Source organism: Thalassophryne amazonica, chromosome 1 (genome assembly GCF_902500255.1).
Source record: "Thalassophryne amazonica chromosome 1, fThaAma1.1, whole genome shotgun sequence".
NCBI classification, from domain to species: domain Eukaryota; kingdom Metazoa; phylum Chordata; class Actinopteri; order Batrachoidiformes; family Batrachoididae; genus Thalassophryne; species Thalassophryne amazonica.
In genome coordinates this window covers 38,601,341-38,889,698 of record NC_047103.1, presented here as the reverse complement: position 1 = coordinate 38,889,698, position 288,358 = coordinate 38,601,341, and the positions used below count along the sequence as shown (strand labels likewise).

General features: G+C 40.8%; 4 protein-coding genes and 1 long non-coding RNA gene across 6 annotated transcripts; 3 read left to right on the top strand and 2 right to left on the bottom strand.

Moving 5' to 3' along the window:
• The first annotated feature begins 59,778 nt into the window (after positions 1-59,778).
• Positions 59,779-70,670, top strand: insig1 (insulin induced gene 1). 2 transcript variants are annotated; one of them, XM_034168350.1, is made up of 6 exons: positions 59,779-59,971; positions 60,080-60,431; positions 61,988-62,112; positions 62,392-62,558; positions 64,910-65,009; positions 67,386-70,670. In XM_034168350.1, exons 2-6 carry the CDS (start codon positions 60,098-60,100, stop codon positions 67,413-67,415), a joined length of 756 nt encoding a protein of 251 aa, XP_034024241.1. In that variant the 5' UTR covers positions 59,779-59,971; positions 60,080-60,097; the 3' UTR covers positions 67,416-70,670. The 2 variants fall into 2 exon arrangements, with proteins under 2 accessions (XP_034024241.1, XP_034024233.1); XM_034168342.1 differs by having other exon boundaries at positions 59,780-59,975; positions 60,086-60,431.
• Positions 70,671-91,277: 20,607 nt separating this feature from the next.
• On the top strand, positions 91,278-94,587 carry en2a (engrailed homeobox 2a). The gene is made up of 2 exons (XM_034168333.1): positions 91,278-92,495; positions 93,927-94,587. The coding sequence occupies exons 1-2, from the start codon at positions 92,009-92,011 to the stop codon at positions 94,244-94,246; spliced, it is 807 nt and encodes a 268-aa protein (XP_034024224.1). The 5' UTR covers positions 91,278-92,008; the 3' UTR covers positions 94,247-94,587.
• A 7,828-nt stretch (positions 94,588-102,415) lies between these two features.
• On the bottom strand, positions 102,416-134,210 carry LOC117508540. Its single transcript, XR_004560121.1, has 3 exons — positions 133,747-134,210; positions 133,471-133,509; positions 102,416-102,631 (listed from the first exon to the last, which is right to left on the bottom strand). It is a non-coding gene; the product is annotated as an uncharacterized LOC117508540 (long non-coding RNA).
• An 18,960-nt stretch (positions 134,211-153,170) lies between these two features.
• rbm33a (RNA binding motif protein 33a) lies at positions 153,171-211,351 on the top strand. The gene is given in 24 exon segments (XM_034177614.1): positions 153,171-153,367; positions 176,066-176,154; positions 181,551-181,598; positions 182,025-182,095; positions 182,240-182,542; positions 188,250-188,307; positions 189,322-189,474; positions 193,524-193,692; positions 193,888-194,105; positions 198,910-198,944; positions 198,946-199,205; positions 202,000-202,061; positions 204,568-204,697; positions 205,113-205,459; positions 205,852-205,899; positions 205,901-206,098; positions 206,292-206,597; positions 206,927-207,344; positions 207,347-207,639; positions 207,940-207,949; positions 210,190-210,283; positions 210,285-210,373; positions 210,999-211,089; positions 211,286-211,351. Coding segments are annotated over 24 exon segments (3,558 nt in total). The 5' UTR covers positions 153,171-153,348; the 3' UTR covers positions 211,335-211,351.
• A 20,483-nt stretch (positions 211,352-231,834) lies between these two features.
• Positions 231,835-238,819, bottom strand: shha (sonic hedgehog signaling molecule a). Its single transcript, XM_034168315.1, has 3 exons — positions 238,109-238,819; positions 234,953-235,214; positions 231,835-233,547 (listed from the first exon to the last, which is right to left on the bottom strand). The coding sequence occupies exons 1-3, from the start codon at positions 238,406-238,408 to the stop codon at positions 232,871-232,873; spliced, it is 1,239 nt and encodes a 412-aa protein (XP_034024206.1). The 5' UTR covers positions 238,409-238,819; the 3' UTR covers positions 231,835-232,870.
• Positions 238,820-288,358: the final 49,539 nt, after the last annotated feature.

The following is a 288,358-nucleotide window of genomic DNA, read 5'->3' as shown; positions in this document are numbered from 1 at the left end:
TTCAACGTTGGCACCAAAATGGTATCAAACGTTTCAGGGATCTATTGATGGATGGGATTGTAGCATCATTTGCTCAGATTAAAGAGAAATTCAATCTTTCAAACTCTGACTTCTTTCGTTATCTTCAGGCACGTCACTTTCTCACTTCCCAATTGCCCAATTTTACATCTACCAAAGAGACTGAAACAATGGACAGAATTATGTCATTAAACCCGTCAAAGAAAGGTCTCATTTCTAGGCTATATAATTTAATGCTGGATCTAAAAACCCCATTACAAGATAAATCCAAGATGGCTTGGGAAAAAGATATTGACCTCCCCATATCAAACGATGCATGGGTCTCTGCTCTAGGGCTGGTTAGCTCATCCTCGCTTTGTACACGGCACCAGCTGATCCAGTTTAAGGTGGTACATCGGGCCCATTTTTCAAGGGCTAAGCTGGCTTCTATGTACCCGACGGTCAGCCCATTATGTATCAGATGTAATCTTGCAGAGGCCTCGCTTGGCCATATGTTCTTTTCATGCATTAGTTTGAGTAATTTTTGGAAGGAAATATTTGAAACATTATCTCATGTATTCAACACCAAACTGGAACCTAACCCCCTAGCAGCTATTGTTGGGGTACTTGAGGACAAACTACATTTAAGTAAGGTTAAAAAACACTCTATCGCCTTCTCTTTACTCATAGCACGACGTGCAATCCTACTCAGATGGAAAGACGCCTCCCCCCCCCCCCCCCATCTCATTTACAGTGGTTGCAAGATATAATGTCTTGTTTGAAACTTGAAAAAATTAAGTATTCGCTCAAACAGTCTCTGGATACTTTTGATAAAATATGGGGTCCTTTTTTGAGAACATTTCCAGCTCTTTAGCAGCCTTGACTTGTAGAGACGGACGATACTTGGGATATTACACTAGGCAGGTCCTATGGTGAAGGGATGGTACAGTACTGGAAGTGATAGGTTGGAATTTGGAGTAGGGGTTGATTTTTTGTTTACTTTGTGTGTCTGTTTGTATATATATATATATATATATATATATATATATATATATATATATATATATAAATCAGTTGATATAGATTTGTTCGGGCAACTTTTTATTTTGGCTTGACAAATATATTCTGTATTATGATGGTGTGCCCTGTTCTTTTCTGTTTTGTACATGTAATTTCAATAAAATATATTTTGAGTAAATTTTGGAATCTTTAATAAATGACCAGCTGAAAGAATTCTTGTATTACAATAATATATTGTGCAATTTTCAGTCAGGGTTCAGAAAAGGTCATAGTACCATTACAGCAACACTGAAAGTGATCAATGATATCTCAACGGCTCTTGACAATAAGTAACATAGTGCTGCGCTTTTTATTGATTTGTCAAAGCTTTTGACTCTGTGAACCATATTTTACTCAAAGAGAGGTTGACCCACATTGGTCTAGCTAAAGAGGCGGTTGGGTGGATTTGTAATTATTTTACTGACCGATCCCAATGTACTAAATCTGATCAGATTTGTTCTAATATTCTTCCATTAATGAAAGGAGTGCCCCAGGGCTCTGTTTTGGGGCCACTCCTATTCACCATCTATGTGAACAATGTTGGCCAGGATCTTATGGACACAAAATATCATTTTTATGCTGATGACATGGTCATCTATAGTTTTGCAAAAACTCTAAATGTTAGTGTCTCTATATTACAAAACGCTTTCAACATAGTTCAGGAAAGGTTTCTAAAGCTAGACCGCTCTTTAAATGCTTATAAGAGCAAATTGATGCTGTTCTCAAAAACAAAAAACAATCTGCTGATGAGCCCCTCAATTGTCACTCTACAAGGGGCAGAGATCGAAAGGGTCAAATCATTTAAATATCTAGGAATTTTAATTGATGAAAACCTTAACTTTAAAGGACACGAACAATTAATTGGGAAACTGAGACTGAAAATTGGTTTCTATTTCAGAAACAGGCTATGCTTTTCTTTTAATGCAAAAAAGAAACTCGTAGCTGCAACATTTTTACCAATCTTGGATTATGGTGATCTCATTTATATGAATGCCCCAACTCAAGTATTGAAACTATTAGACTCAGTCTACCATGCCTCTCTGAGGTTCATCACAAACTGTAAGCCTCACACACACCACTGCGAACTTTACACATGTGTGGGCTGGCCAGCCTTGGATTCTTGTAGACTCACTCACTGGGGTATGTTCATTTATAAGGGTATTCTCTGTCTGCTCCCCTCATATCTCTCTGAATATATTCAACCAAAAGTGGCTGGATTGTATTCCTTATGCTCTCAAGAATCACTGCTCCTGTCTGTACCAAGTGTCCGAACAGAAACTGGGAAGGTGGCATTTCAGTTTTCTGCCCCCACAACATGGAACAATCTACAGAAAGACTGGAAACTAAAGGAACTGGTTCCAATTGGCAAGTTTAAACTTTTGCTCAAAGGTTTGGAAATAAAATCCATGATTTGTAAATGCTTTTAAATAGCTGTATTATTGTATGAAAATGTCTTTTATGTCTTGAAATTGTTGTGATCTGTGCCGCTGTCTTTGCCAGGACTCCCTTGAAAAAGAGATTAGTAATCTCAATGGGACATTCCTGGTTAAATAAAGGTTAAATTAAAAATAAAAAAATAAAATTGTAGATGAACAGCCTATAATTTTTTGCACCTGTGTATAAGTTTTCCCCTCTCCAATCAACTTTTTAATCAAACTACGCTGTTCTTCTGAACAGTGTCTTGAACATCCCATTTTCCTCAGGCTTTCAAAGAGTAAAGCATGTTCAACAGGTGCTGGCTTCATCCTTACATAGGGGACACCTGATTTCACACCTGTTTGTTCCACAAAATTGACAAACTCACTGACTGAATGCCACACTACTATTATTGTGAACACTCCCTTTTCTACTTTTTTACTAATAGCCCAATTTCATAGCCTTAAGAGTGTGCATATCATGAATGCTTGTTCTTGTTGGATTTGTGAGAATCTACTGAATCCACTGGTACCTTTTTTACATCATATATTTGTTTTATGTATTGTATGTGATGGTATGTCTGTTTGGACGTTGGGGTCTGCAATAAAGTTTGAGTCTAAAATTTACTTAAGAATTCCCCTCTAAAATTTACTTGGAATTTCTAAGTGAAAAAAAATTTTGCTTTTTTTTTTCAAGTAAATATTACTCCAGTTTTTTCTTTGCAATAACAGAATGGTCTGTGTATAGAGACGGTAAAGTTCCTTTGTTGAGTGAATTCTATTCTGCAGTTATTTGTACTTAATAAGTGCAAATTTCTTATCACTTACATGTATGTTTACAAGGCTAAATACGTGAATACTTTGTTCTGTGTTTACAAAGTTCAGTGCAATGTTCAGTCTGCTGTGGTTGCACAAATCAGTTTTTTGTTTTAAATAATGGTAGTGGTATTTATTTATTTTAAATTTTATATTTATTTCTTGTCATGTTTGGTGCCATTGTGCAAAATTATTTGCAGCTTTTTTCAAAACATTAATAAATTATTAAAATAATAACTCAATATTAATTTGAATATTAAGACGTTATCTTGAAAATAAAGAGAACCGCACTGACAAATTCAGAATTATTTTTCATTTCGGGAGTGTGGTGGGGGGCACCACAAAGCATTTGTGCTTAGGGCACCCAAATGGCTAGCACCGGCCCTGGCTGTACCGGAACATCTTGGTGAAGAAGGAGCTGAGTCGAGAGGCAAGGCTCTCAATTTACCAGTCGATTTGCGCTCCTATCCTCACATACGGTCATGATCTTTGTGTAATTTCTGAAAGAATAAGATCAAGGACATGAGCAGCAGAAATGAGATTCCTCCATCGGGTATCTGTGCTTACATTCCTGAGCAGGTTGAGAAGCTCGACTATTCGGGAGGGACTCAGAGTAGTTCGCATTGAAAAGGGCCAGTTGAGGTTTTTTGGGTGCCTGGTGAGGATTTCCCCTGGTCATCTCCTGAGGGAGGTGTTCCAGGCATGCCCAACTGGGAGGAGGCCCCAGGGATGACCCAGGACAAGCAGGAGGAGTTATATTTCCCAGCTGGCCTAGGAAGGCCTCAGGACCCCCGGGAAGAGTTCCAGGATTTGGCTGAGGATAGGGAAGTGTGGGGTGAGCTGCTTGGTGTGCTGCCACCTGGATAAGTGGCAGAAAATGAGTGAATGAATGTATGTGTGTGTGTGTGTGTGTGTGTGTGTGTGTGTGTGTGTGTGTGTGTGTGTGTGTGTGTGTGTGTGTGTGTGTGTGTGTGTGTGTGTGTGTGTGTGTGTGTGTTGTATGAATTTCATCCTTTTTTGGAATAAGGCTGTAACATAAAATGTGGAAAAAGTGAAGTGCTGTGAATACTTTCCAGATGCACCGTATACGAGGGCTGTCAATAAAGTAACGGTCCTTTTTATTTTTTTTCAAAAACTATATGGATTTCATTCATATGTTTTTACGTCAGACATGCTTGAACCCTCGTGCGCATGCGTGAGTTTTCCACGCCTGTCGGTGACGTCATTCGCCTGTGAGCACTCCTTGTGGGAGGAGTCGTCCAGCCCCTCGTCGGAATTCCTTTGTCTGAGAAGTTGTTGAGAGACTGGTGCTTTGTTTGATCGAAATTTTTTCAAAACCTGTGAGGCACATCGAAGTGGACACGGTTCGAAAAATTAAGCTGGTTTTCAGTGAAAATTTTAACGGCTGATGAGAGATTTTGAGGTGATACTGTCGCTTTAAGGACTTCCCACGCAGTGGGACATCGCGCAGCGCTCCCAGGCGCCGTCGTCAGCCTGTGTCAAGCTGAAAATCTCCACATTTCAGGCTCTATTGATCCAGGACGTCGTGAGAGAACAGAGAAGTTTCAGAAGAAGTCGGTTTCAGCATTTTATCCGGATATTCCACTGTTAAAGGAGATTTTTTTAATGAAAGACGTGCGGACGGGTCCGCGCGTCGGGACGCAGCTGGCGCGGTGCGCCGCCACAGGAAAAACACCTCCGTGTTGATAACCATTTGTAAAATCCAGGCGGCTTTCGATGGCTTTCAGTGGAGTGAGTATATGAGAAATTGTTTAACAGCTGGACATGTTCCAACTTGTCCTTAAGGCTTCCAACGGTGTTTTTCCTGTGGCGGAGCGTCGCGGCGGCTGCGAGCCGACGCTGCAATCCGTCCGCACGTCTTTCATTAAAAAAAATCTCCTTTAACAATGCTGAAAAAATGGAAAAAATGCTGAAACCAACTTCTTCTGAAACTTCTCTGTTCTCTCACGATGTCCTGGATCAATAGAGCCTGAAATGTGGAGGTTGTCAGCTTGAAACAAGCTGACAACGGCGCCTGGGAGCGCTGCACGACGTCCCGCTCCGTGGGAAGTTCTTAAAGCGACAGTATCACCTCAAAATCTCTCATCAGCCGTTAAAATTTTCACTGAAAACCAGCTTAATTTTCGAACCGTGTCCACTTCGATGTGTCTCACAGGTTTAGAAAAAATTTTGATCAAACAAAGCGCCAGTCTCTCAGCAACTTCTCAGACAAAGGAATTCCGATGAGGGGCTGGACGACTCCTCCCACAAGGAGTGCTCACAGGCGAATGACGTCACCGACAGGCGTGGAAAACTCATGCATGCGCACGAGGGTTCAAGCATGTCTGACGTAAAAACATATGAATGAAATCCTTATAGTTTTTGAAAAAAATAAAAAGGACCTATACTTTATCGACAGACCTTGTATATATAGAAAGAGAGACAGATAGATGTAGATGTATATGAACTTTTCACTATATAAAAAATGACATGTATGTAAAGAAAAAAGACAGAAAGGTAGGTAAGTGTGTATGTAATGAGGAAAGGTACCAAATGTTCCTGTGGCCTTTATTTGATCAGATGTGGTTTGTTCAGAAGAGGGACAGTAAATGACTATGAGTAATTTCATTCCAGAAGAGAGAACATGAAGCATTTTATCTGATGCAGTACCAAAAGATAAAAGATGGTGTGAAGGACACAAAAGACAAATCATTTCAGTGAATTTGAGATTTTTGTTAACGGTGTGTATCTTGAAATCAGTTAATAAATATTGTTTAAAACTGTGCAGAACACAGAGACACTGTGTGGAGATTTCACTTTCTTTAAAGAATATTGAATTCACAGAGGATCAAACCAATACTGACAGCAATAAAGATAAATTACGGCTGAGATTGTACAGTAGTGTTCAGAATAATAGTAGTGCTATGTGACTAAAAAGATTAATCCAGGTTTTGAGTATATTTCTTATTGTTACATGGGAAACAAGGTACCAGTAGATTCTCACAAATCCAATAAGACCAAGCATTCATGATATGCACACTCTTAAGGCTATGAAATTGGGCTGTTAGTAAAAAAGTGAGTTCGTCAATTTTGTGGAACAAACAGGTGTGAATCAGGTGTCCCCTATTTAAGGATGAAGCCAGCACCTGTTGAACATGCTTTTGTCTTTGAAAGCCTGAGGAAAATGGGACGTTCAAGACATTGTTCAGAAGAACAGCGTAGTTTGATTAAAAAGTTGATTGGAGGGGGGAAAACTTATACGCAGGTGCAAATAATTATAGGCTGTTCATCTACAATGATCTCCAATGCTTTAAAATGGACCAAAAAAAACAGACGCGTGGGAGAAAACGGAAAACAACCATCAAAATGAATAGAAGAATAACCCGAATGGCAAAGGCTCACCCATTGATCAGCTCCAGGATGATCAAAGACAGTCTGGAGTTACCTGTAAGTGCTGTGACAGTTAGAAGATGCCTGTGTGAAGCTAATTTATTTGCAAGAATCCCCTGCAAAGTCCCTCTGTTAAATAAAAGACATGTGCAGAAGAGGTTACAATTTGCCAAAGAACACATCAACTGGCCTAAAGAGAAATGGAGGAATATTTTGTGGACTGATGAGAGTAAAACTGTTCTTTTCGGGTCCAAGGGCCGCAGACAGTTTGTGAGACGACCCCCAAACTCTGAATTCAAACCACAGTCCATCATCAATTCATCAATTTTCATCATCAATTTTATTTATATAGCGCCAAATCACAACAAACAGTTGCCCCAAGGTGCTTTATATTGTAAGACAAGACCATACAATAATTACATAAAAACCCCAACGGTCAAAACGACCCCCTGTGAGCAAGCACTTGGCGACAGTGGGAAGGAAAAACTCCCTTTTAACAGGAAGAAACCTCCAGCAGAACCAGGCTCAGGGAGGGGCAGTCTTCTGCTGGGACTGGTTGGGGCTGAGGGAGAGAACCAAGAAAAAGACATGCTGTGGAGGGGAGCAGAGATCAATCACTAATGATTAAATGCAGAGTGGTGCATACAGAGCAAAAAGAGAAAGAAACACTCAGTGCATCATGGGAACCCCCCAGCAGTCTAAGTCTATAGCAGCATAACTAAGGGATGGTTCAGGGTCACCTGATCCAGCCCTAACTATAAGCTTTAGCAAAAAGGAAAGTTTTAAGCCTAATCTTAAAAGTAGAGAGGGTGTCTGTCTCCCTGATCTGAATTGGGAGCTGGTTCCACAGGAGAGGAGCCTGAAAGCTGAAGGCTCTGCCTCCCATTCTACTCTTACAAACCCTAGGAACTACAAGTAAGCCTGCAGTCTGAGAGCGAAGCGCTCTATTGGGGTGATATGGTGATATGAAGCATCTGCATGCTGGATCATGGCCAGAGAACTGCATCACATGATCAAAACGTCACTTCTGAAGCTCCTGCACAGTACAAGTGATAACACACCAGCCATCATATGTAAGCAAGTCCAAAGGCCATGAACTACTGAACATTTTTAAGTTCTTCTAAGTTAAATAATATAAGCTGAAACAATAAGAAGAACATCATGAGATTTAATTAATAAATTTACCCTATATTGGAAATACTAACTTAATAATTTATATATGTATATGTGTGTGTGTGTATATATATATATATATATATATATATATATATATATATATATATATATATATATATATATATATATATATATTTATATTATTTGTTGGCAGTTTCCTCGCTTGCGAGGATACTGGGAAGACCGTTTTTTTTTTTTTTTTTTAGTTTATTTTCTACAAGCCCTCTGGTGGCTGAAAAGTCCGATGCGGGATGCACAAGACCTGTTACACGGGGCAAATGAACACTTGAGTAGGCTGGGCTTGTGCTGCTGTCCGCTCTTTCTGTCTTTGATGCTTCTGGCGTGAGGCCTCACTTCTTTCTGCCTCAAACTTCAGGCTGGCGGACTTGATGCTGGAACGCCAGCTGAGTTTATCTGTAGCTAGATGCTGCCATGACTGATGCTGAATGCCTGCAAGGGAGAGCTGTTTCTTCAGCTGGTCCTTATAGTGCTTTTGGGGGCCCCTTGGTTTTTTTGGAGATTTTGTCATGGAAAGCCGCGCGGAGGCTTCGCGCGTGAAGACCGATTCGCTTTGGAAGCGAGACAAAGGAACACCTCCGTTTCGGCGTGTCAGAGGACAAGTTTGGACATGTCTATCTTGGCTTTCAATGCTTACCAGTCCAGTAAGTATCAGTGAAATTGTGGAGAGCTGGACATGTCCAAACTTGTCCTCTGACATGCCGAAACGGAGGTGTTCTTTGTCTTGCTTTCAAAGCGAACCGGTCTTTACGCGCGAAGCCTCCGCGCGGCTTTCCATGACAAAATCTCTTGTTAAAAGTGAAATCTGCCGGAAAATGGCTGATGTCCAGGTCTTGTGATAACCAGAGAAAGAGCACACGACGGTCTCGTATCCACAGAGCCATCCATTTAGAAATGGTCCGGTGGCTTGTGCCGCGTCATCGCAGCTCAGAGCACGGCGCGCCGAGCGTCCTTAGAGGGGTCCTTAAAGCTGTAGTAACAGAACTTATTCTCTGTGAAGCCTGTAAAATTTTCACCGAAAGCCAGATAAATTTTTCGAATAGTTTCCAGGTGCCAGTCTCTAACAGCTTCTGAAAAAATTCTGATGGAAAAAAAGTCCTTTTCATTCCGCCATTTCCAGACAATGAAAATCCGACGAGGGGGCGGGACCACTCCTTCCCAAGGCGTGCTCACAGGCGAATGACGTCACCGATAGGCGTGGAAAAACTCACGCATGCGCACGAGGGTTCAAGCATGTCTGATGTAAAAACATATGAATGAAATCCATATAGTTTTTGAAAAAAATAAAAAGGGCCGTTACTTTATTGACAGACCTCATATATATATATATATATATATATATATATATATATATATATATATATATATATATATATATATATATATATATATATGGGCAACGTTAATTATTGAGGTCATTATCGCCGACCATTTTGTTCCTCCCCTTAACGCTGTGGGTTTTTTTTTTTTTTTAGCCTTTTATGACTGTTGCTCATTGCCTTTTATTTTGAAAGCGTCAGTCGGGGGCGAGCTTATGCTACTGCTTCCTGCTGATAGCTGAGTTCACACAGAAAACGACACGAGGATCAAGAAAAGTACAGGCTATGCAATGCACAACAAAACAAAATGCAGAAAGACGCCGAACTTTTGAATGGACATTTTCGGTACAAAGTTCTACAGGATCGGGCCCGGATCCAGACCGGTTTGGGCCGATGCAGCTTTTTTTTTTTTACGCATCTGTCATCATCGGTAAAAAAAAAAATCTTGAATGATCTCGAATAGCCGAACATGTCCCCACGGTGAACACAGCTTTTCGGTGGTTTTCATGTCAACCTATAGTCCATAAATTATACGGATTTTTCCGAGTTTCAGAGTCATACGGATGTACAAACAAAGTCGGATATTCAAGGTTTGGTCTGTAATAAACTATTTCTGCAGCGCGGCTCCACTTTGAAACCATGAACCATTGAAGCAATGCTTCGATCCAGTAGCTCGTTGGTTCTTTGATTCACTGCTCTTCAGAAACAGCAAGCCGCTTCTTAACCCCTCGCAAAGCCATTAAAATATTGTCAGGCACTTTTGTGTGGATTAAAGTCACTAACTGGGACTCTTGTCTTGTTGCTGTCAAGAAACGAGAATCGTCCTCAGTTCCGTTCACACAGTTCAAAACGCTGCGCGGCTGAGACAGAGTCCGGTCGGAATTAATAACTTAACTAATAACTAACTCCAAGACCATCAAAGGAAGCATCAACAGTGAGGATGAACGGTGCATTAAAATCTGGGTGTGCTAATACAACACTGTGCACAAGTTCATGTTTCAGAGCTTTGAATGCCACTCCGCACTCATCAGTCCAATCATTTGGGGATAATTTTACATTTCCCTTCTTGAATTTAGGATTTCGGCCCCTAACTCTCTTGCCTTTTGTGGGAGGTTCAGCCACAAGGTGGAATAGTGGCTTAGCCAAAGCAGAACATCGCTCAATAAAGTCATGGTAGTAGAGGACCATCCCCAGGAAGGATCTGATTTTCTTAGCACACGATGTTATCTTATCAGCTTCTATCAAATCCACTTCCTGCACCTCATTGATAGCTTGCACTGTGTCAGGGTCCGTCTTGACACCATCCTCACAAATGATGTGCCCCAGGAACTTGACAGATCTGCGGAGAAGGTGACACTTTTTAGGGGAGAGCTTCAAATTATTGGCAGCAAGGCGGGAGAATACCATCTGTAAACGCTCAAGTGCAACATGCTCAGACGGAGCAAAGACCAGGAGGTCATCCAGGTAGCATAGGAGGCTGGTAAAATTCTGGTCACCGAAGATGGACATCATCATTCGCATAAAAGTGGCTGGGCTGTTTTTGAGGCCTTGGGGCATTCTGTTGTATTCGTGAAGACCGAATGGTGAAGAGAATGCTGTGCATTTCCTGTCATCCTCGTGCAAGCTGACATTGTAGAATCCCGAAGTGAGGTCCATAGTCAAGAAGAACACACTACCACCAAGGGCAGCCAGGGCGTCTGACTGATGAGGCAAGGGATGTGCATCTTTCACTGTCTGTGCATTCAACCACCGGAAGTCATTGCAAATGCGGAGGTCACCATTTGGCTTCACAACAAGGACAAGGGGAGATGAAAATTCACTCTGAGATTTACGGATGATTCCCAATTCCTCCATTTCAGTCAGAGCAGTCCGAAGCTTGTCATAGTGGCAGGGTGGAACTCTCCTGTATGGGAATCTGAAGGGTTTGTCATCCACTAGATGAACTCTGTGGATAAAATCTTTTGCCTCGCCACAGTCCATTTTATGCCTGGAGAAGATGGATTCATACTGCTCAATAATCTGCAACAGTTTGTCTTTCCATTCTGGGGAAACCTCACATGATGATAGGTCTAGATCCTGCAAGCCCATGTCACTCAATATACAGGATATCTCTTCCTCAGATCTTGGTTTGGGCACTGAGCTCTGTGTATACTGTGTACTGGACTGGATGTGTACAGGCTCGGGCAAGTCCTGCACGGAGAGGCAGAGGGACACGTCAGCAATCTTGGCATTTCTCTTAAGGGTTAGAGACTTTTCAGTTGGGTTCACTACTTTGACTGGTACCCAGCCGTTTCCCCATAAGGAAGTGACTACCCTCCCCACCAAAATCTGTGCAGGTCTGGACTTTGATTGAGCGGGTTCAATGACTACCGTACTCCCCACTGCTGAGACATCCAATGGAGGTAATTTAGCCCACATTAAATGTTCAGATAAGGGCTGTAGAGTGACACTCCTCTTAAGCTTAGCTGTCCCAATTCTGGATGGTAATGCACCAATGTTTGAGTCAGCAGGATTGGACAGTGAGGACAAGATTTCGGGCAATTTGTCACGAGCACTAGCAATATCTGGTGTAGTTGTCAAGCCACCAACAGTTGGACTCATCTGTGAGACGAGCCACTTGAGCGCATTGCTACCCAAAATCATATCATCTGTTTGGCCTGGCACAAGAACAGGAATCACCACCTTAATGCCATAACCCGACACAGTAAGATCATACACAGCAGACGGCATGACCAGGTGACCCCCACAACCAACAATGACAAAACCTTCAGCCGATTTCCTGTCGACGTTGGGGTCAGACCGCGAAGGTTTCATGTCAACTGCCTCACTGACAGTACATGCCATAGAACCACTATCCAATAATGCCCTAAGAACATGTCCATTATCAGTAGTCACATCCGTGTAGAACAGACTGTCGGTCTTCGAAAGTCTCTGGAGACCTTGCACAATCAGAGTCTTATGTGGTGGCACAACACTGCTGTAAGTATGACACATCATCTCATAGTCGTCAACATCAGACAAATCAAGGATGGGAGGCTCACTCACTTGATCTGCGTTTTCATCCCCCACACGCAGATCATTCAGTTTCCCTGCTGACCATGAAGAGTGGCCCATCTGCGCTCTGGGCAGTTGTGTCTGTTATGACTAGGCGAGTAACACAAAAAACACAACCTGTTTTCTCGGCAATGAGTGAGACCGGAGTGGGAGGTGTCCTTGCAAACAGAACATGGGGTGCCATTTAAGCCTTCAATCTTTGGCAGCTTGTCAGGCCGTCTCCCCCAGTCGCATGATCAGAACTCGAACCCTGGAGCAACACCTTCTCCAACATCACCAACAAGCTTTCAAAAGCAGATGTGTCCTGGCTTGCAATGTTACTCTGCGCCTGGACCTCAGGGGCTGAAATCGCTTTGAGGCCAACTTCAACTTTATTCATGTCAATTCTGTCAACACTCTTAGAGGACCTGATTCCCTGTTCAAGATGGTATTCGTCTAACACTTCCTGGACCTCACGAGCCGACCATTTCTCACTTGTCTTGGACCTAAAGGTAAGTGCCAAATCTCTGTTGGGGCAGTGTCTTATGAACATACGTGCAACTTCAGCACCAGGGTCATCAAACGACTTACCCTGCTCTTTAAGGCAGTCAGAAACAACATCAGCGGCCCTATTCAGCCGAAGCCAGTACTCATAAGGGTCTTCCTGTTCCCTCGGGAGTGTGGAATAAAAGTCTGCGAAAGGTACGGAGGAGCAACGGCCGGAGCTGAAATGCTTGCGCAAAAGACCATATATGGCCTGAGGGTTATACTTTACATCAATTTCCCCATTTCTAAATCCAAATTTCACAACATCTTTTGCCCTACCCCTCAGATGGACAAGAATCTCCTCAGCTTGACTCTCTAGCTGAACACCACATTTCTTGATGAAGATTTTCATTGTGTCCTCCCATTCATCAATTGTAATAGCGTCTGAACCATCCCCTTTGAAAACAGGAGGGTCCTTCACATGACCCTGGGCGACCAGTTGAACTTTGGAAAGGTCCAGAACTTGACCTGAGGAAGACTTTTCAGTACACGCATCATCATAACTCGAACACGCAGCATTTGAAGGGGCCAATGTGTTAAGGCGCAACAACGCTATCAGCAAGCTGTTGCCCTATTTGCTGTACAATAGCGCTCATGTGGTTAGCCAACCTAGTATCCTAAAGAGGAGGGACGGGACCTGGATCCCCATTAGAGCACTGTGGTGGTTGCACGTTATCCGATGGCTGACTACTAGGTGTCACTATATCCCTGCTGTCAAAGGAATTATTTACAGAACTGTTAACAAACGCTGCACTTGGAGGAAATGGAACTGGTGTGCTGTGAAGCCCTCTGCCTCTGCCAATGCTGAGAGGAGTCATACCAAGTGCAGTGAAATTCCCCAAACTCATAATTAACCACAACTCAGGCATATAACACTATCAAAGTAAAACTGTAAAAGACTAAATAAACCTGTTACTCAAACACCCTAAAACCATAAACGCAGCTCCAAGGCGATGCAGTGGCAAGGAGACACCAGCCCGGTCCAGCGTTGTAATCATCCGGGTCACGGCACCAATGTGACCTCTGCAAAATGTCCCCTGCATTGACTGAAACAGGGACGTTATGTTGGGGAAAGTGTAGTGACACGGACCCACAACAGGGGGCGCAAATGAACGGTCAATAGATGAGCCAAAAGGTAACAATTTAATGTTGTGAATGTGCACAACGATTATACAGACAATCACAGAATCTGATAGCAGTCAATACACCAAGGTGACGTGCGGGCAGGCTCGAGGATAGAAGACGTCTGTCCTGAGAAGAGCCGGGACCACACGATTTCCACTGCCACAGAACCTGGTGAATACTGGAGCCGCCAAGTCCCGAATTCCCAGGTGATCACCGTCCCCGACTGTCGGATCTGGTACTGCTGGCGAGGAGCACAAATAGTGAGATGTGGGTGTGTGCACACCCAGTAACAAAAACAGTCAGAAGGTGGAAAGTCACCTCCACCTCTAATCACACACTCGTGCAGCTCCTGTCTAACCACTTATCTGGTTGGAGTGTGAAGCGAAGCCGTCGCTGTTCACACCAAACGCCAATCCAGCAGATAAGGCACACCACAGGAAAGCGGCTGCAAAAGAGTTCAGACTATGACACAGTTTTCAGTACAGCAGAGAATTACCTTCACAGGTAGATGATATCTCGGCAACGAGGTGGAGATGATGTCCGGTCTTTATGGAGTGAGATGATGTAGTGTAGATGGGTGACAGCTGTCAAGAGATAATGAGTGACAGCTGTCACCCCCGGCTGTGTCCGTGGCGGCAGCGCCCTCTCGTGCCTGAAGCCCGCACTTCAGGCAGGGCGCCCTCTGGTGGTGGGCCAGCAGTACCTCCTCTTCTGGCGGCCCACACAACACTTTATATAAAGCAACCGATTAAAATAAAAATAGTTTTCACTTTAGAACTTTGACTGTTACCTTTTGTTAAACATTTTTCATAGAGAGCAAATTAATATATAAAACAGTACAAAAATATATTACAAAAGACTTGATAAATTTTCCACTCATGGACTGCACGCTAACATACCTGCATTGGTGAACAAAGGCACTTAAGTCAGTCATGTAGATAACAGCTCATTCTCCGTCTGGAAAGATGGTACCATGTGGGTGTTAGTTAGCTATGCTAACCGGCAATAAAATATCTAAAACGATCTCGACTTCAATAAAACATGGTGAAAATAATGTCAAATAAACAAGATTCAACAAAAGAAAACCATCTTAGCTCCAGCACCATTTACAAATGAGTTAAGATTAATTTATCCACAGACAATCAGAGACATGTTACCTCATGGTGAATCCTCCATTGCACTGAGGATTACCCACAATGCTTTGCCTTTATTACCCGATGCAGTTACCACGTTCCAACAGTAGATGGCGTGGTTTGTCCATTTAGCGGGATTTTACCTGAACTATTTAACTATGTTATATATATATATATATATATATATATATCAAGCACAATTTACAGCCAGATATTTTCTCAATAGACCAACAAAGAAAGCATCTGATGTGATTAACTGCAGCTAATTACTGATAGAGTTACAGATCAGATAAGATTCTGTTAATTTGATTCCTTTTTAAATTATTTTATAGGCTCAATAAGAGGCATTGCTACCTTTAATCAGGTTCTCCAAGACTTTCATTGCCAGTTAGCTCAGATCAAAATGTCATAATGATGCTTTTAGCTTTGCTGACACAAACCTCCTGTTGACTGAACGTTATTCACTCTTAAGTACTGAGCAGGTCGATGTGTTGAAAGTCTGAATTTGAAGGCACTGAGGATAGAAATCCCATCTGTTTGGCACTAAGACTTTTGTGTTTTCTGGCTCAAGGGCGAAAAACACACACTCTGTGCACGCACACACACACCCACACAGAGCGGTTGAGTATCTCCTTTGGCTGTGTGCAGCTCTGACTCCTACTTCACATCTCTAAAATCCACCAAAGTCACTGACCAAATGTTTGTTTGCTTCACACTGGATTCATGTGCCAAAGATTCTACAATCTGTTTTTTTATGTGAATAAATCCTGGAATCATTCCTCCCCACTGCCATGCTGGGCTGTAGGTGGCACATCAAATGGTCAGTTGGGCAGAGGCTGAAAAATGGACATAATCCCGTCACAGAGTGGGCACATAAAACAACACTTTTCCAAAAGTCTCCCTTCGCAGCCATTGCTCTACAACCTCAGCCCCCTCTGCTCACATGGAGAAGAAGAAACGGCAGTTGGAACCTTTTAACATGTCTCATGGCTCTCTATGTGGGAAAAAGCCAAATGTATGTGGATTGTAGTCTGACCGCGTTCTTAGCCTCTGTGATTTCTGAACACATCTGTATACAGATGTATATACACTGACAAAAGTGAATTTTGGACCAAAGTAAAAAAAAATGACTCTCATTTGTTACATGTACATTTTGTTGTGAAAGTGTCGTGACACGGACCCACAACAGGGGGCGTTAATGAACGGACAATGGATAAGCCAAAAGTAACAATTTAATGTTGTGAATCGCACAACGACGTACAGACAATAACAATATGGTGGACTGTCAATCATACACCAGGTGACGTGTGGGCAGGCTCGACGATAGAAGACGCCTGGCGAGAGAAGAGCTGGATCCCCACACAGCTTCCACCACCAATGGAGCTGAAGAACACCGGAGCCGCCAAGCCCTGCGCCCCAGGTGGCCGTTGTCTTCAGCAGTCAGACCCGGTACTGCTGGCAGAAAACAGAGACAGTCCTGATGAGTGTGAGTTCGCACACTCAGTAATCCCACAGTCTGTATTCAGTAAAGGAGGGAGAACCTCCACCTCCAATCACACACTCGTGCAGCTCCTGTCTAACCACTTATCTGATTGGAGTGTGAAGCGAAGCCGTCGCTGATCACACCAAACGCCAATCCCACAGATAAGGCAAACACCACAGGATAACGGCTGCAAAAGTTGTTCAGATTATTACTCAACGTTTTGAGTCAGCAGAGAAAAGTACCTGAATGGTAGCTGATTTCTCTGCGAGGAGGTGGAGTTGCAGTCCGGCCTTTATGGTGATGGTGATGATGATGAATGAGCGACAGCTGGTCCTGAGGATGAGTGACAGCTGTCACTCCCAGTGGCTCTGGCGCCCTCTCGTGCTTGAAGCCCGCACTCCAAGCAGGGCGCCATCTGGTGGTGGTGGGCCAGCAGTACCTCGTCTTCAGCGGCCCACACAACACATTTGTTAATCTAATTTAAGGTTTCACTCTTTCATTTGTGTTAATCTATTGTTCTCAAAGTATATTTATTATAAACATAGTTTTATAAAAGCTAACAAATTTAGCAAATTAGAGCAATTTTTAAGTTGATTGAAAGGTTTATTCACATGCAATTAACATGTACACACAGATATGGCATGCATTAAATATGCATAAGTAGCAAGGCCGAGAATGTACACATGGGACTGAAAAGCTCAGAGAACAGAAACAGAGGGAGTGTTCTTCTCTGTACATGATGTCACTAAACCACTAATTCTTTACAAAAAAAACAGATTTTTAGTTACAAACCTTTATTATTAAGAGGGCATGCGAAGTAGGTGCATGAAATTTAAAGAAAACAATTTAACATGTCATGGTGATTTAACCCTTGCCCCTGCATTTAGTTCCTCACTTTTGCAGACAGATATTCACATCCATCCTTTTTGCTTAATTGTTACACATATCTACTAATATGAGCAACAGGTTAGTCATCTTTGGTAGTGTCCCACAGCAGTCTATACTCAAGGTTCTTGAAATGGAACAATATATCCACCGGGTGGACATTTACCATTAATGCAGGTACAAGAGAGTTTCACCAAGTGCTCGAGTGGACAGACATTTGAGCCCAGCAGAATCCAGTCTATGCAGATGATGAGACATTACTGAAAAATTTCTCTTGTTTGATTTCATAATTAAGAATAAACACCAAACAAATTGCCTAAAAAGAGGAATAAGCCATGGTGGCACCCTACTTACTTAGCTGAATTATGAAATTATGCACATAGATACACAAATATATAGATAGAACTGATTAAACTGCTACCACCAGTGACTTACACAAAAATTAATTAATTCATTTATTACAAAGCTCCAAGCCTTGGAGTCTGGTTTAGTGTTAATATATCATCAGACATGTTGCATAACTTGACCTTCCTCTGGGTGAGGTCAGGCCATGTTAACATTACTGGCTGCCAGTACATGCTTCAGTGAAACGCATCAGAAGGCTGATACACACCATGTACAAGTAAATATACATGTCTGTATATTCACCCCTACTGACATGTCAGCATGTCTGTAGTGGTGTTTTTTGACTATGCATGACTTCATCATATGACTTCTGGGTGTCTTCATTTTAAAGTCTTTCATACCAATACATCACAAATATTTTGCTGATCAATATGTGCTTTAGATCATCAATCTAGGCTTTTTGACTGATGAGCTACACATTAAAGGGTGTTTTTCAGATCATATTTTCCTTGACTTTAAACCTTTCACACTTGACCAAACAACTCCAACAATCTAATCATCTCCTGATTTCTATCCAAGGACTATTCCCACAGAGTTTGAAGAAATTTCAATGCAGGGGTTTTTGCTTTATCTTGCCCACAACCCACAGACGCACAACTGAAAACAATGCCCTACGTGCCACTTTGTTGACATGCGGGGTAAATATGTTTGTGCGGTTAACAGTTAGCCTTTTCAGTTATATTTGCAACATCATACAACCCCTGGCAAAAATTATGGAATCACCGGCCTCAGAGGATGTTCATTCAGTTGTTTAATTTTGTAGAAAAAAAGCAGATCACAGACATGACACAAAACTAAAGTCATTTCAAATGGCAACTTTCTGGCTTTAAGAAACACTATAAGAAATCAAGAAAAAAAGATTGTGGCAGTCAGTAACGGTTACTTTTTAGACCAAGCAGAGGAAAAAAATATGGAATCACTCAATTCTGAGGGAAAAATTATGGAATCACCCTGTAATGACAGCCATCTCCCCAGTGCCTTTACCTGACATGCAATGACTGTGGAAATGTACATGTTCTCTTCAGGCAGTCATCTTTATAAATCTCATTGGAAAGGCACCAAACAAAAGTTCCAGCATCATCACCTTGCCCAATGCAGATTCGAGATTCATCACTGAATATGACTTTCATCCAGTCATCCACAGTCCACAATTGCTTTTCCTTAGCCCATTGTAACCTTGTTTTTTTCTGTTTAGGTGTTAATGATGCCTTTCGTTTAGCTTTTCTGTATGTAAATCCCATTTCCTTTAGGCGGTTTCTTACAGTTCAGTCACAGACGTTGACTCCAGTTTCCTCCCATTCGTTCCTCATTTGTTTTGTTGTACATTTTTCGATTTTTGAGACATATTGCTTTAAGTTTTCTGTCTTGACGCTTTGACGTCTTCCTTGGTCTACCAGTATGTTTGCCTTTAACAACCTTCCGATGTTGTTTGTATTTGGTCCAAGAGTTTAGACACAGCTGACTGTGAACAACCAACATCTTTTGCAACATTGCGTGATGATTTACTCTCTTTTAAGAGTTTGATAATCCTCTCCTTTGTTTCAATTGACATCTCTCGTGTTGGAGCCATGATTCATGTCAGTCCACTTGGTGCAACAGCTCTCCAAGGTGTGTTCACTCCTTTTTAGATGCAGACTAATGAGCAGATCTGATATGATGCAGGTGTTAGTTTTGGGGATGAAAATTTACAGGGTGATTCCATAATTTTTTCCTCAGAATTGAGTGATTCCATATTTTTTTTCCTCTGCTTGGTCTAAAAAAGTAACTGTTACTGACTGCCACAATCTTTTTTTCTTGATTTCTTATAGTGTTTCTTAAAGCCAGAAAGTTGCCATTTGAAATGACTTTAGTTTTGTGTCATGTCTGTGATCTGCTTTTTTTCTACAAAATTAAACAACTGAATGAACATCCTCCGAGGCCGGTGATTCCATAATTTTTGCCAGGGGTTGTACATAAAAATATTCTTGGTTAAAAAAAGATTTCTCAGACTACGCCTTGCATGAGTCCTCGTAGGCATAGGTCCTCTTTAACGCCAACACACTACGCCTGTTTGCTCTCAGTGAACTGAACACACAAGCCGAGCCATGCAGTAGAAGATGGACTAAAATTGATGGAATCCACACTCTGGGAGAAAATGAATCAAAGGCAGTGAGCTGGTGATAATCACAGGACGGCACTCTGCGCACAGATCAAAAGTAGAGTGTTTCTGCACCTGCCGGTGTCGGGGGTCTGGATGGGGCTACATCACCCACAGACACATGAGAACAGTATATCTTTTATTGTGAAGGGACAACACACACACACACACACACACACCATCAGGAGCTTGGCTTGGGACAGGAATTTGGACATGATCATCTACATTTGGACGTCTTTGTACAAACGTGGTGATTTCAGTATTTGACACATCACCAGATTAATTTTTTTGTCTGCATGTAATGTTTTTAGTGCAGCAGCTAAGAGAATATTTAGAGCAAACTCCTGCAAAAGGAATAGTTTGGACCATGTATTATGCTTAGTTATCATGTTACAGGGTAGCATATGTCACGTGTCATAGAATCCAATAGACGCTGACTTTGTTTGACCTTTATTTTATAGACCATTCAACACAGTCAAAACTATTCCATTTATTAATCCTATTAGCACAACCAATAATTTGCATCACTTTTTACCAAAACTGGAGCAACTTTATCTTTTGACCCCTGTACAAACTGAAACTGACCTTCATCACTATTTTTGCTGTTTTTACCCCATAACCCATAACTCCTGAACATTCACTCATAGATTGTCAAAACTATACCTTTTTGGAATCATTATGATCAGACAAATAATGTAGTGTAGTTTTCAATTTGACTGGAGCATTTTTAATTTTGACCCCTGTGTAATTCTTCAATTGACCCCTACCTGGCCACCGATTGAAAATTCAAGTGGCCAGTTGTTTTTTGAAAAAAAAAAAAAAGAGTAATGTCTAAGGAGTATTTGTGCTGACTTTGGTGCTTGTATCACCATTTGCAGGATTGTTTCAGTTATCTGCTGCACTATTGTTTGTGTGCGATATGAAGTGTTTGCTGATTGTCTTTTTTATTCTTGCAGTATTTCTGCTCTCTGCAATCTACTGCTTGTTTGTTCTCTTCTTTCTGGGCACTTCTCTCTCAAGGCTCAAATCCCCTCATTTGCATTGCAGAAAATATTATTCATTTTAAATTTGGGAAACACTTTTAACTTAACAATAAAATTACTTCACAGAAACCAAAGCAAGCTGATAACCTGCACACTGGGACCAATTTGGGATCCCACCTGTTAGTCGAGGGGACCTCAGCATACATACAAGAGTAGACAGTAATCAGGCCACTAACCTTTGGGTAATTAAACAACCTGCTCCTTCATTAGGGCTAAACGTTTCTCTAAGCATTCCAAAAAATATCCTTGAATAAAACAGCCGATCTCATATTGTTAAAAAATACCAACTGTTATTTATTGTATGTAACTTCCATTGATCAATGTCACCTAGCACATGGAACCCACTAAATGTTGGCGTCAATCTGGATCAGGATCATTCTTTTCTCTTTCTTTTAAGTATAGAGAGATTGAACATTTTAATGCATTTTTAAAACCGATTAAACCGACCATTACAAATCCTGGAAATCACGTACATCCCATGACAGACAAACAATTGGAAATTTGGGGCATCAAGCAAAGTATACATTTTATTATTAGTGATGTGAGTTACAAACATTTTAATGCCTAGAGGTAAAACCTGACAGTTGTTCAGCCTTGGCAGAGGCAGGCTCACTCCAAATGCTCCCATACTTATGTGTATCAAGTGTGATACCAAAAATTGTTGAACTTGGATCTGTAGCTCTCTTGTTTCACAGTAAAGACATCTGAGCTTCAAAACCCACCCATGGTCCAACCTTCTGGCAGTAAATCTGGAGTTGTGACTTGAACAGCATCCAGTGTAAAACTTGTGCCACATCACAAAGCAGAAAACGATGCTTAAAAAAAAAACTTTGAATCAAACAAGCAAACGAGCAAATCATTTGCTTCACAATGCTTCAGTTTGAAACAGTAAGAAAACCAGATGCTTCAGACCAAGGCTTTGAACCAGTTCAAGGAAGGAAAACCATAAACGACTAATATATCACAAGAAAGAAAAACAAACTCTAAATGTTTATTTGAAACAATGATAACCAGTTGATAACACTATTAGTATTCTTATTTTCCTCTTTTCTTACAAGTTAAAATATTTTCTGCTTGTAGTACTTTGGGTGCTGAGTTCAGTCCCTGTCTTCTCTGAAGCAGAGCCAGCCCATCCCTTAGGCCATACAGACAAATCCTAGGGGCGCCCGAAATAAGAGAATTTTTTTTAAACTAATACTATTTTGATACTATTACTGGAGGATTTAATTGTTAGCATTACAGAAAAAACAACAATTTACTGTTTTGAAATTCAAGAAAATGCTTTGGAAAATGATTAATAGCTTTGACAAATTCATAAAACCACATGAAGCAGTTGTTTCAGGCAGTGCTTTACTGATTTTAAAATTATGATAACAAGTAGTCCCTTTTATGGTGCCCCCCCCCCATCCCAACATGAATTTGTGGTTCCACCCCTGAGAAACATCCATTCATATGGGGCATTTTGCATCAAAGTGTGAACATGATGACACATTTTCTCTGAGAACAAATTATTCTGACTGTGACAAAAGTGTGTTTCAAATACAATAAAAATGTGCAGGCCAGCAAGTAAAGTACAGACTTATAGCATACGCGAGTATTGTTAAATCCCATTTGTACTGTACGAACAGAATGGCTCATTTGAAGAAAATCATTTGTGTTTTTTAAAATTCTGCAAAATATAACAGGAAATGAAGGCCGTTGGTGTTTTTTAGTGACAATGACCTCCTTTTGCACTCACATCAAAACACGTGATTGACACGTGGAAAGAAATATCTCATTGCTGTATTATGATTATTGTCTCTGGGTGAAAGGCTTCGGTTTCAATCAGCCGAGCGCGATTCTCTCAGGGGTTTATTTTCAATTTTCCACAGATTGTTCTTGCATTTAATTGCTCCAATCTGTTAATAATCTCTGAATTGATTAAAGAATTAACAAGAAAAATGATTTTAATTCATTATAATACATTAAAGCATTCAAACCTTCCTCCGTTTGAAGGACTTTGAGCATTTATATTCCAAACTGTGGCTTTGTTGGCGTCTCCCTGTTGACTCTTATTTCATGTTTTGTATTGACAAACCTGTTATATTTCTCCTCAGGTACCTCGAGTGGGCGCCGAAAGCAGCACACTTGAGTTTGTGTTACTGGATTCAATTCCATCCAGGGGCTTCAGACTCTCCATGAGTCCTCAGACTTTGATGAAAGTTGTGGTCTGTAATCCCATTGCAGTGTTTTGTGAGCCAAGTCATCAATGAAGTGTAGAAAACTTTGATGGAAAATACAAATAAGTTTATATGACAGTCGTGTGAAGATTTAAATCCTGGGAAAAACCAACTGCTTGCATTTTATCAGCTCATAAATGATATTTGAGTTTATGATTCTGCTCACAGTTTTTTCAGAGCGATGCGACATCATGTCACTTTGTCTGGATTTCATCGATAATTAGATGACAAGAAACCTTTTGTATTTTTTGCCTGTGATTATGCGGAACCCGAGTAGCATTTTACTTCCTTGATGATTTAAAAGTGCCCTGTTGAGTGTAACAGATTCATAATGATGAAATGATCTTTTTATGGATTATAATGACTGTGGAAGAAGAAAAGAAGAAGAATTTGCTCATTGTTAGAAGTAACATTATGGCTAAAAAGAGCTCACCTTATTTTCTAGTGTGCAAGATACTAAACACAGTAGATTCAAATTATGATTAAAAAGGGGAGGTGATGGTTTAGTGGTTAAGCGTTGGGCTTGAGACCAGAGGATCCTTGGTTCAAATCCCAGCCTGACCGGAAAATCACTAGACCCTTGGGCAAGGTCCTTAACCCTCTGGGACCGACGACGTCATATATGACGGCTAAGACCAACTTTTAATAAATTATAAATAACTTTTTAATGATATGAGATAGAAACCTACTTTTTTTTTTTTTGCTGAAAAGTTAACTCCGCGGACTTTCGAGCCAGCCATCAGCCATCTTTGTACTCCTCATAGAAGCTGTATGATCAAATCAAGTCAAATCAATTTCATTTATATAGCGCCAAATCACAACAAACAGTTGCCCCAAGGCGCTTCATATTGTAACTTCCGTGTTTTTCCTCTGCGTTATGACATCACAGGCTTACGTTTACCGTAATACACCATATATATCATTGGAAATCCCTTTTTTTTTTTTTTTTTTGGCAAATTAGGTTGCCAGATACCTACAACTGCATTATTGATGAAGAGAATAGATTATACATCTTGTTTGCAAAAACTTTTTTTTTTTTTTTGTTAGCTCCACAAGTATTTTTTTTTTTGTTGTCTTGTTCTCTCAGGTGTAGGCCTATAGAATAGATTCGTGATTTTGGGTGCAATTTTGTTATTTAAGCTATTTGTTTGTTTGCCTACACACTTAATATTGTAAATAAAGTGTTAAATTATTCAGCATTATGTCGTCATATGTTATGTATTATGCTGTACTTGTGTGTCTAATGGTATGAGTGGGTTAGGGGGTGATGGTGGTGAGCAGGGGGGCCGGGGGGGGGGTGTGGTATTGTCCCTACCAAAGCTGAGACCAAACCTACGCCCTTGAGGAGATCAATCAATCAATCAATCAATTTTTTTATATAGCGCCAAATCACAACAAACAGTTGCCCCAAGGCGCTTTATATTGTAAGGCAAAGCCATACAATAATTACGGAAAAACCCCAACGGTCAAAACGACCCCCTGTGAGCAAGCACTTGGCGACAGTGGGAAGGAAAAACTCCCTTTTAACAGGAAGAAACCTCCAGCAGAACCAGGCTCAGGGAGGGGCAGTCTTCTGCTGGGACTGGTTGGGGCTGAGGGAGAGAACCAGGAAAAGGACATGCTGTGGAGGGGAGCAGAGATCAATCACTAATGATTAAATGCAGAGTGGTGCATACAGAGCAAAAAGAGAAAGAAACACTCAGTGCATCACGGGAACCCCCCAGCAGTCTAAGTCTATAGCAGCATAACTAAGGGATGGTTCAGGGTCACCTGATCCAGCCCTAACTATAAGCTTTAGCAAAAAGGAAAGTTTTAAGCCTAATCTTAAAAGTAGAGAGGGTGTCTGTCTGCCTGATCTGAATTGGGAGCTGGTTCCAGAGGAGAGGAGCCTGAAAGCTGAAGGCTCTGCCTCCCATTCTACTCTTACAAACCCTAGGAACTACAAGTAAGCCTGCAGTCTGAGAGCGAAGTGCTCTATTGGGGTGATATGGTACTATGAGGTCCCTAAGATAAGATGGGACCTGATTATTCAAAACCTTATAAGTAAGAAGAAGAATTTTAAATTCTATTCTAGAATTAACAGGAAGCCAATGAAGAGAGAGATCAATATGGGTGAGATATGCTCTCTCCTTCTAGTCCCTGTCAGTACTCTAGCTGCAGCATTTTGAATTAACTGAAGGCTTTTCAGGGAACTTTAGGACAACCTGATAATAATGAATTACAATAGTCCAGCCTAGAGGAAATAAATGCATGAATTAGTTTTTCAGCATCACTGTGAGACAAGACCTTTCTAATTTAGAGATATTGCGCAAATGCAAAAAAGCAGTCCTACATATTTGTTTAATATGCGCATTGAATGACATATCCTGATCAGGAATGACTCCAAGATTTCTCACAGTATTACTAGAGGTCAGGGTAATCATCTGCGTAACAATGAAAATTTAAGCAATGCTGTCTAATAATACTGCCTAAGGGAAGCATGTATAAAGTGAATAAAATTGGTCCTAGCACAGAACCTTGTGGAACTCCATAATTAACAGTCTGTGAAGAAGATTCCCCATTTACATGAACAAACTGTAATCTATTAGATAAATATGATTCAAACCACCACAGCGCAGTGCCTTTAATACCTATGGCATGCTCTAATCTCTGTAATACAATTTTATGGTCAACAGTATCAAAAGCAGCACTGAGGTCTAACAGAACAAGCACAGAGATGAGTCCACTGTCTGAGGCCATAAGAAGATCATTTGTAACCTTCACTAATGCTGTTTCTGTACTATGATGAATTCTAAACCCTGACTGAAACTCTTCAAATAGACCATTCATCTGCAGATGATCAGTTAGCTGTTTTACAACTACCCTTTCAAGAATTTTTGAGAGAAAAGGAAGGTTGGAGATTGGCCTATAATTAGCTAAGATAGCTGGGTCAAGTGATGGCTTTTTAAGTAATGACTTAATTACTGCCACCTTAAAAGCCTGTGGTACATAGCCAACTAATAAAGACAGACTGATCATATTTAAGCTCAAAGCATTAATTAATGGTAGGGCTTCCTTGAGCAGCCTGGTAGGAATGGGGTCTAATAGACATGTTGATGGTTTGGAGGAAGTAACTAATGAAAATAACTCAGACAGAACAATCAGAGAGAAAGAGTCTAACCAAATACCGGCATCACTGAAAGCAGCCAAAGAGAACGATATGTCTTTGGGATGGTTATGAGTAATTTTTCTCTAATAGTTAAAATTTTATTAGCAAAGAAAGTCATGAAGTCATTACTAGTTAAAGGAATACTGAGGCTCAATAGAGCTCTGACTCTTTGTCAGCCTGGCTACAGTGCTGAAAAGAAACCTGGGGTTGTTCTTATTTTCTTCAATTAGTGATGAGTAGTAAGATGTCCTAGCTTTATGGAGGGCTTTTTTATAGAGCAACAGACTCTTTTTCCAGGCTAAGTGAAGATCTTCTAAATTAGTGAGACGCCATTTCCTCTCCAACTTATGGGTTATCTGCTTTAAGCTGCGAGTTTGTGAGTTATACCACGGAGTCAGGCACTTCTGATTTAAGGCTCTCTTTTTCAGAGGAGCTACAGCATCCAAAGTTGTCCTCAATGAGGATATAAAACTATTGACGAGATAATCTATCTCACTCACAGAGTTTAGGTAGCTACTCTGCCCTGTGTTGGTATATGGCATTGGAGAACATAAAGAAGGAATCATATCCTTAAACCTAGTTACAGCGCCCTTCTGAAAGACTTCTACTGTAATGAAACTTATTCCCCACTGCTGGGTAGTCCATCAGTCCAACAAATGATCAGACAGAAGGTGGTTTTCAGGGAATACTGTTAAGTCTTCAATTTCCATACCATAAGTCAGAACAAGATCTAAGGTATGATTAAAGTGGTGGGTGGACTCATTTATATTTTGAGCAAAGCCAGTTGAGTCTAACAATAGATTAAATGCAGTGTTGAGGCTGTCATTCTCAGCATCTGTGTGGATGTTAAAATCGCCCACTATAATTATCTTATCTGAGCTAAGCACTAAGTCAGACAAAAGGTCCGAAAATTCACAGAGAAACTCACAGTAACGACCAGGAGGACGATAGATAACAACAAATAAAACTGGTTTTTGGGACTTCCAATTTGGATGGACAAGACTAAGAGACAAGCTTTCAAATGAATTAAAGCTCTGTCTGGGTTTTTGATTAATTAATAAGCTGGAGTGGAAGATTGCTGCTAATCCTCCGCCTCGGCCCGTACTACGAGCGTTCTGGCAGGTTTCTGTAAGGCAGAATAAATCAATATGTTGATCAATTATTATATCATTTACTAACAGGGACTTAGAAGAGAGAGATCTAATGTTTAATAGACCACATTTAACTGTTTTAGTCTGTGGTGCAGTTGAAGGTGCTATATTATTTTTTCTTTTTGAATTTTTATGCTTAAATAGATTTTTACTGGTTGTTGGTGGTCTGGGAGCAGGCACCGTTTCTACGGGGATGGGGTAATGAGGGGATGGCAGGGGGAGAGAAGCTGCAGAGAGGTGTGTAAGACTAAAACTCTGCTTCCTGGTCCCAACCCTGGATAGTCACGGTTTGGAGGATTTAAGAAAATTGGCCAGATTTCTAGAAATGAGAGCTGCGCCATCCAAAGTGGGATGGATGCCGTATCTCCTAACAAGACCAGGTTTTCCCCAGAAGCTTTGCCAATTATCTATGAAGCCCACCTCATTTTTTGGACACCACTCAGACAGCCAGCAATTCAAGGAGAACATGAGGCAAAACATGTCATTCCCGGTCCGATGTGTGCAGTGTGAGTGTCCAATCAGAATTGGTTCACTGTCACATGGTTTTCCAAAATCCAATCGTAGGGCAGATTCACCTCACGTGAAAAGCCAAAGATCGTTTTCAGGAGTGATATGTTACTAGTTGGCCCGTTTGAATAGCCCCCTGGGTGCTTCAATGAGTACATACTGTTGGGCTCCAAATGCGCCCTGCGCCATTACGCACAGCAATCACTGAAAGCAGATGGAGCAGACGGAGAGCCACTGATGACAATCTCACATGCGCAAACAAAGAGTGTGCAACTATCAGGATTGCTCCAGTAGTTTGCATGTGAATGTTACTGGATAACTGTTGCTTTTACCATGAAGACAAAAAAAAATGCATAGACCATTTTGTATATATTGTTCAAAATGTGCATTTGTGTTTATTGTTTGAACCTTTTTGTTGTACAGTCTTTCACACAAGACCTCAAATTACCTTTATAAAGTGTCAAAACAGTTCCTTATTATAGTTTGCTGTGTGTTTTGAATAAATGTGTGTGGAAAATTATTTTCCGCTTTACCTTTTCCTTCTTTATTTTTGATTGTAAATGTTTATTACACTTATAAAACACAACAAAAGCATATATATTATGAAAGCACAGGTTGTCCTGAAAAAAAGAGATATAAAACTTGATTGTGGGATGCAGGGAGAGCAGTTAACAGCAATAATAAAACATTTATGCCAGGCGAGTGAACTGTCCAAAAAATGCCCTCGGACCCCAGAAGGTTAATCTCCTAGTTGCTCCCAGTGTGTAGTGCGTGCCTTCCATGGCAGAAGCCTGGCATCAGGGTGAATGTGAGGTATTATTGTCAAGCACTTTGAGCGTCTGATGCAGATGGAAAAGTTCTATATAAATGCAGCCCATTTATTCATTTGATTTGAAGAGATGACATGCAGTTCACAGTCAGGTGTTTTAAAAAATAATTTTGTATGTAAAAACACAATAGACTGAGCCAAAACAAACTGTATCTATCTGCCCATTTTCTAAACCAGCTTATTCCTGTAGATGGTCAGAGAGCAGACAAACTCATACATGTTTAGAGTCACCAGCTCAACTTCAAGTCCTCCAAGTTCACTATAGTTTTTTAAAATCAAAAGATAATTAGTATATATATATACATACTAAGAGACAACTCTGTGTGTGTGTGTGTGTGTGTGTGTGTGTGTGTGTGTGTGTGTGTGTGTGTGTGTGTGTGTGTGTGTGTGTGTGTGTGTGTGTGTGTGTGTGTGTGTGTGTGTGTGTGTGTGTGTGTGTGTGTGTGTGTGTGTGTGTGTGTGTGTGTGTGCGTCCATGTCCCTCTCCTGTCCAAACGGCACCTAGGATTGAGCCACACTCGGCACACATATGCTATGAGATATGGGGAGTGACCATGTGGATCATTCATGGACTGTCTGTAGACTGGACAAAGCCTGTGTGATGTCACCCATAGGCAGTGTTGCCACAGTTACTTTGAAAAAGTAATCCAATTACTGATTACTGATTACTCCTTGAAAAAGTAACTTAGTTACTTTACTGATTACTCAATTGTAAAAGTAACTAAGTTAGATTACTAGTTACTTTTTTAGTTACTTTTCCCAGCTGCCGACAACAACCCTCTGCCACCTCAACATGATAATGATACCTGTTGTTGTGAAAGTGTCGTGACACGGACCCACAACAGGGGGCGGTAATGAACGGACAATGGATAAGCCAAAAAGTAACAATTTAATGTTGTGAATCGCACAACGAAGTACAGACAATAACAATATGGTGGAATGTCAATTATACACAAGGTGACGTGTGGGCAGGCTCGAAGATAGAAGACATCTGGCGAGAGAAGAGCCGGATCCCACACAGCTTCCACCACCAACGGATCTGAAGAACACCGGAGCCGCCAAGCCCTGCGCCCCAGGTGGCCACTGTCTTCAGCAGTCAGACCCGGTACTGCTGACAGAGAACAGAAACAGTATTGATGAGTGCGAGTTCGTACACTCAGTAATCCCACAGTCTGTGGTTAGTTAGGAGGGAGCACCTCCACCTCCAATCACACACTCGTGCAGCTCCTGTCTAACCACTTATCTGGTTGGGGTGTGAAGCGAAGCCGTCGCTGATCACACCAAACGCCAATCCCACAGATAAGGCAAACCCCACAGGAAAACGGCTGCAAAAGAGTTCAGACTATTATTCAGTTTTAAGTCAGCAGAGAAGTTACCTGAATGGTAGCTGATTTCTCGGCGGGGAGGTGGAGTTGCAGGCCGGCCTTTATGGTGGTGGTGATGTGAATGAGTGACAGCTGGTGCTGATTACGAGTGACAGCTGTCACTCCCGGTTGCTATGACGCCCTCTCATGCTTGAAGCCCGCACTTCAAGCAGGGCGCCATCTGGTGGTGGTGGGCCAGCAGTACCTCCTCTTCAGCGGCCCACACAACACCTGTTTTGCCAAAACTCACTTTATAGTTACCCTTTCTTGACTTCAATGAAAATAAATACTTGTTTTATAAAAAGTAAAATAAAGACCTCTCTCTTGACCTCATATTTAACTGTTGACAGCACTGTAACAGTAAAACTTGCAATTTCAAACCTACATTGTTTATAAATGTAACTATTAAATTCTAACATTTTTCTAACATTTAAATTCTCTCTAAACATTTTACTTGTCGAAATTATTATTATTTTAAGCAATATTAGTAGTTGTAGTAAAAAACGGCTTCAAAACTGGACCTTTAATCTAGGGGTGTTGTGGGGGGGGGGCACATCCTTGCCCCACGCCCCCATTCCATCTGGATTCGCCCCTGCTTTAGCGTTAGCGCACAAAGAATGGATAACTGTTGTGTGGGCCGCTGAAGAGGAGGTACTGCTGGCCCACCACCACAAGATGGCGCCCTGCTTGAAGTGCGGGCTTCAAGCAGGAGAGGGCGTCGGAGCAACCAGGAGTGACAGCTGTCACTCATCATCCGTACCAGCTGTCACTCATCCACTACTCATCACCACCACCATAAAGGCCGGACTGCAACTCCACCTCCCCACCGAGAAATCAGCTACCATTCAGGTAACTTTCTCTGCTGACTCAAATCATTGAGTGATAACCTGAACTTCTTTTGCAGCCGTTATCCTGTGGTGTTCTGCCTTATCTGTGGGATTGGCGTTTGGTGTGATCAGCGACGGCTTCGCCTCACACCCCAAACCAAGATAAGTGGTTAAACAGGAGCTGCACGAGTGTGTGATTGGAGGTGGAGGTTCTCCCTCCTTTACTGAACACTGACTGTGGGATTACTGAGTGTGCGAACTCGCACTCATCAGGACTGTCTCTGTTTTCTGCCAGCAGTACCGGGTCTGACTGCTGAAGACAGCGGCCACCTGGGGCGCAGGGCTTGGCGGCTCCGGTGTTCTTCAGCTCCGTTGGTGGTGGAAGCTGTGTGGGGATCCAGCTCTTCTCTCGCCAGGCGTCTTCTATCGTCGAGCCTGCCCACACGTCACCTGGTGTATGATTGACAGTCCACCATATTGTTATTGTCTGTACGTCGTTGTGCGATTCACAACATTAAATTGTTACTTTTGGCTTATCCATTGTCCGTTCATTACCGCCCCCTGTTGTGGGTCCGTGTCACGTCACTTTCACAACAGATAACATTTATTTATGCAGAAAACATGACCGGATTTACAGGTAAGAAAGTTTTATTGCATTTTCACATCATGTTGTCCTCAGAAAGAGAGTTTAGGTGCATTTGAGTGGAAAATAGTGTTAGTTGTTGACGCGTCGCGGAGGATCAGCTGTTTTTAACGAGCAGATACAGAGCGGCTCAGCTCAGAATTCTAAATAAAGGAGGGAAAAAAGTATAAAAATGTCTTTGTAAAGCTCAGTGCAGGTGTGCTGATCACCGCGCTTTAAGAGGTGAGGACGAGTCGAGCAGCTGCAAAAAACCGCGGATGAAAAGCTCACAGCTCGCTTAAAGTGGGCAGTTCAGTCGAACCCCGACCCCCTGCCCACGGACCAAGTTAAATGCTGCTATCGACCCACAATGAAAAATAATAGTAACGCACAATGACATGGAGAAGTAACTTTAATCTGATTACTGATTTGGAAAGATTAACGCGTTAGATTACTCGTTACTAAAAAAAAAGTGGTCAGATTAGAGTAACGCGTTACTAAGTAATGCGTTACTAAGTAACGCGTTACCGGCATCACTGCCCACAGGATTTCTATACAGACCCGGAACAGCTGATATGAAGCCTATATCTGGGTGTCACCATTTTGGCAGCAGCATCACGGTGAACTCATTAATGCATGAAGGGGTGGCGCATAGGTGGCTCCATGTGTGATGAAAGAAGCCTGAACTCTCACCTCTGTTCAAGTCCAAACCAAATAAGTTAACAGGCAAACAGACTATTGGTCCAATCTTCTTCCCCTTGGTCTTGGTCAATCAAGGAAAAGACATTTGGCCTGGAGGCCAAATCCGCCAACAAATCATACCATTTGGAGCATAATTTGGAAAGAACATAACATTTATGCAAAGCAACCAAGATGACTGAAACTTTGGGGAATGATCATACATAGACTGATGTTTGTAGGATTTATTATAATTTTAATTATTTCTGGGTGTTTTGGGGGGATCACGCTGTAATTACTTTTTGCTAAGATTTGATGTCATTCGCCCTATTGACGTTTCAAATCCCACAAATTCTCAGAGAGGTCGCCGCGCTGTGAGATCTCAGTAACATTGAGAACTGCACTGAGACGCTCTGATCACGCTGCTCTTTAACCGCTGCACACGGACAACACCATTAACATCGCAACATAAAACTATTTTTATATTGTGTCTAAAACTCTGATTATATTCTCTAGGTTTATAGACGTTGTTATTGCGTTTATTTTATGTAAACGTGAGAATCACAGGCTGTCTCTCTGTTATTTTCAATGGGAGCTGCTGTGAGCTACACTCACTTCCTGATCATGTCGTTCTGGAGGAAAGTGAAGTTTGCTCTTTAATGCCTTGATTATTGTTCTTTACAACACTGTTTGTCCTCTTTGTTCCAGACTAACATATATAATATGTCTGAAATTCGGATTGCGTTTATTAAATTCCACGCAGATTAAATGTAACAGATACGGATTATTTGTTATAATTGTTTTAGCAAGTTTTCAGGGTATCATGCAGCAGTCTTGTTGTGTGGGCCGCCCGAAGAGGAGGTACTGCTGGCCAACGCCAGAGGGCGCCCTGCCTGTTGTCAGGTTTCAGGCACCAGAGGGCAGTTACCATCCAGGAGCCAGGACTGACAGCTGTCAGCAATCATCATCTGCACCATAAAAGCCTGGAGGAGACACCACATCTCTGCCAAGATATCATCTTACCTCACAGGTAAACTTCTCAGAAATTACTGTGCCGTTCGCACAAATTCCTGTTTCTAAGTTTGGCAGTGTTTAACCTTGTATACTCGCAGCTTGGAGCTGGGTGGTAGCAGATGGAAGGAGTCGGCGTTTCCTACTCCTCATTTCTCACCTAAGTATACTACTGGTGCTGCACGTACTTAGCATTTCCTGTTTCCTGGGTGTGGTGGATTATTCCCTCAGGAAGGACTGGTGACTTTTTTTGCTGACTGCTTACTGGTGTCCACACACCCACCATTAACCTGTTTTTGTTCCTGCCAGCAGTACCGGATCTGACAGCTGAAGCTGAGGCCACCTGGGGACTCGGGACTTGGCGGCTTCGGTATACTGCAGGTCTTCGTTGGCGGCGGAACCTTGTGGGCCCCCGGCTCTTCTCTGGATAGGCGTCTCCTACCCTCGAGCCTACCCACATGTCACTTATTGTATCTTGTGATTGACTGTCTAAAAGCAGTATTCGACCTGTTGTGCACATTTGCCGCAATAAATTGTATTTATTGGAATATCTATTGACCGTTCATTTACTCCCCCTGTTGTGGGTCCGTGCATTACACTTTCCCCAACAAGTTTCTTATTAACGTGACGAAAAGCATAAAAAAATACATTTTTGTAGTATAATATTAATTTACAACTGTCGTCGTGTTGATTCTCTATATGTTGCTGACTACAGTGACTCTCTGGCAGGCAAGGGATTATGGGATACGTCAATAAAAAATAAAACCTTATGAAATCCACTAGAATATCTGTGCATCAAACAGTGAAATGTCAAATTTCCAGGCTTTACCCATCAAGTGAATAGAAAACCTTCTCTCTGACCTCTCTGGCCAATAAGATCAAGTGTTATTGACAAATGTGTCATCTTCTCAGTGGAAACTGCAAGACACATTGAAATGAACCAAGACAAGAGTCCTGATGTCAGCTTCCGCAACGTTTGGACAAAAACTGTCCTGTAGTGACAAACTGAAATGTTTAATTTATGGAAGACAGACAGTTTGAGTCGTTTTCCTTTAGAAATGTCAGATTAAAGATGAAGGTTAGGTGACTTTTGTTCTAGTGCCATGGCAACGCAGTTTCACGTTCTGTGGCTGGGAGGACTTTGAACGTCCTGATTTAATTGTTAGGAAAAAAAAGTTGGTTGAAATTGAAGAACCTGCAGCTGCATTTTTGTCATCTCCATCTTCAACCTGGCAACAGTGTAAGCATGTGCAGCCTCAAGAAAGAAAGAAAGAAAGAAAGAAAGAAAGAAAGAAAGAAAGAAAGAAAGAAAGAAAGAATTCCTATAATGTTGTGCGGGCGCCACCTGCTGGTTATTATTGTGAGTGCCACTGTATGTCTTACCCCAAGCTGCCACTAGAGGCACACTGCACTCTTTCATGCACTGTTGTTGACGTCAAATGTAAAATAAAGTAGTTTTGCAGGATATGCGCCGTTTTAATGACTGAAATGCCGCGACACGTTGCTTTTTTAAAGCAATCATAAAGTTATTCACCCTATACTGTATGGTGGTGTTTTTAGATAAAGTTATTATCACTGTTCTATCAGAGTTGTCAAATAATCTACACAGCAGTAATAACCCTGTAATAATTACAGTGATCAAAAGGACAACAGCATGAGCACGTGTACTCGTATAGACACAATCTCGCTGCTCCTGTAAATGTGACAAAACTGTTTTAATGAGATTTGAAATCATTGTCTTTACTAATACACTTTTTCGTGATGTGTTTTGGTCAGTGGGAGCTTCTGTTAATATGTTCTCTGTATGTAGTTTGTAGTTCAAGGGGAGTCCTTTGGGCAGAGGATCAAAGTGTGACTACATCTTTTTATTGCGTAACTCAGGTCAGCTCAGGACTGGATGTGGTGGAGCCGCACAACACACCACATGCTTCACAGTACAGACCCGCTCCGGGACCTGGATGGCAACCACCCAGGTAGATGAGGGATCCATCCCCAATTCTCAAAAGTAACAATACTCTATCTGTCACAGGCAGGTGAAAAGTTAGTGTCTCCTTGGAATTCTCCACCCACTGGGGTCTTCAAGATGAGCCATCCATGCACAGAGATACATGCCACATAGACAAAATGCTGATGTTCCCTCACAGTTCGCTCAATGACACAAAGTCAGTCCACTGTTATCAGCGAGTACTCAATGAACACAACAGTGAATATCAGCAGTGCTTCTTTGCAGCCGGTGTTGATTTTTGCAAAGTTTTTGATTTGGCTGATCAGGCTGCTCAGTGAATACTGGCATTCATCAGGGATATATTCTGGATCTCTACAATGTTCAATATCTGAGTCTATTTAAAGGGCTACTGCAGGTGCCTTATTGAAAGCCATGCGTTTCTTTTTCAAGCAGTTGTACGGAATTTCAATCATATTGTCATAATTGCCAAAGATGGGTGGAAAACACTTGATTGCTCATAAAGATTGAATATGACAAAGGTTGTTTAGAAAAAAAGTGAATTTGTCCTGTAATGCAGTCCATCAGTCATCAAATGCACTGTGTCAGTGTCCAACATAAACAATGCTATGCACCATATTCACAAACCTGGGGCCTCATGTACAAGGACTTGCGTGGATTTCCTACTGAAACATGGCGTACGCTAAAACCCAGAAACTGTCGTACGCACAAAAATATCAAGATGTATCAAAGTGTGCGTATGCATGGATCCAAGCACATTCCATTTGTACATCCCAATCAATGTAGAAATGAGCGTACATGCAGAAGTACCAAACTCCTCCCCATCCATGCCCCTATTTAAATATGCAATTAATTTAACTCACTCGATGCCATTGACTCTAAAATGCGTCTTTTCCGATAGTAACGCCCCGCGCCAAAGACGCGTCATCGAGCCAATTTCTTTTCTTTTCTTTTTTTGTGGTATGTTTGTTGTTGACATGGACATAGAACTCAATTTTCTATGGGTCTTGAAAAAAACACTCAAATGCTGAAGAAATCCTGGCACTGGGATGTTCTGAACTTTGAAAATGGCTGGCACTCAATGAGTTAATAGGCCTTGGGAGCGCGGATTCCCCACTCTGTCAGATCAGTCAACATGAACACAGAAAAGAAATTATACAGAATGTGAGCTACAGAAAAATGGAGACACGCAGGGATAGTTTACTTGGTACCCTGTCAACTGGAATAACCATGAAATGGAGAAAAGGTTAGTGGGAGCCTGTGTGCGTGTGTGTGTTATGCCATAAACGCTGTGGGCTCAGAGCAGCGCACACACTCTGATGTTAAAAAAATGAGCGTACCACGGCTGACAGTGTGTGACATTCACAACTTTACACATGAGTTTATTGACAAATACTGAACACAGAGAGACAATCAGGGGCCTGTTATGAAGTTCTGCAGGTGTAGTTTCACCATCAAGAAATAACATTAATAATAACAAAAACATAGATTTGAAGGCACACATGCCCAATGTGCCCGCGCTGGTTTTCATTCAGAACAATTACATGAATAAACTATTTACTCACTAAAAAGCCACCCACCGCGCACCGTGCCAGCCTTTAGTCTATTCCCACCTCAGCCCAATGTTGTGCATCACATATGATTTGACCATTGATGAAATGAAAATGTTTCCTATTAACAAAAATAGTGATGTGATGCCGCCTTTATAGCAATATGTGTGCAGTCGATGGCTCTGATTAATTAGGGAAGCCGGCTTTTGCTGCAAATTGTGCTTTAACGTTGAAATGTGATGTACCTGGATCACATTTGGATGACTGGGTTTCACACAGCTGGCATGGCTCAGCTCAGTGTTGGCTGGTACAATCCTGAATGATCGGCTAGCTCCCACTGGAATGCCCCTGTCATCAGGAAGTGTCACGTGGTCAGCCACTGTGTGGCCACAGACAACCCCTGGCTCCTCACCGTATTGTGCTCTGGGTCACCTGCAGTTCTGCGCACAACTGCAGTAACTGTGGCCTTGCAAGTAAATCCTCGCGTTCCCTGGATACACATAGTTTTCATCTTCATTTGTTGATTTAAATTGGTGCTTCAATATCTATCTCAAGTAACTGAATAAATTTCTGTTTTTACTTTTAAATTCTTTCAATATTTATGTGGTTATTTTAGTGTATAAGGTTCAGGGTTTTTAATTTGTTTTATTTTTATCATCTTGCAGTTACAAAAAGAGATTTAAAAAAAAAGCTGAAAAAAGTATGTAGTCGTTTGAATGATGTTGCTTTTCCTGTAGCCAGTCGGGCCAAGTGAGAAAAGTCTTTTGACTTTATGTACTTTTACCTTCACTAATCATCGTTGGTAACAAGCTGCTCCTTTGTTAAACATTAACCAGTAGGTTTGTTCAGGTTACAGTGTCGTGATTAAAGTGCTGAGCACAGTTGGACTAATACTAATAGCAAAAAAAGGTTTTGAAAAAGTTGATTTTTTTTTTTTTTGTAAGAAAGGACATATACTTAATAATTACTTACACTGTTATTTTTAGTTATATGTGCTGGTTTGTAAGTTTCATTTGCAGTTGATATTGTAATTTTAATGAGTCTTGTGAATACCGGATTTTGTTTTATTGTTGTCCTGCCCTTTTATTATGTTAAGTACTTGGCAATTTTTTCCAACTTAAAGTGCTATCCAAACAAAATATTATTATTATTACTACTACTAACATATTTTTATATCCTGTGTAATCACTTTCAAGAAAGGACTTAAACAATTAAATTCTGATTAAACCCTGAGCATGAAGAGTTTCCTCATGTCAAAAGTTAAGAGTCTTCAGAGATTTTTTGATTTAGTTTAGTTTCAACAATGACATATAGGAAGTTAACAGCATGTGACAAACAGAAAAATCAAGTACCAGTCTAAATTTTCAAATGACAAGTCATAAAAACAAAAGTAAACACGCTAAAGAACTCAAAGCCACTATGACCTGAGGCTGTAAAGACAAAACTCTATTTCATCCCAAAGAAGCAACATTAATTTCAACTTAAAATTATTTTTGATCACTTGGGTGCAACTAAATGTGAAATAAATGGTCGAGTTTGACCCGCCCACCTTACTGCCTCACTTGAAAATTAAAAGTTAAAAGATTATGCTGGAATCTTGTTTTTTTTTTTAAGTGAAAAAATCAACACGGTCCAAGCTGAATTTGTTTTAAGAGTCCTTTGGGAGTATGTACGTGGCAGATTTTTCCGCTTGGGATTGTCCACACCAGCATTCCCTGTCAGAGCCATGCAGCTGCAGACTTTTGGAAGTGTGTTGGTGTTATCTTTGTTGATTTGTTTTTCCACTTCTCTTCACTTAGCAGCTAATCTTTGCCAAAGAGCTCATGTGATCATCTCCTGTTTGTCTTTTGGGCTCACAAAGTCTTAAAGGTCCCTTTTGATTATTCAATAAATTAATTCTATGTTAGTTATTATAAAGTACTTTTATTTATGTGGTATACTGCACAATTAGAGCTAATTTTATTACTGTTAAAGTATTCTTTTGGGCAGGGAATCAGTGGAATATTGTTCCACTGTAATATCTTGCAGATGGCATGAAGAAGGGAGCACAAATGCAAGGTTTGAAATTCACGCTACATTCCATGGGAAAAGGGAACTCAGATTTTCTGATTTAAAACTTGAAAAAAAAAACACATATAATTAAGCTTTGACAAAATATGACCCTGACCACAGACTAATTTAGACTAACCAAGTCAAAATATTGTAGCATACCAGTGCTGATTAACCCTTGAATAGCATGCTGGGAAACCAAGGTTCCCAGTGTGTCATGAAGTTGTATCATTTTATTTTAAACCATATGGGTCAAAATGTTACATTGTTTGCAGACTTGGTAAATTTTTGATCACATTGGCAATACAAGGCTTTGAATCATTTATTCCACAGTAAGGAGTAAAATTATATCATACCAAAGAAAGTCCTTTTTATTACTTAAATAAAATTAAAAGGATTAACCTTTTAACAAAGGTTTTAGATGATGATTGGCTTTGGAAGTGAATCCTGTTTTTTATGGTAAATGGACTGCATTTTTATAGCACTTTACCATCTGAATCAAAAGCTCAAAGCCCTTTACAATGGTGCCTCACATTCATCCATTCACACACCGATGTCAGGGTGCTACCATGCATGGCGCTCACTATAAACCAGGAGCAGCTTCAGTATTAAAGACCTTGCCTAAAGGCCCTTATAGCTTGACATGGGTTTGAACTGAGGATCCTCTGGTTTCAAACCCACCATAATCTTGATGGAGCCCATCAGTCATTCATATCCTATGAAAGACCTTCTAGATCTGTTTCATGGTACGGGGGGATCTTAATTCTCCTTCTTTATTTAAGAAAGAAGCATGCAATATGTTATTAAACCCAATGCACAGTCTCAGGATTGTTCAGTTTTATGTGCTCTCTGAGTGCTGTTCTAGTTACAAATTAACATGGTGCCACAAGTGAAAGAGATTCTTAGAATTGTGTTCAGCTAGTGTCCAACACCATGCAGACTGAGTACTAGAGGTGCTCTGTGTCCCTGAGAGAACGTGCACACGTCCCACTAAAATCCCCACCTGTGACTTCTTCCATTTCTCATGATTTCTGTTTATCACCTCCAACAGTTCTGTCTGATCTCATGTTCAAAACGCTGCCTCTTCTTGTGAAATTATGTATTTTCTATTTGTTCTGTATCTGTATTTGTTCAAAGTGCAGAACTAACACGTGAAGAAATGAGGCCTTCAACACCAACCATCTAAACGCACAGTGTTGTGCAGCTGTGGGAGTGGATCACTGGCAAAGACTGACACCCCAACAGACTGACCCCATGCTCATTGGCTGCTGAACCTCTGCTGTCCTCGGGCACTTCCAGGGTGAACACAGCTTTTGTGTAAATACAAAGACGTGAGGCAGAATATGATCAACACCTGCACTGCTTTCTGGAGCCAAATACAAAGACCTTGCCACCTAAATCCTACACATTGTGAGGCTTCTAATGTTTGGTTTTGGTTTTGCTTTTGGTTTTAGATGAGACAATCTGACAGGTGGGGATCTGACTCTATGGCACATTGTTAGGTGTAGACATTAATAACATAGACAAAAATCAAAGTATTTAGGAAAGCAGAACAATAGGGTACTGCTTGTGTATTAAAGTGTTATCCTTTAATATATTCCCCAGAAGACAGGAAAACCACCAAGGTGCACTTGAGAAAACTCCTTAATCTCCTTAATCTCTCAGTAAGAATTCCTATAAGAATCTGAGGTGAATCTTATAAGACTTCTTTCCTATTACTGATAAAAGGGGAGGGGGGTAACTTAAATAAATTGGGTTGATCCAAGTAAGTAATGCAAACAATTTAATTAAGTGTTCTTTTTTTTAGTGGATAGGAATCCTATAAGAATTTCCTTAAGAATCTTACATGAATTGGGGCAGCATTTGAGGCGTAGTGGCTAGCACTGTTGCCTTACAGCAAGAAGGTTATGGGCTCACTTCCCGCCTGGTCCTTTTTGTGCGGAGTTTGCACATTCCCCTCATTTTCGTGTGGGTTCCCCCAGGGTGCTCAGGCTTACTCGCACTTCCAAAGTCATACAGGTTAGGTGGACTGGAAACTTTAAATTGTAAATGTGTGAATGAGTTTGTTTGTCTGTATGTGGACCTGCAATAGCCTGGCATCCTGTCCAGAGTGTACCCCGCCTCTCACACTATGACTGGTGGGATAGGCTCCATCCCCCCATGACCCTTAATTGGAATAAGCAGGTATAGAAACAGAAAATATTGAATGTGATGTGGATTCACAAAAGAGCAAACTAATACATTATGCTATATTCAAGAGTTTAATCTGAATCATCACCAAATCCTGGATTTATTTCCCATCATTCCACCAAATTTGGTTCAAATACATTCAAAACTTTTTGAGTTATCCTGTTAACAGACAAATAAACAGACAAACGCCGGTGAAAACATAACCTTCTTGGCAGAGGGAAGAATTACATTAGGAATCTTATAGGATTTCCCCCGATATGAATCATATAAAATTGGGAAAAATCATTTACCCAGTAAGAATCCAATAGGATTTTTTTTCCCCCTGTAGGAATTCCTATAGAAAACGCCTTTATAAATCTTATAGGCTTTCCTATAAGAATCTGACAGGATTTCCTCTATATGAATCAGATTTCTCCCTATAAAAATCCTATAGGAATTTTTACCTGCAGGAATTTTACAGGACTGGCAATTAAAAATGATCGCAGCAACAATAATCAAAGCAGATGAAAGCTCAATGTTGATGAGAACATAAAATTAGTGCACAGCGAAAGCTATGCAACAATGTAGAAAAGATGGGACCATTTGCATGCACTGGAAAGGTGCACGTGTTTGTCTGAAAACACAAAGAAGCTTTGCATTCTTAATCCCACATATGCTTCACATTTTGCTGCAGTAGGAGCAAGAAATAAAGCATGCGGTGCAGGAATGAACGTGCGATCTGGCATTGAAAAAGGTGAGCTTCTCTGGAGCAATTTTGGAGCGGAACACCAAAGAACAAAGAGGCTGGAAGATTGTGGTGCCACGCCCTCGGGCTGTGGAGTCAAGGCCTGTATGGAGCCTTTTGTTAAGCTGCTTGATACACTCTATACCCCACAATCCCCTTTCATCTATCATGGCACAGCTGCTGAAAGGTTGTGTGCATGCATGGCACCCAGAAAGCACCAGATGGGTGAGATTGAAGGAGACAGGTTTGGAGATCTGTGCGCAATCCGTAAAATAATTAACAGCTTATATCTTAGTTGGAACTCCAATGAAAGAGGAAGAAATCCAATGATCTGTGACACCTAAACTTGACCAGAATTACGTTTGGTTTGAATCAAGCATCTGATGGGCTGAATTGGGATGTTTCCCGTCATAATTTCACAGAGGATTAAGGAAGAAAATTGTCAAGCTTGAGTTTGATAGATCAATTTACCGGCTGTTCCAGCAAGCTGTTCCTTTAGCTATAATTCAATCCCTCCCAGTTTAACAACATAATCTATGACACGCTTGATCTGCTATTCATTTGAAGTGTCGTAGCATCCAGCTTTATCTTGAGACTTCCTCTGTGCCAGCGCCAGCGCCAGCACGGCCGGTTGCTAGGAGCTATTTGCTATATGCCTAGTCATTTTCATGCCTATTACAGCCCTGCATTACTCAATATGCATTTTTGATTTCTGCTTCTACATTAATGCACGTTACTGTCAACACAATCAATTGCTCAGTCTCTCTCTAATGCTATGCAAAGGTCTTAATCACACCAGTGTGTTAGTGTAAATGTGTGTTTTTCCTCTGCTGTACAGCAATATGAGCGGGTAACCAGTCCAGTCTCACTTTTTATTATGGTTTTTTTTTGTGATAACATTACGAAATGTAGTATTTTTAGTGATGCGGTCACCTTTCACTTACCCTAAACTCCCCTTGTCACCGTAAATTTTGTGATACCATCACAAAAATATGCTATATTTCATGGCAGTAGCCACAAACTAATAAGTTAAATCACTTTTCATGATGCAATCACGAACTTGGTGTGAGATCGGGTTACGGGTAAGAGGGTGGGTTTGGTCAATCCCACTCAGACTGTGTAACTGCACTTGACTGACTTGCAAATCACAGCTGGAGAACACATATTTTTTTTATTTATTTATTCTTTTACATGAGAATGTACAGTACAGACACAATACATTCACAGTAAGAACAGGAGTAGGATGAAGACCAAGTCTTATTTAATCCCTACCCTATTCTCACACAGAGAATACAGTAAACAATTAACATAGATGGCCACATACAGTATGATTTTTTTTACATTGTTTTTACAAATAAGACTTCAACATTTCTTTTTTAAATTTATATTTGAATTGAATAATATTCGAACATGATTTTAATTCGTTTCCCAAAGAGTTCCATAACTTAACTCCAGCATGTGAGACACTCATTTGTTTAAGTGTTGTTCTAGAAAAAGGTAATTTAAAATCAAGATTTCGTCTACTATTTTCATCATTCATAATAAAAGATTTTGCAAAATTTGTGGTAACAAATTATGTCGAGCTTTGAACATGATTATCAATGTCTGTAAAGAGATACGGTCTTTAAGTTTTAACAGCCCTGACTTCCAAAAGAGTGCAGAAGTGTGCGCTTTTGGAGAAGCTCTGTGCAGAACTTGTATCACTTTTTTTTGTAAAATAAATAAGGGCAATAAATTAGAATTGTAGGAATTACCCCAGAATTCCAAGCAATACGTAAAATATGGGAGAATTAAGGAGCAGTACAAAATTCTCATTGCATTATAATTAACCAAAAATTTTACTTTGCTCAAAATAGCAAAGTTTTTACTGACTTTCTTTTTTATATAGGCAATGTGTTGCTTCCATTTTAGCTTCTCATCTATAATAACCCCCAGAAATGTAAATTCTGACACTCTTTCAATTTTAATCCCATGAAAAATAAATTCAATCAAATTTTAATCCCATGAAAAATAAATTCAACAGTATCTCTTTGTCTTTGATTCGTAAATAACATATACTTTGTTTTGCTTAAATTCAATGAAAGTTTGTTCGCATTAAACCATTTTTGAAGTAGGGCCATTTCTTGCTCAACTATATTAAATAATTCATCCAAATTCTTTCCAGAACAGAAGAAATTTGTATCATCTGCAAAAAGTGCAAACCTTAATATTTTTGACACATCACATAAATCATTTATATACAAAATAAAACATTTCGGTCCCAAGACAGAACCTTGCGGAATTCTACATTGAATTTTTCTACAATTTGATACCTGTCCTGCATATTCAACATACTGCTGTCGGTTTTCTAAGTCACTTGTCATCCATTTTAACACGACCTCTCTGATTCCATACGCCTGTAACTTGGTTAATAAAATTTGATGATCAAGAGTATCAAAGGCCTTTTTTAAGTCGATAAAGACTCCAATTGTATGTTTTTTGTTGTTCAATTCTGTAGCAAGGCCCTCTGTTATTTTCATTAATGCTAAGGCTGTTGATCAATTGCTTCTGAATCCAAACTGACTGTCATGTAACAGGCCATGTTTTTCAATGAAATAATCAAATTTATCTATAAATATTTTTTCCAAAACTTTGGAAAACTGTGAAAGCAAAGATATAGGCCTATAGTTGGTGAGACTGTGACAGTCACCTGACTTATAAAGGGGTATGAGTTTAGCCACCTTCATTTTATTTGGAAAAACACCAGTGCTGAAAGAAAGATTAATAATGAATTTCAGAGGCTTAACAATGCAATCTTTAGTTTTCTTTACAATAAACATATCCAAACCATCACAATCACGTGATTTTTTGCCCTTCATTTTGGATACAGTGGCAATTATGTCACACTCATCAACTTCGCCAAGGTAGAAGGATTTTAAAACTTTGCTTTCAAGTCTCTAGTTCTCCTCAGTATCATTTGAATGAATGGCATTTGCAAGAGATGGACCGACGTTGACAAAATATGAATTAAATTCTTCTGCCATTTCTGCAGCACTTATTTCTTTATTTTGGTCATTAAATAAATAAGGTGGATGAGTATGAGACACTTTGTTACCAATTATATCCCTTAACACTTTCCATGTTTCCTTAATATTACTTTTGTTTTCAGATAACAACCATGAATAATAATCTTTTCTTGCATTTCTCTTAATATTTGTCAACTTATTTTTATACGCCTTATATCATTTTTCAGCATATTCTGTTTTGAATTTTATGAAATCTCTATACAATTTGTTCTTTGTTTTACATGCTTTTAAAATCCCCTTTGTTAACCAGGGTTTGCCATCAAATTTCTTTTCTTCTTCTAGTATTTTAATTGGACAGTTCTTATCATACAACATTAAGTATCTACTCAAGAATTCATCATATGCCTTGTTTGCATTATTACTTTTACATACCCTGTCCCATTCTTCTTTCATAAGATCTTTCCTAAATCTAATGAGATTTTCCTCAGTCCTAATTCTAATTATTTTGTTACCTTTTTATACTCAGTTTTCTTGACCTGGCAGGAATATGCTATAAATACAGGGAGATGATCAGTTGTGTCATTTATTAGAAGACCACTTTTAGCTGTATTTTCTATTAGGCCTACATTTAAAAATATATTGTCTATTAATGTAGCACAGCTGGAAGTGATTCAACTAGGCTTTGTGATGGCTGGATAAAGACCTTTACTGTACATGATATCTAGGAAATTTGAACTATTCATATCAGTAGATACATTTAAAAGATTAATATTGAAATCTCCACAAATTATAATCGTTTTATTGTCATTCAAGCAAAATAGAATTTCATCCAATTTATCTGTAAATGTTTTTACACTACAAGCAGGAGTTCTGTATATACATGAAACCAAAACATTTTTTTGCTTCTCCATTTCAATCTCAATAGTTAATCATTCCATCAAATCTTCAATTGCAGTGGTCATGCATTTGACTTTTTTGCATTTAAAATCACTGCAAACAAATAAGGCAACACCTCCACCTTTTCTGTTGGTTCTATTAACATAAAATAATTCATAACCATCAAAATGAAAGTCAACCCCTTTATTCTCATTCAGCCATGTCTCAGACAAAGCCACAACATTAAATCTGTCCTGAAACGTTTCCAAATAATTTCTGATTTCAACAAAATTGGAATACATGCTGAGACAATTTTTGTTTTTTTAGCCAGTTTCTGCCTCTTTTGTTATGAGACTATAAGTTAAAAAGAGCATATAACAAAGACAGATTACAGTTTGGTGAGCTTTGGTCCACAAAATCACAGGTATCAAAGCGATTCCAGAAAGGGCCAAGAGGTTGTAGGTTTTCTTTGTAACCACCCATTCCACCAGGTGATTTCATCCCATCTGCTCAAAGTGCTCAATCAGTGAAATCACCTAGTGGAATGAGTGGCTACAAGAAAACCTACATCCTCTTGGCCCTTTCTGGAATTAGTTTCACATCTATGCACTCTAGATCATTAAATAAAAGCAACTTTTTTTAGCCTAACATCCCATTGATGCATTTGGGGAATTAAACAATGGGTTGGCAAACTTGGGATAGCGAAATTTTTTCAACAGTACTCTAAATTACTCACTACTCAAAACACTCTTCCGAAACTTTTGAAAATTAGTTTCGAACACTGTTTTGGAGTCTGCATGAAAAGGAATGCTCCATGCGCGGTGCCGTCATCTGCTGAACACTGGCACCTGCAGTGCCAGTGTGCATGCATGTGCAGTGTGCATGCATGTACATTGCATGAATGTGCATGCATGTGCATTGCTTGTCTTCATAGTAAAAGAAACCAAAAATTTCAAAAAGGTCATTGTAAGAGAAAGAAAAAAATGAATGTGCAAAGAATTTTGAGTACAACTTGCCATATTAGTAACAATCTGATTACTTTGGAGGTTTACAACCTAATACATTACAGTGGATATTCACTCATTCCTTCATTTTCAATACCGCTTATGCCACTTTAGGGTCCCTGAGCCTGGAGCCTTTCTCAGCGGTAATTGGGCAAGAGCCGGTGTCACAGACCAAACGCTCCCCCCCCCCCCCCAAAAAAAATCGGTCCGCCCTGCCTTCACTGCGCACGCGATTATCACCTCGTTTCTGCTTAAAACTGACTTTAGAATGATTTAAGAGGTTTTATCTTGTCATCTGATGGTTAATAATCCCATTAATCCATTTGATCACTTTGGGTGAAGAGACTCTTTCTCAGATGAGCTGCTGAGCTCCGATATGATGCATGTGCAGTGGAGGCAGGGAAGACCAGTGTTTGGGGGGTCATTCGGTCAGCAACACCAGGGTACACCCTGGACAGGCTGCCAGTCCATCACAAGGTCGACACATACAGACACACAAACACATTCACACCTACAGCCAATTTAGAGTCACCAATTCACCTAACCTGCATGTCTTTGGAAGCAGGAGGAAACTGGAGTACTGGATGGGGACCCATACAAACATGAGGAGAACATGCAAAGTCCACACAGAAAGGACCAGGCAGGAAGCAAACCTGGGAGCGTCTCGCTGTGAGCCACCATGCTGCCAATGCAGGGATTATTATTATTCATTTTAAATGAATGGATCGACATGGTCTTTGAAGAGTAGTCATAATAGATTTATTTTGTTTGATCTTTAATGCATAAAATTCTTTGTTGTAATTACGTCCACCAAAGAGGTAATAAAATCATGGGGGTTTATTTATTTGTCTGTCTGTCTGTCTTTTTGCAGGATTACATCAAAACTACTGCACTGATTTTGATGAAATTTTCACCACAGATAGATATTAGGCCATGGAAGACTCTGTTAAATTTTGGACGTGATCCAGATCTGGAGCTGGATTCTGGATGAAGATTTCATTCTTTGAAGGATTATGTCACAACTACTTCACGGATTCTTACCAGATTTGCACCACAGATAGATATTAGGGCATGGAAGACTCAGTTGAATTTTGGAGGTGATCTGGAGTCAGATTGGCGGACGTCAGAAATTTCGGCTTGCTCTTATTTTTTTTTTTTATGTGTTGCTGCTTTTGCACCGTCTTTACTTTGCTTGATTTTTTTTAATTTTTTTTATTAATCACATTTGAGTTTTTTTTATGTAGGTAAAGAAACATTCATATAATTAACACACTTTCCTGTTTATATTTTGCTATTGTTTCTGCTCATTTCAAATAAGATGCCACAAATGTGCATTTTTCCTGAAGGACCAGTTACACATTAAAAAAGATCTCAATCAGGTGCATAAATATTTGGATGGTCACATAATGTTTTGTAATTAACCTCTGTACACCACCACAACGGAAGTTAAAATGACACAATCAAAATGTGATTCAAGTGTCAACTTTCAGCTTCATTTAAAGGCTTAAAGAACATTAAGGAATTACAGCCATTTTTTTTCACAGTCCCTCTATTTTCAGAAGCCAGAAGTAATTGGGCAAACTGACAATTATTATAGCTGGAAGAATTATTGTTAATACTTGACATCTGGAGCCCATGGACATCCCAAATGCTGAGATGCTTTGCCAAATCTTTACAGCAGTTCCTGCTTGTTTGTGGATCTTCTTACCTACAGTTTTTTTTTTCTACAGTGAATGTTTCATTAGGCTGAAATCAGTCAAGCGACGGCCATTGACTGGTTGCTTTGGAAAAGGATTTGGCACGTTAGCCATCTGCACTGTGAAGTGTTGTCCTGTCAGTTTCACAGCATTTAACTGAATCTGACCAGACAGTATCACGATAACACTTCAGAATTCATTATGTTACTTCCATTTGCAGTCACATCATCAATAAACACCAATGCCCCAGATAAACTGACAGCTAAACATGCCCACACCATAACACCACCTCCACCATGATTGATAGGAAATGTGGTATATACTTCAGATCATAACACAGTCCTTTCCATCTCCTCATTCTGTTGCAAATTCATCTTGCTCTCATCTGTAGAATGAATCTTGTTCCACAAGTGGGCATGGGTTTGTTTGTTTGTGTAGTTTTTAGATGTTTTCAGGTAAAGTCTAATTTGGTCTTCCTGTTCTTGAGTGTCTGCAATAGACTGGTGTCCTACGCCTAATGCCCTTTGACTGCTGGGATAGGCTTCACTGATGAAGATATTTCACTGATGCTAGTGTGGTGACATCACAGGCTGGTTGGTCTAGCTCGCTGCAAAACTGTTTTGTGTGTAAATATGACTTCTTTATCATATATTATGTAAAAGCTAGCGAGAAATAAACACTTATAAAACTGAAAACTGGAGTGATTTACAATACATTTTGTGGACGTCAGCTTGCACCCTAACTTCTACGAACTCAAAGCTAACTTCTCCTCTTGTCTAAAGCTCGTGTACACGCACATGCACACCTTCCTGCAACTGTCGTTAAGACATAAATATTGTTTATGATTGACTGATTGATTGAGGTGCTTTATTGAACATGTACAAATTGTACGTAAAACAACAGGATCTTAATATTTAATTAAACAAATGCATATTATAAAGAAGACAATACTCATACAGCCGAGGGTATTTTAGCACTGCGTTACATTTTTTAAGATTGTAACAACTTGTTAATTTGACTTGTTACGGTTTTGGGGTCACGGCCTCTGTCACGTGCACTGACACATCTTTTCACCGCATATTTACTTTTCAGCAATTGTGTCAACAATTCTGTGAAGACCCACCAAACGCACGCAGCTAATGACCAAATTGCTTGCAAATGACATTTTAAATCTCAAATATCTTAAATAAAGAATGTGAAATCAGCCCGAAAATGACTTTTCAGGGGCGGTCCCAGCAGTAAAGACACGTGCAAAGGTGTCAGACCCCCTAAAATCGCCCAGGAGTTCCTGCAGTGAAAACAGGCTTCATGGGTCCAGATATGGACTTCTGTGACCCACATCACAGACATCTACAATGAACCATTTCAACCCTCCATTTTATTTATAGCTGGGTCTTTCCACATGCACAGACAAAGAACTCTTCAACTTTGAGGATTGTTTAACTGTTAAAAGAAAATAAACTGATTTTAAGGCAAAGAAAGAGATTTGGCAGCACCTCCACACACATACACACTCCCTGCTTGAGGTTTTTAACCTCAGGCACCTGGATCACGAAGGGTTACACAGATGGAAACTTATTCATTTGGGAAACATACACATACTCCATTCCAAAGATGAGCCTTCAACATACTTATTTTGTCCTGAGGCAAAGAAGAACATCGTTGTTGGATTACTGGCATGGTGTAGTCATGAAGGTTCTTCACAATCTCCCAGCAGGTGCGCCGTTCCTTCTTTGACTCGCTTTGAGAGACTTGTGAGGCGCTGGTGATTTATCTGTGTTAACCACATGGCCAGTTGAAATTAGGATATAGTCAATATGACTGATGTCATTTTCTACGGGCGGCAGCACAGTGAACATCGGTTTAGGTTCACAAAGAGGTCATGAATGAGGATCCATGCTATTATATCCAAATGTAGCCTTGCCTTCTTTCTAAGAAAGATATGAAATGGGTGAGGAAGAAAAGGAAGCCTGTTTAGTTGGTTAAAAAAAATGCAAATTCCTCTTTGACTGTCTATTTATCCTGTAAGATACGCTACATAAAGCAACACAGCTCTGTGCGTTCAGAAATGAGAAAGGAGACAAATGCAAACTTTTCAACCCTTCATGCTTGACTTATTTGGTACAAAATTATGAAACGGCTCTATTGGAGTGCAGTTATGTGACATTTATATTTCACCGATTGTATCGATCTCATTTTAGAAATGCCATTTTCCCATTCTGCAAACTAGCGACCACTCGTCCTGAAACTATTATCCGTAACATTCCAAACTTCATCCTGAAGCCGCCCCACTGAGACTAAAAAGCTTCTTTATCTCTCAAATTGTGTGACGGCACGGTAAATACCTTTTGATATGAACCTCCTACGAATGAAGGGTAAAACATTTTAATCGTGTACATGCACACACATTCCCTGGTGTGACTGTAAGGTTTCCCTGCCTCACATTGTCAGTATTCCACAGACATTTTGGCATCATTTTCCTCTCTACACATCAAAACAAGAGTTAAATTCTACATCGGTGCCTTTGACGCTGAACACAGGATGATAGCAGCCAGAAACCGAAGCTCATATCACACCCTCAGCTGGTGCAGAACTCAGTTCTATTCTCCATTTCAGCACGACATAATTGCAATAAATAATACAATTCCCTTGTATATCAGCAGCACAAATAATTACTTTACACAAAACACATTTTAATTAAACTTAGCTGGGAAGAAATTCCTATTTGACTGACATGCTCTGTACTTTTATGTACCAAATTTGCATTAGTGAAATGTACAAAGCGATTTGAATTGAACAATAAAGATTCAAACACAGTATTACATTAAATCCATCTGAGATGTGGACAGTTGGACAGTGAAGGTCAATCGATTGTTGATTTTCAAAATTTTAAAATGTTTTCCATCAGATTTAATCAAAAATACGTCAGTCAGATAAGTATGATTCATCATCAAATATGTCGTACTTATACCCTAACATGCACTCAAACCTTTTGTGTGTGTGTGTGTGTGTGTATTACAGGGAGGTGTGTCAGTGTTATACACAGGGTCACTCAGATTCTTGTAAAGTGCACGTATTTCCATGTTGCTGATACAGTGTGTCAACAGTGCGTCAGTGTGTAACCTGAACCTATTCCATTCAGATTATTTCTGACCATGTGTACCACATGCCTCCTGTAGGCCACACCCCCTCTAACCTGGCACACACATGATGACATCAACAAAACGTTGTGCCATTACCCCCATGTGCAAATACCACATTATGCTGAGTCAGATTTTTAAGTGTTTGGACATCGCATGAACTATTACAGAATTTTAGCCTTTTTATACACTGTCCTTGCATTTTCAGAGGCCATAAGTAAATCAACTCAAATGTGGGATGCACTGGTTCACCACATCCACCATACCACGGAAACATCTTCAGTTCTGGATGACAACCACCCAGGCAGACAACTGGTCCATCCTCACCTCTCAAACGTGACCATCTATCTGCTGAAGCGAGGTGAAATATCTGAGTCCCATGGGCTTCTCCAGCTGTGGGGGTCATCAACACTAGGGTACCTGTGTGCTGGATCATCCATAGAGAAATGCACCACATGGCCAAAAAAGTCATTGCTTAATCTCCTTCACAAAGCTACTCCTGTCAGTTCAGCGCGCACACCAACGTGTCACTGTGTCTGTTTGCAAAGCAACAGTCGTGGGGCACTTAGACAAATTTCACATCCAGCTCAACAGTGATTGTCTGCTGACCATTTACGTACCAATAATGGGAATGGCCACACATTTTCTAAGTGCCAAACAAACAGTGTTAGATGTTTGTGTGTGTCGTGTGTGTGTGTGGGTTCGATGGGCTCGCACAGCGCACACTCTGTCTTTCAGCCGCTGGTGTGCGCAAATAGTTGTAGCAACAAGTTTACGAGGCATTGGAGGCAGCTACGATTTTAAATGTTTTGCATACGATTCCTGCTTCATGCGCAATTCAAACAAATTCGTACTATGTGTGAAGGAGCCCTAAAAGGCGTTGAAGGCTGCACGATGTCCAAACGTCTGGATGGCAAACGGGACCAGAGTGGGAGGGAGCGCTGTCTTCCTCCCTTTGCACAGTCCCTGCCAGTACTGAACACCGCAGTACAACCAACGTATGGACTGGACCCACGCCATATGTGTCAAAGCGGGCCTGGTGCGCTACTGACCTCATGCACGTGTGCATGTGTGTGTGTAGAGCAGAGTTGGACTGATGACGCGATCGCTGGGTGTGTGTTCACAATAGCTTTAATGAGCAGCTATGTGTGCACTCGGCACGTGTGCGTGGGTGCACGTGTGTGCGGGGGGCGCGGTTACCAGCTGCTGGACACTGCTGGCAGTGGGTCATGCTGTCCCGTCTGTCAGACGCAGCCTTTCCAGGGAACTTTAATTTCTTTTTTTGTGTGTTTTGGCTCACTTCAGTAGCACAACACAACTCTGGACACCGTGATGGTTGGATCTCAGACTGCAGGCTTACTTGTAGTTCCTAGGGTTTGTAAGAGTAGAATGGGAGGCAGAGCCTTCAGCTTTCAGGCTCCTCTCCTGTGGAACCAGCTCCCAAGTCAGATCAGGGAGACAGACACCCTCTCTACTGTTAAGATTAGGCTTAAAACTTTCCTTTTTGCTAAAGCTTATAGTTAGGGCTGGATCAGGTGACCCTGAACCATCCCTTAGTTATGCTGCTATAGACGTAGACTGCTGGGGGGTTCCCATGATGCACTGTTTCTTTCTCTTTTTGCTCTGTATGCACCACTCTGCATTTAATCACTAGTGATCGATCTCTGCTCCCCTCCACAGCATGTCTTTTTCCTGGTTCTCTCCCTCAGCCCCAACCAGTCCCAGCAGAAGACTGCCCCTCCCTGAGCCTGGTTCTGCTGGAGGTTTCTTCCTGTTAAAAGGGAGTTTTTCCTTCCCACTGTAGCCAAGTGCTTGCTCACAGGGGGTCGTTTTGACCATTGAGGTTTTACATAATTATTGTATGGCCTTGCCTTACAATATAAAGCGCCTTGGGGCAACTGTTTGTTGTGATTTGGCGCTATATAAAAAAAATTGATTGATTGATTGATTGATTATCACATGGGATTTATTTTTGCATGGTTGGTTCCAGCACACAGCAGCAGAGTGAGAGGATTTTACCCACAGGCTGCACCCACGTCCGTGCTGAGAAACACTCCTGAGCCATTGTCGGAGGTGAGATTCATGTTTCTTAATGCTGTCACGGCCTGGCACAACAGTTCCACGTCATATTGCCTATAGAGTTAGAAGGTGATCATCCGTTCAGCTCTGAGCCTGATGCGTGCAATGACGCATTATTGCGCACCACAGAGAGGCGTAGCTGCCCGTGGTTTATAGAGATATGATGGAGACAATAGTTCACATTATTTACGTCGCCCATGAGAAGGAATGGACTAACAGCTGGACTGTAAGGTCTACTGTGGGTATAACAGCCTGTCCAGATTTGCAGCGGCGTGCGCACAGTAGTGCACGGTGCTTTCAGTTTGATAGCCACTGTTCACATTCACTGTACATGTTAATAATTCCTAATTATTATCATGATGAAGTGTGCCACATACATTTCAACAGTTCCTTTGCGCTCGGGGGTGGACATTATTATACGTGGCACGTGCAGGTCATACCCGCAGGCTTTGCCGTGCCAGATCCATCTCGAGGTTCCCTCGTATGCGCTCAAATAGTTTTAGATCCTGTTTTTCCGCCATCAGAATATGTAAATTGCAGTCAGATGGTCCTCAGATTGCACATGGACCGCCAATGGATAGGTGTCCAATCTCTACGGTGCCCAGAGGGTTTTCAACATGTGCATCACACTCAGGGCCCCTGGCTGATTTTGACCAACTGTGTGGACTCTCACAGATGGCTGTCAGAACGTTTTGGAAATGAAAGCCAACACTTTTCGGATGTCCACCGATTCGTCATTCTGACACCATTCTGCGTGATTCTAGCTATGTGTGAGGGGGGTATTAAGCCCCTTTCACACTGGGCTTGCATAGAGTTGCATTGTGCTGCGTATCTAGTATGCAGGAATGGCTATGTATGCTGCACTCAGGGGCCTGGCCCGCCTCTTCTTCTTCCATGATTTTGAAGCTTCGCTGCCAGTAAAGTTCAGCAGAATCCAGGGGGATGAATAAAATCTAGCAAAGCTGGTATGTACTGATAAAAAATCAAAAAGGATTTTTCACTGTACTGGCATAGGGTAGAGTACAATTGCGGAGGCATGGTGTACAGTAGTGCAGTGTTGCGTAGACTGGCATACGGTAGCAGAGTGTTGCATAGACTTGTGTAGAGTACTGTGTCCAGTGCTCTATGCCAAAGGTCTGCGAAAAAAAAGGAAACATGTTTAATTTTTTGCGTCCATTTCATGGACCCCTTTGCGTTCCTCAGCATATTGCCACGTAGGGCTGCATAAACTCAGAATAGGGCTGCATAAGCTCAAGTAATTGGTACACCGTAGTACGCAACTCTGCGTTGGTCCAGTGTGAAAGGGGCTTTATGTCACTGGTAGATGTTCAAGTCTCACAACCATGCAGTAAGACAAAAAAGACCAGGACCAAAAAAACCTGGACATTTGCTCACCTGCAAAGCTATCTTATGTTGTTCATGTTCTGGTAATAGTATTCTGATCTCTGGGTTTCTAATTCTGCTAATATTATTAACTATAATGTGTTATTTTTCTTGTGTTTACCTTGCATTTGTGGCTCCATGTAAAATCTCCTCTGTTACAGTTTTTCTGAATTGATAAAACACTAAACTCCATTCACTGAACCAAAGACAGTGGTCTGAACTCATTTCTTGAATCAAGCAACTCTTTTGCAAAACTTTAATTTGCAGATCTTATGCACATTTTTTTTTTTTTTTGCAAAACTCGAAACACATTCTCATTCACTAAACACACTGTTTTTCAATTTAATTTCAATTTATTTTCATTTATATAGCGCCAAATCACAACATAGTTGCCTCAAGTCACATCACATAAGTAAGGTCTAACCTTAACCAACCCCCAGAACAAGCACACAGGCGACAGTGGTAAGGAAAAACTCCCTCTGAGGAAGAAACCTCAAGCAGACCAGACTCAAAGGGGTGACCCTCTGCTTGGGCCATGCTACCGACACAAATTACAAAACAGTTCACAAAACGAATATACAGGAAATTTTGCCAGTGCACAGGACAGGAGGGTTACAGAAACAGACACCACTCCCATCTCTGGATGGAGCCACACCTCAAACAGAGAGAAAAAAACAGAATCAGGCATCAGAAAGACAAAAATACAGTATAGTTTGTCAGCATTATGCAACAAGAAAAACAAAAGAAATACTAAGGTGATTGTTCATGGCCCCTTTATACATAACACGAACTTGGGCGAATGAGGCAGAAATCAGAGGAAAAGGATGAAAAAACCTGAAATGGCAAACCTCGAAAAATCCCAGCTGCTGTCGTGACGGACAGACGGTCGGACACCCGTGTACGATCCCGCTGCGACGGTTTTGTACACGCTCTTGTGCACATGCAAAAACACAGTGCGGCTACATGAGAGGCATGATAGCACATCGCGCTCACACAGCAGCGGCAGCAAATGTTGGACAACATTACCTAAATTGACAAAAATGTGTGTAAGGACAAAACAAAGCGAGAAGAGCACATAACATTATAAGAACAATGAATGTACTGTTTAAATGTATGACAATCATGTTACTGGTAATGATGTATAATTGATGTCTGATGACTTGACAGTCTGTGTTGGAAATGATGAAACAAATGGATTTCGTTTTGCCTGTTAAAATATTTAATTCCTGTTATAAAGAGCAGACAATCCAAGAATTATCGTCCTTCTGTTCCTTCATCTTCATGAACCATGGCCATGGACGTAAACAAGGAATTAATGAGCTGACATGAATTCAACATATACTCAAAATAAAAACTCCAACAACAGAACTATTCTTGAGGTCGGTGCCACGTCACACACGACATGGCCAATCTGAAGGCGGGAATTCGTACCTCCGCGACTGGCTGCTCGGTGAAAACACACTAGGGCTGTATGCTGTTCCATTGAAATCTGCCGTTTTTTTGATGGTCTCTGACTTGCTTCTAACAGCCAGCTGACAGCTATCATTGCCTGGAACGGTGAGATTTATGCACCAAGCTAACCTGAAATGAACCATTGTACATTAAACTATTGTCTTACCCGTTTGAAAAGTGACGAAATTACATCTATTTGTATTGAGTTCTGCGATGTTTTCACCGAGAAAACCCGCCCCTCGAGGTTAAATGCCCGGGTGACCGACCTTGAGACTAAAGGCAATGTCAAGCTTATGAAATCATTTGTAATTAAATGATATGAGTGATGTTATGATCATGTCACAACGATGTTATGAAATGAAATCATAAATGTCAGATGAACACATTTTCCAGGATTAAACCATGATATGAATTTTCAAAGCTCAATGTCCCAAAATATTATACAGTGCATTATATGTGTTTGCACAGGACTTTGCTCCTTCATTACATTTTTGTCTTTACAAACTTACTAAATGATCAGGATATGAGAATTCATATTTTTACATCCGCCAAGGATGTAATAAATTCACCTGTGTTTATCTGTCTGTCTTTTAGCAGAATTACGTCAAAACTACTTCACGGATTTTGACAACATTTTCACCACAGATAGATATTAGGCTATGGAAGAACCCCTTAAATTTTGGAGTTGATCTGGATTCGGATTCTGGATCAAGTTTCACTTTATATAGGCTTTGAAGGATTACTGTTAGCAGGATTACTCAAAACTACTGCACAGATTTTGACAAAACAGATACATATTAGGCTGTGGAAGACTCCATTAAATTTTGGAGGTGATCCCGTGCAGCAGACCCAATGGTCCCTCCTACAAATTGGTCCGCCCTGCCTTCACTGCGCATGCCTCATCAGCCGCAGTTCACAGATTATCACCTCGTTTCTGCTTAAAACTGCACTCCAGTCATCATCTATCTCAGTGACAGATATCTGAAGCTTTTGTACAACAATCATTTCCACATAAATTCAGCATTATTTCATCATAAAAGATGGAAGCAATCAGAGCAACGCTGCTACATGGGCTGCTAGCTGCTGCGTTCAGTGCGTGTCCGTCATTTCAAAGGGTCACTGAATATTGCCTTGTTTCTCCTTAAAACAGCCTCATTTCTGCTTAAAACTGACTTTAGAATGATTTAAGAGGTTTTACCTTGTCATCTGATGGTTAATAATCACATTAATCCATTTGATTGCTTTGGGTGAAGAGACTCTGTCTCAAGCGAGCGGCTGAGCTCTGAAATGGTGCATGTGCAGTGGAGGGAGGGTGGACCAATTTTTAGGAAGGAAATAAAATGGTAAATGGACTGCATTTATATAGCGCTTTTCCATCTGCATTAGACGCTCAAAGCGCTTTACAAATAATGCCTCACATTCACCCCGATGTCAGGATGCTGCCATACAAGGCACCCACTACACACCGGGAGCAATAGGGGATTAAAGACCTTGCCCAAGGGTCCTTAGTGATTTTCCAGTCAGGCTGGGATTTGAACCAAGGATCCTCTGGTCTCCAGCCCAATGCCTTAACCACTAGACCACCCCCCGTTCTTTCGGTCTGCAACACCCAGATCCAAAACTGGATTCTGGATCAAGATTTCACTTTATATAGGCTTTGAAGGATTACATCAAAACTACTTCATGTATTCTCACCAAATTTGCACCACAGATATATGTTAGGCCATGGAAGACTCCACTGAATTTTGGAGGTGATTTGGATTCTGGCTCAAGATTTCACTTTATACACGCTTTGAAGGATTACATCAAAACTACTCCATGGATTCTCACCAAACTTTCACCATGGATGCATATTTGGCCATGGAAGATGCCATTAAATTTTGGAGGTGATTGAGATCCAGATTCTGGATCAAGTTTCATTTTATATAGTCTTTGAAGGATTATGTCAAAACTACTTCACGGATGCTCACAAAATTTCCACCACAGATAGATATTAGGGCATGGAAGACCCCACTGAATTTTGGAGGTAATCGGGATCTGGATTCTGGAGTCTGGATCAAGTTTCATTTTATATAGTCTTTGAAGGATTACATCAAATCTACTTCACGGATGCTCACCAAATTTGCACCACAGATATATGTTAGGCCATGGAAGACTCCACTGAATTTTGGAGGTGATCCGGATTCTGGATTAAGATTTCACTTTATACACGCTTTGAAGGATTACGTCAAAACTACTTCATGGATTCTCACCAAACTTTCACCACGGATGCATATTTGGCCATGGAAGATGCCATTAAATTTTGGAGGTGATTGGGATCCAAATTCTGGATGAAGTTTCATTTTATATAGTCTTTGAAGGATTACGTCAAAACTACGTCACGGATGCTCACGAAATTTCCACCACAGATACATACTAGGGCCTGGAAGACTCCACTGAATTTTGGAGGTAATTGGAATCTGGATTCTGGATCAAGTTTCATTTTGTATAGTCTTTGAAGGATTACGTCAAAACTACTTCACGAATGCTCACCAAATTTTCAGAACGGATATGAGCTTTGAAGGATTAATTCAAAACTACTTCAGATTCTCACCAAATTTGCACCACAGATAGATATTAGGGCACAGAAGACTCCACTGAATTTTGGAGGTAGTCTGGATCTGGATTCTGGATCAAGTTTCATTTTATATAGTCTTTGAAGAATTAGGTCAAAATTACTTCACGGATGCTCACCAAATTTTCACAACGGATATAAGCTTTGAAGGATTAATTCAAAACTACTTCAGATTCTCACCAAATTTGCACCACAGATAGATATTAGGGCACAGAAGACTCCACTGAATTTTCTGAGGTAGACTGGATCTGGATTCTGGATCAAGTTTCAATTTATATAGTCTTTGAAAGATTATGTCAAAACTACTTCACGGATGCTCACCAAGCTTTGAAGGATTAATTCAAAACTACTCCAGATTCTCACTAAATTTCCACCACAGATAGATATTTGAGCATGGAAGACTCCATAAAATTTTGGAGGTGATCCGGATCCGGATTGGAGGACGTCGGTAATCTAATTGCTCTTGTTATCACTTTTTCCCCCTATTTTACCAAGCGTGCCTGAAGCTTTTGCACCCCTTTTGAACTCTAGTGACTTTCAGTTGTGCAGCTTTGTGAGATTTTCACCGTCAGAGGCGTAGGTGCTTATCAGCGTCCGAAAAGTCCGCGGAGACGCCCCCACTGTCACGGCGCAAGGGCGGAGCCGTAGCATCACGTCATATCATCCGCCGTGCTCTGATTGGCTGCCCATTCTCACCCGACACAGCTGTGATTGTTTTCTGCAGAGGAAACTGCTCAGGAATGATATAAGTGCTTTCTGTCTGTTTGTCTCTTTCGATTCTTAGAATGTGAACAAACAATGCGTTTAGAGTCCTTGTTGTAGGGGTAGGAAGACGAAGAGGATTTCTAAAGACTAGAACGGAGCGGAGTGTTGCTTTTTGTTTTGAGCAGATCCTGAAAACGTCTTGAGAATAAGGTAAGAACCATGCAAGTGAAATATAAAACATTAAAAAAATATTTCTCCATATTGCAGCACTGCATCCATAATGTTGTTAGTCAGCTAAATATGTTTTGTTGTTAAGTCTAAAAGTGCCAAATGCCCAGACTAGAAGAGGAGTGCTGGAGCTGCTCCTGCTCATCCAGAATGGAAACCAAACACTCCTCTGTTGCCAGTTGGTTTGTGTCCAAACCTGAAGAAGTGCTGTCACTCGTCGCTTCGGCGCTCCGTGGCGCTTACGGCTCCCTGCTTGACGTCAGGACGACCAGCCTGATCCGCAGGGGGCTGGTGCTCTTCACCGTCGGAGTCTTCCTCGCACTGGTGCTCAACTTGCTGCAGATACAAAGGAACGTCGGCTTGTTTCCCGAGGAGGTTCTGGCAACTTTATTTTCGGCTGCTTGGTGGATCCCACCGTGCTGCGGCACAGGGGCCGGTGAGTTAAAAGAAATCGTTTTGTAGTGTTTTTCTGAACAGTGTTGTAACATTTATCTGATGTTTATTGTTTTGGTGGGGGGTTTTTTTTATCGCCATTGATGGAGAAAAGCAGACTTGTGGCAGCTGCTCTGATTGGTCGCTAGAGTAACACGTCGGGATATTGCAGTTCGCTCATTGGCTTCTTTCATAACGGGTGAGCTTAAGGGGGCGGTGCTTTCATGTCGATAACCAGGAAGTGGGAGTAAAGAAGAAGAGAGCGGGAGAGGGGTGAAAAAAAAGCCAACATTATGGTATGGGTTTCTGCTGCGAAGGCAGAAAAGCAAAAACTAAATTATAGCGGAAGCTTCTACAGTTTTTCCTCTTTTTTGGTGATTTTTCTGTATTCCCTCTCTGATGCATGAAAAAATGCAGAGGATAACACAAGAAAGTCAAAGGACTTATTGAGATTGTGGTAATCAAAAAAGCTATTAAAATAGTTAACATCAGTTTGAGAATAAGCAAGAAGTATCCAAGTTAAAAAGAATACATTTGTGACAATATATAGGAGTAAATACATTTTAAATGTTAAAGTTGAGGCAGCATGGTGAGTGGTTAGCACTGTTGCCTCACAGCAAGAAGGTTATGGGTTTACGTCCCACCTGTGGCCTTTCTGTGTGGTTTGCATGTTCTTGTGTTAGTGTGGGTTCCCTCCGGGTGCTCCAGGTTCCTCCCATATCCAAAAAGCATGCATGTTAGGTGAAATGGAAACATTAAATTGACTGTAGGCATTTGTCTGTCTATATGTGGCCCTGCGATAGACTGGCATCCTGTCCAGGGGGTACCCCACTTTATGCCCTATAACAGCTGAGATAGGCTCCAGCCCCCCATGACCAGTAATTGGAGTAAGCGGGTATAGAAAATGGATGGATGTTTGTTAATATAATCTGAGGTAAATGTCATGAGGTGCTCTTATTTTAATGCGAATAACTTGAATTTTTGTAGCTCTTGCTCTTAAAGACATGGTGATTCCCCCCCCCAAGATCTTTTTTTTTTCCCTCCCTCTTCCTTTCTCTCTGGGAGCTAGATCTTCTCTGTTGGCAGAGGATTGGCCACTGCCGCTCATAGCTGTCTGTCTGCTACAAAATATGTAACAGGCAGGCACTAACATCTATGATTTCAGACTTCACAAATGTTTTTAACTGTTAAACTTTATTCACTGTGCCCGCAAAAATATATTAATGGTTTAAAAGTTATCAGAAGCTAATTGGTCCGCTGATGGTTTTCAGAGTTATCTGAAAAGCTAATCCGCTAACGAAAATATTAGCTTCTATACTTGGCGGATTAGCAGAACTGTGCCCACCACTTATTGTGAGGTAAAAGTATTGGTTTAAATATGACAACAGTGTGTAATGAAAATAAAATGTCCTTGAAGATGTATAACCACAAGAAAAATGCATTCCTGAGTGAAGATCTTGAGTAGTTTTTGCATAATGTTTCTGCTTAGGGCGGCACAGTGACATCTTATAAATGATCTATTTATTTAGTGTTATTTTATCTGTACTTATCCTTTTGCAGCTGTTGTCGGCCTGCTGTACCCCTGCATCGACAGCCATTTGGGAGAGCCACACAAGTTCAAGAGGGAGTGGGCCAGCGTCATGAGGTGCATTGCGGTTTTTGTGGGAATCAACCACGCCAGTGTTGTATCCTTTCAAAAGCCACACTGTCACACTTTAAGAGTTTGGTGACAAAATAGTTTTCATTGTTTTCCTTCCCTTGGACTGAATTGACAGTTCCTCACTTACAGAAGTGAGAAATACACACTTTAACTACTAGGATTAGCATCAAAAGCAGCATTAAGATGAAGTTCAGCTTTTAACAAAGAACTGATGGAATGTTGTTTTTACATGTCAAACAAATGTTTGAGCAAACTACTCTGGTGTCTTTGTTTGACTTTGTCCTTAACTGCATCACCATCACAGAAGCTCAATATTGACAACAATGTGCAGCTCTCCCTCACACTAGCAGCTCTGTCCTTGGGTCTGTGGTGGATGTTTGACAGGTCCAGGAGTGGTTTCGGCTTGGGCATCACCACGGCCTTTTTGGCAACTTTGATCGCACAACTGCTTGTATACAACGGAGTCTATCAGTAAGTCCGTATATAGAATTTGTTTTCTGTAATAATGGCTTTTAAGCACAAATTTCACTAAACCATTGAATTAGAAGCATGTGTTATGTAATATGTTTAGGAGTAATTAAAAGTTTTATACCAGTAATACTTTTTGATAAAGCAATAAAACAGCCTACATAAGATAAGAAACTTTATTGATCTCACAGAGGAGAAATTCACATATTATGATCGATTTGCCACTCACAAAAATACACGTTTTAATTAATTTAATTTTCTTCATGTTGTTGGAGTTGACCTTTGTCATATAATCCAAATTTATTTAATTAGACAGCATTGTGCCTTGTTTTTTATTATTTTATATAGAGAGGCAATAGGAGATTGTAGTCTCATTTGAACCCTCTGTGATATTGCGGGATTTGACTTACGGGGACCTCCATTTAAAATATATATATAAAACTTCACACGGATAAATGGTGTACGGTTTTGGTTCCCAGTGGAGAAGAAAAGGTGAGGAGGTAGGAGACGTCATGTCAGTCAGTGTTAGCCTACACAGCTAACCAGAGTAACTCCTTTCACTTGCCTACAAAACCGCATTGACACGTTTGTGCTCCAGATCATAAACACGCCACAACACGTCCACTTTCCCACCGCATTATCACTTTTGTTTTGCATTTTCACTTTGTTTGCATGTAATTTGGCCAAGACAAGATTGAAAATGCTGTGGTTTGTACCCTGGAAGTAGAGAAATTGTCATATGTGTCATATTTGACCCCTTTAGCACCCGCCCCCAAACGAGACTGCGCTGCCTTATTCTGGTCATAGTTGACCACTCTTAAAAGGTCAGGGTCAGCACTTCTGCAGCACAAGCTGTCAGTGTCAGAAAGTTACAAATTTTCAACGCAGGGACTGTCATCTGTTGGCCTGTGTGCTGCAACCTTTATGGCTGGGACACATCCAACCATGCTCCCCGAGAGCACCTGCCTTTCATGATTTACTCTCCCTGCTCCACCAACAGCTAATTAATAGGTGTGCTCGGCCAGTCAAGAGCAGGAGTAGAGCAGGTAGACGTGAAAACACACTGGGCATGTAGTCTCCAGCATTAGGGTTGCTATCCCTGCTGTAAGGACATTGTCTCCTTTCAGACAGGCACTTTACAATATCATGAGGTGTTTGGCAATGCCGATATGATTGTAGGAACGTGAAGTTAGTAGCCTATATGGTCCTGGTGCCTCCTGTCGTATGTTATGAAACAGTAACCAGTGACATAAGGCATTGATTGGATGTCTTTGGTAGTAGGTCTCTCCATAGGATCCTTGAGAATCCTCCAGTGGAATAGCTTTGTTTCAAATGAGCTGTTACTTAGAGACTTGGATGGTGGTATGACTTGCATGGTGAGGGAGCTTCAGCTATGACATTTTGGCCCTTTGGTGTGTTTCTCTGGTCATGGTCTAAGTTGGTCGAAGTTGAAGAAAATGGTCCATGACAAGGCTCCAACCTGCAAAGCTGATCTGGCAACAGCAATCAGAGAAAGTTGGAGCCAGATTGATGAAGAGTACTGTTTGTCACTCATTAAGTCCATGCCTCAGAGACTGCAAGCTGTTATAAAAGCCAGAGGTGGTGCAACAAAATACTAGTGATGTGTTGGGGCGTTTTTGTTTTTCATGATTCCATAATTTTTTCCTCAGAATTGAGTGTTTCCATATTTTTTCCCTCTGCTTGGTCTAAAAAAGTAACTGTTACTGACTACCACAATTTTTTTTTTTTCCTGATTTCTTATAGTGTTTCTTAAAGCCAGAAAGTTGCCATTTGAAATGATTTTAGTTTTGTGTCATGTCTGTGATCTGCTTTTTTTCTACAAAATTAAACAACTGAATGAACATCCTCCGAGGCCAGTGATTCCATAATTTTTGTAAGGAGTTGTATTTTAGGAGGTACAATACCGTAATACCAATAACTGATGTTGTGTTCATAACACAGCGTGTGTGTGTTTGTTTGTTTTTTTTAATGAAAGCAGTTTGCTCTTCTCCTCTGTGTGATCTTTAGGTCAGCAGGGTAGCACAGCTACACCTGGTGGTCTTGTGCCATGTTTTAGTAAACAAGCATCATCTTGTATGCTGTGTGTAACAATTTGCTTTGACGAGTGCCACCTACCAGGCAAATAATAAAAATGTAATTTTCCATAAAGCTCCAGTTATGTTTGAAAAGAGGTGTGAAGGAAGTTTGCTGTGAAGATGTTTAAAAATGGAAGATGATTTTTGCTTTACTGTCTGAAAAGGTTTATTGATATGTGTAACCTTGTGTTTAGTCTTCACAAACATTATTCCACTCTTTATGAATACTGGTATTTTTCCCCTCTCTCTGTATTTCAGATTTACATCTCCAGACTTCCTGTATATACGTACTTGGCTACCGTGCATATTCTTCTCAGGTGGTGTTACTGTGGGAAACATAGGACGCCAGCTTGCTATGGTAATATTTGCTAGATTTTTCTAAAAATTTAAGGGCCATATTTATACATTGATAATTATATTTGCTCACAGTTGATAAAAGTCAGTTATTGGCTGATTGGTGGCATCTTCAGCTGATGTTAAAGTTGAGTGACAGTTTGTAACTTGCTTCATTCGTCTTCTCATAAAGGAAAATTTTCGCCAAATGATTTCATGATGGCTTCACATCAACTCTTCCCAACCAAGAAGGTCAACACAGCGTCATTACAAGCCAAAAAATGCACTGACTTGTAGCATTGTAGACAAATGGTCTGGATTGACAGTTTTGCATAAAATAAACATGTATGTTGTAAATATTATGATCCGATCAAATTTATTTTCCTGCAGTATTGACATCAAGCGGTTACTGTACCAAATTTATTAAGATGAAAACTGCAAACTCAATACCATATTGATATTTGTTCATAAATATTTCTGGTGGACAAGACACTTCATTAGCAATGTCCCGGTCCCCCCCAGCTGTAAATGGTTACCAGCCTCGGCTCTGTAAGTAACCTGCGATGCCGCTTACAGGGGGAATCGTAGACTCTCTCCTGCTTCACGTTGCTGAATCTGGGGATATACACTGTTGCCAAAAGGCCTCGGAACCTATATAGGAAGACAAAGATTAAATACTTAGAAAATTTGTTTTCTATTGCTTCTTCTGGAATACTTTTGACAAAGTTTAAAATCGGGAGTACAATGACCAGGCCCAGAAATAATTAGAATTCCCAACAAAATGACTGAATCCAGGATGGAACACTCCAAAGGGAACAGGCTTATGGGGCCAGACCCCCGGACTTGATACCACCACTCAAATGGCTTCTTTTTTTGAGGGGGAAAAGCACTGCTTATAGCTGTTAAGTCATCGGTGATCGTTTTTAGTGATCTACACTTTTGTGGATCTGGACACTCCACATGCTTCATTTGCAATTATTTAGCACAACGTCCAGGCAGGTAACATTTTCAGATGGTTTAAAGTTGAGTTAAGTGCTTTAGAGGTCCCCTTTTGCTCCAGAATTATCCCATCAAGTCAGCTTTGATGTCTTCTTTAAGCAGCTGCCCACCTCATTCTGCCTGTAAAGTAAAAATCCCATCAGTCCCTCATTTGACTCAGTGAAAGCGTGAAAGTAGATTAAGAGCTGTTGTTTTTCACAGTCGTGGCGTGACGCACAGCCAGTCAGGACTCGGCTGACCAGAGGGTCATTTGCTACTGAGGCCGGAATGTTGGCACAAGTCTTGACTTGTTTTTCCCTCTCTGTCACTCCAGTGGCTTATTTGTGAGAAGAATTAGGAGAGGCTTTTTTACATTTGGGGTAGAAAACAGTCTGGCAGCTCGACACACCAACTAAAAACAAGCTCTGCCATTTAAAGTGCAATCAACGAATTAGTTAGTTTTTGGTTCCATGTTCAGCAAAGCATCATACGTGTAATGTTTTGTATCAGAATTTATAAAATTACTATGACATTTTCTTGTTAGTAATTTCCAATACTGTCAACCTTCCAGCCAACTGGGCAAAATGTTCAGTTCAAACATGAAACTCTTCCAAGTTAAGGAACTAAACTATCACTTAAATAGTGCTGACATGTGCAGTGTTGCTAATCAGTGAAGAGGTTCCTCATTGGATCTTCAAGCTGCCAAGTGAAACACAATTCCTATTGTGTTTGTAACAGCTCTTTATCAGACATACTGACTTAACTTTACAGCTTGTAAAAATGACCTTATTGAGACTTTTATACATTTTTTTTCTCCTTTTTGGGGAATGTTACTTTGTGACTGCTCAAACATTTACAGAAAAAAAACCCTTTGGTATCTTATCAAAATACAAACTGTATTCCTAAGAACTTGCAAACAGATGCTGTAAAACTTCTCAAATGTCGTTCATAATTCAGCTGTAGCTGATGGTGTAGAATCACCAAGAAATTGAAAATATTGTTACTTTAACCAGTAATGTGACATCCATCACTCATTATGCTATTACTGTAAGAAATGGTATAATTTGTGTAACTGTGGCTGTAAGTCCTGTGTGAAATATCAGGCATGACACTTTCAGAAATAAGATGTTAAATATTCAGTATTTCTAAATGTGGGATAATGTTCTCTGTTTTTGGTCAACTCTTGTGATTCATCATGAAATTGGATTGTACTTAATCAGGTTTTTATTACAATCATTTTATCACTAAATGATCGTCTACAGCTTTTTGCGTTACTGGATTCTGCGCTTAAACAAAATCTCTTAATTTGAAAGAGGTTTGTCACTTCATAGTTGACTTTTTTTTCTTTAATGGAACAGGAAAATGGACATGTTTGCATGATGTCAGTTGAGTGTATGACAGTGGGTACTTTCTCTCTCCTCAGGGCGGTGTGGAGAAAACTCATGTTGACTGAGTAACGCTGAATGAAAGAAACTGCACATTCTTCAAAGGAGATCCAGCAGAAAAGTGAACACGTTCTGTGGAGGAAGAGAAGAAAGGGCCAAAAAAACTTGTTAATTTGACCACAACTTTTGTTTTCATTGCAAAGTTCAGGTCAGAAAAATCCAAAATCTTCACATGCCACGTCTTCTGCTGCCTTCTCGTGTCCAAACAAATCTTCACACTTTTCTCACCCTTTATTAAAGTGCAAGTACAATACTTCAGCAGAAGGCACGGTGGCGAAAGAACTCGTCAATGAGTACGTCTTTGCGTACCGCGCTCACACGTATCTTCTGATGTCATTTCATGCTGGTAGGCAGGGCAGAGTAGCCACCTTGTCTCAGTGGCATGTGGAAGACTACACGGAGCTGTAACAGCAGCACAGAAAGGAATTTGCTAACAAGGAGCAGGATGGAAGAGATGGTACATTTGTTCCTCTGACAGCGTTCAGAATCTGCAAATGTCACTGGGAGAGTTTCGCAACTGGTTATGCTAGTGCTAACATCCTAGCAACATGTTCCTCTGAATGAAGGCTAAAAAGGGAAAGTTGTAGATGGGGGAGGGATCAGAAGTAGAAAAGGTAAAGGATAAAGTTTCCTTTTGGGAGGAAAGTCCTACACAAATTATGTCAAAAAGTCTAATTACTGCATCTTACAACCTGAACATTTTGCTTCTTGTGAAGTTATGAAGTGAGCTGTTTTTCTTTTTGTTCAGGATACATGGCTTATTTATCATCTTGTAGTTGATACAGTGGAAGGCCACATTGTGCTTTTGGCATAAGAGATGTGACGGGAGTGCTGTGATGTTTTTACTTTGAATTTTGTCAAATTTCTGAATGATTTTAACCAAATGTATGTGTGCTGGTTAAAATAATTTACAAAGTTGAAAGTGAACAAACTATAGAGGAGTGCCAATGAGTCTCATGCCATGTGCTGGATGAGACTTGCATGTAGACATAGCCATGTGAGATACACAATCCATCTGAAAGTATTGGAACAACAAGATGAACTGATTTGGTTTTACTGTCCACAGGAGGTATGTGTGTCAGAGATTAAAAGATGAATATGAGAAGGTGGTTTTGAATGCCAACTTCTATTTCCTGGTATTTACAGCTAGATATGTTTTTAAAAATGTAGAACAGCCCTGTTTGAGTCACACCACACCCACACAGACAGTCCGCTCCATGTATGCCTGAGCCGGTCCGACCTCAGAAGCTAAGCAGAATGGGTCTTAGTCAGTGCTTGGATGGGGGACCTCTCATGAAGACCAATGGCTGTGTGTATTTCTCTGGGTTGAACTGGAGTTGCATTATGAAGGGCATCCTGTGTAAAACCAAATCCTGATGCAGACCTGTACTGGCTCCAGTGTGGTGACCCTGTACTACAGTTCAAGAAGCAGGCTTGTAACCAGAGCATCATAGGTTCAGTTCCCTGACCTGACAGGAAAATGTGGGTGGAGAAAGTGAAAGAATAGCACTTGTCTCACTCTCATTACCACAACTAAGGTGCTCGGATCCTGGATGGCATCCACCCAGGCAGACAACTGGTGCATCCTCACCTCTTGAAAGTAACCATCTATCTGCTATGTGAGTGAATGTGACTCATTATAATGTGATCTGTCACAGAGGGAAAAACATTTCAATGCAGTTATGGGTTTTTTTTTTCCATTCATTCTCCATACCCACTTACTCCATTCAAGGGTCACAGGGGAGCTGGAGTGTATCCCAGCAGTCATAGGGCAAGAGGTGGGTACACCCTGGACAGGACACCAGTCTACTGCAGGGCTGCAGACAAATACATTAACACTCTCACCTACAGTCAATTTAGAGTCACCAGTTCACTTAACTGGCATGTTTTTGGAAGTGGGAGGAAGCCCACGCAAACACAAGAACATGCAAACTTCACACACAAAGGTGGGAAACGATCCCACAACACTCTGGCAACAGTGCTAACGGCTAATCCACTGTTCTGCCTGCTTTTTTTTTTCAGCACATTCCACATTGTGGTGTGAGCTGTGCCCAGTGTTGTGCAATAATAACTGAATGATTCTGCCTCTTCTGGGCTTCAGCATGGCTTGATTCCCTCCCATAGATAGCTCTCTGGTCTTCATGTTCTTTCCTGCTCTTTAAAACCACCCACAGACCTCATGGGTGAAATCCATGGCCAAAACCAAACGCTGGTTAATGTTTAAAGGATCCATCTGACACAAGAAACACCTGTTAGTCATTTTGTTTACCCACCCCCAAAGAAAAACAGGTGGTTTGATACAAACTGCTGTTTAACACATCCTGGCCTACATCATCCTTTTTTTATTTTTATTATTATTATTAGCTCTGGGTCACCATAGTGGATGCAGCATGGATACAAATGTTGATGCCCTTCCTCTCACAACTCCAAAAAACATTGAGAATGGCCCATGGGTGGTCTTGAACCAGGCACCTCCTGTGTTGGAGGCATAGACGAGAACCACTTGTGCCACCCTGATGCATTCTGGTGTAAATAACCATTTAAAAAATGCTGATGTTCTTAAAGTCTTCTCATTTTCATCTTTTGATCTCAAATGTCTTCAGCGTCTATCACAAAGAAATGAGTTTGCATTGTTGTTCCTGTACTTTATGACAGGGCTGTAGTACAAGTGCTGTTGGAGACCTCTCAGTTTTTGGAACAGAAGTATTTTCTGCTTCATTAGTTTTTGCCAAAAATGGAACAAGATTTTTTTTTTTTCCAATGACAAAAAGGGAAGCAAACAAAATGCCCCCCCCCCCCCCCCCCCACTCATCAAGAAACTACGAGGAAGCCAGTAAAGTGATATTTGTTTCTTTGTTTTTTATTGAAAGAATATAGCAGGAGTATCGTACAATTTCTCGAGGTTCTGTCATTTAAGTGTTTCAATACACTTTTTTATTTTGCCGTGATAACCAGGTGTTAAATTGTTGACCTCAAACCAACATCTTTAAATGACAATTTGAGGAACATAGACGAGATTGAAGAAGAGGGCAGGACATTATTAATACCTCATCTTCAAGCGTTTGCAATCTGTGATTGCCTGTGTATTATAGTGTAGTGCTTTTGTCACTATCACACTTTAGTTATACTATTTCTACAAACTCATGCCCGTGTAATAAGACAAGTATTACCGTTCTAGACCTACAGTATCTCCGTGTTCAGAGGTCTTGATGATTAAGTGCAATCACTATACACGAGCTCATTATTTATTATTCCTGAGCAGCAAAAAATACACAATGTATATACTTTAAGAACTTGTCAGTACGAAAAGGCACTAATTTGTTGTGAACAATTTTGTCAGATTATTGCCTTTCGATAAATCTCACCTGAGAGCAACCTTAAAAAAGTGTCAAACTTGTAAACTTTCTTTATATAGTAGCATTAGTGAAGGAAACCAGTTTTTTTATTTGTTTGGTTTTTTGACAGATCAGAGTATCTGGAACACATTGCTATTTGAATTAGCATATATTCAGTTGTGAAACTGAAGAGGAAGCTTTATTATTGTGTGTGTGTTTTTTAAGGTGGTAAAATACATATTTTGATGTTCAGACTTTGTGTGTCTTGTACTGTATTCCATTTGTTTATTTCTTGCTGCATTGGACTTGAGTGAAAAATTATAATAAAAAAAAGACCTGATTAAGATTCCTTTATTCTCATTGGGAAAATGCGGGTGAGTTTGAATTGCTGGCAAATCCATCAAGATAGGATGAAAAAACTGTTCTTAAAAAAAAAAAAAAAAAAAAGCCATGGACGTGTATCCACAGCTTCACCTACAGTCATGTAAAACCGAGCCTCATCCTGCATTCGATGACTGCGCTTAAACGAGGCACATATTTGCCTAATTACTTGTCTCAGCAGTGTCAATAAAACAAAGGCCTTCACATTTTATTTGGTTGTCAGATGCACCAGCAGCTCAATTGAGCCGTGGCTTTCTGGGGTTTTGATGATGGCGTTTTGTCGTGTCTGCTGTCACATCCAAGTTGAATACATGAAGATACTCTTTTGTCCGGAGTTTCTGTCAGTCTCCAGAGCCATTATTATGTCTTTGGTTGCTTCATCCCTCGCTCTGTCCTCTGTAGATCATCTGCCCTTCCACAAAAACCCTGAAACTACCCCCCACCCCTGTGTGTCACAGAGATCACGAGGAGCTGGCCCCCTCCCTTCACTGTCTACCCCCTCCATAAAAACGCCTTTCTGGAGGGCAGACTTCTATTTATACCTAGCGGGGGACTGACAGTTAACCTTTTGCACTGGGGGAAATTTCTGGGAGTGTGGCCAATAGCTTTGGGTTATTCTGAATCTCCCCTTCATTCTGGGAGGCTTTCTCTTTCTCCATCCATCTATCCATCTAGCTGTCCATCTGACAGAACAAGGATCCAGCGCCACACGCCACTTTGCTCTCTCTCCTCCTTCAGTCTCCTCCTCTCCTCAGACAGAATAATTGGCCAGACTTCAGCTTCCTTTCATTTCTAGCCATAGCAAACTGAAAGACTCCATTAGAGTGCCTCTTTTTTTTTTCCAGAAGAACATCTCTCTCCTTCTCTGTCCTTCCTTTAAACCAGAAATGGTTCTATCCAGATTTGATTTGTACATCTGCAGGTCTTCCTGCAAGATTGTTCTGTTTTGGCTGCAGCACTGCGGACAACAAATGGCTCTGATTATACACTGTCCACAGTTTAACAATTCAGTGCAGTGACTGAAGAACTTGCGTACATTCACAGGTTTGATACCCAAGAGCAAATTATTACTGAATTGTATTTTTATTATACAAAAATTATAAAAAAAAAAAAATATGCCAGGGTTCTTTGTACAATTTCCAAAGAAAGGAAATAAAAATGCTGTACACTCCAAAAAATAATTAATTAAAAAATAATGCAATTCAATTTTGGGCAGAATTTCCATCCCTATATATATAGTAGTGTTCAGAATAATAGTAGTGCTATGTGACTAAAAAGATTAATCCAGGTTTTGAGTATATTTCTTATTGTTACATGAGAAACAAGGTACCAGTAGATTTTCACAAATCCAACAAGACCAAGCATTCATGATATGCACACTCTTAAGGCTATGAAATTGGGCTATTAGTAAAAAAAAAAAAAAAAAAGTAGAAAAGGGGGTGTTCACAATAATAGTAGCATCTGCTGTTGATGCTACAAACTCAGAACTACTACACTCAACAAAAATATAAACGCAACACTTTTGGTTTTGCTCCCATTTTGTATGAGATGAACTCAAAGATCTAAAACTTTTTCCACATACACAATATCACCATTTCCCTCAAATATTGTTCACAAACCAGTCTAAATCTGTGATAGTGAGCACTTCTCCTTTGCTGAGATAATCCATCCCACCTCACAGGTGTGCCATACCAAGATGCTGATTAGACACCATGATTAGTGCACAGGTGTGCCTTAGACTGCCCACAATAAAAGGCCACTCTGAAAGGTGCAGTTTTATCACACAGCACAATGCCACAGATGTCGCAAGATTTGAGGGAGCGTGCAATTGGCATGCTGATAGCAGGAATGTCAACCAGAACTGTTGCTCGTGTATTGAATGTTCATTTCTCTACCATAAGCCGTCTCCAAAGGCGTTTCAGAGAATTTGGCAGTACATCCAACCAGCCTCACAACCGCAGACCACGTGTAACCACACCAGCCCAGGACCTCCACATCCAGTATGTTCACCTCCAAGATCGTCTGAGACCAGCCACTCGGACAGCTGCTGAAACAATCGGTTTGCATAACCAAAGAATTTCTGCACAAACTGTCAGAAACCGTCTCAGGGAAGCTCATCTGCATGCTCGTCGTCCTCATCGGGGTCTTGACCTGACTCCAGTTCGTCGTAACTGACTTGAGTGGGTAAATGCTCACATTTGCTGGCGTTTGGCACGTTGGAGAGGTGTTCTCTTCATGGATGAATCCCGGTTCACACTGTCGAGGGCAGATGGCAGACAGCGTGTGTGGCGCCGTGTGGGTGAGCGGTTTTCTGATGTCAGTGTTGTGGATCGAGTGGCCCATGGTGGCGGTGGGGTTATGGTATGGGCAGGCGTCTGTTATGGAAGAAGAACACAGGTGCATTTTATTCATGGCATTTTGAATGCACAGAGATACCGTGATGAGATCCTGAGGCCCATTGTTGTGCCATACATCCAAGAACATCACCTCATGTTGCAGCAGGATAATGCACGGCCCCATGTTGCAAGGATCTGTACACAATTCTTGGAAGCTGACAATGTCCCAGTTCTTGCATGGCTGGCATACTCACCGGACATGTCACCCATTGAGCATGTTTGGGATGCTTTGGACCGGCGTATACGACAGCGTGTACCAGTTCCTGCCAATATCCAGCAACTTCGCACAGCCATTGAAGAGGAGTGGACCAACATTCCACAGGCCACAACTGACAACCTGATCAACTCTATGCGAAGGAGATGTGTTGCACTGCATGAGGCAAATGGTGGTCACACCAGATACTGACTGGTATCCCCCCCCAATAAAACAAAACTGCACCTTTCAGAGTGGCCTTTTATTGTGGACAGTCTAAGGCACATCTGTGCACTAATCATGGTGTCTAATCAGCATCTTGGTATGGCACACCTGTGAGGTGGGATGGATTATCTCAGCAAAGGAGAAGTGCTCACTATCACAGATTTAGACTGGTTTGTGAACAATATTTGAGGGAAATGGTGATATTGTGTATGTGGAAAAAGGTTTAGACCTTTGAGTTCATCTCATACAAAATGGGGGCAAAACCAAAAGTGTTACGTTTATATTTTTGTTGAGTGTATGTTCAAACTGCTTTTTTAGCAATCCTGTGAATCACTAAACTAGTATTTAGTTGTATAACCACAGTTTTACATGATTTCTTCACATCTGCGAGGCATTAATTTTGTTGGTTTGGAACCAAGATTTTGCTCGTTTACTAGTGTGCTTGGGGTCACTCTCTTGTTGAAACACCCATTTCAAGGGCATGTCCTCTTCAGCATAAGGCAACATGACCTCTTCAAGTATTTTGACATATCCAAACTGATCCATGATACCTGGTATGTGATATATAGGCCCAACACCATAGTAGGAGAAACATGTCCATATCATGATGCTTGCACCACCATGCTTCACTGTCTTCACTGTGAACTGTGGCTTGAATTCAGAGTTTGGGGGTCATCTCACAAACTGTTTGCGGCCCTTGGACCCAAAAAGAATAATTTTACTCTCATCAGTCCACAAAATATTCCTCCATTTCTCTTTAGGCAAATTCTAACCTCTTCTGCACATGTCTTTTATTTAACAGAGGGACTTTGCGGGGATTCTTGCAAATAAATTAGCTTCACACAGGCGTCTTCTAACTGTCACAGCACTTACAGGTAACTCCAGACTGTCTTTTATAATCCTGGAGCTGATCAGTGGGTGAGCCTTTGCCATTCTGGTTATTCTTCTATTCATTTTGATAGTTGTTTTCCGTTTTCTTCCATGCGTCTCTGGTTCTTTTTGTCCATTTTAAAGCATTGGAGATCATTGTAGATGAACAGCCTATAATTTTTTGCACCTGTGTATAAGTTTTCCCCTCTCCAATCAACTTTTTGATCAAACTATGCTGTTCTTCTGAACAGTGTCTTGAATGTCCCATTTTCCTCAGACTTTCAAAGAGAAAAGCATGTTCAACAGGTGCTGGCTTCATCCTTAAATAGGGGACACCTGATTCACACCTGTTTGTTCCACAAAATTGACGAACTCACAGACTGAATGCCACACTACTATTATTGTGAACACCCCCTTTTCTACTTTTTTTTACTAATAGCCCAATTTCATCGCCTTAAGAGTGTGCATATCATGAATGCTTGGTCTTGTTGGATTTGTGAGAATCTACTGAATCTACTGGTACCTTGTTTCCCATGTAACAATAAGAAATATACTCAAAACCTGGATTAATCTTTTTAGTCACATAGCACTACTATTATTCTGAACACTACTGTATATAGCCACATACATACCAACTCAAGGAAATTTAAGTATGATTTTTGCTGTTGTTTGTTTGTTTGTTTTTTGGAGTTTGGGGCCACATATATTTGTTGGATGAAAATTGTGTACAACATTGAACTGCATTCATCCAGAGTCATTTTTTGAGTGTATAATGAACCTCAAATGAAAACAAAGCTGTCCTGCACGATAAAATTATTGCCGACTCTTTCTTATCTCTTTCTGCTCGAGGTCACCACATCAGGTCTGAAATGGATCTGCATGTTGATTCGACAGAAGTCTTACACCAGATGTCCTTCCTTCCTTGCCCAACTCCATATTACATGGAGGATGGGGCACAAGCAGTCTTGAACCAAGAACGTGTTTGACAAGCAAGTGCACGAATCACTTGGTCACCACACTGCCCCACTGCATGATCTAAATTCAAAAATAAGAATAAAAAATAAATAAATAAAACCACCATGCCACTTGGAAATATTTATGAATCCATCTGTTGATTTGTCAAACACCAACTGGCTGTAAAAGATATTTTACAATCCTTTTATTGTGTTTAGAGCTCACTTTTAAATTAAACATTTTTCCCCAATAGAAAAAAGTCCTTAATATTTGTTAAATAAAATATGACATTTTAGGGTATTACCAGATTTCCAGATGTTGGGTTTTCCACTGTTGTTATGGTAAATGGTATAAAGGGGACATGATGGTCTAGTGGTTAAGTGTTGAGACCAGAGGATCCTCGGTTCAAATCCCAGCCTGACTGGAAAATCACTAAGGGCCCTTTGGCAAGGTCCTTATTCCCCTAGTTGCTACCGGTGTGTAGTGAGCGCCTTGCATGGCAGCATCCTGACATTGGTGTGTGAATGTGTTTGTGTGAAGGAATAATGAGGAATAATGTAAAGCGCTTTGAGCATCTGATGCAGATGGAAAAGCATGATATAAATGCAGTCCATTTACCATAAATACCAGTGCTCCACATCTGTCACCATATTCTTCCATCTTAAAATTGTAACTTCTTTGTATTAATTTAAAACAAATATTGTAAATTCAGTTGTATTTTACTTTAAGAGTGTCATAATATGTATATATGTCACAGACATGAACGAGTGAAGCTCTTCAACATCTCATCATGTCATTTAGGTCCTTCAGGCTTTTTCAAATCAAATCAAATCAAATCAATTTTATTTATATAGCGCCAAATCACAACAAACAGTTGCCCCAAGGCACTTTATATTGTAAGGCAAAGCCATACAATAATTACGGAAAAACCCCAACGGTCAAAACGACCCCCTGTGAGCAAGCACTTGGCGACAGTGGGAAGGGAAAAACTCCCTTTTAACAGGAAGAAACCTCCTGCAGAACCAGGCTCAGGGAGGGGCAGTCTTCTGCTGGGACTGGTTGGGGCTGAGGGAGAGAATCAGGAAAAAGACATGCTGTAGAGGGGAGCAGAGATCAATCACTAATGATTAAATGCAGAGTGGTGCATACAGAGCAAAAAGAGAATGAAACACTCAGTGCATCATGGGAACCCCCCAGCAGTCTAAGTCTATAGCAGCATAACTAAGGGATGGTTCAGGGTCACCTGATCCAGCCCTAACTATAAGCTTTAGCAAAAAGGAAAGTTTTAAGCCTAATCTTAAAAGTAGAGAGGGTGTCTGTCTCCCTGATCCGAATTGGGAGCTGGTTCCAGAGGAGAGGAGCCTGAAAGCTGAAGGCTCTGCCTCCCATTCTACTCTTAAAAACCCTAGGAACTACAAGTAAGCCTGCAGTCTGAGAGCGAAGCGCTCTATTGGGGTGATATGGTACGATGAGGTCCCTAAGATAAAATGGGACCTGATTATTCAAAACCTTGTAAGTAAGAAGAAGAATTTTAAATTCTATTCTAGAATTAACAGGAAGCCAATAAAGAGAAGCCAATATGGGTGAAATATGCTCTCTCCTTCTAATCCCTGTCAATACTCTAGCTGCAGCATTTTGAATTAACTGAAGGCTTTTCGGGGAACTTTTAGGACAACCTGATAATAATGAATTACAATAGTCCAGCCTAGAGGAAATAAATGCATGAATTAGTTTTTCAGCATCACTCTGAGACAAGACCTTTCTAATTTTAGAGATATTGCGCAAATGCAAAAAAGCAGTCCTACATATTTGTATAATATGCGCATTGAATGACATATCCTGATCAAAAATGACTCCAAGATTTCTCACAGTATTACTAGAGGTCAGGGTAATGCCATCCAGAGTAAGGATCTGGTTAGACACCATGTTTCTAAGATTTGTGGGGCCAAGTACAATAACTTCAGTTTTATCTGAGTTTAAAAACAGGAAATTAGAGGTCATCCATGTCTTTATGTCTGTAAGACAATCCTGCAGTTTAGCTAATTGGTGTGTGTCCTCTGGCTTCATGGATAGATAAAGCTGGGTATCATCTGCGTAACAATGAAAATTTAAGCAATGCTGTCTAATAATACTGCCTAAGGGAAGCATGTATAAAGAATAAAATTGGTCCTAGCACAGAACCTTGTGGAACTCCATAATTAACCTTAGTCTGTGAAGAAGATTCCCCATTTACATGAACAAATTGTAATCTATTAGATAAATATGATTCAAACCACTGCAGCGCAGTGCCTTTAATACCTATGGCATGCTCTAATCTCTGTAATAAAATTTTATGGTCAACAGTATCAAAAGCAGCACTGAGGTCTAACAGAACAAGCACAGAAATGAGTCCACTGTCTGAGGCCATAAGAAGATCATTTGTAACCTTCACTAATGCTGTTTCTGTACTATGATGAATTCTAAACCCTGACTGAAACTCTTCAAATAGACCATTCCTCTGCAGATGATCAGTTAGCTGTTTTACAACTACCCTTTCAAGAATTTTTGAGAGAAAAGGAAGGTTGGAGATTGGCCTATAATTAGCTAAGATAGCTGGGTCAAGTGATGGCTTTTTAAGTAATGGTTTAATTACTGCCACCTTAAAAGCCTGTGGTACATAGCCAACTAATAAAGATAGATTGATTATATTTAAGACCGAAGCATTAATTAATGGTAGGGCTTCCTTGAGCAGCCTGGTAGGAATGGGGTCTAATAGACATGTTGATGGTTTGGAGGAAGTAACTAATGAAAATAACTCAGACAGAACAATCGGAGAGAAAGAGTCTAACCAATTACCGGCATCACTGAAAGCAGCCAAAGAGAACGATATGTCTTTGGGATGGTTATGAGTAATTTTTTCTCTAATAGTTAAAATTTTATTAGCAAAGAAAGTCATGAAGTCATTACTAGTTAAAGTTAAAGGAATACTCGGCTCAATAGAGCTCTGACTCTTTGTCAGCCTGGCTACAGTGCTGAAAAGAAACCTGGGGTTGTTCTTATTTTCTTCAATTAGTGATGAGTAGTAAGATGTCCTAGCTTTACAGAGGGCTTTTTTATAGAGCAACAGACTCTTTTTCCAGGCTAAGTGAAGATCTTCTAAATGAGTGAGATGCCATTTCCTCTCCAACTTACGGGTTATCTGCTTTAAGCTGCGAGTTTGTGAGTTATACCACGGAGTCAAGCACTTCTGATTTAAGGCTCTCTTTTTCAGAGGAGCTACAGCATCCAAAGTTGTCCTCAAAGAGGATATAAAACTATTGACGAGATAATCTATTTCACTTACAGAGTTTAGGTAGCTACTTTGCACTGTGTTGGTATATGGCATTGGAGAACATAAAGAAGGAATCATATCCTTAAACCTAGTTACAGCGCTTTCTGAAAGACTTCTACTGTAATGAAACTTATTCCCCACTGCTGGGTAGTCCATCAGAGTAAATGTAAATGTTATTAAGAAATGATCAGACAGAAGGGGGTTTTCAGGGAATACTGTTAAGTCTTCAATTTCCATACCATAAGTCAGAACAAGATCTAAGGAATGATTAAAGTGGTGGGCGGACTCATTTACATTTTGAGCAAAGCCAATCGAGTCTAACAATAGATTAAATGCAGTGTTGAGGCTGTCATTCTCAGCATCTGTGTGGATGTTAAAATCGCCCACTATAATGATCTTATCTGAGCTAAGCACTAAGTCAGACAAAAGGTCCGAAAATTCACAGAGAAACTCACATTAACGACCAGGTGGACGATAGATAACAACAAATAAAACTGGTTTTTGGGACTTCCAATTTTTTTTGAGCAAATGCTTCAGGGGAGCATTAGCATGGCTAAAACCTTTCTGCTTTCAACCTTTCAGACCCCCCGCATTTTTAGGCAGTTTTCTGTTTTTGCCTTTCAGCTTCTGGGGGAGCTCCACCCCCACACCCCCCTAATTACAGCCGTCTTAGTCCCCTGCCACTTTAAGCATTTTTTTTAAATGTAGATGAAAATTAATATTCAAACTTTTCAGCTAGTTGACAGTAGGGCTGTACAATATGGCCAAATTATCATATCTCAATATTATCATATCAATATGATATACAATATGACTATGATTTCACACAAAGTGCAGCAACAGTGAAAATTAAACACTCTTAAAACAGTAATAATACCACACTCATTTTGCACTCATCATAAGGTTAGGATACTGTGCCCTCCAAACGTACTGGAACACTTGAAATTTCACACATTTATTTTCTTTATGCCATTTTAAATACAAGAAATACAAAAAATATAAAGAATAAAAATTTCTAAAATGATCTTCCTCAAACTCAAACTGAAAGCAAATCTCAAAAACTTGAAAATATCTGTAAATAATAATGGTAAATGGACTGCATTTATATAGTGCTTTTCCATCTGCATCAGGCGCTCAAACCGCTTTACAATAATGGCTCACATTCACTCCGATGTGAGGGTGCTGCCACATAAGGTGCTCACTACACACTGGGAGCAACTAGGGGATTAAGGACCTTGCACAAGGGCCCTTACTGATTTTCTAATCAAGCTAGGATTTGAACCAAGGATCTTCTGGTCTTAAGCCCAACAGCGTAACCACTAGACCATCACCTAGACCAGTTTTATTGCCAGTTTTCTTCAGACAAATCAGGGCATGGAAACATGAATATGTCACTGAATATGTCTTGGACTTTATTTACACTCAACAAAAATATAAACGCAACACTTTTGGTTTTGCTCCCATTTTGTATGAGATGAACTCAAAGATCTAAAACTTTTTCCACATACACAATATCACCATTTCCCTCAAATATTGTTCACAAACCAGTCTAAATCTGTGATAGTGAGCACTTCTCCTTTGCTGAGATAATCCATCCCACCTCACAGGTGTGCCATATCAAGATGCTGATTAGACACCATGATTAGTGCACAGGTGTGCCTTAGACTGCCCACAATAAAAGGCCACTCTGAAAGGTGCAGTTTTATCACACAGCACAATGCCACAGATGTCGCAAGATTTGAGGGAGCGTGCAATTGGCATGCTGACAGCAGGAATGTCAACCAGAGCTGTTGCTCGTGTATTGAATGTTCATTTCTCTACCATAAGCCGTCTCCAAAGGCGTTTCAGAGAATTTGGCAGTACATCCAACCAGCCTCACAACCGCAGACCACGTGTAACCACACCAGCCCAGGACCTCCACATCCAGCATGTTCACCTCCAAGATCGTCTGAGACCAGCCACTCGGACAACTGCTGAAACATTCGGTTTGCATAACCAAAGAATTTCTGCACAAACTGTCAGAAACCGTCTCAGGGAAGCTCATCTGCATGCTCGTCGTCCTCATCGGGGTCTCGACCTGACTCCAGTTCGTCGTCGTAACCGACTTGAGTGAGCAAGTGCTCACATTCGCTGGTGTTTGGCACGTTGGAGAGGTGTTCTCTTCACGGATGAATCCCGGTTCACACTGTTCAGGGCAGATGGCAGACAGCGTGTGTGGCGCCGTGTGGGTGAGCGGTTTTCTCATGTCAATGTTGTGGATCGAGTGGCCCATGGTGTCGGTGGGGTTATGGTATGGGCAGGCGTCTGTTATGGATGAAGAACACAGTTGCATTTTATTGATGGCATTTTGAATGCACAGAGATACTGTGACAAGATCCTGAGGCCCATTGTTGTGCCATATATCCAAGAACATCACCTCATGTTGCAGCAGGATAATGCACGGCCCCATGTTGCAAGGATCTGTACACAATTCTTGGAAGCTGAAAATGTCCCAGTTCTTGCATGGCCGGCATACTCACCGGACATGTCACCCATTGAGCATGTTTGGGATGCTCTGGACCGGCGTATACGACAGAGTGTACCAGTTCCTGCCAATATCCAGCAACTTCGCACACCCATTGAAGAGGAGTGGACCAACATTCCACAGACCACAATTGACAACCTGATCAACTCTATGCGAAGGAGATGTGTTGCACTGCATGAGGCAAATGGTGGTCACACCAGATACTGACTGGTATCCCCCCCCCCCCCCCCCAATAAAACAAAACTGCACCTTTCAGAGTGGCCTTTTATTGTGGGCAGTCTAAGGCACACCTGTGCACTAATCATGGTGTCTAATCAGCATCTTGATATGGCACACCTGTGAGGTGGGATGGATTATCTCAGCAAAGGAGAAGTGCTCACTATCACAGATTTAGACTGGTTTGTGAACAATATTTGAGGGAAATGGTGATATTGTGTATGTGAAAAAAGTTTTAGATCTTTGAGTTCATCTCATACAAAATGGGAGCAAAACCAAAAGTGTTGCGTTTATATTTTTCTTGAGTGTACATCAATTAGGAAGAAATACAAAATTTTCTTTCACCAAAACATCAAATCTAGGCTTGCATCTCAGATGTACTTTCTGGCAAATTGTAACTGAATTATCAGGTCTTCTTTTTAAGAAAATCCTCCTCTACACCACTTCATCAGGAAGCTGGATTTTATATTTTTCATTGATTTATATCAAGTTGTAGAGATTTGCTTTCAGTTTAAGTTTAAGGAAGATAACTTTATTTATATTACTTGATTTATTTAAACTTGTGTCACTGGTGTGTCACTCAGACAGCAAAATTAAGAGGTTATTTAAAAATAAGTCCTTCAGAGAGCAAAATTAAGAGGCTACACAAGTTTTATACAGAAGAGAAGAAGAGTAAATGACCTGTATTTCTTTCAGCCTGAGCATCTTCACGTTATATCTCATGAATCAACAGCTGCCTGCTCATTTAAAATAACTGGAGAAACATGTATATATAAGGCAACCCAAATTAAAGGAGAAATGCCACTTTTAACAATCTGGACCTCATTTCTGGCATAAAATATGTTCATTTACTCACCAATATAATTTTGGTGTCATTTGGAGTCTGTGGTTCAGATGACATTTTCAGTTTAAAATCTTAGTCAAACATTTTTCTTCTTCTACTAAGGTGGATTAGAACTTTTTGTGGTACCAACTACTGTACTGGAGGGGCCTAGCAGTCAATGTGTGTCACTGATTTCAAAAGACAGCTCTTGTTGTTTTTTTCTTTTTTGCATGTGCTGTGACATGTCAGTCATCTGTGTCCAATCAGATTTCAGGGGAGTCCAGTGCAACCCTGGCCTCCACTCTAGCTCCACCCATGCCATGAAGTGTTCAACATTTGACATTTCCTGTTTCACTGTGGACTCAAAATTTGGCACTTCCTGTTTCAGTGTGAACTTTCCACTGAGTTCCCGCGAAATTCCACAAGATCTCACCTGTCAATCCAGGAAGTGTCGATCCAGGAAGTGTTAAACATTTAACATTTCCTTTTTCACTGCGGACTCAAAATTTGGCACTTCCTGTTTAGGACTCCCTGTATCATGAGCGAGCTTTGCGCCACGAAGCTCATATCAAATATCTCTTCATCAAACTAACAGGGTCAAATGTCTACTATTGCCATTCATTCTGTATATATTCCAGGCGATCACCTGGATTGAATAGTACACTAAGTTGGTTGAGGTGCACGTCTTTTATTGTGAGGAAATATCAGCTATGACACTAGCTGTGCATGATCCAACATGCAGGTGCCTCGAGCAAGACTACTGTATCATCAGCATCCTGGCTGAAGCCAAGCTCCAGAGCATAGTGTGTCAATATCAAGAGCCAGCTTTGGTGGGTGGGTCACATTGTTAGGATCGATGAGGGCCAACTTCCCAAGCAGATCTTCTACTCCCAGCTGAGCGAAGAAAAATGGTCCAGAGGAGGGCAGAACAAACAATACAAGGACCTCATGAAGCACAACCTCAAGAGCTGCTCCATTAACTAGAAGACTGTTACCTGGATGCATCTCACAAAGCAAGAAGGCATTCTGATGTGGGCTTCCATCACAACTTGTATAAAACGAGTTGTTTTGCTCAATGTTGCTTAAACCAGGGGAGTTTCAACACAAGGTGTAATACCACAAGAACCTGAGGATGCTTAACATAAAACCCAAATATTATAGAACTTTAAATGGAAAACAAAGGCAGAGTTAGGAGCGGTTTGGGCGGTTCACTTGTTCTTTGTTTGTAACACTCATATATAAAGTCTGTGTTATGACGAATACTTCCTTTGATAGATTTTTTTTGGGGGGGGGGGCTCTGGTAACATTATCAAACTGCTGTTTTGTGCATTTGATAACTCAAATCTACCAAAGAAAATAAATAAAAGGAATAATATCAGAAGACAACGCTGTCTGTAGGTAGATGGCTTTTGTTACCACCAGATGACAGTGTTTATCATCTCAGCTTGTCTGGACCTGATTATCATGACATCTATGGACCCCTAGTGGTGTACAAGTAACACAAGCAGTAGGGCCTTATAATCCAGACACTTTACTGCAGGCTAAATTTAGAGAAGATTTGACGATGCACAGCAAAAATACAGAGCTGATTAGGTCTCGCATCAACAATATTAACAAAAAATAACCTGATATGAAAAGATATACAAAGATAAATATGATTCTCTGTGTGTTTATCTCATGCAGCAGTGAGCTGCAGAACCATATGCATGACAGAAAAGGTCATTGGAGTGGCCCGAGTGTGGAGAAAATCATTACACACTTATTTCTCTGCCAAAAGGTCTTCAGTGGCATTAATGCCTGCTCTCTGTGATATATAATGAAAGGTTTTGTGTGCACGGTTTTGGTCTACTGAGTCTTCATTACACCAGACTTGGTCCACTCTTGTCCTCTGCTCTCACTCATCGCCTCTCCCAGAGCCAGTCGACGACTAATGAATTACAGTGGATGCCATGTGGTGCTGAGGGAGCAGAGTCCATTTTAGCTCAAATTACCTCTCGAATTCCGTTCACACAGCAGCACCGACCCAGTTCCCAGCCTTGCCCAAGTCCTCCTGATGGTTCACACCTTTCCCTCATTTCTTTTCAGCGGCAGGACTTCTAGATTTTTGAGGGGTCAGTTACAAATTGAGATAAAAAACATGCGAGGTAAACTGCAGTATCATCTGTAAATGTGCAAACAACAGGCTCCATCTCAGCAGGATTTAGCACTTCAGTTAGCACGCTCAGCCTTGGGCACCATTCCCATCAAGTCTGCCGTGCAGCCATTATCCGTGCCATCCAATGAAATAATCCACACCATTGTATATTAAAGACACCCAGCGCATCTTTGAGCTCAGATCACACTGTGCACAGCTTATTATAACCAAACAGTAATGGATTAAATCAAGGTGAACTTTTCCACCACATCTTATTCATCTTGAAAGGCAGACAAAAGTAAGTTTTGTGAAAAGGAGCTTACACTGATAGCATCTGAAAACTGAAGTTTTAAGGGTTTACACCACAACCCTGCACCTCCAGCGCACTTGGATTAGAAGCGTTTAAACATGAAGGTTTGCTCAAGTCGTCACACTGATTAACTCCATAGCTGAGCAAAATAACACAATGAAGACCAGTGATACACTAAAAAAAATGCAGTCTGTTGGATTTACATGATTTAAATATGTACATTGGTTGGACATAATCAAAATGTGTCCAAATAAGATAGTTTTCTTCTGTTTCTAATTGAGATACAAAAGCAAATTGTCTTGTTTGGGCACATTCTGATCATGTGCAACAAATGTACATATTTACATATTTAAGTAATGTCTCCCTTTTTTGTAGACTAATCAGCATGTGGTCAAAAATCATGAATACAAAGACTAATTTAATTTAATTTAAGTTAGGGGTCGTTATAATGTTTTTGAAGTGTCAGAATCCAGACAGACAGACCAACAGATCTGAGTGTTATGACTGACAAAAGAAGCAAATTGGTAAATAAATAAAATGTTTTTTTCCCCCCATGTCTGTTATAATATAGTTCAAAGAATCATTACAAACATTCTGAAATTCAAAGATTTTATTTCTGAATGTCATCAATCTCTGGACCAAATTTGGTCTTGATGTGCTAAAAAAATTAAAACCCCAAATCACATAAAAAAGTAAAGTTCATAAAAGTGTTGGCCACAAAACATATTCATTCTTCATATATGAAAAAAAAATTATATATTATTTCATCCATGGACACGCACGATTCTGATTGGCTGATTTCTCATCCTGATCTGTTCCATATACCCATTCAAATAATCCAGACCCGCATAAATCGAATCATGCTTCCAGTTTTACTTTGGATGTACTGAGTTTTTATTTTATTATTTATTTTGGAGTGCGGGGCTTCATTAATAAGTCAGAGACAATCAACAGGTTTGTATTCATGATGCGGAAAGATGCGCAAACTTGGTGTGCAGTATCCAATTTCCTGCGACTAAAATGTCCTGGTGGAACGTTCCCGGCATGTCCCACTGCTGGAGGTAAAAACAACTCAGGTGGGCAGAGGTGAAAGGCGCACATGGTGCGTTCAGGGTAGTCCGGCACTATTTTGGCTCGTTAAGCGCGCAGGGCCACACAGAGAGCGCGGCCTCGGGACTGACCTCTGACTATAATTAAAGTTACGCACGTGTTTCTCACGTGTGGAGTGAAAAAGAAAACGTGATGCAACTGTTTTCCCCCAACCTCCATATGCGACTGCAAGTTTAAATTCTGCTCACTTTGAGGAGACAACAAATAAACTGTAATTCTGCAAATCAGAGGATGAACAAACCTTCTCTTAAACTTTACACCTGCACCCCCCCCCCCCCCCCCAACACTTGTTTGCTCGTAAAACTATCGGTGGAGTCCGGAACAGGTGCATGAGTTATGTGGACGATCCCAACCTCGAAAAGCATTCTGGGGAACAGATACACTGCGCCACTGCCGCACAGGACGCGCATTTTATTTATTTATTTATTTTTTATCTTTTAGAATCATATCAGATTAATCCATCTGAGAAAACTGTTTTGTAAAAACCACAAACTCAATTGTGTGATTTTTTTTTTAACATTTCTGAGCTGAAGAACAACGCAAATGTGCAAAAACAGAACGGATCGAGTAACTTTGGAGTAAAATACATTTTCTCACTTTTGTAATTGTGTGAGAGGTTAAATCTAAATTAAATATGGTGGCGTGTCATTATTTTGTCCCTTAACTGTTCAAACTACTTTTTTCTCGCTTTTGTCGAAAATTTAAGCGACTTTCTAAAGAAATTAAGTAGTTATTAAAGCAATACAGCATTCTGCACTGAAAGACGTCTGTTGAATTTACGTGATTTAAATTTGTATACCTACATACGTTGCACTTGATAGGTTAATTTTCTTGTGAGTTTAAGTCGGATATAAAATGATCACGTGTAACAGATGTGAAAATTGTTTCCTTTATTTCAGGGTTGAATGCATTTTTAAATCGAATCTTGTTTTTCAGGCACCAATGAAAAAAAATGATAATAAAAAATTATAATCAGAAAGTACCCAAGCAGAGTTCTTCTACAACGTGACTGCAAAAATAAATAAATAAAAAAACTAAATAAATAAATCCAATCATTTAAAGGGGGAAACAGTACTTCATAAATTTATTTCCATGTGTTGAGCATCAAAAACCATCAAGACAATATGACTAAAAGATTCTTCAACTTGAATTTTTGCATTTAGAATCGGCAGAAACCAAACTTCAGCCAAGTGTTTCCAACAAACCATAAACACAATGGAGCTCAGCGGAACCAGGGACAGACAGGTCGGCTGTCTTTCACTTTTTAAAAAAATTACATTATTGTGGACAATTATTCCCCTAAAACCTTCCGCACTTTTAACTCTCATCCTTAACTAACCGCTTGTCTAATTAAGCCGAGGCCTAAATTGCGCGCACGGGGCGGCGCAGCTGTTTGCGCTGAACTCGATCTGAGACTTCAGAGCTTCTTAGGAACAATCCGAATTCAAATGAGACTTATCTACGGCACAACGATCAGACGGATTAAGAGTTATAATAATAATAATAATAATAATAATAATAATAATAATAAAAACAGAGAAACTCAGCAGAAAGTCCGTTTACAAAACGCGCATCAAACAGCGGGACAGTGGAAGACAATTAAAACCCCACGTCACAGCTTTGTGCAGCTTAAAAAAAAAAAAAAAAAAAAAAAATCCTATTTCACTTTCTCAAACATTTAACCGCAAGCAGCTGAAAGAAAAAAAATGGAGGCAAGCGCAAAATAACATGTTACCAACGTTAAGGTTGCTATTTATTATTATCATCATCCTGCAGTAATGCGCTGGAAATACTTTAAATTCTGAATTGATTTGTATTCCTTTCTAGCAGCATGTACATAAATGCAATTAAACTCTGCTAATATTATTATTTTCTAATTTAGCTGCAGTTCTTGGCTTTAAAGGAAAAAAACGCGCGGTGGGGGGGGAGGGGGGGCAGCGATTTCTCAAACTCATAAAAGCACAAATAAATAAATATCATAAAATATCATACAGGATGATCAAATAGGAAAGACGCACTTTCAGGTTTTAAAAGGAACAGGAAGCTGGAGGATTTGCTGCGACCCCTGCATGGTAACAGAGCTGATGAGACCCCATTCATGTGGAGGGGACGGTGACCAAAGGAGGAGGAGGAGGAGGTGCTGCGGGTGCATCTGCAGAGGTCCCACCGCCCTCTGATCTGCGAGCTGGCACACATCACGGCGTCCATTCACAAATCCTCCTTGTGCGCGTCACCTTTTGTAGTACTCCATAGTACCGCTGACGTAGGAGACAATCCTACCAAGGAAAACACATGCGGGGAGGGGGAGGAGGAGCGCGGGGGGGGGTGGTTATAGGAACTCGACAGGGCACATGCGCACAATGCAAGTTATTAGAATAAAGCGGGGAGGGTGTGTACGGACGCGCGTTTGTGTCCCCGTCTGTGTGTGTGTGTGTGTGGGGGGGGGGGGGGGGGGGGGGGGAATAAGTGCAGTGAATATGAAATGGACCGAACTGGTAGATTTATAGGCTGCATGGATATAGAAATGTGTGCAGATGTGAATTTGGAGAGCTTTAGGAAAGCGGCGCTGATGCTCCGCTACAGTTTGAGACAAACATGAGGAGTGTGTTAAAAAAAAATAAAACACAGCTACTGTCTATGCACTTTTAGTTATACAAACTGAACTGTGACGTCACCCTTCGCAAAATAACCACCAGACAGTAAAAGTCACACCTCAGGGGACATGATGATGTCTAACTTCAGAGGCAGCGAGCAGGAATTTACAGGTGTGGTGGCGACAGCTGGAGGTCACGTGACAGAGTCACCTGGCTGCAGCGGACACATCTGCTGACCGGAGGATTTCTGCACAAGCTGGCTGTGTGCGTGCTGCACCGGACCTTCTTTAAAAATAACAACAATAATAACGAATGCGCTGCACGTCTTTTTTAAAACAAGCTCAGTAACAGCACCAACAAAACACAAATGCAAACGTCTGTGCACACACTTTTTTGCATGACTTCAATGTCACAAGAAATGTTTTATTCTTAATGTGCACGCATGCACGCACACATTATACAACATTATACTGTTTCTTTAAAAAAAAATGCAAGCAACAGCTTTATGTTAAACACGGCAATCTTAACGAATCACATGTGGCTCAGTAAAATAATTTTATAATTTAAATAATACCAGTGTGACACAAATAAATATCAATCAAAGGTGAGACAACTTTTAAACCTTACGCAAGAATGAAAATTTTCCCCATTCAAAATAGAATCTGAATGCTTTTCAAATTGCAGACGTGCGCACTCATTATTGGGACGGTGTTAGTTTAATTTTCCAGCTATAAGGACTCAAAACGGCTCGCCTTTCACAGAACAAAATTCTTAAAACGGATACACAGACAACAAATGAGGTACACGCTGTTTATATGTGTGTGTGTGTGTGTGTGTGTGTGTGTGTGTGTGTGTGTGTGTGTACACACAGCAGATATTTTATTATATCTAGGTCACATTTCTTATATTTCCTCTGATATCAAGCCAACGCCTGCTTATTCATTTTAAGATTATATTTATTTTTTTAGTATTAAGTGGCAGTTTTTTTTTTCCTCACAGAAAAAACAACAACAAAATTAAATGAAATCAGACTGTGGGGCTCCGTATCGCAGTGTGCCTGCTGGCTCTTGATTCGGATTCGGTGTCACTTCCTCCAGACGCGCCGGTTCCTCTGCTGGGGTTAGAGGCCAAACACGGGCGGCAGCGCGCTGTCTGCGCCTCCATTGTGCGCCCGCTCATTTAGCGCGCAGCATTAATCTGCGCTTCCCCTCGCCGGTGAGAAACAATCGCAGCGTGAGAGTGGCCTAATTGCATCCTTCACTCCCGACTTTCACCTCGGACGGATCCTTTTGTCAGGTCGTGCGGGTGTTATGTTCAGGTACAGCTGGGCAATCAGGACACTGGACTCCAAAGCCCGTGCGCGAGAATACAGACTACAGATTTAATCAAAATATTTCAGGCAATAATACTTTACCAGATCTGCAACAAATAGGCATGTAACCAATGTAAATTATGGGGTTTAAGATTCAAACAACAAACACTCGAGCATTTAATTTACGTCAACTTGAGCACAGATCAAACTGAGCAGACAGCAAGAGGCCACAAATAATCACAACACAAGAAAAAAATGCGCTCCAGTTCACTCCCACATACCAAGAAGCAGAGGAAAACATAACAACAAGGCATTAGAAACAGCTAAATGACCTGTGCCAGTTTGGATCTCCACGATGGCCCTGTTTATTACGCGCAGCTCGGTCCAAACACCAGCGGGAGCAGCCCCGATGCACGGTGGCGTCCTGATGACTGAGCAGAAGCACAAACTTGGTGTTGGTCAGCAAAGTTGCTCAAAGTTTTGTCTTTGGCGCTCAGCATCCGGAGCAGCACACACAAAACAATTTGTTTGCATCACTGATTCCTTTTAAAGGGATATGGACCCAGTTTGGGGTCGGAGCGCCGCGTCACGACAGGCGGACACGCATCCGTGCGCGTTAAAAACCTGCCATTAAATGATGATCTTGTTTAGTTTCTTTTAGATAAAATAATTTCCTGCCTATTGCAGCGCTGCTGAAGCAAACAAGGCAACAAATAAGGCGCAAAAAGAAGCTGATATGAAAAGAATGTTTCCTTCATAAAGTGTGCTTTGAGATAAATGTTCAAAAACAACAACAAAATGTTTGTTACACTTAAAAATTAATTTAGCATTCCAATGTTAAGTTATTCTGAGTTGACCTCTCGTGTTTTTTATAACATTTGAGGCGGGTACTTTGTTGGTATAACGAGCATGATTTATAATTTGTGTTATATCCCTAATTTTCTCAAAAATAATTTTTCCCATTTCACGGATCCCTGAATTTTATCCGCATTAAGCCCCTTTGCACAACTTTATAGCATTTGTTTGATATGCATCCATTTGTTGCTACACATTTTGCATCCAAGCATCACTGGATGGTACAAGTGACAGTGTCTCTGATTAAAAGCACCAAATTTAAGCGGATAAATTAGAAAATTGCGCGAGGAACATATATATATATATATATATATATTCCTCCCCTCCCCGCGTGCAGAAAACAATAAAACCTTGAGGCTTCACACAGCACGCTAAGACAATTAACGATTCATTTCCATATAGCAGCGCGTGCATGTTGGCTGTTTTTTTTCTTTTTGTTGGAAGGGGAGCAAATTAAAAACCAAAATACTACAGATTTATACACAGATGAATTATTGGGACAGCGGATGGGCATGCACGGGATTTAAATTAGTCTTCTTCTACGTTAGTCCAAGACTCTTCCCCTTTCAAGGATGGGCGTTTGTGGACTGCTCTGGAGTCGGCGTCACGTGTCCCGGTTTCTCCTTGCGCATTGGTCCAAGGCACGTGTCTGGGAGGACTGTGGGAAAACGTCACTCGGGGGGCTCGTATTGAAAATAAGAACAAAACTCCAGAGTGAGAGTATTAGAGCAGCAGTTTAGAAGCCTCTTTATTTACCCTTAGTTTAGTTTAGGTGTCCCTGAAAACGGATAACTCCGAAATTGGACCGTGCGTAAATGGCAAACGTTATCTAGCTCGATACAACCCGGTTTTGAGGGGGATACATGTGCAAAAGTATGTTTTTCTCACAGGACGCTGGTGCAAAGCTTTGCATGCTATTCAAGGCACTCAGTAGAATTTGAGTTTCTTTAAAAAAAAAAAAAAACTTTACGCGTGCATAACCGTTCTTTCCCCACAGAAGTTCTCGGTGAATTATTGCAGCGGAGAGAGCGATAAAGGGGTTAAAGAGAGCAAATCAGTATGGAAGAAAATGATCGCGGCCACAGAGACGCGGTGGAGCGGCAGGAGCCGGCGGACGAATCCAACAGAGCCATCCTTCCTCTCTTACAAGCGCCCGGAAACTTACAGATCCCTCATCGGGTCACCAATTTCTTCATCGATAACATCCTGCGGCCGGATTTCGGACGGAAAAAGGACGCGAGCGCAAATCGCGAAGAGAACACTTTGGCGTCGCGGGAGAGCCGCAGCAGCCCCGCGGCCCCTCAGACGGAGCCGGTGGGGAGCACAGTGCCAGCGGAGGGGACGTCCACTCCCCACACGGACACCGGGGTCAAGAAGCCCCCTATCGCCGGCGACGAGCCGCTGAAAACCCGCGGGGAGAGCGGAGACCAGTGCCTAAGCTCAGACTCGGACAGTTCCCAAGTCAGTTCGAACCCGGGCCTGTCTCAGCCCATGCTGTGGCCAGCCTGGGTCTACTGCACCAGATATTCGGACAGGCCTTCGTCAGGTTGGTGCACCCATTTTAACTTTGCGAGCTGTAGTCGGTAACCTGAAATACCCCGTAACACTGACCTCGCATGGCTTGACCGACTTTTAGAGAGCGAATTGCGCTGTGCCGCGTAATTACGCATTCATGAAATATGGTCAAATATGAAAGCAGTGTGTTAAAAAAATGTATAAATCACAAAATCGACATTGGAATTCATTAACATTAACGCACATGCAAAATGCAGAAAAATAATTAGTGACTCTTGACGATAAAGTAATTATTTTAAATGCACACACCAAAATGTAAAAAAAATTAAAAAGTAAATGTCTGGAAAATATTGTGTCGTGGTCTTAATTCACTCAGACTGATTGCATTCAGTTTTCTTGCTGATAAGCTGCAGATCTTCCACAAAATCTTTATTTTGTGCACTTGTCGTGCCCCTCAGAATCGCTTGTGTTGGTGATGAATTAATTATGCGTCTGTTTTGACAATAGACGACCACCTCTTACAAACTAGCCGATCATCATTTACGAGACATCTGGTGTTATTTGGAGACTGTTTTATATTATTATTAAGAAACGCTCCCAAGTTGGAACAGAGGTGGTTGGGAGGAATAAATCCATCGTTTTGTTTTTTGTTTTTTACGTGTGCGTCGAAAAGTGGAGTACTACTCGTCCTCATGCATTATGTAACGCAGAGTGGCGTAGGCGACTACTACGAGTTGTAGAGCTGCACAGATTTTACGTATATGAGCTGGATTTTTTTTTTTTTTATGCAGCTGATTCATGGAGATGTTCGGGCTTTGTGGTTGTCGGTGCGTGAATGTTTTTGTTTGGAGGAGGGATCGGACCACCGCAGACCCTCCGAACACTCATGAATAGGCCTGTTCACATTCAGTGCACGTTCGCACCGAGTGCATTTTCATTAAAAAACACAACAAAAAGCAACACGCAGCAACGCTACAGTTGTTTGTCTCATCTCACCTGAATCACACGTGAGTGTCAGTTGTTTTTTTAATCTCCCCAGAATTTAGATATATTACAGCCGACTGTGCACGCGCTCGCGTGTGTGCACAAAGAGTGGAGATAGACAAGGAGGGAGGGGAAGTTTGTGCTTCTCTGCTGTGGATGTGTCAGCATTTTACAACCATTCCTCCCTCTTTTGTTTTTTACACGTTTATCCAAAAATGTCTCAGAAACCATCAGAGAATTTGTGAATGACAACAAATTTCACAAATGACTAATTTTAACACTGTTTTGAGATCAATAGCAAAAGTTTAAACGACCTACATTTTCTGAAATCAGGACTTTACGCACGTTTTCGCCGTGCGTAAAAGTCGCGAGGTGCGTTTTTTTTTCCTAAGACGACGCATGCTTACAAAGCTGTTGTAAAAAGTTTTCAACAAAATACAATGTTTTAATTCTGACAACCACCATGTGTGTCTCACAGGGCCAAGATCACGCAAACCAAAGAAGAAATCGACCAGCAAAGAGGACAAGCGACCACGGACGGCCTTCACAGTGGAGCAGCTGCAAAGACTCAAATCGGAGTTTCAGACAAATCGCTATCTGACCGAGCAGAGGCGACAGAACCTGGCGCAAGAACTGGGCCTGAACGAGTCCCAGATAAAGATCTGGTTTCAAAACAAGAGGGCCAAAATAAAGAAGGCCAGCGGCACCAAGAACACGCTGGCCTTGCACCTGATGGCACAGGGACTGTACAATCACGCCACCGTCACTTCGAAGGACGAAAAATCAGACAGCGACTGATTTTCACAAAAAGTAACAGCAGCCTCCCGACGAAGAATCTATAATAATCCTATTTTTAAACTATATCACGCTCATATGTAATAAAATAAAATATCACAGGAGAAAATATATCAACGACGACCTACTACACACCATAAAATAAATAATAATAATAATAATAAAAAATACTATAAAGCAACTTTCAGGATTTGAGGACACTAGGCATCAGCCCACACAGGAATGTTTGTTTATATGAGTATTATAATGTTTTCGTTTTGAGGAGGTTTTAATCAAGCCTACAATGCAATAACTTCATTGAATAAAAGGGCCAGTGTATAGAGTATACCAGCATAAGTTGTCTACAAAAAATTAGATGTTTCTGCAGTATCATGTCTATGAAAGATGTTGCATAAAGGTTTGCTTTCATTGTTTGTCCTCCCTCCTCCCAGCACTCGTTTTTTCAAAGGCCTCCTGCTCTTCATGATTGTCAACATTTTGCATTTAATCTGTCAGTGAGAAAACTCAAAAGTCCAAAGAATATTTTTCTGCTGCATCCAGGCTGCTGTGAACTTAAAAATGAATGCTAATAATATTTTATTTCCATCAGTTCACTTGTACTTGATGTAAAATAGGAAAAGGAAAGCAGTTTGCTTTTTTTGGGGGGGGGGGGGGGGGTAATTGGAAGGATAATACATTTTGATACTTTTTTAAAATACAAGTGAACAGTTTATTATCATCATGTACAGACTTCAAAGTAACTGAGTGTGTTTTTTTTAACATGCCACTAAAATGCTCTGTGATCGTCTCATAGCCTTTAAGCATTTTTGTGCGTTTTCCCTCATGCATCAGTGCAGCTATTAGAAGTTTTAATAGCAATATCATTTTTTTGTAGCTCAACATACTGAAGGCTATAATGCTGCATAAAAACGTGACAGAAAGGACTCTATAGCATACAGACAGTGACAACCATTGTGCACACTCTTTGATTATAGACTATAAATGCAGGTTACTGGATGTTCTTGTTAAATCTCTCTATATACAACTTTATTACATATCCATATATCAGAAAAGAAGGATAATCCATCAGTGACTGTATTTCAAATGTTGGAAATCTCTTATGTTCAAAGGACTTCATATGTGTATTTATATAGATTATATTGAGAAAAAAAATCTATCCAATGACCAGTGTTGCTTTAGAGTAGATATCTGAGGTGTTTACACTGCTTGTTTATCTTGCAATAACTTGTTTTCCCTCTCCTTTTGTGAATGGACATAGTTTATGGGGCCTTTGCATGTAAGCTGCAAGTCGTTGTACTTTGGGCAAATAACTGTGTTTAAAAACTTCGGTCTTTATCAGCGAAAGTATGATCAAGATATGTTTTAGACTGTATCCATGCCAAATTGTGGACTCTTTGCCTTTCAAAGTGTTTCTTTTTGTTGTTTTTGTGTATCTGCAAAAAGTGTGTGTGAATTAAAATCCACCAAACAGAACACACTTTGCCTTAAAAGTTCATGTGTTGAACTTTTTGTGAAACAGAACTGTGCCGAATCAGAGAAGCAGTATTACTTCAAATGCAGACTATTCAAGTTTAATGCCTTTATGAGAACTGCTGGTACGACATTATGAATCTACTCATCAGCGTATATCTATCTATATATGAACATGTTTAAATAAAATTACAACACAGAGTTGTAGAATACAATGCTATTTTTATTTTATGTTGAAGGTATTCTTAAATGTACATAATTTGTATCATGTATTAATTGTGTAATTAACTGCCTCTTGAAAACTGCAAAAGAAGAGTAAATAAAACTGAAGATTATACACAAGCAAGTTATGGGCAGTTTTTTTTTTTTCTTCTCCCCATGATGCGATATATTCACCAAAGTAGTAGTAAGGGTACCATTTGCACAGTTTTAATCAGATATTTATTTTGCAAAACAAAGGTCAACTTCATTTTGGATCCACCTTATATAGGCGGCATTCAGGTTATACACTTTAAAAATGTTTCATGGTGTGTATACCTTAAAAGACCTATTTCAACATTATTTATTTGTTTTACATGAACACATTTTATTAAGTTGATAACTTGTGACAAGACATGGTGACAAAACTGTTCACGTTCTTTTTAAGGGTGACATGGGTTAACAGAGGTTTTAAAACAAACAGTTTGATCATAAAAAATGGAATAGCCAAGTGTAATTTATTTTGACTTATGTGAAATAAGTTACTAATCCTCAATAAATAATAAAAAGTTAATTTGCATGTCAATTGAAGAAGTCTGAATCAGGTAAATTAAATAATTTGGCAACTTAACATCAAAACCTTTTAATCGTTTGTTGTAGAGGACAAACCAACTCGAATATATGAAATTACTCAGCTAAATGCTTGAGTTATGGCTGAGTTGGAATTATTTAAAAGGCTCCATATAAATTGTTACCTTCACTATTCTGAAGCTGCTCCAGTGTATTTTTTTTTTTAAGAGTGTATGCAAGGAAAAACTTTGAACAAATCCTCGGCATGTTTCGTCAACAATGCCTTATCTGGATTTCCATACTTGCACCATGAGTCTTTGAATGCCATGTTTAACTGCTGCTGACTGTCGTACTGCAGCAGATAGTCTTCAAGGTGGTCAGTCCTCCTCGCCATTTCTGAAAAGGGCCTGTGCTCCTATCACAGGGCAGAAATGGGAGTTGATAGGAGAGATAGGGAGAAAAGGAGCAATGAAGGTCAAAGCCCATCATGGCTGCAAGTGGCTGGTGCTGCCCCCCCACCACCACCACCCCACATTACACATTCTACACACAGAGCTTTCTTAAACTCTCTTCCTCTTCTCTTGCTCGCTCATGTCTTACTATCACTCGGCTTGATTTTACCCTTGCGTGGCACGTACACGTCTACGCACAATAACATGCTTCATTTCAGTTCCACTTCCATCTCTCTCTCACACAGACACACACACCATGAGCATGCGCACTGCTGTTGTTGTGGTCCTTCAATAGGAACCTTCATCAAAATATTCAAGCTGCCTGAAAGTTCAGATAGGGCCATCGGTGCACGAACAATAGCTCATGGAGGAAGGCTGCACGGGCACATTCTCCATCAACAAAAGGTTTTTATCTGAGCAGAGTTTGTCTCATCTGTGGACATGAAATTCAGGCTTTGTTCGAGGCTATTAATGACTCGATACAACTGAAAGTTTTTGCATTTGTGTGCAAGTACAATCGGGATAAAAAAAGATGTTTGCAATAAGAGCAGAAGACAATTATGTATCATGAGAGATACAGAAAGTTGTCAGTGTCCAAAAAAAAAAAAAAAAAAAAAGAGGTGAGTTGAAGAAAGTATCAATGCCTGCTTCCAAATACAAAAGAAGACAATCCTGCTATAACCTCCTCTACCATCCTCCCTCTCTCCCACTGTGTCATTTACCCACAGTTTCTAAATGCTTCCTATGGCCAGAGTGGAATCTGCACAGAGGTGCCTGGTCTTTGTGGCGGAAACATAATTAAAGTGGTGAAAGATGTAAAAGGTGAAGAATGGGGATGACATCAGGCCAATTTCACACTTGGCACTCGAATGGCTAGGTCCAAGCCAGGACTCTTGCCTCGCAACACAGATCAAAGCCCACTGTCACTGCACCAGTGGAGGAAAAAAAAAAGAGGTAAAAGGACACCTAACTATGCTAATCCCCAGGACGAATATATTTTAATCTTGTTAGAATACAAGTTAATGCTGTGGCTCAGTGACTGAACTTTTTTGGCAAGAATGAGAGGTGGACAGAACTACTTTTATCTTTTCTACATGAGGTGCCCGAGTCTGGCACCGGCTAAACAGCCAGAGTCTGAACAAACTTTCCTTTTTGGCAAACTCAACACTGCGTATTATAAAGCCACATACTGTATGGAGCAGGTAGCAGTCACAAGGCAGTGAAAGGGTCAGTAACAGTTTTCATTAACAACAGTTAGGGAAGGGGGGGCTCAGCCCCGGTGGCTGTGTCAGTGACCCCATCTGAAACCCCACTAAGGCACCTATCATGCAAAGGAAATGAGTATTTTGTGGACCGGTTTGTCCCCTCTCACACTGAGCCCTGCTTTCTCAAAAGCACCTTGGTAACCCTTGATCTCTCATGTATGGAAGTCAGGGCGCTGGGCCCTGCAGAAGGTGACTAGCCAGACAATAGCAAGTGGATGCTTTCTGGAAAAGTCACACCCAGGCAACTCTCATTTCACACACTGCATCTGAGTGACCTTTGAAAGGAGAAAAAAAAAAAGCACAACTTTTCAATGAAGATTCTTTGTGCTCACTTTAGGAAACACTGACACACACACTGCATCCGGAAAGTATTCACAGCACTCCTCTTTTTCCACATTTTGTTATGTTACAGCATTATTTCAAAATGGAGTAAATGCATTTTTTTTCCTCAAAATTCTACTCACAACACCCCATAATGACAACAGGAAAAAAGTTTTTTTTTTTTTTGCTAATTTATTAAAAATACAAACTAAGAAATCAATTCAATTTATTTCATTTATATAGCACCAAATCACAACAAAGTTGCCTCAAGGTGCTTCAGACAAGGTCTGACCTTACCAACCCCTAGAGCAAGCACACAGGTGACAGTGTTAAGGAAAAACTCCCTCTGATGATTTGAGGAAGAAACCTCAAGCAGACCAGACTCAAAGGGGTGACCCTCTGCTTGGGCCATGCTACCGACACAGTTTACAATACAAATATACAGGAAATTTTGGGAGTCCATGCTGGTGTCCAGGATGGGAGGCTTGCAGAAGAATAGACCCACTCCTACTTCTGGATGGAGCTGCACCTCAAACAGAGAGAGAAATACAACAGAATCAGGTGGCAGAAAGACTACAAATAAGGTATAATTTGTCAGCATTAAGCAACAAGAAAAACAGAAGAAATACTAAGGTGATCACCAACCAGTAGCCCTAATCTTCACTAAAAGACTCCGACTTCATATGTGCATAAGTATTCATACACTTTGCTCAATACTTTGTTGATGCACCTTTGGCAGCAATTACAGCCTCTTGAATATGATGCCACAAGCTTGGTGTTCCTATCTTTGGGCAGTTTTGCCCATTCCTCTTTGCAGCACCTCTCAAGCTCCTTCAGGTTGGATGGGGAGCATCGGTAAACAGCCATTTTCAGATCTCTCCAGAGATGTTCAATCAGATTCTGGTCTGGGCTCTTGCTGGGTCACTCAAGGACATTCACAGAGTTGTCCTGAAGCCACTCCTCCTTTGATATCTTGGTTGTGTGTTTAGGGTCATTGTCCTGCTGAAAGAACCATTGCCCCAGTCTGAAGTCAAGAGTGCTCTGGAACAGGTTTTCATCCAGGATTGTCTCTGTACATTGCTGCATTCAGCTTTTCCTCCATCCTGACAAGTCTCCCAGTTCCAACTACTGAAAAACATCCCCACAGCATGATGCTGCCACCATGTTTCACTGTAGGGATGGTGCCTGGTTTCCTCCAAACATGACGTCTGGTATTCATGCAAAAGAGTTCAATTTTTGTCTCATCAGACCAGAGAATTTTGTTTCTCATGGTCTGAGAGTCCGTCAGGTGCCTTTTGGCAAACTCCAGGTGGGCTGCCATGTGCCTTTTACTAAGGAGTGGCTTCCGTCTGGTCAATCTACCATACAGGCCTGATTGGTGGATTGCTGCAGAGATGGTTGTCCTTCTGGAAGGTTCTTCGCTCTCCACAGAGGAATGCTGGCACTCTGACAGAGTGACCATCGGGTTCTTGGTCACCTCCGTGACTAAGCCCCTTTTCCCCCGATCACTCAGTTTAGACGGGCAGCCAGCTCTAGGAAGAGTCCTGGTGGGTCTGAACTTCTTTTATTTATGGAATATGGAGGTCACTGTGCTCATTGGGACTTTCAAGGCAGCAGAAATGTTTCTGTATCCTTCCCCAGATTTGTGCCTTGAAATAATCCTGTCTCGGAGGTCTACAGACAATTCCTTTGACTTCACGTTTGGTTTGTGCACTGACATGCACTGTCAACTGTGGGACCTTACATGTAGACAAGTGTCTGCCTTTTCAAATCATGTCCAATCAACTGAATTTACCACAGGCGGACTCCAATTAAGCTGTAGAAACATCTCAAGGACGATCACTGAAAACAGGATGCACCTGAGCTCAATTTTGAGCTTCATGGCAAAGCCTGTGAATACTTATGTACATGTGATTTCTTATTTTTATTTTTAATAAATTTGCAAAAAAAAAAATCTATTAAAAAACAAAACTTTTTTCACATTGTCATTACAGGATATTGTGTGTAGAATTTTTAGGATAAAATTTTTTTTATCAATTTTGGATTTGTTATGAAACAAATTTCATTTTAACAATGTAAATAAAAAAATCACAGACTGTTAATTTTTAACCTCAGTATCTTTGTCAACATATTACCACAATCAAGAGCAGAAATTGTTTGCACATTTTCACTGTATATTCATTCTCCTGATGTATGTTGTATAGAGCTTCTCAAATACCCTTGAACCATTCATAAATAATCCACTTTTTTTTCTTTTTTTTTTTTTTTTTACAAATTTCTGCACAGTTGATCATTTGAGATAAATAATGGTTTTATTTTCCATTTATCAAAATTATCAACAAAGAACATCAAGGTGCACATAAGACGTTTACACACATATACAAAATCACATACTCTAACAGATCTATACACTATCCAACAAATTATACAACCTCTAAATATCACCATGAGTTGTACTAATTTTGTAGTTGAGCACCAACGATTATTACCTCGGTCAGCCAATAGGGTGGCAATTATATGATCACACCTGCCCATCTGTGTACATGTAAGATCAAAATCCTGGAGGGCTGAGATTAATGAAATGTTAGGAAATGGTCCTCAAGTCAGGGAAAAGTTAAGTTTTAACACAGATCCTGCTCAGTTTTTGTAGATCAGGATTAATGACATTTCAAAGATCTGCACAGTAGTGACAAAGATGAACTGTAGCCTGAAGTTCAGCCTATTTTACAATGTCACAAAGTCCCCAAGATCAAATTTAAATCTACATTGGCTTTCCTCCATCAGTTACTGGTGATAATAATGGGTGGATTTTATGACGTCGGCGAAAACACCAGCTCTCCTGGTTTAACCACCGGGTCGGAGATCATGTACAAAATTTATAGAATGCAATCAAAGTTTTCTCAATATGTAGTTTGTAACACATGAATGTTTCAAGTCAAATATTGCAGACAATTTCCTTTCTGTGTGCAAAGTCGGGCTGCAAAAAATAATTATTTTCATAACCGATTCATCGATTAGCTGTTTGGTCCATAAAATGTTAGAAAATTGTGAAAAATAGTAATGTTTTCCAAAGCCCAAGATGATGCCTTCAAGTGTCTTGTTTTGTTGACAACACAACTCAGAGATATTCAGTTTACTACCAAAAGGAGTAAAGAAACTACTAAAATAAACAAGAACTCATGTTTAACAAACTGAAATCAGATCATTTAAATTTTTTTAAATGATTCAAAACAATTATCAAAATAGTTGTACCAATGGACAATTGCTGCTCTAGTTTGAACACCTCACTGTCATACTAGTTGGTTGCATGTGTTACATAGGAATGGTAGTAAATCTTGTGTGATGTTACACCTGAATTAACAAACTGGTCAACATCTGTAAATATAATTAACAAATATGATGCATTTAAAAAGAAAGCCCAATTTTGTCCCCTAGAAGACGTCGAACCAGAATCATTTTCCTTCATGTGAATCTTCATGTGAAGTTTTTCATTGAAATGCAAACTGTTCAGCAAGAGTTGCCATTACATGGACAGACATGGACAGGGTTTTTCCCCCAATTTTAATTTATTTTTTATTTATTTATTTTTTTTAGGGGTGGACAACTTTGAACAACACAGTATAACAGAAATAATACATAAATTGACTAATGTATGCACCGAGGTAACTACAGTTGAACTGCAAACAAAAGTAAAAATATAAAGTTGTGAGGAAAACATGCAATTGATTTAAAAGTTGTGCATTCAGCTGTAATACTGTTCATCATAATTCATTCATTAATTGAGTCTATACAATGAGAACGGCTCAGTTTCAAACATCATCAGTGTGGTTGTTTTTCCTTGTGAACTAAATTAAGATACAGTGTACAGTCGTGTCATTTCTGGCCCTTTTTATTTTTTCCTTACAGAGTTTGTGTTGCTGACACATGGCTAGACAGGGTCAAGGATTCATCTGACTCACCTCAGGCCCCCTGCTCTCCCCCGGGGCCACCCTGTCATTCACTCTGTAGTTACGCATCATGGCAGACAGAGGCGCATCAACAGCAGCAACATCATCACCAAAACCCATCCTTAGCATGACATCTTCCTCCTCGTCGTCCTCCACCATTCTGCACTGTGGGGGGGGGAGGGGGAACAACGTGGAAGGGCAAATAACACTGTGTCATTCTTTGAAAAATAAATAAATAAGTTCCAAACAACAAAACAATCACCTTCCGGTTGTCCTCGCTGCACTTTGGATACAGTGTGGAAGAGAGAAGTTGTCAAGCAGCAGCCACACCTGCAAAGGTTTGCAATAATATTTCATTTTAGTGGCTTTACTATACTCGTGCTTTTACGTCACTGAAACACCGTGTTGATGTCACTTAATGTTTTTAATTGGCGTGCATTTGATGACAAAAAAGCATGCAGAGATGACGACAATACTGTGTTTTCTGCACCTGAAATAACAATCACTTGAAAAATAGCTCTGTGCAGATTCTAAACTTACACAACAATGGGGGCGATGCTGACAACATAAATTAAGAATGACTGCAACTTTGATACATGAACAACGCATGAAAAAAAAATGCTTCACAGAATGGATGCTACGCAGAAAATTCTATGATAATTGTAATAACCTTTTATTGCTGCTCAAGCTGCAACTAATAATGGAGAAAACAAAATGGCAGGCTGCCAAAAGCCCGGGCAAAGAGTTTGAAAATGTTAACATTTTTTCCCCGTCCATTACACTGAGAGTCACATTAAATCCCTAAAAACATATTAAGCATTACTATCTGGAAGCATTTGTACATAAAATACTGGAGCAGCAGTACTGCTAATGATGGAGAGGTGAATTACTGCCCCTGCTCACACACACACACACACACACACACACACACACACACACACACACACACACACACACACACACACACACACACACACACACACACACACACACACACACACACACACACACACACACACACACAACAATAATTTAACAGGACATTATAAAGTCCTTCAGTGTTATATGTGGAGAAATGCAGTCAAAAACACATTAACACCAGTGGCGAATTGTATAAAAATATGGATAAAAGCTGATAATCAAAACCCTTTTTACTTTTTGCCGAATGACTGTATCCACCTGTCAGACATCTTTCAATTTTACTTCATACTAGCACAGCTGATGCAAAAACAGGGTTATCTCAGGTCAAGTTAGCAAACGAGACAAACTAGCGCTCGGACGACGGCACCTTGGATCACAGCGGCAGCGAGTGTCTCAGTCATTTTGCTGCATGCTGCCATTTTAACGGCTTCTGAGTGGCAAGCGAGAGGGCGGAGTTGGCTGTGGCGGCCATGATGGTGGAATGACTACACCTACTCCAGCCGAACAGCCTCAACATCAAAGCCAAGTGACGCATTAGGCCACTTCACAGTTCAGGTCAAAACGTGATTAATGACATGCTTTGGTGCATGTGTAGAGGAGAATTAGAGCCCATTAGTGCATAAATAAGACTATTCTTTTTGAGAAAATGTATAAAAACACTTTCTATTATTAGACAATTCTATACATTTAAATAAAAATTTAAAATATTGCAAAAATAACCTATACACATATTTAAAATGCAGGTAGCACCAAAATGCACCAATAAATATATGGTACCATATTCAAGATTTTTTTTTTTTTTTTTGCCTCAATTCATAATCTACTGAAATATTTCTACTGTCATTGCTCTGTATAAGTACAATAATTTCACCAAAATAAAGAAATAAATAAATAAAAATACACAACAACTTTATTTTCATCCATACAGGAAAACTTTCTCTGGCTTGTAAGTTGAAATATCAAATTTGCAAAAAACATTTCAATCAGTAAAGATCTTAACATAGAAAAGATTACTTACTGTGCATGACATGTAAAGTCCAATAGTACATTAAAAAAGGTTTACAAAAACAAAACTTTGTATTAGTACTTAAAAAGCTTGCCACCCAAAAATGTTATAAAGTTTAAAATGCTAAGACTTTAAAAATTTGAAAGTCTTTTGCAAACAATGAGTCCAAATTCTGCACAACTGTCAATATCCTCTATTATTTAGCTGAAGATATTTTAGTCAGAAAAGGAAATTCTGCCAACACATTTAAGCTCATGATCCTTTCAAGTAGACTGTGCATTATGTGGGTCACATCCATTCCCCTGCCTTATTTCCCCACACCCCAACCCTAAAAATTAAAAAAAAAAAAAGTCTTCCTGGGATGTCCAGAGTGGCTCTGCACCAACTACACTTGAGGTCAAAGTTCATCATATCCCCTTGGCAACAGCAGAGCAACAAGAAACGGTGTCTAGACAGGTCAGGGTATCAATCCCCATGCCCAAACCAAACCACCACCCCCTGGCTCTTTCCGGAAGGAGGTGTCAGCAGCAGCCAAGTGCAGGGTAAACAGGGCAGGGGGGTGGCCTTTGGCCCTCCTGAGGTCGGCTCAGCACCTCCACCCTCCAGTGATCAAAGATGAGGATCTTCCATGGCAGAGTTTTGGCCAAAAGGGGCAGGGTAGGGAGATGAACTCTGCATTTCTGTAATCTAGACGTGTCCAGACCCAATTGTCTCCTTTCACAGGCCAAAATCGACCCTTCCGGTGCCACTGCTTACATTAGGGAGGACAGCCTCTTTTCACAGGGGCGCCCAGACAAAAGAAGCGCTTCCGTGCCCCTCGCCATCTGGTCCCGAAACAAAACAAAAAAAAAAAAGGACCCAGGAAAGCAGAAGAAGAAAAAAAATGAGTCCAGCTAGCACACGGCCTTAAATGAAAGGAAGAGTGTTTGAATGAATGGGATGGCTGGCCAGATGAGCAAACATACAGTAAAACCATGTATGTTTACGCAGAGATTTAAACCCAACCTACATTAGCAAATAAATGAGAAGAGCAGGGCTGCCATCTGATGACAGATCAAAACAAAAAACCAAGCGGATTTTAGCCATGTCCCTCAATATGCCCATAAACATCTAAAACCTTTTCATCGGGTTACAGTGAGGGGGAAACAAAAGAAAAATAAACATAAGAAAAACAGTAAAATGCAGAAAAGCTTACATTGATTTATTAAAAATACAATCAACAGGAGAAAGGAAAAAAGATAAAATAAACATTAATGAGGTGAATGATACTCAGATGCAGATCAGTTATTTCCAAAATCATGTATTTTAAGCCTGTCGTGTCCTTTGTTGATATAGTATATATACTTGTATAGTGTATTTTTTTTAATGCTTCCTTTACATAAATAACTGTGTATTGTCTAGCCAATACACACAACTGCTGATCTGATCTCACTGGAGCTCATGTTGCTTACAAAAAGATGAATAAAAAATAAACAAATAAATGAATATCGATTATCAGATCACATTTAGTGGCATGAAAAAGCCATTAGTCAAACATCTGCCCCATCTTGGTAGCATCTAGAGCACATCAACAGAAAAATAATGATCTTGCCATATTCTATGAACTTTTACATAATTTAAGGGAAAAAATTACAAACACTGACTTGCTTCAACTTTTTAAATATGAGGATTAATTAATTTTCTGCATTTTAAAAAGTGATTTCTGTTGGGTTCTTCCGTTTATGCTCAAGGTTGCCATAGCCAATCTAGTACGGATCCGTATGCTGAGATTTCTATCATTACAAATGTAGTATTTCGGGGTTCTACAATGTTTCTAGAACTATACAATCTGAATATGCCACATCAAAGTCCAATAAACTGTAATATTTTTTCAAGAAATTTTACATTATATAGAGACTTACAATGAACCAAATATTCACAAAATCAATATTAACTGAATTAAAATAATGGGTTACAGCCCTGATAATACTGTTTACAGTTATGTTTAAGTTATTTCAGAGTTTCCTTCATATCTGTGATTCTATGGAATGGAACCCAGCCGGGGATAATTATATTAAAAATGTAAGACGTGTGGACGCATTTACTATCACAACATTTGGTTTGCTGACAGTCACGCAGGCTTCTAAAAACCTGGTATGAGACAAATGTCAAGTAGCACATGTTTACTAACTGAATAGCTACCAATTTTCAAAGAAAGCCTTAAAATTGCAAATCGCATAAAAAAGAGAAAGACTGACAACGCCTCTTCACTTTCATTTGATGCTGATGCCCAATTTAAAACCGGATCTGACTGAGAGGATAATAATGTGGTCCGTTCACTGTAGACTTGTGCGTTCCACACACAGGCGTTGCAGGTAAAGTACACGCTGTTGTGCTGTCAGAAATGTGTAACTTTGGGCTTTTGCTGTTCTGCTTTGCAAACACTGATTATGTACTTTGCTATGCTTGGCTTGTTTTTTCTTCTCTCATTTCAAGTCCACAAGGAAATTTGGTGAATAAACAACCTCATTAGTGGCAAAGGTGATGCTGCTCTTGATCTAAAATGATTTTGTCAGGATAGCTGTGTAAAGATATACTTCTGCAGCCTGTCCATGTGGGATAACCAGCTCAGTTATCCAAAGTGATTTCAGAACTCCAGCTTCAGAAGAGCACAAACTAGCAACTGATGTGAGAACAGAACCCGTCTCAACACAAATGCTTTTGAACAAACTATATATGACGAATAGCTACAAACAGTGAAATGATGTGCTTGGGTTCACGGTAAAAACAGGTACGTTGATTTAACTCAAAATTGTTGAAACTGATTTAAAAAAATGTAAATTAGTTGGTGGCACTTAAAAAATTAGTGCAATCTGTTTCAACAATCCTCTTGATTTAAATTAAATCATCAGGTTTTACAGTTTTCTTCAAATCTGGAGATTACTTTTACAGTTTTGTCACACTGACTATAGCAGCCATGGTATGGATGTCTGTCAACTTTTTAAACATATAATTTGTAGATGGAGCTACATTGATAAATCAACCATGAAATTAGTCACCCACTATTGTGATTATCAATTGTACTTAATCATTTTTGTTGTTGTTGCTTTTTTATGTCCAAATTCTGACTTCATCTTTATTGAGGTGATAAATTTCTGGTTTCTTTAATTTTTTTTGCATTAAATATTTTTGGCTTATAGACAAAAGACATTTGAGGAAGTCATCGTTTTGAGAAACACCAACTGGTTGTTTCAACTTTTTTTTTAACCAAACAACTAATCAAGAAAAGATTAATCAGTCATTAATTGTAGCTCTATTTGCAACTGTACACATTTTCATTTTAATAACTTGTCATAAAACGTGTCTTTGAGTATAAAACCAGGCAAAAGAAACAATCCTTAAATGAGTTCTTGGTTAAAACAACTGCAATTATTGAAACGTGATGATTTTCAAACTTTATCACTTTCACACGTCATTGTTAAAGACTCAGAATCCTCAGTGTATCAGCTCAGACATGATATATTTACAGTCTCTGCATTTACAAAGGGGAAACACATTTACTCAATCTGGATATGTCAACCAGTTCCACAAAACCTGGGTGTCTAAATGGGAAAAGCAAATTTGAACAAATTCTTACAATTACTTTCCTATAATGTTTCTCCATTTGAATAACAAAGCTTTGTGGGACTGGCTAACAAAACTAGATCAGATAAAGACTTACTTTCTTTTTCTTTCTTTTTTAGTGCAGAAAAATCAGTTACATTTAAATTCCCATATATTTTCACCTTTTCTCTTCAATTTTTAGATGATTTGCATTAGTCCTTTCATACCAGAGACCAAAAGAAATCAAGCCAATTTTAGTTTGAAATTACTCTAAAATAACAACATCAAATGACAATAAATACTTCTACACATTGTAAATCACAAGTGTATTAGTTATTTCCTCAACAAAGCACATAAAAATCCGTGGAGAGATAGTACACATACACAAGTCTATTTCTTCAAATAAATAAAAGAATGCCTGCTTAGTGTTATATCTGACAACTTCATTCATAGAAGAGAAATTATTGAAGATTTCAGTGCCATAGACTTACAGGGTGTTTGTACACCTGTTAGTTATACCTGTGTATATGTCACACTGTATTTTTGAATGCTTCCTGTAGAAGCAGCAGTTTCTATGAAGTCTTGTCAAGTCTAGACATGTACAGGCACAACTTTAAAAGTCACTTCTTGTCTAACATAGTGATGCTGTTCACTTACACCTGCTTTGGTTTCTTTAGCCTCAAAGTCAATCTTCGAGCTCAGAATGTGATTTGATGCAGCTGAAAGGATTTTTTTCTTTGTTCTTTGAAGATCTACTTTTTTGGCCTTGCAATTACTGATAAAAAATAAAATAAGTGTATAAAAGTCTGGTTTACTAGAAGAGAATACAAAAATGTAGTGTTGTTAAAAACATCATGTTGAGGCAAGTGTGTTTCAAATTGAAAACGTATCTGGAAATGTACAAATAAACTGTATAAATATTAATACTGCTTCAAATGTGTGGCATTGGGCATCCAGAATTGTTATTCACACATTTAAATTATTGGTAGTTACAGAAAAATTAACAGCTTATCTTAACTGCAGGATACAATGCAGACTGTAAAATGCTAAAAATGCCCAAAAATTAAATCTGAATACTGTTTTATATTCATGAAGTACTTTACCAGATTTTCAAGCAGGTACAGAGGAAAAAAAAATAAAACCATCAAACACCACAAGTACAGCCGGAGCTTAAAAAAACAAAAACTCATAAATTATTCATCATGTTTGTGGTGCCCTTAATGTTCTATTACCAAAATGTCTCCGAATATAATTTTAGCTAAGGGGTGGGGGGAGAGAGCTTTTAAACAAAATGTGGCGATAAGGTTACATTCCTGGAACCATCAAATGTTTCCATAGCATTTTCTTAAACAGCATTTATATAAAGTGTTTTAGCTCCACTTCCTCAATGTCTCAGTGAGCGAAAAGAAAACACACACTTTGTCACCAGTCAAACTTTATCAAACCACAATCTCCAGTCTTAATTCAAAGAATTAAAAAGTGGGCAGGGAAACAAACTGGATGTGGTCTTTACTGAAAAAAAATTAGTCATTATTACTGCTATAAATAAATACAGTTTTTTCTCCTTTTATTCAACCATTAAATGCCAAAAATGAGGGCAGAATGGTGGCCAATTAGTCAGTGCACTTGCTTTCAAAACAGTAGGTTCCCTGTTCAAAACCACCCGCACCCATTTCCCAGGTAATGTGGAGTTGTGTCAGGAAAGGCATTTGGCGTAAAACGTGTGCCAAATCGACATGCAGATTTGTAACAGTTCTCCTGCATGAAACATAGCAAAAAGGAAGAAAGCGAAATAAGTTACTATTAAATGCCAAAAAATATACAGACATTTGTACTATTATCTATTCCTTTATTAAAAGGTGGTGGTGGGTGGGTGGGGGTGGGGTGGAAACAGATAAGGAATACAGTATTTGGTCAGGTCTTAATCAGCACACATTAACATGCAACCCAGTCTCACGGATTGTCGTGATTCAGCAGCACAAAATATACATTAATCTATTGGTTTGTCATATTGTCATGAAAAGAGCAAAATTTTCGTCATAGGAGCACAAATTTATTCTAATTGATTCTGTGACGGGTGCATGTGTGTGTGTGGGGGGGGGTTATGGTTAGGGAAAGGAGTAGGGTTAGGTTATGGTTAAGGTTAAGGTTGGGGTTAGGAGTAGGGTTAGTAATCGTGAGTTTAAAAAAAACCCATTTCGTGACAGGAGGACGAAAAAAAAAGTGAGACTGGGCTATAACATGATATATGAAATTATGTGTTACAGTTTGGCTAAATATTCAATGTTTTAGGCAAGAAACTACATAACAACAATGTTCTTTAATTTCCTCACTCAAGTCTTCTCCAGCATTAACTCAAAGAAGATGAGACTTCTGCTGTTTTGCACCAGGACACAATTCATTCCACAGATATTAGTAACTCGAGGGTACTCGGAGAAACAGCATCATCTCTTCCACGATATTGAGATCTGCTTACAAATATGAATTTGACAAAACTGAAGTAAACGTTTTAACATATCCTGTCAGCATACAAACAGACAGAATATCTAATTTCTCATGCAGCTGAAATGAACACTTCATGATCTAACTGCACACGGCTTCATACATTAAGAAGAAAATATGATAAAACACTTTATTATATTGTCATTATGTCAGCTACACATTGGTTAGATTCATATTTCTATTTGTTGTCAAACAGCCACTTAATAAATTTGTAGCACAAATACTTTTCAATGTACTGGATATGGATCATTACCTGGATCTGCACCAAATTGCATGTTTATTTACAATCATACATGCATGTCCCTCCATAAAGAGGCATGTGTCATCTTTTGAGAATGAAACAAATATGTACTAATGTTCCATTTAGCAGTGTATAAAAAAATTAATTAATAAAACAGAGAGAGAACGAAAGGAAAATAATCATGTATCTGCAAACCAATCTGGATCAGCCTCAAGTCTAATCACGTTCCACTCCCCAAGGCACACCCTGCCACAAAATTTCAATTTATTCCTGAAACATTTTGAGATATCCTGCTGACAAACGGCAGTAAAACGTAACCTCCTTGGTGGAGAGAATTAAAATCACCACCATTATTTTCAAAAAAGATGTGTGTAAAAATTTTATCATAAAAGTAACAATAGCCCTAATTTACCGACAGTACTGAAGTGAACATTTTATTCATGCTAGACTGAGAATACAAGTGGAAACTACATATAAACAGAAGGTATGTAAACAGCACCTCTACTCCCTGGGTCATGGTCTTTATTTTTAAGTGTCGTCTTAGCAGCCTGCTGCCTTCATGTAAACACGTAAACGTGGACAGTATCTCAAACCCTGATACAGACAGGATCCTACATGGCTGCAATGCCACATCTGTTTGTCTGCAAACAGCTCAAGTTAACAAGGGCATAACATTCAGCTTTAATATTTGTTAAAAAAAAACAGTAGGTGCAACTTTATTTTATTTGTAAAATAATGGCTAATGTCCAGTTTCCTTATGAAAATTAGAAAAGCAGGGAAGAAATGGTCATTGTTTGGCAATCCTGCCATGAAACTCTGGAGGAAGTCCTGGCCTGGATTTTAAATTTGGGGGGTTTTATTAAAGAGGGATAGGCCTTTAAGGAAAACCAGCATGTTGCCCGCGGGGATCCACGGGCTCCAGATTGTGTAGTGTTTATAAAATAGGTAGCTGACATTTTTCAAGGGTGGTAATAAATTGTGCAAAATTTCTATAAGGAGTTAGAATGGTGTGTGATTCCAGAATGTTTTTAGAACCTTAGACGTCAACAGTTTTTAGAAGAACTCCTCAACCATTTTAGTTCCTGTAAATTACGTTTTTTTTTTTATAATATGTATATGTCGAGGACATGAACGAGCGCAGCTCTTCAGCATCTCACCATGTCATTTAGGTTTTTCAAGACTTTTTTTGAGTAAACACTTCAGGGGAGCATTAGCATGGCTAGAACCTTTCAGCGCCCCCCCCCCCCCCCCACCTTTTTAAGCATTTTTCTTTTTTGCCTCTCACATGCCTGGATGCTCGTCACCATTTGACCATGTCATTTAGGTCCTTCACACTTTATTTTCAGTAAAAGCTTCTGAGGAACATTAGCATGACTAAAAACCTTCAGCTTCTGGGGAGCTTTGCCCGCCAGACACCTCCAATTACAGCCAATTTAAGCATTTTTTTATGTAGATGTAAATTAATATTCAAACTTTTCAGCTAGTTGACAGTAGGGCTGTACAATATGGCCAAATTATCATATCTCAATATTGTCATATAAATATGATATGACTATGATTTCACACAAAGTGCAGCAACAGTGAAAATTAAACACTCTTAAAAAACAGTAATAATACCACACTCATTTTGCACTCATCATAAGGTTAGCATACTGGAACACTTGGTAATTTGTTTATGCCATTTCAAATACAAGAAATACAAAAAAATCTAAAGAATAAAAATTTCTAAAATTATCTTCCTCAAACTCAAGTTGAAAGCAAATCTCTAAAACTTGATAATACCTGTAAATAATAATCAGTTTTCTTCAGACAAGTCAGGGCATGGAAACATGAACATTTCTAAGTCACTGAATATGTCTTGGCCTTTATTTACATCAATTAGGAAGAAATACAAAAATTTCTTTCACCAAAACATCAAATCTAGGCTTGCATCTCCAATGTACCTTCTGGCAAATTGTAGCTGAACTATCCGGTCTTCTTTTTAAGAAAATCCTCCTCTACACCACTTCATCAGGAAGCTGGATTTTATATTTTTAATTATTTTATATCAAGTTGTAGAGATTTGCTTTCAGTTTGAGTTTAAGGAAGATAACTTTAGATTTATTTATCTAAACTTGTGTCACTAGTGTGTCACTCAGACAGCAAAACTAAGAGGTTATTTAAAAATAAGTCCTTCAGAGAGCAAAATTAAGAGGTTACACAGGTTTTACACAGAACAGTGGCGGAGTAAATTACCTGTATTTCTTTCAGCCTGAGCGTCTTCACGTTATATCTCATGAATCAACAGCTGCCCACTCGTGTAAAATCACTGGAGAAACACGTATATATAAGTCAACCCAAATTAAAGGAGAAATGCCACTTTTAATAACCTGGACCTCATTTCTGGCATAAAATACGGTCGTTTACTCACCAATATAACTTTGGTGTTATTAGGAGTCCATGAGTCAAACATTTTTATTCTTCTACTAAGGTGGATTAGAACTTTTTGTGGTACACAGCACCAACTACTGGACAGGGGGAACTTAGCAGTCAATGTGACTCGGTTTCAAAATGCAGCTCTTTTCAACCAGACGTGTGGTGCCGTGACATGTCAATCATCTGTGTCCAATCAGATTTCAGGGGAGTCCAGTGCAACCCTGGCCTTCGCTCTAGCTCCACCCATGCCAGGAAGTGTTCAACATTTGACATTTCCTGTTTCACTGTGGACTCAAAATCTGGCACTTCCTGTTTCAGTGTGAATTTGCCACTGAGTTCCCATGAGATCTTGTCTGTCAATCCAGGATGTGTTTGACATTTGACATTTTGCACTTCCTATTTGGGACTCCCTGTAGCATGAGCGAGCGTCGCGCCACGCTTTGCTCGTATTAAGATTTATAGACTTAAAAAATGTTTTGGTGTTTGTTATTATATCCACACTATTAAATTATTTTTACTTAATAAGTGTTTTCATTTTGTGTCATCCATGTATTTTTAACATATTTACAATTATATTATGTACCTTGCATTGAACTTACTAAATAAAATCACCCACACCCACTTTTAATATATAGATAATTTACCACCCAGTGCTGGACTGGCATGTGAGTCCATGCAGTAAGTAAGTCCCTTCGGCTGCTCCCTTGTTTGCACTCGGGGTCGCCACAGCAAATCCAAGGTGGATCTGCATGTTGAATTGGCACAGGTTTTACGCCGGATGCCCTTCCTGACGCAACTCCACATTACATGGAGAAATGTGGCAGGGGTGGGATTTGAACCCGGAGCCTTCTGAACTGAAACCAAGCACATTAACCACTTGGCCACCACCCCTGCTCATGTGAGTCCATGTATGAATGCAAATATTAATGTCCATTGTTTAGTGTTGTTAACTAATATATGTAGCTTCTCTAAAAATATTAGTCCCATCAATGTTCGGTTTTGGCGCCGTTCATCCTTGACCCAAAATACATAACATACCAAACAACTAATGTCAGCTCTCCCCAGTTTGTGCACGATCAAAATTGCACGCACGCACGCAAAGCATTTTGTCTTTTCTGCATTTTGCTGTAAGCAGGTGCTTTTAATTTGACAGAGACTGTGGTGGAAGACATTAGAAGCGCTACACTTTTCACTTATGTAATGGGAGCATGACACTTAAGTCACTCATGGTCACAGCAACATAACATTTAACTAAACTGACTAAACCAATTGATCAACAAAAACACAATACATCAGTAACACTAACAACACTGTTAAACTAACATGAACCATAATAACAACATTGCAGCATAATGTCCATTGCAAGGTTGAGCTGGATACTCGTTTCAGATGAGTATCCAGTACGGATCAAGTATTTTTAACGAGTACGATCATGATATGAGTAAAACTCGTCAATATCTGTGCTCGTGCTGAAGGGAAATTCTCATTGGCTAACTGACTGTCTTCACGCTCTGATTGGCCAGTCACACACAACGCCCACCCCTCCCTAGATAGACACGTCTCGCTGCAGCTTCTTTCACACACACAGACAGGATCTCTCTCTGTGCTTGGCTTGATTCTACCTCACGTTGCTCTTTCAGTACTCCTTAAATTTTCTTCAGCTCGCCTCTTTTCAGTTTGTATGATATTTAAAGTTACTTGGTGAACTTGTTTTGTATCGTACACGGTGCTTTTGACAAGACAGAGCTGAAAACGGCTAGTGTCGCGTTGGTCACTGCCTCCACTCCGGTCAGGATTTTTTTTGTTTATTTTTCTTTTAACCGTTTGCTTGCTCTTCATTTGGCTGGGTGACATAAAGTCAGTTGGAAAACTTTGCTCCTACTGACACCATGCTTTTGAGAAGAATACAGTGAACAAGGCTGACATATTACTTCCCTGTTTGCTTCACTGGATGTTTGCATGAATCACCAAGTTCATACAGATCATTAAAAAAACTTACAGACCACTTACACACATACAGCTGAACACACAAAGTAGCCTATATTAATATTTTTATTGAATATGGCTGCATGCAGTATCTGACACTTTCTCACTGCAGTTCATAAAAATAAATTGGTCAGTTGAATAACCTCTCACACAGTCAGTCACGCACACACAGACACGCAGTCATACACACATGCACACACAGACACAGACACAGACACACACACACCTTAATCAACATTGTTTAACTTTGTGTTGGGAAAGTGTCGGTACACGGACCCACAACAGGGGGCGCAAAGGAACGGACAATGGAGTAGGTCAAATAACAACACTTTACTGTTGTGAATGTGCACAACAAATACAACAGATTACAACAATAGATCAGAATCAATCCACAAAGGTGTCGTGTGGGCAGGCTCGAAGATAGGAGACACCTGTCCAAAGCAGAACCGGAACCACACGATTTCCTCCGCCACCAGACCCCGGGAATACTGGAGCCGCCAAGTCCCGAACTCCCAGGTGGCCACTGCCTCCGCGTGTCGGACCTGGTACTGCTGGCGAGGAACAAAAACACAATTAAAGGTGGGCGCATTTGCACCCAGTAATCCACACGGCAGGAAAGCTACCTCCACCTCTCGTTGGAAAAAAGGTCTGTTATCACTCACGAAAGTCACAAAAGGTTACTGTCAAGCAGTCAGCTGAGAATATTACCTTCCAGGTAGAACGATATCTCGGCAAAGAGGTGGAGACGTCGTCCTGCTGATGTACCCCTGCTGATTGGTAACAGCTGTTGCAGGTGATGCGTGACAGCTGTCACCCTAGCTGCTCCTGTGAGGCGGCTGCGCCCTCTGGTGCCTGGAGCCCGCACTCCAGGCAGGGCGCCCTCTGGTGGTGGGCCAGCAGTACCTCCTCTTCTGGCAGCCCACACAACACTTTGTGTGGAAAAAAATGCCAAGAACATTAGGTAGTAAAAATAAATATACTCAACAAAAATATAAATGCAACACTTTTGGTTTTGCTCCCATTTTGTATGAGATGAACTCAAAGATCTAAAACTTTTTCCACATGCACAATATCACCATTTCCCTCAAATATTGTTCACAAACCAGTCTAAATCTGTGATAGTGAGCACTTCTCCTTTGCTGAGATAATCCACCCCACCTCACAGGTGTGCCATATCAAGATGCTGATTAGACACCATGATTAGTGCACAGGTGTGCCTTAGACTGTCCACAATAAAAGGCCACTCTGAAAGGTGCAGTTTTGTTTTATTGGGGGGGGGGGGGGGGGGGGATACCAGTCAGTATCTGGTGTGACCACCATTTGCCTCATGCAGTGCAACACATCTCCTTCGCATAGAGTTGATCAGGTTGTCAATTGTGGCCTGTGGAATGTTGGTCCACTCCTCTTCAATGGCTGTGCGAAGTTGCTGGATATTGGCAGGAACTGGTACACGCTGTCGTATACGCCGGTCCAGAGCATCCCAAACATGCTCAATGGGTGACATGTCTGGTGAGTATGCCAGCCATGCAAGAACTGGGACATTTTCAGCTTCCAAGAATTGTGTACAGATCCTTGCAACATGGGGCCGTGCATCATCCTGCTGCAACATGAGGTGATGTTCTTGGATGTATGGCACAACAATGGGCCTCAGGATCTCGTCACGGTATCTCTGTGCATTCAAAATGCCATCAATAAAATGCACCTGTGTTCTTCGTCCATAACAGACGCCTGCCCATACCATAACCCCACCACCACCATTGGCCACTCGATCCACAACATTGACATCAGAAAACCGCTCACCCACATGACGCCACACATGCTGTCTGCCATCTGCCCTGGACAGTGTGAACCAGGATTCATCCGTGAAGAGAACACCTCTCCAACATGCCAAACGCCAGCGAATGTGAGCGTTTGCCCACTCAAGTCGGTTACGACGACGAACTGGAGTCAGGTCGAGACCCCGATGAGGACGACGAGCATGCAGATGAGCTTCCCTGAGACGGTTTCTGACAGTTTGTGCAGAAATTCTTTGGTTATGCAAACCGATTGTTTCAGCAGCTGTCCGAGTGGCTGGTCTCAGACGATCTTGGAGGTGAACATGCTGGATGTGGAGGTCCTGGGCTGGTGTGGTTACACCTGGTCTGCGGTTGTGAGGCTGGTTGGATGTACCGCCAAATTCTCTGAAACGCCTTTGGAGACGGCTTATGGTAGAGAAATGAACATTCAATACACGAGCAACAGCTCTGGTTGACATTCCTGCTGTCAGCATGCCAATTGCACGCTCCCTCAAATCTTGCGACATCTGTGGCATTGTGCTGTGTGATAAAACTGCACCTTTCAGAGTGGCCTTTTATTGTGGGCAGTCTAAGGCACACCTGTGCACTAATCATGGTGTCTAATCAGCATCTTGATATGGCACACCTGTGAGGTGGGATGGATTATCTCAGCAAAGGAGAAGTGCTCACTATCACAGATTTAGACTGGTTTTTGAACAGTATTTGAGGGAAATGGTGATATTGTGTATGTGGAAAAAGTTTTAGACCTTTGAGTTCATCTCATACAAAATGGGAGCAAAACCAAAAGTGTTGCGTTTATATTTTTGTTGAGTGTACATTTTGAGGCTGTTCTGTAGTTTTCAAATAAATATAGCAACTTCTGATCAATCCATATCAATTTCATACTTAAAATAATGTACCGATTTAAGCCCCAGCCATTTCTGGTAAACCACACTCACTTCCGGTTTAGGCCCCGCCCACTATGAGTACAGATACAGACAGATAATTTAGATGGTTGAACAGATGTGTGGACAGTGGTTACTCGCTCATCCCTAGTCCAATGTTTACTGCTTAGCTAAAATTGCTAATTTCTCAAAAAAATGTTTGTCCTATCAACTTTCTCTTTTTGCAGCACTCAATCTTGATCCAAAATACATTGGCATAACAAACAGCAAATGTCAGGTTTCCCCAGTTTCACCGTGATCAAAGCCATACACATGCACGCACAGAGAGGCCACTTTGCTATTATAATATAGATGTGGACTGGATTTGTTCAACTGACAAAACAAATAAAGAATTAAAGAAATCTGGCTATTCTGAATTAAAGAAAGCTGGAAAATTCCTACTCCATGAGCAGAGTCCCAGCCTGTGTCTTCTCTTATCTGTTATTATTTTTCTTCATCCATCCCCAAATTATGACATCAGGCCTCATACAGCCCTCCTTATCAACATCTGCAAACAAGCTGGAATAATACACAATCCTATGGAGACCTCAGACTGGTATTCCTGGGAGGTACGGGACTCGCAGTGCTAAACCAACAAGAACCAACACAACACCTGGCATTTTACAGCTAAAGTGTCTGCTGCACACTGTTGAGCACAATGGCAAGAGACGCTGCTTAATTGTGCAGGTCTGAAAATACTGGGGGGCACATATCAATGGTCTTCAAAACAAAAATGTAAAAAAAACTGGATTGATTGTTATATTGACACTTCCTAAAACAAGCCACAGAAAATGACTGTAGCTTAGCATCGGTTTTGTGGTATAGCCAGTATGCAAATGTCCCCGTGCTTCCTAATTTGATGGTGTTTGCTTATCGTGTTAATTATACGAGTCCACTTTTGCCCCCAAACAAACACTGTCATATTAAAATGTTGTTGGCAGTCAAGCCTCTGAATACTGGACCTGCCTCTGACAATTGCTTTCTTGACAGAAATCATTTTATAAACTGGTTAGTTTAGGAAGTAAAAAGTAAGTCCCTTCAGCTGCTCCCTTGTTTTGGGGTCACCACAGCAGATCCCAGGTGGACCTGCATGTTGAGTTGGCACAGGTTTAACAACGGATGTCCTTCCAGACGCAAATCCATATTACAGAGTGAATGTGCAGGGGTGGGTTTTGAACCAGGATCCTTTCGCACTGGAAATAAGAGCACTTAACCGCTTGCCTACAACATCAGTGGTAGAAGAAAATTTGACTAACTACGTATAATCCCCACCTCCAAATTCACAGATTTATAATCAACCCTCCACCAGGTTTACAGGTTGTTACTGCATATGTAGCAGATGGTAAATAAACAGTTCCTATAGAAATGTAACAACTACACTGGGCAAGTTATTTTACTGACGCCCATGTATACATTTTTCAGCAGCTTTTTTAAAAACTCAGTTTCAACTCAGTTTAAAAAAAAAACCACAAACATAACAACACACGGAACAACAACAACTCATTTTGTGCCTCTTATCGGGGTCCGTATCATGGTGGAAGCAGGCCAAGCAGCTCATCCCACACTTCCCTATCCTCGGCCAAATCCTTTTGAGGTTAGACGACTTGGCTAAGGATAGGGAAGTGGCAGCAAAAGAATGAATGATTATTTTGGAAACTGAATTCCTTTCATATGACTAAACTGTTAATGTTTCAATACAGCTAAAGTTGTTTAAAAAAATTGAACTTTCTTTCAGGAATTTTAATGAAATGTAAACCAAATCAAAAGAAAATGAGAAAAGTACTGTACATATTAAATCCAAATTTTACACACAGAGGTAAATAAAGCACTCTTGAAAATAAAGTACCATATTGACCCATGACTCAAATTATTGAAATGCCACTTGTAGCCAAATAATATTATTCTTCCAAAAAAAAAAAAAAAAGATTAAAATATCTGAATATGTTCAGTGGTATATCTGACTCAAGGTCAGAAGCATTTCCTTAAATTTCTTTATACTGATCCTAAATTAATGTCACTAAGATTAAAAAAAAAGAAATAAAGTTATTTATGTATGTCAATGCCAATAATGCTCAGTTTCTCAAACTGAATGCAGTTCAAGACATTTCATGAAAACATGACATGATTGACTGAATAAAGAACATTTCTGACTGACAGATAAGTGGTTGTAATGTAAAGCCAGCAGTAGATTCTAAATTTAGACAATAGCACACAGTAGCTACAAAAATGTTTAAATCAAAAGACGGACAACCAGTGTTGGCTATTAATTCAATTTAAGTGTTGGGAAGACTTATATTTAAATAAAAAAGTGAAATTAAGAAGAAACAAGTAAAAGTCCTGCATTATGTAAATGAAGCATAATGAATATTCCATGGCCAATTTTAAAGAGGGTAATTAATCAGCAGTTAAAGGCTACTGATTGAGTTAAAGGGCGTCAAAGAAAAATAAAAAGTTAAACGGGCTCACTACCATTCACAGCGTAAGCTGACTAGAGGTCATGTGCTAAGTCCTGTTAAGAGCCTCAAAGGACAAACACCGAACACTGAGCACTTTTGTGTGAGCGTTTTGAACGCAGCTCAGACTTTAGGTGCACAAACATGAAAAATATCAATTTCACATTTGGTTTAACGCTTTCACACTTTGTGTCACCGACACCCAGAGAGGAGGGCTGTGGAAGACAAAACAGCACTCCTGGATAAGGATCATGTTAATGCCTATCAATTAGGATCAAAAAGGGATTAACCGGCATGGTTGCAGCGGCAGGAAGAGGGTCCGTGCAAAGTCACTGAATACTCGAGGTCACAATCCCAACTTCATTAGGCCTGACCTTTCCACGCCATTGCGTGACAGGAAAAAGAAACCCAGCCGTCTGCATTTCCCCTTTACCCATCTTAGACGGCTTATGGAGACTCAAATACGTAACACGCAGAAAAGCTGTTAGAGATCAGTGAAATATGAAATATTCACTTCTGGAGTCCAGGGAGACTTATTAGGTTAATGCAACTTGGTGCAGGTGGACGTCTACTCATCAACCTGCTCTGCAACAGAAATAATTATCCCCCCATTTTTAAGAGAGGTGAGATTTACTAATTAGTCATGGTGCAGCCTCCACTAGTTGTGATGTACCGCAGGGTGGATGAGCTCCCACTCTGCCTTGTCATCTTAATTCACTAAAAGGTCAAATGGCAAAGTGAAAGCAGGTATTCCAGGTGTGTTTATATAAACCCCAATTAGGGAAAAATGCAAGCACACCCTCAAGCCTCAAATATCTGCTTTTCGAGAAAACCCTCAGAAAAGCCCAAAATTGGGTACAGTTCAATTTAACACTCAGATACTTGAAAAAAATTTGTTCCAGCCAAATGGGTCGTCATTCACAAGACAGGGTGTGCACATCACGGGTGTCAGGCTGTTAAAAGTGGTCACTTCAACAGCTTTCACACCGGAGAGTCCACAGAGTATAAATGACACCTGTAAAACTTTCTTCTCCACTTAAGCTGGACAGACACAGCACGATTTTTTTCAGTCGTTGTACTTGGCTCCAGTCAAACTGTATGACAAAACCGCAGGGTGTAAAAGTTCAAAGCGCATGATTTATGTTCTCATACTATACGGCACGATGTTCTGATGCGATCTGACTGCTCACATTGTACATTCAAAAACCACACGTTGGACTCGTGTTTCCGGAAGCAAAACTTAAACGGAAGCTGCTCTCTTCCAAAGAGATCATCACTGTTTATACTCTCTCCAATTCCGCATGGGTGTTTGCACATGCGCAGTGCGAGAGGTTGGGGTAAATCGGCTCGTAGACGCTCGTAGCGCTGCTTCAACAGCGCGGAACCCTCACAAGGGCCAACAAGAATATCAAACAGCTTTGATTTTCATCCGACCATACGACTGCTGATTGGGAGGTGGTCGTGAGAGGTTCAACGCAGCTCATTACTCCATGTATACTACACGATGCAGGATGCACGATTAAGCTGAAACTCGGCGCGTTCCAAAAAATTCTTGCACGAGTGAAAAATCAGCTCAAAAAGGGCCAAAACTCACACTGTGCAAGCCCAGCTTTAATATTAAACATTAATGCAACAAGTAAAGATGCTCAGGTGTCACTGTTGTCACGGGGCACAGATGCTTTAGTTGAGAACTGCAGGTTCACATAAATATCACGTTTACTACAGTAACAGAGCCACAAACGCACCAGTTGGCAGACAATTACAATCACAGTTAAGTAGATCTATGCAAATTCTGTCAAAAATAATATGCTCAGAAACTGCATACGTACATCAGTGTGCAAGTCTTTAGCACCCTTGTGTTTCTGCATAAATGGGACTTTTGATGTTTTTTGTACCTTCATTATTATGTCAGTTTGAAATACACAAGTGTTACCTTTCGCAAAGTGACACACGTCTTCACGTTAAACCAGTCATATTATACACCTTTTCTGCAAGATAAGTCTCCACATTTTAAAAATACAACGCAATGCTAAATGTCTTCTTATAATTTGCAGTTGTTTAATTGGGATCCCAGTGGTATATATAATTAGACATTTATTGTTATTTACATTAATTATTAAGATCCTACTGTCTTGCGTACAATTCATACATGTTCAATAGAGCCCCTCTATCAATCAATCATTCAATCAATCATAAACAATATTTACGTTTTAATGGCGTCAGCAGGAGGGCGTGCATGTGCGTGTACATGAACTTTTAACAAGAGCGGAAGTTAGCTTGCATACTGACATCCACAAAATGTCTTGTAAATCACTCCAGAGGTGTTATCAGGTTACAAAAACAGCATTTTATTTCTCGCTAGCTTTTACATAATATATAACAAACAGGTTATATCTACACACAAACAAAACAGAGTTTGCAGTTGGCTAGACCACGGTGCTGCTCTACTCTAATTGGCTGTCACCCCCACCCCTGAAAAAAAAGGAAAAGAATGAGACTTTTTAACCTTATAAAATAGGCCCAGGTTAGCCATCTTTGAACTTGTCCAAGGTCTGTGTCCCAAGAATGTTCCCTGTGAGTTTGAAGACTCTGGCAGTAATAGAACTGGACTTATACTGAACACAGACAGACAGACGCAAAGACTTTGCAATACCCGATGGCCATATATTTCAAAATTACAGGAAAAAATACCCTGTAGATGGTGGCATGGTGCCTTAGCGGTTAGTACAGTTGCCTTACAGCAAGGAGATCCTGGGATCACTTCCTCGTCCTTTTTGTGTGTGGAGTTTGCATATTCTCCCCGTGTTTGCATGGGTTCCCTCCTGCTACTTCGGTTTTCTCCCACTTCCAAAGACATGCAAGTTAGGTGAAATGGACACTTTAAATTGTCCGTAGGTGTGAGTGTGCATGTGTTTGTCTTTGTGCCACTGCGATGGACTGGCAGCCTGTCCAGGGTGTACCCTGCCTCTCACCCAAGGAGAAGTGGGACAGACTACAGCTCCCCAGTGACCCTTAATTGAAATAAGAAGGTATAGAAAATGAATGAATATCCTATAGACACTCAGGTGACAGATCCTGCAAAATAACAACAATAAAAATTCTGTGCTTGTTACTTTTTAGTTCAACAAGCTGCTGATGCCACACCCCTCGGACTCCACAGAGGACGCATCTCTCAGTTTCACCAACAAAACACGTGGGTCTACCACACAGAGCACAGACTGGCTCAGTGGGTGTGTCTTAGCACAAGCAGGAGACCACATATGGACTTCTGTTACAGGCCAAAATTTATCTTGTAAAAGTAACTCCATTCAGCTGCTCCCTTGTTTTCCACTCGGTCACCACAGCAGCCCCGTGCTGGATCTGGATGTTGATTTGGCACAAGTTTTGTGCCGGATGCCCTTCCTGACACAACTCCATATTACATGGAGAATGGGCAGGGGTGAGTTTTGAACCGAGAACCTTCCGCACTGAAAACAAGCGCACTTAACGGCTTGGCCAAAATTCATCTTCGAAAATCTTAATTTCTGCATGCAGTCATAGAATTGTGGGATTTTTAACATGAAATCCCAATCATATGTAATGTCCGAGGTGGGTTATTTCGGGGGGGTGAAAAAACTAAACATGACATAAAAACACACTTTTTTGCACCAACTTCACCAAAAAAACTTTTTATCTAAGAGGCAACTAAATATCTTAGAGTAACACAATTAAAGGTTAATTAAAGAAAAGTGGTCTGGATACCTTGAAAAAAAAAAACAACAAAGAGCAGATTAGGACAGTCTGAAAAATATATGTCAATGGGAAGCAAAAATCTTTGTGACATAAAAAGGCACCATCTTTCAGTTTTATTTACATTATCTTAAGTTAAAAAGCAAGTCAATTTGTTCCAATACAACAGATAAAGCATGTTTGTGCAGTTAGATGTTTACATTCTCATTTTATTTTTGTTAATAATCTATTTTCTAAAGATTAACAAATGAACCTCCTTGTTTGTTCAGTCGTCGGTCATTATCAAGATATTCGTCATACTGGTAGTATTAATAAATTATATAACCATAATAAATATAGCTGTTTATTAATATGGGGTGTGAATCATGATCATATTTTCTGCCATATTGTTGAATGCATGATTTCACTGAAACAATAAACAAGGGATAATAATCCCCAAGATTTAGGAATAGATTCTACATATTTTGAAAATACTGTGGCATTTTTCACTAAAAAACTTTACGTTATTCTTGTAGCATCTTTTTTGCTTTATTATGCCCAAGATTTCTGTACAGTACTGTATCGATGACAACCAAATCTGTGGAATTGGCAATTCAAATTATTATTGAGGGCAACATATCAGATGTAATATCATCTATGTAAACATATAGACTCAAACATCACTAGACATCCTCTTTTTTGTTTTGCTTTTAAGATGACTGGACAACAAACATGACAAATAGAGGAAAGTAGACCCAAATCAGATAATCTGACAGTTGGGCCCCTCACCCCAAACACACACACACACTGATTACATGAAAATTTCTCAAATAATCATTTTTACTATAGATTAAATACACAGCACAAAGAGTACGCAGCACAACAAGCTCCAAAATAAGTGTGACCCTCTTGATTTACAAGGTGGAAATAAGTGTGTGCTTATGTGCTGTAAAGTCCAGAATGAAGTGACGCAGCAGAAGTTCAGCTCAGGCCAAAGGTTTACTTCCAGAAGGTGAACACTGCCTGAGGCTGCTCCTGGGTTCAGGGACAGTGGTCACCCAGGCCTGCAGCCTTCTCTGTGCCATTCACTGCCATGTTGGAGACATAATCATGCTTTAAATATGAAGACAGTAGCGGATCTGAAATCTGATAAAAACAGGACGTACTGCTGCAGCTGAGTGAGAGAATGGACACGTTGCCTGAGCACATCCTAGAATGGGCTGGATTACAAAGCGAGGCAACCAACACCAACAGGACAACGCTACAGTCGTGTTAGTGGTGCATCGTAACTAATATTTTCATAACAATTGCGCATTTTGTCATAAAAGTACCACATTTGGCAAAGATGTACCCAAAGATATTTAAAATAAAACTGGATACTCAGTCATTGTGAATTTTCATCATGGTCACCATGGCAACCATTTGTCAAAATGAATATAAAAAAAATATACCACAATATTTGTCTATGTGTGAAGATTCCAAAAAGGCACAGTTTGGAGTATTTATGAGTGAATGTTATGGATTACTGGGATAAAAACAACAAAAAGGATAAGAAAGATCCATTTCCGATTGTATAGGGGTCAAAAGATAACACTGCTCCAATTTTGGCAAAAAGTTATGCAAATTTTTGGTTTAGTTAATAGGGTTTGAAAAAGGAATAGTTTGCACCATGCCTGTCATGTTTAGTTATGTTATGGGGTAACATACATCATAGAATCCAATAGACATCAATCTTGTTTAGTCTCCAAAGTAAAGGTTAAACATTCAACACAGTCAAAACTATTCCATTTATTCTATTCACTTAACAAGTGTCCACCTGACACCAATATAAACTTGGAGAAGTTGCAGTTAACTAATTACAAGGGAAAGTCTTTAAACAGCTGCATAAGCCAAGTCTGAATACACATGATACAGGCTGCTAACATCCATCTAACATTACTGTATCTGCAAATTGCAAAACTTCACTTGCGTTGGTCAACAGGGTCTAGTGTGAATTTAAAACAAATCATTAAAATAACTCGCTCCTTTGGCTCATGTCTCCGAAACACATGCATAAACCCAAAGTACTTTTCGAGCCCCTCCTGCCCCTCCATTTTCCTGGCCACGCTGTGGAGGCCAACCTTACTGACAGCTACTGCTGCAGTACACACCGTCACAGCACAGCAACATTCACCAGATCAACAGTGGACAGATAAACTATCCAAGGACGCCAAGACAACTTAAATTTTTCACCGAGTAGCATCGACAGTTCAGCAGCACAATACAACATACATGTTGCAGTGAGTACACGACGAGCCATACAATTTAATGTATATATAAATAAATACACACACCCCACAACACGACTTGCATATTTCATTATAACAACATAAATATATTTTGGGATTATATCAGTTACATACAAATAAATGCTTATCACACTTGCTGCATCTATACTTCAACCAAACTAAATAAATAGTATCATTTATGCATCCACCTGTAATGAATTGCCGACATCTAAAATTGTGATTGGTTCGTAAATATAGAACAACAAACCGAAAATGTTTGAACGAAATGGCTACAGAATACAGTTGATTATTATGGAGAAAAACACGGTTTACAAAATGTCTATGGTTCAAAACTTGCTGAACCTGCATGAAATCTTTTACATGTTCATTATATTCCTTTGACATAACGACACACTGCAAACTTAAATAAAAAATAAAATTAAAAAACCCCATCGTGTCAATAACATGAAAATTATTTTTTAAATTTATTTTTGCTGAATGAAACTTTTCTAAACAATGAAGACTACCCAGTTTCCTAAAGTTTAGATTTTTATTAATTGTTAAGTTTTAAATATTGAGTTACATTATTTACTCAGTAACTTGTGTCCTTAAAACATTTTAGCTCGAATAATCTTTGTGACCAGTATCAATCCTAAAATAGCACCAACTTATCCCAGGGAATACAACTTTGCACAGCAAAATTTAATGTAACATTATATTAAGTACTGCATCATATAATTAACCGTAGCTTCAATACTTTTTTATGTGCACATTTTTTATTTTTTGTGCCATCGTGTTAAATATTCTCCCAAATAAATTGCATGATACTGCACACAAAATAAAGACAAACATTCTACGGTAAAATAAAAAATGTCATCCACATGAAGAAATATGCAGCGTTAAATAAAAATATAACTCCAAATTAAATCAACATTCAACAAAAGGAATTACTGCATACAACATTTAAGACTTTCCTCTGCAACTTTATTTTCATGCCACAAAATTACTTCAGTTTCCTCATACTTTGTGATGTGAAGTCGAAGTTTAATTTTATAAATATTAAAGTGCAGCAAATTTCTCCTAAAATGGATGCTGCTGACTTTGACGTATTGATTGCGATATTCAGATGTGTGCTGCTGTGATGCGACGAAGCAACAGGAAGGTGAACCCGTGTTTTGGAAGACTGACAGACGACTCCTCAAAATACAGCAGAGGTCTTCATTTAAAAATAAGCTACATCAACATTAAAACAAACTGCATCTTTAAATGCAGCACAGGGTGAAGGGATCGAGTGTTTATTACAAACAACGTCAGGTGCTGCTGTTGTGCAAAGAAATATTCCATTCTTATATTTAACTCCGCATGTGGCCACCGAAATAACTCCAGAAATCGTGACATCTCAAGCAGCGTTCGAACCTATAGGAAGCCAGATTTCTGCAGACATCAGCGTGATGTTTGCCCTCGTGACTGTACTGTGGGTGGAGACTGTGAGCCAACAGAAAAACAGGACGAAGATTCTGAGCCGTTCTTGCATCAGCATTTTCTAGCCAAGCATGGAGTGAAAGTTACAAGATCCATAACCGCGATTATCTTATAAAGAGATCAAAAGTCTGATTAATCAAAAGTAACTGCTGCTGGCAAGTGACTGACAGCATAGAATTTGATTATTGCACATTACATTATATGATCTAGACTTGACACTGCAAGCCAAGGCTCCATTTCTGTAAATACAGCTCCATGCAGTTGACTCCCATTTCCCTCAGGCAGCTGCATTCGTTCACTGCAGCACCTTAAAGCATTCCTAGAATCGCTTTTGTCAACTTCAAACATGTCCAAAAGTGTTTTAATGAGCAGGTCAGCGCAGACCTTACCATTTGGGAGACCTAGTCCAGTGTGAACAAGTGGAGAGGCAGCATGGATCATCTGTGAAAACAAAAAACAGTAATATCAAACAATCACGTATGTAGGTAGTAATGTTGTCTTTTGACGACTACAAATAAACAAAAATCCATTTTGCTTCCAACACTGGACTTTGAGCTTAAAATACACCCAAGCAAAATAGAACTATCCACAAAACTTGTACAAAAATGTTATGGGATTACATAAATAATTGTAAAAGATGCTGCAAAGAAAGTTAATCAAATAATTTACAAAAAAGTGCTAAGCATTAAAAACTACAATAAATATGTTGTGCAGCTGTTCTTTACATTTTAAACTGTAAACTATCACATGGTTTTTACAAAACGATCAGTTTTATTGCTTATTATACCCTCTATTATTTTTGGTAAATCATGCACTGAGCTGAAAACGTAAATGTCTTACTTTGTTTACTTTTTATTGCAAGTTATCCAACTTTTAAGAAAATTAACATTTGAAAATGTGTCAAGTCGTCATTTTACAAACATCCCAATGAAGCAAAAACATTCTAAAAGATGCAGTTACAGAAATGCTACAGTGACTTCTGCACAGCAATGTACTAAACAAGTTGTGTAATAGCCGTTTATTACAGCATTTTAGCCTCAAAACAAAAGACAGTTACATGAATGTTTATTTTGTTATCATAAAGTCATGAAAAATATCACCAGAAAAAAAATAATTGCTAAAATAAATAGATGCCCACAATTTATGACGAATACTGTGGTGCATCATCATCCTCCTTCTGTGCAGCAAAAAGCAAACTCGAGCCATGCTCTCCAAAAAACTGTTATTGCACATAAACTTGAAATCTGTCAGCTTACTTTGTCCTCCTTCCCCTTCTAATAACTCTTGTTTGACACTGGATCAGGCTCGGGGCGGGCCTGCACTGATACATGTTTTAAGTGTGGCTATACACACCAGTGAACAGATAATCAACAAGCACTCAAAAACCATTAAGGAATTATGACAAGAGTGACGGAGCTGTCTGACAGCAGGCAAGTTTGCACTAGGAAGGCCTTAATGAAGAGATCTGTCCAGGCCAGCCACTGATAGGGCAAACAGATAAACATCACTCAGCACTTTTCAAAGCAAATGTTAATAATATCGGCTTTACGCTGAAGAAGCAGTGTGTGAAGGAATAACACCCTCAGAAGATTAATATGATTTTACATTGCTCATTGCCTTAAAAAAAAACAAAACTTTACTAAAATCATTTTGTATAAGGTGTTAACTAAGACTACCTTTAACTGACTTTTTTTTAAATGCTACAGATCAACTGTGTCAAAGAGCTGATAAAGCAACACACAGATGTGTCATTGAGACATGTACTTACTTTCTATTTCCTTAACATTCTAATGCAAAAAAGGACATTTAATTTTATTTTTTTAACAGAAGGACTATAAGGTAAATGTCATCAAGCTGAACATACTGTTCCACATGATTATCTTCACTACATGCATCCTCATTTTATATATTTCTGTTCAATTTCTATTAGCATACATCAGTTTGGGGAGAAAAAAAACAACAACAAAAATGTCTGAGTCATCCTGATGTTTCCATGTAATTAAAAAATGAAACAAAATTTCATTACTATGTCAGTAAACAAAACATTTGTAATTTCTAAATATTATTTTAAAAATTGTAATGATCATAATATTACAATCAAATATGACAGAGTGTTGCATGTTTTATGTAAAAAGTAGCCAATTTTTTAAGATGAATAAAAGTCAGACTACTTTGTAGATTTTCAGATGAATTCAACATACAAAACAAACATCGACAGCTCAAATAAAAATCAGAGCAGCCAAAAGAGAAGAAAAAAAATGAAGTGATCAACAAGTTTTATTTATTCATACTTTTTAATGTGCACTGTGAACAGCTATAGCTTTTGTAATTTCTTTGTACTGGTACACTAAAGGGCTTTCTAATCCATCCTATGCAACCATGGGATATTTCACCCCCAGAAACTAGTTTTAAAGGGTAGTCGCACAGGACAGTTTCTGTTGGCTCTTTAATAGTTAGATTTCCTCATCACATGCGCATACAGACCCTATGCTGACTGCAGCTGTTAAATACAACATTCATTATTTGATATGGATGAATGTTCCTAAACTGTCGTGAGATTGGGTTGTCCTCTGGACTCCAGAACAACATTCGAAACATGGGTGTTTCAAAGTTTCAACATCACAAAGAATATTTTACACTTGGGACAAAATGCATCATCCCTGTTCACACATTCTTCCCACTTGTACTTTGTAGTTGTGTGGAATATATCATCCTAGATGTGCTGATGTTTGTTTCTAGGTTAAATTGTGAGCACTTGTGAAAACAGGTGCTGCATCCAATGAGAAGCAGACATATCTATGAAATATTACATCAGCTACACAAAGATGCATTTTCAATTGATCTGGTGCATCACAGTCACCACATTTTAAATCACTTCATCCTCTTTATATGCCCTTTTAATTTGGAGATTGACAAGATGATAGCATGTATTGGTTTTGGAGTTATTGCTTTCGCAATCTGGTTGAGGTGACCTAAGCACCCACGCACCCATTCATTTTTACTGTGCAAGCCGTATTCTGTTGCCAGCACAGAAAATGTATAAATGGGTATCTGGATACCTACACTTAAGGTATTTTAATCATGCCTAAGATTTTGGCACAGTGGTCCAGGGTTTAAACCCAAGTACTGTAACAACCTGCAAAGGGTTTAAAAAGGAAGTACTGAAATTGCAAAAAAATACTGCACAAATACAGCGAATGGTCCTCAGTCAATAAGTTAAAATACGATGTTGTGACATTGTATTTATTGTAAAGCGCTTTGAGTATCTGATGCAGATGGAAAAGCGCTGTATAAATGCAGGCCATTTACCATTTGCCATTTCTGACACACTGTATCATGAAATTGTTCAAAATAGTACCTATTGCTGGCCCTGCGACAGACTGGCATCCTGTCCAGCGCGTACCCCGCCTCACACTCTATGACTGTTGGGACAGGCTCCAGCCCCCCGCGACCCTTAATTGGACGAAGCAGTTGAAGATGAGTGTGTGTGAGTGAGGTACCAACTGCTGAATGACACATAATGAGAAGGAAGAAACCAGCAGCAATTAATCAAACAAGAACAGAGACAAAACAGAATAAAAATAGCTAAAAGGCAAGGAACAAAGATCACCAATTAAGACAAATACTGCACAAAAACACTGGAGCTGCCCCATGAAAATCCAGTAAGGTATATCTTATATAATATATTCCAATTCTAAGGTGGAACTATGCCAGTATATAAAGGTATATCTAAATGTCAAAAAAGGAAGAGTAAAAAAGGAGAGTAGAAAAGAGTAGAGTAGAGCCACTTAGGTGCCTGGTCTTGAGAACCAGGGATGGTAGGTTGAAAAGCTTTTTTATCCCATGGGAACTCTCCATACCCACCCAAACAGCTCAAGAAAAAGTATAAATAATATAATAAATAATAAGACATAAGAAAAATAAGACATCACAGGAGAAGATTGTAGTACAGGTAATTTAGTATGAAGACTAGTAGTAAAATTAAATATAGTTAGTAGGCTAAGCTATAAATCTGGTATTTTATTATAGAAACAGAAGCTATGAGTGTATGAGTGTATTGGTATCTATCTAAAGTAACTCTGTTAGCATACTATAGGAAAATAAAAAGTATAATCATTATGCTATCAAATGGAAACCTAAGAACTTAGGTACTATATGTTGATATCTTTAAAAGAACACATAAACTGATGAATCATTAAAAATCTACACCAAGTAAAATAAAACTGTAAATAACGAAAATAAGCTAGTTATAGTAGAAGAGCTAAATTAGCTGTTAATAAGCCAACCATACCCAGCAAGCTAACACAATAAACAAAAATGGCAATTAGTGTATAAAATATAATAGCGTAGTTAAACCTACAGGAATGGTATTAACAAATACATATAAAATAAATGTGGACAAAAGTATGAATTAATGTGGGTTATCAAACACAAAAGAACCAACTATTTTGTAAGCTATGATGAACGTTGCTACAGCCGACTAGATGAGCTAACGTTAGCTATTAGGTATAACTAATTGTACCCCACTCCTCCAATATTTACTTAAATATAATACTATTAAAAAGGGGGGAACAAGAAAAAGTAAAGCATGTAGAAATGTATATGGAGACATAAGTACATATATTTGCAGAAAAGAGAAAAATGGCGGACGTTTTAATCACCAAATGTCTGAGGTTGCAGGGACCCAATAATAGTTATTAAGGATAAATCACAATCATTTGACCAAATCCAGGCATATGCTGCCTTCTCTTTGTGTCTACCCTGCTTTTCTTTAAGTGTAACATCTTTTTCATTTTTTCCCCTCCTTATTGCAGTAACATGCATATGCATCATGGATGCCAACAACACTATAGCAGCCATCTTGGCCTTAAAAAAACAAAACAAAAAGAAGCAGACAGTGGGAGGAGGGCGCCAAAGTCATATGACAGCACAGTCTGCAGACAACTGCAGTGACAGAGCAGAAGCACCAAAACCACAGTCGTCTGTGGCAGATCGGGTACAGTGACATGCAACTCAATTTTACCTTTGTGCTTATTTACAGCCTCCTAATGACTTTTATTCTTTGCATTTCTTCCCCCTGGATTACACTGCTCATCAGGCTCCATGACACGACATTAAACTCCTCCACCGTGCAGAAAAGCATTCCTTAAACCACATTCAAGTAAAATAAGATAATCAAAGATCCAAATGGAGAAGTGCCTAAGGCACAAGTTATTTAGAATTGGAGCTGCAACAATTAATTGATTATTAACTGACTATTAATCAGCAATGATTTTCATATTTGAGTTAAAAATATCCAAACTGTCTGATTTCAGCTTCTTACTTTCTGGTTTATTTACTCCCATCTGGCAGTAAATGTAATATCTCTGGGTTATGGCAAAAGCAAGACATTTTAAGGCATCATCTTGATTTTTGGACAAAAATGTAACTTTTTTTTTTTTACCATTTTACGGACATAACTGATTAATCAAGAAAAGCAATTAATTGCACAATAACGAAAATAATCATTACTTGCATCCTTAGTTAGAATTAGAAGGGTTAGTCTAATAATTCAACACATCTCTTTGAGTTTGTTTTAATGTAAAGACACATGTACATGATGTAAGTCAGTGAGGGGAAAATAAACTTATTTTTATTCAGCAGGAGTTTAAAAATTATTTGTTGGCGACATTATGCTCATTTAGTAAGTGCAAAAGTGACAATTTAAGTTTAATTAACCAACCTGTCAAATGGATGATCCACTCTTCTTGGACTTGATGACCTGCAAAGTCAAAAGTACAAGAAAGAAAAAAAAAATTAAAGCCATAATAAAGGATTATTTTGTGCAGGTGGGGTGTGTGTGTGTGTGTGTGTGTGTGTGTGTATGGGGGGGGGGGGGGGGGGGGCATTTGTACGTAATCAGAAATTAACAGATAAAATCTGAAGCGATCGCTTCTTTCCCTCCTCCACAGGTGCATTCTGGGTAACAGGTAAGCCGCGCGTGGGGTTAATTACCAACCTTACGTGTGCGTCAGGTGCGTCATCTGTGCAAGTGCGCATGCTGGAGAATAAGGTCAAGCCTCCGCAACAAAAACACCGAGCAAACGCTTTTCTCACCCGATAATTTAAATTATGGCTTTTAATTTCGCTGTGACGTAACGGCTTTGTAACGCTGTGCGCGTGACCTACCTGAGCGTTAGCCGCTGACAGACTACGGGAGAAAAAAACAAAAAACTTTCACCGCGTTTTGTTTAAAAAATAAATAAATAAGTAAATAAAATGATAAAATTCAGCTGAGCTCGGTGACTCGCCGGTGAAGACGTTTCGCGAGGAGGCGAAAGGTTCCACGCTTCGAACACGCGGCGGCGGTGGCGTCCTGAATGCAAATAAAAGAAACGCGAAAGTCCATCACCCCAATTTGATCAATTTGAGACAGACTCCAGACAGTCTGACGTGCCTGCTCCCCGGCGCGTGCACGATAGAATGGCGCGGGAAGCGGCAGTGACTGATGCAGAGCGACGGCGCGGCCAGCCAATAGCGAAGCGAAGCCCACCCTGTCAGCCAATCACAGAGGCCGATAAGTATAAACACTCCGCCCTCCCCTCGCCGCTCCAGCCGTGTGCTGACAGCGCACTGAATAAAACAACAGATCATAGCGCTGAGACACGGGTCATCGAGTGCAAACACACACACACACACACACACACATGCTGGAGATCGATAGATGTAAAGTACCCCCAGGTGCATTTTATTTTGTTTTATATATATATATATATATATATATATATATATATATATATATATATATATATATATATATTTCATGAGTTGATGTAAAAGACCAAACTGCTGTGCACAGAAAAGGCTGGTTTGATTGAGTGAATTTATTTTGCAAAAGTCAATGCACATACACATTAAAACATGACACTAGAAAGTGAAAACATTTATCTCCATTGTGCTCCATCACTCACATTTTTGTTCACAAATTTGTTAAAGTCTGTGTTAGTGAGCAATTTACAGTCAACAAAATAATCCATCCAAGGGTTTGCGCACATTCACCTGGATGTGACGGATACATGGTTATTTTACTTGACGTGAAAATAATCCATCCACCTGGCAGGTGTGGCATATCAAGATGCTGATTATTTGTGTACACATGTTCCTTGGACTGGTGACAAAAAAAAAAAAAACCTTTTCTAAAATTGATCTTGACAAAAGATCTTTAGGTAAAGAAGCTGTCTGTGGTGGGTTGGCATAGTTACTCATTGTCTGTGGTTGGATGAGCTGCCAAACTTTCAGAAATGACACTGCAGGTGATTTATGGTACTGAAATCAATAATTACCCTATTTTCTGGTGTATAAGTCACAGGGTTTTTTTGTTTGTTTGTTTGTTTGTTTGATTGTTTGGGAGGTCCTGAGACTCTTGTGCAACTTATTTAGTGAAAACTCACACTTTCATTAATAATTATAACTTTTTACACAGGGTTTGCCCAGGAATCAAAGCATGAAACAAAATAAATTCCAATAATGAAACAATACGTGCTAATAAGAAAAAGTACATTACAACAATGCACAAAAATCCCAAATTAAAGAGCTGATAATACGGACAAAAGGTGTGACATATACTCTAGTGCAACATATATGTGTTTTTTTTTTCTCATCAAAAGGCATTTTTAAAAATATGGTAGTGCAGCAGGTCTGGTGGCCATTCCTGCTGTCAGCATATCAATTCTATCTCCCTCAAAATTGTAACACCTGTGGTATTGCCACCCCTGCTCATATACTGCACAGTGTTAATATTCTGTTATTCCACTATGTTAATATACTGCACAGTGTTAATAAACTAGTTCCACAGTGCTAATAAACTGTTATTCCACAGTGTTAATATACTGCACAGTGTTAATAAACTGTTATTCCACAGTGTTAATATACTGCACAGTGTTAATAAACTAGTTCCACAGTGTTAACAAACTGTTATTCCACAGTGTTAATATACTGCACAGTGTTAATAAACTAGTTCCACAGTGCTAATAAACTGTTATTCCACAGTGTTAATATACTGCACATTGTTAATAAACTAGTTCCACAGTGTTAACAAACTGTTATTCCACAGTGTTAATATATTGTACAGTGTTAATAAACTAGTTCCACAGTGCTAATAAACTGTTATTCCACAGTGTTAATATACTGCACAGTGTTAATAAACTGTTATTCCACAGTGTTAATATATTGTACAGTGTTAATAAACTAGTTCCACAGTGTTAACAAACTGTTATTCCACAGTGTTAATATACTGCACAGTGTTAATAAACTAGTTCCACAGTGCTAATAAACTGTTATTCCACAGTGTTAATATACTGCACAGTGTTAATAAACTGTTATTCCACAGTGTTAATATACTGCACAGTGTTAATAAACTGTTATTCCACAGTGTTCACAAACTGTTATTCCACAGTGTTAATAAACTGTTATTCCACAGTGTTAATAAACTGTTATTCCACAGTGTTAATATACTGCACAGTGTTAATAAACTGTTATTCCACAGTGTTAATATACTGCACAGTGTTAATAAACTAGTTCCACAGTGCTAATAAACTGTTATTCCACAGTGTTAATATACTGCACAGTGTTAATAAACTGTTATTCCACAGTGTTAATATACTGCACAGTGTTAATAAACTGTTATTCCACAGTGTTAATATACTGCACAGTGTTAATAAACTGTTATTCCACAGTGTTCACAAACTGTTATTCCACAGTGTTAATAAACTGTTATTCCACAGTGTTAATAAACTGTTATTCCACAGTGTTAATATACTGCACAGTGTTAATATACTGCACAGTGTTAATAAACTGTTATTCCACAGTGTTAACAAACTGTTATTCCACAGTGTTAATATACTGTACATTGTTAATAAACTAGTTCCACAGTGTTAACAAACTGTTATTCCACAGTGTTAATATGCTGCACATTGTTAATAAACTAGTTCCACAGTGTTAACAAACTGTTATTCCACAGTGTTAATATGCTGCACAATGCTAAAAAAACTAGTTCCACAATGCTAATAAACTGTTATTCCACAGTGTTAATATACTGTTATTCCTCAGTGTTAAGAAACTGTTATTCCACAGTCTTAATATACTGTTATTCCACAGTGTTAACAAACTGTTTTTCCACAGTGTTAATATACTGCACAGTGTTAATAAACTAGTTCCACAGTGTTAATAAATTGTTATTCCACAGTGTTAATAAACTGTTATTCCACAGTGTTAACAAACTATTATTCCACAGTGTTAATATACTGCACAGTGTTAATAAACTCGTTCCACAGTGTTAATAAACTGTTATTCCACAGGAGGTGATCCGGATCCGGATTGTGGCTCAAGATTTGCCTTTATATAGGCTTTGAAGGATTACTTCAAAATACTTCACGGATTCTCACCAAATTTGCACCACAGATAGATATTAGGGCACGGAAGACTCCACTGAATTTGGGAGGTGATCCAGATCCGGATTGGCGGACATCAGAAATCTCTGATTGCTGTTGTTCTACAGTGTTTCTATACTATTATTCCACAGTGTTTCTATAATTTTTTTTATGGTGTTAATATACAGATATTCTACAGTGTCACTATACAGTTATTCTCCAGTGTCACTATACAGTTATTCTACAGTGTTACCGTTCTACAGTTTTATTTTTGTAATTGCACAGTGTTGTTATACCGTTATGCTATTTTATTACTGTTATACTACTGAATATAGAATGGGTAGAATAGAATAGAAACTTTATTGTCATTGCACATATTGTCATGGCTTCTCCTCTGCCCCATAGGGGCGGGCCATGTCACCTGGGGCTCCAGTAACACTTTCTTGTTTAGTTCTTGTTGGATTTACACCCAGACATATTTGCACATATATGTTTACACACCCAGGCACTGCATGCATTTTACATTTTGACACTTCACACCCCATTATCCTTATTTTTATTTAAAGTTAATTATTATTTACAATAAAATCCTTCTGATTGGCCTAAACCTTGCCCCCTCTCTTTCTTGTCATGGGCTATGAGCAGCCTGTGACAAGTGGGGGCTCGTCCAGGATTGGCTTGTTAAATTTAAGTTGGATTGTTTGATTCAATTGATAAGTTTGGTTAAGTTTGCCAATTTTGTTTTGAGGGGATGTTTGGTTAGGCCATTCTTTTCAGTGGGCAGCAGTAGAGCATTTGTTCCTCTTTTGGTTACTTCTTGTTAATTTTGTTTGTGACTCACCTTGGGCCTTTTGCTGGGTTTGTGTCCAGGTGGGAGTCCTCCCCTTTTGAGGCTTATCAGTGAGTTTCCCTATGAGACTCATGGTGGTTTTGTTTTAGGCGACAGTGAACGTGGGTGGAGCTTCCCCTTTCCTTTTCCCCAACATCGGCTCAGGAGCACCTCCATGGTTGTTGAAGGTGACCAGGTTTTGGTTACTTTTTCACTCCACTGGTTTCATGTGCATAATACCCCACCACATGTGACTGCACGAAGACAAGGGAGCAGTTAGTTAGCTGTTTTTGAGAATAGTGGGGAGTGTCTCCTGTCCTGAACCCAGATTGGCAGCAGGTGAGCTATTTTTGTGTGTTCTTTGTTGTTAAAATGTCAATCTTGCTAAGTTTTGTTCGTTGTCCTTCAGAATTAGCATTAGGGCTTTGTACTAGGGAGCAGTTAATTGAAATAGTTGAGCACTACAAGACTGACATAGTTGATATGAAGCTAAAAGAGACTGTTAAGGTTGGCTTAAAACAAGGTCTTGTGCAGGCTGGAGTTTGTGGGGGTCAGGCAGGTAGTTGTCGGTCAAGTCCAACTGCACTGATGTTTGAACAACAAAAGGAGCTGAATACTCAGCAGAAGGAGTTATTACAGATGCAGTTAGAGCTAAAACGGTTGAAAGGTGTCAATAGGTCAGTAGCAGATCCCACACCACAATTTGAGGTTTCTCAGAATCTCTTTGTTACCTAAATTTGATGAGTCAGATGTTGATACTTACTCTGTTTGAACGAATTGCTGATTCAAGAGGTTGGTCGGATTTGGATAGGACAACGTTGTTGCAATGTGTTCTCACAGGTAAAACACGTGAAGCTTTTTCGGCACTGAGTGTAGCTGATGGTAGAGTGGATGCTACAGTTAAGTCAACAGTACTGAAAGTGGATGAAATTGTGCCTGAGGCATATTGCCAACGGTTTTGGTTTAAGGAATGCTCCTGCCACCATCCAGCGGCTGATGAACCTTGTTGTTTTCGGCCTGGAAGGGTGTGCCATGTATTTGGACGATGTGGTCATCTACTCAGACTCTTGGGAGGAACATGTCGGCAGAGTGCAAGCCCTGTTTGAAAAATTGGTGTGGGCCAGGCTAACTGTGACTTTGCTAAAGCTACTGTGACTTACCTTGGAAAAGTGGTTGGTCAGGGTCATTAAAAGAAAGAAAAAGAAACACTGGAAAATATAGCAAAATATTAGTTATTCAATAATATCACGTATTTAACAAATAAACCAAATTAATTAACTAAAGTAATTAATTTAAAAAAATGGATATGGCATGTGTCTGTGTTCAAGCGATTTGATAGGTTGAGGGTTGCGCTTGTCAGTGTGGCAGAGGGCAAGGATCCTGAGTCCAGCGATTATGGCAAGGTGGACAAACTAAAGCATGCTCGATTTATTCAAGCAGTGTCAGAGCTGGAGTTCCTGGGATTCGTCAAGTCCACCAAGCAAAAGGCAGATCATGCAGCACGACTCACTTGGGGAGGGTGTTATGCTGCGTTTACACATAACGACGACAAGTCACGAATGCCACGAAGTACACATTCTTGGCCGCTGATCACGAATGTGATGATTCGGGGCAGAGGCGTCAGGTGTCCTCAGGAACTGCTGCAACCTGTTACCACACGTTAGGATTAATGGCACGTGTTGCTGGAGAATTATCAGGAACCATTACGCACGGTCAAGAATAGTGTTCCGTGTTGTTGCGTGCTATTGCGTGTAACAGCGCATCGTTAAGTTCTGTCACGTTGTGAACGAGGTGAATTGTCTCCACACACACACCCATATTCATCCAACCGAATTCAGATCGCTCCAGTTTTTCAGAAGAATTTTGTGACTGCATGTATAGTTGGGCTCTGTGCCATGGAGTGGCGCACATGCCCAATTGCGCTGTGTTTGCGCTTGTGATGGAGGGCTGTATGTGGGGTTAATCTACAGTCTCGTGTCGTTTTTCAGATCAGTTGTTGGTTTGGTTTTGTGGTATGGAAGAGATCACTTGACTGAGGGTCTATACGTTCAAATAATAATTAAAAAAAATGCTGTCATCAAATCAAATCAATTTTATTTATATAGCGCCAAATCACAACAAACAGTTGCCCCAAGGCGCTTATATTGTAAGGCAAAAGCCATACAATAATTACAGAAAAACCCCAACGGTCAAAACGACCCCCTGTGAGCAAGCACTTGGCAACAGTGGGAAGGAAAAACTCCCTTTTAACAGGAAGAAACCTCCAGCAGAACCAGGCTCAGGGAGGGGCAGTCTTCTGCTGGGACTGGTTGGGGCTGAGGGGAGAGACTCTTACTCAGTCAGTCTCTTACAATAGTGTAGCCTAAATATACTCAACAAAAATATAAACGCAACACTTTTGGTTTTGCTCCCATTTTGTATGAGATGAACTCAAAGATCTAAAACTTTTTCCACATACACAATATCACCATTTCCCTCAAATATTGTTCACAAACCAGTCGAAATCAATCAATCAATCAACTTTTTTCTTATATAGCGCCAAATCACAACAAACAGTTGCCCCAAGGCGCTCCATATTGTAAGGCAAGGCCATACAATAATTATGAAAAACCCCAACGGTCAAAACGACCCCCTATGAGCAAGCACTTGGCCACAGTGGGAAGGAAAAACTCCCTTTTAACAGGAAGAAACCTCCAGCAGAACCAGGCTCAGGGAGGGGCAGTCTTCTGCTGAGACTGGTTGGGGCTGAGGGAAAGAACCAGGAAAAAGACATGCCGTGAAGGGGGGCAGAGATCGATCACTAATGATTAAATGCAGAGTGATGCATACGGAGCAAAAAGAGAAAGAAACAGTGCATCATGGGAACCCCCCCACAGTCTACGTCTAAAGCAGCATAACCAAGGGATGGTTCAGGGTCACCCGATCCAGCCCTAACTATAAGCCTTAGCGAAAAGGAAAGTTTTAAGCCTAATCTTAAAAGTAGAGAGGGTATCTGTCTCCCTGATCTGAATTGGGAGCTGGTTCCACAGGAGAGGAGCCTGAAAGCTGAAGGCTCTGCCTCCCATTCTACTCTTACAAACCCTAGGAACTACAAGTAAGCCCGCAGTCTGAGAGCGAAGCGCTCTAATGGGGTAATATGGTACTACGAGGTCCCTAAGATAAGATGGGACCTGATTATTCAAAACCTTATAAGTAAGAAGAAGAATTTTAAATTCTATTCTAGAATTAACAGGAAGCCAATGAAGAGAGGCCAACACGGGTGAGATATGCTCTCTCCTGCTAGTCCCCGTCAGTACTCTAGCTGCAGCATTCTGAACCAACTGAAGGCTTTTTAGGGAACTTTTAGGACAACCTGACAATAAAAGGCCACTCTGAAAGGTGCAGTTTTGTTTTATTGGGGGGATACCAGTCAGTATCTGGTGTGACCACCATTTGCCTCATGCAGTGCAACACATCTCCTTCGCATCATCCGTGAAGAGAACACCTCTCCAACGTGCCAAACACCAGTGAATGTGAACATTTGCCCACTCAAGTCGGTTACGACGACGAACTGGAGTCAGGTCGAGACCCCGATGAGGACGACGAGCATGCAGATGAGCTTCCCTGAGATGGTTTCTGACAGTTTGTGCACAAATTCTTTGGTTATGCAAACCGACTGATTCAGCAGCTGTCCGAGTGGCTGGTCTCAGACGATCTTGGAGGTGAACATGCTGGATGTGGAGGTCCTGGGCTGGTGTGGTTACACGTGGTCTGCGGTTGTGAGGCTGGTTGGATGTACTGCCAAATTCTCTGAAACGCCTTTGGAGACGGCTTATGGTAGAGAAATGAACATTCAATACACAAGCAACAGCTCTGGTTGACATTCCTGCTGTCAGCATGCCAATTGCACGCTCCCTCAAATCTTGCGACATCTGTGGCATTGTGCTGTGTGATAAAACTGCACCTTTCAGAGTGGCCTTTTATTGTGGGCAGTCTAAGGCACACCTGTGCACTAATCATGGTGTCTAATCAGCATCTTGATATGGCACACCTGTGAGGTGGGATGGATTATCTCAGCAAAGGAGAAGTGCTCACTATCACAGATTTAGACTGGTTTGTGAACAATATTTGAGGGAAATGGTGATATTGTGTATGTGGAAAAAGTTTTAGATCTTTGAGTTCATCTCATACAAAATGGGAGCAAAACCAAAAGTGTTGCGTTTATATTTTTGTTGAGTGTACATAAGCTTTCCAGGAGCGCACCCCATTCATTACACACGCTCAGAGGCACGTCCCCTCCGGTGCACACTTTTTTTTGGGGGGGGGGGGCGACCCCGCCCCCTGTGATAAACTCATCACCCCCTTAATATTTTTTTTTCTGGCGCCAGGCTTGGTCAGGGTTTCATGCATCCTGTGGAAGCGAATATTGTGGCTGTGAAGCAGTTTCCGCAGCCAACCACCAAGAAAGAACTGATGCACTTCCTGGGAATGGTGGGGTAAAAACCTTTTCGGTAGTGGTGTCCCCACGGACCAACCTGTTGAAGGCCAAGAAGAGTGAGTTTGTTTGGTCCACCCAGTGCCATGAGGCATTTGAAGCGGTAAAAGCTCTTTTGTGTTCAAATCCTGTTGGTAGCACCACGGTTTGGGCAACGCATCAAATTACAGGTAGATGCTAGTCAGATAGGGGCTGGAGCTGTAATATTGCAGGAAAATGATGAGGGAGCTGAGCTTCCTGTCAGCTTCTTTTACCAGAAATTTAATAAATAACAACACTATTCGGTCATAGAAAAGGAGGCATTAGGTCTCATCTGGCTCTGGACAAACCCCATTGACAGGCTTTACTGACCAGAAGTCTCTGCAGAACCCCAACCAATGCCTTATGCGCTGGGCTTTGTTTCTACAACCCTACAACCTTAACATTGGACACATCAGTGATAAACGTAATATTGCTGATGCTTTGTCCCGTGCTCCTGTGAACTAACGTCTGTTCTTGTGTCTCTAGGTCTCCTGAATGGCTGTTCTCTCTCTCCTGCTCCTAATTGCTTTCTAGGTGCCAGGGTGGATGAGTGGGATTGGAGTGGAGGGGGGTGGGAGCGTGAGGTCAACTTTTGAGTTGGGATGGGGTGTTTTTGGTGGAATTTTTTTTTAATTGGGCTAAAGTTTTTGTGGACCAGAGGGTGGGACCCTCGTTTTAAGGGGGGGGGGGGGGGGGTGTCATGGCCTCTCCTCTGCCCTGCAGGGGCAGTTCCTCCTGCAGACAGAGGCGGGCCATGTCTAATTGGAGTCACCTGGGGCTCATGATAAAAGCAAGGCTCCAGTAGCATGCCCCCTCTCTCTGCTGGCTTCCACAGGTAACACTTTCTTCTTTAGTTCTTGTTGGTTTTGGTTTTACACCCAGACATATTTGCAGTTGCACATACATGTTCACGCACCCGGGCACCGCATACATTTTACAGATTGACACGTCACACCTCATCATTATCCTTATTTTTGTTAAAAGTTCATTATTATTTGTAATAAAATCTGTCTGATTGGCCTAAACCTTGCCTCCTCTCTTTCTTGTTGTGGGCTATACAACAAAACTTGTCCTCTGCATTTAATACAACTTAATTACAGTTAGTCACAATCTAACCATGAGGAGCAGTGCACAGCCACAGTCCAGCACCCGGGGACCAATTCCAGATGCAGACTCGTCTTGGTCAGGGGCAGAGAAAGGAGCAGAGCCTAAATAAGCATGTTTTTACTGTGTTGCTAATAGTGTTGTTTGACAGTTTTTCTACACTCATTCTGCATTGTTGCTACACTGTTATTACTCAGTTTTAATACTGTTATTCTACAGTCAATATACTGTTATTCTAGTGTTAATATACTCTTATTCTACAGTGTTTCTATACTGTTCTACAGTTTTGTTCCTGTTATTCCTGGGCTTCTTCAGTTTTGCTCAGGATCACTGCAGGAGGATGTTAGATGTAGCCAGTTCCTTTCCTTGCCACCTTATAACTTCCCCAACTATTAGTCAGACACCCCTTAAACTGCTGTGTGGGCAGGAGGGAGGCATTAGGTACCAGTCCCAGCCAGGACACAAACGGACAACCTTCTGCACAGAAAACCAGTACTCTATTCGCTGGCTACTCCAAACAGATTTACATACTGCACCACATTGTATGTATTAATGACTGAGATAAGAGAAGTCCAAGTGACTTGGAAATGTTTATGTACCATTTCCTGACATGTTTAACAAAGACTGGCTGTAAAAGTGGAGAATTGCATGAAAGATAAACAGTTTGTCCAATGGTCTTTGGGCTCTGAAAAAGGTGGGCCTGTGTATCAAAGTGACTGTAAGAGTGTCAGGAATGTGGCTCTCGAGGACCAAACTTGGCCGCCCCTGAGCTAAATGGTTAATGCGATATCTTTGTTAAATGCCTGGAATTAAAACTAAAAGTCTACACTATAAGCACATCTTGATTTTTTTTTTTTTTTCATTTCAACTCCTTTGGGGTGGTGTAATGAGGCAAAATTACAAAAATTCTCACTGCCTAAATACTTACGGACCTGAGTGTATAAACCAGGTGCTGTGAAAATTAGCTGATTACTTTCTGTCATAATAATCGCATGTATATTGAAATAGTTTCCCAAAGCAAATTGTTCTGTTGGGGCAGAATGATAATACATCTAAGTATGGGCAAATATTTATTGTACTTCTCTTTACTAACTTCATGTCACTTTAGAGACTCAGTATCATCGAGATGGTATTTGGTAATACAGTGTTAGGAGGGTCTCTGGCACTCAGCACATAAATACAATAAAACTTTTATATATTTAATTGGTACCAAAAAAAAATCATCGCAGATCAAAGGATACTCTAAGTCATGGATCCAATACCACTTTCTCAACATACATTCTGAGCCTTGTGAATTGACAGGGAAAAAAGTATTGTGTCACACAACAAAAAAAACTTCCACGTCTGCATTGAAATTCTGTCAAAGTCTACACAAGGCATACAGACAAGACTGTTGTAAAGAACTGCTATTCTTTAAATGGAAAATAACAACTCTTGTCTCCTTCAGCTTTGCAGCCTTTACTTTGCATTGTTATGGAAAAACCGCTGGATTTGGACAGGGCGCACAATCATTGAGGTCACCATAATAGAGTGTGACAGCTTCCCTTTTCACATCCATTTGGAAGTAAAATCAAAATTCCTGGGAAAGAGAATCCATGGAGCACAGAAGTGCACAGTACAGCTGTTCAACATGAACTTTTAATTAGATGATACACAATGATATGAAATGCATTCATTAATGTAAAAAAAAGAAAAGCTTGGAAATGCCTAAACATTTTTTGTCAAAATGACTAGAATGCAGATTTAAAAATCAAAATCAAAAATATCACATGCCATTTTCTTTTTGTTGTTTGTTATCACAATTATACTTCATCGTGTTCTTTGAATAGTTATTCTTGTTTTTTGATTATTGATATAGAGTTTGTTGAGTAAGTAAGACCAACTCAAGACTGAAACCATTATTAAATTTAAGGGGCAAAATTTAAAATGTCAGGTGTATCATTTATGTTTGGTTATTCAAATGATAATTCTGGAATTAAGTGGTGACGCTGCAAAGTATAACATACAAGAAAGAGCTTCCACTTCAAATTCAAATGAACAAATTGTAAATTAATTATTTTACTTCACTTTGAATGAGAACAGGAAAACATTTGCTAGCTCAACATCTTCTGCATACAATCCCCACAGACTGTTAGAATTCACCAGGAAAGTCTCACACGCCTTCTCAAATTAAAAATCTTATACGGCTGATCCCCTCCATTGCCCCGGCTTTCACATATTGACCTTGTGGTGCTACAAAATAGCTTCTTCCTCACTGCGGGACCCCATAATGAGCCGATACAATGTGGCTTCAGTTCACTGCTCACCTCTCTTTGGTGTCTCTTGGGGTCTTTGTTGACATTCGTCAGCCCCAGAGGAATTTGGGGGGGTTTGAATCCTGGTGTAGTGTCACTGTAGGGCCAAAACACTTTGACTAAAGGACATATGCGGGAAAGAAAATTTAGTTAGAAAGAGATTTTACCAAGGGGGGAACATAGAAGTGACTTGAATAAAAATGAATCACTACAGAATATGTCATTCAATGCGCATATTAAACAAATATGTAGGACTGCTTTTTTGCATTTGCGCAATATCTCTAAAATTAGAAAGGTCTTGTCTCAGAGTGATGCTGAAAAACTAATTCATGCATTTATTTCCTCTAGGCTGGACTATTGTAATTCATTATTATCAGGTTGTCCTAAAAGTTCCCTGAAAAGCCTTCAGTTAATTCAAAATGCTGCAGCTAGAGTACTGACAGGGACTAGAAGGAGAGAGCATATTTCACCCATATTGGCCTCTCTTCATTGGCTTCCTGTTAATTCTAGAATAGAATTTAAAATTCTTCTTCTTACTTATAAGGTTTTGAATAATCAGGTCCCATCTTATCTTAGGGACCTCATAGTATCATATCACCCCAATAGAGGGCTTCACTCTCAGACTGCAGGCTTACTTGTAGTTCCTAGGGTTTGTAAGAGTAGAATTGGAGGCAGAGCCTTCAGCTTTCAGGCTCCTCTCCTGTGGAACCAGCTCCCAATTCAGATCAGGGAGACAGACACCCTCTCTACTTTTAAGATTAGGCTTAAAACTTTCCTTTTTGCTAAAGCTTATAGTTAGGGCTGGATCAGGTGGCCCTGAACCATCCCTTAGTTATGCTGCTATAGACTTAGACTGCTGGGGGGTTCCCATGATGCACTGAGTGTTTCTTTCTCTTTTTGCGCTGTATGCACCACTCTGCATTTAATCATTAGTGATTGATCTCTGCTCCCCTCCACAGCATGTCTTTTTACTGGCTCTCTCCCTCAGCCCCAACCAGTCCCAGCAGAAGACTGCCCCTCCCTGAGCCTGGTTCTGCTGGAGGTTTCTTCCTGTTAAAAGGGAGTTTTTCCTTCCCACTGTCGCCAAGTGCTTGCTCACAGGGGGTTGTTTTGACCGTTGGGGTTTTTCTGTAATTACTGTATGGCCTTGCCTTACAATATGAAGCGCCTTGGGGCAACTGTTTGTTGTGATTTGGTGCTATATGAATTGATTTGAAATTGAAATTGATTTGATTTGATTTGACTACTGTAAATTAAGTAAGTAAGTAAGTACATTTTATTTATATAGCGCCTTTCACAGACATAAGTCACAAAGCGCTTCACAGGTTAAAATACCATAAAAATAATAAAACATACATAAAACAAAGGACAAGGTTAACAATTGATCAGTTCTGAAAAGCCTTATTAAAGAGAACAGTCTTCAAATGCTTCTTAAAAGTCTCAGCACATTCCAGGGAATGCAGGAAAAGTGGCAAATTAAAGCAATATTTGTCAATTAATTCTAAAAATAATACATTAATTTCAGTAAAGCAGGGCAGTTTTGAAACCAATTATGGTCATATGTTCACTATTTGAACAATATTCAAGGAATGGCCTATGGTGATTTACATTATTCAGTGGGTCAAAGCAAATGCCAAAAAAATCCAAAAAGCTTGAACTTTTTTTTGGTTTTGAAAAATGGATTTTAAAAAAATCAACAATCTGTCTAATCTGTGAAACATTACTGTTGCCATGATTGTGATGTAAATATTATGTACTTGTTTCTCATACAGAAGAAAAAAGCTCCTGAATGTCCCATAAAGACACAAAACATTTAAGGCTAAACTTCATGATTAGCATTTTGGAACATGTTTGTGACAGAAAGTATCAGCCATTAGTATTGGTGCCATTGACCATAAATCTTTAGCTGTAGAAAAGGTAAGATACTCATAATGAGTGATAGAAAAAGTCACTTGTTTTACAGAACTAGCTCTTTAAAGGAGAACTCTGAAATTTTTTAACAAAGGCTCTATTTTTAGATATTTTGGAGGGCATCTTTTAACTCAGGACAAAAGTGAATTTAATCAATACATTAATGATTTAGAATGCAAACACCGCCACAGGCTAACCTGCTGCATAATGTTACTGGATGGGGCAATCAGGAACGCTCAGAGTAAACAGCTTCTTGATGCCACTGAACAGGTGAAAGCATCATTAGAAGTGTCCGGTGGCATGGTGAGGATCCCTGCGGAGGCAAACGTGCCCATGTTTACCTCACTAAATTTTTTAGGCACGTAAGGCCTTAACATTCACTGTCCACCTCTAGCTCATTTTTGGTCTTCCGCCTGCTCTTTTTTTAACCTCTCTAGCTGCCATCCTAATGCCACCATGCAGTCACTGAATTTGTCACCACAGAGGACATGTCCTATCCGATCCCATCAATGTCTTATTTTTTCATCACTAACTTTGTTGATCTGTGTCCTATCCATAATCTGGTTCTTGCTTATTTGGACAGGTGAAACCTTTGATATGCTTTTCACTTTTCTTAATCTGTTCTTTGTGTGTTCTGTCCCACCACACAGTAAATTTTGCTGAGTAAAATATACTCTGCTGGGATAACATTTGGTCCCAGTCTAAATAGAGTAAAATACAGTCTATTATATAGAGTGAAATCAGCTCTACCGTCTTGTCAAATCAAGTGTTTCTACTCCAATAAGTGTTGCTTTAGCACTGTGATAGAGTATATTTAACTCTTTTTGGACTGAGACCAAATGTTATTCCAGGAGAGCAAATTTTACTCTGCAAAATTTACTGTGCACTGTGTTCTGAGACCTGCAAAGTCTAAGTCTTCAACTACATTTGTGAAATTCCATCTTTATTCTTTTCTTTTCTCTTCTGTGGTCCATCTCGTTTGATCTGCTGACACCTTGGAAAGACAAGCCAGCATTCTTTTGGGGGCACGTAAGACCAACAGGCCAATTATGAGCTTGGGGAGTGTCTCAGGTGGTATCTCTCCAGCTTTCCTAAGTTTGTTTTTCAGTAGCTAAGTCCCTTGACTTTTTTTTGGGGGGGGGGGGGGGGTGCCCTGCATTCTGTGCCCTTGTCACATATCAGGCCCCCAAGGGTGGTACAGGACTGTTAAAGTTGGTGGATGAGCTGAGATGGTACTCCTCTGGGTTCTACCGCACTGCAAAGTGTATTGGAGGATTATTCCCTTCTGTTGTCTGTTTCATCACCTCATCAACAACAAGGATGAAGAGGAAGTCAAACATAGCACATCCATGTTTTACACCATGTTATTCTAAACCAATTTGTCAGTTCACCTTCACCCATCACTATACATTCAAAGTTCTCATACATTGCTTTTACTACCTTTATGATCTTCAGTACACTATGAGCTTTCACAATGATCCATATAAGCTACTTCTGTCCAAAGGCAGCACATAGATTTACCATACGGTATCACAATATTAGTATTTATTAATGACTGATGTAAGTTATGCCCAAGACAGATGCAGTGACTTAGAGATGTTCATATACAACCCCTGGCAAAAATTATGGAATCACCGGCCTCAGAGGATGTTCATTCAGTTGTTTAATTTTGTAGAAAAAAAGCAGATCACAGACATGACACAAAACTAAAGTCATTTCAAATGGCAACTTTCTGGCTTTAAGAAACACTGTAAGAAATCAAGAAAAAAAGATTGTGGCAGTCAGTAACGGTTACTTTTTTAGACCAAGCAGAGGAAAAAAATATGGAATCACTCAATTCTGAGGAAAAAATTATGGAATCACCCTGTAAATTTTCATCCCCAAAACTAACACCTGCATCATATCAGATCTGCTTGTTAGTCTGCATCTAAAAAGGAGTGAACACACCTTGGAGAGCTGTTGCACCAAGTGGACTGACATGAATCATGGCTCCAACACGAGAGATGTCAATTGAAACAAAGGAGAGGATTATCAAACTCTTAAAGGAGTAAATCATCACGCAATGTTGCAAAAGATGTTGGTTGTTCACAGTCAGCTGTGTCTAAACTCTGGACCAAATACAAACAACATGGGAAGGTTGTTAAAGGCAAACATACTGGTAGACCAAGGAAGACATCAAAGCGTCAAGACAGAAAACTTAAAGCAATATGTCTCAAAAATCGAAAAATGTACAACAAAACAAATGAGGAACGAATGAGAGGAAACTGGAGTCAACGTCTGTGACCGAACTGTAAGAAACCGCCTAAAGGAAATGGGATTTACATACAGAAAAGCTAAACGAAAGGCATCATTAACACCTAAACAGAAAAAAACAAGGTTACAATGGGCTAAGGAAAAGCAATTGTGGACTGTGGATGACTGGATGAAAGTCATATTCAGTGATGAATCTCGAATCTGCATTGGGCAAGGTAATGATGCTGGAACTTTTGTTTGGTGCCGTTCCAATGAGATTTATAAAGATGACTGCCTGAAGAGAACATGTAAATTTCCACAGTCATTGATGATATGGGGCTGCATGTCAGGTAAAGGCACTGGGGAGATGGCTGTCATTACATCATCAATAAATGCACAAGTTTATGTTAATATTTTGGACAGTTGAAAGGATGTTTGGGGATGATGAAATCATTTTTCAAGATGATAATGCATCTTGCCATATAGCAAAAACTGCAAAAACATTCCTTGCAAAAAGACACATAGGGTCAATGTCATGGCATAGGGTCAATGTCAATGAGCAGATCTGATTTGATGCAGGTGTTAATTTGGGGGATGAAAATTTACAGGGTGATTCCATATTTTTTTCCTCAGAATTGAGTGATTCCATATTTTTTTCCTCTGCTTGGTCTAAAAAAGTAGCCGTTACTGACTGCCACAATCTTTTTTTCTTGATTTCTTATAGTGTTTCTTAAACCCAGAAAGTTGCCATTTGAAATGACTTTAGTTTTGTGTCATGTCTGTGATCTGCTTTTTTTCTACAAAATTAAACAACTGAATGAACATCCTCTGAGGCCGGTGATTCCATAATTTTTGCCAGGGGTTGTATATATATATATATATATATATATATATATATATATATATATCGCCTGACTTTTGTGAAGAATCCTGGCTGTAAAAGTGATGATTTGTATTGACAACAATCCCTATAATTCTGATAGTTTGTCCAATTACTTATGGGCTCTGAAAACTGAGGGGTTTTGTATTAAAATGGTTGCAATTCCAAAAAGGTTGCTTTGTGCTGTATGTGAACCAGTACAGGACAAATTTGATTTTTTTTCCCCCTCCTGAATCTGACAGCCATTGATGGAATGGTGCTGTACGCTTCCACTGTCAGAATGAGGATCAAAACTCAGTGTCTTAGCCACCAAGTTTGGAAATTTGTACAATAATTCCACTTCTGGAGACAACACTTTGCACTCTTCTGGAAGCCACGCACAGTAGCAGAATCCCACTATCATTAATAATGCAGCACATCACTATGCAATAATGCATGCATGCAAAAGCACTAGTGTTGATAGTTGCAGCGTGAAAGTGACGATCTCTAAGAAGTAGGAAAGGTGAGTTAGCCATTCAGTGTCATTGGTTCTAGAGTGGGAAAATACTTACTTACATGGGTAGAAAATGTCAGTGTGTTATGTCATGCTGTTTAATTGCTGCATGCATTTATCTCTGACGTGAAAATTTGCAGGATGTGGATCACTGAAGCAGCAGCCTCGTGTCAGTACTTGTGAGCGATGTGTACTTTGGGGGTCATCTCAATATCATGACTGGGCATGAATGTGGGGGCTTTTACTTTTTAATTTGGGAGAAATCTCACCTCCACACATTTAAAACCCTCCTTTGCTCTCCATCTCTAACAATATAAGGTGCGAAATGATAAGTTGGGGCATCTTGTGCTATCCTGACCCACTTCATTGAGTTAAAAGCTTAGGGGGAGATGTCAAAATCCAAGAATGTTTATAACCACAGATTTTATTTTATCTTCATTTATTTATTATTTAAAAACACTTTTTTTGCTCGTAAAAACGTATAACAGTGCCTTTCAGAAGGTAAGTAAATTCTCATTTAGTAAGTATGATTTACATCATTTTGTGTTCAAAACCCATTCTCGGGCACAGTGTGTATCATTCTGCATTAGAAGGGCTCCAGCCAGATGCCAGGAATGCCCCCAAAGTGACACAGAGTGTCGTGATCCAGAACCGGGCAAAGTGATCCATTTCCGGCAAATATTTGCACCACACATAATGTGGCTTCACACTTTAAGTAGAATGGCTACCCCATCCTGACTTCTTCAGCTAGATAACATCCAAATACCCAATACAACAATACCCAATAAAGGACATTCAGCTGCATTATGGCTTCGTATAGCGGGACTTTCAAAAAAGTGATCCAGAACTGGGAAAATGACTGTATGCAGTGGAGGTGGGCAATTTTTTTTTATTGATCCGACACCAAGTAAATACAGGCCTAGTATCGCCGATATCGATACCGTTACTTTTTCATATTTAAGCTTCATAGAGCCAAAGGATCCAAAAGACCTAGGATAGAATTTAGCCAAACATTGTACATGACAACAAAATACTTTATCACAATCAACATTTTTGTTTAAAAAAAAATCACTCAACACAACTTAAAACAAAACCTCCTGAGGTAGAGGGCTAACAAACCACAATACAAGGGTGCGCTGCTCCCTGTTGTGTGACACAGTACAGCTCTGCTCTTACAGACAGAGAGTAGTCTTTGATGAAGCTGCATGCACAGCAGTCAGTGCGTGTTGGAGAGAAAAAAAAAGCTTGAGTATCGATCTTTTTACAAGAGGATCGTTCAATATCAATACCAGCGATGGTATCGATATTATCGATATTAGGATCGATCTGCCCACCTCTAGTATGCAGGTGGTACAGATCTGGTACTGATACACAGATTGGCCAGGTCCAGTTCTGGAATATTTATGATTTGCATATAGTGAATATGGTTGATGCAATATTTTTGTGAAATCTCTTGAATTAAAGCTAAAACTCAATGCTCCAAGCACATCTTGATTGCTTCATATGAACTCCATTGTGGTGTACAGAGTCAAGATTACAAAATCAGATGATTCACTGACCCTGGAACTAAAGTTAAATTAGCCTGCAAGTCTTTCTAAACTACAAAGTATAATGTGGATAGCAATAGTTTAATTAAATATATCAGTATCGCGAATGTATAAAAGAGAAATGTTATAACAGCATTAAATAAATGCTGTTGTAGAACGATTTGTTACCCTTCAGGTTTCAGGAGCTTTTGTTTTGTTCGCCAAACTCGTGCGACACTCCAGAAACGTACACACCCAAAACGCATCATCAGTCGGCTCCGTCATGTTTATGCTCGAGTGGTGGATGACTGCAGAGCGAGATTTTCTCTTGTTTTCTGACGTTTTGGTGGCGATGCCTTTGGAATACTAGTTTCAATGCAGCCTCCATGTTGATAGTCTGCGTGAACTGACTGAGACCCTTGCGGCACCATGTCTGTTAACGCTCCGGGTAAGTCATTTTAGCTCTCCGCGTCGATAATGCTAAATTAGCAGTAGGCCATATAGTCCGGAATTGTAGCCGTTGTTGGCTTTTAGCTTTATCTTTTACATACAAGAAAATACTGAACAGGACGATCTTTAAGCGAAGTATAGTTTTGTAGCTGGATTATAAACAGGCTGTATAATATGAAAAACGAAAGTTTTTTTTTTTTTTTTTAGCGAAGCGGAGGTTCAAATTTAGTGCCAAGTTAACGTTAGCATTAGCTCTGCGAGACCGAATTTTTCAAATTTTTACAGCCATTAATAGTGCTACCTTATTGTTAGAGTTGCTGAAATAACATTGCCTGATTAAGAGTTCGGGTAAGTGAGTACTTCGCAAATGAACGTGCATTACTTTAAGTTGGCCTTAATTTAATGCTAAAGGTTAGCTGTTTGAATTCGGCCTTTAAGCGGTTACCGAAATGCAACTTGCAGTAGTTTGTGTGTGATGTAACTTATCAAATGTGCAATTTTATACAGCGCAGCAGATATTCCTCGTTGTATTTTGTTTGTATGTGGGCAGGCACGATTATATGACACGTTTTTTTATTTTCTTTTTATTAAAGTGGCTACAAGACTGGAGTCGTTACGTATTAATAATACAAAGTCGGTGGATATTCGTCCGTAACCGGAAGAGGACATACTTTGGCTATTTGTCCTGAACATACTCTTTCGTGGGTTTGGCTGCACTTCAGTTGCTATAATAACGTTTGAATTTTAAATTTATTATTGAAATTATGGGTTATGCATCATGAATACTTAGGCCCCATAAAAAAAAGTTTATCATCCTTGCCATCAGAAAAAAGTGATGAGGGAGAGCATATTTTTATTTTTATATTTTTATTTCTTTAGTGTTCTCTGATACGAGAGAAGGATTTCTTCAGAAGAATAGGACTGGGCGATATGACTTAAAATTTATATCACAATATAAATCGAATCCCTTCACGGTAACGGTATATATCACGGTATATAAAAGTTATAATGGATGTGTTTTTGAATGGGCCATAAAGTCCCTTTGCAAACCTAAATTGATAAAAATAAACAAATAAAAACAAAAAAGATATTTGAGCAGCTGATTCTCTGACTTGTTAGACATGTATTTTTGTGCATTGGAATAATCTTATTTCACCATTCCTGCTTCTGTCCAGCAGGAGGCAATGTTAGTTTGTCTGCTTTTGAGGTGGGCTTCATAGATAATTGGCAAAGCTTCTGGGGAAAACCTGGTCTTGTTAGGAGAGACGGCATCCATCCCACTTTGGATGGAGCAGCTCTCATTTCTAGAAATCTGGCCAATTTTCTTAAATCCTCCAAACCGTGACTATCCAGGGTTGGGACCAGGAAGCAGAGTTGTAGTCTTACACACCTCTCTGCAGCTTCTCTCCCCCTGCCATCCCCTCATTACCCCATCCCCGTAGAGACGGTGCCTGCTCCCAGACCACCAATAACCAGCAAAAATCTATTTAAGCATAAAAATTCAAAAAGAAAAAATAATATAGCACCTTCAACTGCACCACAGACTAAAACAGTTAAATGTGGTCTATTAAACATTAGGTCTCTCTCTTCTAAGTCCCTGTTGGTAAATAATATAATAATTGATCAACATATTGATTTATTCTGCCTAACAGAAACCTGGTTACAGCAGGATGAATATGTTAGTTTAAATGAGTCAACACCCCAGAGTCACACTAACTGTCAGAATGCTCGTAGCACGGGCCGAGGCGGAGGATTAGCAGCAATCTTCCATTCCAGCTTATTAATTAATCAAAAACCCAGACAGAGCTTTAATTCATTTGAAAGCTTGTCTCTTAGTCTTGTCCATCCAAATTGGAAGTCCCAAAAACCAGTTTTATTTGTTATTATCTATCGTCCACCTGGTCGTTACTGTGAGTTTCTCTGTGAATTTTCAGACCTTTTGTCTGACTTAGTGCTTAGCTCAGATAAGATAATTATAGTGGCCGATTTTAACATCCACACAGATGCTGAGAATGACAGCCTCAACACTGCATTTAATCTATTATTAGACTCTATTGGCTTTGCTCAAAAAGTAAATGAGTCCACCCACCACTTTAATCATATCTTAGATCTTGTTCTGACTTATGGTATGGAAATAGAAGACTTAACAGTATTCCCTGAAAACTCCCTTCTGTCTGATCATTTCTTAATAACATTTACATTTACTCTGATGGACTACCCAGCAGTGGGGAATAAGTTTCATTACACTAGAAGTCTTTCAGAAAGCGCTGTAACTAGGTTTAAGGATATGATTCCTTCTTTATGTTCTCTAATGCCATATACCAACACAGTGCAGAGTAGCTACCTAAACTCTGTAAGTGAGATAGAGTATCTCGTCAATAGTTTTACATCCTCATTGAAGACAACTTTGGATGCTGTAGCTCCTCTGAAAAAGAGAGCTTTAAATCAGAAGTGTCTGACTCTGTGGTATAACTCACAAACTCGTAGCTTAAAGCAGATAACCCGTAAGTTGGAGAGGAAATGGCGTCTCACTAATTTAGAAGATCTTCACTTAGCCTGGAAAAAGAGTCTGTTGCTCTATAAAAAAGCCCTCCGTAAAGCTAGGACATCTTTCTACTCATCACTAATTGAAGAAAATAAGAACAACCCCAGGTTTCTTTTCAGCACTGTAGCCAGGCTGACAAAGAGTCAGAGCGCTATTGAGCTGAGTATTCCATTAACTTTAACTAGTAATGACTTCATGACTTTCTTTGCTAACAAAATTTTAACTGTTAGAGAAAAAATTACTCATAACCATCTCAAAGACATATCGTTATCTTTGGCTGCTTTCAGTGATGCCGGTATTTGGTTAGACTCTTTCTCTCCGATTGTTCTGTCTGAGTTATTTTCATTAGTTACTTCATCCAAACCATCAACATGTTTATTAGACCCCATTCCTACCAGGCTGCTCAAGGAAGCCCTACCATTATTTAATGCTTCGATCTTGAATATGATCAATCTATCTTTGTTAGTTGGCTATGTACCACAGGCTTTTAAGGTGGCAGTAATTAAACCATTACTTAAAAAGCCATCACTTGACCCAGCTATCTTAGCTAATTATAGGCCAATCTCCAACCTTCCTTTTCTCTCAAAAATTCTTGAAAGGGTAGTTGTAAAACAGCTAACTGATCATCTGCAGAGGAATGGTCTATTTGAAGAGTTTCAGTCAGGTTTTAGAATTCATCATAGTACAGAAACAGCATTAGTGAAGGTTACAAATGATCTTCTTATGGCCTCGGACAGTGGACTCATCTCTGTGCTTGTTCTGTTAGACCTCAGTGCTGCTTTTGATACTGTTGACCATAAAATTTTATTACAGAGATTAGAGCATGCCATAGGTATTAAAGGCACTGCGCTGCGGTGGTTTGAATCATATTTGTCTAATAGATTACAATTTGTTCATATAAATGGGGAATCTTCTTCACAGACTAAAGTTAATTATGGAGTTCCACAAGGTTCTGTGCTAGGACCAATTTTATTCACTTTATACATGCTTCCCTTAGGCAGTATTATTAGACGGTATTGCTTAAATTTTCATTGTTACGCAGATGATACCCAGCTTTATCTATCCATGAAGCCAGAGGACACACACCAATTAGCTAAACTGCAGGATTGTCTTACAGACATAAAGACATGGATGACCTCTAATTTCCTGCTTTTAAACTCAGATAAAACTGAAGTTATTGTACTTGGCCCCACAAATCTTAGAAACATGGTGTCTAACCAGATCCTTACTGTGGATGGCATTACCCTGACCTCTAGTAATACTGTGAGAAATCTTGGAGTCATTTTTGATCAGGATATGTCATTCAAAGCGCATATTAAACAAATATGTAGGACTGCTTTTTTGCATTTACGCAATATCTCTAAAATCAGAAAGGTCTTGTCTCAGAGTGATGCTGAAAAACTAATTCATGCATTTATTTCCTCTAGGCTGGACTATTGTAATTCATTATTATCAGGTTGTCCTAAAAGTTCCCTAAAAAGCCTTCAGTTAATTCAAAATGCTGCAGCTAGAGTACTGACGGGGACTAGAAGGAGAGAGCATATCTCACCCATATTGGCCTCTCTTCATTGGCTTCCTGTTAATTCTAGAATAGAATTTAAAATTCTTCTTCTTACTTATAAGGTTTTGAATAATCAGGTCCCATCTTATCTTAGGGACCTCGTAGTACCATATCACCCCAATAGAGCGCTTCGCTCTCAGACTGCAGGCTTACTTGTAGTTCCTAGGGTTTGTAAGAGTAGAATGGGAGGCAGAGCCTTCAGCTTTCAGGCTCCTCTCCTGTGGAACCAGCTCCCAGTTCAGATCAGGGAGACAGACACCCTCTCTACTTTTAAGATTAGGCTTAAAACTTTCCTTTTTGCTAAAGCTTATAGTTAGGGCTGGATCAGGTGACCCTGAACCATCCCTTAGTTATGCTGCTATAGACGTAGACTGCTGGGGGGTTCCCATGATGCACTGTTTCTTTCTCTTTTTGCTCTGTATGCACCACTCTGCATTTAATCATTAGTGATCGATCTCTGCTCCCCTCCACAGCATGTCTTTTTCCTTGTTCTCTCCCTCAGCCCCAACCAGTCCCAGCAGAAGACTGCCCCTCCCTGAGCCTGGTTCTGCTGGAGGTTTCTTCCTGTTAAAAGGGAGTTTTTCCTTCCCACTGTAGCCAAGTGCTTGCTCACAGGGGGTCGTTTTGACCGTTGGGGTTTTACATAATTATTGTATGGCCTTGCCTTACAATATAAAGCGCCTTGGGGCAACTGTTTGTTGTGATTTGGCGCTATATAAAAAAATTGATTGATTGATTGATTGATTGCTTTTGGTGGCGTTTCATCCAGAAAGACCTCAAAGATGCCACCACGTGGGTAGCTGATCCTGATTGCCTCATGTCGTGGGGATGATAAAGCGGAAGGCGTGGGTTTTTTTTTCTCTGCTCTTCTGCCCCAAGATGGAGCTGTCAGCGCAGTTGAATGAGGAAATGTGAGACTGTTTACTGCAGCTTTCTGCAAATACGTGCACCAAATATGACCATAAAATTCACAAAAAAAAAACATTGCGGAAATTATTAATCATAATTCAGGTTATAGCAGGCCTATTAACAGAATTTAAAAACTTGTATAAAGCTTGAAGCGTGCACTTTTACAACGCATTGAAACAGAGACTGAGTCTGCTGAATTTGAAGGGGCAGTTGCTTAATTCGGTCATGTGATTTTTAAATGACCAAATTCAGGGGACTCCAGAGGGTTAAAATAGCTTGTAATTTTACACTCTTACAAGAAGTTTTAATCTGCCGAGGTGGAGATGGAGCCTGTGACCAAAGCACTGACTGCAGCGTTTTCCAGTCATTCAGAGTCACTGAGGAAGATACGAAGATGTCATCAACAAGCATTACCGCGATTGGTCGGTTGAGTCTAAATCTCTACTGTCGGCCAAATTTCTACTGTGAACCGAATATGTTGTTTATATTCCCCACACATACAAAAGAAGATCTGAAATTTCAGCTACAGTTCGCCAGAAGGCACACGGAATGAAATGTGTCAGCACAGAGCTCCAACTCCCTTAGGAAAAACTCACCTTGCAACTGTTGTACTTAGCATCCAAGCTACCTCCATTGTCAAGTGGCAAGTTCTGGGCCTGGCTTGGTAAACTTTGGTTGTCTGCGGCCAAAGCACACTCACCACTTAGCAGGCATGCCGGTGTTGCCGACTGAACGGTCTCCTCTAAAAATCGATCCGCCCTGCCTTCACTACACATCCATCATTTCGAGTGTTAGCAGTGTCATTTCTGAGCGTCTGCCGCGACACCAGTTCTTGCACCAGCTGTACTGGTGTCAATGAAATTTGTCAATAAATAAATAAAAATTGATGCGTGCTGATTTCAGCATGCGGGCGGGGATGATAAACTAAAGTTTTTTTTATGGGGCCTTATTGCTGTTGTTGTGGCACAAAGCACCTGTGTTCTCTGAGAAATGCACCGGCTGAGTAACTGAAAGCTGCAGTCCTCATGCAAACAGTTCAGACTGTTTCAAATAATATTAAAGCCATTCACACACAGAGTAAATATAAAGTCTTAATCTTACCTGTTATGTCATTTTAGTCAGATTCATCATCACAGCCTGATGAAAAGTTATCCACGTGAAGCATCCTGATTTTGCAAAACGACGTCTGAAAATACTTTAGTTCGTTGGCATGATTAAAGAAATGTAGCGCTTTAAAATATGTCCCTGTGTTTTGTCTGCTCTCGGTGTGTATATAGCAGTTAAAGTGTAACCAGACCCGCTAAAGTGGGTCACGTGATGATGTCATTGTACTCGACACGCTTGACCAATCACAGCATGTTCAGGACAAATGGTCAAAGTAAGTCCTCTTCCGGTCTTGGACAAATATCGACTGTGTATTCCAAAATTGTGTTCAGATGTATTCGTACTCACCTGTATTTGTTTTCTATTCAAAATTGCCTTCTGAATCAAAATACAGTCAGACGATAGTCTTTTTTTTTTTTTTTTTTTTACAGTACACATTTAATTTGGTCTTTGTGTGCGTGTCTGTGTACACGCAGTGTCCACATTATTTATTTTTGATACTCTCATAGCTGACATAATCATCAGCTGTACCTCCTGCCGAGCGTTTTATAATGTATAAACTTAAGAATAGCTGTTGCTTTGGTGTAATCCAGATCATAGAGGTCTGTGTGACTTCGGCCAAATTGAAGAGCAGAAAAGTTAATTCTTGAAGCCCGAAAGCAGTTGTGACCTTTTTCAATCACTGAAATTTTTTTTTAATTGTTAATTTTCCATGTTGGTGATATTTTTCACAGTCAAAGTCTGGTTAAAGGTTTTAATGGTTTAATTTTACTAGGGCTGCATGTTACTAGATTTTTGTTTATTTTTAATTTTAATTTTTGATTATAGTGATATATGTTGCGGTATGTGACTATATTGCAGACTCATCTTTTCTGTAGCCAAAAACACTGCAGTACAGGTGCAAGGCCTGCATTTGGTGCTGTAACACTTCCACAAAAAAAAAAAAAAAAAACAGAATACGGGAGCCTATGCATAACAGGTGTAAGGAGCTTATCAGTGTAGCAGCAGAAGGCTACAGTGTTTCAAAGCGGCAAACTGAATAAATAAAATCTTTTAATCTTGCATGTTTCGTACTTTCAGCTGGATTCATCATTGCAGCCCGTGGAAAACTGTTATCAACAGAAGATGCCATTTGAAAATACCTTCATTCCTTATCGTGGAAGCTGCTTATGAATACACACAGTGTTTTAAAGAAATCCCTTGGTGTTATGGTGCTCTGGGTGTGTTTCTTTGAAGGAAGACACCAACAAGAAGAAAAATAACATTTTAAAAGCAGAAAGTCCTTTCTGCAATTATTTTATTAGCATCACAGCACTCCATTTATTCACACCAACGGTCAGCACAGCTATCTGTTGTCTCTTTAGCTTTCTTCTCGTGATGAAAATAAATCCCATTAATCATCCAGCAAAACCAAAAAAGTATATTAATTAGCACTGTTAACAAGAACAACAACATGTCATTCATTATGAGCGAATGAGCTTACAGGATTTCTACGCTCGATTAATGATTGCAATGCTTGAGTCAATGAATACATGGCCAAGATCAATAAATTGATAAAGTTTTGGCTTGTTCATCCAATCCCAAGTAAAAGCCCACTTTTGAAGGCATTTTGGGCAATTTTTGCACATAGCAGCAGTAGTAGGAGTAATGTACAATGGTAGGTAATGATACCTGGTTATGACAGGTGCAACAGGTCAGTATATCAGTACAAAATGTCATGATTTCCAAAGTTGGTCAGTGATGATACCAGTCAAATCGGCTCAGCTGCTAACTACATATAACAAAAATATGGATGCACCACTTTTGTTTTTGCTCCCACTTTTCATGAGCTAAACTCAGAGCTAAAACAGAGCTAAAACATTTTCTGTATACACAAAATACCTATTTCTCTCAAATATTGTTCACAAATCTGTGTAAATCTGTGTTAGTGAGCACTTCTCCTTTGCCGAGATAATTCGTTCCACCTCACAGGTGTGACATAAGATGCTGATTAGACAACATGATTATTGCACAGCTGTGCCTTAGGCTGGCCACAATAATTTGGGCAAGCCCCCCCTCCTCCCACCTTGTTTTAGAATTTTTGAATCAGTGAATGGCAGCCACGTGGGTGCAAATATGGCTGAGAGCTGTTAAAGAACTTATTATGGGTCATTACAAGTACCATGTCGTCATACAGTGGGGGAAAAAGAAATTCTGTTTACATTTTTTTTAAAAAGCTGCATCACTAATGATGTTATAATCGAGTTGTAGCCCTTTGAATTGAATTGAGATGCCTAGAGATTCCCACCCCTGCTTACTGGCTGCTTTTGAGTATACACAGCTTCTATGCAGTTTTCACAACATGGCCTGTCAGCGTGTTGTGTCAGTGGTTGACAAACAGCCACAGACTGGACAAAGCCTGTGTGATGTCACCTGTAGGTTTTCTATGGAGGGTATGCGTGTGACGTAGTCAAACCCGGAAGCCAGCAGTATACCGGCATGCTGGATTTTAAAGTGACAGGAGCTGTGTTCGCTCGTTCATAAACTGCGTTTTCAGCTTTCACAAGGTGGAGAACGGGACAGTCCACCTTGTGAGACCAGAAATCAAACAGTTTGAGACTCAAATGGAAAAAACGTCAAGAATCAAATGGCTTTAGATTAGGAATGCACCGATCCACAATTTTTCACTTCCGAGCCAATTCTGATACCTGAATTTGGATATCTGCCGATACCGATACTTTTCCGATCCGATACCAGAGCTCTGTTTGCTTTAATATTATTATTATTGTCATTATTGTTGATTTTATATTTAGTGCAGCGGATAACTGAAAAAAAATGCTTCAAATGGTGATACAAGCACCAAATTTGGCACACATACTCCTTAGACATTACTCTTTTAAAAATGCCGGGTACCCACGTGAACTTTCAATAGGCGGCCAAAAAGGGGTCAATTGAAATATTACACAGGGGTCAAAATTTAAAAGTGCTCCAATCATATTGAAAGGTATTTCATATTATTTGTCTGATCATAAAGATTCCAAAAAGGTATAGTTTGGACTACCTGTGAATGAATGGTCTGGAGTTATGGGGTAAAAACAGCAAGAACACTGAGAAAGGTCAATTTCAATTTGTACAGGGGTCAAAAGTTAAAGTTGCTCCAATTTTGGTAAAAAGTGATGCAAATTATTAGTTGGGTGAATACGGTTTTAAAAAGGAATAGTTTGCATCATGTATCATGCTTAGTTATCATGTTACAGGGTAGCATATGTCACATGTCATAGAATCCAATGGATGCTGATATTGTTTAACCCTTACTTTGCAAACCAAGCATGCAACACAGTCAAAACTATTCCATTTATTAATCCTATTCCATTTATCCTCTTAGCATCTGAACCAGCAGGTAACAGGCTAGCTTGGTGTTTGGTGTTTATTAAAGCATATGTTGGTGTACTGCGCGGTGATTCTCCTAATTGTTTCCTTTGATGTTGACAATAAAAGTAATGAGTATCTTATTTTCTCAGTAATGATGCATTAAGTGGGCCTATCAGATGAAGCAAATGATAGCTGCTAGAAGTGCTACCACATGACATTAAATCTAACAAGAGTTTCACTGGGTGTGCTGCAGAGACGTCATAGATGATCTGTTAAGGTGCTCTGACACTTGCACGACTGTGATCCGTGCACTTGCACACACTCTGCCCTGCAGGAGAGTAAACTCATCTCAAAGTCGCTGTAAACCATTGGAAAGTGTGCGTGGCTTTGTGCAAGTGCGCGAAGAAAATGTTTTGAAATGTTCAAACTCTCCATCATGCATTAATTACGTGAACTTCATGTGAACATTGCACAAACAATTAAAAAACACTGCATGTGAATAGGAGTGATTGTGTCAGTGCACTGCATCACAGTGCAGCTCGTATGAACGATTTTATATATATATATATATATATATACACATGAATGTCACGTCGAAGTCGATGAAGACTGCTGGTGGTGGATGGTGTGGGTATGGGCTGCGAGTTCAGCAGCTGATCCACACGGCCTTGAGCAGGTGGCACATCTATAAGGGGCGTCAGCAGAGTCAGGGGCTTTTTGCCGAAGGCAGGCCTGGTGGATGTTGTAAGCCCTCTTTTCCTCAAAGGTGGAAATTCCATTCTGAATGGTGGCTTTCCAGAGTGGGCGGTTTTGTGCTAGCAGTTCAAGCTCACAAACAGCAATGCCACACTTCTTGAGAGAGTCCTTTATGGAGTCTTTGTCGTGCTTCTGTGTCTTCCAGCTCGTCGCTCACCGCAGGCGAGCTCGCCATAGAATAACTACTTAGGAGTTCTATGATTGTACATACGGATGAGGTGACCTGTCCATTGGTGTTGTTTTTTCATGATAATGCTGTCAACAGATTGATACTTAGATCTGTGTAACCCCTCAAGATTTTACACTTTTTCCTCCCAGGATATCTTCAGAATTTTTCTAACACAGCATTGCTGAAAGGCCTGGAGTTGCTGGATTTGGCGGCGGTATGTTGTTCAGCACTCTCCTCCATAGAGAAGGGTACTTAAGACGACAGCTCGATACACAGCAACTTTCGTAGGTGGAGTTATGGTGTGGCTATTCCATACCCTCTTATGCAGGCGTCCGAAGGATGTGCTTGCCTTTCCGATGCGGCTGGAGATCTCTCTATCCAGTTGGGCATCACTCGAAAGAATGCTCCCTAAGTACAGGAAAGCAGATGTATTCTTCAGAAGCTTGCCATCAATACATACTGCTGGATTGATGTACTGTGTGTTTGGATGGGGGCTGGTACAGAACTTAACGCTGTGAGGCTGCAGAGAAGCTGCTGACCAGTAATTGCAGTCCTGCCTCGATGTGGGAGAAAAGAGCACAGTCATCAACGAAGAATAAATCTTGGACAAGCTGGTGGCCGACCTTGGTTTTGGCGCGGTCTTAAGATATTAAATATGCCACCATCGGATCTAAACCTGATGTAGACTCCTTGGTCTCTGCAATTAGATAGTGCCTCATCAAGCATAGTGCCAAAGAAGATGATGAACAATATAGGGGCAATTGCATGATCTTAGTGAGGATTTTGGTGGCAATGGCCAGAAGAGAGATACCGCGATGGTTGTCACAGTCACGGGAGTCTCCTTTTCGTTTGAAGATGGTAATGATAACAGCGTCACTGAATTGGTCAGGCATATCCTCGCTCTGCCATATGCATAATAAAAGGTTGTGGATCTTGTCCATCAGGGTGACACCACCTCACTTGAAGACTTCAGCTGGTCTGCAGAGAATGGACAGCACTATATACTTTCCTGCTAGGAGGGTTTATAACGATTATAAACCCTGAACGATTATAACGAGATATTAAATCTATCATAAACATATTTTTGCAGCTACTCATAAGAAGGAATGAATATGCAACTTTTTTTTACCAAGATATTACAATATAAACATTACAAATAATTTCAATAATCAAATAATTTTAGACAGTTCCAATGCGTTCTCCACTTCATTAAGCGCACGGGGGGGGGGGAGCGGCAGCTGAAGTGGTCCTCTGTGATTCCAGAAGCGATTAGAGTTGTTTTCAACAGTCAGCTCTGAGAGAAAATGGTTAATCTGCTACAAAATAATTGTTTTATATACGCAACGTCCAGCGCACAAGCGCAGCATCCAGTGGAATAAAGCACGGCATCCAGCTGGGAACACAGCAGGTGGCAGTGTCGCAACGAAATGCGTGCAAGTGCGCGGATCAAAGTCGTGCAAGTGTCAGGGCACCTTTTATTTAGGATGTCTCACCACACAAAAAGCCATATGCTCACCTGGTACACCGCATAGTCTAGACCATAGGTGTCAAACTGATTCCAGAGAGGGCCAAGAGGTTGCAGGTTTTCTTTGTAACCACCAACTCCAGCAGGTGATTTCACTGATGAACATCACTTTGAGCAGATGGGAAGAGTTCAACAGTGAAATCACTTGGTGGAGTTGGTGGTTACAAAGAAAACCTGCACTCTCTTGGCCCTTTCTGGAATCAGTTTGACACCTATGGTCTAGACCAACTGGTGATTTTTAAATATGATACATGGTGTTGTTTACATGACAGAGCATTAAAAAAAGTTTTTTTTTCATTAATATGGTACTTATGAATTATTTAATTCTCTTTGTTTATATACCAATGACATCCTCTGTTCTCCATTCTTCAGCCTGGTTTCCTGCTCATCAGGTGTCTTTAATTTTCTAGCTTCTAACATTTTCTGGGTCCACCACTCTGTAGTTTCTTCTGATGTAGCCACTGAAGTCCAGCAACTTACAGAGAACCACCTTCTGGAATAAAAAGAAGCAGAACTCCCCATACCTTTTGGTGTGTGCATGGTACTATGCTTTTATGCATACTGCAGACACATCACATGGTCAAACAACCAGATGGACTCTGACTTCTTGCTGTTCTCCAAACACTATTTCTCAGTGTTAAATGAACAAGCCACACAAGTGTTATGAATTTACTTTTTCACCTTGTCCCTCTGGATATAAGAATAAGCTGGTGGGCAGCTGTTAAAAAAAACAATAACAATGTATTAATAAGCAATATCATCATTTGGAAGGGATGAGAGGATTTTCAGCATAACTCCAATTACTGTAATGAATAATTACAGAAAATACAGTGTGAAATACACAAGGCCTATGAAAACTGTTTTTGTTTCTGGTAATAGATAAACAGGGTAGGTAGAAGTTTTGTTTTGTCTGGTGCTTTGGTGTGAGTGCCTTCTGCACTGTATTATAGAACATTTAAAGTGATTCCTGTTTAAATATTCTGGGATACGTTCATTGCATATTAATATCATTCATAGCAACAGTTAAACTTACCCAAGTCAAATTCAAGTCTTGGTGGCATCCCTCACTTGTCTACTTCCAACATGACGGAGAGCCTCTAATGACAATCTCACGTGCTCAAACAAAGTGTGTAACTATCAGGATTGCTCCACTAGTTTGCATGTGTGTTACTGGATAACTCTGTTGCTTTCTCGGTGTAAAGCACTGTTTACCATATCAATGGAGTGAGGGAGAGGGCCGCTCCTCAGACTGTAAGGAGCCAGAGTGGGCGAAAGTGTAAATGAAAGCTGCATTAGGAGCAGGACAGAACACTCCAAAACACCGTAGAAGTTTGTGATGTAACCTTTGTGTAATAGGAGACAGAAATTGCTTTGAGATGAACAAGATGAACAAAACGCATAGACCATTTTGTATATAGTGTTCAAAATGTGCATTTGTATTTGTTTGAACCTTTTTATTGTACAGTCTTTCACACAAGACCTCAAATTACCTTTATAAAGTGTCAAAACAGTTGTTTATTATAGTTTGCTGTGTGTTTTGAATAAATGTGTGTGGAAAAATACTTTCCGCTTTACTTTTTCCTTTATTTCTGATTGTAAATCTTTATTGCACTTATAAAACACAACAAAAGCATATATATTATGAAAGCACAGGTTGTCCTGAAAAAAAGAGACATAAAACTTGATTGTGGGATGCAGGGAGAGCTGTTAACAGCAATAATAAAACATTTATGCCAGGCGAGTGAACTGTCCAAAAAATGCCCTTGGACCCCAGAGGGTTAACATTAATTAATTACTAATTAATTAATTATTAATACTATTAATTATTATTATTAATTAAATTGATGATTAATACCACAAAATTCTCCGACATGATTGCGATGTGTTGAAGAAATCTGCGACTTCTATTATTTTTTGCATTTACGTAGAAAGGCGAGAAAATAAAAATAGCAAACAGGCTGCTGCAACAAGTTTCGCTTCGGTTGCCATTTTGACAAACAGTGTAGATGGCACTTTGAGACGGGCAATTCCGGGGGGGGGGGGGTCTCAATTCATAGGGCTAGAGGCATACCCCTTCGCCTTACCCGTTGTTTTAACGGGGTAGGTGTAGGGGTACGGCCAAGGGGAAGGGGTACAAAAGAGAATTGAGATTGGTCTTAAGTCTGATCCAGCTTGAGGATTTTATGGACATTTAAATTTTATATTGAAAAGCCCATTTGGTGTACATTTTGCATTATATCTCAAATCAAAAGTGCCTCAGTCACTCTCATTTTTCTGTTATGGATTTACCTACACCACCAAAATTGGATGTCGGTTCCAATTTTATCAGTTTGTCTGTCTTCCAGTTATCAATCGAAAAGCAATGACAAATTGTGCATAGGAGGGATAACCAATGTTCTGTGAAAATTATCTGAAAAATAATTCAGAAACTGAAAAAGTAAAAAAAAATACTGACAACACCACAATACAACTTTAATTCAAGTGTATGAACTAAATACATACTCCTGACATTTGATCACATCTAAATTAGCTGAAAAGCCACTTTTAACAGGACCTTGACCTTGACATTTTTTTTTCCAAGATAAAAATTTGTGGAATTGAAAACTAGTGTTGGCAGAGGTTTGGCCTCTACAAGCATGGGCCTCTAATCTTTTCAATGAATTGTCCCTGTACCAACTTTTATTTGGAATGTTTTGCAAGCCTGAAATGCAGGAATTTTTATATGAGAAATGGATCACGCAAAACATGAACTACAACCCCTGGCAAAAATTATGGAATCACCGGCCTCAGAGGATGTTCATTCAGTTGTTTAATTTTGTAGAAAAAAAGCAGATCACAGACATGACACAAAACTAAAGTCATTTCAAATGGCGACTTTCTGGCTTTAAGAAACACTATAAGAAATCAAGAAAAAAAATTGTGGCAGTCAGTAACGGTTACTTTTTTAGACCAAGCAGAGGGAAAAAAATATGGACTCACTCAATTCTGAGGAATAAATTATGGAATCACCCTGTAAATTTTCATCCCCAAAACTAACACCTGCATCAAATCAGATCTGCTCGTTAGTCTGCATCTAAAAAGGAGTGATCACACCTTGGAGAGCTGTTGCACCAATTGGACTGACATGAATCATGGCGGGAGGAGAGGATTATCAAACTCATAAAAGAGGGTAAATCATCACGCAATATTGCAAAAGATGTTGGTTGTTCACAGTCAGCTGTGTCTAAACTCTGGACCAAATACAAACATGGGAAGGTTGTTAAAGGCAAACATACTGGTAGACCAAGGAAGACGTCAAGGCGTCAAGACAGAAAACTTAAAGCAATATGTCTCAAAAATCGAAAATGCACAACAAAACAAATGAACGAATGGGAGGAAACTGGAGTCAACGTCTGTGACCGAACTGTAATGGGCCTTTCACACTGAATCCGTCAGATGCGTCAAATGCGTCAAAAATCGGTCTAAAAAGCATTATTTTCAATGAGACGCGTTGCGTTTTAGATGTGTCAGATGCGTCAAGTCAAAAGCCGAGCTAAACCGACGCATCTAACGGGAGCGCGCATTGCCGCTTATCAGCAGGCTGACGGAGTCAAAGTTCAAGCCAATCCAACTTCCGACTGGCTGAGCTGTGACGTACCTTTGCGTTGTCCAATAGGAACAACGCGTCGGGCCAAAACACGGAAGACGGGTGGCAGAAACCGCATTGGCCGCCATCTTGGAAGGGGTGTCCTACCTATGGCAGAAACCACTGATCTCTACAAAATGGATCGGTGGAAACCACAGATCCGTGCAAAACAGAAACGTGTCACAGGACTGCTCATTTATGGAGCAGTTTTCTGAAGAAAAATCCTTCGAAATGTTTTTTGTTGTTACCTCATTATTTCTTATTACTGTTAAAAAACAGTTTAGAACACTTGTAATTAAAATAGCTAAATAAATCAATAAATGGTTCTTTAGAAACCTTTCGTCTGTAAATTAAAACCTCCTGTTATTTCAGATTATTTCATTTCTTGTTTAACATAAGGAACCTCAGACATTTATTTTTAGACAAAATAACATGGAAATTTGTACTTTTTTTTTATTCTAGTAGATTATTTATATCTCATTTTAAACAGAAAAACAGACACTGTAAATAAATACTAATTTTTATTATAAATGCAACAGGAAATAATATAACAATGACTGCAGTGTGATTGTAAAGTAGGATTTCTGTGACAAACCTCATGATGATATATATGTATATATAGGGGGGGGGGAAGAACGATGGAAAAACGCCCGAAAAAATAAGTTATTTAAAGTTGAGCTTTTGTGGTGTCTGAAAAAAGCTGTAGCTTTATTTGGTAAAAATAAAAAGACTGAACCATTTAGAAATTAAAGTGTTCCCTCAGATCAACTGTGCTAAAAGGCTACGCTAACGTTAGCCGATCATTAAACCTTCAAAGCAGTTAAGTAAACGTCACGTTTTATTTTTACATTATTCTCACCTCGATAAAGCTGCAGAACTAAACTCCGTTGGGCAAACTGGGACTTCGCATATATCCAAAAAGTGGAAGATTTCGGACTGATTGGGTCTGCTCCATCACCCCGGCGGCCTGCCTCGGTCTGCCCAGTGATGATGCCTGAAGGCCGGCTTCTCCGTGCGGTTTGGTCCGCTGTCGCGGTTCGATCGTCGGTCCTCCTCGTCCATCCTCCTCCTCGGTCGGCGTCACTCCGAAAAGTAGCTGAAAAAAAAAAAAGCTTCTCTCAGTAGGGTGATGGGAGAATCGTTCTACTGCTGTTTTTTAAAGCTTTTTTTTGTGGTTCAGGCCACCCAAATTCAAGATGGCGATCACTGAACTTTTTCAGATTGTGGAAACAGCCAGAGTGTGACGTGGCAATCTCCGCCCCCCACTTTTTTTTTTTTTTTGCCGCTTCGAAAGCGACGCGTCTGACGTCATCCGACGGATTCGACGAATTCGACGGATCCCGATCCGTTGACGCATTGGCCTGACGGATTCAGCGTGAAAGGCCCTTAAGAAACCGCCTAAAGGAAATGGGATTTACATACAGAAAAGCTAAACAAAAGCCATCATTAACACCTAAACAGAAAAAAACAAGGTTACAATGGCATAAGGAAAAGCTATCGTGGACTGTGGATGACTGGATGAAAGTCATATTCAGTGATGAATCTCGAATCTGCATTGGGCAAGGTGATGATGCTGGAACTTTTGTTTGGTGCAGTTCCAATGAGATTTATAAAGATGACTGCCTGAAGAGAACATGTAAATTTCCACAATCATTGATGATATGGGGCTGCATGTCATGTAAAGGTACTGGGGAGATGGCTGTCATTACATCATCAATAAATGCACAAGTTTACGTTGATATTTTGCACACTTTTCTTATCCCATCAATCGAAAGGATGTTTGGGGATGATGAAATCATTTTTCAAGATGATGATGCATCTTGCCATAGAGCAAAAACTGTGAAAACATTCCTTGCAAAAAGACACATAGTGTCAATGTCATGGCCTGCAAATAGTCCGGATCTTAACCCAATTGAAAATCTTTGGTGGAAGTTGAAGAAAATGGTCCATGACAAGGCTCCAACCTGCAAAGCTGATCTGGCAACAGCAATCAGAGAAAGTTGGAGCCAGATTGATGAAGAGTACTGTTTGTCACTCATTAAGTCCATGCCTCAGAGACTGCAAGCTGTTATAAAAGCCAGAGGTGGTGCAACAAAATACTAGTGATGTGTTGGAGCATTCTTTTGTTTTTCATGATTCCATAATTTTTTCCTCAGAATTGAGTGAGTCCATATTTTTTTTCCCTCTGCTTGGTCTAAAAAAGTAACCATTACTGACTGCCACAATTTTTTTTCCTGATTTCTTATAGTGTTTCTTAAAGCCAGAAAGTTGCCATTTTCTACAAAATTAAACAACTGAATGAACATCCTCTGAGGCCGGTGATTCCATAATTTTTGCCAAGGGTTGTATCTTTGGTTCATACTGTCTGTAATGAAATAGAAGTTAAACTAAATTTAAAAAAAAAAAATCACTGCAGCTATTTTTTGCTTATTTGCATTTGGGTTTGTATAATGCCATAGATTGGGATTCAAAAGGTAACACTAGATTTGTAAGTGAATAAATTAGGAGCCCAAGCACCCCTGCGCCACAGTGGATCCAGGTCTGCCCCAAGCAGGGACCACGGAGAAGCAAGCAGCAACACAAAGTGAACCTTTCACATTTGCCCAAAATGTGTTCTTTTGTATTCCAGGCAGTGATGGACTTCTCACCAAATAGTGGAAGTATTGCACCAGTCAGCTGTTTGGTCTACCACCAAAACAGAACAATCCTTGCATACTGCAACCGCATCCGGATAATCAGTGCTCAGTCTGAAACATCTGGCGACAGCAGAACCCCACATATTCAACCAGACAGTTCTTCAAAATGTGATCTTTATAATGCATGTCTTAGTCATTAAGAACATCTGAACAACAGGACACCTTGTGGCACACCAAATCCAGTACAAGAAATGTTAACAGTATCCTGGATTGAGCTGGCAAATTTGACAATGTGAGGGAATTTTGAGTTATTTAAGCTGTTCTAAAATTAATAACAAATATGAAATGATTTATTTGTTAAATGATTTATCATCACCTTTGGTATGCCTTTGCTCTAATAATAAAATGGTGCCTTGTAAGACTCAGGCAAGATCTACTCTGAAATTCATATAAATATGCTCTGCAGTGCCATCTAGTGGCATAGTGCCACCAAATTTGGCACTACAGTTTTAAGAGGCCATCCATACACCTGCCAAATTTCCTGTCATTTGGTTATCTCATTAATGAGAAAACCCATCATAAATTAAATGGTGCACTTGGTCAAACTCAAAGTAAAAAAAAAAAAAAAAAAAACTCGCAAGCAGAGCAAAAAATTGGGAAGTTTCCAGTCGAATTTTGCAGTCACGAAACAACATTTGGACACCAATCTGGCCTTTCTGTGTTAAAAAATCTAGAGACAGGTTAATGTTAGCCCATTTAGCATATTTTGGAATTTTTTGCAAAAAAAGTATTATAGCACAAATGGGTGGGGCCTATTCCAGTGATAAGCGCTAATTACCTCGATCACACAGTATAAAGTTTTCCTATGTGTGACTGAAATTACACAAGTTATTTGAAGTTATTTTTGTCAAAATGTATTTATTATTTATAGTACCACCTAGCTGGTTTTACCAGGCATTTTCTGAATATGGCTAGGCTGTTTACCTACGTGTCAAATTTCATGCCATATGGTAATCCCATTAATAAGAAAATCCATCATTAATTAAATAGCATCACATATTGTCAAATTCAAAGTCAGGTAACTTGTAAACAAAGTAAAAAAAAATTGAAAGTTTCCAATCTACCTCGTAATCTCGTAATTTTTCAGAGTCATGCACCAGAGAATATTTTGACACAAATCTGGGCGTTCTGCATCAAAAATCCAGACAAGTTCATGCCGGTCCAGTTTGCATATTTTGCAAATTGTGAAAAACTATCTTGGCACAAACAGGTGTGTGGCCTGTGCTTTTGGAAAGAGCTTAATCCACTGACCGTAACAGTATAAAGTTTTCCTATGTGCGACAAATCAGAATTTAGAGGGGTTTTTTTGTCAAAAGTTTATTATTTATAATGCCACCTAGCTTTTTTTTTTTTTTTACTGGCTATTTTTTATATATATAGACAGTTTGTACTGTGCTTTACGAACCATAAACTGTATCGTGGTTGAAGCTGGCAAATTGGACAGCATTTGGTTCATCCATTCATGTAGAGTGCATTTTTAATTCTTTTGGCTGTTCTAAAATGAATTTTAAAATATGAAATAATTTTTGTTAAGAAATGATTTTTCATCATCTTTGTTGTGCCAGTAAGACAGCACCTTATAGGACTCAGGGAAAATCTGCTTGAAATTCTCAACAATTTGTACCTTTGAAATTCAATGAAAACATGCTTTACAGCATCATCTAGTGGTGTAGTTCAACGAATTTTGGCACTGGAACTCTTAACAGTGGCCATGCATATACCTGCCCGATTTCATGCTGTTCAGTGATCCCATTAATGAGGCAACCCATCATAAAGTAAAGAGCATCATATATGGTCAAATTCAAGGCCATGACAATTGCAAGCAGAGCAGCAAATTTGAAGGTTTCCGGTCCAGTTATTCAGAGTCATGAACGAAAGTTTTGACACCATTCTGGCTTTTCTATGTAAAAAAATACAGAGACAAGTTCATTCAGGCCAATTTAGCATATTTTGCAATCTTGTGAAAAAATTATTGAGGTGCAAATGTACATGGCTTATACTGTTGGAAATGTTTAACTTCACTGATCGCAACGGTATATGGTTTTCCTATGTTTGACCCTACCCTTTGACCCTTGTGTTTGTCAAAAAGTTATTATTATTGATGGTAGAACTTAGCATTTTTTATCTGCCATTTTTTGTATAAGGGCAGTTGGTACTGAGCTCTACAAACCCTGTAAATTTCACATTTCAACTCCGCTTGGTCTAGATTGCCCATTGACTTTTGTGCCTCGAGGAAAAAAAAAGAAGAAAAGTAAATATCCACTCCAAAAGCTGGTGCAGGGACCCTAATTAGTGCCGTTGAGCATTAGTTTGAGACAAGTAAATCTAAAGAAAATACAAATTGCCTTTGTAGTGAGTATAATATTGATATTATACTTTGCAGTTATTGTACATAACTTGTAATTCACATGCAAATGTTTTTGCAGCTTTTTGAATGGAGGCATTTATTTAGAGCCATTAACTATTGGTTTTCTGTATATGTTGATTTGATATATAAACAATCTGTTTAAAATAACTAAGCTGATCATTTACTCTCACAACAGTAGAAGTGCTCAGTATCTTGCGAGTAACTATCTGCCTATTGATGCTGCATGATTAATTACATTTTCGTCATCATAGCAGTAAGAGGATGTGCAGTAAAAAACTGTCTGAGGAGCAGTGACTAAGAAAAACTATTTATTTGCACGAGCAATGGTGTGAGGTAAAATTTGACCCTGAAGTGCTGACACTTAATGTTTTACAGTGGGAAGCCAGTAGACAGAGCTCAACATTTTGTGTTTTTGGTGAAACTGTTAGGTTGGAGAACATGTAAGAGCCAGAAATTACATTGGGTGATTTTAAAAAGTGGACAGTGATTACGGTACTTTTAAGGAGTTTTTGGATCGTACTCAGGAATGGTACAAAGCAATTGGCAATTATTTTAGCAAGGCTAAAATACCCTCAGCCATATAAGCATAAAAATAGAAAACAGATTGTGACCGTTTGACCTCTTAAAATAGGTCAAGGTTAGCCATCTTTGAACTTGTTCAAGGTCTGTGTCGCAACACTTCTGTGTCGCTCTTCTTTACAAGTTGAGTTATAAAGTTGAGTTTAACATCCAAAACTTGTAAGACCTCTTTATGTTAAAGAGAGGTAGCAAGTGGAAATAACTAGGGATGGGTATTGATAAGATTTTATCTATCGATTCTGCTTATCGATCCGATACCTCTTGTGAATTTTCTGTGTACTAAAAGTAGGATTTACAGGTTTTCTATGTCAACAACATTTTATTGTGTCTTAAAGTAAATAAATATGAAATTGGTCACTGGATCCTTAAACTCTGGACATAAATAAACTCTACTTGGTGGATCCTTGATCTCTGGACATAAACAGTAGTAAACAATCAAGTCTGTAGATTTTGTCTAAAGCATTTCCTTTCAGACATTATTGGCATGAATGTCTTTCCATACATCTGAGCTGAGGTCTTGTGGCTGCTCTGTATATCAGGATGTAATTCATAAAGAATGCAGGACGTCTCATTTTGGGACAAAAAAAATGTTTTAGTCGATTGTATTTTATTGTCTGTATTATAGCGTTTGGAAAGAGGTGTCATTTTATTTAAAGCAGCAATTTGTTTTGAAGTTATTAATTCTGACCGGACTCTGTCTCGGCAGAGAGCCGTGCAGCATTTGGAGCTGTGCCAACGGAACGAGGACGATTCTCGTTTCTTGACTGCAACAAGACAAGAGTCCCAGTTAGCGACTTTAATCCACACAAAAGTGATTCATGATTGACATATATTAATGGCTTTGAGAGGGGTTAAGAAGCGGACTTGCCGCTTCTGAAGAGAATAGAAGAATCAAAGAACCAGTGAGCCAGTGGATCGAAGCACTGTTTCATTGGTTCATGCTTCAAAGTGGAGTCGCACTGCAGAAACAACTTTATTTTGACTGCAGACCCGCTGCGGGGTCTGCAATCAAAATAAAGTTTGTCGGGAAAATGATCATTTTCCCGACAAACACCCTCAAAAACAACGGCCACTCTGAAGGACCTATAAGGGAATCGTTAAGCAAAAAGACAGTTGATATCGGTGGATCGAATCATTTCTTAACGATACCTGAAAAGAAATGCTTCTTGATACCCAACCTTAGACATAACTAAACGTGCTGCAATGTTTAGAGTGTAGGACTGGACTTATGCTGAGCACAGACAAACAGAAAGATGGGCGCAAACCCTTCGCAATACCCGATAGCCATATTTGGCCTCGGGTAAAAATGACCCCTTTTGACATTAATTTAGCCATCTGCCGCTGAAGATGACAGTAATTCTGCTATATTGACCACTAGAACTTTTTCTCTCTCTGCCTACCCTCAACATGTGAAGGGAGCTTACGGCCACCACTGCTTGTTGTGTATGTTATTTATTGACCATTTATTGTTCTGATAACAGTAAAACAGTTTTTTTTTTCTCCCTCAGATTCTGACTTTGGTGAATATGACAAACCAGGTGCTGAGCGGTCACGAAGGAGGAGGGGAAATGATGAAGATGATGACATGGACAGGTAAGTTGTGTTTTGATATTCTCTTGTTGTTCTGAAGATAAAAACTAGTCAACTTCCGCCGGTAATGGCTGTACTTTTATTCATTAAGCATAGGGTTAAATTTAATGGTGCAAAAGACCCTGTCACACCGGGCCTGCGTAGAGTTGCATTGTGCTGTGTATCTATTACGCAGGAATGGCTGTGTATGTTGTGCTTGGGGGGGGTAAGCTTTGGCCTGCCTCTCCTTCTGTGGTTTTGAAGCTTCACTGCCAGCAGAGTCCAGCAGGGTGAAAATAATCTAGCAATACAGGTATGTACTGATTTAAAAAAAAAAAAAAAACCCTTAAAGGATTTTTCGCTGGACTGGCGTAGGGTAGTGTTCAATTGCAGAGGCATGGTGTACAGTAGCGCAGTGTTGTGTAGACTTGCGTAGAGCGCAAAAGAGAACACTGGATAATTTACACTCAGACTTTCTGTGGAAATGGAAATGGGTACAGTTAAGACCATAACTTTACATACACTGGTTAAAAAAAAAAAAATCACTCAACTTTCCTCAACTCCACATATGTCATATTACCAGAGAATACAAGTAAAGTCAGCTGGATAACTGCACGTCCACCCCACTGACTGCTTCGCCAGTCGACTGTGAACCAAATGCTTTATAACTTTTGCAGTTTGACTAATTACAAAGGTTGTAAAGCATGCAAATAGTAAACCAAATGCTTTACAACCTTTGTAGTTAGTCAGTTTGCAAAGGTTGTAAAGCAGGTAAGGGTCGGTGACCCAGCAGGGATCTGTAGTTTCAGGGCTGAAATTTGTCAAGTGGGTGGAGATGCTGTTCTTCTGGGATTGCAAAGTATTACTTCCATTTGGCAGAAGGTATCATCCCAACAGACTGGGACGAAGGATGTGTCCTCTTTGGAAAGGGACAGGGTGATTGCGGCATGAATATTTGTAATAACTACATGGGTGTTATAGTGCCAAACAACGTACTTGCAAGAGTTATTCTCAGTAACGTTAAGTACGAGCTGCCGCCTGCTGATGACCAGAGCAGTCTGATTTCACACCCAAGTAGTCGAGCCATCGACCGCATGCCATGTTTGCGAGGATTAAATGAATCTAAGTGTGAATATTTGCAGAGCGTCATTGCAGCCTATGTTGACATTTACAAAGCATTTCATTCGGTTGTGTGAGCTGCTGTGTGAGACATACTGAGCATTAGTAGGATTCCCCCAAAAAATGTTTTAAAGTCCCAGTCATGCTATGACTGACAGAGCAGAAACATATTTAAATATTTTGTCCATTGGCAAATGTGTCAGTCTCCCATGGAGTTGGGGCACTAATGGACAGATGACGTTGCATTTCCACAGAGTTCTGCTCTGAGCAGCAGTATTTGTCGGGTTTACAGACAAATATGCTGCATTGGAACAGAGTTCGACACTCTGAAAGCATGTAGTCATGCTTCCTCACTCGGAGCGAGAGACAGAGCGGGATAGACAGAAAGAGAGAGACCAAAAAAGAGGGCCCGCTGTCTACAGTAGGGTAAAAAAGTATTATTAGTTTAGTCAGTCCCTGATTGTGCAAGTCCTCCTACTTAGAGAGACAAAATGAGAAAAAAAAAATTCCAGGAAATCACATTGTAGGATTTTTAAAGAATTTATTTGTAAATTATGGTGGAAAATAAGTATTTGGGCAATAACAAAAGTTCAACTTAGTACTTTGTAACATAATCTTTGTTGGCAATGACAGGTCAAATGATTCCTGTAAGTCTTCACCAGGTTTGCACACACTGTAACTGGTATTTTGGCCCATTCCTCCATGCAGATCTCCTCTAGAGCAGTGATGTTTTGGGGCTGTCACTGGGCAACATGGACTTTCAACTCCCTTAACAAATGTTCTATGGGGTTAAGGTCTGGAGACTGGCTAGGCCACTCCAAGACCTTGAAATGCTTTTTACGGAGCCACTCCTTTGTTGCCCGAGCGGTTTGTTTGGGATCATTGTCATGCTGGAAGACCCAGCCATGTTGCATCTTCACTGATGGAAGGTTGTGGCTTAAAATCTCATGATACACGGCCACGCCACGTTCATTCTTCCCTTAAAGGGTCCCTGCCACGCCATGACATTTTTACATATTCTTGAAGAATTAAAAAAAAAGCTTTTTCCACATGTTGTCTTTGTTTTGTTTTTTTACCATAAAATTACACTGAACAAGGATTTAGACATTTCGTTACCCATATGAGAATTTGTATTTACCGCCTCCGAGTTGACCTACTTTATCGCTGCAACTGATGTGACGTCATGCGAGTAAAGGTGTCGAAGCGAGGCTCTGTTTACCAATACGGCAGACACGGACAGCGAAGGCATAGTGAGCGATTACAGTGAAGATTTAAGTGACATATCGATTGTTTTTTACAGTTGGAGCCCCTCATTATTTTCACCGTCGCTTCGTTCATCAGAAACTTCCTCATCTTCTTCAAAAACAATCGATAATTCATAACTGGTAATCAGCTAACTGAAAAGTTTGCTTTTTTAATGCGAACCCGAAAAACTTATCGGAAGCTACAGATAACTGATAACCTTAAATTTTGCCCCCCTTACGCTCTCAGCTACTAAGAAGCTGATTTGAGTTTAAACACCGCCAAAGCTTCTGATAGAATCAAGGCGATCATAAACCCAAACAGCCAGTGAGCCAGTGCTTGTCTTTGTGCGCACTGCCCCTTACTGTAGGAAAGCGTCATTTACCCTGACAGGATATAGTGGTCCAGCGATGAGGCAGAGGTCTTGAAATGGAAAGCAGGTTTGAATTGTGGTTTTGCTTTAAAAATAAAATTATTCTGGATAGAATAACTACAATGATGTAAACTCTTAAAATGTACAAAGTGATACATAACACATATCTGTTCATTTTAAAATAATGCACTAATTCTGAAGATTTGAACATTAACACACAGATGCCCAAAGGGATTATGGGTAACTAAGCCTCTGCTCATACTGATTGGTTGATTAAAAAAAAAAAAGTGACATTTTCAAGATCCCACTGGACAGCGCCTAAGCGCACACGTGATGACGCCACAACTCTATCCGGTTAGGGAGACGAGGTTTCTTTCAATAACAAGAACTGCCAAAAAACTTTCTCATGTGGTTGGAATTGTGTGGCGATAGGAACGATTGAATAACGATGTCAGTCGCACAAAAAAATCAAATAATAGTGAAAACATGCTCATTGCGCCTAGAATGTTGGTATTTTGGTCGTTGAGCTTTGCGGTGCGGTGTCAGTAACGCATCAATCAGTCACTCCGTGCGGTGTCATAACACAACAAATCAATCAGTCGCTCCGTGTGGCGTCATAACATCAAGCCTGTCTCACATGGCAAAATAATTAGGCCTATATCGGACCCGATCTTCCCCTTCCGACAATGTTAAGGACGCCCCGATAATCGTGATGACGCTAAATACAATCTTATCAGATATTCCTGCTGTGTGTGGTTTGTAAGAGAGCTGATCTGCTCAGAAGGACTTGAGCAGCTAAATGTGACATGCAGGCAATCAGAAAGCGAGGTGTTTGACCTGGGAATGTTCGTGTGTGTTGTTTTTACCGTGTGGCTGACGCCACATACTGAACAACTAAACCTGTCAGATCTATGATTTTTTTCTTTTTTTTCTTTTTTATCTCCATGTGTGTGGTCTCTCAGGTTTTGGAAACCTACAGATAATTTTAAAATCCTGCGGTCGACAACACTGTGATATAACCGGTCGCCAGTAGATGGCAGTGTTCTATGCATTTGAGGTCGGTTATATCAACGGCCTGAATCACAATTTAACAGACTTTTTGGCTTTTGGAGAAGCAATCTGGGCTTCTTCTGGCATTTTTACATAAAACAAACACAATAACAACGTCTATAAACCCAGAGAATATATTCATGAGAGTTTTTGGCACAATATACAAAGAGTTAAAGCTGTTGTCTGTGTGGAGCCTGATCAGAGCGTGTCAAATGCATTTCTCCTGTCGTGAACTTTTACCCAGAATGCACTGTGCACACACCATGTCCACACTAAAACCTTTAAAATTAGTCCAGTACTTTAAAACTAAAACATATATCATATTTTCACTTTATAAAACCTTCAGACGTGACATTAATTTAAATAACTTGTCCGAAATTAGTTTGGTTAAAAATTTTAACCATAAGTTAAAACTGTATGCCTTTGGATGACTTGGATGATATTGCCAGTGTCTTAGTATGGGGTCAAAAAAATTAGCTTTTTTTCTTTTCTATGACCAGTTCTCCTTTGCCTGCAGAGGATAGAGCGGTTTCTTCTAGAACCAGCTCTTCTCTGTTTGTAGAGGATAGAACTGCACATCTACTACAAAGCTACGTCTGCAAAAATGTTAGCGGTCTAAAAATTATCGGACCAAACTTATTGGAAGATGATTGGTCCAATGATGGTTTTCAAGATATCTGAAAAGCTAATCTGATAATGAAAACATTATCTTCAATATTTAGCGGTTAGCAGATTAGCAGAACTGTGCCCACCACGGGATTTGGCGCTAAATAAATGAAATAAAGTAAAATAAATTGAATAAAATTGATATGAGCCTTTCATAAACATATATCAGCATCTGCATTATTTTGCATATGAAAACTTTTATTGACCAAATAAACATTCAGAAAAGCACTTTGGCTGTCCGAAATGGTTTAATTGTGTAGTCTGTCCAGCAAAGGGTGCTCCTAAGGCATTGTTTACAATGCTGTCAAACATGGCTGGGACCCATCGCACATTACTACTAGAGACTGTGGTAAAGCAACCAGTTGTCATTAATTTATCGTCAGAGTGGTTGCTAAGCGGCCAGCTTTTTTTTTCTTTTCTTTTTTAAATGGAAATGCGAGTGATGAGATGCAGTGACTACCGATCTGAGTGGCGTCAGGTGTGCTCTATGTTCTGGTTGGTTGTTTGAAGAAAATGGTCCAAGACAGCAGAATGTACTCCCGGACAGTGGTATTTCTGTATAAATCTGATTGGCATTTTTTCCTCTTGTATTTTATAAGGGTAGGGAAAAGTAAACACTTTTACATATCAGCAGATATATAAATGTATCTTAATTTTTTTCATTCCCTAATATTGTTATTATTTTGTCTCCCTCAACATTCCATACTAGTTGGGCTCCAATCTGTATGTGGTCAGATAATGGTCAAATGTCTTTGGTACTAAGTCGCTCCAAAGAGTCCTTGGGTCCTATTGGAATGACTGTCTGCACCGCAGACAGACTGAGATAAGGCATACTATTTGCATTCTGATGACTGCTATCATACGGCCCGTCATCAGTAAACTGATAATAATAATACTGTTTGCTAGTCTGTAAATAGACATAACAATTGGTGCTGTTATTCAACTCTGCTAACATTTATTGTTTCTCTTTCAAGTGATTGGAGGAAGGATTGTTGGAGGAGGACTGGCTGTCAGGTAAAAAGGTGAGGGGAAAAAAATCTGTTATTTGACTCCCCCAACACTTTATACAAAACAAGTATGTGCTTTGTCAGTGTAGTTTTATTGCTTGCCAGCTGGAAGCGGAAAGAACCTAATGTCAGTAATATCAGAAACTTTATCTCCTGGTGACATTTAAAAATAGAAATGGGTTTGTAGCAGGTGGCTCCTCCACAGGGGGATTTGTTGATATGAAACCAAGAGGAAGTACAGTGGACAAAAAGAACTATGTTGACCTGGCCAGATTGCATTCTCCACATGGGAATTGAGCATCTTTTGGGTTGCGGGTGGTCCCCTACACACATCCTTAACACACACACACCCACACACCTGAGAAGGAGCAGAATATAGTTTCAAAAGGAAACAGAATATGTTCCTCTATGGAAAGATATGATTGGGTCTTTCTGTTTCAGAATCCCTCTGAAATGTCTGATGAAGAACTGAATGATGACCTTCTGCAAAGTGATGATGACGTGATCAAAATCTGAGGTAACTTTACATTATATTTCTGGCGTGTTGATGTTTCAGTGTACCATTGTACTCGTCAGTGGACACAGTTACACACCAGCCTGGATCTTAAAGCTAATATATGTATATTTTTATTGTTTTTTCAAAAATTTGTTTTCAGTGGTCAGGACCAGACTTTCAACACCACATTCAGTGTGGGCTCATCCTATGACCAGCAGGAGAACTCACAGGAAGCAGATGACACAGATGATGTCGTGAACCTGGGTACAGAGGGATATGAGGAAGGGGATGGAGAGGAGGGGGAGTACCAGCAAGAGGAGTACACAGAGGACTACAGCCAGGGCGATGGCAGACAGATGCCTGATCAGCAGATGGATTGCCTTGGAGAGTTAGATGAGGGTGATGGCTACCAAGATGAAGTGTTGGACATCCAAATCAATGAGCCCTTAGACAGCGATTTCAAGTGAGTTTTCATATGTAATTCCCCCCCCCCACACACACACACACAGATCCTCAGTCTCCTTTTTCTAATGTCATTGTGCCCAAGACATGTGATAACATCAGTTCTCTTGTCTTGGTCTGTGGACAGTGAGGATTGAAAATCTATTCAGGGAAAGGAGACGTAGGTTGGCATTTTGGGGCAGGAGAGGATTAGATTCATTATCACTTCCTGCCAGTTAATTTCTCCATCTTGCTGACAAAGTTTGTGTTGACAGCTTGTTTGGCGGGAGGTAATGCGCTGGTGTCAGTGCCAAATCCCCATATCCAGTATGACCTTGGGGGCCTGTATCTTTGGGGGAGTAAGAAGCTCCTTTGTGTTGCGGAGATGTGCTGCCAATCGGCAGAGGTTAATGTGGGGGGCTTTTATCTCGAGCATTCGACGGATCTGATAAAGTCTCACGTAGGTGAAAAGATTATTGACCTTCCCGAGGACACCCATACAGTTTTCTAATGATTGATGTGCGTTTCGCTTTTATTCCTTTCCCTTTCCTCTTAGCCTGGACTAGGAGGATGAAAGATAGGCCAGATCCAGTGCAAATGTCTGCAAAGGTCCATTTAGCAGCTTGTGATGATGTTTGGCGTCTGACAGAGATATTAGTGCCCACTTCTTTTTTCCAAACAAAGATTAAGATGTTGACCTTCTTTCTTTGAATGCACAGCACAAGTGGATGCCTAGTTTGGCTTTTGGATAGTGTGTGCCTGTGCAGATATCCATTTGTATTAATAACTGGTTATGTGGTTACTACATGGGATTGACATTTGCTTTCTGTGTTATTCATTCAACAGGCCCAGTGTAGAACACTTAAAGATAACACTTGAGAAGTTGTTTCCTTTAGACACCATGTTGATTCTTTTTTTAAATTATTATTAGTATAGCCACACACACTGTCCTTATTACTCTTAGGCCTGTTTTCACCCACGTCTGTTTGAAATTGTGACTGCTTCAACAGTAATGAGCTTTGTTGCATTTTTAAAACTTGGTGAAAAATTTGGATCTTCTCTTCTGCAATAAAAACAATTTTGGGGCAGATCCACACAAATGCGAGCAGCCAGAAAACTGTAATCCACCCAGTCCCTCAGCTGCACCATGTGGGGGGAAAAATTAGATATGTGGCAAATTGTTGGAAACTGCACTAAGAACCACTGTAAGCACATAAAATGTGCATATACAGAAAAACAGACGAACCAACAATAACTGTAGTGATATAATGCGCCACCTGCAGCTGGAGAAAGTGCTCTTTTGTGTTTTGTTGATGTTGTCCGCACCTCAAGTGACGGGCAGCTCATCACACAATAAAAGGCGATTCTACTAAAATGGTTACTTCTCACAGAACTGCACACCGTACAAGGAACATGCGTGTCCGCTGCGCTCTGGTCTCAGCGTTTTTTTTACATCAGTGAATTCATTAATTAAATTAATTGTATTAGTGTTTATTATATTAATGTTTTGTTTACGCAAACAATGAAAATGTGATTAATCTTTCAGCCAAAGAATCTACTTTTATTTATCTTGGTCAAAATATGTTGCGTGTTCTGTAATAGATGCCTTGTGTGGGATTTTCTGAAAATGATTTCAGTTTTTGTCTAGTGGACCTGTGATTGCATCAAGTAACAACAGAAATTTGTTGGTGCTGACGTTGGTGTTTCGGGCTTAACAGTCAGGAATTTACTGTGGGCCAATAAAACAGCGATTTGCAAGAAGTGGTGATATTTTCACCATCACTGAACCAGGGAGGAGTATTTTTATCTTGGCCAGCGTTTCTTGTATATCATGTCAAACATTTACATCTCATTGAATTTCAAATGCTGTCAGGAATAGTAATGAAGCCATGCTCCCACTGTTATGGTAATTTGGGACGGAGTTAGCTCCACTGTGCTTCCCCCAAATCCGCTTCATAACATTGTAATGTTTGTCTTTATGCTCTGTATGTCTTTTTTTTCTGTCTGGCAGTCTCAAATATTCTTAGACATGCCATTAAGCCTTGTTATTTCAATAAGTAAGTTAAAATGATATTAAAATAATATTTCATAGTTTTTTTATGCCTTTATTGTTTATCTTTAAAGAAATTGGGCAGGAGATTTGTGACCAGTGAAGAAACGGAAATAGAGTTGGTCATTATTGGATCATATTGAAGTGTTGTTGCCTCTTCAAGCCACTTTAGAATGCAAGCTGTAACTTTGCAGGCATCGTGTTGCCATTAGCCGACGGCAGTTTTGACTTACTAATGTGCATCTCCTTTATGGCGTATTTATTTTGTGATTCTGTTCAGATATTTCAGGACCTTCTTCAAAAGAGCATTAATGATCATGAGGTATTTTCTGTTTTCTAGAGAGTACTTGTCAAAGTAGGAAGTTGGGTTTAACTTACAAGATTTGTTTTGCAATTCTGTTGAGTGGCTTTATTTAGTTGCTATGGATAAGTGCCTTTTTACTTTTGGCATTGGAACAATTTCTGGCCATTGGGGAAGAAGCAGGGGTTGGCTGGGGGTACTATATATTTTGGTTGTATCAACAATAGAGCTGCACAATTAATTACATTGCAGTCATAATTGTGATATCAGACTACATGATATATCATTGTCAGTTGGTGTGATTTATATGAAATTGATCACCATGGATAGGGCTGCATGATATAGGAAAAAGAAATTGACGTGATGTTTTTGCCAGTAGAGATATATTGCGATACATGTTTGTTTCCACAAATATCTCTGTTCACACAAATCCACTGAAAATGCTGTAGTACACATGCCAGGCCTGTATGTGGTGCTGTAACACTTCCACAAACTGAGAAGAAGATGGAAGCATGTGCATGTAACAGCAGAAGGCTGGAACATTTCAAAGCAGCAAACTGAGTAAATAAAGTCTTTTAATATGGTCTGTTTAGTCCTTTCAACTGGATTCATCATCACACCCTTCGGAAAACTTATCCACAGAAGACGCTCTTTTTTGGAAGATGCCGTTTGGAAATACTTTAATTTGTTATTGTGAAAATTGCTTGTGAAAAAGCAGCGTTTTTAAAGAAGTCCCCTGGTGTTATAATATGGAGCTCTGGATGCATTTCTCAGTGTGAGCTGAAGGAAGCCACCCCCAAGAAGAAAAATAACTTATTTTAAAAGCTGGAAGTCCTTTCTGCAGTTATTTTATCAGCCTCACAGCGCTCGATTTATTTACAATCAGTGTTCACCATAGCCACCTGTCGTCTTTTCAGCTTTTTGCTCATGATGAAAATAAATCCCATTAATGATCAACCAAGACAAAAAAAACTATGTTAAATTACATTGTCAACAACAACAACATGTCAGTAATTATGAGTGGCTTAGATTACAGAGGCTGGACTACGAGACGTGAATCCAGCGTTTTCAGATTTATCCACTCTAGGACCCGTATTCAAAAAGTACCATTTGTGGCCATCTAAAACAAGACAAGTTGCGAGGGGTCGGCCTGCCTTTTTTCTTTTCAACCTTCATGCATTCATTTTCAACTACTTGTCCACATCACGGTGGCAGCAGAGCAAGCAGCTCAGTTTGCACTTCCCTAGCCTCAGCTAAATCCAGTTACTCTTCCCAGGGGATCCCAAGGCATTCCTCAGACCATAGGCCATACTTGGCCCCACAAATCTTAGAAACATGGTGTCTAACCAGATCCTTACTGTGGATGGCATTACCCTGACCTCTAGTAATACTGTGAGAAATCTTGGAGTCATTTTTGATCAGGATATGTCATTCAAAGCGCATATTAAACAAATATGTAGGACTGCTTTTTTGCATTTACGCAATATCTCTAAAATCAGAAAGGTCTTGTCTCAGAGTGATGCTGAAAAACTAATTCATGCATTTATTTCCTCTAGGCTGGACTATTGTAATTCATTATTATCAGGTTGTCCTAAAAGTTCCCTAAAAAGCCTTCAGTTAATTCAAAATGCTGCAGCTAGAGTACTGACGGGGACTAGAAGGAGAGAGCATATCTCACCCATATTGGCCTCTCTTCATTGGCTTCCTGTTAATTCTAGAATAGAATTTAAAATTCTTCTTCTTACTTATAAGGTTTTGAATAATCAGGTCCCATCTTATCTTAGGGACCTCGTAGTACCATATCACCCCAATAGAGCGCTTCGCTCTCAGACTGCAGGCTTACTTGTAGTTCCTAGGGTTTGTAAGAGTAGAATGGGAGGCAGAGCCTTCAGCTTTCAGGCTCCTCTCCTGTGGAACCAGCTCCCAATTCAGATCAGGGAGACAGACACCTCTCTACTTTTAAGATTAGGCTTAAAACTTTCCTTTTTGCTAAAGCTTATAGTTAGGGCTGGATCAGGTGACCCTGAACCATCCCTTAGTTATGCTGCTATAGACGTAGACTGCTGGGGGGTTCCCATGATGCACTGTTTCTTTCTCTTTTTGCTCTGTATGCACCACTCTGCATTTAATCATTAGTGATCGATCTCTGCTCCCCTCCACAGCATGTCTTTTTCCTGGTTCTCTCCCTCAGCCCCAACCAGTCCCAGCAGAAGACTGCCCCTCCCTGAGCCTGGTTCTGCTGGAGGTTTCTTCCTGTTAAAAGGGAGTTTTTCCTTCCCACTGTAGCCAAGTGCTTGCTCACAGGGGGTCGTTTTGACCGTTGGGGTTTTACATAATTATTGTATGGCCTTGCCTTACAATATAAAGCGCCTTGGGGCAACTGTTTGTTGTGATTTGGCGCTATATAAAAAAATTGATTGATTGATTGATTCCCAAGACAGCTGGGAAAAATCATCTCTCCCGTGTGTTTGAGTTCTTCCCCAGGGTGTCCTCCCAGTTGGACATGCCTGGAAGACCTCCTTAAGGTGATGACCAGTGGGCATCCTCACCAGGTGCCCAAACCATCTCAACTGGCTCCTTTTAATGCAAAGAAACAGTGGTTCTACTCAAGTCCCTCCTGGATAGTTGCGCTTCTCACCCTGTCAAGGAGTGTAAGCCCAGATACCCGATAGAGGAATCTAATTTCTGCCGCTTGTTTCCGCAGTCTTATTCTTTCAGTCATTACCCAGAGCTCATGACCATGCATAAGGATAGGAGCATAAATCATCTGATAAATTGAGAGCCTCACCTCCCAGCTCAACTCCTTCTTCACCACGGAGGTCCGGTACAGCATCCGAAAGATTTCTGAAGCCGCCCCAATCCATCTGTCGATCTCACACTCCAACTTACCCCCCTTGTGAACAATACCCCGAGATACTTAAACTCTTCCACTTAGGGCAGTAACTCTCCCTTGACCCAGATGTGACAATCCACCGTTTTCTGAATGAGGACAATAGTCTCAGATTCGGCTTCAGATTAGGATTTTCATCCTAGTTGCGTCACACTCTGCCGCAAAACTGCTCAGTGCACATTGGAGATCACTGCCTGATGAAGCCAACAGAAGCCAACGGTCCCTGACTGCGCCTTGAAATCCCCTCCGTGAATATCACGAACAGGATTGGTGATGAGGTGCAGCCCTGGTGGAGTCCAACACCCATTGGAAACACATCTGTAATACCAAGAATGTAGACACGGCTCCTACTTTGGTCATAGAGACACTGGATTCCACATTGCAGCGAAACAGGGACCCGGTCATATGCTTTTTCCAAGTCCACAAAACACATGTAGACTGGTTGGTCACATTCCTGAGACCCCTCTAATATCCTTGTGAGGTTAAAGAGCTGGTCCACTGTTCCACAACCAGGACGGAGCCCGCATTGCTCCTCCTGAGTTTGAGGTTTGCCTAATGGTCTAAGTCTCCGCTCTAGTACCCTGGCATAGGCTTTTCCAGGGATGCTGAGAAGTGTGATTCCTTTACAATTTGAACACATTTTTGGTCCCTTGTTTTTCCAGCTGAGTGTGATTGATGCATGCAGGAGAGAGAGAAGGTGCATGTCGCGCACTCGCATTCCCAGGGTCACTTGAGTAAATTCAACATCTTCAGCATCTTGTGTGGGTTACTCATGAAAAGCGAAATTGGATTTTTACCCTTATAACTCCGCAGTATAAATGTACATGCCTATTTAAATTGTCACATAGTGAGTCCTGGTGATGTAACTATTACACACATGCACATCGCAATGGCGGTGCTCAAACAATATATCGTGCAGCCATAATCATGGACTGCACTGCCTGTGTTCATTTTCATGAGTGCGCCACCATTAAAATGCAGGCGTTTTTCCCCTTCTTCCATCAGATGTTGTGGACTTGTCACTTTTATACATGGTAAGTAAAAAAAAATGATGGTCACGCCACCCACTGCAGAGGTTATCTTTTCACCCCCCCCCCCTTTTTTTTTTTTTTTTTAAATAAAGTCTGTTGTGATGATGTATATAGAAAAACACTGTCACTGCCGAAATGCTTCTGGACCTGCCTGCAGCATTAATATGGCATTTCCCTCAAATCATAAAGAACTGTTCAGTGCACCATCCAGGCTCTTGTTTGCATCTTTTGAAATGTCCATTCAGCACCTGATGACATTCACAACATCTGTGTTAATTGTGCGAGTGGTGACTGGGTAGCGTGTTCAAGCGCAACATTGTGAGACAGAATGTCCTGAGAGAAGACTTGTTTGTCAAATCAGCAGAAGAAATGGACTGAACTTTACTGTGCAGTTATTTACATCTTGTTGCTCAACAACATTTCAGACAGCCTGTGACCAGAGTCAAATTGAGGTGATGTTGTTGGTGTAAAGTGTGTCTGAAATATTTTTGCAATTCTTCATACCTATTATACATGCATTCTTTTAAAGGATGATGACGACTACTTGGCTTCTTATGCTGATAAGCCTTCGGAAGAAGAAGGAATACAAGAGCAGGAAGCCCTGGAGGATTTAGTGGAGAGAGAAGAGCAGCAAAAAGAGATGAATGCTGCTGAGGCCTCAAACGTGATTCACACAGATGAGGTACGTTGAAATGCCAAATAACGTAGCACAGTTTAATATTGTATAAGTGCATATTATCACAATTAATATAATATAGTTTTTAAAGTTAATGAATATTGACATTAATTTCAGAATCTACTGGAGAAACTGTATAGGGCTGCAAATATTTTTTAATCATAGTGCTTTGTTTAGATTTGCCTGTGCAGTTTATTGTTGCAACAACGAATTGATTAAAAACCTCATTGTGCCGCTACAGAACAGATAAAAGATGTATGGATGAGTATATCTCAGTTCATCAAATTTCTAAATTGTTTGCTGTCTGAGAATTTTCAGTTGCCTGACAGAAACTGAAGGCAAAATTCTGTCATCGAATTTTTCATAGCATAAAGACATGCCAGCTTTAAACCATAATTGGAAAAACCATTCAAGTTAGACACTATGGAAAAACCTTGTGTCCTGGATGGCAGACACCCAGGCAAAGAACCGGTACATTCCTATATCTCTAAAATAACCATATATCTGCCACAGCCAGGTGAAATGTGGGTGTCCATTTGGTCTTTTCTAGCTGCAGGGGTCTTTAAATACACACACACACACACACACACACATTTTGTTATATACAAGAAGTCATTAGTTCTTCAGGTAGTCTCCTAAGGCCTGTTTCCACTGCAGGAACTCGACCAACTCCCTAGATTTCAGGAACAGGTACAGGAACGGCCATTAAGTGGCCTTCTTAGCTCTTGTCTACACTGCAGTGAAAAACCACCGTGCTCGCAGTGACAGCAGATATCTAATGCTAGTGATAGCGAGTAAACAAACTGTAACCTTAACAAAGTGCATCGCAACATTAAAAAAAACTTTACAAACTTTTAAAGCAGCTGCATTTAATCAATTTTTTCCAGCCTGTGGGCTTCTTGATTGCACTCCTCTCCACTGCAGTGAGTCTTTTGTCCCTGTGCACCAGTGCATGGATGTCTGTGGAGCCGTATTTCGTTGGCTTGGTATGAGCCACTTTTATTGTTGTGGAAGCTCAGTGCAGAGGTGTCTGCCTCTCTAAAATGGCCCACAAATTCCTACGGTGGGAATGGACCTTCAGATAAACCAGTAGTTTTTCACTTTGTTACTGCACTTTTTTGGGGGGGGGGGGGGGGGGGTGCAATAACCACAGATGCTGATATGCCATTCAATCGCAACATACAGTAGTATTCAGAATAATAGTAGTGCTATGTGACTAAAAAGATTAATCCAGGTTGTAAGTATATTTCTTTTGTTACATGAGAAACAAGGTACCAGTAGATTCAGTAGATTCTCACAAATCCAACAAGACCAAGCATTCCTGATATGCACACTCTTAAGGCTATGAAATTGGGCTATTAGTAAAAAAAAAAGTAGAAAAGGGGGTGTTCACAATAATAGTAGCATTTGCTGTTGACGTTACAAACTCAAAACTATATGTTCAAACTGCTTTTTTAGCAATCCTGTGAATTACTAAACTAGTATTTAGTTGTATAACCACAGTTTTTCATGATTTCTTCACATCTGCGAGACATTAATTTTGTTGGTTTGGAACCAAGATTTTGCTCGTTTACTAGTGTGCTTGGAGTCATTCTCTTGTTGAAACACCCATTTCAAGAGCATGTCCTCTTCAGCATAAGGCAACATGACGTCTTCAAGTATTTTTGACATATCCAAACTGATCCATGATACCTGGTATGCGATATATAGGCCCAACACCATAGCAGGAGAAACATGCCCATATCATGATGCTTGCACCACCATGCTTCACTGTCTTCACTGTGAACTGTGGCTTGAATTCAGAGTTTGGGGGTTCTCACAAACTGTTTGCGGCCCTTGGACCCAGAAAGAACAATTTTACTCTGTCCACAAAATATTCCTCCATTTCTCTTTAGGCCAGTTGATGTGTTCTTTGGCAAATTCTAACCGCTTATGCACGTCTTTTATTTAACAGAGGGACTTTGCGGGGGATTCTTGCAAATAAATTAGCTTCACACAGGCGTCTTCTGTCACAGCACTTACAGGTAACTCCAAACTGTCTTTGATCATCCTGGAGCTGATCAATGGGTGAGCCTTTGCCATCCTTAAATAGGGGACACCTGATTCACACCTGTTTGTTCCACAAAATTGACGAAATCACTGACTGAATACCACTATTATTGTGAACACCCCCTATTTGTCTAATAGATTACAATTTGTTCATGTAAATGGGGAATCTTCTTCACAGACTAAAGTTAATTTTGGAGTTCCACAAGGTTCTGTGCTAGGACCAATTTTATTCACTTTATATATGCTTCCCTTAGGCAGTATTATTAGACGGTATTGCTTAAATTTTCATTGTTACGCAGATGATACCCAGCTTTATCTATCCATGAAGCCAGAGGACACACACCAATTAGCTAAACTGCAGGATTGTCTTACAGACATAAAGACATGGATGACCTCTAATTTCCTGCTTTTAAACTCAGATAAAACTGAAGTTATTGTACTTGGCCCCACAAATCTTAGAAACATGGTGTCTAACCAGATCCTTACTCTGGATGGCATTACCCTGACCTCTAGTAATACTGTGAGAAATCTTGGAGTCATTTTTGATCAGGATATGTCATTCAAAGCGCATATTAAACAATATGTAGGACTGCTTTTTTGCATTTACGCAATATCTCTAAAATCAGAAAGGTCTTGTCTCAGAGTGATGCTGAAAAACTAATTCATGCATTTATTTCCTCTAGGCTGGACTATTGTAAATTATTATCAGGTTGTCCTAAAAGTTCCCTAAAAAGCCTTCAGTTAATTCAAAATGCTGCAGCTAGAGTACTGACGGGGACTAGAAGGAGAGAGCATATCTCACCCATATTGGCCTCTCTTCATTGGCTTCCTGTTAATTCTAGAATAGAATTTAAAATTCTTCTCTTACTTATAAGGTTTTGAATAATCAGGTCCCATCTTATCTTAGGGACCTCGTAGTACCATATCACCCCAATAGAGCGCTTCGCTCTCAGACTGCAGGCTTACTTGTAGTTCCTAGGGTTTGTAAGAGTAGAATGGGAGGCAGAGCCTTCAGCTTTCAGGCTCCTCTCCTGTGGAACCAGCTCCCAATTCAGATCAGGGAGACAGACACCCTCTCTACTTTTAAGATTAGGCTTAAAACTTTCCTTTTTGCTAAAGCTTATAGTTAGGGCTGGATCAGGTGACCCTGAACCATCCCTTAGTTATGCTGCTATAGACGTAGACTGCTGGGGGGTTCCCATGATGCACTGTTTCTTTCTCTTTTGCTCTGTATGCACCACTCTGCATTTAATCATTAGTGATCGATCTCTGCTCCCCTCCACAGCATGTCTTTTTCCTGGTTCTCTCCCTCAGCCCCAACCAGTCCCAGCAGAAGACTGCCCTCCCTGAGCCTGGTTCTGCTGGAGGTTTCTTCCTGTTAAAAGGGAGTTTTTCCTTCCCACTGTAGCCAAGTGCTTGCTCACAGGGGGTCGTTTTGACCGTTGGGGTTTTACATAATTATTGTATGGCCTTGCCTTACAATATAAAGCGCCTTGGGGCAACTGTTTGTTGTGATTTGGCGCTATATAAAAAAATTGATTGATTGATTGATTGATTTTCTACTTTTTTTACTAATAGACCAATTTCATAGCCTTAAGAGTGTGCATATCATGAATGCTTGGTCTTGTTGGATTTGTGAGATTGTGAGAATCTACTGAATCTACTGGTACCTTGTTTCCCATGTAACAATAAGAAATATACTCAAAACCTGGATTAATCTTTTTAGTCACATAGCACTACTATTATTCTGAACACTACTGTATGATGACTACTTCGACCATGAATATGTAAGCCTGTCATTCAGAAAAGGCTAATTACACGATAAAAGCAATTGTGTTGCAGCCCTGGTGTGATTGCATTGTATATTTAATGCTGTGTAGTGTTTAACTACATTTAATTAGTAGCTTTTGAGTAATGTAGTGTTTGAAATGATGAAATGATCACTACTCTGTTCTTTGAAGTACATATGCTGCTGTAGTCATTTATTTTCAAGAGCATGTCTTCAGGTTGAACATGAAGCTATACATGAAGAAGAAATGAAGGAGGACTCTGATGAAGAGGATGAGGAAGATGAAGAATCTGGTCACAGACGGTTCAAATCTGAGAGAAAGGAAGGTGTTGCAGTGCGTTTGGCTGATTCAGGGACTAAAAGAAGAGCCATCCCTGAAACACTTGGTACAAATTATTCCTGCATAGCAGAATTCAATCTTGGTAGCTAAATCTACGTCACATGGAAATTTACTTTGGTCTGCTTGTATTTCTTTCCACTCTGCAATAAAATAAATGTATTTCATAGAATTTAATGTGTGTTGTTACAAATTTAAAGTTCTAACAAACTTAATGTTCAGTTGCTCTGTTTTATTTTTAAAGAACTGTCAGAGAAAGCAAAGGCAGACTTAAAGGAGTTTGAGGACCAACAACGGCAGAAGAAACAAACCCATTACGGAGGTCGGGGAAGAGGAGGATGGCGAGGTAGAGGGAGAGGCGGCTACCAAGGCTTTGGAATGGGTGATTATAGAGGTGCTGGTGGAAACAGAGGAAGAATGAATGACCAGAGGCACCACCTGATGGCAAACCTAGGCATGCAGGTATATCTTGTGTTCATCCACCTGAAGGTCTTTGATGCTATAATGCAATTAGCTTCAGTTGTTGTTAGTTCAAGGGATGACTGGGGTGCTGAGGGTAAGATGGCTTTACCTTGAACTTTATTGTTTGGTGAAAACAGCTAGGCTGGAAGTAATTGTACTTGACAATGTTATATATTTTTTTTTTTTAAGATTTCGGGAGCAGTAGTTGTTTGTACATCCCTAATGCCAGTCAGTGTATTATTCTGCCATCATTGTCAGTGTTGAGGTACAGTGCTATGAAAACAAGGTGTGTCCTGTCTGGAATTTTTGGATTTTTATGTGTATTACTGCAGATTGTTTCAGATAGCTACACTAATTCTGATAAAACCAACCTCTGTTAACACTTCAGTTTGTAAATGAATTCTGCCCCCTACAAACAAACATTTGAGGTGGGGATGGTGGGGTGTGGAAATCGACCTTTCTGTTTCTCTGTGACACAGGGAATCTCCTTCAAAACTGGTCGGTGGATATCAAGAAATACCTGGTTATAAATAAGAGTTGAAGTTCACTGATAATAAGGTTATGAACCAATTTAAAAGGACACATTAAAAAAATGAGCCATGTGTTTATTTATTCTTTTAGGGCCCATCCTCTTATTCTGAACACTCTGCATAGACATGGCTGACTGTACCACATATCCCCAACTCCAATGTCTAGTTGGCGGATTTGGGCTTTCCAACCTTCTCCTAAATTTGTGACATTAATTCAGCAGCTTTTCTGTTTTTATGAGGCTTTTTAATTGTCTCTTTCCATTGCACTAAGTCCAGGCGTCGCAGATTTTGTTTTGCTGGAAGCCTTGGCTTGTCTGTGACACTGATGCCATTAAGCAAATACTATCTGAAGTTCTTTGTCAGTCAAGCCTTCATTGTGCCATTTCCCAAAGCAGTTTTAACTGTAGTTGATTTCTACTGCATTGTAAAACCTTGTCTCTGACAGTCCTCCATGATGCTTCTTGAATTAGCTTCCTTCACTTTCATTGCCCACCCTAAATTGTTGTTTGGCTTCTGCAGCAACATTCTGGTACATGCAGTTGTGGTAGTTAAGGTGGCTTTGTGAGTCAGGTATTGTCCGGTTTTATCGGTATTAGGTACTGATCTCCCTGAAGCATTTCTCCACCTACACTGCATCCAGAAAGTATTCACAGTGCTTCACTCTTTCCACATTTATGTTAGAGCCTTATTCCAAAATGGATGGAATTCATTTTTTCCTCAAAATTCTACACACAATACACCATAATGACGATGTGAAAAAAGATTTTTTTTTTATTATTATTATTATTATTTTTTTAGATTTTTGCAAATTTATTAAAGACAAAAAACTAGGCAACCACATGTTTAAGTTAACCCTTCATTTAACCAGGTTAGTCCCATTGAGATCGAGACCTCTTTTTCAAGGGGGGCCTGGACAATTATAAGGTTTCCAATTCACCTAACCTGCATGTCTTTAAATGTGGAAGGAAACCCACGCAAACACAGGGAGAATATGCAAACTCCATACAGAAAGGCCACAGGTGGGAATCGAACCCATGACCTTCTCGCTGTGAGGCAACAGTGCTAACCACTAATCCACTGTGCTGCCATAAGTACATGTACATAAGTATTCACAGTTTATCATGAAGCTTAAAATGGAGCTCAGGTGCATCCTTGACATGCACCTGAGCATCTACAGCTTAATTCGAGTCCACCTGGGGTAAATTCAGTTGATTGATCGTGATTTGGAAAGGCACCTTTCTGCATATAAGGTCTCACAGTTGACAGTCCCTGTCAGAGCACAAACCAAGCATGAAGTCAAAGGACTTATCTGTAGACCTCAGAGACAGGATTGTCTTAAGGCACAAATCTGGGGAAGGGTACAGAAACATTTCTGCTGCTTTGAAGGTCCCAATGAGCACAGTGGCCTCCATCACCCATAAATGGGAGATGTCCGGATCCACCAGAACTCAGCTGGCTGCCCGTCTAAACTGAGCGATCGGGGGAGAAGGGCCTTAGTCAGAGTGGTGACCAAGAACCCGATGGTCACTCTGTCAGAGCTCCAGCATTCATTCCTCTGTGAGAAGAGAACCTTCCAGAAGGACAGCCATCTCTGCAGCAATCCACCAATCTGGTCTGTATGGTAGACTGGCCAGACGGAAGCCACTCCTCAGTAAAAGGCATATGGCAGCCCACCTGGAGTTTGACAAAAGGTACCTGAAGGCTCTCAGACCATGAGAAAAAAATTCTCTGATCTGATGAGAAAAAGATTGAACTCTTTTGTGTGAATTCCAGGGTCATGTTGGAGGAAACCAGCCACCATCCCTACAGTGAAACATGGTGGTGGCAACATCATGCTGTGGAGATGTTTTTCAGCAGCAGGAACTGGGAGACTAGTCAGGATTGAGGGAAAGATGAATGCAGTAATGTACAGAGACAGCCTGGATGAAAACCTGCTCCTGACCTCAGACTGGGGTGACAGTTCATCCTTCAGCAGGACAGTGACTAAACTAGCTGTGTCCAACCCTTTTCCTGGAGGGCCCCTGCGCTGCATGTTTTGTAACTCTCCCTGTTCCACACTGAGGCAATTAACTCTGCCGGGTATGCTTTTAAAAAATCAGGTGTGACTTGAGTATGTAGATATGGAAAACATACAGGGCAGGGGCCTTCCAGGAAAGATATCACAGGAGTGGCTTCAGGACAACTCTCTGAATGTCCTTGAGTGGCTCAGCCAGAGCCCAGACCTGAATCTGATTGAACATCTCTGGAGAGATCTGAAAATGGCTGTACACTGACATTCCCCATCCAACCTGATGGATCTTGAGAGGTGCTGCAAACAGGAATGTGCAAAACTGCCCAAAGACAGGTGCAGCAAACTTGTGGCATCATATTCAAGAAGACTTGACTATAATTGTTGCCAACAGTGCATCAACAAAGTATTGAGCAAAGGGTGTGAATACTACTTGTGATTTCTTAGTTTTTTATTTTTAATAAATTTGCAAAATTTTCAAAATATTTTTTATTTGGTATTATGGGGTATTGTGAATAGAATTTTAAGGGGAATAAAATTAATTTACTCCATTTTGGAATAAGGCTGTAACATAACAAAATGTGGAAAAAGTGAAGCTCCGTGAATACTTTGCAGATGCACTGTACAGCTCAACTCTGCGCTTTAATAGCCTGTGTTGCTATTGTAAATGACAACCATGAGATTATGCATCCTGCCGTAATGCCCATTTGCACTTGTTGCCAGTCTGCTGTAAAATTTACAGTTGTGAAGAAAATCTCTATGTTTGAAACCCCCTGAGGTACTTTATATGCTGGTGTCTTCCATCCTTTGCTGACTGGATTTGGAGCCAAATCACCCTTGTGCATTGTAGGCATCCCAAAAAGTGTTGATTAAAATTTGAAAGATGCTTATGTTGGTACACTTACTGAAAATTAAACATTTTCATCACACAAGTGTAGCTTTTTATATTTCTGTCGCTTCACCAGTATTTAAAGAACATACATTTAACTTTCAAAGCTGATTAATTTATTTTTCAGATACTATTTCAGGTCTTAGTTGTGAAATTCTTCTTAATTTAGGAACCAGTGGCTGCAAGCAAAGCTACCTTTCAAGATCGAAGTGTTTTGAGTTTTGACTAAGCACTAAATGTCAGACATCCAACATAAAGTCATCTGGAAGAAGGAAAAAGGTGCAGTTCCTGAATGGCTGCTTGAGGCTGCCTCTAGAAAGGAGCACATTGCCATAGATGCCTGCATTAAAATGTTCAACTTCAGAGGAGGAAAAAACATGTTTATTACCTGGTACAAAAACGGTTTTGGTCTGTATAGATTGTTTCCCCTTACATGGCAACTGTACAAAACTTAACTTTTTGTCTCACACGACTTGGTTTAAAAGGTTTTAACACATAGTTATGCATAATTTGTGCATGGTCTCTTTGACTGACAGCTAGTCTGTGCTGCTGAGCAAACCTTAGAGGTCCGATAGCACCTGTGGCTATTAGCTGCTATGGAGGATTGTGTCTGTCCTGTGAGTATTTCATTATAAATATCTGTTATCATGTCTTTTGTTGTGCTCCTGATTTTCCTAGTGGATCATCTAAGACGTTAGTGTTACAGTATTTCCACTGAGTGAAATTTTGGTTTTGTTTAATTTTATGTGCTAACTCCATTCGGCATTTTTAGAACTTACTGGTAGTCTGATGACGTGAGGTCCAGTTAATCCACGATTACTGAGGAAATAAGTGGATCATAATTTTTAATGCGTACCAAACCAAACTGTTATGAAAACCACTGCTCAGTCCCCCAAAATATGATTTCATATACATCCCGTCTGAGGTTGGAGTGTTAGCTGTGCTTGTTCAATAACTCAAACATGAAGATGTGTTCAGACTTAAGTTGTACAGTTCAGGTCATACAGAGTCTCCTCGAACCGTTGCCTCTTCATCCAAATGTGGGTTGGTCATGACATATGCAGGGGTAAGTGCTGCCAACATAGAGACACCTAGGGCAGCTATTTTTGGGTTTCAAAATGTTTCTTCCAGGTCTCTATAGAAAACCTATGGGTGACATTGTGCAGCTTTGACCTGTGTGTGTGTGTGTGTGTGTGTGTGTGTGTGTGTGTGTGTGTGTGTGTGTGTGTGTGTGTGTGTGTGTGTGTGTGTGTGTGTGTGTGTGTGTGTGTGTGTGGTGTGTATATATATATATATATATATATAATTGTGTGTGTGTATTGACAGGTTGTTTTTGTCTTTCCTCCACTCTCTGTCCCACTGTCTCTTTGCATGTAGCAGCCATCCAACCGGATGCCTGGTCTTCATCAACAGCCACCCTTTGCGTACAAGAGGACCTCCTCCCTTCCAAGAACATGGGCGCCCAATTGCCCAGCAGCCCCTTCAGCCACTCATCCCTCCTCCCATGGCTCACCGTTCACCACCATTGCGACCCCAGTTGGACCCACCACCACCACGCATGATGAGCTCCTCCCCATCCAGCTACTCCCAGCATCACCAGCAGCAGCCTCCACAGCCCAAAAACATTCACATTAACCCCCATTTTAGAGGTCCCGCATCATCATCTGTACAAGGTGCTTAATTCCACTCTTAAGTTATTTTAATTGCAGCTTTGAGCAAAATACTTTGCCACATTTAATTTGTATGCTTTATAATTTCTACCTAGTTCTTCACCACAAATTTTACAGGTTTACCATAGGCCCTAACCAATTAATGGTATTACTACTGCCATTATCATTCATGCATTGGCTGTAAAACTAATGACCTTTTGGGCATTTATTTTTTGATGTCACAATTTTTAAATAAATAAATACATAAAAGTTAATTGCAGATTAGGGAAGTGCAGGATGAGCTCCTTGCTCTGCTGCCACCGCAACCCAGACCTGGATACGTTGCTGAAAATGATCATCAATTATTATTTCAGATTAATTTTGAAAAATATACCGTTTAATCTTAGAAAAATAATATTGAGAGCATGATCCTAAAAGACTGTTGTTACATTGCTTGGTGCACACCCCTGAGTGCTCCACAAGTCACTCATGTAGAACGCCGTGGGGAGCAGCGCCTTTTATTGTGGGCATGCATCCTCCATGTAAATACATGGACGTGACTGAATCTATGTGTAGCACTGTGACAAATGCCTGTAACTTGCCAAAAGAAAGGTGGACAAAGTCCCTTATACGTGTACAAGATAGGACAATCAGAACAATAACACAATATTTAGTAGATAACACTGGCGCCATTAGCTGTAATCCTGTGCACAGTGTGTACCTTTTTTGTCACGGCTTTATTTGTAAAAATCATTCAGTTTTACAACAGTAAAAATAGCTTGTGTGAAACTGCATTTAATGTCTTGATGCAAACGTGCTTCACACAAATGGCAGCTGTGTTTTGGAGGAAAGCCGGAAAAACAGCAGACTTTTCCATCAGGAAGCGTCGTCAGGCAGATTGTAGAACACTATAAAAATGCAACGTTCCATTCATTCATCAAAAACATTAAAGTGTACTGCTCCAGTTGTCATGAAAAGAAAACACACAACTCAATATTTTTCAAGTGTTTAGAAGTAGTAAAATGTGCGCTGAAAACAGAAGGCCTGGCTGAAGGCGCAAGTCTACTTTCGTTTTTCTGGTGTGTTGCCTTGTCTGCATTTTATAAATCACCCTACAAGGAGGCAAGCCTGATTAAGCCATTTCATCCTGTTTTAGCACTTTGGATCATGAGTGATCATAGTACAACATCACCCTCTGGAATAAGTTGCATGAGCCACTACGCGTACGTGTTTTGGACGAATATTCACGGCCCTCATGCCGACAGCGGAGGTGGGGCTTAGTCACGTGATATTTCCACACTACTGAGCATGTGCATTGACAGTGTAACAGCAGTCTATTAATTAAAATATAAAACACAGTATTCATTCATTCATTTAGCCCCATATAGTCAGTATTGTATTTGTGCACCATGGCAAACTCCATGTTAGGTTTATGCCCCTTGGACTTCCCCTGACAAACGTGATTAACCTTTTGTGACCAGAGGGTGTCTAAATTATATACCACAAAGTAAAGGCCCATTACTCTGGAACATATGGTAATGGAGTCAGGAAAATTAGTTGGTTTAAACATTCTTGAGTTTAAAACTGATGATTAAAAACAGTGGAATGTTTAGGCCAAAATAGGAGTTTTTTTGTTTCCAAGTTCTAAATTTTTCAAGATGGTTATTTCATAAAAGCACAAGCCATCTCCTTGGGTTAAATCCTGTAGCGTCGCTAAATATGTCAACCGTAACTGCAGTAACATTTGGAATTAATGTACAAATTGACCCCCCCAAAACAATTATTTGGTATTTGGTACCACTAGTGCCCTTGCTTTGGCACACACTTGGCACCAAAGTATAAAAAAGCAGAACCTGTAAATTCACAGAAAATTACAAATTTACACAAAACTGCTTATTATGAAAATATTTCATACGTCAGTCAACACAGTTTATATGTTTCTGCACAAAAAAGTTCCACCTGAATGTTATTTCTGGTTCTGTTATAAAGCAGTTTCAGCCTGTTGACAACACAGGCTGCCACAATGCACCATATACATATGGGGGGTTCACATTGGATCAGTAATTATAGCAGCTCAAGCTCACTATCCATAGGATCCGTAGTATCCACATAGTGCTGGTGCAGCTGGCAGCTTTTTCTATACACTGAAAGGTGCCTGGATTAGAATGTCACTTTTTTTGTTTGGCTGAATGACAAGTGAATAGGTCTCTCACCCAGTAATGGGTTTATACATTTCTTTTTCTCCTGGCACATCCCCATTTCATTCTGAGATGGGTTTATCTGGTCAGTCTGCCCAGACTGAAATTGAAATTTCCTTAGCAAGGCATATATGTTTGTGTCATTGTGATCATGAGGATGTTGACGTTATTCTGCAGAGTAAGCCCAGTTTTGGAAAATCAAAAATGTCCCACTTTGACATCCATCTTTGTAAATGTGTTTTTAGTAATTACTTGGGAATAGGTTTCACTGAATATTTTCCAGTTGTAGTTGCTTTACATGCAGATATGCCAGAAGTTGTTTTGTAGTAATATCCCTAAAAACAAAATTGATCAAAATGTTATAAAACAATGCCATAAACTTTTAGTTATATCAGGAAATTAGTCCCACATATTGGATCTGTGGTTTATGTAAAATGACGTGGGAAATGACTGAAATAAAATTTAACATGCATGCTTGTGGAGCATTCTTTTAGCATATTGATGTGTATATATTTGACTCTTTCAAATATCACATTCGGATTGCCTACTGCCCCTCATTGTTATTTTTCCCTCCCCCCCCCTTTCTGTCTCTCCCCCCTGCTCTCGCTCTCTCATTGCAGTGCCCTTGATGCCTCCTGCTCAGAGCCAGCCCAGACCTGCTGTGGGTCCTCAGAGGTTCCCTGTGAGTAGCAGCTGCTCCTCTCCGTCGCTTTTGCCTCACTTTCTCACCCTCCCTCCATCCTTAGCATCTTTTTAAATTTTTTTTTTTTTTTTTTTTTTTTTTTTTAAATCGAGGGCAATATCATTATTACAGTTGAACGGTTGGTCCTTACCAAGTACTGTCAAAACAAGTCTATAAACACTGATATAAGGCAGCACAACTGGAAATGCTTGATTGGGGCTTCAGGCCAGTAGACTACAGGAGGTGTAGGCTGCTGTAGCCAGATATAGTTAGCAACCTTTCATCGTTGGTCCAGGGCTCAGTCTAAGCTGCTTGACACATAATGTACTTGTGAAACCCAGATACAGTGCCAGTTAAAATGCACATTCTACAAATTTATGTCCCAGAGGCACAGAGAACTTGTATTGAATGCTTCAATGAAATATGGTGGTGTTGGTTTGATGGAGCAGCATGAGGCTTTCTTTTTTTTCTTTTTCTTTTTTTTTTTTTTGCACCATGTATTGGAAAGGCTGAATTTGACATCCAAGCAAAAAGATCTTAATCCATTGGTTTTTTAAGAAAAGGTCCTTTGTTTCACTACCAGAGAACCCTTCCAAGAATGACAGAAATGCCTTTCAGGTAATTGCTGTATTGAGGAAGTGACTTGCCAGCGACTCAGCTAAGATGCTTATGTTACCCTGTCCTTCAACTTAATGATGCCCAGGCATCAGGTGGGCATTGCTACTGACTGACTGCTGTGCTCTCAGATAGTGAATTTTATATGGATTTATGCAAATTAGCAGTTGGATAATGCTGAATCTATTGCAGCCATGTGATATACAAAGTGTGATGCTAAATGGGCTAAGCATTCATATTTGAGTCTATTGTCCCACTCCCCCCTAAAAGAAAAAAAAATGCATTTTTGCATGATCAGTGTTGGTGTCATGCAGTCCTTGTTCCCAAATACCTGAGGAGTGCTACATCTCCTGATGGATGGCAGAGTAAGATTGAAGCTTGTGCAGATGACTAGGCTGTGTTTGGTTCACCCAGATATCAGTCGCTTTTATGCTGCTGTCACCAAGGACACAATTTGAAATGCAGGTGACATACCAGACGGCAATACTCCATTTACCACTGGGCACCTGATTACTCATGATTATCATACATTATCATCCCATCAAATTTAATTGTTAAAAGACTGAGTGATTGGGAGGTCATAGCCTCTAGTGTTACTGCATTACAATTTTACTAGGCTGGTTTTGAAACATTCATGTCTTTGCCAATTAAAGGTATTAAAATATTAAATCTGTTTTAACACTGACGTTTAACCACAACATAAAGATGCCAGAAATAATGCTTTAAAGTGTTTCAGTATGAACTATGCTCGTGTATTAATACGGTTTTGCCATCTTGTTGTTGTTAAAAATTTCTCTCATAATGGCACTTGGTCGCAAACACAAGCTCTCTGGTCGTCATTGTTACTTATCAACAGTACTGCAATGAAAACAAATATAGTTCTTAAATGTTAACGTGCTATATTTGTATTGTAAAAAGTCCACACCATTCCCAGAAACAAAACCTTTCCTTAAACCCACATTTCCACTTTGTTTTAATTTAATTTAACTGTTAAATAGTGTACCCCCCACCTCCCCATTATTTTTGTCATGGTTATCACCATACTGCTGAAAGCTGTCCAAACATCTGTGACATATTTTAGTGTTTATCCAGGATTATATGGAAGAAGATGAGCTGTGTCACACGGACACCAGAGTCATCACTGTGCGCTCCTGTCTGACCTTTTCGCAGCACTGTGATAGTGCTCTCATTGTCATCCTGTCTCTCTAAGCCCATTTGATTAACTTTTTTAAGCAACTTTTTGGGACTCTGGCCCTCAAGCTTTCAAACATCTCTCGACTCTAAATACCACCACAGCAGTGGAATAAAGATGGATTAAACCTTGATAACATCTTAAGTAATTTACAATGGGCTTGGGGGATGTAAGCAGCCCATTTGTGGAAGTGCAATGTGTTGAATAGCAGGTTAATTCAACGTCAGAGATCAATGTTTAAAGAATAAAGGAGACAGTTATGAGGGGGATTCAAATTCCTAATAGGGATTATGGAGTTATCTAGTTTTCCTTGGAAGGTAGATTGGGGTGAATAACATGCATGAATGCAGTAGAGAGCACTGGAAAGCTGTTGTGCTTGAAAAATGCTTCAAACAAAGATAAGGGCACTTCATCCTTTTCTGCCACACCCTTTCATTGTTACAGACCTTCTTTGCCATAGTTTATGAAGCTCAAAGGAGTATCAGTGTAAGTTTGTTCACAAATTCATACTCGGGGATTCTTGAGTATTACCATGTATATTGACGTGGATGTAAAAACTCTCTTTATTGACACTAACCCTTTAAGTACAAGCACTTCCTGCCTCGTAACAAATTTCCTTTTTTTTTTTCTTAGTGTATTTTATTTGTGATGATTGCATTCACAGTACAGCCTAGAATTTATGAGTGTTGTTTTTCCCAGGGTCCAGGAGAATTTCAACAGCACATTCCTGGTAATTTTGGTCAGCCCCAGCGGCCCCCTCATCACATGGAGCCCTATAGGAGCCAGCCACCTCAAGGCCTCCAAAACAGAGAACCCATCTTCATGGGAGGTGAGCCCCACGCAACCTTGACAAAGGCTACAAATTTATTTTGGGCTATTTAAAGACATTCAAAATTACCTTTGGCAGCATACTTTCAGGGGATGCTGCTGTCCTTTTTATTTTTATTCTTATTTATTTATTTTTAAGGGGTGTGGGGGGTGGGTGGTAGTTCTCTGTTAGCAGTGTCTACCATATATGTGAAAGAGTCTTGGAATCCAGGATTAAATGCAGCATGTTTGTGTTTTTCTCTCTCTCTCTCTCTCTCTCTCTGAAAACTTTTTTTTTTTTTTCCTTCTTGTGTCCCTTGCTACTGTGCCATGCACGTGGGAAGGGAATCGCTGATGTATTGAAATGAACTCACTTGGTTTAAAAAAAAAAAAAAACATCTGTGTGTTGTTGCTTGGTCTCTCTCGTGTGTGCACAGAGCCAGCACGGTTTCCTGGGCAGCACATGTTTGATCACCAGAGTCCCAGCCCCCTGATGAACAAGAGCAATAGCCTCCATCAGCAGCCGACCAGCCAGGGGCATATGGGCTTTGGTCCTCCAGGACCGGGTTACAGCCACCCAGGCCAAGGCCCGCTGGGTTTGTTTCCAAGAGAACCCCCAAGACCCAACCTTCCTCCTCACCAAAGTCACCAGGGAATGGTCGGTTTGAATCAACAAGGTGGCCCCCCCAATCAGCCTAGGCCCTTCATGGGGCCTCGTCAGCCCTTTGGCCAGCAGAGTAACATTTTTCCCCCTCCACAATATGGGATGCAGGTACGACTGAGAGTAAGTGATCTTTATACTCGATGCATGTGTGTGTGTATTTGTGACTGCTTATGAACACATGTACTGCAGTTTGTCTCTTATCTCTTAATGCTTGTGAACATCTTCAATCCTGCATGTTAAAATTGTTTTTAAAGATGGTTGGAGAACACTGACATATTGAGGCATAGGCAACAACTCCCTCTAGTGATTGAAAAAGTATTGCAGTACAACTGTGTGGTTATATGAGGACACCAATTAATACGTAGAATGGTTCCTTTTTCAGCATTAGAAAATTGTGGAAAATAAATTATACTCTTGCCAAAAACAAGTCAGACATTTTGCATTACTTGTCATGTATAAATTCTTATCCTGCTGCTTTACTGATGTTTTTTCATTATCTTCTGGTTTTTCAGAGCTTAATGCACAGCCCTCCTGGTTCCCAGTTGCCCCATCATGAACCGCCTCTCCACCCATCAGCCCATGCAGCACCATAGGCAGGAATTGCCACAGCATCAACATCTAAGTCACAATGAGTCTCACCCCATGATGCACCATGTTCAGAATCCCTTCCATCATCAGCAGTTACACGGAAGCCCCAGGCAAATGACTCCACGACCTCAAAACCTCCAGCAACGCAATTCTGCCAGTCGTCAGAGGATGGTGAGAGATTAATTTAACAGCTGAGACGTTATGTACCATCTTTATGACTGGTATTCTAATTCCATCATGTTGCAGGACAAAACAAATACAGTATGAGCTTTGTTCTTCATTGTGAAAACTTGATAGAAAAGCACAGCTTTGAAAGCGTCTGATCTTAAATCCATATAATGTTTGTGTTTTGCCCTTTTGTTAGAGCGCTCCAGTCTCCAAGCAAATGCAGAGCTTTCCAAAGCGCAACAGCAACCTACGGGAGCTCCCTGTAGCACCTGGCAACACAAACATGAACAGCGCCCACCCCGCTGCCTCCCCCTCCGCCAACGTCAGGCCTGTTGCCAAGGCAACGCAGGGGGTGCGTCCTGGGCAGAACATTCAGCCGGTTCCTGGCAATGGTAGAGGAAGAGGCCAAATTGTTGCCAAGACTGAATCACAGCCTAGGGGAGAACGGAGGACAGTAGTCCACAAGGAAATCCTAAACACACAATCCAGCACACTACCACAGGTCAGCTTTTTAGCAGTCATGCTCAAAACAAGGAAGCAGATAAATATGCTGCCCATAAGGCACACCATATTTCAACTGGCTGGGTTTTAAAAAATCCTTCAAAAGCTGTTAAAACTTTTCCCTCTGTTTTAATAAGATCAGCAGCTAATGTTAATGACAGCTGTGTTACTGTGTTAGAATGTAATGTTTATTTTATGACTGTGTTCCTGTAATAGATTTAGATTTCCATAAAATCTTTTTGTCACACTCAATGATATGCAAACAGGAGGCAGTGGCAAATGAGTCATATTCCCGGCATTGAGATTGTTGGTTTATGTTTTGTGGCATAGGACCCTGATGAAGATGAAGAGACGCGACAGTACCGTCTGAAGATCGAGGAGCAGAAGCGTTTGAGAGAGGAGATCCTGAAGCAGAAGGAGATGAGACGGCAGATGCAGGCTGGCCTCAGGAAGAAAGAACTGCTGGAAAGACTCAACCAGAGCCAAAGTTCAGCTTCTTCACAGATTCAGTCTGTGCCACAGAATCAGCAAATAGCGCCCCCTGTACAACAACAGCAGCAACAACAGCAGCCAGAACATAGACAGCAACAGCAAAGGCTGTTTCCTCAAAGAACACAACAACCAGTCAATCAGCTGCTAAAGAACCCGAATCAAGGCACTCGGATCGCTCCCAACAGTGTCGGTCAGGCCCCAGCAACACATCCAAATGTCAAGACACGACTCCAAACTGGCAAAGGAGGCATTCAGCAGCCCCTGGATTTTTTCAGAATCAGCAGTGGCAGCAGCAGCATTCGCAACAAAATCAGGAGCAGCAGCAGCAAAGGACTAGTGTGGTGCAGATCTTAAATAAGCCAGGAACTCAGCCCCCTGGGCTCGTTACTCGAAAAAACCAAGCCTTACCTTCCTCATCGGGTGCTAGCCAGGTTCAGGCGCAAGGACTTAAAATGGGGGTCAAAAGAACTGTCATGCAGAGGGCAAAGAGTACTGGTGGTGAAGCGCAGCAGGTGCCACAAAAAGTCAGAGTTGTTAAACTTTCAGGAGCGGTGAGCCTTTTTTTTTTTTTTTTTTTTTTTTTTATCCGATTCCTTATTTTGTATGTGTCCCTTATTTGTAAACTTTATCTAACTTGTTTGTTCACAGATAAACTGATTTTAAACCAATATAGTTTAAGTTGCCACTGATTGCTGTCTATTTTTGTAATCAAATAGACATCTAACCTAATAAGAATGACTGTGTGTATGTCTGTGTCATTTTGGCAAAATTGATTCTGTTATGAGTTCCCTCTTTAGCTTTGGGAACTGGTATTTAAGCTTTGATGTCTTTACGTATGTGTTACCCTTTAGATCGTAGGCTGTAGGCTTTAAAGAGAACAGTGTGACATTTATCTGTGGAGTTGGGGGGGACATTAATCACTACTCTTAAAGGTTGATATTCTGTTCTAAGGGCACAGGAGTATTGTTTTAAATATAGCAGCCTGGAAGAGTCCAAAATGACTATGACTGCAACACTAAAGAAGTCTGGAATTACCACTCTAGCCATTGCTGACTTCTCCCGCAATTGATGTTATTATCTTGGGGCTTAATTACACATTCATCTTTATTGAAACAACCTCAAAGCCATGCGTGTTAAACATTCGGGCTTGTGACTAATAAGACATGCAGTGAGATGTGATAGTGTTTCAAAAATAAGCTGCTTTCTGTTTCCATCCCAGAGGATCAAGCCACAGAGCCCAATCGCAGGCTGGCTGCAGATGAAGATAACTGGGTGTCAGTGTGTTAATGGAAACCTGTGCACAGCTATCTGATGTACAGCATTTCAGAAACCCGGAAAAAATGTGTCAGGGGGAGGGTGGGGGTGTGTAGGTAAGGCCTATTGCTGTGGTGAAAAGATTCTCTAGATGCGCTTTTCTAGTGTTCTGTCATCTGCAGAGCTTGACAATGTTATCACCTTTTTTCTTCTCTCTCTTACATCTTCTCACTGTTGCACCCCTCCACCACCAGCCCATCTCTCAGGTGTAGGATAACAAAAGAATGCCAGTCCAAACCTCTTGCAATTAATCTTCTTGGTTGAGAGGGAGCAGCATAATACCTGTGTAAGAAGTTGCCACTTTTGAGGATTGAATTCATACGGCTTAGGCACACAGATAAGAGGCAAATTATATTTTCATCAGGGATGTTACAAAGCGGTGTGAAACACAAAGCTGCGCGGGGGGGGCACACATCGAGCTGCTGTCGTTCCAGTTGTAATGCAGCTTAGCTTTGATGGGTGCAATCAGGAGCTGTGATTTCTATAGGAGGGATTAATCCATTACTCTCAACTGGGGACAGGTCAGAGAGATCCTCCCCCCGTATTGATCCATCGAATCTCTCTGCAGCCGGAGAAGAAACGACCTTCAATTCCTCACCACGTCAAACTGAGTTGAGCTGTGACTTTATTTGATAATGAGTCTGTCACCTTGTCGGGTCGCTCTTTATTCCCCACAGCGTTGATGGGGGATCCAATTCTGACGGTGCACATTTTGTGCAATTTTGTCTTATTTTCTGTCTGCTGACAAGTTTGTGATGTTTGTAAATGGAGATAAATGCTAGAAGGTTGATTGATGGTGCTAACTTTGCTTTGTCCCCAATTATTCCCAACCAGGGTGGAAAGGTTCCGAGGCTTACCAGCAGCCCACTGCTAGCAACAAGGCTCCCAGTCAGAGAGCCCAATCAACAAGGGTTTCCAGAGGGACGATTACTATGACAGGACAGCCGCAGCAGCAAGGGTTCGACGGTGTCACCACAGGGTAACCGAGGGGAAACGGGCAACCCCCAACAAACAGGGTATGCAACAAATGGGATCTCTCCCTGTTATGCTGTGCTATTTTGCTGTGTGTAGAAATAGAAGAAATGTTATTTAGTGACGTACTCTGTGGGGCTAATGCTAGTTCTGCTGGGGGGTGGAAGGGCTGGATTGTCTCCTGTGAAGTTGTCCCGTAACAACTAGCTTGGCATTCAGTAGAGATACCAACGAGCAGCTCGCGGTAATAAGACAGGACAGTATGCCAGCTGTAGGAGTATTGACAAGCAGGGAGCGGTGTACACGGGGCTACACAAGGTCTCCTGGCCTCCTTGCACGGCTGTCAACGCCGGGCTGCTGTCACAGTATGCAACGCTCTCTGACGCTGACAGGCTAAGGCAGTCACCATAACGCTCTCACGGCTTCCCTTCTTTATGCTCCCATCTCAAAAACACACACACATTCCCACTACTGCCTCTGTTTTTGAGATCCCCCCCACCCACACCCTCTGCCAAGAAAGAAGCATACCTCTCAGTCAGGAGCTCGTATGAAGATATGCCACGCCACGTACACATCATGTTCTGACATTGATGCTCCACATAGACGCATGATAAGTCAATCAAGTGAAAGCTCTGCGTCTGAGCGGCGTGGGAGGCAGCATTTTTTTTGTTTTATTTAGGATCATTTGTGCTGAGAGTGTAGTTCTTCTGCACAGTCAAACACAAATACAAACACTAGGGATACTCATGCTGCCTCATCTTTATCCTTGCCTGTGTCTTTGTGCACGTTTTCATCACGCCCTGGCGCTGGTGAAGGTTGTTGTGTCCGGCCGGGACGAGGTAGAGGGGGTGGTCAGATGGGCCGAGGTCGTCCCATAGCTACAAGACAGAGCCAGAGAAGTGCAGAGAGTCCAGCGCTGCGTCGTGTCCATTGAAGGCCTCTCGTCATCCACCACCGACACCCAGCTAAAGAACCTTCTCAGGTCTATCGGCCCCATAGAGTATGCACAGGATGCATGGCAGTTGTTCCTTTACCGCAGACCACATGTAGCTCATTAGTTAATAATTAACTTAATTCACCAGCTGGTATCAGCCTGGGTTGTCTGCAAGGCACCCAGAGTTTAAGGTAAAATTAGAGCTTATACTCATTCACTGTGCTCTTATGTTAAGTTAACGAACCCCTTAATATGGAAAGATAGATAGCACTGGAAAAGTGCACTGCTTGTATCCGTGATGCCCTTTTCCATTATGACCATAGCGCCCTCTGTTGTAATGATCAAGTTAGTTGATGAAATTAAAGCATGTCTCTTTACCACCCACGCCCACTTGTGGACATGAGCAAGATCTGCGAGGTCTCTGACAAATTGGCACATGAGAATTTTTGTCCACTTTGAAATTGCCCTCTTTAATTTTAGTCCTTTAAAAAAATGTCAGGTTACATAAGTTGAGTGATAACAATTGGCTTTTGTAGAACATCTTAACATGCTAGCTGGAAACGGCAGCATTCTGGCATGTTGGTCTAGAATGCCCCTTTGTCCCCACATATTGTTTTGATGCTGTGAAATCTTCAGTTTCAGAACCATAATTCAGATGTTATTTTTGTTTGTTTGCTTTTTCTGAATTGCAGATGTTCAAAATGATACCTCAGCAGAGGAAAGCAGTTGCCAAGTTTTCCACTCCCCAGCATGCAGCGAGTTTTCAAATGAGCTTCAATCGGTAATCAATATACACTTCTTTCATCACATTTAGAGGCACGCCAGTTAAACAGTCACATCCTTTGGTAACATTTTTGTCAGTGTAGAGTCCTGGGCTTGTGTTGAATGGTGTAGGGTTCAGTGTCTGTGTGGATTAGTGCCTCTGCCTCTGACACTGTGGTTGAAATGTTATAATTATTATTACAATTACTACACAGGCACATGATTGATTTGTCCCACATTGACGTCTCGCTGATTGATGGATGAGGAGTACAATAGAAGAGAAGAGTCCTGTCACAAAAACAAGACATGGGAGCCGTTCATACACATATCTGACCCGGACATCGGTTGCTTACCGTCTGCGTTTGTGCGCGGAACCATCAAGTGGAGCCGATTTAAACTCTCACACCGTGGCTGTGAGCATGTCTGCATATAATTATTGACCTTTGACACAAAAGACATTTCTTCTTGTTTTGATGTAGTTTGAAGAATGCTTTAATGGCTCTTAATGGACACTAAGAACAAGTTATCACAGGATAATGGTTGCTCCCTTCTTCTGGAACATTCATGTCGATAAACAAAAAAAAAAAATCAGATTTTTTTTTTTTTTTTTTTTATACTTTTTTTTTGTTTTTAACATAGATTTCCTCCTCGTGTTTTGGTTTATTGTTTTTGGACAGATGGAATGTTTAAGGACTTGTCTTTAGCACTGTTTGTTTCTTCCTGTAGGTGGCAGTATTTTGCCTTTTGAGGGTTGGCTTTTGGTCAGTTTCTCTGCAGTTTTTGACTGAATTACACCATCTAGTGGGTGGCTTTGTTGTAGGTGTTGATTTGATGTGAGTTAACAGTTTTCAAAAATTTCCATTAGTTTTGAGAAATTGCTTTTTGGTATTGTTTCATTATTGTTTTTCAGGTTCACGCTTACTTGCATGATGTTTCAGTCAAATCGTCCTGTAGTTGTGTGGCCTCCGAGGAATTATTTTTAGGCATTTGTTCTCAGTCTTGTTTTGTATTTTAGCTTTTAACTCCATTCAGGGTGTGTCACTTTGAGTTGTGTGTCTGATATGGAGTAGTCATAGCCATAGATTTCTATTCTATGTCGAGTGCTTTGCTGAAGTTTGTGCGCTTTGTAGATGTCTTTTGACTGCAGCATGTTGACAGCTGAATATTTGAGGTGAAGCATAGATCTTCAACAGGGTTTTTGAAACACTTTCCATATGTTGTGTGAAGTCATTAGCTTGATTGTATGCGATCATCATTACTCATTGTGCTGCATCGTGTGTCAGGACTGGCACTCTGAACCAACCTGACAGTTCGGAAATTGTTCTCAAATAGAAGAACAAATTGGTAAATTCCAATAATACATCACTTCAGATATTCGATCATTACAACAAAGGATTTTCACTTTTAGGGACACATTTTTTTCATGAATGTGTGACAAGCTGGAACCTCATTTCAGTGGGATTCAGGCATCTTTTAATCGTCTTAAACTTTTTCTGTGTGTGTCCCTGTACAAGAGGTGGTAATTGCCAAAATATTGAGCATTACTCACATTTGACTATGAAATATAGAACCGTAACCTCGGCTCATTGCTCCTTTTCGTTACATTACATTCCACATGTCCAACATTGGGTAAGATAGTTTTATTTTAACTTCAAGGTTGTTGTTTTTTTTTTTTTTGCTTTAAAATTATAATACAATTTAAAAGCGGGTTCCTTGAAATCTTTCACCAGTTTTTGTTGGTTCTCCGTGTCTTTTAGTAGTGACATTGCGTTACATTATTCTTTGTAATTGTAACATAGGAAGGTGAGGGTGCAACCATTATCTGTCATAGTCATGTAAATAAGCTAATAACTCGCTACTCAAGTTGTATCAAATGAACGTTTTTGTATGGAACAACATGCTGATGTGTCCAAACTGAACTCATTTTAAATGTTTTCTTTCTAGTTTAGAACCAACAGAAAAAGTTATATCTCCATGTTTCTGTTCATTAACAAGAATTTAAGAGGAAACTTAAAAAAAAATAATAATAAAAGCATGGCCGGAATACCGTGATCATGCAGGTATGTGAAGCCGGTTAATTTTTCTCGCTCAGTTTGGTTGTGTGTGATGTCCGTGTGTCTGGTGCTTTGATGAAGCAGTGTTATTATTTGTATAATGGGTGTAATTAATTTATATTTGACATATTTTGTAAGGTTCTGGGTATGCGCCTCGCACCATAAAACTAACTAAATACCTCATGCATTCCTGTGAGGATTTCTGATCCTAAGAGTTGTTAAATTGGTTGGAGTGAATCTGTGGGTAGAAATATTACATTGTTTAAGTTCAGGACAATGTCATTGGAATTTGGCATTGAAGTAATTTTCTCCATAGTCAGAAACTAGTAACCATTTGTTTTGTCTCATGGACAGTGATGTCATACTAGTGTCACGCCACACAGACGCATGCAAGGCAAAGTGCTTACTTACTGTAAAGCAATGATTGGCCTTCCTCATTTGTAACTTCAAGCAGCTGATTAAAAAAACAATTTGGATGGTTAACACCTACATATTCATTCTTTCAAAATCAGTTGTTAGTAAACCACCTCCTGGCTGTGCATCTGGGTGACATCACAGAATGTTCTATTTCCTGTCCGCAATTACTGATTGGCATTTGGCTTTCCCTTAAATTTGTAAAATTACTTTAAAGGCAAAATTTTTCACAGGGTGTGAAGTAAGCTGTACTCGCACAAAGAGTAATTCTTGTTTTAATGCCACACGTGCACAAGCCAATGACGTGACGTTACATTGTATTTTAGATGTTACTTGGTGCCTTCATAAACTTCCTGTTATTCTTAAGGTTTCATTTTATTCCAAGTCTTTTGTGTTGTAAAGTTGTTCAACTGGCTTTTTTACGTTGCTTTTGTTTTGAATCTTTTTTTTTTTCTCTCTCTTTCGTGACAGTTTGTATTTGCTGTCTTTCATGTTGTACGTCACACCAGACATTTAACTATATCAATCAAATCAAAGTTAAAATACTTTATTGTTCCTGCTGGGAAATTTTTTTCTTAATATAAGAAATCCCATGGATTTGGAAAGTATTAGCTGTGCCAGCTAAGAGTAGTATTGTCATAAGACCTCTAGTCTTATAATTCCTGAACAGATTCATATTGAATCTTTCTGTACCTTAATTTTAAGAATTTATGCGTCTGTGCCTAAAACTTGGATAAGGTGTTTCTGGTTCTTGTGCAAGTCGCTTTTGAGGAATTTGCTGTTTGCCTAATTTATAATAGGCAGCTCAGCTAGTAGCAGACCTTTTTTTTTCTTCTTCTAATGATCTCAATACATAATTTTTGATATTTTAACACATTCCCATCGTCAATGAGTCATTTTCAAAGTTGTTTTTGGGGGCTTACTTTTTGCCTGAATAAGAAACTTTGAACATGGCTGCTTATGACCAGTGTCACAGTGGATGTCCAAGCACTGGGACACATTAACGTTTTGACGCTCAACATTAACTTACACAACTTTTCAAACAGGTTCACAGATCAGGAGTGCTGAAATAACGAATTTTCTTCTCTCTCACCCTCTTTTAGGAAATCATTGATGTAAAGAAACGTTGCAAGCAGTCAATAATTCTTCCTTATATAAAGGATCATACCAAAGGTTAACATGTTTTAGCAAGATAACAAGTTCCACTTGTACATTATTTCCCAAACAGATGCACATTAACGTTACTTAATTTAAAACTTGAAGTGAGATAAGTACTTGTTTCAAAAATATGTGATTCACGATGCAAAATGTAGTGAGTTTTTACATTTCAGTGATACATTTAAGTGTTTGTGGAGAACTTCAATATGTCTTTAATATTTTTGTTTTTGGTGTCTCTGATGAAGAGCTGTCATCGCAGAACAAATTAGAAAACCCTGTCTGGCATGAAAGTTTTTCATCTACTGCATGTTTTATCCCAAACATCACCAGAATCCAAAGTTTTATTTTCCAGATGTATTGGCCTTTTTCCCCTTCAAAATGTGTTCTTGAGCAGGAAGTGAAGTGTTTGCTCTTTTTTTTTTTTTATTTATTTATTTTTTTTTTTATTTGAGGGAGTAGAGAGAGAAATTGGTCCATATTTAGATAGTGCATCATATGCAACATTTTGTACCAGTGGGATTAAAAATGGTAAAAATGGACTGCATTTATACAGCGCTTTCCATCTGCTTCAGGCGCTCAAAGCACTTTACACATCAATGCTGCCATGCAAGGTGCCCACTACACACTGGGAGTAACTGGGGGATTAAGGACCTTGCCCAAGGGCCCTTAGTGATTTTCCGGTCAGGCTGGGATTTGAACCAAGGATCCTCTGGTTTCAAGCCCAATGCTTTAACCACTAAACCATCACCTCCCTAAGTTAAATCCGTCTTTTCTGCTGCTAATTAGAATCAGGTTTTTTTTTTGTGTGTGTCCATTTTCTTATAAAAGTGATTTTCAAACTGTGGTAAATTTGTTCTGAACTATTCACAGTTAAATACATCAAAAGTGTCTATACAGATTTTTTTTTTATTAGCAAGTAGTTTTCAGGCTTCTACATCATAAAAACAAAAATCAAAAGTGGATTTAAAAATTCAGATTTGCATTTGTATTAATCTGTGAAATTTTTGTCCTTTTTTTTTTTTTGACCGCATTCAGTTGCAAATATTCTGAAATATAGAAATGGAACTACACAAGGTCAGACAGAACTAAGACATGCATAATCATTGGTATGATCCACAAAAAGCTTCCCCTCCCCCCTTTCCCCCTCTTTTCTTTCTTTTCATTGTAGAAGGTGGCTGGTTATAGAAACACTCAATTTTCTCCTGATTTATTTTGTGACATCTATTTAAACTTTAGTGATAGGTTGTGGTAGAGCTCAAATTGCTGTAATGCCCTCTAGTGCCCTCTGTACGAAGTTATTAATCTGTTTTCCCCCAAACAAGTTAGTGAGACGAAGGTGAAAACAGAACTTCAAAGTGCATGTATGACACATTCTGCCCAAACACATTCTTTTACATAACTTATTTTCCAGAGTATAAGTCGTGGCGTTTTTTTTGTTTGTTGTTTGTTCTTACTATATTGAGGTCCTGCAACTTATAGTCCACTGAATTTATAGGGGGGGTGATCACGATTCACGATTAAGAATTTTCATTACAGTGGACACAAGAAACAACATTAACCTGCATTTTTGTTTTGTTTTTTACGAGGTAGAAACTTCCTAATGGGCTCAGTTACTTTCAGTGCAAGTTTAAAACCGATTCGGGTCTCACTTAAAGCATTTGTTACATGAGCGATCATGATGTGTCATGATTTTGAGCTTTTCCTCATGTTGGGCTCCAGAGATAAAATATAATTAGCAGTCATGCTCATTTTACGCAAAGTAATATGAATAAATGCCTTTATCAAACAGCAAAGTGTCCAGTCGAATGACACAAATGATCGATTAAATGGACGTGTCCCCGCACGGTACTGCAGCGCACAGCAGAGAAACGGAACGTAAACAGTAACAATTAAATGCCACGGCGAGATGACTTAAACTAAACTCACCTTTTGTTGGACCACTGTCATTCACGTCAGGAAAACTTCCACATACAAAAGTAATCCATAAGAAATCCACAAACATCTGTGCTGGGCTCAAAATGTTCGATCTACATGTGATAATCCATTGTTAATTATTAAATGACGAAGCACAAAATTCCCCAACCGCTGACTTCACGCTCTGGAGATTCATAAAATCCAGTCTGTTGTCTATTATGAAAAGGTTTCCCAAACACTTAGGGTTATATATTAGCAGCTAACTATGTCTTCTCCTATTACTCAAACATACCATTGAGAAAAGGTGGTGGTGGTGGTGGTGGGGTGTTCTGTTTTAATTGGAATACCACAGTTTTTGAATAAAGAGGGATTCTGTTTGGAAGAAACCTTATTTGAATTTATTCACAGTGCGTTAATACATTTTTATAAATGTTTTACAAAAGACTTTACAAATGCTTCATTGCATTGCACATTCATAAACGATTGTCTTTTCAGTGACTTAAACGTTTTACTTGCGGTTTGCACTTGTAACAAAAACATTCATTAGCTCTTAGCTTCTGATTCCCAAAGCAGTGTTTGTGTTATTAATAAATAAATAATGCACCGATTTTCCAAACGTTTCATTGCGTTGCATGTACGCCTGACACATGAGTATCTGTTCAGTGGATAAAAACAGTTTACGTGTTTTGTGCCTCATATAGTGACATTAGTTTGTTAGCTGTGCTCCTTAACATTGTGTGCCTTTATGAATAAATAATGCTGCGATTAAATTCATTTTGCTGCTTCTTGCACGGAGTGGTAATTGTGACTTGTATACAACCCCAATTCCAGTGAAGTCGGGACGTTGTGTAAAATGTAAATAAAAACAGAATAAAATGATTTGCAAATCCTCTTCAACCTATATTCAATTTAATACACCACAAAGACAAGATATTTATGATAAATGAGCAAATATTTGCACAAAAACAATAAAGTATATCAGTTTGAACATTAAGTATGTTGTCTTTGTGGTGTATTCAATTGAATATAGGTTGAAGAGGATTTGCAAATCATTTATTCTGTTTTTATTTACATTTTACACAACGTCCCAACTTCATTGGAATTGAGGTTGTACATTTTCCCCCCTTTCAGAGACATTTTTTGGACATGAGCAACTTGTACTCTGCTACGGAAAATATGGTAGTTCTAAATAATCATGCACATGTGTCACAGTGTCCACTTTGTGATCTAGTTTTCGAAGGGTTGAGATTCAGAGGCGTGCAGCTCGTCTTTATGTGCCGTATATTAAACCGGGGATAAATACAATTCACAGCTGCTCTCAGCTAAATGTATTGTTGCTGGGTAGAAAAGCTAAAAGAGTGGTTATTTATTTTGACTGTTTATGACCCCAGCAAGAAAAATTTGAGGGGAGGGGGCTATATAGGAATTACCCTGTCTGTCCAAGAGTCTCCTAAACCATTTGGTGGATTTAATTGAAACATCACACAGTTGCAGCACACTATTTATAGATGTCCATGAAGGAATTAGTCATTTGCATGTAGAGAGTTTGTGAATCCAGGTATTTTATCAGAAAACATTTACTACGACCAATATGTAATACATCAATGCTGGTACGTTGGGGGGGGGGGGGGCATTATTTGTGAGCTTGAGCACAGATCTCTAGTTTATTATTGTAGCTTTGCGTTGTACTTGGATATGAGTTTGTTTAGTTTACTCGATACTAATGAGCTTGATAGTTTGAATTTAATGTTTTAATGTTTAGCCGGCTCGCTCATATGTAGCTCCTGCTACAGTTTTCTTGAGTGTATTGTGTATCTGCTGCTGTCACGCTACACACACATCTGCTGCACACTGTTCAGAGCGGGTCAGTGGGGCACCATGGCAGTAACAAAGCAAAGTTAACTCACTTGAGCTTGTTTTGTTGGTGTTTTGCTCCCCGGCATTTTTCATGTGCCTTGACGTAATGTGCTGCATCGCCCGTCTTATTTTCCACTCTGTGGCTTAATGACGTTGCTTCTGTTTGTAGACATACTGACAGTTCAAATAATCCTCAGAGACATTCTTCTACAGTCCTGATCGGAATTATTGATGCCCTTGAATTTTAGGATTACCTTTTGAAATATGTTGATGCATAAATGTGAATGAACCAGTTTTTTACAGTTGAAATGTGTGATTGGAGCACTTGAGAAGCTGAAGACTAAGATAATTCAGGCTTTTAATGACCTGGAATTGGCCACCAGAAGTCTGTCCGTGTGTGGTGAAACTGTTGAACTTGCAGAGACATTCACTTATCTCAGCAGTGACACTCATGTTCCTGGGTTATTAGCCTAATGGCCTTTGAGATGGAGATAGGTCTAGGAAGAGCTGATGGAGTCATGAGGTCACTGGACACAGGTGTATGGTAATGTTGATATCTTGGAAGGTGAACAAAGGTCCAAGTATTTAGGGTCCTAGTTCTGCTTGTGAGACTTGGATGCTAGCCAGTGGCCTAAAGTAATGACTGTCTGATACATTTTCTCTTCAGAGGATACTGCTGGAATGACTTTGTGTCAGACGTGGTTACTTTGGGAGACTCGGCTGAGGACTATCACTTGCATTTTGAGGGAGCTTCACCTTTGACATTTTGGCCATGTGGCATGTTTCTCTGTGCATTATCCAGCACACAGGTGTCTTGAGTCTTGAGGACCACAGTGACTGGAGGAGACCAAGGGGACGTTGACACTTACCCTGGCTGCGGCAAATAGATGGTTATTTTGGAGATGTGGGGATGGATTGGTTGTCTGCTTGGGTGGTTACCATCCAGGACCCACTGTGTTTCCATGATGTTGTGAATGTGGCAAGGCACAGAATTGACATGATTACGATCAGGTCCATATATATATATATATATATATATATATATATATATATATTTCTTGTATACCACCACAATGGAGTTGAGTTGAAGTGATCAAAATGAGCATGTGGTGCAGAACTTTAGCTTCAGTTCAAGGGGTTTTAGAAAAATGCCACATTACCTATTTAGCAATTACAGCCATTTTTATGTGCTGTGCCTCCATGTTCAGATCCTATTGGACAACATAAGTGTAAGCCATATTAATATAAGTCGTCACCATCGGTCACAGGTTCATGGTGGAGGGGAACAGAGAAGAATTTTTTTTTTTTTACAAGAAGACATCAAATCTAGGCGTGTCTACAGTGCGCTTTCAGCATACTGTAGATGAAATTTCACATTTTGTTTTTAAGAAAATGCTCTGTGCCACGTCACCATGAAGCTATTCAGCAGGCTCATAAGTAAGTGGACAGCAGTGCAAACATTTGTACTTTTGTTTCTGCACACCATCATGATAGAGTTGAAACAATCAAGATGCTTTTGTAGTGTACTGTTATTTATTTATTTATTTATTTTTTCGGGGGGGGGGGGGGGGGGTTGTGGATCACATTAACCATTTAGTAATTATAGCCATTTTTTTTTTTCATGGCTCCTTCATTTTTGGAGCCCATATGTAATTATGGGCTCCAAATCATACAAGTCATCACTTTTACAGCCAGTTCTTCTTACACAGGTCAGTGGACCATACATGAACATTTCCGTGTTACTGAATATGTCTTGGACTTAATTTACAGCAGTCATTAACATATACAAGCAGTGTGTTATTGTATGGTAAAACTCTGAAGTTGGCAGTTCTTAGAGACTGGCTAGCTGTGCAAGAAGGAGACATGAGGGAAGCCAGCAAGTTAACCTAGACCACTGTAAAGACGTTACACACTTCTGTGGTTGTGATTAGAGAAACTGCATAGTTCACATTTGTGGGCTGCATCGCCAGTTACATAGCTGGAGTAGCACAGGGAAGAATTTTCTTAAAAAGATGTCAAATTTTAGTTATAGCGCATGAGAGACACAAGCCAGTGTTTGATCCGGTTTTCCTCATATTTAAAATCCTTCTCTGTTCCTCTCCATCATGAAGTTATGAGTGATTGTAGAACAGCCAAAACTTGCACAATGTAAAATTTCTACAATCGTGGCCACAGACACTTATAACTTCTTCAGTTGTCTGAGTGGCTTCCCTCACTCCTCTCCGACTTGGACAGTCACTTGGTTAACTTGCACAGTACAGTACCAAACTGTTTGTGTTTCTTAATGAATGATGTACATGAAATTCAAGATGCACATTCAGTGATTTAAAAATATTCATGTGTCCATCACCTGACTAAATTCTAGCTGGTTGTGAAAGTGAGGAATTAATATGAATTCATCATCATAGTCTGTCAGTAACGTGTGTTATGGGTATATTTTGTTATTCCAGTGAAAGTGTGAAAACCTTTTTTCTTGTTCATTTTAAAATATTTATTTGCTATTCGTATTCTAGAGAATTGCTTCATTTGAATGAATGAATGAATGTACTTTAAATTGAGTGTTTTTCAGTCATTCTTAGCAGGACTGTACAGTAATAATTAATATTACTTGATGTTATCACCAGCCACCATAGGCGTTACCAAAACAAAATTACATTTATTTATTTTATTTTTTTTAAATCTGCCTCTTTAAAAATGTTCCCTCTGCATATTTGGGAGTCTAGGAGAGGTGTTTCCACCATGCTGCTTTGTCACTGCTTTGTTTTAACTCCAGCTCTTTACAGGATTTTGTTTTTCCCTCCAGGTGTCACATCGGATTGACTGATTTCACTTCTGATTTCATTTCTTTACAAAACAGCCACGTTGAGAGTTTTGGATCAGCGGCATTTCGTTGCTTTCCCTGTTGTCACTGTTTCTCTAACGTTTGTCCTTCATGCTGTTGAATGAGCTTTTGTATCAAGCAGGGCGGCCTTCCTGGATTACCATGTTTTAGTCCCGTGGCTGGAAGTTTCCATCTGTGTGTCAACAGCTGGGTTCACACAGCAGACATGTAACTGTAAAAAGCCACGTTCTGGCTTTCACACCTCCAACGCTCCTCCCAGCATCTTCACATATTGTTCGGTTGGATTTTGAAAAAGTCACTTCTGTGCTTTCTTCCATCTTGAACATTATGTCGCACCAAAAACCAAGCTAACAAACAATAAAAAAAGACTTGAATGAAAATCCAACCTTGTGAGTTTTGACTGCAGCAGTCTTCCTGTAATGCACTTTGACAGTTTTATGAATGATGTGAATTCATCATGTGTTGCCATATTGTGAAATCACAGCAGTTTGTATTGACTTTGTATAATGTGGTTTTTGTATTTCTTGAGAGATAATTGTTGAGGAGAGAAAGGAATTCAAAGAGAATGAATTTTTGTGATGTAATTACAAAACTGTCATGGAATAAACCTTTTCATGTGCACAAGTTTCATTGAATTGTTTTTGTTGGTGAAACTGGGGGTTCGGTTTCTGAAACACTTGAAGGCCTTCAGTCTGGAGCCTTAACTGGATGAAAGTAAAAAGTCTCTTCGGCTGATCCCTTGTTTTCACTCGAGGTCATCACAGCAAATCTGAGGTGGATCTGCATGTTGATTTTGCACCAGTTTTTACACCTAATACCCTTCTTAATGCAACTCCACATTACATAGAGAAATGGTCAGGGGTGGAGTTTGAACTGGGGATCTTGCATTGAAACCAAGCGCACTACCCACTTGGCCCACCACCCCTGCCCTTACCTGAATAAAGGTTTATCACACCATCTAGTGGTAAGGTTTCAGACAGGTCCAGTATCCTTCGAATAGGGGTCCAACAGATCACAAAACCTGTGCTGTAGATAAGAGGAGGAGGAGTAACTTGCCAGTGGACCTGAATGAAAACAAAGGTGTTAAATTTCAAATACTACTACAAAATACATTTTACTGCAGTGTCAGGCTCAGTTCACAGCACCTCTTCTGACTGCTGCAGCTTGGCCGGGAAACTGTCCCACCCACGCTCACCTCAGGATGAAGGCTCGGAGCAAACATTCATCTCCATCCTCAACTCCTGATATTTTGGAGTGAAACCCCACTGTGCAGTCTGCACCAGGCTGCCACAAGTGGAGCACAAAGTGACAAAGGTTGTCTGCTTCTGACGTGCTCTGTTCACCTTAACGTACAACCCCACACACACACATGCATTCAGCATTTCACTGCAACGCTGCATCAAAATTTCAGTGATTATTACTTTAATACAAGTCACCATGACAAATCCATATTTCACACTATTGCTCTGTGGTTTATCAGCAGTCTGTACGGGTCAGCTGAGCTTTATTACTTTATAATTGTGTTCTCAAAGGATGAAGGATGCAGGAAAATCCATATGCTTATGCACGTTGCATGATAATGCACACTCATGAGCACTTTTGTACAGAGGAGCCTGCAATTTTTAAACAGCTAACACAGACTTGGACGTTACTCCTCCATCCCACTTTATCATATTTGTTCATTAAAAAAAAAAAACACATTAGGATTAGCAGTGTCGATTTCAATAACGGTGTGTGTATGTTTTATCGTTCATTCAATAACTTGTGCTTTTCTGACATCACTGAACCTCTGGCTAGCTTTCTAACCTTGACATTTAATAGTCTGATGATTTTAACTATTCAACACGATAACTTCAGTTTCCTCATCTATATTCACGATGCCACTCAGTACTCTATCATGTCGGGTTTCCTTTAAAATTTGTTGCAAGCACTTGACTGCATGCATGTAAGGGAGGGCAAGGTTCAATTATTGGTTTGGTTGCAATTTGAAACACTAGATGGCAGCAGTGAAACCTCCCAGTGTGTAAGGGGAAAATCAGAGTAGTGTAAAACCCCCAGTATAACTAAAAATGCTAAATGTTTACACTGTATGCAGAAAGTACTCGCAGCACTTCACTTTTTCCACATTTTATGTTACAGCCTTATTCCAAAATGGAGTAAATTGATTTTTTTCTCTGAAAATTCTACTAATGGTAAATGGACTGCATTTATATAGCACTTTTCCATCTGCATGAGACACTCAAAAGTGCTTTGAGGGTGCTGCCATACAAGGTGTTCACACTGGGAGCAACTAGGGGATTAAAGACCTTTCCCAAGGGCCCTTAGTGATTTTCCATTCAGGCTGGAATTTGAACTGAGGATCTTCTGGTCTCAAGCCCAACGCCTTAACCACTAGACCATCACCTCCCCATAGTAACAACATAAAGTTTTTTTTCTCAAATTCATGAAAAATAAAAGACTAATAAATCGTGTAGATAAATATTCAGTATTGAAGTCTTCTTGAATATGATGCCACAAGCTTGATGCACTTATCTTTGGGCAGTTTTGGCCAATCCTCTTTGCAGAACCTCACAAGCTCCACCAGGTTGGATGCAGAGGGTCGGTGCACAGCCATTTTCAGATCTCTCCAGAGATGTTCAATCAGATTCAGGTCTGGGCTCTGGCTGGGCCACTCAAGAACATTCACAGAGTTGTCATGAAGCCACTCCTTTGGGGGAGGTGATGGTCTAGTGGTTAAGGTGTTGGGCTTGAGTCCAGAAGATCATGGGTTCAAATCGCCTCCTGACTGGAAAATCACTAAGGGCTCTTGGGCAAGGCCTTTAATCCCCTATTGCTCCCGGTGTGTAGTGAGCGCCTTGTATGGCAGCACCCTGACATCGAGGTGAATGTGAGGCATAATTGTAAAGCGCTTTGAGCATCTGATTCAGATGGAAAAGCGCTATATAAATGCAGTCCATTTACCATTGATATCTTGGCTGTGTGCCATTGTCCCATTAGGGTCATTGTCCTGCTGAAAGATGAACCAGTGCCCCAGTTTGAGGTCAAGAGCACTCTGGAGCAGGTTTTCATCCAGGATGTCTCTGTACATTGTTGCATTCATCGTTCCCTCAATCTTGACTACTCTCCACAGCATGATGTTGCCACCACCATGCTTCACTGTAGGGAATAGAGATGGTGCCTGGTTTTCTCCAAACATGTTGCCTGGCATTCACATCAAAGAGTTCAACCTTTGTCTCATCAGACCAGGTAATTTTGTTTCTCATGGTCTGAGAGTTTTTCAGATGCCTTTCAGCAAACTCCAGGTGGGCTGCCATGTACCTTTTACTCAGGAGTTACTTCTGTCTGGCCACACTACTGTACAGGCCTGATTGGTGGATTGCTGCAGAGATGGTTGTCCTTCTGGAAGGTTCTCCTCTCTCCACAGTGGACTGCTAGAGCCCTAACAAAGTGATCATCTGGTTCTTGGTCACCTCCCTAACTAAGGCCCTTCTTCCCAATCACTCAATTTAGACAGGTGGCCAGCTCTAGAAAGAGTCCTGGTGGATCTGAACGTATTCCATTTACGTAATATGGAGGCCACTGTGCTCACTGGGACTTTCAAAGCAGCAGAAATGTTTCTGTACCCTTCCCCAGATTTGTGCCTCAAGACAATCCTGTCTGAGGTCTACAGACAATTCCTTTGACTTCATGCTTGGTTTGTGCTCTGACATGCACTGTCAGCTGTGTGACCTTATATGTAGACAGGTGTGTGCCTTTACAAATCATGTCCATCAACTGAATTTACCCCAGGTGGACTTCAATTAAGCTGCAGAAACATCTCAACGATTGTCAGTAGAAACAGGATGCACTTGAGCTCAATTTTGAGCTTCATGGCAAAGGCTGTGAATACTTATGTACATGTGATTCCTTAGTTGTTTTTTAAATAAATTTGCAAAAATCTAAAAAAAAAAAAAAAGTTTTTTTAAATTTCGCTTTGTCATTACAGGGTGTTGTGTGCAGAATTTTGGGAAAAAATTTTTAATTTCATCCATTATAGAATAAGGCTGTAACATAAAATGTGGGAAAAGCGAAGCACTGTGAATACTTTCCGGATGCACCGTATCTTTGTATAAAATCATTGACTAATACCTCATTGTTTAAACAACAGTTTCAGTCCTGTTCATTTGGAACCCCTAACCTGCATCATTTTCATTTCTCTGCACAGCCAATCAAGAGCTAATGGATACCTGACTGACCCAATTGGCTGCTGGTAGAACAGGTAGAGATAGAAAATGTGCAGGTTAAAGGTCTCGAGGTGTGAGATTTGGAGCCACTGTTTTAAAGGTCCACCAAACAATGTCCTGATTCAACCTTCAGTGGTGTCGTTTTCATGATGCACTCTGATGCATGTCCACAGTTTTTCCACTTTCACATTTGTAGCATCATAAACTGAGCAGGTCACAAATTTGGACTGTCCAGTCATAAGGGTGGTGTTTGGGAGCAGGAGAAGACTTCCCCAACAAAAAGTTCACATTCATATTTTATGTTGTGCCACAGTTCAAAGTTAAATTACTATCAACAATGTAATTTTTGACTCACATGCAATGCATGTCTACGTAATGAATGATCAGTCTGTCATTGTCGCACGTGGACCCTACGTCAAAGTTTTTCCAGGCACTATAGTTGCACTAAGTGTGGACATCGAGATTCCATATTGCAGCAGCATCTTTTGTCTTTATGATTACTAGATGATGCATTGTTACTATCCTATACTTATGCATATTTTAAGGGTGAAAAACCTGATTTTTGACAACAACAACAAAAAAATGTTATTGGCTGTAACTTTAACTGCCCTGTGATGAGGGCAAACAAAACAAACTTCTGTTGATACTTAAATTTTGTATTTTAAATTTTTTTTTTTTAAATAAAACTCTTATGTTAGGGACTGAGCAAGCTTGGCGGCAGGCCAGAACACTGTGCTTCTGGTAATAGTTTTGATATGGCCTCAAAAAGACCCTTGGAATTGAAAGGGGCAATACATAGTAACACGTTTGTTACATGGTATGACATGAGATATGACGTGGTGGTCATGGATTAGTGATTTTGCGGGGGGAAATCTATTTTGAAAACTTTGATGTTACACTTTGAGTATATCATTCTGTAGAAGACAATTTACAGTCCAGTTGTATCAATAACCATCCATAGCCACCCATGATTCAATTTCTCCCAGATGTGTTACCAGGGGTTTAAATAACTAGAAAATATTAATTTTGGATTTCTGTGTTTTTGAGAACTTTGATTTCAGACTTTGATTGCAAGTACTATGCCACTTTATATGTCATAGATTATTTGAACTGTGAGTGAATGAGTGTGTGTGTGTGTGTGTGTGTGTGTGTGTGTGCTGGTTACATGTAAGTCACATGGGTTTCTGCCTACTATATTTAATGTTATTTTGCAGACTTTCACACAATATGGATATAAAAATGTAACTGAGTGTCTGGTTAGATCTGGGAGCAGGAACTGACGTCCACCCAGGCAGACAACTGCTCCATCCCCATCACTCTAAAATAACCATCTATCTTCTGCAGCCAGGTGAAACATGGATGTCCCCTTGGCCTTCTCCAGCTATTGGGCTCCTCAACGCTGAGGCACCTGTGTGTTGGACTTGGATCTAGTACAGAGAAACACACCACATGGCCAAAACGTTATAGCTGACGCTCCCTCACAATGTGAGCATTACGGCTCATCTGACTCTCCCTAAGTAACCGTTTCTTTGATATAGTCATTCCCAGTGGTACCTGAGGACCTCCCAAAGAGACCTAGTACCAAGGACATCCGGTCATCTCCTTCAGTCCTCATAACTCCATAACCTCTTAACAAATGTGTCTTGATCTCAAAGGCTGAGGACCTGAAGATGTGAATGCCACTGAGGCATCATACTAATTTTATGGAAATACTTCACACATTTTGTTACTGCAGCTGACTGTTTAAAGGCCCACATAACTTTTGATGAAGCTCTGTTCTGTTTTTTCAAACAGTGCATTTAGCTTCAGGCTATTTCAAAAGTAGATTTTGTTGGCCTATGGTAAGTTTAGGAACTAACATTTGCAATTCTGTGTTCTGATGGGAGCTCTGCAGCTTAATTTTTGCTGGGTTCCAAATGTTTGTGTTGTTTGGTCAGGAGTCATCATGGCACACGGGGTGAGATGTTGAGACTGTTCTATATTTTGGTTTGTAGTTTGTAGAAGAAAAGCCAACATGTTCATAAATGGTGGCAGATGTTACGAATCCTGCACTTCAATTCATCAAAATTGCCCCACATTCCTGTGTGTTCAACATATTTAGAGGGCAGATTTGTGCTTGGGCTTTATGTTTTTATAGTAATAGGTCTAAACGTGTGCTGAGTGAGTGGATCCAGAGTCTGTTTTGTGCTCCAAAATGGGAAGGGTGATGCTGAAGGTCACATACAGTAGTGTTCAGAATAATAGTAGTGCTATGTGACTAAAAAGATTAATCCAGGTTTTGAGTATATTTCTTATTGTTACATGGGAAACAAGGTACCAGTAGATTCAGTAGATTCTCACAAATCCAACAAGACCAAGCATTCATGATATGCACACTCTTAAGGCTATGAAATTGGGCTATTAGTAAAAAAAAAAAAGAAAAGGGGGTGTTCACAATAATAATAGTGTGGCATTCGGTCAGTGATTTCGTCAATTTTTCAGAGTTTGGGGGTCGTCTCACAAACTGTCTGCGGCCCTTGGACCCAAAAAGAACTATTTTACTCTCATCAGTCCACAAAATATTCCTTCATTTCTGTTTAGGCCAGTTGATGTGTTCTTTGGCAAATTGTAACCTCTTCTGCACGTCTTTTATTTAACAGAGGGACTTTGCGGGGAATTCTTGCAAATAAATTAGCTTCACACAGGCGTCTTCTAACTGTCACAGCACTTACAGGTAACTCCAGACTGTCTTTGATCATCCTGGAGCTGATCAATGGGTGAGCCATTGCCATTCTGGTTATTCTTCTATCCATTCTGATGGTTGTTTTCCGTTTTCTTCCACGCGTCTGTTTTTTTTTTTTTTTTTTTTTTTGTCCATTTTAAAGCATTGGAGATCATTGTAGATGAACAGCCTATAATTTTTTGCACCTGCGTATAAGTTTTCCCCTCTCCAATCAACTTTTTAATCAAACTACGCTGTTCTTCTGAACAATGTCTTGAACGTCCCATTTTCCTCAGGCTTTCAAAGAGAAAAGCATGTTCAACAGGTGCTGGCTTCATCCTTAAATAGGGGACACCTGATTCACACCTGTTTGTTCCACAAAATTGACAAAATCACTGACTGAATGCCACACTACTATTATTGTGAACACCCCCTTTTCTATTTTTTTTTTTTTTTACTAATAGCCCAATTTCATAGCCTTAAGAGTGTGCATATCATGAATGCTTGGTCTTGTTGGATTTGTGAGAATCTACTGAATCTACTGGTACCTTGTTTCCCATGTAACAATAAGAAATATACTCAAAACCTGGATGAATCTTGTGTCACATAGCACTACTATTATTCTGAACACTACTGTAACTGCACAATGTCTGTAGAAGACAATGTTTGATCATCTTCATGGACTTTAAAATAGTGCAAAAAGTATGTTTAAAGGACAAAAATGGAAGAAGTGCAATATTTTGAGCTTTTTTATGATATGTAGTCAGGATCAAAAGTATTCTGACAGTGACACAATCCCTGTAATTTTGTATTGTATGGAGATGAAATCAAGACAAGATAGGCTTGAAAAATGTAACTTTAATTCAAGGAGTTTAACAAAAACAAAACAAAAAACAACTGCATTAACCATTAGGTATTACAACTGTTTTATCCATAGTTCCTCCATTTTCAGAGGCCATCCATTAACTGGAAAAACTACAGCTGTAAACCTTATTAAACTGCCACTTTTACAGTCAGTTTTCTTTAGACAAGTCAGGGGATGGATACATGAACATTTCGAAGTCACCAAATATGTCTTGTACTTCAGTTCACATCAGTCATTAAGAAATGCAAACAGCATGGTACTTTATGGCCAATCTGTCAGGAATAGAAAGCTGTCAAAAACTGACTGATCATGCAATATGTAGACTAGCGAGGGAAGCCACCAAGACACCCATGACAACTCTGAGGGAACCAGAGGCTTCTGTGGCTAGGATGAGAGAAACTGCAGTGTACAACTGTTCTCTGTGGTGTCACCAGTCAGAGCTTCATCGTGGAGCAGAACAGCAAAGAGTTGTCTTATAAAGAAGATGTGGAGTTTCAATTATAGTTTGCCAGAAGGCAAATGTGTAAAAATCCTTCTCTGTACTACTCCACCGTGAAGCTGTACAACCTGTGATGCTACAGACAATCATTTCACAATGCACAGTTTCTCCGCTTACTGCCACAGAACCCTATCACTACTTCAGAGTTGTCATGGCATGTCTTGGTGGCTTCCCTCAGTCATCTCCTTCTTGAATGGGCTCTCAGTTTTTAAAATCTGTCCAGTCCAATAAATTTATCATACCCTATTTTCTTAATGATTCATGTAAATGAAGTCCAAAACTTGGAAATGTATCCATCTCCTGGCCTGTCTTAAAAAAAAGAAAAAAGAAAAGGAAAAACTCTGTAAAAGTGATTTGTATTAAAAAAATAATCCTATTTTGTTTGTGTAATTACTTATGGGCTATTAAAATGAAGGAACAATGTTTAACAAAAATAGCTGAAATTTGTAAGTGGTTAATGTGCTATTTTTGTTAAACACACTGAATGCAAGTTAAAAGTCGACACTTCAAGAACATCTTGATTGTTTCATTTCAACTCCACTGCAGTGTTCAGAGGAAAATTTCCAAAATGTCACTGTCCAAATATTTATGGACTTATGAAAAATACTTATGAAGGTCACAAGGTCACTGAGCTGCTTGTATGGCCTTTTATTTTTTTTTATTGCACATTGTGCACTCTTCCTGAAGAGCGGTGACTTATTTAGGATTTTTTCACTCTCCGCTCTAGCTGCTGCTGCCGCTGACGGGTAAATTCCACCCACAAAGAAGGTGCGCTGCCATTTGCAAGGAGCCGCTGAGAAATGGGGGGAATTCTGTTTTGCAGAATGCCAGACTGTTCATGTTTGCAAATGTCAACATTTGTAAAAGCTGTTGTTGAGTTCCAGCAGACTGAGGGCCCCCAGAGGGATTAGAGGAGGTTCTGTTTACCTGCTCTGAGGAATGCGGCCCTGCACCGATGCTTTTGTGTCCGTCAGGGACCCAAGGTCACCACACTTGGAGAGACGGGCGGCTTTGTGCCGCCACAGTTTCTACCTCGCAATATCAACACCAAAACACAATGTGAGCGAGCTGGAAGAAGGAAACGGCATTTGCGCTCGTCTTGCAGAAGGGTTTTCATTTTGCCTCGTTACCATGTGAAATCTGGCTTTAGACAATTTGGGGGTATATATATTTAAAAGATTGGCATGATGCTTGGATACTTCTGCTTCTTTTCAGGACAGCGGTAATTCACCCCTTTTACATTTACTCTATAATACTGTACACAACTCTTTGGATGAACTGGATTTTGGGCAGGATTTCCATCCAATAAATATATGTTGTCCCAAGTCAGTTAAATTCAAGTTGGGGTTGTGTAAATTTATAGGATGGAAATCTTGCCCAAAATTGAATGGAGTTCATCCGATGAGCCATTTTTGAGTTTTTTTTTTTTTTTTTTTTTTTCCTGCAGCAGCACATTGTGGTTTTCAGCTCTGCCTTCATAAAAATATTTACAACTCCCAGCTGAACAACTCTGTCTTCCACTTGGCTGCAGATAATTATGGGACCATTATTGATTTGATTTGTTTTGATTTGATTTAGTCTATAAAAAGTCAGGGAGCTAAGAATAATGGCCTGTATAATTGCCCAAATCCTGACATTTTATTTGACCCACACTCTTAAGATGAAAGATATTTAATTTACAGACTTTTCAAAACTTGTGTAATCATTCTTGCATTGCACTTCCAGATTATGGCCACATGGTGTCCCACTTGTACAGATTAAGAGTCACGCCGCTCACAAATCATTACAAAACCATTTAACAGAGGACAAAAAACGATCAGGAACACAACAAAAAGCAAAAAAAAAGAAAAAGAAAAAAAAAGTTGGTTTAAAAAACATGATGTGATTTTTAAGAGGATTGCAGGACTGGATGAGAGACCTGAGCTCCCCCCGCCACATTTAAGACCAACAAACACCCTCCTGTTTAATTTGTCTGCAAGTTGGAAGTTATTTGCGGAGAGCAAACCTCGTTAAATTCGACACGACCTCTCAACATTTCGCAAGCTTCCAAAAGGCACTTCAAAGAGAGAACTGCTGCTGGCAGATCTTCCAAACCACAGCTGAATATTCTGAACTTCACGTTACAGCCAGTAATCACCGATCAACATGATTTTCAATCATCGATGCGCTGCTTGTTCTCAGAGAGTCACTGCAAACCTGCTGCAGGTGGATTAAGTTTGATTCACACAGACAACTGCAAAGTTTTCAGATTTTCTTTATGTCGTTTTGTAATAAACATATAAATAATAAACTCTAGACATTTTGACACATTTTTTTTTTTTTTTTTTTTTGCCCTGTTATGAAAGTTAACTGGTTTGTTCTTGGCTATAATATACTATCCAAACTGTGCATCCAATGCAGGTCATTTCTATAAAAACTATTTACCTATTACAAAATATGAAAAGAAAAATACATTTTTTAGTACATTTACAGGAGTTAATTTATTCAACGAAAAGTGTTCCAGTACTACTTTTTACTGAATTGTCAGAATCTGCATTTGATATATTTTTTCAGAAGTGAAAAAAAAATCGAAAGATGAAGAAAAAAAAAATTAAAAAAAAAAAAACAGAATGCAGATGAGGCAGAATATCTGTCTCTTTCCGACAAATGAAAAACAAACAAACAAAAAAGAATAAAATTCTTAAAGCAGTACAAGATTTCCAATACTTTTCCCAACTATTTAAATTAAAATATATTCTCATATCTTACACTATTTCAAATAACGAAATGTGATTCGGTAGCGATCTGTTCAAAATCTAATTTACAATTCTGTGTATAAAAATATAATTTATGGAACCCCCGTGAAGTTTGTTCTCCCCCAAAATATAACAGTCACTTTGCGCACGCGTGTACGCGCATATATGAACATTACAGCCTGTCAAAGTTTGCTCCTTTCTACCTCTTCTTTGCACCTTTTTTTTTTTTAAACATTTTTTCCAACGTTTTTGCATTTAGGATATACAAAAATAGATTATACACAGTTTGCTGGTCACACTGTTTCAGACTCCATCTGTGCGCCAGCAGAGTTCACACGAGAATAAATTATTCAAAGAGAAACTTTTTAAGGCTCCGTTCATTCTGTCAAATGGGGGAAAGTCACTGAAATAAATATCCCAACTCCGCTGGGGCCTTTCTGGTGTTTGTTTGGTTGTTTTTGTTTTTTCATTATTATTATTATTTTATTTTTTTACTACGGAATAGTTCGCGTGTCCTACATTTCTGGTCCCAAGTCTTTCAACTCGGGTACACGGACATCCCGAGTGGATGGATCGAGTGGCTGTCCAGGAGCCAAGTCCCTAATCGATAGAGCACCTTTGGGTACCAGTGCACTCCATCCTCGTGCGCGCGCTCCTCCGGCTGGGAGCGGAAAAGCAACGAGGACACCCAGTGAGCGAGCCTGACGGGTGCCAGCGCCCAGTGCGCCAGGCGGTGGTCTTGGATTGCTGCGTAACAGGACGCGAGGACCTGATCCACCACCACGGTCCCCTGCGCGGTCACCGGCGCAAAGGAGCCCTCGTGCGCCTGCGTGTAAATCCGTTTTACGGTTTTAGGTTCGAGGCGGCGCCGCCGCTCGTCGAACACGAAGACCTCGTGGCCGGGGCGCACGGCGCTGGCGAACACGGCGGACAGGCGCCGCTCCGTGGAGTTGCGGGAGACGAAGAGGAGGTGCGCGGCGGTCAGGGTGAGTTTGTGGCCAGAGTCGGTTTCAATCACGTAGAAGATCCTCCTGGCGTTCGGTTCGCGGTCTATGAACATGATGAAGTCGGTGTAAACCGGGTTCCCGTCGTCGTCCACCGCCAGGACTTTGTCTCCCGCTCGGAGGTCTCTCACCTCCTTCCTGCTCCCATCCTGCAGGGTGACGGAGGAGGATCCGGGAAAGCAGCCGCCGGATTTTGCCGCCACTGAATTTTCTGTGAAAATAAAATAAAATCTCGTTAAGAAAAAACAAAATAAAAAACAAAACAACCGCTTGATGAAATCGTATAAACGAACCACAGACTGTCTTTGTTTTGCGACTTTTCCTCTTCACGCTGCGTCATATGCACTTTGCATAACGATGCCTGTCGGCTCTTTCATGTGTAATGCGTATTGGCTCGGCCCAAAAGCTTTGGCACATTCTTAATTAAAAAAACCAATAAAAAGCAGCTATTGTCATTCTAAATCTGCTTGTGGATGGAGCTCTTGGTAAAGAACGCTCTCGCCTCCCCCAGCTCTTCTTCCCATATTTACTCAGGTGCACAAACCTCTATGTGACAATTCACAACTACTATTTACCCAGCGGAGCCACTTTTCCAAGTCTCTCCAGTTGTAGATTTGAATTTAAATGAGGGCCTCTAGACTCTTAAATGCTTTCTGTTCTACCTCTTTCTAGCACCTCTCTCTGCTTTGTTGTCACTTGATGACAATAATTTTGGCCTTGAAGCTCTTCACATACCCAAAAAAAAAAACAAAAAACGAAAATTTGGGGTGGGGTAGGGGTCCACCTCAGAAGTTGCTTTATTTTTTATTTAAATCTTCTTATAAGATTCCTGAGCATGAAATAAGGTGACAACTACAAACCAGATTTGGCCCAAACCAGTTCCACATTGTTTAACCAAATCCTTTTGGTAAAGACGCGTGACCCTTGAGGACACGTCTGTACCGTGAGCTCAAAACGTGTGTGCTGAATCATAAATGAGGGATCTTTTTCAGTGTGAGGGGAAAAAAAAAAAGTTCCGTGGCTGATCAGTTACCCAAAAGTTGACCTGTTGTGTCAATGACTTTTTGAAAAATGGGCCTTTTGAGGAAGATTTTTAGCCCCCCAAAAAAGATGCTTTTTTTTTTCTTAGTTTCAAAGGCACATTAAGCCTTGAGGCGCATTATTAAGCAACTTTTTTTCGTTTCACAATATGATATCGAATCAAAAACATCACCTAGTTTCAGGCGCGCAGCAGTTTCTTGTGCGTAAAATCCAGAAAATGGTTTTCTTTTCTAGGTCACGCCGAGGAGTCTTGTTAAAGGATTATAGTTCCCACCAGGAGACGGTGTGGGGCGATGTAAGATCAGGAAATAAGCTGCATGGGAAGCGCTCATATAGCGCCACAGGCTGGAATGCGCACATACATCATTCATGGAGATGTAGATTTAAGACTTCCTAACGCAAACTGATGTCACCAAACGTTTGGCCCTTTTCACCCTGCGGCTGAGCTCCTTCATGGCTAAACTGAACAACTTTAAAAAATATAATACATTACAATGTGCGCCTTATTTGCCCTGATTTTTGTCTGAAACTGCTCCTGCACACAGTGGCGCACTGTCTCCTTCGCGCATCCCTACCTGCTTTGACAGAGCAGTGGATGTGGGCTTTGGATTCATAGTAGACCCAGTCGAATCCGGCTTCTACTGCAAGCCTGGACAACGTGCCGTATTTGCTCTTGTCTCTGTCAGAGGTGGTGATGTCCACGGCCCTGCCCTCGTAGTGCAGCGACTCCTCCAGGTGGTGCCCATCCTCGTCCCAGCCCTCGGTGACCCGCAGCTTGACTCCGGGCCACTGGTTCATCACCGAGATAGCCAGAGAGTTCAGCTTGTCTTTACATCTCTGCAAAGACAAAATGGATCAATTAACCAGTTGGCTCACAATTACGCATGATATTTACATAAATAAATAAATAAACAAATGCTGCCTCCAAGTGGATTTCTTTAAACTTTAAACTCGTGATCCAATTTGGACTCTCCACTTTTCCACCCGCGCATGCACCCCACCGATAAACTCCAATCTGACGCAGAGCGTGCACAAAAACGGAGAATAAGAAACGAGCACCCGTGCTCATTTTGAGGATCACGTGTTCATCTGTGGTCCTGGAAAAGTATGTGAAGCTGCGATCTGTAATTTAAAAACAAACTCTTGGTGCGCACGACGATTTATGAGTTTGTTTGTTTACCGCGAGTCGTGTGCTTGCTTTAAATAAATAATTGATGTGCAGGTGATATGAAGATGAACCCCAGGAGCATGCTGCTGCTGCTCCCGCTGCTGCCCTGACAGCCCCGAAGTTTACCCTATTAATAAATCACAGTACCTCAACCTCTGCGCGCTCTCAATAAAGATGCCTGGCCTTCTCCAAGACGACTATTCTGAACACCAAACCAATATGTCACATAAAACGCCACAAAGACTCTTTTCAGCCGAGCAGTGGAGGGAAACCGTCATTATTCTTCTCCTCCAAACTCTTGGAGACGTGACCTGCCTCCTTAAATCAGAGAAGTTTCGGACGGAGGTGTGAAACATCACAGGATATAAGTCAACAGAGTCAGAAAGTGAGAGAAAAAAAAATGCGGCTCCTGGACTTGATCGAAATAATATCAGGACATCACACTTGTAGAACTGTAGACCTCCCACATTCTGAGTGGGATGGTGGAGTCAAGAACCGTAAAGCTTGTTTATTAATTCATTAGGTCGTGTGCCGCAAATCGAGCCAAATTCTGCTCAGCCACCGTGAAACGCAGCAGGACGCCCCAGCTGGGCCGGCGCTTTGTGCTCGGGGTAAAGTTGTTCAACAGCCTCCCCTCTTAATCTTTTCACAAATGATTTGGTTAGAGGAAAACACTTATCAGCTACCTGTCAGCGCAAACCAGCTGTCGGCGCGTCGCTTTTCCGACTCGTTGGAGCTGTAGGTAAATTTATTTTCTCAACACTATTGCAAATCATGTGTCCCGTTATTTTCCTTTGAAATGAAATGAAAAAAAAAATCATTTTCCATATATTTTTTTTGCTTCACATTAGATCACCTTCAGCGTTTTATTTTTCACCAGCATGTTCAAAAAGTGAAACTTCACTTTAAATGAGTGAAATGTCATTGGTGCCTTTAAAGAACTTACAAATAACAGCGTGTTTCCCTATTTTTAGCTGCAATTTCTGTTTGTTTGCATGAGTTTATTTACGTCGGGACCCGTGATGGGTCAAAACCCTATTTGGAGGCGATGGCGCCTGGAGTCACCACGCTTGGTTAAGCCGTCAGAGGACTAATTAATCCATTAATTGCACACGCGTGTTACTGCAGGCACGTGGCGTGCTTAATGTGTAAATATAACACCTGCATTCTTCCGCATTCATGCGTAAAACCTCGTGCGTAAAAGCTGGTTGGATTCACGCGTAAATCTGTGGATCAGCGCAAGAACTGTTGGCGCAGCGTAAATCCCCGTGTGATTGTTGTGCTGGCAGTAGCACGAATCATCCTCGCCTGCGCGTACACGACAATATATTATCATGCACGCTTAACAGATCTTCACAGCTAAAAGCACCTGTTTAAATATGTGCTGTCACTGGCAGGGGCTATTTCGCTATTTCATGTATTTCTCATTTGGAATTGTGCAAGTCGTTGCCTTTTGTTCGCTCCAAAAGCTATAATACTGAATATAAAACGAGTATTATAAAATTATATTAAAAAATACATATAAATCAGGAGGCAACGTATAGGAAGATTTCCTCGCAGGTGTCATTTCATGGCCCCCAAAATAGGCCATAGCCCTGCGCGCACGAACCTGTCATTCTAACATATGAATAACGAAATAAAACTTCTCCTCTTGTGATTTGCACCACCTCGTTGGTCCTTAAGTCTCACTTTGGGGATCACATCACCACGCGACTGTCATTTTCTGTTAAACTGCGCGCTTTGGCAAACCCATGGTTGCAGGAGAGGAATGAAGGGCGCGAGAGGACTCAGAAACCTCACGCGGTGAATATTTCATTGGAAATTGTCACCGTGCTCATGCACGGGTCCAGGATCTCCGGCGCGCGCCTTGCTGTATCACTGCCACCATCACCTTCAGCATCAGCAGCGCCGGCATTTTTATTAGTATTGAGCCAATATCACCCAAGCGCTTTGAATAATTCACCAACATCTGAGTGCTAAAAGTCATCTTGAAACGATGTGGCGTCCTGCGCAGAAGCATCTCTGCGTTACGCATCGCCAGTCAGTGCAGGATGGATCAAGCCATCTTCCCCGGTCCTGTGCGCACTGCTCGCGTAAAGTCCTGGCGCTGTTGAGAAGGCTTGGAAATAGATAAATAAATAAATAAATAAATAAATGTGATGCTTTTCATGCGCTCACGGCGATAAAACGCCAGAATCGAACCCGGTGCGCATCCACGGGCATCTGTGAATAACTCAAAGGCGCTGCGTAAAGCGAAGTCACATTTGCGAATTCTATCACGGTTGCGCGCCTGTAAAACAAGTAATAGAGCCGTGCAGCTACCAATATAGACACGATGAGAGGGGCGCATTAATATTTTAAATCCACTGTCACAGCCGCGAAGGCCTAGCGTCCTGCCTGTCTGCGTGCACATCACTCCACCTTTGAAAACTCGCATGCATCACGCACCAGAAAAAGGCTCGCTTGTGCAGAGTTGAGATCAGACACGCTTCACTTAAGGTGCGCAATCTGTCCGAGGAGGAGGAGGAGGTGCGCATGCAGTGATGGCGCGGTTGGTGCTTACCTGGGTCATGAGCCTGTCGGCGCCGGTGTTCTCCTCATCCTTGAATATGATGTCTGTGTTGTAATTTGGAGTCAGCTCTTTAAATCGCTCGGAGTTTCTCGTGATCTTGCCTTCGTATCTGCCGCTCGCCCCGAGGGTCTTCTCCGCCACGTTGGGGATAAACTGCTTGTACGCAAGAGGTGTCAGCTTCTTCGGGTGTCTTCTCCTGCCGTAGCCCCTGCCCGGTCCGCATCCCATCCCGGAGGACAGCAAGGAGAAGCAGATGAGAGCCAGCAGCGCGATTCTGGTCCAGAGCAGCATTTTTTTTTATGTCCTTTAAGATGTCAAACGCGGGGCTGCTGCTGTCTCTCTGCCGTCTGCCTCTCGTTTATTTCCTTGTCTCCTCCTCTACGCAGCCGTCGCCTGGTGTCTGAGCCGCGGCAGGTGCGGAAATGAGCGCCTCGGAAAGATGGTAATAACGGGGCACATCGAAGGAAGGTTTAAAAAAAAGTAGTGAGGGAATTAAAAGACATGGGATCTCTGGTCGAGCTGCAGCCGCTTGTGTGAGCCAAGCGCTTTTACTGCTTTGTATTATAACACTGATCTATAGGGGAGGGACTTCATTGGCTCGCTTAGACAAACCCAGAAAAAAAAAAAAAATCTTAAAAGATTTCTTGCACCTGAGGGTAAGCCTGGTTCTCGCAGGGAGGAGGGGCTGTTCCATGGGAAAACATCAATTATACGCCGTCATTTCTCACCCTCCCTCACATGTCGTAGAAAAAAAGGCCGAGGAGCGGCTCTGCGCAGCGCAGGGATCAAACCCGCAGCCGGACCATTAGATGAAGTTAGATGGAGTCATTTCTGCACTGCGCGCCTTTGATAACTTTTAGAACCGCCTTGCGAATGCGCACTGCGCAGCCCCGCGCTGCGTAATAATATCTAAAAAAATTCTCTCATGCATGAATGAAATATTAATTTGTGTTTAATCAGTTTTTATTACCAAAGCGCAGCTGAAGCAAAGTTAGAATAAAGTTCTAAATCAGACCTGGTTCCCCTGTGCGGTGCGCGCACCGTGCGCCCTCCATTTGTTGCGCGTCTTTAAATCATTTCTCCGGGCCAATTTTTGTCTTCTAAGTCGTTATTCATGATTAAAAAAACAACTTATTATTGCGTGTATAGACTTTAATTTTTTTATTGTTGTTAGTTTGTTTTTTAAGGACTCAGTTTTTGTTTTTTGTTTTTTTTGTTTTTCAGGTTTTGCGTTCATTTTGTGCCGTTTGGCGTCAGAAGCAGTCTGCGTCTCTCAGAAAGTGTCCCGCAGTATGTTTCCCTCCAAAGTCCACGCCAGCGATCACCAGGGGCGGCTCCACGAGTTTAAAGATCGGGTGGCCAAGAAGCCCAGTCCTGGGACAGTGGTGAGGGGGTGGGGGTGTCGGGTGCATGTGTGCTACAAAGTCTGTCATGTTACACTTTTTTTGATAGTCATTTCACACAGTTTAGTAGAAAAAAAAGATTTTCACATGTAACTTTGATTATTTTAATTTTTGTAAAGGAGATTCGAATGCTGTCTGTAAGAAATTCCGACTGCACTTTAAAAAAAAAAAAAGGAAAAGTATTATTTTAGCAATATTTTCAATGCTTCTTAATTAAGATTTTTCTGTTCCTGACTGCACTGTTGCTTGTTTTGATGGCTTAGCTTCCAAAGTGATCAGGATTGAACAAAACTCTGCCTTCATGATTATTAACTGTGAGCAGGTCATCAGCAGAACATGACTGGACCACCGACTGCATGAGGGTTTCATTCTGGATGTTCATTTAGAATGCTGAAACAGACCACCATGTGCCCAAGTGTTCTTTATTTTTCATATTGTTGTTAATTTATATTTAAAAAAAATGTTCTTTTGTTTATCAGACTGCATTTCTTTTAATCAGCAGAAATATCTGTGCACTCGATGTTGCACTTTTTTAAGTGTGTGACATTCATTGTGTGATTTTACAAATGCATGTGTTGTTTTGCTCATGCTGACTTGGGTCTCACCGATGTATATGTACAAATTAAACATACTTTATGATGTTTTTAATAAAGCTTAAGGTGAAATTACATTTTGTTGTGGACTCAGATAAAGGTGCAAATCCTGCAAATTAAATTTTTTGAAGTTTATAATGCTTTTCATGAAATGCTCAAATGGATGTAAAAAAAATAACAAAGGAACAAAAAAATGTAATTAAAAAAGGCAAATTCAATTTGACAAAAAACAAACAGCATCACAATTTCAACCATTATCATTCTATTACAAAGAAAGGTCATAACACGCACCATTTTCACTGAAGCTGGTTCAATTATGACAAACTAGAGTGCACAGTCTTCTGTTCAGCTGTCCTTAACTGAAGTGCAAGTGGGGGCGCTGTTTCACCAAATAATGACTAACAGGGAAATCTATGCAAGATATTATAAAAATTATTATGATTCTGGATCCTCATCTGCTTTAAAATTGAATCAAGTCTGCATTGGAATGAGCCTCGTCTCTCCACCAAATTTCACGGAAATTTGTTGGACTTTTTGAGATATTGTGCTGAAAATATGTCAGAGGTAAGTACACATTACAGAGTTATAAAGTGTGTGTCCATGGGTGCTCACAGGTGAATTAGCTGACAATCCAAAACAGAGGTTAGATTTATACACAGAGTAGCCTCAATTGGTGCACATTAAACTTTCATCATCACTGTGAGTCTGAAAGGAGAAAACACAGGGCAAAAGCAGTATTCAATCACCCTCTCCTTAATGGTGCTCAAATTAAATTTCAGACATATAGCAGCTACCAACGACTTAAAATGTGAAAGGTTAGTGGCGCAGTGATGACTGGTGCAGAGAATGGAGCAATACTTCATCTGTGTGTGTTGTTAGGTGAGCTTTTCGGTCTCTTGTTTGCATAGCTGGGATAACTCAGCCACATAGGGTGTGCAGCCAGTACATTCTGAGTGCCGGTCCCAAGCCCGGATAAATGAGTAGAGTTGTGTCAGAAAGGGCATCCGGCATAAAACAAGCCAAAACAAAGATGCAGAGTACAAATTCAATTTCCATACTTGATTGGTCGAGGCCTGAGTTAACTGGTGCCACTGGTGCCGTTGCCAACAGGGTGCTGGTGGAAATTGGGCTACTGCTGGGCGAAGAAGAAGAAGAGGAGGAAACCGTGTCCAGAGACAGCAGGAGAAGAGGAAAACAAGACGGTTGGGAGTGAGCGTCGGGACTTTGAATGTTGGTAGCATGGCTGGTAAAGGGAGAGAGCTGGCTGACATGATGGAGAGGAGAAAGGTAGACATATTGTGTGTGTAAGAGACCAAGTGGAAGGGACGTAAGGCCAAGAGCATAGATGGTGGGTTCAAGCTGTTGTATCATGGTGTGGATCGGAAGAGAAATGGTGTTGGGGTCATTTTAAAGGAAGAGTATGTTACAAGTGTGTTGTAGGTTAAGCGAGTGTCTGACAGGGTGATGAGTGTGAAGTTGGAAATTGAAGGGGTGATGATGAATATCATCAGTGCATATGGCCCACAGGTAGGTTGTGAGATGAAGGAGAAAGAAGATTTCTGGAGTGTGTTAGATGAGGTGATGGAGAGTGTGCCCAAGCATGAAAGAGTGGTGATAGGAGCAGACTTCACTGGGCATGTTGGTGAAGGGAACAGAGGTGATGAGGAAGTAATGGGCAGATATGGTATCAAGGACAAGAATGTGGAAGGACAGATGGCAGTTGATTTTGTAAAAAGGATGAAAATGGCTGTGGTGAACAACTACTTTAGGAAAAGGGAGGAGCACAGGGTGACATATAAGAGTGGAAGAGGGTGCACACAGGTGGATTACATTCTTTGTAGAAGATGCAAGCTAAAAGAAATTGGAGACTGTAAGGTGGTGGCAGGAGAGAGTGTAGCTGGACAGCATTGGATGGTGGTTTGTAGGATGACTTGAGAGATGAAGAAAAGGAAGAGAGTCAGAGCTCATCAAAGGATCAGATGAAGGAAGAAGGTTGTGTGAAATTCAGTGAGCAGGTGAGGAGAGGCACTGGATAGAGGGGAAGCAGTTTTGGATAACTGAAAAAGTACTGCAGATGTGGTGAGGTACACAGCTAGGAAGGTACTAGGTGTGACATGTGGATCGTGGAAGGAAGACAAGAAGACTTGGTGGAATGAAGATGTTTAGGAAATCATAATGACAAAGAGGTTGGTGAAAAAGAATTGGGATAGTCAGAGAGATGAAGAAAGTAGACAGGAGTATAAGGAGATGCAGTGTAAGGCAAAAAAAAAAAAAAAAAAAAGTAGCAAAAGCTAAGGAAAAGGCATTTAGTGAGCGCTACAATAATTTGAACAGCAAGGAAGGAGAAAAAGGACTTGTAGCGATTGGCCAGACAAAGGGACAAAGCTGGAAAGGATCTGCAGCAGGTTAGGGTGATAAAGGATGCAGATGGTAATGTGCTGACAAGTGAGGAGAGTGTGTTGAGAAGGTGGAGGGAATATTTTGAGGAGCTGATGAATGAAGGGAACGAGAGAGAGAAAAGGCTGGATGACGTGGAGAGAGTAAATCAGGAAGTGCAAGAGATTAATAAAGATGAAGCAAGGGCAGCTGTGAAGAGGATGAAGAGTGGGGAGGCAGTTGTTCCAGATGACATTCCAGTGGAGGCATAGAAATATTTATGAGAGATGGCAGTGGAGTTTCTAACCAGATTGTTTAATAAAATTGTAGAAAGTGAGAGGATGCCTGAGGAGTGGAGACGAAGTGTGCTGGTTCCTATTTTTAAGAACAAAGGTGATGTGCAGAGCTGCTGCAACTACAGAGACATAAAGCTGATCAGCCACAGCATGAAGTTATGGGAAAGAGTAGTAGTAGCTAGGCTTAGAAAAAAAAGGTGAAGATATGTGAGCAGCAAAGTGGTTTCATGCCAAGAAAGAGCACTACAGATGCAATGTTTGCTCTGAGAATACTGATGGAGAAGTATAGAGAAGGTCTAAAGGAGTTACATTTTGTGTTTGTGGATTTACAGAAAGCTTATGACGGAACCAGCTCCCAATTCAGATCAGGGAGACAGACACCCTCTCTACTTTTAAGATTAGGCTTAAAACTTTCCTTTTTGCTAAAGCTTATAGTTAGGGCTGGATCAGGTGACCCTGAACCATCCCTTAGTTATGCTGCTATAGACGTAGACTGCTGGGGGGTTCCCATGATGCACTGTTTCTTTCTGTTTTTGCTCTGTATGCACCACTCTGCATTTAATCATTAGTGATCGATCTCTGCTCCCCTCCACAGCATGTCTTTTTCCTGGTTCTCTCCCTCAGCCCCAACCAGTCCCAGCAGAAGACTGCCCCTCCCTGAGCCTGGTTCTGCTGGAGGTTTCTTCCTGTTAAAAAGGAGTTTTTCCTTCCCACTGTAGCCAAGTGCTTGCTCACAGGGGGTCGTTTTGACCGTTGGGGTTTTACATAATTATTGTATGGCCTTGCCTTACAATATAAAGCGCCTTGGGGCAACTGTTTGTTGTGATTTGGCGCTATATAAAAAAATTGATTGATTGAATTGATTGATTATGACAAGGTGACAAGAGAAGAGTTGTGGCATTATATGAGGACATCTGGAGTGGCAGAGAGATATGTGAGGGTAGTGTCGGACATGTACAAGGATAGTGTGACAGCAGTGAGATGTGCAGTAGGAATGACAGACTCATTCAAGATGAAGGTGTGATTACACCAAGGATCAGCTCTGAGTCCTTTCTTGTTCCCAAAATAATGGACAGGTTGACCAATGAGATCAGACAGGAGTTTCCATGGCGTATGATGTTTGCAGATGACGCTGTGATCTGTAGTGAGAGTAGAGAGCATGGTGAGTCTAGCCTGGAAAGGTGGAGATACGTTCTGGAGAGCAAGGGAATGAAAGTCAGCAGGAGCAAGACTGAGTACATGTGTGTGAATGAGAGGGAGCCCAGTGGAATAGTGCGGTTACAAGGAGTAGAAGTGGTGAAAGTAGATGAGTTTAAATACTTGGAGTCAACTGTCCAAAGTAATGGAGAGTGTGGTAGAGCGGTGAAGCAGAGAGTGCAGGCAGGGTGGAGTGGGTAGAGAAAGGTGGCAGGAGTGATTTGTGACTGAAGAATATCTGCAAGAGTGAAGGGGAAAGTTTACAAGACAGTAGTGAGACCAGCTATGTTGTATGGTTTAGAGATGGTGGCACTAACAAAAAGACAGGAGGCAGAGCTGAAGATGTTGCGATTCTCTTTGGGAGTGATGAGGATGGACAGGATTAGGAATGAACATATCAGAGGGACAGCTCAGGTGGGACGGTTTGGAGACAAAGTCAGACTGGAGAGATTGAGATGGTTTGGAGATGTGTAGAGGAGGGACCCAGGGTATATAGGGAGAAGGATGCTGAGGATGGAGCGTCCATGCAGGCGAAAAAGAGGGAGGCCAAAGAGGAGGTTTATGGATGTGCTAAGGGAGGACATGCAGGTGTTTAGTGTGACAGAGGAAGATACAGAGGACAGGATGAGATGGAAATTATTGATCTGCTGTGGTGACCCCTAACGGGAACAGCCAAAAGATAAAGAAGAAGAAGAAGTCTGCATAGCTGGGATAGCTGTGCGTGCATGTTCAGTGCACAAGATTCCCACACATGCACATTTCCTGCCCTGTCAAACCGCTGTACTCCTCAGTGTTTATCAAAAGACAGCAGTACTCACCACAAGATGGTGGACATTAGCGGCTTTATTGTAATTCCTCCTAAGAAAGAAAGTGTTCCAACTGGAATCAATATACAACTGGCTTTTTCCACATGGAAAAGCCAGTTAAAAAGACCTACTAGGGAAGGAAACCTTTGTTTTGGTCCTAAAATGTTGGAGCTTCTGCAACATCTAGTGGCAGAAAAATAACCTAAGGAAAAGATATTCCAGAACTTGTGGCTAATTCCAGTTGCAGCACTGGGAACTCTGTCCACCTAACTGCAGCCTATCATAATTATACTTTTCATTTTTAAATTGAACAAGAAGAATGATCACGTTTATGGAACTCTTTCCTTCACACCACTGAATCAGCATTTAACACAGACACGTCGAAATGTTTCAGGATGTAAATTATTTGTGTGGTAACAAAGCAATAATATAATTCAGGAGGAAAAGAGGCGTTTTGATGTACTTTAGTGCTTATCGCACAGACAGACGCTCTGACGTCACCACACAGTTTGGTGTGGTTTTGGTCTCTTTGGCTGACCTCCAGGCTCGTGTTCATTGCTGATGCCAGCTTCATGACATCACAGTCATGCAAGGTGAGAATACCTGCTGCTCGCTGAAGCTGTGAACATCACGTTTTGGATTAAAGTTGGCCTGCGTGCACGGCGTGCTGCTGTGCAACAGCGACACTCCACCGGCACATCCCCATGAATGATTTCAGTGTAAATCCCCTCGGACTTTATGTGTGTGTGTGTGTGTGCGTGTGTGTAAGTGTGTGCGTGCGTGTGTGTGTGTCCGAAAGACATCTTCTTCATGTCAGCAATGAAAATGTCACACCTGGAGAAAGCAGAACAGGCAAGGAACCAAGGATTATAGTAAAACCCCAAATCAGAAAAAGTTGGGTTGTTAGAAAAATGCCATAAATTAAAAAAAACAAAAAAAACAACATAAAAAAGATTCTTACATTTACTTTGACTTCTGTTTTTCTTTTAAATCTCTTCCCGAGTTTAAGGCCTGAAACACGTTCACATTCACAACACAACAACTGTTTGTCTGTTTAAGGTGCGGCTCCATCCAGAGATGGGTGTGGTATGTCCTGTCCTGTGCACCAACAGCATTTTCCTGTATATTCGTTTTGTGAATTGTTCTGTAATTTATGTCTGTAGCATGGCCCAAGCAGAGGGTCACCCCTTTGAGTCTGGTCTGCTTGAGGTTTCTTCCTCAGATGGAGTTTTTCCTTACCACTCTGGGGGTTGGTAAGGTTAGACCTTACATGTGTGAAGCGCCTTGAGGCAACTCTGTTGTGATTTGGTGCTACATAAATGAAAATAAATTGAAACTGAATTGAAACAACAAAAGTTGGAAGGCTAAACCCTAACTCTCTTCTTCAGTAGCTGTGCAAGAACGGATGAAATGAAAATGATCACAGAAAACATGAAATATTTTCTGCAATTAAATAGAAGTCAAAATAAATGTAAAAATCACTGTAGATTTTGTTTATTTGGATTTTCCATGCTGTAACATTTTTTTGAGTTGGGGTTAAATAATAATAATAAGTAAGTCCCTTTGGTTGCTCCTTTGTTTTCACTTTGGGTTGCCACGGCAGATCCGAGGTGTTTCTCCACACTGATTTGGCACAAGTTTTAAACCAGATGCCCTTCCTGACGCAACTCCATATTACATGGAGAATGGACAGGGGTGGGGTTTGAACTGGGAACCTTCTGCACTGGACACAAGGGCAATAACAATAATTAATAAAATGTTTCCTGTAAATGAGTGAGGAATGAATAATGCAGCCAGAAGTGGTGCTGATGTGACACACTTCCTTTATTTGAACTTATTTCTCCTGCAGCACAATCAGTCAAACATGTATTTGCAAACATTACATTTGTGTTTGATTTAAAGCTCCTTCAACACCAGGTTGACGGAGTTTACTGCTAAATATGACAGAAATCACAACACACACTTCAGCATGAACAAAGTAAAAGTAATATCTGTATTTGCAATCAAAATCTTATCTAACAGCGTCTGCATGGCCCTGATGTGTGCACATGCAGCCACGTGATAATGCAAATATACTTTTTGCTTGTTTTTTTTTTTAATCCTTGTTGGTTAAAGTGAAATCAGAACATCACAGGCAGTTTCAGCAGAGTGATCTTGGTGTTGATCACCCCAATATTTATATATACTGAGGTGATCATATAGTATTATATATTAATATAATATTCATGAGGTTGCAGCGGGGTGTCCATGATGATTCGAGATGAATGCTAAATGGACTGCATTTATATAGTGATTTTCCATATACATCAGACACTCAAAGTGCTTTATAAATAATGCCTCACAGCACTGCCATACAAAGTGCTCACTGCACACCGGGAGCAACTAGTGGATTAAGAACCTTGCCCAAGTGGCCCTTAGTGATTTTCCAGTCAGGCTGGGATTTGAACAGAGGATCTTCTGGTCTCAAGCCCAGTACTTAACCACTAGACCATCACCTCCTGTCCAGGATATTCTGCCATTGTGTCATGGTGTTGTTTTAACTGTGGCAGGATTTTCAAGATGTTTGAAAATTCCTTTTTCCCTTTGAGAACTTTGACATAGTTGGGTAATCGCTGGCATTTCAACATCATACATCACCAGGAGTCTTTCTGGAAGCATCAGAGTTGTGTTAAAGTTGTGCTATGGGCACACTATGCTTGTTTTTTTTGCACATGTCAATGTGTTCTGTCATCAAACTTTGCACCAGGCCACAGTTTTGGGGAGCTGCAATTATGTGCTGGTTTATCATGGTTATATAGACCATGAAAGTAAGAACAGGGCTCAGCATGTGGAGTTGTGCTGTTAACTGGGACGTTAAATAACCTGTTCTGTTCTTCAACAAAGAAAAAAAGAAAACAGCAAAGGAGCCCAAATCACAGCATAGGGGATCCAAATTACAGCATAGAAGCCCAAATCACAGCATAGGGGAACCAAATCACAGCATAGGGGATCTAAATCACAGAATAGGGGATCCAAATCACAGCATAGAAGCCCAAATCACAGCATAGGGGATCCAAATCACAGCATAGGGGATCCAAATCACAGCATAGAAGCCCAAATCACAGCATAGGGGATCCAAATCACAGCATAGGGGATCTAAATCACAGAATAGGGGATCCAAATCACAGCATAGAAGCCCAAATCACAGCATAGGGGATCCAAATCACAGCATAGGGGCTCCAAATCACAGCATAGAAGCCCAAATCACAGCATAGGGGATCCAAATCACAGCATAGGGGATCTAAATCACAGAATAGGGGATCCAAATCACAGCATAGAAGCCCAAATCACAGCATAGGGGATCCAAATCACAGCATAGGGGATCCAAATCACAGTACAGGGGATCCAAATCACAGTATAGGGGATCCAAATCACAGCATAGGGGATCCAAATAACAGCATAGGGGATCTAAATCACAGTATAGGGGATCCAAATCACAGCATAGAAGCCCAAATCACAGCATAGGGGATCCAAATCACAGCATAGGAAATCCAAATCACAGCATAGGGGATCTAAATCACAGTATAGGGGTTCCAAATCACAGCATAGAAGCCCAAATCGCAGCATAGGGGATCCAAATCATAGTATAGGGGATCCAAATCACACTATAGGGGATCCAAATCACAGCATAGGGGATCCAAATCACAGCATAGGGGATCTAAATTACAGTATAGGGGATCCAAATCACAGCATAGAAGCCCAAATCACAGCATAGAAGCCCAAATCAATCAATCAATCAATCAATTTTTTTTATATAGTGCCAAATCACAACAAACAGTTGCCCCAAGGCGCTTTATATTGTAAGGCAAGGCCATACAATAATTATGTAAAACCCCAACGGTCAAAACGACCCCCTGTGAGCAAGCACTTGGCTACAGTGGGAAGGAAAAACTCCCTTTTAACAGGAAGAAACCTCCAGCAGAACCAGGCTCAGGGAGGGGCAGTCTTCTGCTGGGACTGGTTGGGGCTGAGGGAGAGAACCAGGAAAAAGGCATGCTGTGGAGGGGAGCAGAGATCGATCACTAATGATTAAATGCAGAGTGGTGCATACAGAGCAATGTGTCCTCTGGCTTCATGGATAGATAAAGCTGGGTATCATCTGCATAACAATGAAAATTTAAGCAATACCGTCTAATAATACTGCCTAAGGGAAGCATGTATAAAATGAATAAAATTGGTCCTAGCACAGAACCTTGTGGAACTCCATAATTAACTTTAGTCTGTGAAGAAGATTCCCCATTTACATGAACAAATTGTAATCTATTAGACAAATATGATTCAAACCACCGCAGCGCAGTGCCTTTAATACCTATGGCATGCTCTAATCTCTGTAATAAAATTTTATGGTCAACAGTATCAAAAGCAGCACTGAGGTCTAACAGAACAAGCACAGAGATGAGTCCACTGTCCGAGGCCATAAGAAGATCATTTGTAACCTTCACTAATGCTGTTTCTGTACTATGATGAATTCTAAAACCTGACTGAAACTCTTCAAATAGACCATTCCTCTGCAGATGATCAGTTAGCTGTTTTACAACTACCCTTTCAAGAATTTTTGAGAGAAAAGGAAGGTTGGAGATTGGCCTATAATTAGCTAAGATAGCTGGGTCAAGTGATGGCTTTTTAAGTAATGGTTTAATTACTGCCACCTTAAAAGCCTGTGGTACATAGCCAACTAATAAAGATAGATTGATCATATTTAAGATCGAAACATTAAATAATGGTAGTAATCACAGCATAGGGGATCCAAATCACAGCATAGAAGCCCAAATCGCAGCATAGGGGATCCAAATCACAGTATAGGGGATCCACATCACAGTATAGGGGATCCAAATCACAGTATAGGGGATCCAAATCACACTATAGGGGATCCAAATCACAGCATAGGGGATCCAAATCACAGTATAGGGGCCCCCTTTGCTCAACTGTGCTTTCTAATCCAATTAGATATGGTCTGAAATCTGATTGGTTAATCGTGTGAGATTTCAGATCATAAAATATCACGTTGACGCAGCTGGTCTGCTCTGTGTCAGCCTGATCCTGTCAGATTTCAGATGCTAAGCAGTGCAGCATCTGGTTAATACTTGGATGGGAGACCTCTTCGGAACACCAGCAGCTGTGGGTGAAACTGGAGTTGCGTCAGGAAGGGCATCTGGTGTAAAACTTGTGCCAATTACCAAAGCAGATTTGGCTGTATCTGCTGTGGCGACCCTGTCTGGAGATGGGAGCAGCCGAAATGACAACACACACAAAATATCGCGTTGACGGTGGCAAAATATTCAACTGTTGCACATTTGATGTATTGGATTAGAATGGGAATAAACCTGTTGTATCTGATGATTTGACATTAATGCTGGATTTTACGGCCGCCAATTGAGTATTACTGACAACGCGAATGCAAATCATCCGACACAACAGGGTTATTCCCTAATTTTTCATATATATATATATATATATATATATATATATATATACACAACAGATGGTAGACATTTGATACTTACAGCACGAGCATTCTGGGATAGTAAATGAGCTGATCAGAGTTTATGGTGGTTTGTTGCATGTGTTAGCATTTTAATAAGGATGGTTCAATTTTCAAAAGTTTGTGGGACCTCAAATACTTTTGTGGATTTCTCTTTTGCATCAACTGTGTTTTTAAGTTTCTGTAAAACTGCCAGGAAACATTCTATCTTATTTTGAAATGTTCTTTTTTTTTTAAATTAACATACAAACATTCTTCTAAACCTGCCACCTTGGCCACCCTCATTCTGCATTCTACCATCTGTGGCTGTCCCGTCTATAAAATATGGAGCCGCCACTGTTGAATATCACAAAATAAAACACAAAGTTTCTTTGTCTACAACAAATACATGCCTGAAATCATTTACTGGTTTTGCATACAGCAGTGACGCTGCAGCACAAAGGCCAATTTTATGAAATAATTCCAGAGGGATTGGGGGAATTACACAATTCTTATTAGGAAGCCTGTTGCATGTGATGGCTAATCCAGCGTGAGGTGTGAAAAGGGCCTGTGAGTCATCAGCTGGGGTTCCTTAAGCACACACAAACTTCACATCTCCGTGTGCATCCTGAGACGTCTTTCTCTAAAAAGCTCACTGTTCACCCTGACATTCAATGGAATTAAAAGATACGCTTAGAATCCGACAAAACCCACACCCATGTTTAATTTCTTGAGCCGCGGTCTTGATCATGCATGAGCGAGATGCAACGAGAAGTAGCTGAGCTGAGTTTTACCAGTGTAAGTCCCCCCAATTACTGCTTTAAATCCTCCTCCTGTCTGAATATTTTGTAACATTGTTAGACGGATTAGGACTACAGAATAATCACGTACAAACATATAAGTAGTGTCAGGCTCTCCGTTGTTTTTCTTTGCTGCAAAAAGAGATTCTTTTCTTCAGGCCAATACAAAGCCGAACCTACCGCAACACATTGTGTTATTTTGTGGTTTCCTCTCGCAGGTGGGTTCCGCATTCAAACCTTTATTCCGTTCTGAATGCGGACACACTGCCATCAATCCCGTGAACATGTGCAAGCTTTTTGTGAGTGTCATGAAGTTTGAATAATTGTCATCTAAATGGTTTATCTAAGCCGCATGCCATAAAGCATTACAAGTGGTAAAAGAGCCAAAACTGAGCTGAACAGATTCAGCTGCCCTAACGTTACACTGCAGAGCACAATGGGAATTTCACAATACAGTATCTGGAATCACAGCCCTCAGCGTGCCCCGGAGTCTGTAAAGGCATTTTATTTGCACTCTCCAGCCACTCCCAATACTTAAACATTAAACGCCAAGGCTAGACAGGCAAAACCACTTTGAACTGCAGTGCCGAGTGAACTCATTGTGAGGGGAAGGAGGTGAGTGAGCAGGGGGGCCAGTGTGTGTGAGACCAGGTGAGTCAGCGCGGGCCGCCGTGCGAGTCCATCTCACAGTCTGACGCGGCGGTGACAGAGGCGGGCAGGGCTCAGCCGCACCCACAAGTACCCACAAAGTGGACTCAGCCATGTGTGCTTTCTGTAATTTCTCAAGAAATATCCAGTGTGGAGGGATTATTCCAAAGATCTCTGTTGCAAATTAATATTTTATGTCCTGGACATAACTGCACTAATCCTACACTCACATTACAAATGAGGGTGACAAGTGGTTGGAGTTTGTCGCTGGATGGGTGTTCCCGAGCTGTGGCCAGGTTGTGGTTATGTGGCGTGAACGTGCACATTGTGTAATGACAGATTATGAAGGACGGATAAGCCTGACACTGTCGCCATGAGTTTTTATTTCACGCTTGATTGCTTAACGGAACCAACTGATTTAGTTCAGTGCAACATCTTTCACAGCGATGTTTCTGTGACATTAGTTAGCATGTTACTCTCGTCGTAAGTTAATCATAATAATGATTTGGATTTACAGAGCGGCTTTCAAGATACTCAAAGCGCTTCACAAGTTGCATTATTCATTCACTCGCACATGTCAACTACTAGTGTAGCGTAGAAGCGTGGCTGCCATTTTGCGCTTACGGCCGCTCTGACCACCACCTCATTCATACACAGGCAAGGTGGGTTAAGTGTCTTGCCCAAGGACACAATGGCAATATGCAGATTTTTGACTGGTTGGGAGCCTGGATTCAAACCACTGACCCTTCGGTCATAGGACGACCCGCTGTACCAACTGAGCTGTTGCCGTAAATCATTTCAGAAGTGTTATATGGTTATATAAACAGCATTTTTAGAATTAGACGTGTATATTTCTCACTAACTTTCCCAAAATATATGAGGAAAAATGGCAAATACAATATATTACATTTATACAGAAACACAGCGGTTTTGGAGCGTTTTGCACCATCTTGGTTTGTTTTGTTTGAGCGAGCAGCAAGCTGACTTCATGCTGCCTTTTTACTCAGACTGCCAGTTCAGCCCAGTCTGGTTTTTTTTCGTGCTCCCATGATGAAATGAGTCAAATTTTCGCAACAGGGGTTTTTTAACTCACTGTATCACCAACCAGTAGATTAATGTATATTTCATGCTGCTGAATCACGACTTGCCGTGAGACCAGGTTGGCCAGTCGGCATGTAGAGTGGCTCAGGATTTGCACAAAATAGATTACTTGCCTATTTTGGCCCCACCTATCTAGCAGCATAGCGACCGCTGTTTCTTGTCACTGCAAAGTGCCCACTCTGATTGAAGATGAATAGCAAGTCATCACTTTGCCTCTGTCACTTGTAGCTAATGTGACCATAGGATAATGGTTTGTAGGGAACTCACAAGTTGTTTCTAGGAACAGCACGGTGCCACATTTTAATGTCCAATACACAGTGGCAGGCACAGCTAACCTAAGTAAATATGATAACAATAAACCACTAAAACATTTAGCTGAAGATCCTGCTAACCGCTAACTTTTATTATATGACTTTAGCTTTGACATTTTTAATCTAAAACCCCGAAAACAGACCTGAAGAGCTCAAATTTTAATATGATGTAGCACAAACATGGAGCTTCGCAAAAAGGTTTAGCATAGCAGGATCAGATGAGATGCATATAATTACATGAACAAATGAAAATAAACAGTTTATATTCAACACAGTTTATTCACAGTGCAGAAAATATTAAATGTCAATAAATAAAAATGCATATGGAAAATAATGGTAATAATCTAATTAATGCATTGAACTTCTGCTCCCCATCTACTCGAAGTGATGCTTGTTGCCTTCACACAATGTGTTAGTTTCTCTTATTAGATTAGTGTCTGTATGTACACGCTTCAACAAGAACAGACGTATGATTTTATGATTTACAAACCATTAAAATTTATTCACAAAAATGTTGGTTGACTTAAAGTTAATGCGTCTAAATTTAGGGGAAGCTAACTGGTCTGCTAATGGTTTTCAAAGTTAGCCAAAAACCTAATACACAAAGAAAAAAGTTATGTTTGCTAATTAGTTGCAATAGTCAACGCCAGTGACTATTCAATATTCCGAAGGCCCTTTGGTCCGAAGGTCCAAAAGGCTGGATGTGGAGACAGCGTAATGCCCAACTCAGAAGCTCCCGAACAACTGAGGAGCGTGCAGGCGGACATCCAGAGCTTTAGCACTTCCTCACTGTCAGGCCAGAAGCTGAAGGAGGATTCGTGAAGGAGAAACTTTCAAATCCTGAAGAAGATAAGAGAAAGAAAAGGTGTTGCTGTTGTTGTGAAAAGTTTGCTAGCTAACTCGCTGACCAGCCTTCATTAGAGACCTTCGGACCAGTGGAACTTTGGAATAATGATCCATCCTCCCACTGCAGATACAAAACCAATCCAATATCACTTTCCCTGGTTTAAAACAACTAATCTATTAAAAAGTACATTTGTCTGGATGTACTTTGCTAATCTAGCATCTAAAACATCAGCTCAAACTGTGAAACAAATATTCCACATCATGAAAGGAAAACATTCACAGTGTACAGCATGTGTACAATGAAGTATACAACAGAAGATTCAGACTGGATCAGATTTTTTTTTTTCTCTTCCCAATTTCTGATATCCAATCCAGTAATTTTGGCTAATATTGGACTCATACCAATGTAAAATATCAGAACTATGCACACGTAGTTTTTTCATTAGCTATTTTGAGATGGACATTAGTCACAAATGCTCAGAGGTACCTACAGGAATTCCTGTTTCAGACATGAATCAGTCGTACTGTAAATTGACGTTGGCAGGTGGAAGTTATGTGAGCGTTCTGGTCAGTTTGTGTGATAGAATAGTGATTACCAAACCTTTAAAGGCTAATTTTGGATATTATATTATGATTGTCTGATTTAATCTAGTGTGTTCAAAATTGGTGTGTCACCATGTGTATTATTTTTCCTCAATGTTCTATTGACATTTTGTTGTGACTTGGAAGTTGCATTAATCAACTGTTAGCAGATGTCTGCAGGAACGTCAGTGGCATCCTCACTGCTTCATTTTGTGGGTAGAAAAACAACTGCAATGACCATATAATTTTAACTGAACTTTTATTTAACCAGGTTAGTGCCACTGAGACCGAGATCTCTTTTGCAAAGGAGAACTGGGCAATTCTGAAGTTTCCAATTCACCTAACCTGAATGTCTTTAAATATTATTCACACTTTCCAGGGTCTTATCTATGATTTGTACAACCTGAGGTCATTAGTCTAAGGCTTGCGAGTCTGAATTATATAGAAGACGTCTTATCACCTGGCGCAGGTGTGGTGGCCAAGCAGTTAAGTGTGTGCATTTCCAATGCAGAAGGTTCCTGGTTCAAACCCACCCCTCCCCATTCTCCATGCAACATGGAGTGGTGTCAAGAAGAGCATCAAGTGTAGAACTTGTGTCAAATCAACATGTGGATATACCTCCAATATTCTGTGGTGACCCTGAATGCAAACAAGGGAGCAGCTCAAGGTTTTTGTTTAGTTTTTTACTTCTTATCACCTGGTCAGTTCTGTTTTCAGAGCCTCACTGAATAAAGTCTGGTCAGGTCTGCACTGGTGGTGCTACACAACTGTCTTTGGTCCTGGATGGCAACCGTCCAGGTAGAGAGCTGGTCCATCCCTACATCCCAAAAGTACCCATCTACTTGCTGCAGCCAGGTGATATTTGGGTATCCCCTTGGGCTTTGTTAGTTTTTACACTCCTCAGTACTAAGGCACCTGTGCGCTGGAACAGATTAAGTGAAGTGTATAAAGCTGTAGTGTCATAGCTGATAAAGTGCAAGTTGTCCATTTTATCTGATTCTCCTTAAGCAGTTGTTCACATGACACAAAGAAATTCCATGGTACCCAGCCATTCTCCAGAGGAGACATGCAGTCAACACCTTAAATCACAGGATAGATTCCAAGCCTCTTAACTATACAGTAATACTAGAACCACCAGGACATGAACCTTTGATCCTTCAGCAAAGATCTCAACATTGCCATACACCTCTATCCAGTGACATGACAACTCCATAAGCTCTTCCCAGGTGTCTCTCAATCTCAAAGACCCCCAAAGAGTTTGGCACTCTGACTGCTAACTGGCACACCTCTGATAGCTGAGTCCAGGAAATCATTGACAACTCTGACTCCTCAGTCAGCTTCTCGTGTACTGCAGTCAGGACTGAGGATTCTGTTAAATTCCTGAAAACCTCCATCTACTCTGTGTTTCACATTAATATGTATTGGCTTCAATGTCACAGGAGTTTGAATGCAAGCTGGCTGGAGGACTTACAAACATGAACCAAACAGAAGACCTGAATGGAATGTGGTATTTCATTTGTGGCAAGACCCTGAAAGATATCAGAGATGTCATCAAAGTCACCAGTGTTCACAGGAGAAAGTGTTTCATTTCTGGTGGCCTATCATCCACAGGACCCGTAGTGTGTAGCTTGGTGAAAATTCTGATCTAAGCCGAGAAAGCCGGCTCTGACGTCAGTGAGGGAAGATGAGGGATTTATTAGAAGAATCTGTGCGCAGCTGATGCACCATTCGTGGTCTAGTTACCTTTGGCTTTGGAGGATGTGGATTGGAACACACACACCGGGAATTGAACCCAGGTCTATCGGTTGGTAGTTTAACTACCATGACACAGGTCCACCTGCTCTCGTGGCTTCCAATTCAGGGTCAATCCAGAGATGCCTGTGCGTGGGTTTATTTAACTTGGGAATGTTAGGTTCTTTTATCAGGGTGAGACCTCCAAAAAGAAATGGACAGGAAACGGACTTCAAAGTTTAGATGTTGTATTGAAAAGAGTTGTTGCACCGGTACAGAGTTATCTCAGCACTGGGATCTTCGCTGGTCGCATGCAAACACCAGGAACAAAGAACCCAGACTTTCTTTGTTGTCTAACTTTTATAACCAGCCTAAGCCACCCCCATATGGGCAGTCCTGAACCTGGCTTGAGTCGGTGTCTATGTGAGCTGGCTGCAGGGTGGTGAAAGTGGGTGGGTTCGTGTTGTGTTCATGGTTGTTATGTAAAAATCTTATTGTGTGTGTTTATGTATGTAGTGTAGTTTCACGCAATAAAAACAGAGTGTTCCATCATGTTGATTCTTTTTCCAAATAGACATGAATACTTTGGTTTTATCAATTAAACATATAAAAAAGATCAGATGGTTTTATCAATTAGACAGCCGTAAAAGGATCTGATAGTTTTACCAAATACAAGGACATTTTGTCTGTCAGCCATTTTGAAAGGCAGTTAGGTTAAGATCAGATAGTTACAAGGACATTTTGGATGTGCGTCAGCCATTTTGCGTTATGTAGCATGGAACACTCTTACAAGAATGTTGTTGCATGCCAACAAACACACTGTCCTTGACAGATCCTTAGCCTGGTCTGAAGACTGGGCAATCCCAGATGATCTGGGTCTGAAGACCTGTTCCAACCTTCATCCTCCAGCACATCTGTTGGGTTACGAGTCATCGCCTCCTCCACCCGATCCGCCGTTGAGGACTGTTAGCTGTCTTGTGATCTGGGTTTCAGTTGGGCCTTCATGGTTACGGTAGCAGCCACGAGGCACACAATGTCCCCACCACATTTCACCCCAACAGGCAATCTCCTCCTTAACTCATTACCCAGGTGTCACGATGCGGACGAGGGGTTGGAGTTTGACCCCCACCCCTCTATATATCAAATGTGGAAAAACTGCCTTGCTCAAAAGTACCAAATCCTTTAAATGACTACAGAATCCAGATCTGATTCTGGATCTGGCAAATAGAAGACTGAGCCTCAGCAACACCTTTAAAGTCCAACTCAGCTGATTTCTACAAAAACTAAGGCTTGAGCTCAGATTCATTCTTTCATTGACCTCGTATGCTCCAAAGTTTGTCTGACTCAGAAAAGTGTTTTGCACGTAATCATGTTGACTATGCAAATATGAGTGTTGTTAGAGGTGAGCAATCTGCTTCGACATGAACTCTCTGATGTGCGTTTGATTAAACACTGATTCTATCTGTCTAATGAGTGCTGAGCGTACGCCATTTCACCTCAGGCTCCCAAAATAAAGGTTATAATTCACACCTGATACGATAAGACAACAAACAGCAGAAAAGCTTACGCAGTTAGCAGGCCACGCTAACCACCTCCTGTCTGAGAGTCAGTTACAAATGCTCTAATATGTTTTCCAGCATGCCCCTGTACAGTTGCTTTCTGTTCCAAAAAAACCTGCATCCTTGTTCCTGTTTTTTCATTCTAACTTTACTAATCCAGGAAATTGTTTCCACAGATCAAAGCTTTATCCTGAAAGGAACAAGGAAGTTGGACAAAAGTGACGCGGCCTCATATGTTATTATGAGCTGTGGTGATGGATGATAACAGATCTTTATCAGCTGGGTATTTAATGACTTGCCACATTGAACACGTCAATAAATCTGAGGCTTGTGTAACGACTGATTGAATTGTGGGCCTGAACTAATAGCTGTGAAAGAGATGAAAAATCTAATAAAAGAAACATTTTCATCTGACGTTGTTGATTTACTACTTCAATGCACAGATCCATTTCCATGACGGGCTAAGAAAACAAACTCATTAAATTTAGGTGTGACTCTAAAGCAAGCTATACCCTACACAATGATGCGATACAAATGTGTGTCATGGCCAGATCTTATAGAAACATGCACTGTATTAAGATAAGATAATATAAAGTAAGATATTTGCTGCTGGGTACATAAACACTAAAGTGAATAGATTACATGAAAAAATAATATATAAGTGAGTGTATATATATATATATATATATATATGGTAAAATTGCAGGATGAATCGCACAGTTCAGCTAATCCGATAATAGATAATTATCAAAGCTAATGTTATTTGCTAGCAGATTAGCTTTTCAAATAAGTTTTAAAGCCATCATCAGACCAATTATCTTCCGATAAATTTAGTTCCAGTAACTTTCAGTCCGATACCATAATTTTTGCTGATAAACTGAGCAAAGATTAACGGTCAAAAACATTTGTAAACCCTAAAATCAAGCATTTTAGTCCGCCTGTTGTGTATTTGTGGCAGACTGGTTGCCTGTCGCTTGCTGCTGATGTCATCATTAAGCACAAGACGTGATTGGCCGGTTGACGCAGGGAGCATTGTGGGTAGTGTAGTTCAGGTTCACTTTGAGATGAGACATGAGATGAGATTTATTGTCATTGTCATTACACAAGTGCAACAACAATGAAATTATGTTTACACTCCAATCGCATCAGACAAAATACAGCAATTAATCCATAATTATTACTAGTTTACCATAGTAATGGCACACATCAGAATTAAAGACAACACATATACATTTGACACTGTTTATGTGCACTGAACTTGATCCGAATTGAAGCAAGTGGGTGAAAGCCACAGCAGGAGGGGCCCGTGCCGCCCAGCTTGGGGAGTTAAAGGCTGTAGCAGTAAAAACTGGACTGCCTTCAAGGTGGCAGGGAGATAGCCAGGATGAGGGGAGTGGAGAGACACGGGGGTAATAGAGATGGAGGGAGGGAGACATGCGTGATGTGAAGCTGAGTTAAGTTTCTGTCAGTTTCTGTCGGTGTGTGTGTAAAGTCTGATGTTGCTAGGCAACAGCAGACTGGAGGGGGGGTAGATAGATGAGAAGGGGGAGCCGAATTCCTTCACCAAGGCCGTAGATCCTTCTGGGGGAAGAACAGGGCATTTGACCTTCAGGAGCAGATAAGGCTGCCTGTTGATGTTAGGCAGAGAGATACAGAATTCCATTTACTGCACCTCTGACTGTCTAGAGTCCAAATTGATGAAGAATATTCTCCAGTCCTCAGCAGCACATTCCTTTGCAATGCAGTGATATGCTCCAAGATGGTATCCATTTTGTGTTTGAGTTCAAGAGTTCACGCAGTCTGAAATTACACAGCATTGCCCAAGTCATTAATCATGATGGACAGATTAGGGGATGAGATTCTGGTAGCAGTCGTCTTTCTAATATTCCTGTAGGTCAGGGCAGCGCACAAACCAATCAGCGCCAAACCTCCCACCATAAAAGTGAATAGAAATGAATCCTCAACGTCTTCCACAGAGAGTGGAGACATGCAAGCAACGCCCCATTTCTCTCAGGCGTCAAGAGCATAGCCTGCTGGGTAGGTTCCATCAGAGCACGCAGGGTCCCCCAGCCCTGATTTCCTTTTCGAAAAAATGTTGTCAATAGCATTGAGAGAGCAGCTGATCAATTCCATGGATAATCCAAATCTTAATTTGAAGAATTCATAGTCTGGTGAAGATGGGAGTTTGAAGGTTGGAGCAGAGATAGAGAACAGAAAAAGGAAGAGAGGAGAGGGGAGGAATGCGACCGTCATTGCCGGAGTCCCAAGCTGTACTTTGGACTTACACTGTTACCGTCCGCTTGATACAAACAAAACAGACTAATTTTAACAATATTTTATTTTATTTTGTTTCTTTGTGGCTGACGAGATAATTTAATCTCCAAGACTCATGGCGCAGCTATGTGTACAGAGGGACTTTTCTTCACCGTTTAGACACTGTTGTGGATCAAAAAAAGGACACTTTATTTCTACAGATGAATCCCACTGAAACTAACAGGTAAGAATTTATATTTACTAACGTGTCTTTTACTCTACCAATCTGTTGTGTGGGCCACCAGAAGAGGAGGTACTGCTGGCCTACCACCAGAGGGCGCCCTGCCTGAAGTGCGGGCTTCAGGCACGAGAGGGCGCTGCTGCCTCACAGGAACAGCCCAGGTGACAGCTGTCACTCATCAGCTATGACAGCCGTCACCGATCATCTCCACTTCACCCCAGATAAAAGCAGGATGACACCTCCACCACGTCGCCGAGATATCGTTCTTCTAAGGAGGTAATATTCTCAGCCATAAACTAAACTGTATCTTAGTCTGAACTCTTTTTGCAGCCGCTTTCCTGTGGAGCCTTGTCAGCTGATTGGTGGTTTGTGAGAGTGCCGACGTCTTCGCCTCTCACTCTTTCCAGATAAGTGCTGAAACAGGAGCTGCACGAGTGTGTGATTTGAGGTGGAGGTGGAATTCCCACCGTTGTTGTTACTGGGTGTACACACACCCACACTTGACTGTCTTTGCTCTTCGCCAGCAGTACCAGATCCGACACGCGGAGACGGTGGCCACCTGGGGGATTTGGGACCTGGCGGCTCCAGTATCCTTCGGGTTCGGTGACGGAGGAAATCGTGTGGTTCCAGTTCTTCTTTAGACGGACGTCTCCTATCGTCGAGCCTGCCCACACGACACCTTTATCCATTGACTTTGTATCATTCTATAATCTGCTGTGTATGGTTGTGGCATTCACAACAGTAAAGGGTTCAAATTTGACTCCTTCTATTGTCCGTTCATTTGCGCCCCCTGTTGTGGGTCCGTGTCACTACACTTTCACAACAGGATATCTCGGCCAGCGTCATGGACTCCGAGGGGCGTCACCCAGCGATTGAACGGCCAATGGGAGAGCAGGGTGCACAGGCGTCTGCAGGAGGCGTGATTGGTGAGTTGCAGCACATCCTCACCGCCTTTACGGCTCGGTTGGATCAGATGACCGAGCAAAACATCCTCCTGAACTGCAGGGTGGAGGCTCTCTCTGCACAGGTGGCAGCGAGCGCTCAGGGTGCTGCTGCGGCTCCTCCTCCTGCCGACCCTGTGCAAGATATGAATGTTCCAGTGGTCGTTCAATAACCGCTCCCACCATCCCCTGAAGCATACATAAGCCCCCCAGAGCCGTACGGAGGTTGTGTGTGCGCGGACTTTCTGATGCAGTGTTCGCTCATCTTTGCACGTCCCGTCATGTACGCGTCTGATGCCAGCAAGGTGGCTTATGTTATTAACTTGCTTCGTGGTGAGGCACGCGCTTGGGCTACAGCGCTTTGGGAGCAAAACTCACGGCTCCTTACCTCTTATACTGGGTTTGTGAGGGAGTTCAGAACAGTGTTTGATCACCCTAACAGAGGAGAGACCGCTTCAACAGTGCCGCTGTCAATGCGACAGGGGCGCCGGCGCGCAGCCGAATATGCAGTCGACTTCCGCATCGCGGCTGCGAGGTCCGGCTGGAATAACGTTGCGCTCTGCGCCGCCTTCATAAATGGACTGTCGTCGGTCCTGAAGGAGCACCTGGTAGCTAAGGAAGAACCGCGGGATTTAGATGGGTTCCGCCCTCCCCACGCTCCACAGCCGCAGCGCTTCGTGGGGCAACAGCTCCCCCTGTTGACGTTGCTAGGGAGATGCACAGGGCCAAAATGAGAACAGCTGACAGAATGAGGAGGCTGGTCCGCGGGGAGTGTTTTCTCTGCAGCTCAAAAGAGCACATACAGAAAAACTGCCCCAAACGGCCAAAACGACAACACCCGCCCTTAGAGACTGAGCTAAGGGGGGGGGGTCATAACATTCACGTGGGACACACACATATTGCCACACGACTCCCAGTTACAATCCTGAGTGGGGATTTAACCCTTCAAGCCCCAGCACTGGTGGACACGGGGTCAGAAGGGAATCTGCTAGACAGCAGATGAGCAAGGGAGGTAGGGCTCCCTCTGGTGGCGCTTCCTTCACCATTGCAGGTGCGGGCACTAGATGGCACCCTTCTCCCTTTAATCATGCACAAGACACAACCTGTAACTCTGGTGGTGTCTGGGAATCATCGGGAGAAGATCGAGTTTTTTGTGACTCCTTCTACCTCCCGCGGGATTTTGGGCTTCCCGTGGATGTTGAAACACAATCCCTGGATTGATTGGCCGTCTGGGGTGGTGGTTCAGTGGAGCGAAACCTGCCATCGGGCGTGTTTAGGATCCTCGGTTCCTCCCGGTTTACATGCTAAGGAGGAGGTCAAAGTCCCTCCCAATCTGATGGCGGTGCCGGTTGAGTACCATGATCTTGCTGATGTCTTCAGCAAGGATCTGGCACTCGCCCTTCCCCCGCACCGTCCGTACGATTGTGCCATTGATCTGATTCCAGGCGTTGAGTTCCCGTCCAGCAGGCTGTACAACCTCTCACGACCTGAGTGCGAATCAATGGAGACCTACATCCGGGACTCATTAGCTGCTGGGCTGATCCGGAACTCCACCTCCCCGATGGGTGCAGGTTTCTTTTTTGTGGGCAAGAAAGATGGCAGACTCCATCCATGCATTGATTACAGGGGGCTGAATGAAATCACGGTTCGCAACCGATACTCGTTGCCGTTGTTAGATTCCGTGTTCACCCCCCTGCATGGAGCCAAAATCTTTACTAAGCTGGATCTTAGGAATGCGTATCACCTGGTTCGGATCCGGAAGGGAGACGAATGGAAGACGGCATTTAACACCCCGTTAGGTCACTTTGAGTACCTGGTCATGCCGTTTGGCCTCACCAACGCCCCCACGACGTTCCAAGCCTTGGTTAACAACGTCTTGCGGGACTTCCTGCACCGATTCGTCTTCGTATATCTGGACGATATACTCATCTTTTCTCCGGATCCTGACACCCATGTCCGGCATGTACGTCAGGTCCTGCAGCGGTTGTTGGAGAACCGGCTGTTTGTGAAGGGCGAGAAGTGTGAGTTTCATCGCACCTCTTTGTCCTTCCTGGGTTTTATCATCTCCTCCAACTCCGTCGCCCCGGATCCGGCCAAGGTCACGGCGATGAGAGACTGGCTCCAACCTACGAGCCGTAGGAAGCTGCAACAGTTCCTCGGCTTCGCCAATTTTACAGGAGGTTCATTAAGGAGTATAGTCAGGTAGTTAGCCCCCTGACAGCCCTGACCTCTCCAAAAGTCCCCTTCACCTGGTCAGATCGGTGCGAAGCCGCGTTCAGGGAGTTGAAACAGCGCTTCTCGACTGCACCCATCTTGGTGCAGCCCGATCCCAGTCGCCAGTTTGTGGTTGAAGTGGACGCCTCTGACTCAGGGATAGGAGCCATGCTATCCCAGAGCGGAGAGACCGATAAGGTTCTTCACCCGTGTGCCTATTTCTCCCGCAGGTTGACCCCAGCAGAACGGAACTATGACGTGGGCAATCGAGAACTCCTAGCGGTGAAAGAGACTCTTGAGGAGTGGAGACACCTGTTGGAGGGAGTGTCTGTGCCATTCGCGGTTTTCACTGACCACCGGAACCTAGAGTATATCAGGACCGCCAGGCGGCTGAATCCCAGGCAAGCCCGCTGGTCACTGTTCTTCGGCCGTTTTGACTTCCGAATCACCTAACGCCCCGGGACCAAGAACCAGAGGGCGGATGCCTTGTCCCGGGTGCATGAACATGAAGTCAAAACCGAGCTGTCGGATCCACCGGAACCCATCGTACCGGAGTCCACTATCGTGGCCACCCTTACCTGGGATGTGGAGAAGACCGTCCGGGAGGCCCTGGCACGGAGCCCGGATCCCGGAACAGGGCCAAAGAACAGACTATACGTCCCACCAGAAGCCAGGGCTGCCATCCTGGACTTCTGTCACGGGTCCAAGCTCTCCTGCCACCCAGGGGTGCGTAGGACCGTGGCAGTGGTCCGGCAGCGCTTCTGGTGGGCGTCCCTGGAGGCTGACGTCCGGGCTTACATCCAGGCCTGCACCACCTGCGCCAGGGGCAAGGCGGACCACCAAAAGGCGCAGGGACTCCTTCAGCCGCTTCCTGTGCCTCATCGCCCCTGGTCCCACATTGGTCTGGATTTCCTCACGGGCCTCCCGCCGTCCCGGGGGCACACCGCCATCCTCACGATAGTGGACCGGTTCGCCAAGGCGGCCCACTTCATGGCCCTCCCGAAGCTCCCGTCGGCACAGGAGACAGCGGATCTCCTGGTCCACCATGTCGTACGTCTGCATGGGATACCAACAGACATCGTCTCAGATCGTGGTCCCCAGTTTTCCTCGCAGGTTTGGAGAAGTTTCTGCCGGGAGCTGGGGGCCACCGTGAGCCTCTCGTCTGGGTATCACCCTCAGACCAACGGACAGGCTGAATGGGCTAACCAAGAGCTGGAGCAGGCCCTGCGATGTACCACATCCGCACACCCGACGGCTTGGAGTGAACACCTGGCCTGGATCGAGTATGCGCATAACAGCCAAGTGTCCTCTGCCACCGGCCTCTCCCCGTTCGAGGTGTGTCTGGGGTACCAGCCCCCTTTGTTTCCTGTGGTGGAGGGAGAGGTCGGTGTACCCTCGGTCCAGGCCCACCTGCGGAGATGCCGTCGGGTGTGGCGCACCGCCCGTTCGGTCTTGTTGAGGGCCCGGGCGAGGGCAAAGACCCATGCAGACCGTCGACGGTCCCCGGCCCCCGCATATCGGCCCGGGCAGGAGGTGTGGCTATCCACAAGGGACATTCCCCTCCAGGTGGATTCCCCCAAACTGAAGGACCGGTACATCGGGCCCTTCAAGATCCTCAAGGTCCTCAGTCCCGCCGCAGTGAGGCTCCAACTCCTGGCCTCACTGCGGATTCATCCAGTATTCCACGTTTCAAGGTTGAAACCACGTCTCACCTCACCCCTCTGTGCACCCGGTCCGGCGCCGCCTCCTGCCCGTATCATCGACGGGGAGCCAGCTTGGACAGTGCGCCGGCTCCTGGACGTCCGTCAAATGGGCCAGGGTTTCCATTATTGGGTGGACTGGGAGGGGTATGGACCCGAAGAATGCTCCTGGGTGAAGAGGAGCTTCATCCTGGACCTGGCCCTCCTGGCCGATTTTTACCGTCGCCACCTGGACAGCCTGAGGGGGGGGGGTCCTGTTGTGTGGGCCGCCAGAAGAGGAGGTACTGCTGGCCCACCACCAGAGGGCGCCCTGCCTGAAGTGCGGGCTTCAGGCACGAGAGGGTGCTGCCGCCTCACAGGAACAGCCGAGGTGACAGCTGTCACTCATCAGCTATGACAGCCGTCACCGATCATCTGCACTTCACCCCAGATAAAAGCAGGATGACACCTCCACCACGTCGCCGAGATATCGTTCTTCTAAGGAGGTAATATTCTCAGCCATAAACTAAACTGTATCTTAGTCTGAACTCTTTTTGCAGCCGCTTTCCTGTGGAGCCTTGTCAGCTGATTGGTGGTTTGTGAGAGTGCCGACGTCTTCGCCTCTCACTCTTTCCAGATAAGTGCTGAAACAGGAGCTGCACGAGTGTGTGATTTGAGGTGGAGGTGGAATTCCCACCGTTGTTGTTACTGGGTGTACACACACCCACACTTGACTGTCTTTGCTCTTCACCAGCAGTACCAGATCCGACACGCGGAGACGGTGGCCACCTGGGGGATTCGGGACCTGGCGGCTCCAGTATCCTTCGGGTTCGGTGGCGGAGGAAATCGTGTGGTTCCGGTTCTTCTTTAGACGGACGTCTCCTATCGTCGAGCCTGCCCACACGACACCTTTATCCATTGACTTTGTATCATTCTATAATCTGCTGTGTGTGGTTGTAGCATTCACAACAGTAAAGTGTTCAAATTTGACTCCTTCTATTGTCCGTTCATTTGCACCCCCTGTTGTGGGTCCGTGTCACTACACTTTCACAACACCAATCAATGCATTAATGGACATATTTTGGTTGTTTAAGCCGCAGGGTTCAAAACGTGTGAAAAAAGCAGAAGCTTTTTAGTTTGTGTATCTAATACCGAGATAAACTGTGACTTCTAATACTGTGTTTTACTGCTAGTGAAAGATGATGACAGTGCTTTGGGTTTTATTTTTTCATTCATTTCGTGCATTCTTATGTGTTTGTGATCCTTGAATTTACCCAGCAGCGAAAAGTGAAAGTGAATCTGGTTTATCAGAAGCCAACAGTGTAATGTGATGTGGCTGCGCCTGAATCATTACTCAAAGTTATTGGTTATCGGTTATCTGTAATAAAGATCAATTTTTTTTAGCAGTTTATCGGTTTAGCGTCATAAAAGATAACGTTTTAGTTATCGGATTAATGGTTATCAAAGCTAAATTTTTGGTTAGCTGTGCCCACCACTGGTAATAAAGTACAAAAAGTGACAGAAGATGCAGTTAAGAATGTAAAATCAGCAGGTGGTTATGTTGCTAAAAACATTTTAGTTTAGTTAGTTTAGTTTAGTTTAAAGTCTTTATTGTCCTTGCACAGTTATACAGTGTACACCAGCACAACGAAATTGGGGCACTTCATCCAGCAACACATATACAAACATACTAAATAAAGCACGAAGAGTGGAGAGCTGTGAGCCACTGTGCTATGTGCGCCGCCATCTTGGGACACAGTCCCAAAATTTTGAGGTATTATGCAGTCTTACTGCAGTTGGACTAAATGACCTGCAGAGGCATTCTGTTTTGCACCGAGGCGGTGCAGCAATCTATTATTGAAGGAGCCGTTTAAGGCTTCCACAGTCTCGTGTAAGGAGTGAGAAAGTATTGCAGTATTGAGTATTGCAACGTGCGGCGCAGTACAGGGCTGTGCATTTTGGTGAGACTGCAATGCAACAGTTTGAGCATGTTCAATATTTCAACTGGTGCTGTATTTCCTATATTACATCATAACGTGCACTGTGTGGTGTTACATAGATGTTACAAGCAGAGAGACACATACAGGGGTGTTCAGGTGTGCACACACAAAGACACATTTACACCTGAGCAAAACTGAACAAGCCAAATAAAGAAACAAACATAGTGAGGCATTACCTATACAACCAGTGTCCATCAGACTTCCATAAAGATTGTGTGTGAGGTGGAGATGCTTGTTTCTGTTGCTTAAAATCCAAATAGCAGCTGAAAAAAAAAAAAAAATAGAAGCTTTGCACCTCAAAGGACCCAACTTCTAAGGTAGTACACGACCATGGAGTATTGGAATCAGAGAGGACGAAATAGAAAAGAAAAAGTATAGTGCCTGAAATACCATCACATGCACTCCACATCGTGTCATTCCTTCCCACTTCTGCATGTACACAGCTCTCAGAGCTAATCAAATAGTAGATATATTTCAGTGTTTGTTTTTATCAAAATAAACACACAATAACATCGGTCACCCAGTGTCACTCTGTTTAGAATGTTCTATGTGCACTCAACTTGGCACAATGCACAATCTAATCAAATGTGGATACTAATTAATCAAATAGTGCAAACAAACTGTGTCTTGTGTGCCCACAGTGGTGTGTCCAGCGATCTACATGTATATGATAAAACATAGTTTTGTTATATAAGTCTTCTCTCTCTCACTCTGGACCACAGATGAGACCACAGCATGTGGACCACCAGCTCATGTCCTCCTCTTTTGCTGCAGTGTGCAGAGCAGATAGGGGTGCACGCTGTAATGTGCCTGCTTACATTATATTTACACAGTACTGCGTTACATTGATACAACATTGCTTTACTGTGGTATGGCACAGCATTACGTTGATATGGCGTCCTGTTACATTGGCACGGTGCTGCATTCTTACTTTGATACGGCACTGCATGAAGATACTGTGCTGCGTTACTTTGATACGGCGCTGCATTATGTTGATATGGTACTCCATCAGGTTGACACAACACAGCATTACATTGGTACAGTACTGTGCTACTTTGATATGGTATTGCATTATAATAAAGCAATATTTTAATATAACAACAGGGAGGTGATGGTCTAGTAGCTAAGCATTGGGCTTCAGACCAGAGGATCCTCGGTTCAAAACTCTGCCAGACTGGAAAATCACTAAGGACCCTTGGGCAAGGTCCTTAATCCCCTAGTTGCTCCTGGTGTGTGGTGAGCACCTTGCATGGCAGCACCCTGACATTGGTGTGTCTGTGTGAATAGGTGAATGTGAGGCATACTTGTAAAGCACTTTGAGTGTTGTGAAAGTGTAGGTACACGGACCCACAACAGGGGGCGTAATGAACGGACAATGGAGAAAGGTGAATAACAAGTTTTACTGTTGTGAAACGAGCACAACTAATACAACAACCAATAATTTGGGGTTTAGGTCGAAATCCGCTGGTGTCGTGTGGGCAGGCTCGAAGGTAGGAGACGTCCGTCCCAGTCGAACCGGAACCACCCAGATCTCCTCTGCCACCGAACCCTGGGAGTACTGGAACCGCCAAGTCCCGAATTCCCAGGTGGCCACTGCCTCCGCTCGTCGGATCCGGTACTGCTGGCGGGAGAGAGCAACAAACACACAGGTGTGGATGCGACAGCACCCAGTAAACGGAGAGGGGAGAAGCCGCCTCCACCTCTTGTCACTATACAGCAGGAAGGTGAGTACTTATCCAAGTAATTAGCTTTCAGTAGTCAGCTGTCCTGAAAAGGTTTAACAAGTTTTATCTGGTTATGCAGAATATGCGTGCAGAGAACGTTACCTCAATCTTAAGGCGATATCTCGGCACTGAGGTGGAGACGCCGTCCTGATGATATACCTCCGTGCTGAGTGGAGTCAGCTGTGTCCAGTAATGGGTGACAGCTGTCACCCTGACTGCTCTCGTAAGGCGGCAGCGCCCTCTGGTGCCTGGAGCCCGCACTCCAGGCAGGGCGCCCTCTGGTGGTGGTGGGCCAGCAGTACCTCCTCTTCAGCGGCCCACACAACATTGAGCTTCTGATGCAGATGGTAAAACGCTATATAAATGCAGTCCATTTAATGTTCCATTACACGGACTTGACACTGTGTTATGTTGATACTGTACTGCGTTTCACTGACACATTGATCAAATCAAATCAAATCAAATCAGTTTTATTTATATAGCGCCAAATCACAACAAACAGTTGCCCCAAGGTGCTTTATATTGTAAGGCACACAATAATTACGGAAAAACCCCAACGGTCAAAACGACCCCCTGTGAGCAAGCACTTGGCGACAGTGGGAAGGAAAAACTCCCTTTTAACAGGAAGAAACCTCCAGCAGAACCAGGCTCAGGGAGGGGCAGTCTTCTGCTGGGACTGGTTGGGGCTGAGGGGAGAGAATCAGGAAAAAGACATGCTGTGGAGGGGAGCAGAGATCAATCACTAATGATCAAATGCAGAGTGGTGCATACAGAGCAAAAAGAGAAAGAAACAGTGCATCATGGGAACCCCCCAGCAGTCTAAGTCTATAGCAGCATAACTAAGGGATGGTTCAGGGTCACATGATCCAGCCCTAACTATAAGCTTTAGCAAAAAGAAAAGTTTTAAGCCTAATCTTAACCCCTTAACGCCTGAATTTATATAGCTGTATATAAAAAAATGTTTTGTGTGTGTTTTTGCCTTTAAGTAGATGGTAAATAATGTTGAGATTATTAATTTCACTTTTGCACAAAAAATAAATAGTAATTTTGGTATTTTGGTAATAATTTATGTTATAATGTTATAATAATACTGGTATGTTGCAAATATGCGACAACAGGCATACTGGTCAATTTGGTATGTTGCATATTTGAGTCAAATATTGTAGCATATATGCGACAACAGGCGTTAAGGGGTTAAAAGTAGAGAGGGTGTCTGTCTCCCTGATCCAAATTGGGAGCTGGTTCCACAGGAGAGGAGCCTGAAAGCTGAAGGCTCTGCCTCCCATTCTACTCTTAAAAACCCTAGGAACTACAAGTAAGCCTGCAGTCTGAGAGCGAAGCGCTCTATTGGGGTGATATGGTACTATGAGGTCCCTAAGATAAGATGGGACCTGATTATTCAAAACCTTATAAGTAAGAAGAATAATTTTAAATTCTATTCTGGAATTAACAGGAAGCCAATGAAGAGAGGCCAATATGGGTGAGATATGCTCTCTCCTTCTAGTCCCTGTCAGTACTCTAGCTGCAGCATTTTGAATTAACTGAAGGCTTTTCAGGTAACTTTTAGGACAACCTGATAATAATGAATTACAATAGTCCAGCCTAGAGGAAATAAATGCATGAATTAGTTTTTCAGCATCACTCTGAGACAAGACCTTTCTAATTTTAGAGATATTGCGCAAATTCAAAAAAGCAGTCCTACATATTTGCTTAATATGCGCATTGAAGGACATATCCTGAACAAAAATGGTTCCAAGATTTCTCACAGTATTACTAGAGGTCAGGGTAATGCCATCCAGAGTAAGGATCTGGTTAGACACCATGTTTCTAAGATTTGTGGGGCCAAGTACAATAACTTCAGTTTTATCTGAATTCAAAAGCAGGAAATTAGTGGTCATCTATGTCTTTATGTCTGTAAGACATTCCTGCAGTTTAACTAATTGGTGTGTCTCATCTGGCTTCATGGATAGATAAAGCTGGGTATCATCTGCGTGACAATGAAAATTTAAGCAATGCTTTCTAATAATACTGCCTAAGGGAAGCATGTATAAAGTGAATAAAATTGGTCCTAGCACAGAACCTTGTGGAACTCCATAATTAACCTTAGTCTGTGAAGAAGACTCCCCATTTACATGAACAAGTTGTAATCTATTAGATAAATATGATTCAAACCACCGAAGCGCAGTGCCATTGATACGGTACTGTGTTAGATTGATACAGTACTGCATTACACTGATACTGTATTGTCTTACATTAATGCAGTACTGCATTACGATGATACAATGATATATTGACACATTGCTCTGTTACATTAACACTGCACTGCATTAAGTTGATACTGTATTACATCAATACATTGACACATTGTTCCATCACATTGAAACTGCAACACGTTATGTTGATGCGGTACTGTGTTACATTGATACAGTACTGTATTACGCTGATACGGAACTGTCTTACATTAATGCAGTACTGCATTATGCTGATACAATGATACATTGACACATTGCTCCTTTACATTAACACTGCACTGCATTAAGTTGATACAATACTATCTTACATTGATACAGTACTGTATTATGACAATACATAATAAAGTACTACGTTACAGTGATACAACACTGTGTTATGTTGATACAACACTGCATTACATTGATTCGGTACAACGTTACATTGATATGGTACGGTGTTATATTGAAACAGTACTGTGTTACAGTGATACAACACTGTTATGCTGATACAACACTGCATTACATTGATTCAGTACTACGTTACATTGATATGGTATGGTGTTATATTGATAAAGTACTACATTACGGTGATACAACACTGTATTATGTTGATACAACACTGCATTACATTGATTCTGTACTTTACATTGATATGGTACGGTGTTATATTGATACAGTACTACGTTAAAGTGATACAACACTGTGTTATGTTGATATGACACTGCATTACATTGATTCGGTACCACGTTACATTGATATGGTACGGTGTTATATTGATACAGTACTACGTTACAGTGATACAACACTGTGTTATGTTGATACAACACTGCATTACGTTGATTCAGTACTATGTTACATTAATATAGTACGGTGTTATATTGATACAGTACATTACAGTGATACAACACTGTGTTATGTTGAAACGACACTGCATTACATTAATTTAGTAGTACGTTACATTGATATGGTACGGTGTTATATTGATACAGTACAACATTACAGTGATACAACACTGTGTTATGTTGACACAACACTGCATTACGTTGATTCGGTACGTTACATTGATATGGTACAGTGTTACATTGATAGAGTACTGTGTTACAGTGATACAACACTGTGTTATGTTGATATGACACTGGATTACTTTGATTCGTTACAACATTACATTGACATGGTACTATGTTATTTGATACAGTACTACGATACATTGATACATTACTGTGTTATAGTGATACAACATTGCATTACGTTGATTCAGTACTACGTTACACTGATATGGTACAGTGTTATATTGATACAGTATAACACTGGAAACACTGGATTACATTGATATGGTACGGTGTTATTTTGATACAGTACTACATTACAGTGATACAACACTGTGTTATGTTGATAAGACACCGCATTACATTGATTCGGTACAATGTTACATTGATATGGTACAGTGTTACATTGATACAGTACTACATTACAGTGATACAACACTGTGTTATGTTGATACAACACTGCATTACGTTGATTCAGTACTACGTTACATTGATATAGTATGGTGTTATATTGATACAGTACATTACAGTGCTACAACACTGTGTTATGTTGATATGACACTGCATTACATTGATTCAGTACTACGTTACATTGATATAGTACGGTGTTATATTGATACAGTACATTACAGTGATACAACACTGTGTTATGTTGATACGACACTGCATTACATTAATTTAGTACTACGTTACATTGATATGGTACGGTGTTATATTGATACAGTACAACGTTACAGTGATACAACAGTGTGTTATGTTGATACGACACTCCATTACGTTGATTCAGTACTACGTTACATTGATATAGTACGGTGTTATATTGATACAGTACAACATTACAGTGATACAACACTGTGTTATGTTGACATGACACTGCATTACATTGATTCGGTACAACGTTAAATTGATATGGTACAGTGTTACATTGATAGAGTACTGTGTTACAGTGATACAACACTGTGTTATGTTGATATGACACTGGATTACTTTGATTCGTTACAACATTACATTGACATGGTACTATGTTATTTGATACAGTACTACGATACATTGATACATTACTGTGTTATAGTGATACAACATTGCATTACGTTGATTCAGTACTACGTTACACTGATATGGTACAGTCTTATATTGATACAGTATAACACTGGAAACACTGGATTACATTGATATGGTACGGTGTTATATTGATTAAGTACTACATTACAGTGATACAACACTGTTATGTTGATACGACACTGCATTACATTGATTCGGTACAACGTTACATTGATATGGTACAGTGTTATACTGATAAAGTACTACGTTACAGTGATACAATACTGTGTTATGTTGATACAACACTGCATTACATTGATTCGGTAGAACGTTACATTGATATGGTACGTTGTTATATTGATACAGTACTGTGTTACAGTGGTACAACACTGTTATGCTGATACAACACTGCATTACATTGACTCGGTACAACGTTACATTGATATGGTACAGTATTATATTGATACAGTACTACGTTACAGTGATACAACACTGTGTTATGCTGATACGACACTGCATTATGTTGATTCAGTACTACGTTACATTGATATAGTACAGTGTTACATTGATACAGTACAACATTACAGTGATACAACACTGTGTTATGTTGATACGACACTGCATTACATTGATTCAGTACTACGTTACATTGATATAGTACGGTGTTATATTGATACAGTACAACGTTACAGTGATACAACACTGTGTTATGTTGATACGACACTGCATTACGTTGATTCAGTACTACGTTACATTGATATTGTATGGTGTTATATTGAGACAGTACAACGTTACAGTGATACAACACTGTGTCATGTTGATACGACACTGCATTATGTTGATTCGGTACAACGTTACATTGATATGGTACAGTGTTATTTGATACAGTACTACAATACATTGATACAGTACTGTGTTATAGTGATACAACATTGCATTACGTTGATTCAGTACTACGTTACACTGATATGGTACAGTGTTATATTGATACAGTATAACACTGGACACACTGGATTACATTGATACAGTACTACATTATGTTAATACGTAGTTATACATTGTATCATTGTGTAGTGTATCGCTGGCTTAAGATTCGGGAGCAGATCCAGAACATGTTTTTTTTCTTTTATGTCAATATTCTGAGCTTGGGCATTTTGCTGTCATTTTGCTAATCTTCTTGTGACATGATGTATGGATTTCAACGGAACAAATTTTTAGCTTGTTAGCTTAGTTTGTTTTTTTATCGGTCTTGTGAAATTATTTGTATTCAGTAACTCCTGAGCTTATATGGTAAATAAAATTTTGCTATTTTGCTAAATGTAACATTTTTCTTTAGAAAATAATTAATAGCGTTTTTACTTGGCTGATGTATTGAAAAAAATGTACTATGAGTGTAGTTTGCCTTTTTTTTCTTAATGACTCATTAAGGCTCCTTGGTACTTTAGAAAGTGGAGGGAAATCAGTACAAAACTGTGGGACTTGGTAACTATGACTATTTCATAGGTTTAAAGGTCAAAGGGTTGGAACGTGTCGGGGTTAATACAGTTAAAAGTTATTGGTGATTTTATGCCATCTACTGAGTGCCTGTCCAGATGTGTGATTTGTTTCACTAACTGGCTTTGGATTGAAATCCAACAAAAGCAAAACCAAAGTACACACCAAGGTTACGTTATCAGTGTATCTGTTTTTGCAAACTACTTTATTCTGCCAACAGACAAAAATCAATTCACCTGATCAGACACAAAGTGAAGCCTGCGGCCGTGATAACAGCAAACTGTGTTGACATGAGGCGCGCGTGTGCGGCTGTTGCAATCAAACGTGAGTTACTGAGGCAAGTGACTGACAGGGCAGCGTTCCTGTGTCAGCAAAGACTGGAAGACAGCCTGCTAGAAGCTGAGTGTAGATCCCAGCTGAGGAAACCAGCCAGGAGCTGTCAATGAGAATCGGGCAGCGCAGTCTCATTTGAGGGCGCTAAAGGGTTAAAATATGACGCATATGATGCAATAATCCTACATCCGGGGACGGCCCTTGAATGTCCCCACCAGAAACACGGCGCTTTCTCTGAGTTTTCGGACAAATTACACGGCAAACAAAGTGAAAATGCAAAGAAAAAGTGATGACACGGTGGAAAGTGGACATGTGTTTATGACCCGGAGCTCAAACATGTCGAGGCGGTTGTGCAGGTGAGAGAATGCAGCTACTCTGACTAGGTACATTCTCACAGATTGTTATGACTCAGCAGCACAAAATACACATTAATCTATTGGTTTGTCATATTGTCATGAAAAGTGCAACATTTTCATCATGGGATCACGAATTCATTCTAATTCATTCTGTGATGGCTGCACGTAATTATAAGTGCAGCAGGGGGGTCGGGGGTGGTTTTGGTTAGGGTTGGAGGTAGGAGTAGGGTTAGTAAAGCCTAGGTTACACAGAGACGGTTTTGTCGGCGGGTCGTATGCAGACCGACGTTCGCGGTAGTTCCGGCTGTTTTCACGGTTGAAAGGGGCGGTGTCTTGCCCGCCGTACCAGTCGCAAATACGCGGATAAAATGCCGCTAAGTCCGCCGAATAACGCGCCGATTTGACGCCGTAGCATCCGGCACACGTCAGGCAACGGGGGTTAATACCCAGTTCTATCCCTTACAATTGCAGGTTAAGACGCAGGTGAGAACGGCGGTATTCTGCTGCCGCCGATAATGCCTTGTGGACCGCTGGTTGTTACCCAGGTTTTAACCCAGGCAAACAGGGAAAATCCCGCGTCACTCCAGGATCATTGGAATATTAGGCACCGCCCCCAGAGTATCCTGTATAATAAGCTGGTTCTGCACACATTTTCATCATTCTGGAGTTGCTAGCATAGCTGTAGAAGGAGCACCATGGACTTCAACTTCGACATGGACATGCCCATGGACATAGATTAAGCTGAGGCCTTGCATGAGGCAACAGGCACCATGCTAGAACTTGGTCGAGGTGTACTCCAGATCGTACAACTATACAGAGAGCTAATAAATCAGCATCAGCTGGATAGGCAGGCAGCAGCTGAAGAGAGGAGGAGGAGGAGGACGAGGAGAAGGCAGAGGAGATGGTGGGTCAAAAGTTGGCTGGCACGAAGGGTGGACCAGGGACATTATGACAATTTGATGAAGGAGCTTGAGCTGGAGGATACTGCAGCATTCAAGAACTTTATGAGAATAGAGCCTGCAATGTTCCAAGAGATTCTGCAGAGGATCACACCTAGGATAGAGAAGCAAGACACCTTCTGGAGGAAAGCACTGGAACCTGGAGTCAAATTGGCTATCACCATCTGCTTCCTGGCAACAGGCGACTCGTACAAGTCCTTGATGTTTATAACTTTCGAGTGCACGCCTCCACCATCTGCAAATTCATCCAGCCAGTGTGTGAGGCCATCATAGCTGAGTATAGCAGCGAACTGGTGTCTTGTCCTAAAACTCCAGAGGCGTGGTTGCAGGTAGCTCAGGGGTTTGAATCCAAGTGGAATCTACCTCACTACATAGGAGCTATTGATGGAAAACACACTGCCATGAAGTGCCCTAAGAATGCTGGCTCCCTCTTCTACAACTACAAGGGGTTCCACTCCATAGTCCTGATGGCATTGGTCGATGCTGACTACAAGTTCCTGGCCCTGGACGTTGGTGCTTCAGGATCTGGATCGGATGGTGGTATCTTCGAGGGTACAGACCTGAAACGGTGCATGGAAGATGGATCCATTGGCCTTCCACCTCCTTCTCCGCTGCCTGGTGGTGACAGACCTGTGGGTTACTACATTGTGGGTGATGAAGCATTTCCACTGAAGACATGGCTAATGAAGCCGGTGCCTAGCAGAAACCTCACCATTGAAGACAGGATCTACAACTACAGGATGTCCAGGGCCCAGCGGGTGGTCAAGAATGCCTTCGGCTTGCTGAGTAGCCAGTAAGTTCACATATAGAGAAGCTAAATGCAATGTACACATGGTTGGGGCCAGAAGATAATTTGTAATTCTGTGTTTTCAGATTCCGATGTCTCCTAACCACACTGCCACAAGAGCCCGATAAGCTGGAGTCCATCGTGCTAGCCTGTTGTATTCTTCACAACCTCATGCGCACACGGTATCCTGCCCTGCAGAATGACATGCTGGACAGGGAGGATCCAGAGACCCACAATGTAGTCAACAGGCCTTGGCGAGAATCCACAGCAGCACTGTTGTCCCTACAGTCTTGGATGGGCAGTCACAACGCTTCACATCAGGCAAGACAACTTAGAACGTACCTCGTACAGTACTGCAACACTGCAGGCAGCGTCCCATGGCAACAGGACAAGATTTAAATATGTACAGGACTACATATCTAAGTATTGCTCATTAAATTTCAGCATGCTAGTAAAAATTGTATATATATGTCTGCATGCCAATGCAACTGTACATTCTTCCTGTTGAATTTAATAAAGTTGTCCAGTACAGATGTTGTAGTCCCAATACACATCTTTATAATTACATGTCCTTTGAAAGTAGGCCCACAACAAACGCAAATATTGCCCCAGCAAGTGGTTCTTTTTCCTTGAAAATGTTGTGTAATTTTTGCAATTTAGTTTACACGTTATCTGGTGATGTTAATAATGTGTAAATAAAGTATGTTAATACAGTATGTTCAATGTACTTTTCATACAGTTGTGTGTGTGTGTGTGTGTGTGTGTGTGTGTGTGTGTGTGTGTGTGTGTGTGTGTGTGTGTGCGTGAGAGAGAGTTGTATGTGTGTGTGTGTGTGTGTGTGTGTGTGTGTGTGTGTGTGTGTGTGTGTGTGTGTGTGTGTGTGTGTGTGTGCGTGCGTGCGTGAGAGAGAGTTGTATGTGTGTGTGTGTGAGATGGGGATGACACTTTTCGCAGTATTTCACTGGGCATGACACCATTTCAGAATGTTTTTCCATCTGCTTTTTCACTTGGGATGACACTTTTTCACAAACAAGTTTGGTCACAATCCCTTACCATTGATTACTACATATACTTTAATAAGTTTTCAAAAAATTTTTTAAGAAACAATCAAGAAAAAAGCAATCACATATAACATAAGAAATAGCCCATAACCCCCCCCCCCCCAAAAAAAAACACCCATCACAAATAACAAACAAAAACAATGACCAAATGACAAAAGTGTTGAAATGTCACTGGGAAGTGGAACTGAGATTCAGCCCCTTGCCGATATCCTTCAACATGTTTTCCACGCCGGAGGTGGAAAACTCAGGAATGTCAAGGCTGTCATTCGCTGCGCTGGCGGATGCAGCCAGCTGGTTCGATGTGCCGGGCTGGGGCTGGGACAGTGTGGGCCAGTGTGTGGACGACACATTGCGGAGGGTATGGTACTGGGAGACTGGTACTGGGTGCTGCTGGCCGTGGGTGGGTGGTGGTCCGGCGTTCCAATAGCCCTTGGAAGGGCTGGAGAGAGAGAGAGAGAGAGAGAGAGAGAGAGAGAGAGAGAGAGAGAGAGAGAGAGAGAGAGAGAGAGAGAGAGAGAGAGAGAGAGGGAGTTTTGTGTGTGAGAGAGACAGAGTGTGTTGGTGTTTGTTTTTGTGTGTGTGTGTGTGTGTGTGTGTGTGTGTGTGTGTGTGTGTGTGTGTGTGTGTGTGTGTGTGTGTGTGTGTGTGTGTGTGTGTGTGTGTGTGTGTTTGTTTTTGTGTGAGAGATGTGTGTGTGTCCACAAAGGGAAATTGGAAAATGCATTATCGAACTGAAAATGCAACAAGTGGAAACCCAGGTGGCAAGTGGAGGAAGGAAATGAAGGAATGTTTGATACTTACTTTGCCCAGTAGGTCCTCGGTGTCCGACAGCCTCTTCCTTGACTTGAAGGGCCCTCCCTTGCTGGTCCGCTTTTTTGGGGTGAATGCATCCGACACCTCGTCGTCAAGGAAGACCTGCAATGGAGCAGACTCTTCTTCATCACTGGTGATGGGCGAAGGTGGGGTGGCGCGCTTCCTGGATGTTGAGCCAGAAGCAGTGGGTAAATCCTGCAACAGAAGACCAATTGCCATGTCAAAGCTGCAGCAATATAGTAATAACATATGGCAGATGTACAAGGCAAATTTGTCGCAAATACGAGGTCTGTCCGTAAAGTATAGGTCCTTTTTATTTTTTTCAAAAACTATATGGATTTCATTCATATGTTTTTACGTCAGACATGCTTGAACCCTCGTGCGCATGTGTGAGTTTTTCCACGCCTGTCGGTGACGTCATTCGCCTGTGAGCACTCCTTGTGGGAGGAGTCGTCCAGCCCCTCGTCGGAATTCCTTTGTCTGAGAAGTTGCTGAGAGACTGGCGCGTTGTTTGATCAAAATTTTTTCTAAACCTGTGAGACACATCGAAGTGGACATGGTTCGAAAAATTAAGCTGGTCTTCAGTGAAAATTTTAACAGCTGATGAGAGATTTTGAGGTGATTCTGTCGCTTTAAGGACTTTTCACGGTGCGAGACGTCGCGCAGCGCTCTCAGGCAGCGTCATCCGCCTGTTTCAAGCTTAAAACCTCCACATTTCAGGCTCTGTTGATCCAGGACGTCGTGAGAGAACAGAGAAGTTTCAGAAGAAGTCGGTTTCAGCATTTTATCCGGATATTCCACTGTTAAAGGAGATTTTTTAATGAAAGACGTGCGGGCGGATTGCAGCGTCGGCTTGCAGCCGCCGCGACGCTCCGTCACAGGAAAAACACCTCTGTTGGAAGCCTTGAGGACAAGTTGGAACATCTCCAGCTGATAAACAATTTCTCATATACTCACTCCACTGAAAGCCATCAAAAGCCAACTGGATTTTAACAAATGGTTATCAACACGGAGGTGTTTTTCCTGTGCCACCGCGCAGCGTCGGCTGCGTCCCGACGCGCGGACCCGTCCGCACGTCTTTCATTAAAAAAATCTCCTTTAACAGTGGAATATCCGGATAAAATGCTGAAACCGACTTCTTCTGAAACGTCTCTGTTCTCTCACGACGTCCTGGATCAATAAAGCCTGAAATGTGGAGGTTTTAAGCTTGTAACAGGCTGATGATGCTGCCTGAGAGTGCTGCGCGACGTCTCGCACTGTGAAAAGTCCTTAAAGCGACAGAATCACCTCAAAATCTCTCATCAGCTGTTAAAATTTTCACTGAAAACCAGCTTAATTTTTCGAACCATGTCCACTTCGATGTGTCTCACAGGTTTAGAAAAAATTTTGATCAAACAAAGCGCCAGTCTCTCAGCAACTTCTCAGACAAAGGAATTCCGACGAGGGGCTGGACGACTCCTCCCACAAGGAGTGCTCACAGGCGAATGACGTTACCGACAGGCATGGAAAAACTCACGCATGCGCACGAGGGTTCAAGCATGTCTGACGTAAAAACATATGAATGAAATCCATATAGTTTTTGAAAAAAATAAAAAGGACCTATACTTTACGGACAGCCCTCGTATTTACCCCAACCTTCCTCCCTTGGCGTTTGATCTGCTTCCCACAGCAGCTGAAGTTCCTCAATATCCATGACTCCTTCTCCGTGACAGCTTTCGGTTGGACGCCGGAGGGAGGGGGCTTGGACAGCTTCCCGAATGCTGTCCTCATGGACTCAAGCCAGGTCTTCAGTTGCTGGGCCGTGCAGGTGGTGGCGAGGGTCCTGGCGAGGTCTCCCAGCATGCGACCACTCTGCTGGGTGTCCCTGTTGAACAGAAATCAGAAAATGCATTATTGAAAAGTGAAAGTGCAGTGGAGAGACATGATAGTAGCAAGATATGAAAAATATGCTGAAATGTGATCAGACACTCACTTGTAGTCTTTGTGGGCCTTGTCCCAGAACACGGGATGGCTGTTGAAGAAGTCTGCAACCAACTGTTCGTCCTCCTTTGTCAGCTGCAGTTTCTCCTTCTTGGCCCGGACGTGGACTTCCTCCCCAGCAGGCTGCTCTGTGGATTCACCTGGCTCTACAGCAGGAGCAGCTGGAGCAGCAGGAATACAGGCCTCTGCAGGGGGAGGGGGAGGAGGAGGATCATCCACAGCCTCTTCCTCCATTTCCACCTCCTCAACATGTTGCTCCACTGCTGCTTTATCGATGCAAAAATACCTGGAGCGTCGTTCTTCTTCCATCTTCTTCAGGTCGAGCGTCGCACTTGCGTTTATATACTGACCTCCGCCTGGCGAACCGGGGGGTGGCGTTTAGAACGGCGTAATGTCCGCTAGCGCCGCCGTTTGGTCTGGCTGTGTCGCCAGCTAAAACGCCATTGTGTACGCCAATGTGGGCTCTATCGCTGTTTTATACGCCATTGGTTAGGGATACCCCGCCGGCCACCGATAACGGTGGTTGAAACTGCGGCACTACAGGAAGGGGCAGGATGAAACGGCGATTAAACAGTATCAAACGCCGTTGTTCGCGTTGTCTCCATCGTCACGCCAATTCTCCGGGAATTATTCGACATGTTGAATAATTTTTTCGACTATTCCCAGTGAAGCCAGAACCAAACCACGCCCCCGTGCGCCGGCGTTAACAATGGTGTTTAATCCCTAAGATGGCCCGGAGGGGCCAAAATCTCTTCCGGAACGCTTCCGGGAGAGCTTACCGTCTGTGTGTAAACGGGGCTTAATAGTGAGTTAAAAAAAAAAAAAACATCACGCAAATTTGAATCATTTTGTGATGGGAGGATGAAAAAAAAACGTGAGACTGAGCTGGTAAAATCTTACCAACACGACCTCTCCCATTTGCCTCGTCTTCCCTTCTCCACCCAGAACCGAAAAAACAGCATTTTTCGCGACTGCTTCGGGTGATTGCAGCCGAAAACAAAACAGTACACCATTTTCCCGCTAGAAGTGACACTGTGTGTGTATTGCACAATGGCAGGCTGTCCCCGGAAGTGGACAAATCCCGCGATCTCACGCAGGGGTTCAAACGAGACTGCACCGCCCTATTGTCACCTTGGAGGATGAGTCTGATGAGAACTCAGATTGTACTCCACCCCTACAGGAGTCATGACCCCTGCCAATTACATCTCCCCATCAAACCCTTCTTCAAGTGTCACCCCAAATAACAAAATCATGGATTTAAATGAGTATTAAAGACCCAATCGTCTTGAGCAACTTCAAATGAATCGTGCACTCAGTAAGTCCCTTCATGGCAACTTCAAAAAAGTCCCCTAAACGATGAGTCACCAGACTGTCATCCCTGTTTTTATGAGTTGTTTGTAGTTGTGTGGACTCCCAGTTAATTGTCTTACTCATATGTGGCTGAAGCTTCCGCTTGTGAGTTCTGGAAGAAAACGTAGTGATGAAGCGGTGTTATAGCTCCGTTGAAGTCTGACATTTGTCAGGTGGACAGAAAATTTATGGTGCCCTGAGAAAATACCCTCTTTAAATTTTTTTAAATATTTGATCAGCATTGCAGTTTATGGAGGGGGCGTGGTTTAGTGCCACTGGTAGAGGGACGGCAAATGATGTGCAACTGTGGCACAGTGCCAGCTGCTTGTGCACTATGAGCAATTATACAGCTATCTAAGTTCTATTTGGTTCCTAGCAGGAAGTTTGGAGAAATTAAATAAAATAGATGACAAAAGTAAAGTGGTTTGCATTGTGTGCACTGTAAAATCACCAAGAAGGGGAATTAAAAGTAGTTTGAACAGTACAAGCTGTGTTCATGAGATTGCATGAGTTTATAAAACAGTGTTCACTGTCGTGGGACATTTGAGAATATTTAAAATATCTCCCCCCCCATTTGGGTACAAATGGGGGTGGGTGGTGTAGTGTACCTCGACTCGGTTCAGGAAGGGGTTCGTTTTCCTGTGTGTGCATTTATGACAGAGACAGATCACAACTAAACTTGATGTCCTTCACAGAACGTCTAAAGAAATAATAATGAATAGAAATAAAATGCATTCAAAGTCATTGCACGTTTTAACACTTGCAGTTTCTGGACATACAGATTACTTAGTACTCAGTGGCAGCCAGTATTCAAATACCTGTGTGTTCTACTTGGTATTCATGCATATAAAAACATGATACTTTACTTGCACTTAGAAAAAAGTGAAAGAAATGGATTGTGCACATTAACTTTCTGCTTTAAGTTTTCTTAAAATACATATCTGTAAGTGAAAATACTTTTTTTTGTACTACAACCCCAATTCCAATGAAGTTGGGACGTTGTGTAAAATGTAAATAAAAACAATAAAATGATTTGCAAATCCTCTTCAACCTATATTCAATTGAATACACCACAAAGACAAGATATTTAATGTTCAAACTTTATTGTTTTTGTGCAAATATTTGCTCATTTTGAAATAGATGCCTGCAACACATTTCAAAAAAGCTGGTACAGTGGTATGTTTACCACTGTGTTATATCACCTTTCCTTCTAACAACACTCAATAAGCGTTTGGGAACTGAGGACACTAATTGTTGAAGCTTTGTAGGTAGAATTCTTTCCCATTCTTGCTTGATGTACGACTTCAGTTCTTCAACAGTCCGGGGTCTCCGTTGTCGTATTTTGCACTTCATAATGCACCACACATTTTCAATGGGCGACAGGTCTGGACTGCAGGCAGGCCAGTCTAGTACCTGCACTCTTACTACCAAGCGTGGCTTGGTAGTAAGAGTGCACATGGTAGAGTTTTAACTTGCACTTGTAGATGTAATGAGGAACTGTGTTAACTGATAATGGTTTTCTGAAGTGTTCCTGAGCCCACACTGTAAGATCCTTTACACAATGATGTTGGTTTTTAATGCAGTGCCGCCTGAGGGATTGAAGGTCACAGGCATTCAATGTTGGTTTTCGGCTTTGCCACTTACATGTAGAAAGTTCTCCAGATTCTCTGAATCTTCTGATTATATTATGGACTGTAGATGATGGAATATTTAATTTCCTTGCAATTGAACGTAGAGAAACATTGGTCTTACACTGTTGGACTATTTTTTCTTCACGCAGTTGTTCACAAAGTGGTGATCCTCACCCCATCTTTGCTTGTGAATGGCTGAGACTTTTGGGGATGCTCCTTTTATACCCAATCATGACACTCACAATTAGTGTCCTCAGTTCCCAAATGCTTATTGAGTGTTGTCAGAAGGAAAGGTGATGTAACATAGTGGTAAATATACCACTGTCCCAGTTTTTTTGAAATGTGTTGCAGGCATCCATTTCAAAATGAGCACAAAAACAATAAAGTTTATCAGTTTGAACATTAAATATCTTGTCTTTGTGGTCTATTTAATTGAATATTGGTTGAAGAGGATTTGCAAATCACTGTATTCTTTTTATTTACATTTTACACAATGTCCCAACTTCACTGGAATTGAAGTTGTACTTAGATGAACTTGATGTTTTTAACGAACCTAATACATTTTGTGGACCATTTTGACAAATTTTAAGCAACAGTGTGTTGAACGGGCATCATGGTGACTTAGTGATTAGCACTGTTGCTTCACAGCAGGAAGGTCATAGGATCGATTCCCACCTGTGGCCTGTCTGTGTGGAGTTTGCATGTCCTCCCCGTGTTTGTGTGGGTTCCCTCAGGGTGATTCGGTTTCCTCCCACATCCAAAGACATGCAGGTTAGATAAAGTGGAAACTTTAAATTATCCGTAGGTGTGCGTGCAGGTGTGTATGCGTTTGTTTGTCTGCATATGGCCCTACGACAGACTGGCGTCCTGTCCAGGGTGTACCCTGCCTCGTGCCGTATGACTGCTGGGATAGTCAATATGTCCCTTTTGGGCAACCATGTCAAATGGCGGCCTCCATGAGAGATAACCATCATCCCAACTCTACAAGTTCATTAATCTTAATACATTTTATTCCATGGATATGAAAACAAACCTGTGGCATAACAGCTATGTATAAATCAGAACTCAAACATTTGCAATTCTTGCAACAATCTTTAAAACAGGAATCAATCCATCCTTCCATCAATCATCCATCCTAGTCTTATGCGCTCCTTTCTCCCGCTCCCCCTCCATCCCTTCAGATGTGTACAAACTGAAGTCAGGCTACATTCTTTCACACTCCGCACAGGTTCACACAGTCTACAGTCCTACTTGGTGTAGCTCAGTAAGCTGGGACTAATCCGGTCTTGCCCCAGCAAATGAAACTCACTAAAGACTAAATATGTTTCAACAATACAAACAAGATGTTTCTTTAGCTAATATGAACATGGAGGAGAAGGGTCAGCATGGGCATGTCAGAACAAGCCCCGTTCCCCATCGTTCTCTGTCTTGTCAGAGGTCAGACCTTCTTGTGAGCTCAATGGTTGTGGCCACCGCTTTGTACACTAAACTGGATGTTGTCTAGGAGGCGAAAGCACAAGTGGCAACCTCCAGTGGTGACAGATGAAGCCAAGACAGAAATGCCAAATCTTGCAGTTCTACACAGTAAATTTTGCAGAGTAAAACTTACTCTACTGGGAAAACATTTGGTCCCAGTCCAAATAGAGTTAAATATACTCTATCACAGTGCTAAATCAACTCTATCACAGTGTAAAATCAACTCTTATTGGAATAGAAACACTTGATTTGACAAGACGGTAGAGCTGATTTCACTCTACAATAGAGTGCATTTTACTCAATTTAGACTGGGACCAAATGTTATCCTGGCAGAGTCACTCAGCAAAATTTACTGTCTACCAGAAAGACTCTGGAGGCAAGTTAAAGTTGATCATTTCAATACATTAAGATAGTGTACAGAACGTTATTGTAGTCTTTGGCATAGTAGTCTTTAGCATCTTAACCTATCATAGTAGAGAGAAGGGTTGAGATGATTCCAAATACTGTCATTGGAAAAGGGGTGAAGCCTGACTCCCAGGCAGTAGACAGGGCCTAATTGGTGGTGGTGGGGTGGAGGAGAGAACATCCTATCGGTGATCTGTGAACAATGTGATATGTGAGATGAGTTAAAATTTTGAATTTTTTTAAGGAATGTGCGTGTTTCCTATTGGTTGAGAGTTAACAACGGGGAACACCTGCTTCTGTGAGGAAATTACAGCTGTTATGTAAATGATTTTGAATGAATACTTGAGTCTTCTGGGAGAAGTTATGTTACGCTGCATTTCCTTGAATACCTAATTGAGGCTGCCTCAAAATGTGTGTCATGGCTCATGTTAAAATGTGGACCTTTATAGCATAAATAAACATGTTTGTTACCTGGCACAAAAAAGTTCTCTCTAGCTAGTTTTGCTGTTGTATGTAAACACACGGGCGAGCGCGTGCGTACACACACATATACGTGTATCACCTGTTTAAGCTATCTTACGCTACAAAGTTATGAGTAATAAGGGTATGGTTAATTTAAGTGACAGCTAATGTATGCCAGTGGCTCTAGCAGTTGCCTGCTAGCTGCTAGCAGTGGCTGCTAGCTGCTATTGACTTCAATGTGTTTGTCCTTGGTTTACTGTGTGGTTAACAGTTATGACAAACTCTCTAATGAGTCGGTGGCTCGGTGCTCCAGTATTTTCAGTATTTGTATTATTTAATTAGTATATTAACACTGTGAGCAATAATTAGCAGGTACTGAGAGCTTGGTGACATTATCTCCACTGCTATTCCTAAGGCAATTTCCTGCTCATAATTTTTAGTATCCGGGATCTACGCCATCTGCTACTAAAATAACGGGACAGTCTGCAAAAAATATGCGCTAATAAAACAACTGAACCAGCACTACTTAGCCTGTTGGCTTTAGCTTGTTTGGCAACTCCAAGATGAGAGTGTGTTCGGGGTTTATTTGTCCTGCCCACCCGTGCCAGTCTTGCCCCCCATTTACCCATTTATGGGTTGGCTGGGGAGGTACAAATGGGAATATTTGGAACTGCCATATTTGAGTTTCAAAGCAGATCATCAAAAAACAAAAATAGCTAGAAGCACTCAGAGAGCGCAAACCTCCGCCAAGGCCATAGGGTCACTGACGTCACATGGAATACCCTTTGGCAATGAGACTTATTCCATGTCGTTTCATGCATCTACCGTCATGTTTCAGATTCAGTGGTTAAACCCTTAGATCTTCAGCAAATATATTTATAAAGAGAAACTGCATGAACTACACAAGTTTCTTTGATTTTCTAATACGTTTATTCAATGAGGAGAAACAAATGCTAAATTATTGTGTCATAACTTAATTTTTGTTCAGCCTTTGTGACCCGTCTTCATGAAGTTAGATGCAAAAATGTTGAAATTGGCCTTATCCTGCAATGATAAAGAATCTTTAAAAAAATTACTGGATCCGGATCGATTGCTGGATCATTACCAAAATTTAATGACTTCTAAGTTAGGCCAAGATACACCCCTGGTAAAAATTTAATTGAAATTCATTGAGGATTTTTTTGAGTAATCCTGCTAACAAACCAACCAACCAACCAACAAACTGACGCGACCAAAAACACAACCTCCTTGGCGGAGGTAAAAACAAACTATGGGCGTTGTCACGGAAGGTTTGACCAATGTATATATATATACCGTCTATGAACCAAAGCTGTGAGTGACAGCTCCAGTTGCAGGTGCAGGTGGGAAACTCCTCATTCTTTATCTTTGCTGCCAAATAAGAGAGAGTCTGTCCTGTGAGGAACAGAGTGAGCAGTTTAAAGGAGGTTGAAAGTTTTCGCCGGTACAACTGCAGCCTGACGAGGTTTATAAAAGGCTTAGATCACAGGTGAAGGGATCACAGAGGAGACTGTGCAGGTGCGATGTGTTTGAGGAGCACACCGACGGCACTGAAAGTTTTAGTACTGTTTACGCATGAACAGAATATCATATTGTACATTATCTTTCAGCTTTGTAAAGATCAAAAACACAGGAAACACACTCACTCCCAGTGGAGTCAAGGATGAGAGTTAAACCTCGCGGTGCAACAAGTCTCACAGAGATCAGCGCCTAGAACACTCATTATTTAATAGCAACGTAAACTGATTGTTGTTTAGTGCTGGTCAAATTAATGGTTATAGTCAGTTTGTGCAGCAAAGGTGCTTTCCCATTTTAAATCCTCTTTTGTTTCCCTAATAACCTCTCCAAGCTTATTAAACTGTCATTTCTCCAAAACAATTCCAGTATTTTCTAATGATAGGATATTTTTCAGGAGTGAGTTCAGTTTCCTACACACACAGCTAAGACGTAGCCAAAAAGTTAGCTTTGATAACCGCTAACTGAAAGGGTAACTGTGA

Coding starts and splice junctions, on each gene's coding strand:
- shha (XM_034168315.1), bottom strand. CDS start 238,408: ATGCTGCTCTGGACCAGAATCGCGCTGCTGGCTCTCATCTGCTTCTCC. Junction 235,215..238,108: donor CCGACAGGCTCATGACCCAG/GTAAGCACCAAC, acceptor TTGTCTTTGCAG/AGATGTAAAGACAAGCTGAA. Junction 233,548..234,952: donor CCACTGCTCTGTCAAAGCAG/GTAGGGATGCGC, acceptor TTATTTTCACAG/AAAATTCAGTGGCGGCAAAA.
- en2a (XM_034168333.1), top strand. CDS start 92,009: ATGGAAGAAAATGATCGCGGCCACAGAGACGCGGTGGAGCGGCAGGAG. Junction 92,496..93,926: donor TTCGGACAGGCCTTCGTCAG/GTTGGTGCACCC, acceptor TGTGTCTCACAG/GGCCAAGATCACGCAAACCA.
- insig1 (XM_034168350.1), top strand. CDS start 60,098: ATGCCCAGACTAGAAGAGGAGTGCTGGAGCTGCTCCTGCTCATCCAGA. Junction 62,113..62,391: donor GAATCAACCACGCCAGTGTT/GTATCCTTTCAA, acceptor TCACCATCACAG/AAGCTCAATATTGACAACAA. Junction 65,010..67,385: donor TAGGACGCCAGCTTGCTATG/GTAATATTTGCT, acceptor CTCTCTCCTCAG/GGCGGTGTGGAGAAAACTCA.